The sequence below is a fragment of the Callorhinchus milii genome, unplaced genomic scaffold (assembly GCF_018977255.1).
Source record: "Callorhinchus milii isolate IMCB2004 unplaced genomic scaffold, IMCB_Cmil_1.0 Scaffold22, whole genome shotgun sequence".
NCBI lineage: Eukaryota > Metazoa > Chordata > Chondrichthyes > Chimaeriformes > Callorhinchidae > Callorhinchus > Callorhinchus milii.
The window spans coordinates 9,539,417-9,775,310 of NW_024704763.1; the positions used below are offsets into that span (position 1 = coordinate 9,539,417).

Here is a 235,894-nt window from a genome sequence, read left to right on the forward strand (position 1 = left end):
TTCTCTTCGACTGCACCTTCGGACACCCTCCCAGTGCTCTCAAAGGCAAGCTGTGTGGGATTAGCTGGTTAGACTCCAGCAGTTACCCCAACGCACACTCTGGGCCCCCCCAAGCCTTGGCTCTCACCAACCTGCATTTCACAATATCTGGAAATGGCTAAATGGGATGTAACCCTCCAGGGAGCGAGTGTGCATTCCATTCCAACTCGGGAATTTTGTTGTGTAGGTGGCACACTCAGAACTCTGTTAAGTTTGGATACTATTAATCCTGGTGATGGGTTTGTGCATGTGTCAGTCACCAGGCTGACCCAAAAAAAAATTCCTACGCCCTCAACCTCTGGTCCTCTCTCCCCGCTGTCCCCCTCTCTTTCTGTCTCAGTCTCACCTCAATTCCTACCTTTTCAAACACACCATGGCCACCTCCCTCACTCGGCATCCAACCATATCCCTGTGCAGCACTCTGAGAAGGACACTAGATTAGTAATAATAATCCTTGTATTTGATATAGCACCTTATCACGGCCCACAGGAAGTGACCTTGCTGGCCAGGCCAGAGGTGGCCATTCTTATAGTCAAAACTCAAAAAAACACAGATTTTAATGATGGGATAATTTTTCTTGATTTGGAGAACTGACGATTTTGACGATTTTTACTGATTAAAATGGGAAACCAGCGATTGTATTAATATGACAAAGCCACACTGGACGGAGGAGGAGGAATTCAATAAACATTGCAAATTAACCCAAGTTGCATTATATCAAATACCGTTATAAGAAATAATTTAGGTAAATCAATGACTCTTAATATATCCTCAATACCTACCTCTTTGACCACACTTTTGGTTATCATTCTTCTCCGCACCCCAGTTCGGACGGCCAGCCAGATACCAGGGGACATCCCAAAGTGTTTGACCCATTGCCAAACACTTTGGGATGCCCTCCTAGCGGGAAAGGTGCTATATAAATGTAATAAAATAATCTTTGCATTTGATACAGTGCTTTATCATGTCGTCGAGATGGCTCAAGCGCTTCAAGGTATATACTGTAAGGTGTAGTGACTGTGAGCAAATGCAGCAGCCAGTTGTGCAGACCAATGTCCTACAAACAGTCATGGAGTGAGTGACCGATTGTATTTGGAGGATTGTTGGCCAGGACACAGGGAGAGAGAAACTCCCTTCTCTTTTTGAATTGCGCCGTGGGATCTTTAATATACACCTGAACAGGCAGACGGGACCTCGTTTTAGCATCTCATCCAAAGGCTGGCACATTTGACAATGCAACATCCCCCAGCGCTGCTTTGGAGTGTCAGCTTAGACGATGTGATTCCAAGTCCTGACGTGGGGCTTGAACCCACAACCTTCTGACTCAGAGGCGAGAGCCCTACCACTGCTCCAGGCTGACCCACAGCCAACCTCACCAGGCTGACATTTGCAAATGCAAGCTGTTGTGTATAGAGCACGGGCCTGCTTGTATCTTCTACAATATTGAGATCTCCAACAAATAACAGACACTTGATCAATGAGGAAGGATACCTGTATTGTCACTGTCCTATTGATGGTAGATAACAACTGGCACTTGTACACATAGGATAACAACAACCACAATAAGTTACATTTACACAGCGTCTTTTATGTTGGCAGGACGTCTCAAGGCGCTGAATAGTCAGGAATTTTGACTTGAGCTGGAGATTGGGATTATGAGACCAAGGAGAGTACGGGGAGGAAGGTGACTGAAGGTGTGCTCAAAGAGGAGGGTCTTGAGACTTGCCTTGAGGGAGGCAAGGGAAGGAGGGAGGCTAAGGGATTGTGGGAAGAAATTCCAAAGGATCGGGACAGGATGACTGAAGGCCCAAAGGTTGATGGTGGTGAGGGTGGGGGACATGGAGCAGGCCAGAGTGGAGGGAGTGGACAGGTTTATTTTGGATTAGCAGGTCACAGAAGCAGGAAGGAGCAAGAGCTTGGAAGGTTTTGAAGGCGAGGACTTAATTTAACAACAACTTGGATTTATATAGCGCCCTCCGGGTAGGTGGAGGAGGTGAGCACCGTGAGATTTTAGAGCCAAAGAGTATGGCTTCCATCTTGTCAACGTTCAGCTGAAGGAAATTTGCGCTCATCCAGCCCCTAGGATCTGACAGGCAGAACATCAGGGGACTGGGGGTCACAAAGAGAGATGGAAAAATAGAGTTGGGTGTCGTCTGCGTACATGTGGAAAGTACCCCATGTCTGCGGATGACATCCCCAAGAGGGAGTATGTAGATCAGAAAGAGGAGGGGGCCAAGGATGGATCCTTGGGATACCCACAGGTAATCGTGTGAGAGCGGGAGGAGAAGCCGTTTGTGCTCTTTCCTCTCCACCCATTCATTATTCGAACCCCTCCAGTCGGGTTTCCGTGCTGCCCATAGCACAGAAACTGACCTGGTCAAGGTCACCAATGACATCCTGACCATCTGCCTCCTCGTCCTCCTCGACTTATCGGCAGCATTCGTTACAGTCGACCACACTATTCTCCTCCCACCTCAACCTTCAAGGCCCTGTCCTTGAGTGGTTTAGGTCGTACCTCTCCCACCGACTTCACTTTGTCTCCACGAATGGTTTTTCCTCCGGCCCCCGCACTGTCTCGTGCGGTGTCACTCAGGGCTCTGTCCTCGGTCCCCTCCTCTTCACCCTCTATGTGCTCCCCCTGTGGTGACATCATCCGCAGACATGGGGTTAACTTCCACATGTATGCGGATGACACCCAACTCTACCTTTCCTCCTCTACCCTCAACTCCACGACCCCCGATGTCCTGACAGCTGTCTGTCCGACATCGAGTCCTGGACGAGAGACAACTTTCTTCAGCTCAACGTGCGCAAAACTGAGGCCCTCCTGATTGGCTCACGTCAGCGCCTCCGCACCTCAGGCGCTGACAGCATCAGCTCCGCACTCTCCACCTCTCAAAGCCATCAGGAACCTCGGGGTTCCCCTCGACCCTGAGCTGTCCTTTCTCCCTCATATCCGCACCACAACTGGCACCGCCTTCCATCACCTCCGGAACATCGCCAGACTACGGCACTACCTCACCCCTCACGCGGCTGAAACTCTGGTCCACGCCTTTATCACCTCAAGGCTGGACTATGGGAACTCTCTCCTCGTCGGCCTTCCCGGCCCTCCCTCCACACTGCAGGTCATTCAGAACTCTGCAGCTCGTGTACTGTCCCACACCAGACACCGCGCCCACATCACTCCCACCCTCGCCCTCGCCCGCCTCCACTGGCTCCCCATCCCCCAGAGGATCGAATTCAAGATCCTCATCCTCACCTACAAGGCCATTCACGGCCTCGCTCCCTCCTACCTCTCCGACCTACTATCCCCCCACGTACCTGCCCATACCCTCCGTTCCTCTGGCTCCGGTCTGCTCCACATCCCCCGCCCCAACCGCCCTCGGTGGCCGGGCCTTCAGCGTCTCAGCCCCGAGGCTCTGGAACTGCATCCCCAGTGCCTTCGCCGCTTCCTCCCTTTCCTCCTTCAAGGCCGGTCTCAAGACCTTTCTCTTTGACCTTCAGCCTTCAGCTCCACTCTCGACTCTCTACCCCCTCCTCGCTCCCTCCCTTCCCTCCCCTCACCCTGACCACTTCCCCCCTGCTCAGGTCCTGACCCAACTGTACAGCGCCTTGGGACGTCCTCATGACGTGAAAGGCGCTCTATAAATGGAATCTTGTTGTTGTTGTACTGCTGGCGGTTTGTGAGGTAGGATTCGAATCAGGCGAGTGCGGTCCCACTGAGCGTCTTCGCTCAGGTAGTGTCTCAGAGCGTTGAACAGTGGCGTGTTTGACTCCGAGCCGGGGGAGGGGAGGTGACCAAAGGCTCAGCTGACTTGAAGGCAGGCAAAGTGCAAAGTGGTGGCGAGACAGAGGGATTGAGTCAGGGAATCCCGGAGATTAGGGGTGTAGTGGCTAAAGCACGGCCGAGGGACATGCAGAAGGCCAGAGCCAAGCAAAGGCAGTGGGTAGAGATGTGGTGTGTGAGCAGGTCGGAGAGTTAGGGAGGTGCCAGGTCGTGAAGAAATGTAAGAGCGAGGAGCTTGAAATAGGTCCGTTCTCTGACAGGGCTCCCACCAGGGGAACAGACCTCTGTGTCTACTTTATCAGCCCTTTAAGAATCTTATATGTTTCAATAAGATCCCCCTAATTCTTCTGTACTCTGGAGAATACAGCCCTAGTTTATTCAGCCTATCCTCATAGGTCAGTCCCCTCATCCCAGGAACTAACCGAGTGAATCTACGCTGCACCCCCTCGAGGGCAAGTATGTCCTTTTTTAAATAAGGAGACCAAAACTGCACACAATACTCTCGGTGCGGTCTCACCAAGCCCTATACAGTTGCAGCAAGACTTCCCTACTCTTGTACTCTAAACCTTTTGCAATGAACGCTAACTGCCGTTCGCCTTCTTAGTTGCTGCTGCACCTGCAAACTAACTTTTTGAGACTGGTGTACAAGGACACCCAAATCCCTCTGAACACTAACACTATCTAATCTCTCCCCCTCTAGAAAATAATCTGTTTTTCTATTTTTCTACCTAGGTGAATAACTTCACACTTCCCCACATTAAATTCCATCTGCCACCTACTCGCCCACTCCCCGAGCCTATCTATATCCGTTGCAATCTTTTTGCATCATCCTCAGAGCTTACTCTCCCACCGAGTTTAGTGTCATCCGCGAATTTAGATACGTTACATTCAATGTCCTCGTCTAGATCATTGATGTAAATTGTAAATAGCTGAGGCCCAAGCACTGATCCTTGTGGCACTCCACTAGTCACATCCTGCCAATTCGAGAATGACCCATTTATCCCTACTCTCTGTTTTCTACCCGTTAGCCACTCTTCAATCCATGCTAATATGTTCCCATTAATCCCGTGGGCCTTAACCTTGTGCAATAGCCTTTTGTGTGGCACTTTGTCAAATGCCTTTTAAAATCTAAATATACTACATCTACTGGTTCCCCCCTATCTAACCTGCAGATACATCTTCAAAAAACTCTAAAAGATTAGTTAAGCATGACTTCCCTTTTGTAAAGCCATGTTGACTGCCTAATCTTGTTATGGTCTTCCAGGAATCCCATAACGACATCTTTAATTAAGGACTCAAGAATTTTCCCTCCACTGATGTCAGACTAACTGGTCTATAGTTCCCCATCTTTTCTCTCCCACCCTTCTTAAATAGTGGTGTTACGTTTGCAATCTTCCAATCAATGGGAACCGTTCCAGAATCCAGAGAATTTTGGAAGATCAAAGACAAGCCATCCACTATCTCAGTAGCCACCTCTTTTAAAACCCTAGGATGTAGGCCATCAGGTCCAGGGATTTATCAGTTTTAAGACCTGACAATTTACCTAAAACCATTTCTTTACTAATATTAATTTCCCCAAGTTGCTCGCTAACATTGTCTTCTTGGTTCCCCTCTATTCTTGGTAGGTTTTCAGTGTCTTCTAAGGTGAAGTCAATAGCAAAGTACTTGTCTAATGACTCTGCCATGTCTTTGTCCCCTACTATAATTCCCCCCGTCTCTGCCTCTAACGGACCTACATTTACCTTTTAGTTGTTGGGATCTGAAATGCATTACCTGAACGGGTGGTGGAAGCGATTTGATAACTTTTAAGAGAGAAATAGATAATTATTTGGGGAGGACAAGTTTGAAGAGCTATGGGGAGAGAGCGGGGGAGTGGGGTTGATCAGGGCTATGGGGAGAGAGCGGGTGAGTGGGGTTTGAAAGCCTCTTCCTCTTTATATATTTGTAAAAACTCTTGCAGTCTGTCTTTATGTTCCTCGCTAGTTTACCCTCATATTCTATTTTTTCCCTCTTAATCACTTTTTTGGTTCTCCTTTGTTGATCCCTAAAGTTCTCCCAATCCTCGGGTTTACTGCTCATCTTAGCTATTTTATAGGCTTCTTCCTTTAACTTTATACTTTATACTTGCCCTTACTGCTCTAGTTCGCCACGGTTGGGCCACCTTTCCCGTGGCATTCTTATTCCTCAAAGGAATACGTGCTCGCGGGAATAATCTCCTTAAACGTCTGCCATTGCTGGGCTACTGTCAAATCCATAAGTCTAATTTCCCAGTTTACTTAAGCCGAATCCTCCCTCATACCAGCAAAGTTGGCTCTACTTAAATTTAAGACCTTTGCTTCGGACTTAACTACTTCTCTCTCTAACTTAATGCTGAAGCAGGGTGATCGCAAGCACGGTCATCTTGAGATGGGTCTTGAAGGAGGCAAGGGAAGGGGTGAGGAGGAGGGACTGCGGGATGGAGTTCCAGAGGGTGGGGGCAGAGTGGCGAAGGTCTGCCTGGATTTCAGGTCGATGACCTTTGGTCAGACTTGGTAGATGTTGAAAGAGAGATTATAAGATGTCTGTGTCCATGTTTATACCACAGGATGCACCTTCCAGTTTGACCGTGACTTGCAGAGTCTGCGTTAGAGTTACTGCTGGAGTCTAACCAGTAAAAACTACTTAGCTTGCCATGGAGAGCGCTATCTGGCAACTCTTCCGGCTGCTTGTTCCAGCTACGACCAACCTACCCATTAAGGCTTTGGCTGCAGTGTTGCCAGAAGCTGAGGGGAAGGATTCCCGGCCCCCAGTGACTGTTCGGCACTTCCAGTTCCTGCCAAAGAGCCAGGCTGCGCTGTGCTGTCATCAGCAGTGAGTGCCCTGGAATACTGCGACCCGCCTGGCTCAGGAACCAGACTAGAGACCGTCACAGAGGTGGGGTTCGATTCTGAATTCCATTGCCAAACATGTCACCTTGGGGCCAGTTCAGCTCCGAGGAGACCCCACTTACCTACCTCCATTTTCCCCATCACCAATGTAATCAACACGTGCTTTGAGACGCTACCCTCCCTGAAGGCGCTATATAGAATCATAGAATTTTACAGCACTGAAGGAGGCCATTCGGCCCATCGTGCCTGTGTGCCAGATCTTTGATTGAGTTACCAACTAGTTCCACTCCCCCGCTCTTACCCCATATCCTTGCACATTTTTCCTTTTCAAGTACCTATCTAATTCCCTTTTGAAAGCTATTATCCAATTGTTTCCACCACTCATTCAGGCAGTGAATTGCAGGACACCCCAGAACACCCGGTCCCCCCCACCAGCCGCAAATCTTGCCCCTCCCCAGACATACCCCTTTCTGCTCGTCCTGGCCAGAGCGCGTGTGGAGGACTGGGGGTGCTCCCCCACCCCACAGCCACACCCCAGCCAGGAGGTGGAGAAGCTGGTCAAAAGAACAAATTCCAGCACAAACAGGAGCAGAATCATGAACCAACTGTTGGGTCAGGAAGAGGTTAGTATATTTAGCTCAATGTTACTGCAGTAAATGTAGTGGGGAAATAGGATTGAAATATTTGCTGTGATGTAATAAACGGGGGAGCAAACAGGAAGGTCTTTTGTTCCTGTATTCATGTACAAGTGTCTCTTGGTGTATGTTGTGTATTATGTATGTGCTTGTCCTTATAATCTGCTCCCTTCCAACATCCCCCAGTTCTGATGAAAGGTCATCGACATGAAACGTTAACTTACTTTCCTCTCTCCATAGATGCTGCCTGACCCGCTGAGTGTTCCCAGCCACTTCTGTTTTTATTTCAGATTTCCAGAATCTGCAGTACTTTGCCTTTTGCCTACTGTGTAAATGTAAGTTTATATTGTATTGTAATGTGGATGAAGAAATAATATTATGTGTGTTTACTATGTCCATTATGGACAAGGCTACACTATGTCTATGTTACACAACACTCAGCACATTGAAGTTATGCCTGACCAGGAACCGTTTCCTCTCAAAGAGGAACAGCCAGCCAGACAGACAAGGACTGATGTCATCAGCCCACTCTTTCCCAAGTCTGACCTAGTGCGAACACAGCCCAGATACTGACAGCAGGTGGAAGCAGAGAAGCAGAAATAGAAAAGGCAGATTTCTATTTTCAAATTCCTCCCGGTCTCTCCGACCTACTAACTCCACAACCCGCTGCCTCCGCTCGACTGGCTTTGGCCTTCTGCATGTCCCTCGTGCCCTCCATTCCACCATCGCACTTTCAGCCACTACGCTCTGAATATCTGGAACATTCTTCGTCTATCCCTCCGTCTTGCCCCCTCCTTCCCCATTCTCAGGTCATGCCTGAAGACCTTCCTGTTCGCCCATGCCTAAGGCCACCTTCACCCCGGCTCAGCATCGTGCTCCACCACTGGGACGTTACCCTGCGTGAGGGGCATTATATAAATGCAAGTTGTTGTTGAATGAATGAGGAACAATAATAGTACTAAGAGATTTACAGCATGCTCAAATTGAGATTGAGTCCAGACTGACGCTCCAAGGCAGTGGTGGGGGAGGGCTGCATTGTTGGAGATGCTGTAATTCAGGTGAGATATTGAACTGAGGCCCCCTCTGCCTGTCCAGGTGGGTGTTAAAAGTTCCACAGCACTGTTTGAAAAGATAAGGCAGTTTCCCTCTCCCACTGTCCTGGCCAATAATCCGGCAAATAAAATGGCCTTGCGCAAATTGGCTGCTGCTTTTGTCTGCAAACACTACACTTTACAGCATCTCAAACAACGTGATAAGGAGCTATATCAAAATGCTAAATTTATTATTGAGCGTTTGTGGAACTTTAATAGGAACACAGGAATTGCTAGACAAAAAAGTCTGTTCTGGCAGTCACATGCTATAATATTGGAGATGTTGACTGCAATTAATTCTGTATGGATTACTCTACACCAGAGTGGAAAGCTTTGGGAACCTTAGATCTAAGATTCCAAAGAATTACACTTACTATTTGTCATGTGTCAAATTACTCATATACTGTAGCTGAAAATAATATTTTTTAAAAGAAATCTGCATTCGAATGAATGTTGTTTGGTTTGAATACTATTAAGCCTGGTGGTAAGTTCCTGGGTATCTTGACCAAAAGAAAGTGGCTGAAGATAAATAAGCAAAAAGAGAACTGTCCATAACCATCCGCACATGTACAATACCAAAATCTAATTAGAGGAGGATTCATACAGAGAGTTTAAGCAGCAGAGGATGGGCTCTTACTTTAGTACATATCTGGTAACATAATAATAATAATAATAATCCTTGCATTTGATATAGCGCTTTTCACGTCGGGAGGACGTCCCAAAGCGCTTCACAGAACACACTGTAAAGTGAATTGACTGTATATTTGTGGGCGAACGCGGCAGCCAATTGCGCACAGCAATGTCCCACAAACAGTCGTAGATTGAAAATGACCAATTTATCATTGTTTTTGGTTTTGAAGGGATTATTATTAGGCTCTGTGTGGAGTAAGGAAACTTGCCCAAGGTTTCGCCCTCTGCCTGGAATTGAACTCAAGTCTCTCGCTTGCAAAGCGAGTGCTCTAACCACTGAGCTACAGGACTCCACAACATGCAGGTAAAGCTCCTTCTACTTGCCTATCAACCACTTCCAGGTTGGTTATAGTGAAGATTAATAACAATCCTTGCATTTGCTATAGCGCCTTGCATTTTGGCAGGATATCTCAAAGCATTTCACATGATATTCCTGTAAAATGCAATGACTTTGTATTTGTCGTTAAATCCAGCAACCAATTTGTACACAGCAGTGTCCCACAAACAGCCAGGTCCAATTGTATCTGGGGATGGTTGACCAGGACACCAGGAGAGGGAAACTCTCTTCTCTTTTCGAATAGTGTCCCAGGATCTTTAATCTGGCTGACGGGACCTCGGTTTAATGTTGCACCTGAAGCATGACAAAATAGCTCTCTCCCCAGCCCTGATTCAAATGTCAGTTTAGATTGCATTAGTTCAAAGATTCAACATGGGACTTGAACCCACAACTTTGTGGCTCAGAAGATAATGTTACCAACTAAGCCGGGATGACACACAAACTGAATGGACAACATCATGTCAACAATGTGTTTAACCACAAGCTCAGAAGAAAACCTGTTGAAGAACCAGTAATGATAACTTGCTCTTATATAAATGCCTTTGCTGTAATTAAATGTCTCAACACTCACTTCCATCTCCAGCAAAAGCCATGGTTGTGGCCTCCCAGAGTGAGAGTGTTAATTTAGCTCCAATTAGTATTGACTGAGAGCCATTGTGAGATGTAGACCTTTACTCATTTGGCCCTGGATTAATGGGGTCTGATCTCCTCGCGTGCTGGGCTCTCAGAGCCAACAGAAAAAGGAGACTTTTATCCTACCAGCTCAGACCGGACTCAAACCAGGTCTGAAATGTGAAAGGGCACTGTTCTGACATTTCTCTAACCTTTATATCGCTAAGCCTCTCTCATGTTGTCTTTGTAGTAAATTATAAATGGCGAGTTCTGATGGCATAATTGAATGAACAGTCTGGCTGGGAGGCTCGGTGTTGTGAGGGACTGTAACTTACAAGCAGTTGAACTGAAATGATAAGGTTATTGAAGCACCCGGGGTTAGCGACTGACGTCATCTCACCCCCTCTCGTAATGCTGGGCTCAGTCTCTCCACCAGCCATTGATCCCATTGTTAATACACGCTCATTATTTAAACATAAATTCAAAAATAACATGAGGAATAGAATGCACAAAAGAGATGGAGAATCATGTGCTGCTTCAATACCCTGTGCTTTAAATTTATTTGTGCCTGTTCATAGCTACAGGGGGAATTCTTAGCTCCGAGATGCCATCCAGCGTGAAGGGCCCTATACAAATGCGAGTTGCTGTTACTGCTGTTGTTTATCATCTTTGTCCTGCTGTTTGGGAAGATATCCAATAGAGCTTGACCGTTTCTGATAATAATATTCCTTGCATTTCCATGCATGTCAAGAGGACCTCTCAAAGTGCTTCACAGGATTTACTGTAAAGTGCAGTGGCTGTGTATTTTATAATTAGCTCACATAGTCTAAGCTAACACTGCAATGCAGCGCTGGGGAGTGTTGTGTTCTCAGCAGTGCCACCCATCGAATGAGATGTTAAACCAAGGTCCCGACTGCCTGTTCAGGTGGATGTTAAACATCCTGTAGGATTACTCTCTCTCTCGCCTGGCCAATAAATCCCCCAAATAAAATTGGTCTCACTCCTTAGCACTCCTTAGCTGTTTGTGAGACACTTCTGCCACATTTCACCCACAAAATCCACTTTATAATATATCCTGTGAAATGCTTTGAGAAGTCTCGATAAGATATTAAATGTTAAATGTTAAAATTATTATTATTATTATTAAAAAATTATTATTATCTTCTTTTTCTTTTTATTTTATCTTCTTTTTGTTTGCACATTATTCCAGCCTCCTCAGACATTGGATATCCAAAATGTGGTGATAAAGACCTAGCAGCAGATGCCTCTTACTTCACAAATCGCAACCGTTGCTAACTGTTCCAAAAACAACATTGTTTTAATAAAATAAAGCCGTTCCCAAATCGCAATGACGAAGCAGAAAGACACATAAAAGAGGAGGTTTTATTGCTCGCATATAGAGCGGCCAACAAGCAGTTTGGAAATATAGTTTTTCTATGGGAAAGATTCCAAAAGAATCAAGAGATAATTAAGGAAAGAAAAATTCAAAACAATTTGAGGCACAACCACTATCAAGAGATTTCTGTGGTATCTGTGCCTGTGTGGATGTCAAGTAAAGACGAGATCAAGTTCCCAGAGGATAACTCATGGTGGAACAGCTTGTCATTAATTACTGCCGAAGATTACACATGAATAATGGCACCTTATTACTTAAGAATATCTCAAATCTCTTCATAGGATGTGTAGTATATGAAATGTAGTGTATGAAGCTCCACGTTGGGACTTTGAACTCCCAAATCCAGGCTGACAGTCCAATACAGTGCTGGGGATTTGCAGTACTGTTGAAAGTACATTGAGATGAGATGCTAAACTGAGGTCCCAGGTAGAAGTTAAAGTCCTAAGGCATCTCCCAAATAAAATCAGTCACTCAGTTCACAGCTGTTTTCAGGGTCATTGCTGTGCACAAATTAGTTATTGTGTATACTCACAAACACACAGTCACTGCACTTTATAATAAATGCTGTGAAATGTCCTCCTGACGTGAAAGGCGCTGTATCAAAGTAAGCACAGTTCTTATTATTTTATAGGCGAACCTGTCCAGGACACTGGGAGAGAGATATCCTGTTTTTGGATAGTGCCACAGGATCTGTAGTGTCCACCTGAACAGGCAAATGGGACCTCGGTTTAACGTCTCATTCAAACGACGGCACTCTGACAATGTTTGTAGGGCGCTACTGTGAGGAATTGGCTGCCGTGTTTTGCTCACAAAATACAGTCAATCGACTTTTCAATATTTTATGTGAAGCGGTTTGAGATGTCTCAAAGTCGCAATGAGGCACTATATCAAATGCAAGAATTATTATTTCAACAACTTGCAATATTAATATTAAACACCCCCCAGTGCCGCATTGGAGTAGCTTAGACTACGTGTGGTCAGAGACCATCCTCCATTCGGGGCTAAAACTGACCACCTTGTGACAGTGAGCAGATTATCCAGGAATTCAATTACATTTATAGCCCAAGGGCCACCAAACACTAGCGCCAAAGTAGCCCGGTATGATGCTCCTGCCCAATGGCCTCTTCATACACAGGTCAACACAAACCCGCCCGCGCGGCCAGCGTGAGGTCCTGTGGCTCAGTGGTCAGAGCGCTCGCCTCGGCAGCGAGAGACGTGGGCTTGATTCCCGGGCAGGGCGACATGCTGGGCAAATGTCCTTACTCCGCTCACCTCAGTTTCCCAGCGGTCAGTAAGAATCTGGTTGTTAGTCGATTGGCGGATCATTTTCTGGGAGTAATAATCCCTTCAAAACAATAATTTGGTCACTCAACCCACGGCTGTGTGTGGGACGCTGCTGTGCGCGATTGGCTGCCGTGTTTCGCCCACAAAACATACAGTCACTACATTTTACAGTGTATCCTGTGAAGCGCTTTGAGACGTCTTGAAGACGTGATGTCAAATGCCAGGATTATTATTATTATTATTATTATTCACGTCGCCCTAACCAAATTTGACGGCCGCGTCTGTCCCCCAACGCCTGCCCCAATCCAAGATGGCGTCGGCATCTCCATGGCGACGCCGCGATGTGAGGGCGGGACAGGCGGGGGGGGAGTGTGTGCAGCCTGCGATGGTGTCCGCCGGGAGCCGGCGCCGCAGCCTTTGGTTCCGGGTCCCGGCGGGCGGGCGGGCTGTTCACGTGATGGCGTGAAATTGCGTGCAGCAGTCTGCCATGTCCGTGCTGAAAGATGGCGGACGAGGATGGCGGCGGCGGCGGCGGTGGAGGCGGACGGCCGGATTCCGAAGCCGAGCAGCAGGAACAGCAAGAGTATGAAGAGCCGCAGTTGGGTCCCGCGGCGGCGGTGCCGGTGCTGCCGGTCGCTGTGAGCCTCGCCCGGGGCCCCAGGCTGGTCAAGATCATCAAGTCAGAGACCGGCTACGGCTTTAACGTGCGCGGGCAGGTGAGCGAGGGCGGCCAACTGCGGAGCATCAACGGGGAGCTGTACGCGCCGCTCCAGCACGTCAGCGCCGTGCTCCCGGGCGGCGCCGCCGAGAGGGCCGGGGTCAGGAAGGGAGACCGTATCCTGGAAGTGTGAGTACAACAACAACAACAAGATGTCATTTACAGAGCGCCTTTCACGTCGGGAGGACGTCCCAAAGCGCTGGACAGTTGGGGTAACCCCCACCGTGTCTCGGGGGGGGGGGGGTGATATTGGGGGGGATTGGTGGTGGGAAAGAGGAAAGGTTAATGGGGGGACAAGGTTGAGGGGGGAAAGGTCGGGGGGGGGGAAGATTGAGGGGGAAAGGTCGAGGCAAGGTTGACGGGGGGGGGGGGGAGATAAATAATAGAGGGGAGATGAGGAGCATTGTTTAGCCCAGAGAGTTGTCACGGTCTGGAATGCGCTGCCTGAAAAGGTGGGAACAGATTCAATACCAACTTTCAAAAGGGAATTGGAGAGGTACTTGTAGAGGAAAAATTTGCAGAGATACAGGAGCAGAGCGGGGGAGTGGGGCTGATTGGGCAGCTCTTCCCAACAGCCGGAACAGGCGCGATGGGCCGAATGGCCTTAATATATATTCTAAATGGCGGTGTAAATGAAGAGACTGAGCGTGAACCAACCAGAGGCTTCAGCAGCCGGAGTGACTGAGGGCACAGGCTGGTCTGGTCACTGCTGCCGTGTCTGGGTGGGTGTCACGCCCAATTTGGGCGGGTTGGTGTTACACATGTGTGTGTAAAAAAAGAGAGAAAGGTTTTGGCTAAGCACCTAATTTTATAAATATACTGTACAGTAATTTAATTTCAACCCCCAAAAAAGTGCTCCCCCCCCCCCACCATCTTTTCTTACACCTTTTCAAATTCACTGGCTCTGTTGCCTTATATAGGAGGCAACGCATAATGTTAGGCTACTTTTGGGCTTGTGTTGGTTGACCTTTGCATTATTGGATTTTAATTTTTGGCCACCAGCTACAGGTGAGCCTGATACACTCACCCCCACCCTGACCTTTATACCAACAAGGTGCATTTATACAGAGCCCCTCACTCAGGGCAGCGTCCCAGAGCGCTTGACAGTGGCGGAGCACGATGCTGAGCCGGGGGGAGGTGACCATGGGTAAAGTCAAAGAGAAACATCTTCACGCTTTTACACTTTATACCAAGGGGGTGTGAGATACCAGGAGGCTGTGGGCAAGCACACTCAGCAAAGGTGATGGATTTGGGGGGGTGGGGGAGAGAGGGGAGTGAGTAGGAGCTGAGATATGATGTTAAACCACGTTCCCAGAGACATTGGTCTGTTCAGATGGACTTTAAAGATCCTATGGCATCTCCCAAATAAAATTGGGGAGGCTGGGATTTGAGGTTAAAAGGAATTAAAGGGAAAGTTGACAGATCAGGACACAGGCTGGTCATCTGACATCCTGAGATCAACTCAACCTACTGGTGGCGAGGAGGGGTAAGAGAAGGGGAAGGAGGGGAAGAGAAGAGGGAGTAGGTGAGGAGAGGAGAGAGTGGAGGAAGGAAATGAAAAAGCGGGTAGAAGAAGGGGCAGGAGACGGTAGAGTCAGGGAGAGGAAAGGGGGCAGGGGAAGGAATAGGGTGCAGTTGTGGAGAGGAAGGGAAGATGTACGAGAGGAGAGGGGGTTTGTGAGCGTTTCCTTTGATCGAATCTGATCTCTGGGAGTTGGGGGTGAGCAGGAGCTGAGTAAAGAAAATCCCACCCTCTGCCTCCAGTCGAGAATTAGCATTGCTCGTTTCAGCCGTTCAGTGTTTTATGCAGCCGAGAATCGCTGAAAATCTCATATCATTGATCTCCCTCCCCTGTGTACATCATGGCTATTTATCACTTGGGTCTGATAAGATTTCAGGACGCGAGAGTTAAAATATAAGTTAATTTCTATGGAATAAACGTAGTTTTCTTTAAAATGTTTAGTGGTGGTTTCATGGCTTGTTATAATTAGCCACTCGTTACCTGTTTGTGTTGCCTAAAGAGATGGAAGCCTGCGTTTTTGACTCACGGGGGAAATCAAGGCAACATTTATTCAGACAAGATTTATTCCCTCCTGTTTTAAAATATTTCTATTGTGATCTGAATGGGAGTGAGGTGCTCTGGTATGTTGCTCTGCATATTGCTCCCCAAGCTGAGCTACAGTAAACTTGACTTAATCAGTTCACCTCAGTAAAGCAGAACCCTTCTCTGCTTCCATGCATTGTTGCCACCCGCTGGAAGGGCCTGTCCATCGTGTGTTAATGAGCTTGGGGCTTGCAAAGGAGAAATAAGGCACTTTTGTAACAAGAAATGAGCGCATTTTTGAATAGCTTGAGTCAGCAAATGTATTAGAATGAAGGGGTGGTGTGTCAGAAGGGACCATGTGATGGTGTGACTCCATCTCTTAATATTGTCATAAAATCTGCTAGTTAAAATTCATAGTAAAAGATAAGTCATTGAGGGGTTTGGATGACATTATAACCTAGGAGAGCTGGAGGATTAAATTTGATTTTAAGATCATTTGCAAGAATTTAATTTGCATTTCAGATTTATTAAATTATAGCAAAATTATGTTTGCCATTGTGGTTCCACCTTCCCCCCATCCCAGCATCAGAGTGCTCGGCAGTCATTTGCCTACTTTCTACAATATCACTTTCTACACCATATTTGTGCACCATATTTTATACTATATGTACAGGGTGACCAAAAAGTCATGAAACCATTACAATGCCTAATAAGTCTTAAAGAAATGTTTTTTTTTAGATAATAGGGTAGCTGTAAAATAAGATTTTTTGGTCACCTTTAGTATAAGGAAAATGAAATCCTAGCATATCAGAGCCCCTACTGTGTGACTGAGGTTGCCTCTAGGTTCTAAGAAGGATCTTCTTTCCTCCACCTCTGCACATCACCCACCTCTGACCACACCTCACGCCCACCACTGCTAAAACCTTCGTCCACACCTTCACCACCTCCTGCCTCGATTTCTCCAATGTCCCCCAGCTCCACCATTCACAAAGTCCATTTCAAAACTTATACTCAATACTCGTATTGTTACCTGCACCAAACTCTGTGCCTCTAATCGTGCCAGTCCTTGCTAGGCTGCATTGGCTCTCACAAAACAGATGGATTTCATTATCAAATCACTTCATGCCCTAGAACACACCTCCCTACTTCTCTAACCTGCTCACACCCACTCCTCTATCTGCCCACTTTCACTCAGCTGCATCGGGCTTCCTGCACGTCCCTCATCCCCTCCATTCCACAGTCGTTGGCTGTGCTTTCAGCCACTATGCCCCAAGATGCTGGAACTCTGCCTCAGTCCCCCTGCCTTGTTTCCTCTTTGCCAGTTTTCAAATCACACCTGAAGAACTTCCTCTCCGACCGTTCCTGTGGACACCTCCCCTCTCTCCCAGCTCAGTGTCAAACTACAGCATTGTTAAGTGATCTGAGACACTAGCCAGCGTGAAAGCCATTGTATAAAGTTAAGCTGTTGCTGCCATTGGTGAATGTTGAAATAGCCAGCGGTCAGGACTGTCACTGTCTGCAGCTGGCAATAACAACAACAAATTACATTTACACAGCATCTTTCAGGTTGGGAGGACGTCCCAAGGCGCGGGACAGTCAGCGATTTGGATCCTAGTGATTGGGCGGGGGACGTGAAGCAGCCAGAGCCTGCCGAACAGAGGGAGTGGGTGGGTTGGTAAGGATTTAGCAAGTCACAGGGGTAGGGTGGAACAAGAAAGTAGGATCAGGAGGGGTGGAGGGCAGGAGGGTAGCCCAAGGTGCGGTTGAAGAGGAGGGGCTTGAGACATGCCTTGAAGGAGGCAAGGAAGGGAGCGAGGTGAATGAAGGGATTGTGGGATGGAGTTCCAACAGTGTCAAAGGCAGCAGAGAGATCAAGGAGGATGATGAGAACAGAAGGAGCACTGATCACAGATGGACAAAATGTCGTTTGTTACTTTGACCACAAAAGTACAAAACATTGACCACAAAAGCCCAAAAAGAGATGGGCTGTGAATGTGTTAAACCTTAACTCTATTTAAAACAGATTTGGTACTAGCACAGAGGAGATGATTTGAAGTGTTTCAAAGGAACTCATTTTTTATGCGATTTTTAGAAAGCAATTTTCGCTCTTGCTCGCCACACACTCTGGGCTGAAAGGACAGAACCTGCTACTGCAGAGTGGCCAGGGGAATGACTTTTCTGATACTACTTCTGCCCCCTCTTGTCTTGTGGCTGTGAACCTGACCAGTGCTTCTCCACAACAGTAAGATAGTTGCTGTTGGGAATAGGATGTACATATGCTTTGAATTGTTTTGACAATGTGATGAGGTACTGATATCAAAAGCAAGTATTATTATTACAGGAAGGGAAGGTTTTGTTCTCTGTCTCTGTTTTGTGTAACTATTTTTGCTTAAGCACTTTCTGTGGGCTGTTGCTTTATAGGTCATTTTGGAGAAGTTCCTACAATAGGCAAGGGAGGGGGCGTGGTGATGGAGTTTCAGAGGGTGGTGGCCGAGAGACTGAAGGCCCAACCGCCGATGGTGGAGTGGGGGACATGGAACCTGCTGAGCAGAGGGAGTGGGTGGGTTGGTAAGGTTTTAGCAAGTCACAGGGGGAAGGTGGAACAAGAAATTGGAGTTTTTAAAATTTAAAACAAGGTTCTAGCTTGCTGTGTCAGATCATATTACAATCAAAGGTAATCACCTGGACCTCTGCCAGCGCTGCTCTGATTGGTTGCTCTGTGGACTGTGGTGCGTTAGGGTATCGCAAGATGCCCCTCTTGCCCCATCTCACCATCGTGGAGTCCTGTGGCTCAGTGGTTAGAGCACTCGCTTTGCAAGTGAGAGACCTGAGTTCAATTCCAGGCAGAGGGCGAAACCTTGGGCAAGTTTCCTTACTCCACACAGAGCCTAATAATAATCCCTCCAAAAACCCCAAACAGTAATAAATTGGTCATTTTCAATCCATGACTGTTTGTGGGACATTGCTGTGCGCAATTGGCTGCCGCGTTCGCCCACAATCGCCCACAAATATACAGTCAATTCACTTTACAGTATATTCTGTGAAGAGCTTTGGGATGTCGAGAAGACGTGAAAAGCACTATATCAAATGCAAGGATTATTATTATTATTATTTGTTAACGGCTGGGGAACACCCTGACCCTAATGGGCATGGCTGAGATTGTGTATAGGGAATCATGTTGGCAACATAACTTGGTTACCTGACGTGGCACTCTTAATTTTTCCATGGCATTAAGACAGTTGCAGCTGAATGCACTGGTGGAATGAGTCAGGAAGTGTGAGGTCTGCTGACGGTAATGTCTTGTTCACAGAGGTACAGTATTAATAAATACCTCGGGCTGTAGCTATGCTGGTGACCTATAAACGGGCACCATTCCCTCACAAATTAAGAGGAACCAATTGTAGACTTTGTGTTACCTCTGTTTCAGATTTATTGCCCTCTGTTAATCAAATGAGGAATAGAACTGAACTTGAACCTTTGTTTTGAAGCCGATGGACTGTGAACAACAGTATTTGGGTCAGACATTGAAAATGTTGCCAGAGTGGCCTTTGTACCCTTTACATTCCATGTGTTAGCTGCTTGCATTAAATCCAATGTAAAAAAAAATTCCCTGCAATTTTGGCGTATTAGATGTGTTGCTATAAGCTCTCCGAGAACTCCTTTATAGATGAAAATCTATTTAAGTGCTTCATTTACGAGTAATAAACTTATGGAACAGGCTCCCTAAGGAGACGGTGCAAGCGGAAGATGTTGTTTGTTTCAAGAACAAATCATATAAACTATATGAGACATGACATGTCTAGTGACTGTGAGAATGGTGGAAGGCGAACCAGATGGACCTTTGTCTTCCTTTGCTAGCAAATTCTTACGTTCTTCTGTTTGTGGGAAAGCCACTATGTAAATGCAAGTTATTTCAGTGCAGGGGGTGAAAGAACAGTGGTATCCTACAGGTGGTTAGAATGTGGAATTCACTACTGAAAGCTGTGGTTGAAGCAAAAAGCATCAACATAGTTAATAATAATTATAATCCTTGTATTTGATACAGCACCTTATCACTTATTTTAGTCATCTCAAAACGCTTCAAAGAATATACTGTAAAGTGAATTGACTGTATTTTGTGGGTGAAACGCAGCAGCCAATTGCGCACAGCAGCGTCCGTCCCACAAACCGTCGTGTTTCAAGTTCTAATTGGCTGTTTTGAAGGGATTATTGTCCCCGGAAAAGCAATCCGCTAATCAACTAAACTGGGTTCCTACTTACTGCAAGGTAAACAGGTGTGTGGAGTTTCGCCCTGCCGGGAATTGAACCCATCTCTTGCTTGCGTGGTGTGAGCTCTATCCACGAGTTAGGAGGTAACTTGATGCATACATGAGAAGGGAATAGGAGAGGGGAATAGGAGGGGTGGGGGCTTGTGCAGAGTATAAACACCAGCTTGGGTAGGGTTAGTATTTTTCACTCTATGTAACAAAGAGGTTGTATTATACAGTAATACAGTGCCAATGGAGTGACAGTGTGGTGAATAGCTGCCTGGGCTCTCAGGCCAGCCGGTTAAGATTGAAACATAACCTGTAGAGGGAAACAGCATTTCTTGTATTTTAATGAGGACAAGTGGCTGCCTTCAAGAATCTGTTCAAATCTGAGGTTTTACTGTTAGGAGTTTTTTTTAAAACAAGGCAAATACTGGTTCTCCCTGAACCCTCCTTTGCCTGTGTCCTCTTCAAGTTTCTCTCCAATTCCATTTTGAAAGTTGTTATTGAATCTGTTTCCACCCTTTCAGGCAGTGCATTCCAGACCGTGACAACTCTCTGTAAAGCAATTTCTCCTCATCTCCCCTCTGGTTCTTTTGCCAATTATCATAAATCTGTGTGCCCTGGTTACCGATATAGTTTCTCCCTATCTACTCTATCAAAACCCCTCATAATTTTGCCGTCCGCAGTACCTCAGTGTTGCCTTCCCAGAGGTGAGGCAGAGCCCGAACAGCTGGCTTTCTGTGCATCCAGACATTTTCTTATTGGAAACAAATGCTCTGCTTGCATGTGAGAGCTTAACTTGGCTCCACTGAGTGCTGGTGTAGCAAAGGCTGCTATTCATCATTATGCTCTCTCTGACTGGTATGTAATGTATTTAAAGTAAGGATGTACCTATGCAAAACTCAAGGTTAGGGCATTGCATGTTATCACAATGTGGAACCAGTTATCATGAAGTTGCGTTTGTCATAAGACTTATTACAATACGACAAAAGTAAATGACTGCTGTGAAATAGAACTATATAGAGTACACTTCCATTCACCTTGTAAGAATTTTCAGGATTGTATGAGCTCAATGAGCAGATATCGATAGACGCAAAAGGCTGTCCCAGGTTAGTTGTCACAGCTCACTAGTTAAACTCACTATCTTCAAGTCCCATCTCAAGACCCTCCTCTTCAATCGTGCCTTTGGTCACCCTCCTTCCCCCCCCGCTCTATACCCTCTCTGATCCCGACCCCCAGCTCGGGTCCAAAATGCTGATAATCCAGTGCTTTGGGACTCTTCCTGACGTGAAAGCCGCTATACAAATGAAATGTTGTTGTTGTATCTTACTAGTGTACAGATTGATCATGGTGGGGAGGGATCCTTGAACTGCTAAAGCACTTCCCTGTATGTTTTGCTTTAAAAAGCCTCTTTGTCCTACTATATTCCAAGGCCAAACACACTAGAACATTCATAGTGTACATTCTGAATCAAATGTTTAAATTTTCACGCTGGTGCAGAAATGCCACCGAAGTCCTCAAAGTGTGAAGCAAATTAAAGAACTGACTAATGCTATTTTACGTGTGTGTTTGGTGGGGGGCAGGCCCAGGCTAAGCCTATTGGTGGAGCAGTAGGGTGGTGCGAGATGCACTTTGTGCAGGACACACCCAGGACAGAATGGGAAAGGTTTGGGCAGTTTTGTTTTGAAGTTTCTGTTTTGAAGCCACACATCCTTCTGAGAAAAAGCTTCAATGGAACAAGACTCCAGGAGACCTCGACCTTACTTATTAGTGTTTAGCTTCTACTTTGTGTGGTTGTATTTTTTGGGTCAGCCGGGTACCTGACACTTACAGAAACCCATTACAACAACAACTTGCATTTGTATAGTGTCCCTTACTAAGGTAGCTGATTTGACCACTTAATGCTGACTGGAAAGGGAGGGAAATGACTGAAGGCACATCGAAGGAAAGTCTTTAGGTGTGATTTGAAGATGGGCAAAGAGTAGGAAAAATGGAGGGACTGAGGCATGGAGTTCTGGAGATTTGGAGCGTAGAGTCTGAAAACACGGGCGCCAATTGGGGAGCAGAGGGGATGAGGAACTTGCAGAAAACGACAACAAAATGCATTTACACAACGCCTTTCATATCAAGAGGACATCCCAACATGCTGGACAATCAAGGATTTTCACCCAAACTGGGGGTTGGATCAACGGGTGGGAAGAGGACTGAAAGCACAGTCGAAGAGGAAAGTCTTGAGACAGAGACAGGGAAGGGGTATGAGGGAGGGACTCTGTGATGGAGTTCCACAGGGTGGGGCCAGAGAGGCTGAAGGCCCAAAGGTCAATGGTGGACAGGAAGTTGTCGCTGAGCAGAGAGAGCAGGGAGTCAGTAGAGCCTGGCAAGGACTGGGGTGATGGAAGTACGAGTGACGATACGGGTGGCAGAGTTTTGAATCATTTGGACCTTGTTAATAGTGGAGCTGGGGAGGCCAGTGAGGAATAGTGGAAAATCGAGGCGGGCGGTGACAAAAGCGTGAATGAGAGTATCAGCAGCTTTTAAAGTAAGGCAGGGTGAAGGCAGGTGATGTGACGGTGGAAGAAAGCAGTCCTGATTAGGTACTGGATGTGGGATATGAAGGATAATTAAAGAATTACGGAAATCCATCACCTGCTTTTAGAGTATCCAAACCAGACAGTTCTATGCATGCCACCTGCACGGGGAAATTCCGGTGTTCAAAATGGGATGTGCATTCTCTCCCCTGGGGATGCATTAGACTTGCCTAATTCCAGAGAGTTGGCAAGAGCCAAGACTTGGGGACCCCAGGGTGTGGAGTCTAACCAGCAGATATGGAGGTTGGCCTGGTACCTCATCCAAGCAGCAATTTTTTTATGTGCGAGACTTAATGGTCAGCAAGGTATTCAAACCAAGTGTCCCAGGGGGGTCCTGTAGCTCAGTGGTTAGAGCACTCGCTTTGCAGGCGAGAGACCTGAGTTCAATTCCAGGCAGAGGGTGAAACCTTGGGCAAGTTTCCTTACTCCACACAGAGCCTAATAATAATCCCTCCAAAACCAAAAACAATAATAAATTGGTCATTTTCGATCTACGACTGTTTGTGGGACATTGCTGTGCGCAATTGGCTGCCGCGTTCGCCCACAAATATATAGTCAATTCACTTTACAGTGTGTTCTGTGAAGCGCTTTGGGACGTCCTCCCGACGTGAAAAGCGCTATATCAAATGCAAGGATTATTATTATTATAAATCACACCATGTTTTCTTCCCTTTCTTGGAGGTATCTGAGGTATCTAGACTCCACCTTGCTTTTATTAGGCTGCAATTCTGAAGATGTCAGACACATATTGCCCAAGTGGTCCTTATTTATGTGTGATGGTTGGCAGTGAGTACTGGTGGGCTATTAAATACAATACAAAATTAAACTTGTATTGTGCCTTTCATGTTGGGAGGACGTTCCAAGGCCTGGACAGTCATGGTCGTGATCAGGAAGGGTGGCTGGAGGCTCAATCGAAAAGGAGGGTTTTGAGGCGCTACTTGAAGGAGGCAAGGGATGGAGTGAGACGGAGGGAATGTGGGTTGGAGTTCCATAGAGTGGGGGCAGAAAGGCTGAAGGCCCGACCGCTGATGGTGGGGTTGGCCAGGCAGAGGATGTGGAACAGACCGCAGCCTGCTGAGCGGAGGGAGCAGACAGGTTGATATGGGGTCAGCAGGTCACAAAGGTAGAGAGAGGCAAGGCCGTGGTAGGCCTTGAAGGCCAGGACGAGAATTTTGAACTCTATTCTCTGGGGGGAATGGGAGCCAGTGGAGCCGTGCGAGGGTGGGGGTGATGGGGTTACGGGGCTTGGTGCAGGCGAGGACACGAGCTGCAGAGTTCTGGATGATCTGCAGCTTGTGGAGGGAAGAGTTGGGAAGGTCAAGCAAGGAGTTGGGACAAAAACAGAGAGAGCTGGGAAAACTCAGCAGGTCAGTCAGCATCTATGGAGAAAGGAAAGTGAGTCAACGTTTTGGGTCCACGACCCTTCGTCCGACTCGAGTCAATGTTTCGGGTCCACGACAGGGAGCTGGCGTAGTCAAACCTAGATGTGGTGAAAGCATGGATGAGGATTTTGGTGCCTGAGGGGTGAGGCAGTAGTGGTGCCGAACAATGTTGCCGAGGTGGGGGAAGACAGAGCAGATCACGGTACGGATGTGGGGTAGAAAGGATACTTGAGGGTCAAACAAGACACCAAGATTCTGGGCTGGCTCAGTGAGGTGGAGTGTGCATCCCATTCCTTGGAGAGCATCGAGCCAAGCCCATTCCTATTCTGACCTAATTTTCCAGTAAGGGTCTCTGAATAGCAACCAGGAGTGTGAATTCTAGTTAATCCTTACCTAACCAGGAGCATTGAAGCTAACTGTAACTACCTCCCCACACCCCTGCCTAACCGCTGCCATGGCTGAGATCATCCTAACTCACTGCATGCACAAAGGTAATGCTTTGTCCACTGGCTCCCCATCCCCCAGAGAATAGAGTTCAAAAGGGGCATAGAATACAAAAATAAGGAGGTGATGATGAACCTGGTTTAGCCTCAACTAGAGACGGTGTTCAGTTCTGGGCCCCGCACTTTAGGAAGGATGTCAAGGCATCGGAGAGGGTGCCAAGGAGATTTACCAGGATGGCACCAGGAATGAGAGACTTCAGTTATGTGGAGAGACTAGAGAAGCTAGGATTGTTCTCCTCGAAGCAGAGAAGGTTGAGGGGAGATTTAATAGAAGTGTTCAAAATTATGAGGAGATTTGATGGGGAGAAATGGTTTCCACTGGTGGGTGGGTTGGTAAATCGAGGACACAGATTTAAGATAGTTGTCAAACGAACCAGAGGGGAGATGAGAAATGTTTTCACACAGCGAGTTGTTTGGATCTGAAATGCATTGCTTGAAACGGTGGTGGGAGCAGATTCCATAACAACTTTCAAGAGAGAAGTGGATAGATACTTCGGGAGGAGAAATTTGTAAGGCTATGGGGAGAGAGTTGGCACGGACACATGGGCCGAATGGCCTCCTTCTGTGCTGTATAATTCTATGATTCTAAAATCCTCACCCTTGGCTTCAAGGCCCTCCAAGGCCCTTCCTATCTCTGACCTGCTAACCCCATATCAACCTGTCTGCTCCATTCGCTCAGCAGGTTCTGGGCTACTCCACATCCCCTGCTTGGCCTGCCCCACCATCGGGAGTCGAGCCTTCAGTCTCTCTGCCCCCGACTTCTTCTGCTTGAAAGAATTTGGTGGGTTTTATTGGTTGACTTTGGGCATAAATGCATTGCCCTTTAATATGCCATTAGTTGATTATCAATTGGAAATCTGAATCAATAAGACCACAGAGATGGCATTTTGGGGGAACTAAAAGTAATAATAATATTATGCCTCGTGGCTATCATGCCATTCAATGCTGACTCAAATAACTACTACTACATAATAATAATGATCCTTGCTTGATATAGCGCTTTTCATGTCCTCTAGACGTCTCAAAGCGCTTCACAGAAGCGTAAAGTGAATTGACTATATTTGTGGACGAAACGCGACAGCCAATTGCGCACAGCAGTGTCCCACAAACAGTCGTGGATTGGGTGACCAAATTGTTTCTTCATTTATTTTGAAGGATTATTATCCCCGGAAAAACGATACATCAATCGACTAACATCTGGGTTCCTACTTACGCTTGTGTGGAGTAAGGAAACTTGGCAAACATTTCGCCCTGCCCGGGAATTAAAACAAGATCTCTCACTTGCGAGGCGAGTGCTCGAACTACTGAGCTACAGGACTCCAGAGCTATAGGTTGTGTTATTGTATTGAGTTTGGCCTGAGACTGGAGTTCAGGCAAGTCATCGGGTCACATTACATGCCCGTGTAGCNTTTTTCTGCATCTGAATTTGGTGCTTTGCATAAGGTGTAAATACTGTTGTGGGAAAACCTCTGACTTGCCCAGCCTTGACCTTGATGAGACAAATTCTTAAAGTAATAACCTATTAAAATTCCTCTTCCTATTAATGGATTTGAGAGCTTTAGTTATGCCAGGATGATTGGATGAAATGTTCAGTGAATTTGGCAGTTCTATGACTGTTCATTTTAAAACAAATCAGAGGATCTCTAACTTGTCCAGGCCCTCCCTCACTGATTGTTTCACACTCTCTAGCTTATTTGAATTTGTAGCTTTGAATGTGTTTTCATAAATATTGATAGTATAAAATTCATTTTATGCAACATCTTGTCCAACAATAATTTAACACCGAGTCTTCAGTTGTCCAAATTGGTCATTATTTCTGTATGGCAGCTGAGGTGACCAAACCATTGACTGTGTATGTTAAAGCTTTGGTGAGGTTTAACAGTCTGTCTGAGAGCCACTACCATGGTGCCATCTATTAATGATGTAGTTGATTTAAACACAATTTGCTTCTCAGTCTGGGAATGAACTACATTTTTTTCTAGAGTTGGTGTAAACTGAGAGTGGTGCCTTTTTAAGCCTATAATGTTTGTTATTTGGAAGTCTGGATCAACAAGACCTCCTCTTCCTCTGGCCCTCCAACCGCAGCCATCCTGATGCAGCTGTCAAGCTGCTGAATGACCTTCAATTTCAATGCTCCATAACCTTCAATTTCCAGCTCCCGTGAAATCCAGGGTTGTTTCCAAACCCACCCGCTCCACCTACAACAGTCATCACAAACCCAGACGCTCGAGCGCAGATGGCAGAAATAGGGCCTCACGATTCACTGACAGCTGTGGCTCGAGCTCCTCCTCACCCACCACCTCTCCCTTCCACATGCCACAACTGACTTTTACTCCAAAGTCATCCTGGAGGCCAACAACAACCCAAGACGCTGTTTTCCACTGTCCACCACCTCCTACTTGCACCCCCTTAAGCTCCCTCTATCCTCACATCAAACGCCAAATCCGAAGAAGTGTAGACTTCTTCACCTCCCTCCGTGTCTCCTTCCACCCCACCCAGATCATCCACACCACCTTCTCCCTCCGCCACGGCTCCTGCCACTCCCCCTCCTTACACTCCTTGGCCCCCATTTCTCCCTCCTCCCTCACAACCACAATCACCTGGATGAAGTTCACCACCTGCTGCCTCGAGCCCCTCCTCAGCTGCTGGTCACTCAACTCCCTCTCTTCTCCCCTGCTGGCCGCCATGGTCAACCAGTCTCTCTCCTCAGGCTCTGTTCCACTTCCCCTGAAAACCGCTGTTATCACACCTTCCTCAAAAACCCCTCCCTCAATCCTTCTAATCTCTCACACTACCGTCCCATCTGCAACCTGCCCTTCCTTGCCAAAGTCCTGGAACCACATTGTTGCAGGTCAACTTTGGTCACATCTCTCCCACCACTCCGCCTCGAGCCCCTGCAGTCGGGTTTTCACCCTGACTGCCCACACCACAGAGATAGCGCTGTCAAAGTCACAAACAATGTCTTCTCTATCTGTGACCAGAGCTCCCTCTGCCTCATCCTCCGGGATTTCTCTTCTGCGTTCGTGACAGTCAACCATGCCATCCTCTTCCCTCATCAACGTTAGTCGGACCGCATTCGTATGGTTCGAGTCCTACTTAAACAACCGCCTCCATTTAATCTCAGCAAATGGTTTCTCCTCCCGCCCTCGCCCGGTCGCCTGCGGGATTACCCCAGGGCTCCATCCTTGGCTTCTTCTTTTCCTTATCTATATGCTCCCTCTCGTGATGACATCCACAGACACCGGGTAAACTTCCACATGTAAGCGGATGAAACCCACATTTACTTTGCCTCCAGCACCAACTCCAGGTTCCCCCGATGTTCTATCAGCGTGTCTGGCATACATCAGGGCCTGGATGAGTGTAAACTTCCTGCAACTGAATGTGGACAAGATGGAAGCCATACTCCTTGGGTCCCATCAACGTCTTAAATCCTGTGGATCTGAATTCCTCAACCTCCCTGGGCTCTCCCTCAGACTCACCAAATCAGTGTGCAATCTAGACATCTGGTTCAACCCCCAGCTGTCCTTCCAGTCCCTGACCAGGACCACCTTCCTCCATCTCTGCCATATTGCCCGCCTCTGACCATATATTACCCCAAATGCAGCCGAAACCCTGGTGCATGCGTTTGTCACCTCCCGCCTGGATTACTCCAACTCACTCCTCACCGGTCTCCCCAGCTCCACCATTCACAAGATCAGCTCATTCAGACTCTGCCGCCCACATACTGACCCGAACCAAACTCCCTACCCACATCTTACCAGTTCTGGCCCAGGCTCCACTGGCTCCCCATCACCAAACAGATCAACTTCAAGATCCTCACACTCGTGTTCAAATCCATTCACTCCCTGACACCTCCCTACCTCTCCGACCCTCTCACTCCCCAATCCACCACCCGATGCCTCCGCTCGACTGGCCCTGGCTCCTGCTCGTCCCTCACCCTCTGCCCCAGCATCGGAGTCCGTGCCTTTGGCCACTACACCCCGAAACTCTGAACACTCTGCCTCAATCCCTCCGCCTGCCTCCTCTCCCTCTTTCAAGTCCCACCTGAAAACTTTCCTGTTCAACCGTGCTTACGGCCACCTCCCCTCTCCCTTCGGCTCTAGTCAGGCTCCACCACTGTGCTCTGAGACGCTGTCCTGCGTAGTGGGCGCTATATAAGGGTAAGTTGTTGTTATGAAACCTTTTTTGAAATAAAAAAGGGGAAGAAATTCAATTTTTGGATGCATCTGCTATTGACAGCTTTCTGGAAATTGTGGCCTCAGATAGTGCGATGTTATGTACTGAGATTGTAATGTAGAAAAGGAGAGCCTGTGGTTCCTCATGGAAACAGATGATCTTCGGTCTCTATCCAGCAGCTTGGGCTACAATTGTTAGTTTTGGGGATTTGTCAGTGTAATGCTCTTACTGTTCAAAGTAACAGCTGAATTCTCTTAAATGAATAATTAGTTTACTAAGGAGCATTTGGGCTTGAATTAGGATTAATCTTGCTATTGGATTTCTGTAAACACTAGACAAAAATGGTCAATGGGCAAATCTTTGTACCATAGCCAGTTTAAGTCATTAAAACTTCAGTGATTTAACCACGGGTGGGGATCAACCAAAATGCTGGAGTGAACAATTTATTATTTCCAGTAGTTTTGTTTGAAAAATCTATTGCATTGACCTGAGCCACCTCCCAACAAACGTCAACCAAAGGAAAAACTCTCATTATCCCAATTAACAGCAAGTATGTTGCTCTGCAGCATTAAAGGGAAATTGGTGGGGTAGATGGTGATGGTTAAATTTAGATTAGATTGGGTTGAATTGAGACTACTAACGAGGAGTCATACCGTCCTACATTTTGACTAAAGAATAAAAATTACTGCCTACAATGGGATGTCCTCCCGACGTGAAAGGTGCTATATAAAATTATAATGTAATTTTGTCATTGTTGTTACAATTTGATGTCAGTTGTGTTTTTAAATGCATTTACTTCAAGAGAGGCTGGAATTCTTCTTAGAGCAGAGGTTGATCAGAGATTTAATAGAGGTGTTCAAAATTATAAGGGATTTTGATGGGATAGATAGGGAGAAACCTCTTCCACTGGTGAGTGGGTCGATAACCAGAGGACACAGAATTAAAATAATTGGCAAAAGAAGCAGAGAGGTGACAAGGTGACATTTTTACCCATAGAGTTGTTACGGTTTGAAACGCACTGCCTGAAAGGGTGGTGGAAACAGATTTGATAATAGCTTTCAAAAGGGAATTGAATAGGTACTTAAAATGGAACAATGTGGGGTAAGGAGGGCGTTGGACTAGTTGGTAGCTCTTTCAAAGAGCTAGCACAGACACGACTGGCTGATTGGCCTCCTTCTGTGCTGTAAAATTCCATAAGATCACTGAAATGTTAACCTTCAGTGACAAACAGATAAGCGCTTTGCTTTGGTCAAGGTTAACCAGCGATCGCTACCTCATTTGGCCATTTGGAGCTGCAAAGCACAAGAGAGTAAAATGAGCTTTGGGCCATTCGAGTGGGTGTTTTTATGACATGTTTACATTATGAGGATATTGTGGCGCCGTTTCACTTAACAGCAAGTCTGAAACATTCTGAGCTGCTTATTCTGTCAGATACAGAGGAAAACATCCGGAGACAGAGATGCTACCTTGTGTACATTGGCAGCTAGTTCCTGTGTTGCCCTGAGACTGACCATACAGGAGGTGGCTGTTTGAGTTGGAAGAGTATTTGTGAATGTGGCAGATGTTCCTGAGTGGAGTCCTGTAGCTCAGTGGTTAGAGCACTCGCTTTGCAATGAGAGGACCTGGGTTTGATTTCCGGGCAGGGCAAAACGTTGGGCAAGTTTCCTTACTCCACACACCTCTGGTTACCTAGCAGTAAGTAGGAACCTGGTTATTAGTCGATTGGCGGATCGCTTTTCCAGTGATAATAATCCCTTTAAAAAAATAATAATAATTTAGTCACTCAATCTACAACTGTTTGTGAGACACTGCTGTGCGCAATTGGCTGCTGCGTTTCGCCCACAATTCATTTTACCATATGTTCTAGAAGACGTGATAAGGCGTTATATCAAATGCATGATTATTATTATCTTGGAAGTTCTTATATTCATTAAAGAGAATCACCCCCAATTAGTCATAGATCTCAAGAATAATTTGTGCCAGCTTATTTTAAAAAGAATTTCCACCAGTGTAAAATGGACAGTCAGTATCTACTGCATGTAGTCTCTGCACGTACACAAATGTATAACAGAAGTGAGGAGGATTTATCAACTGTTGTTCATGGTGGGTGTAAGTCTCTGGGAAGCTACCCCGCTTGAAGGGCACTGTATAAGCGTTGTTGTAACTGCAAAAAAAATCTGCTCTTGTCAAACCCTCATCCCAGGAGTCTCTCTAAGACACCCAGTTGAACTGTCACTGAAATATTTTGAAAGATTCACTGCCTATCGGTTTGAAGTGGTGTGATTTGTTTGTGATTTGTGTGACCATGTGTTAGAGGCAATGAATGTGGTTACTGCACTTCGGTTTGGTTTAATGCACTTAGCTGATAAAGCAGGCATTTCTCTCCTGACAGTGTTAATAGCCAGCTATAGCCTTGTGTAACTTGGGACTATGATGTGATGTTCCCATGCCCGTATTTCTGGCAGAAATGTCAAAAAAGATTCTGCAAGAACATATCTGCCATTGACAGTTGGACATTTAAGTAGAGTAAATGGAAAAGGACAGCCTTTTGTAAGCAATGTCATTTCAAGGACAGTCAGTATAATATTGGAGCACTGAACTCCTGATAGCTCAGTTTAAATCACAGTACTTTTCAACATCTGGAAAAGTGAACGACAATATTTGAAAGTAAATGCGCCTTAGTTTTTGGTAGAATTTGCTGTGTTCACAGCAGGCTCCCAGATCCCTTGCTGGTGACACACACTCGTTGGTTATCTTATTCCAAGTGGCAGAAAAGCTGGTGAAATAAAATAATTTGTATACTTAACAGCTGACAATCATCATATGAGGACCTGGGTTCAATTCCCCAGGCAGGGCGAAACTTGGGGCAAGCTTCCTTACTCCACTCACCTCTGTTTACCTTGCAGTAAGTAGGAACCTGGTTGTTAGTTGATTGGCAGAGTGCTTTTCCTGGAGTAATAATCCCTTTTAAAAAAGAATAAATAAAAATAAATTGGTCACTCAATTCACAACTGTTTGTGGAACACTGCTGAGTGCAATTGGCTGCCGTGTTTCGCCCACAAATATAGTCAATTCACTTTACAGTATATTCTGTGAAGCACTTTGAGATGTCTCGAAGATGTGATAAGGCGCTGTATCAAATTCAAGGATTATTATATCACAAGTCAGTTAATAATGGCCGCTCTTATTACCAAGATGTAAATTTTTAAAGTTATTTTTATTACATTAGCTAATTTACTTGTCTAAGTTCATTTATATCTAGCTCAATTGAAAGAATCAATTTCTCTTATTTGTCCTGCAGGAAAGTAGGAGCTATAGCAATGTAGTGTATGACTGTTAATAACAAACTACAACCCACAGGTACTGTAGGAATGTGTAGTGCAGTTTATCAGTCATGTTGACATAACAGCTTGATAATCAGATACACGTCCCAAAAGGTTTGGCAACATCAGATAATGTTCATTCTGTTTTAAACAAAAACGACCTGCCTGCTTGTCAGTGACGGTTGTGTTGAGGTTTGTACCCTGAGGGGATCGAACCGGGCTCTGCTGATGCTGCTGAATTACTGCTGGATTATCGTAAGTGGAAATGTGGAATAATCATGAATAATCACAGTGATTATTGTGTGAATAAATTGGCTGTGGAGGGGAGGGGCAGGCTGGATTCCAGGGCAGCACAGCCTGCCTGGGTTGGCTAATCTAATAAATCTCCAATTTATAATGGCCCATGGCTGTTTAAGTGGCGCTGTGCTGGTTCACAGGGAGGAGGCTGGAGGTTGGAAATTGGGTGTAAATTCAGGATGAGTTGGCCTTCGCAGGGCACGTCGAGTGGTGGCAGTTTTGTTGCCTATGTAACAAAGCTTACAAAACCTGAAGCGCTCAGATTCGAGTTCCTTTCTGGTAATTCTAACCCAAACCACAAATGTGTCAGAAGTTTTAAAACACTGCTGTGCGCAATTGGTTGCTGTGTTTCGCCCACAAAATATACATTCAATTCACCTGAAAGTGCATTCTGTGAAGCACTTTGAGACGTCTCAAAGATATGATATATCAAATGCAAGGATTATTATTATATAAATGGAAGGAACTGGAGAGTTCCTTTGTGTGAGACCATTCCCAGGCCTCTGCTGATGTGAAAGGGCTGACTCACTGAGTAAAATCTTCCCCATCTACTTAGTCCTCAGCTAACTACACAGCGCCTGCCAGTGTGGTTCTCCTGTGTTAGTTGATCCATATATGCACGCTATTGGGTAAAATCTCTGTAAATTACTCAAGACTAAGTATTTGTGTTACTGATTGCTTTCAGTTCCAATTTCAGCCCGTATGAGGTCAGTCTTTTTTGGTCAGCCGGTCAGAGCAATGTGCCATTGACTGGTACAAAAGCGGCAGCAATAACTGCAGCGCGTACAGCATAGTCCCACAGACCTCAAAAGCCAACAGGACCTTTTTTTACACCCCTCCTCATGGGTTTGGCAGACCCAGTGAGTTAAGGTACAGCAACCCCTTAACTGCCTTTAATAAGAAGATGATATTGAAGTCTACCTCTCCATGTTTGAGTGGGTGGCCACTTTAGCTCAGTGGTCACATGAATCGTGGGTTTGCCAGTTGCCCCCCGTTTTGTTCAGAGATGGACAGGCTGTGTACTGTGATTTGGCTGTTGATGCTGCTGATGGCTTCGTGAAGTCCTTGTGGTGTACTGTAGCTCAGTGGTTGAGCACTCACTTTGCAGGCGAGAGACCTGGGTTCGATCCCCGGCAGGGTGAAACCTTGGCCAGGTTTCCTTACTCCATACACCTGATAATAATCCATCAAGAAAAAAAACAATAATAAATTGGTCACTTCAATCCACGGCTGTTTGTGGGACATTGCTGTGCGCAATTGGCTGCCGCGTTTCGCCCACAAATATACAGTCAGTTCACTTTACAGTATATTCTGTGAAGCGCTTTGAGATGTCTAGAAGACGTGATAAGGCGCCATATCAAATGCAAGGATTATTATTAAAAGGTCAGTTTGGGGCCATTTGGGAATCTCAGAAGTTTCAGAATGAGTCCTTTTGGTGATTTTTGGCTCCATTCCAGACACAGGGAAATTTCCATGTGAGGGTGGTGTACATGTGTAACCTGGCCAACATCTCCCCGGGTAAAATTGTACTGATTAGCAATGAGGGTTTGTTAGCTGTGGCACTCCTTGACCGAGAATTTCCCTGTCTCTTGGAGACCTTGGAGGCCAGTGAGTGAGCAGGGCTGGGGCGAGGTCAGGGGGTGAGAGGGCTGAGGCTGGGGCGAGGTCAGGGGGTGAGAGGGCTGAGGCTGGGGCGAGGTCAGGGGGTGAGCAGGGCTGGGGCTGGGGCGAGGTCAGGGGGTGAGCAGGGCTGGAGCTGGGGCAAGGTCAGGGGGTGAGAGGGCTGAGGCTGGGGCGAGGCCAGGGGGTGAGCAGGGCTGGGGCGAGGCCAGGGGGTGAGCAGGGCTGGAGCTGGGGCAAGGTCAGGGGGTGAGAGGGCTGAGGCTGGGGCGAGGTCAGGGGGTGAGCAGGGCTGGGGCGAGGCCAGGGGGTGAGCAGGGCTGGGGCTGGGGCGAGGTCAGGGGGTGAGCAGGGCTGGGGCTGGGGCGAGGTCAGGGGGTGAGCAGGGCTGGGGCTGGGGCGAGGTCAGGGGGTGAGAGGGCTGGGGCGAGGTCAGGGGGTGAGAGGGCTGGGTCGAGGTCAGGGGGTGAGAGGGCTGAGGCTGGGGCGAGGTCAGGGGGTGAGCAGGGCTGGGGCGAGGTCAGGGGGTGAGCAGGGCTGGGGCGAGGCCAGGGGGTGAGCAGGGCTGGGACTGGGGCGAGGTCAGGGGGTGAGCAGGGCTGGGGCTGGGGCGAGGTCAGGGGGTGAGAGGGCTGGGGCGAGGTCAGGGGGTGAGAGGGCTGAGGCTGGGGCGAGGTCAGGTGGTGAGCAGGGCTGGGGCGAGGCCAGGGGGTGAGCAGGGCTGGGGCTGGGGCGAGGTCAGGGGGTGAGAGGGCTGGGGCGAGGTCAGGGGGTGAGCAGGGCTGGGGCGAGGTCAGGGGGTGAGCAGGGCTGGGGCGAGGTCAGGGGGTGAGGGGGCTGGGGCGAGGTCAGGGGGTGAGCAGGGCTGGGGCGAGGTCAGGGGGTGAGCGCGACCGGAGAAGGTGCAATGATCAGCAGAAGAGAGGCTAAGGCATTGTGAATGTGTGAACACGTTAGCTTGGTTGCTACTTGGCCCTACAGTTGTTCGGGGTTCAGAATCGGCAGAAAACCAACACATCAATGAGGATATTTAGTCGAGGTTTGGCCACGGATCGGCTTTGCCCTCCGAGTGAAGGAGTGTGTGGGGGAGGAGCATGCCCAGTGGGTCCCTGGGGGAGAAGGCAGTACCTGCCGTGCTTGGAAAATCAATGTCCTCCTTGACGAAGCTTCTTACAGATAATAAATACATAAATAATAATAAATAATAACAGGCTGGTGGGAGAGAGGAAGCTGGAGGCTGGACACTGGGTTATGTTCAGGAAGAGTTGACTTCTGAAGGGCAGATAAGACTGTGGTGGACACTTGTTTAACCTGTTTATTACGTAGTAAACATTGAGCAGTCGCTTCCTCTGTCATACACAGGCCGTGGAGTCCTGTAGTTTAGTGATTAGTTGTACGGAGATTATCTTCCTTTGAAATAATAGGCCTCGCCTCGCAAGCGAGAGGACCTGGCTTCGATTCCCAGCAGGACGAAACCTTGGGCAAGTTTCCTTACTCCACACGCCTCTGTTCACCTCGCAGTAACTAGGAACTGTGTTGATTGATGGATTGCTTTCCGGGGGTATTAATCCCTTCAAAAACAAATCTAAAAAAAAATTATAATTTGGTCGTTCAATTCACGACTGTTTGGGGGACACTGTTTGGGGGACCATTGGCTGCTATTTTTGCCCACAAAGTATACAGTGACTACACTTTACAGTATATTCTGTGAAGTGCGTTGAGACGTCTTGAAGACGTGATAAGGCACTATATCAAATGCAAGGATTTTTATTATTTCAAGGGAAGGTAACTTTTGTACAACTAACTACCTTTCAGATAAGTCAAAGGCGATTTCTCGGCAAAACCGTTCTTTATACGGGGACAAGTCTAACTTGATCAGGGTTTGTTGACAATGTAAGGTTATGGAATGAGCCTCCATAAATAAACCTATTAACGTGGACTTGTAAGCTTGACATTGTTGCTCTGTGTAAAATAAGGAAGGTTGAGGGTTTATGGCACAAGGTGAAAGCATTTAATGATATCTAACTCATGTCCTTGAACTCCCGAATGAGTGTTTGTCATTGAACTGAGGAAGTCGCCCTCTTGGTATTGAATCATGTATGCAGACCTTATTAAAGCTAATGCAGAAGGACTTTGTACTGAGCCCAGAGTTTGGTTGTGTTCCAAAAGCTGTACAGTATACGGGACATTCTCCCTCTTACAACCAGTGTCATTGTAGAGTATGAATGTGATATAAGGTAAAGCTTTCCCCTTGAGAGGAACTGTCCTCTACAAGTGTCCCATATGCAGCACGTTGTCTAACAATGCTGCCATTCTGACCAGAAAAGAAGTACATTGTTAACCCAGTGTGACATCTCCATTCTCCTCATCGCTCAAACTTGGCAGCTGCTGAGTGAAAAAACTTCCAGTTTAGTGTCGATATGTATCAATGTGCGCACAGACTTGGCCTGTGATTGCGCTTACTATGACTTACTTAAACTCTATTCGGTTACGTTGGCAAAGGGAGATCATCAGCCTTGAGTGGATTTAACCCCAGGACAGGGAATCTAGCACCAGACCTCATCTCTCCATAGCTTCAGAGATGCTGCCTCCGTCAAATAGGTTGAGAGTTCAATGGCGTTCACCTACAAAAATGCACAGTCCCTTCATTATCCAGTGAATGCTGTGAAGCGCTGTGAGATGGCTTCCTGACGTGACAGGCACTCTTTCAAAAGCAAGGATTATTTTTACTTCCACGAGTTAAGAGGTCAAACCTCTTGTGAGTTAGTTTATATCTGTGATGTTTCCTACAGAAATCTTTAATTTGTTCCAAAGAATAGTAAAAGCTACAGAATCTACTCCAGCTGGCCTAGTGTAGTTGTTTTACTCTAGCTTTTTGTGGTTTCTAAAAATGCACTTTTTTTTGTCTGCTGCAGTGTGTGTTATACACTTTAATGTAAATTGCTGCCAGTTTTAATTACAGGTCTTAGTCCAGTTATGTGTAGGACAGGTATAGGTCTTTAATAAATCGTCGTATGACCAGGTTCTGGTTTAGAGAAGTTGCAGCCTTTATTTTCAATGCTGGAGAATGGTTCAGGGCTCCTTAACATGATGATCGTGACTACCAGGAATACAACAACTTCTCAGACAGTTGAAGATGTTCATGTAAAAGCTACTCAGTGTATGAGTAAATCAGATGGCAAAATGAGCTCATGTTCATTGCAAGGAAGATTGGGTTTCTTTACATCGCACTTGATCTTCCAATGGCCACTTAAATTACAGGATGGCAAGTAATGATTAGCTGGATAATGTGGCTAAGAGGTGTCGCAATTTGGAGCAATCTCCCTGTGGGAGCAAGAGCTATTGGCCTTTGAGTCAGTATCTAATCTCAGACTGCTAACGGCTAGCTTCTAATCAGTCATCTATTCCTAAATAAAATGACGATTTTATTTAGGGTCATAAATTTACCAAGGTTTTATGAATGCAGTATTTATACAGTCTGGGTCATATTATTATCCCTTGTTTATTGTATTGGTCAAATCACACATTGTTCTTATATATTTTCATCTATAACCAACATCATAATAATAATCCTTATATTTGATATGGCGCCTTATCACATCGTCGAGACGTCTCAAAGCTGGCTTGAAAGGATAATCAAACGCAAGGATTATTGTTTTACCGCAGTGGAGATCAGTGCCAGCTCTGGTTTGTTGCTAATGTTTTCAAAGCCAATACAGCAAACTGCTTCTTTTTAGTCATAGAATCACAGAATATTACAGCCTAAGGAGACCGTTCGGCCCATCGTGCCTGTGTCAGCTCTTTGGAAGAGTGACCCAATCAGTCACATTTCCCCGGTCTTTCCCCATATCCCTGCAACTTCTTCCTTTTCGAGTACCTATCCATTCCCTTTTGAAAGTTGTTATTGAATCGATGTCCCCTGGTTACTGACCTCTGACAAAAGAGGGCGAGGAAATAGCTGAAGTTAAATTGCCCCTGTTTATATTTGTCTCCTTCCAAGGAGAAATGTTTTCCTTCTGCTTATTCCTCTTGCTCATGGGTAAATCAAAGTCAGGACATGGTCTTGAGGAATTACCAAACCAGAGTCCCCTCCCCGGTGGCACAGTGTTGGGATCATTGGTAACCTGGTGTGTGGTACTCTACCTGCGGTTTCTCTCCTGCAACAGCAGGTGTTTAGTACCGCTGGAGGATTGCAGAGAACTGTAGCTCAGTGGTTAGAGCAGTCACCTTCAAATGATTGGACCTGGTTTGATTCCTGGGCAGAGCGAAACTTTGGGCAAGTTTCCTTACTCCACATGCCTCTGTTTACCAGCAGTAAGTAAGAACTCGGCTGTTCGTCGATTGGCAGATCGCTTTTCCGGGGATAATATTCCCTTCAAAACAAAAATAAATTTAAAAAAATAATAATAGTTATTGGTCACTCAATCTATGACTGTGTGTGGGACGCTGCTGTGCACAATTGTCTGCCCTGTTTTGCCCACAAAATATACAGTCAATTCACTTTACAGTATATCCTGTGAAGCGCTTTGAGACGTCTTGAAGACATGACATAACCCTATGTCAAATGCAAGAATTATTATCAGCACCATGGCGTGTTTGTTCAGTGGAGAGGAATATTTCAGCAATGTGGAGTTTTAGACGTACAGCGTAGTCTGGAGGAAGAATGAGTTTTGTATTGCATCTATTTCAAAATAAACCTTTTATTGGAGCTGTAGGAAGTTGGATCTCAAACGTCACATTTAATGCCTCGTTTTGTGAGGGATGCAGTGCATGAACCTTCGGGATCAGATTTGCTGCTTGCCAACGTAAAACCACAGCAACGACAAGAACTTCATAATTTCCTCATTTCTCCCCCCCCCCCCACCACAATACATTTTTGTGAGGAATGTTTCTTGGTAGCATTGGTTTCGGAGCTTGATTTAGTGTATCCGGCATTACTAGGGAAGGCAATATAACCACTACCTTTACTAGGGAGTGTCCTGACGATTATCATTCGTGGTGTTAAACCAGCAGTGATGAATCTTTTTGTCCATGAATCTTGCATTTTTATAGTTTGTTTTAAGTAAATTGGAACAAATAATAAACATAGCTTGTGTCTTGTGGCCCGTAACGAGGTTCAGGAATCCAGTTTGTAGCTCCGCTGTGTTACAGGATTGTTTGTAAACCATTCACTCATCCATCTCTCCATGGGCTTCCTGCATGCAGTTGCCTGTCATTTACTGTCCAAATAATAAGAATCCCCACATTTCATAAAGCACCTCATTGTGAGGTCTCAAAGTGCTTTACATGAGTTACTGTGAAGTGTAGTGACAGTATGTGTAGGTGAATTGGAGGTTGTGCAGCAGAAACATCTTTAGTTATTGACTTGTGATATTGACTGCCACTCAGAGCAATAAATACTGACTCATTCTACAGGGAATCCAATGAATTCCTGACTCAGTGGGAAAGGGCTTGAAGTATAATAAAAAGATGAAAAATTGTTGGATCGAGTCCCGAGATTATTGCTTCATTTTCTTGCCTCACCATTCTTCTGGGAATGGTCAAACTAAATAAATGGATCCAGTGTTTTGCTTTAAAGCTGCTGGGCTCAAAGGAGTTTTTTCACTTCTAAGATATTTTTGATTAAGAAATATTAAGTAGAACTATAAAACCGTAGCACTTTGCAGCATAGAAGAAGGCCAATCAACCTACTGCCTGCCTTCTTGGGACATCTTCTTGACATGCAAGGCGCTATTTGATACTGCTGTGCGCAATTGGCTGCCATGTTTCACCCACAAAATATACAGTCAATTCACTTTACAGTATATTTTAAACTGCTTTGAGACGTCTCGAAGATGTTATAAGGTACTACATCAAATGCAAGGATTATTATTATTATTATAATGTAATGTGTTGTCTGTGCTGCTCTTTGGAAGAGCAATCCATTCAGTTCCATTTACTTGCTCCCCCACCCCACTGCAAATGATTCCTTGTTTAGATATCTACCTAATTCCCTCTTGAAAGCTAATATGAATCCTGCCTCAGCCATTCCATTCCACATGATAACAACTGCATAAAAAAAATTGTGGTATGAATATCATACCACAATTTTTTCGGCTTCCCCAAAAAATACAGTCACTCCACTTCGCAGAATATTGTGTGATATTGAAGTGCTTCAAGATGACCTCCTGGCATGAAAAGCACTATATCAAATGTAAGGATTATTTATTATATTATTTAGATTATTTATTATAATAATAATCCTTGCATTTGATACAGCGCCTTATCACAACGTTGAGACCTCACAAAGCTCTTCACAGAATATACTGTAAAGTGTAGTGACTGTATTTTGTAGGCAAAATAGACCTAGTGTGCCCTATTGTAGAGATTTTCACTGAGCCCCTCCCTATTTACTACAGTCTGGGTTAGTGCAGGGGGTGGGAGGAGGGTGGGGGTGGAGTTTCAGTCCATGAGTAATTGAGCCACTGATCTAGATGGTTGTGGATTTTGCTTCAACAGCACAGTATCGGCTTGTAAATCTGTTGATGGGGGTAGGGTGGAAGTTAATGTTATTAGAGTGCAATTGAGATGTACATCTGAGGTGAAGTTTATTCACTGCAAGACCCTGTACCAAGATTATCATAAAATTGCTGCAGTGTTTGTTTGAAATTCAGAATATTCTGTTCTTTATGATAGTTCAGCATGGACCTGACCCGAACAATATGTTCCTCAATTCCTGTTCTGACGTCCTCCTGATGTGAAAGGCGCTTTATAGATGTAATTTTGTATTGCATTGATTAAGGAAGATAAACATTCTGGTACCTAACTTGAACAAGAACCAACGCTTCATGTTACAAGTCATCAATATTGTTTTTCTTTGTGCTGATGTGGATTCAGTTACACAGTATGTGATGAGATGGCCTTGGGTTCAGGGTTAACATAATGAGGACTGAAAGCCATGGGTGAGCCTTGGATTTCCAAAGAGTTGATATGAAGTTGGATTGGAATCATATAGAACCATTTATAATAATCCTTGCATTTGATATCGCCTTTGAGACATCCCAAAGCGCTTCACAGAATGTACTGTGGTGATGGTATGTTTTGTGGGTGAAATGCGGCAGCCAATTGCGCACAGCAGTGTCCCACAACCAGCTGTGGATTGAGTGACCAAATTATTATTATTTTATTTGCTCGATTGCAGATTTATTCTTTGACTCTGATTCTGCACAGAGGGTTTGTTGGTTTTTTTGTAAACTTTCTCCTTTTTATTTTCTTCCAAATCTTGCCTATCATGGATTAATCAACCTCAAAGTGTTCAGAGGTGACTGTTACCACTATAACTATAAATGCTACACTATAACTAGATGCTTGAAGATGCACTAAAACTAAATGTTTAGGTTGACTCGGTTGAGAATCCAGAGAGAGAAGAGCTCAAAAAAAGAGTACATCTTGCTTGCCCAAGAATATTTTGCTCCTTGCTCCTCTGTGAAGTGCCTCCCTTAGATACCTAAATGGGGATTAGCAATTTATTGTGTTGGAACTAATTTGAGTCCTGGTGTTCCATAACATTAGTGAGTAAACAGTATCAATTTAAGGTGGTTAATTAGTAAAGCAGAGAAAACTCTACTGTAAAGTGAATTGTCTGTATATTTTGTGGACAAAGTGCCACAGGCAATTGTACACAGCAGTGTCTCAAAGCAATTGTGGATTGAGTGCCCACATTTTTTTTAGAGATTATTATACCCGGAAAGCGATCCGCCAATCTACCACTTACAGCTAGGTAAACGGAGGCACGTGTGAAGTAAGGAAATCTGCCTATGGTTTCGCCCTGATCAGGAATCGAACCCGGGTCCTCTTGCTTGCGAGGCGAGTGTTCTAGTCAATACTCTACAGCACTAGATATATATCTAAAATGCAGAAGTTTGGGGAGGGGGGAAAGGAAAGACAGACACATGGGACTGAATGGATTGCTCTGCGAAAGAGCAGTATAGACATGATTGCCCGAATGGCCTTGTGGGCTGTACATGTCTCAGGGTTTTATACGTGTTTGTGAAACTTGGGAGGGGACTCACTGTATGTTTACATGGACTTTCAAAAGGCATTTGATAAAGTGCCACATGAAAGACTTGTAAGAAAGATAGAAGCCCACGGTATAAAAGGGACAGTGGCAGCGGATCCAGAGCTCACTGGGAGACAGAAAGCAGAGAGTGGTGGTGAACGGCTGCTTTTCTGACTGGAGGGAAGTGTACAGTGGTGTCCCCCAGGGATCGGCATTAGGACCACTGCTCTTCTTAATATACATAAATGATCTGCACTTGGGTATAGCAAGTACCATTTCCAAGTTTGCGGACGATACAAAGTTAGGGAGAGGGTAAACAGTGAGAAGGATAGGAGCCGACTGCAGGAAGACATAGACAGATGGTAAAATGGGCGACACATGGCAGATGAGTTTCAATGTGGAGAAATGCAAAGTAATGCATTTTGGTAGAAAGAATGAGGGGAGCAATATAGGCGGTAATACAATCTTAAGGGGGTAAAAGAACAGAGAGACCTGGGGGTGCAGGTAAATGAATCCTTGAAGGTGGCAGGACAGGTAGATACAGCTGTAAAAAGGGCATATGGGATACTGGGCTTTATAAATAGGGGCATAGAGTACAAGAGTCAGGAGGTGATGATTAACCCATATAAACACTGGTTAGGCCTCAGTTAGAATACTGCGCCCAGTTCTGGGCACCGCACTATAGGAAGGATGTTAAGGCATTGGAAAGGGTACAGAGGAGATTTACGAGGATGGGACCAGGAATGAGGGACCGTGATGATGAGGAAAGGCGAGAGAGGTGAGGATTATTCTCATTGGAGCAGAGAAGGTTACAAGGACCTGATAGAGGTCTTCAAAATCATGAGGGGATTTGATAGGTTAGAAAGGGAAAACTGTTCCCACTGGTGTGTGTGTCGGTGACTCGAGGTCACAGATTCAAAATAGTCTCTAAAAGAAGCCGAGGGGAGGGGAGAAGACATTTTTTCATGCAATGAGTTGTTCGAATCTGGAACGCGTTGCCTGAAAGGGCGGTCGAGGCCGATTCGATAACTACTTTTAAAAACGCGGTGGATGGGTATTTGAGGAGGACGGGTTTGCAGGTTATGGGGAAAGGGCCGAGAGTGGGATTGACATTAATTGCTTTATTCAGAGAGCCGCACAAACTCGATGGGCCGAATGGCCTCTTTTTGTGCTGTACAATTCTATGATTCTATGCTGAGCTGCGCTGTTGAAAATTATTCACAAAATGGGCAAATTAAATCAATTTGCTTCCTGTGTGCCCTGGTTTATATCTGGGCATCAATGGTGGCCGTTTTGGAATGGGTTTTTAAAGGCCAGATATTACACACTAGTGTATATGTTTGCCTCGTGTCTCAGGACTATTAAAGTAGTTTTTATTCATAAAATAAAAAACCCGCTTGATTGTGGAGAGGGTAAGGGGTTCTGTCAAAACAAAAGTGGGAGAAAATTGCAAGGAGAGGAATTTACACCCAAATAGGGTGAAAACCTGTGTTTAATTTGCAACCCCCTCGCATCGGGAAACCTGCCAGATCGTAATGTCAGTCCCAGGAATAGGCTGGTTAGCTGCTTCTGGTTATGCCGCTGTAGGCAGCCAGAACAGGATTTTGAGCCTATTCCGGGTACTGGCGAGTTTCTGGCTGCTTGCTGATCAGATGCCAGGAAAAACATCAGCAAATTTGGATTTTAAAAGTTAAATTATGGTGGAAATAGTAGTGGGCTCAGATATTACTTTGAGATGTCTTTCTGAGTGGAAGTAGCAATATAAGGGTAAATGGTATCGTTATTGTACTGTATTTGGCAGATTGATTATAATAATAATTTGATATTTGATACAGCGCCTCATCACGTCTTCGAGACATCTCAAAGCCCTTCACAGGATACACTGTAAAGTGAATTGACTGTGTATTTTATGGGAGAAATGCTGCAGCCAATTGCCAGCAGTGACCCACAAACAGTCGTGGACTGACTGACCAAATTATTATTTTTTCTTTTTTCTAATATTTTAGAAAGGACAAAGGGCCATGAAAACAGCTCATGTGTGATATAAGGGATGCAAAGTTATAGCTGCAGCTAATGACAGGGACGGTACATCTTTACGTCTGTTTTTCCTTTTTAACTCAAGGACCTTCTAGAGTAGGTTTCCAAGTATCCAAAGGAAATGTGGGCTGCACAGGAGAAGCTGTAAAGAGATTAAAGGCAGGTTCTCCAGGATCTGAATTAAATAAACACAGATCATGTTTCACCACTATTAGAAGCCTGATTCAATAAAAAAATGACATGATATTTTTAAGAATTGAAACCAGGGCACTTCCAAACATCAATGGAATTATGGAGAATAGATACATTAGCCTGGGCTTAATATAACAGTGATAAATCGCATTTATATTGAGCCTTTCACGTCAGGAGCAGGTCACAAGGTGCTGGACAGTCGTCCGAGCTGGGGGTTGGATGCGAGAGGGGAGGAAGCACTTCATAAGCGGCTTTGAACTATTTTAATATCCTATCAATTGCAAGGTTTCTCTAGATGTTGATGAGTAACTATTCAATATTCAGAGAAATGGTGAAAGTTAGGGAAAAGCAAAATATCTGATAACGTCATCTCTGGAAGGACAACAGTGCTCACTGCTCGTTTGGCTCCTGCTGGTGATGAGCATTAGTCAGGAAAAGGGCTTCAAATTGTTTCTGGGTCTCGTCTAACAAGCTGTCAATCCAAACTCCAGGACCAATACATCAAAGATGATAGAGAGAGTTATTGAATCCCAATCACAAATATATAATAATAATAATCTGGCATTTGATATAATGCCTTATCACTATTGCGAGACGTCTCAAAGTGCTTCACGGAATATACTGTAAAGTGAATTGATTGTGTATTTTCTTGGCAAATCAAGGCAGGTAATTGCGCACAGCAGCGTCCCACACACAATCGTGGATTGAATGACCAAATATCAGGATATGTAATCTTATAATACAATTTATAATTCTTTCCCCATTGCTCTTTGGTCCTGGGTGAGGGCTCTGTCCTGGAATGCCAATTGTCAACAGCTCCATTGCCTTGACATAATGGGGAGAGTGGGTACCGTCTTGTGCTATTTCAACTCATGCATGGGAATCTCCAGCTGGTTGTAGACCACTTCACAATGATAGTGGAAACTATGGACCATTAGTTTAACAAAATGAAATTGTGTACTAGCTGATATCTGGTATGCAAAACACTGATCATTATGAATTGTTCAACAATTGGTGTTATAAAGTTTAATGTTGAAAATTAATTCGTTGCTGGGCAGTGCTCTATCTAATGTGAAGTTTATGGACATGGGGGTAATTTGAGAATGAGCAAGCGCAGTACCAAATCATAGGCATTGAAGCCAAACTGATCAGCAACAACTGCATTAGACAGGGCATATTGTCAGAACTGAGATAGCAGGAAGCCAAAACAGGGGTTGTCCTCTGAGTGAAAACGAAGGAAAAGAAAGGCAGGAGGACTAATAATAATCCCAGTAATGCTTGCATTTGATGTAGTGTTGAATGTCATTTGATTTATGTTGAATGTCTTAGTGCTTCCCAGTCAATGCTAGAATGGCACCTGTGACAATGCAGTACTTACCCAAACCCTGAGCTCAAAGTCAGAACTTGAACCCCCAACATTCTGACCCAGATATGAGAGAATTGCAAGGGTGGTAGCGTTCAAACTGCATAGATCTGACGCCTAACTGTGTACAATCTAAAGTGAAAGCTGAAATTCCTTAGTATCAATGTCAACAGCTACGAACAACAAACAAACCGATGCACATTGATAAAAACAGAAGTTGCTGGAAACACTCAGCAGATCAGGCAGCATCTATAGATTTCAGGTCGATGACCTTTCATCAGAACGAAGCTGTTGTGACAATGTTAGCGGTTCAAAATGCCAATTAAAGACAAATGGATCCTTTTGTTCTGACGAAAGATCATCGACTTAAAACGTTAACTCTCTTTCCTCTCTCCATAGATGCTGCCTGACCCAGCCACTTTGTTTTTATTTCAGATTTCTAGCATCTGCAGTATTTTGCCTTTTAATGCATATTCATGTTTATCTACGAAATACAGTCATTGCATTTTACAGGAAATCCTGCAGAGCGTTTTGAGGCGTCCTCCTGACATGAAAGGCTCTGTATACGATTTAATTATTATTATTTAATGTGCAAGGGTGACGGTATTTTGAGAACTGGCTTCACTGTGACATGCGGAGGGATAAAAAGACACTAGTGGAAAGAGCAACAACCTATTGATCCTGATCAACCCACCTGGAAGTGGGGAGACAGAAGGATCTGTTTGTCTTGAATTGGCTTTTTGAATCACTAACATTGCCACAACAGCTTAAAAAGCAACTGCAACCAACGGCCCCTTCAACCACAAAGGGCAGAATACAGTAGTGGTGTGCCTGGACTGCAGATGGGAGGGGGTGTCCACTGAGCAGTGCGGGTTGGCGGTGGAGGAGGAGTTCAGTTGCTGCTGTTGATTTCATCTTAACTGAGTGCGTTAAATTGTTTTGCACAAATACAGACTTCCTATGTTGAAGGTATTTTTTTTCCTCGTTGGCTGCGGTATTAATGTAGGCAGAGCAATTATTGGCAAAGAAAGAAGTGTGCTTCCACTGATTAATATGCTTGAGTGTCCACTGCCCAGGCAACTATTGTCATTGTCTCTCCATGGTAACCTTCATTACTTCATCTGTGCATAAAGAGCAACCCATGCTGCAGTTTGAGCGTTTCCATAGTTACTCAAGTACCTACGATGGCATCTTCTGTAACTCGAGCTTTGTCTGGATAGATTTGCATAACCTAAATTAACCCTGTGAGGACTGAGCATCCATTTGTACTTGTTTTCTGCTCTATAATCTTCTTCCTGAATATCCCATCCACAAGATTGCAAAAAGTGCAATTTTGGGAAAATCTTGAATTCATGAGACGACGTATAATTTATAATAATAATAATAATTTTTGCATTTGATATAGCGCCTTATCACGTCTGAGGCGTCTCAAAGCGGTTCACAGAATATAATGTGGATTGACTGTGTATTTTGTGGACGAAACGAAGCATCCAATTGTGCAAACCAGTGGCCCACTAACAGTCATGGATGGAGTGACCAAATTATTATTATTATTTTTGGAGGAATTATTATATTATTAAGCATGGGGGGAAAGGGGAAGGGGGGAAGCGGAAAATAAAAACACTCACTTCGGGCTATGAAGTCTGATAAGAACTCTTGTGCAGAACACATCAAACGCTGACTGAGTTTAGGCTTGTGGAGTCCTGTAGCTTGGTGATTAGCGCCCACGTCTCGCAAGCGAGAGGACCCAGGCTTGATTCCTGGGTAGGGGAAAGCCTTAGGCAAGTTTCCTTACCCCTCTGTTTATATAGCAGTAAGTAGAAAACCAGTTGTTAATCGATTGGGGGATCACTTTCCAGTGATGATAATCCCTCACGTTCCATCACTGGGACACTGCTGCACACAATTGGCGACCGCGTTTTGCCCACAAAATATAGTCATTACACTTTACAGTATATTCTGTGAAGCGCTTTCAGATGTCTCAGACATAATTATGCGCTATAAAAAATTATTATTATTTTTCTGTATAAATCAAACCATATTTTGAGGCTCCTTTTATCAGTATCAGGCAATGCTTGTGAATCCTGGATAGGGCATTTGGATAGTGAAGAAAGGGTCAAGAATTTTGCTTCCCAGTCACTTGTTCTTAGAGTGGGGGAAAAGTACATGTAACTATTCCTTCCATCCCTCTGGTAAGGTGGGGCTGGCTATACCCCAATCCATACTGTATTTACCAGGATACTACAACAGTCCCTAGTACATTGACAGCCTGGCTTTCAGAGAGACATGATCAGACTCTGGTTTTAACCCTTTCATTTGCTAGTCATGCATAAGATGCATCTCAGTCACTTGTTCCCAGTGCGCATTCACTAAGTTGCTTCCCAAATGAATATGTAGCTCTGATCCAAGTATTCACTTGCAGAAACAGTCAATCCACTTTGCAGTATATCCTGTAGAGACATCCTCCTGGCGTGAAAGGCACTACATTAAATCTAAGGATTATTATTCTCCCAATTTATTGTTTTCCTGCTAAATTTCTCAAATCCTTTTAAACAAGCAACACATCCTTTACGTGGAAAATCCCCCTGGTTTGTATGTGATTTTTGTGAGTGTCACTTCAGCAATGTTTTATTGAGTTTCCGTTTAGGCTGTGAAGTTCTCACTTAAGATGCAGAAATGAGCTAAGGTACAAATGCTGTAAATTGGTATTTGTTCCCTGCTATCTGGATGTAGAATTCCTGACCGAAGCAGAATGTCTCTTGGCAAAGCCCAATCCATACTGTATTTACTACAACAGTCACTAGTACGCTGACAGCCTACTTTCAGAGAGATATGATCAGACTCTGGTTTTAACCCTTTTTTTAACTAGCTGGAATTTGCACACCTTCGTCACCTCCCGCCTCGACTACTCAAACTCCCTCCTACCCACTGTTAAGTGCAATGTCCATTCACCTCACAAACTAGAGTTCTATTCCTGACAACTCAAAAAAAAAATCTTTTGCTTCTAACGGCTGTAAATATCATAGTGTGGACAGTCACAATCCAGTTGCTAATGGGCACTGGACAGATCTGAGACTTTTGCATAACATAGAAAACAATAATTTTACTCTGAGATGGCTGCTGTGAGATCTAAATTTCTGGAATCATTGAGACATCTCATAGAATCATAGAATTATACAGCACTGAAGGAGGCCATTCGGCCCATTGTGTCTGTGCTGACTCGTTTAAAAGAGCTTCCAAATCAACCCCACTCCCCCGCACTCTCCCCATAGCCCTGATCAACCCCACTTCCCCACACTCTCCCCATAGCCCTGATCAACCCCACTCCCCCGCACTCTCCCCATAGCCCTGATCAACCCCACTTCCCCACACTCTCCCCATAGCCCTGATCAACCCCACTCCCCCGCACTCTCCCCATAGCCCTGATCAACCCCACTTCCCCGCACTCTCCCCATAGCCCTGATCAACTCCACTCTCCTGCTCTCTCCCCATAGCCCTGATCAACCCCACTCCCCCGCGCTCTCCCCATAGCCCTGATCAACCCCACTCCCCCGCTCTCCCCATAGCCCTGATCAACCCCACTCCCCCGCGCTCTCCCCATAGCTCTGCAAACATGTCTCCCCAAATAATTATCTATTTCTCTCTTAAAAGTTATCAAATCGGCTTCTACCACCCGTTCAGGCAATGCATTCCAGATCCCAACAACTAAAAGGTAAATGTGGACCGCTAGAGGCAGAGACGGGGGGAATTATAGTAGGGGACAAAGACATGGCAGAGTCATTAGACAAGTACTTTGCTATTGACTTCACCTTAGAAGACACTGAAAACCTACCAAGAATAGAGGGGAACCAAGAAGACAACGTTAGCGAGCAACTTGGGGGAATTAATATTAGTAAAGAAATGGTTTTAGGTAAATTGTCCGGTCTTAAAACTGATAAACCCCTGGACCTGATGGCCTACATCCCAGGGTTTTAAAAGAGGTGGCTACTGAGATAGTGGATGGCTTGTCTTTGATCTTCCAAAATTCTCTGGATTCTGGAACGGTTCCCATTGATTGGAAGATTGCAAATGTAACACCACTATTTAAGAAGGGTGGGAGAGAAAAGATGGGGAACTATAGACCAGTTAGTCTGACATCAGTGGGAGGGAAAATTCTTAATTCTTAAAATTCTTAAAAGTCCTTAATTAAGGATGTCATTATGGGATTCCTGGAAGACCATAACAAGATTAGGCAGTCAACATGGCTTTACAAAAGGGAAGTCACGCTTAACTAATCTTTTAGAGTTTTTTGAAGATGTATCTGCAGGTTAGATAGGGGGGAACCAGTAGATGTAGTATATTTAGATTTTAAGAAGGCATTTGACAAAGTGCCACACAAAAGGCTATTGCACAAGGTTAAGGCCCATGGGATTAATGGGAACATATTAGCATGGATTGAAGAGTGGCTAACGGGTAGAAAACAGAGAGTAGGGATAAATGGTCATTCTCGAATTGGCAGGAGATGTGACTAGTGGAGTGCCACAAGGATCAGTGCTTGGGCCTCAGCTATTTACAATTTACATCAATGATCTCGACGCGGACATTGAATGTAACGTATCTAAATTCGCGGATGACACTAAACTCGGTGGGAGAGTAAGCTCTGAGGATGATGCAAAAAGATTGCAACGGGATATAGATAGGCTCGGGGAGTGGGCGAGTAGGTGGCAGATGGAATTTAATGTGGGGAAGTGTGAAGTTATTCACCGAGGTAGAAAAAATCAAAAAACATTATTTTCTAGAGGGGGAGAGATTAGATAGTGTTAGTGTTCAGAGGGATTTGAGTGTCCTTGTACACCAGTCTCAAAAAGTTAGTTTGCAGGTGCAGCAGCAACTAAGAAGGCGAACGGCAGTTAGCGTTCATTGCAAAAAGTTTAGAGTACAGGAGTAGGGAAGTCTTGCTGCAACTGTATAGAGCTTTGGTGAGACCGCACCGAGAGTATTGTGTGCAGTTTTGGTTTCCTTATTTAAAAAAGAACATACTTACCCTCGAGGGGGTGCAGCGTAGATTCACTCGGTTAGTTCCTGGGATGAGGGGACTGACCTATGAGGATAGGCTGAATAAACTAGGGTTGTATTCTCCAGAGTACAGAAGAATTAGGGGAGATCTTATTGAAACATATAAGATTCTTAAAGGGCTGATAAAGTAGACACTGAGGGTCTGTTTCCCCTGGTGGGAGAATCTATAACCAGGGGTCACAGTCTTAAAATTAAGGGTCAGCCTTTTAGAACAGAGTTGAGGAAACATTTCTTCACTCAGAGGGCAGTGAATTTATGGAATTCACTCCCCCAGAAGACTGTAGATGCTCTCAGTCCTTGAACATTTTTAAGGCTGAGACTGATAGATTTTAAAAAATAGAGGGATTAGGGGATATGGAGATAGGGCAGGTAATCAGAGTTAGGTCAGAAGAAAACCATGATCTTATCGAATGGCGGGGCAAGCTCAAGGGGCCAAATGGCCTACTCCTGATTCTTATGTTCTTAACTCGTTTCCACCAATGCACATGGTTTCCACCAAAAGGTTTATTTCCCTTGCTCAGAATTGCTGTCACCTGTGGCTGAGAAATTTGGACAAGCACAGAACTCAGGTTACTGACTCATTAATAACCTCAGAAATGTTTCCTTCAATCCAATATGTAATCAGCAAGAACTTTTAAGGGACCATAGTTGAGTGTGTGGTGCTTTCTTTTGAAGTAGCGATAACCAGTGTTGTTTTATTCCTGGAAATGATGATAAACTGTTCCATTCCTGTCCCTGAAAGTCCTGGAACATGTTGTTGCTTCGCTCCTTCCTGTTCTGCCACTCCTTTCACAAACCCCTCCAATTGGGTTTCCGTGCGGCCCGTTCTTATGGAAGAGTGCTTGTCATAGGTTTGTCATTGCGTGCTATCTGTATGACTATAAACAAAAGTTCATGTGTCTTCTGCAGTTTTAAAGTTATTTATTCACTGGCCTCTATTTGTGGTCTTGCAGGACTACGTCAGCAGATCTGCTCTCAGCGCCTGCAGATGAGCCAAAGACCAGCCTGTTCAGCCCATGCCCTTCCCACCACTCATTCCTTTCCCACAATGGTAAACACAGCCCAGTAGATGTGGTGTGCTAAGCATATCCTACCACTCAGGACTATGCTGAAAAGGGAGTTTCCTCTCCCGGTATCTGGCCAACAATCCCTCAAGTAAAGAATTGGTCATTCACTTCATGGCTGTTTGTTGGATGTTGTTGTGCGCAAATTGGCTACCCACAAAATACCCAGTCACTAGACATTACAATAAATTCTTTGAAGCACATTGAAACATCCTCTTGACGTGAAAGGTGCTATATTTCCAAATATATACCAAATGCAAGGATAATTATTATTGCAGAATTATTATGTTATTGCAATTTAGATCACTACCTAGATGTAATTTCTGTGTGGTTTTCAGTGATGGATCAGCCAGACCAACAGCACTGGCACGTTACACTTGAATGGAAATTCTTAGTATATTTTGAACGTCCCAAAATAACTACTTTCTGCATTTTGTGCAGGTATCTTATTGAGCTGTTACTGAATTGTCTTATTAACAGTTCTAGTTGCACTAATAATTATAGGAGCTATAATCTATGCTTGTCTTGTCTGCCGTATGTGTCCACATTCAATTTGTTGGTCACCATGCTTCTTGATGTTCTCCAGTTCCTCATGTCGTACGTTGTAGTCACTTGGATTGGCCACATCAGTGATACTACCTGTACAATCTAGCTGTTTTCTATGATGATATCAGGTTTGTTACAGATTACTGCCCTATCTGTATGTACTTGTGAGTCCCAGATTATTGTGATGTTACCTCTTGATATCACATTTGCTGGTTCATACCAGTTGGTCTGAACGTTATTATATCACATCTAATTCACCCAGAACTCTGCCACCTGATCTAATCTGTACTCTCATCACCCCAGTCCTCGCCAGGCTCAACTGGCTCCCTATCACAGAACGGATCAACTTCAAGATCCTCGCACTCGTTACAAATCCCTTCATGCCCTGGCACCTCCCTACCTCTCCAACCTCTTGCTTCCTGCTCCAACTCATCCGCTCGGCTGGCTCCAGCCGCCTGCATCTCCCTCATCCCCTCTGATCCAACATCGGCGGCCATGCTTTCAACCTCTATGCCCCCGATACCTGGAACTCTCCCTGAATCCCTCCACCTCGCCTCCTACTTTCTCTCTTTCAGATCACCCCTGTTCGATCATGCTTACAGTGACCTCCGGCTCAACATCGCTGTTAAGCGCCCCGAGACGCTACCCCGCTTAAAGGCCGCTATATAAATGCATATTGTTGGATGTTCTTAGCTGCATTGTTATGTCAATTCAGGTACTCTGATGGTGGGAGGACTGGACATAATGACAATATGTGGTTTATTATTTTGCTGTCTGTGTTACTTTTTATTTTCCTCCATCACTTGTTTCTTTTGTTAGAGGAGATGTGTCATTTGTCCTGTGAACATTGAACCCTAACAAGTCACCAAAATAGCAGGATTAATTCCTGTGTTGTTGCTGTTTGACATGCAATAATTGCCTCAGTAACTGGGTTCCTTTCAAAACCCGGGCATGCCAGGAATTGCTTATGTATTAACATGCTGAGACCCGTCATTTCAAGAGCTCAGAAAATATTGCATTTCATCAAACTTGTCAACGGGTTTCTGTTATCTGATGTTTGCCGTGTGGATGGCATTTGTGACAATGATTTTTGCATTTCTTTGTGAGAACTGTGCCACGATGTAATGGTGAAGATATTGTTCTGCACTCTTCATTTGAAAGTATAATACTTTCATTTACTATTCAATCCACAAAATGTTATTGTGCACATGAAGTCACTGTCAAGTGATTTTAGTGTCTTGTGCAGTATAGTACAGAGATCGTAACTAAAGGGTTACAAAATGATGCTACCTACAATTGCATGTAATGCCTGTCCTATCGGTTAGTAAGTATATCAGGACTAAAATAGTCATGGCAACAAGGAGCAACTATCTGGACTAGTTGTACTGTGCAGAAGGGCCTGGCTAAACGGTATAGTGGGTGATCTGGCTATCAAACACGTCGGCCCCAACCAAGGTGTGTCACTGTCGTACCAGAGGAGAGAATGGGGAAGGGGATTGGGAGCCAAATGGCTTTCAGCTGTTTGTCCTGATTAGAGAATCGAATGTCTCGTTGGGTTGCATGTTTTTTCTCTGCGCCTGTGTGTCAGCTCGCCTGTGTGAAGCTGTGCTTCACTGCAGCTGTTGGTTTCGGCGTGCACGGTGCTGAAGCCTGATGCAATAAGTTTTTTTTAATAAAATGTTTAATTAAAAAACCCTTTTGACAAATACTGTGGTTGATTAAAATCTCCTGAGGGTATCTGGCACCCTCCCGCTCCGGTACATTGAGAACTCTGCAAATATTGATTGCAAGTCTGAGAAATAGAATTGTTAATGTTAATGGCGCTGAAACATTTCACTGAGCTAGTGTTCAGAGATTCAACAAGATGATAATTTAAGGAGCGTTTTTGCACTGAATGAAGGATAAGAACTGCAGTTTGTTCAGCGAACACTGTCTAACTGTTTAGTGGGAAGAGTGCACATCCGACTAATTAAAGCATTGAGTGTCCCGATTAATGCCCTAGTTTGAATCCTGATTGCTCTGAAGCTGAACACCATGAGACCCGCCATTTTACCATCAAGCTCGACTTCACTTCAGTGTATTCACTGCATCATTGACATTCGATTTAATATCTAAAGCTTTGTGTATAACATATGCTGGAATAGTCAGCACTGTTGGCTCATTTCCAAATCCGGCGTGTGTGCTGCATTGTCGGAGGTGCTGCCCTTCCCATGAGATGTTAAACTGAGGTCCCATCTGCCTGTTCAGGACATTAAAGATCCTGTGACATGGTTTGAAAAGAGAAGGAGGTTTCTACTTGGATTCTGACCAACAGTTCTCCAAATAAAAATGAGTTACTCACTTCATGCTTGTTGGTGGGACATTGCTGACTTGAAAGGTTCCACACCAAACGCAAGGATGATTATTATTATAAATCTCTTTAATTGATTTATGATATCTGATATATTGAACTGTCCTGTTTCAAATGGCTACAGGCATATTCGCGCAAGAATGCTGCTGTAGCAGAAGCTATGAGCAGAAAGATGAATTTCATTTCATAATTGAAATGTTTGTCAGCAAGACATTGATTGAATGCATTTGCTTTGACGAGGTCCCTTCTGTTAGCTGCTGAGGTCTCCTTGCTGAAGGAGTAAAGTGCAGATCTGTTACAGGTTTGAATTTTACTCACATACATAACCTACTTGTGTTGAAAACCAACTATTATGCTCACAAACCTAAAATGCTGTAACTGTTTTGCAAATAATGACTGGTGGGTAACACGCAGACTTGGATTTCAAAAGAGATTGTCTAACTTTGGAAATGCAATCTCATGAGCATCTTTATAGGAATTGAAAAACAAATGGACTTCTAGCTTATCAGAGTGAGCTGTTGGTTCGTATGAGACACAGTGGGTTTCTCCTAGCTTCATAAATAGTAACATAGAATATAAAACAAAAGAGGTGATGACCAACCTGTACAAATCGTTAGTTAGACTACGGTTAGAGTATTGTGCCTAGTTTTGGTCTTTCCACTTTAGGAAGGACATCAGGATCATAGAGAGGGTGAGAGGGGATTTACTAGGATAACACTAGGCACGAAACGTTTTAACTATGAACAGAGACTGGAGGAACTGGGCTATTTTCACTGGAACAGAGACATTTGAGGGGAGCCTGATTGAGGCTTTAAAAGGTGAAAGGTTTTGATAGTCGATGGGGAGCAATTATTTCCACTGGTTGGTGAGTCAATGATTAGAGGGTGTCAATTAAGATACAAAAGTCAGCAAGGGAGCAAAGAGGGAGATTAGGAGGATTTAGGAGTGGTTAGGTTGTGGAATGACCTGCTGGGTGGAATGGTTGAGGCAGGATTCATATTAGCTTTGAAGAGAAACTAGATGAATTTCTCTAAAAGCCTAATTGTATGGAGGGAAAGTTGGGTAAATGGGACTGAATTAACTGCAGCGACAGTGGTCTGAACAGCTGCCTTCCTTGCTGTAAATTATATAAGGAATATTTGTCTGTTCATTTTGTGCTATGGTACTGTATATCTGACCTCGTCCATTCTCTCCTTTCAGGAATGGTGTGAACGTGGAGGGAGCAACACACAAGCAGGTTGTGGACCTGATCCGGGCGGGAGACCAAGAGCTGATCCTTACAGTGTTGTCTGTCCCACAGCAAGAAGCTGAGCGCCTTGACCCAGGCGATGACTCCTCTGGGAACATTTACTATGACTACAGTGAGAAACGGGCAGTGCCCATCTCCATCCCTGGCTACAAGCACGTGGAACGGAATGGAGAGAAGTTTGTGGTGAGTGGTTGACTTTGGAAAGGGTTTCTTTGCTGGGTTTGCATTTCATGGTATAATAATAACAATAATAATCCTTGCATTTAATAATAATAATACTTGCATTTGATATAGCGCTTTTCACGTCGGGAGGACGTCCCAAAGCGCTTCACAGGATATACTGCAAAGTGAATTGACTGTATATTTTGTGGGCGAAATGCATAGCAGCCAATTGCGCACAGCAGCGTCCCACAAACGTCGTAGATTGAGTGACCAAATTATTATTATTTTTAGCAAGCTCAGGTTGTAAACATGTAGACGTGTACAGAGAAGGCCAGCGGAGATTCTGCAAAATACTAGTGTTGGTATTTCTAGCATTGAAAGCCTTGTATATTAGCTTGATGTTGGTGGTTACCTCTTCTTGTACCTGTTTAAGCCATCACAGTAAGCTGTCCTGCTACTTCTGTTCCAGGTGTTTAACATCTACATGGCTGGACGTCAACTCTGCTCCCGACGGTTCCGGGAGTTTACTATCCTTCACCAGAATCTCAAGCGGGAATTCTCAGATTTTCACTTCCCAAAGCTTCCGAGGAAGTGGCCGTTTTCCCTTTCGGAGCAGCAGCTGGATGCCAGGCGGAGGGGTCTGGAGGAGTATCTGGAGAAAGGTGAGAAGATCAGCCCACCTCATTTACTTGAGGGGTAAGAATGGCTTGCGTTGGGAAAGGTGGTGTCTGTTTAGTTGTATGGAAAGTTGGCATTTTTCCAGTGAGAAAATATAAACGATCATTATTATAGTTCATTTCCTTTCACTTCCAACCTGTTCTTCCACTCCAAAGAGCTGGAACAAATTGTCACCTCTAAGCTTGACTCCAGTCCATCTTCCGCTCTACCCACAGCTGAGACATCCCTGGTCAGTCAGAGTTGATGTCCAGAGTTGAGTTCGCCCATACGCACTCCTCTTTATCTGCTTCACTCCCACGTCTTCATCCATTCGGCCCTCGCTCCCTGGAACACCATTGTGGAGTCCTTCTGCCTTGTCATCTCCCTCTCCGCCTTCAGAGCTCGGCTTAAGACCGAACTCTTTGACTGCGCATTCTCTCTCTCTCTCCCCCCCCACCACCCCCCATCCCCCTGCCGCTGCACCCTGTCCCACCTCCCCATATGCAGACTCCCAGTCAGTGTGTGAAGTGCTCTGATCTCCTAATGTGGAAGGTGCTGTATAAATGTAAATTGTTTCTATGTTTGTCTCTATTCCTGTCTTCTTCCTGAGCCATTTTTAGAAGCCGATTATTTTACGTTATCCAGAATTGGAAAGAAATACCCTATAATTTAATGACAATTTCTGGTTAACTCAGATTTTTAATATATAGTGACACTACAATCTCCTGTGGTAAATGGCATGAAGTGGATTGAATAACATTGGCAAACAAACCCAAGAACTAAAACATGACCTGTTTTATGAGATCTCTGTGATTTTGAATGAAATATGCTCATTAGTGATCTTCTTCATTCACATCCTTCACATGTTCCTACATAAATCCTCATAATTGTGGACAATTGAGAGGCTGTTGACCCTTTTAGATTTGGTTTGCGGCTTTAGGAAGTTGCTGGTTAAGCTATGGTTTGTTTATTTTTGTGTTGAGCAATAAGAGTAGCCTGGGATTCCCGCCTGGAAACAAGACTAAAAGTGACTAATATGGGAGCACAAACTGATATGGGAGCACGGGTTTTGAAAAGGTCCTTTTATATCAGTGCAAACGTGTGCCAAAGAGAACTTAGTGTATCACATATGGGTAATAATTCTTTCAAAAAAAAATAATAATAAATTGGTCACTTCAATCCAGGACTATTTGTGGGACACTGCTGTATGCAATTGACTGCCGCGTTTCGCCTACAAAATATACAATTAATTCACTTTACAGTACATTCTATGAAGCGCTTTGCGACCCCTTGAAGATGTGTTAAGGCGCTATATGAAATGCAAGGATTATTATTATTATTATCCATTTACATAGTGTGTGTGTATGTTTGCATTTATATAGCACCCTTCATGTGGGTTAGCAAGGTGTGGGTGTATGTGTGTCGGGTAGGGTGAATGTTACTCTGGAAGAAAGCTGAGGTTGGTTAAAAAGAGATTTGATTTACAAGTACCAGTGTCCTGACTATCAACTGATAATTTAGCTCTTACGTCTGCTGGAAAGCTCTTACAAGCTTTTTACTTCTGTTTTTATTACTATTTTGAGACTGACCAGTTAGTTCTTATTGGGATTTACCACTTATTGAAGTTTGAGCTTGACTATTAACTTTAATGGGAGCTCAGCCAGAATGAATTGCAATGAAGCAGATTTGTAATAAATTCCCCACTATAAGCCTTATCCTGCCAGTCTTTCTCTTTGAGCTTTCTTGAAGCTTTGTGAGGCAATTTATTCTAATAATAAAATAATAATCCCTGCATATGATAAATTGTCTTTCACTTCAAGGGGATGTCTCAAAAATCATCTCATGGGAGGTACTGTAAAGCGTAGTGACTGTGTGATTTTGTAGGTGAATACAGCAGACAATTTGCACACAGCAGTGTTCCACAAACAGCAGTTTCCTTACTCCACACACCTCTGTTTACCCAGGAAAGACCCATTTTATTTGGGGGCTTCATAGCCAAGACACTTGGAGCAACTTCCTTCTGTTTTCATATAGTGTCGTGGGATCTTTAATGCCCACCTGAAATGCTCATCTTGTCTCAACGTCTCATCCGAATGATGAGCTCTAACAATGTCCCTCGCCACCATCTGCCTGGTTACATGTTGGTGAAGGTGACCTGCATTGGCTTATCCAGGTTCACTAGCTGCTATCAATTGATTTTCAATCTGCTGAGAATTTGATGGAACATGGCAAATGTGGAGTCCTGTAGCTCAGTGATTAGAGCACTCGCCTTGCAAATGAGAGGACCTGGGTTTGATTCCCGGGAGGGTGAAATGTTGGGCAAATTTCCTTACACCACACACCTCTGTTTACCCAGCAGTAACTAGGAAGCCGGTTGTTAGTCGATTGGCGGATCACGTTTCTGGGGTTAATAAACCCTTCAAAAATAAATAAATAATAATCTGGTCACTCAATCAGTGACTGTTTGTGGGACGCTTCTGTGCGCAATTGGCTGTCGTGTTTCGCCCATAAAATATACAGTCAATTTACTTTACAGTATATCTTGTGAAGCGCTTTGAGACGTCTCGAAGACGTGATAAGGCGCTGTATCAAATGTCAGGATTCTTATTATTTTAATGTTCTGAAACTGGTGAGAAGGGCAGCGGAAGAGGAGCGTGAAGAAGTGCCTGTCCCACAAGCTTTGGGCTCCCCTCACTCTCAGCTGTAAGTGGACAACCTACAGAACTTTGTAAATATGAAAATTTCCAAAAGTAAGACTTCAAATATTGTCAAAAATCTTAGGTGAATTGATGGTACTTATAATTAAAATTATAATAATTAATGTTTATCTTTGCGTTTGATATAGTGCCTTATCGAGTTGTCATGATGTCTCAAAGTGCTTTACTGGATTTTACAGTGAAGTTCGATTGTGTATTTATTGGCAAACCCAGCAATTTGCGTACAGCAATGACCCACAAACAGACATATATGAGAAGCTAAGGGATACAGTATTAGTTTGGGACCCGACATGTCAGTGGCTGCTAGGATGTTGAAATGCGAACTAGATGGACCTTGGTTTCCTTTGGCAGCAAATTCTTATGTTCTTATGTTTTTATTTCACAAACAAATGACCCGAAATAGCATTTTCATAGAAATGTATCTTGAGAATGAGCAGAAACTATAGTTAAGGCTATCCTATGATAGATGATTGTATATGATTCAGAGAAGTAAGTGTGTAGAGTTAAGTTGGAATGTGACCTGTTTGAGCAGTGAATGCGCCTGCACTGTGCAAATGGAGAGTGCAGCACTGAATACACTAGATCCGAAAGAGCTGCAGTTTCAATCTGAGGGTTCCTGCAGGGCACAGAAAGCTAAGTTGAGTGAAAGCTTGCCTCAGGTACTGTTTCACATAGTTACAACATCTTAACATTTTGTATCATTATTCAACACGATAGTTTTACTAACCGACTGCAGCGGAGGCTTGTGCTGGTTCTCCATTCGACTGAAAAACAACACAAACACAAAGCCTGAGGCAATGTGTGGTATATTTGTACTGGTCCTCGACTGGAAGTGTGTCAGTGATATGGAAGTAAGCCAAGTTGTGTTGCTATTATTTCTCTGTAGCTGCACCCAATGTCAGCCTTGAGCAATTGCCGGGTTAGATACAGTGCAGAGGTTTGGCGTGCTGAGCAGCTCAAATCACTTGAGCACTGCACCTGGGCCCTGGAGTCCTCAGCTCTTCATCCTCTGAAGGTTGTTAATGTTAGTAAGAATCAATATACCTATGAGGTAAGGGCTGGCCTTCCTGTGGCCTGCATTCATCCAGGCTATTAGTAAGTAAGCAGGTGGCCTGGCTCCTCCAGGAGATCTGAGGCGATAGACAAGGTCGATGGTTTTGCTCATTCAGCGCCTCGGGATGTCATCCTGACATGAAAGCCGCTATACAAATGTAATTTGTTGTTGTTCTGTGCCTAACTGTACGCCGCTGCCTTTAGAGATTTGAGTGTGCCCACGTGACAGACCAAAGGGGCTTGTGCTGAGCACAGTCACTGTTTACATTGCAGAGGACATGGTGTATTAACTTGTTGCTTGCTGGCCCACACGTCAGGGAACGTTGGGTTTGTACAGTGTGCCGAGAGCTCAGCAGCAGTTTCTGGTCAATGCATTTTTTTTGCCAAACTTTTTTTTTTGCCCAGTCAGGTGTCTAACACAAGCGGAAACCCGCGCTTAAGAATCTCCAAACCAAACTGAGATTTCCCTGCATCCCATAATGGAATGCGCAGTCTCTCCCTGGAAGGACGCATCCTGCTTACCTAAAACTGGAGAGTATTAGTCCTGTAGCTCAGTGGTTAGAGCACTCGCCTCACAAGTGGGAGACCTGAGTTCGATTCCCGGCAGCTCAGGGCAAGACCTTGGGCAAGTTTCCTTACTCCACACGCCTGATAATAATCCGTCAAGAAAAAAAGAATAAAAATTTGGTCACTCAATCCACAACTGTTTGTGGGACGCTGCTGTGCGCAATTGGCTCCGTGTTTTACCCACAAATATACAATCAATTCACTTGACAGTATATCCTGTGAAGCGCTTTGAGATGTCTAGAAGATGTGAAAAGTGCTATATCAAATGCAAGGATTATTATTTATTAGGCGCAGCTTGTCAAGAGCCAAGGCTTGGGGGGACCCCAGAGTGTGCGTTGGGGTAACGGCTGGAGTCTAACCAGCTAAACCCACACAGCTTGCCATTGATATTGCTGTCTGGTAAGCTTTCCCGCTGCTTGTCCAGCTGGGCCCGCCCTACCTGTTAGTTAGGACTTTGGCTGCGGGGTTAACAGGAATTGAGGGGGAGGATTCCCTGCCCCCAGTGACTGGTCGGCCCTTCCAAGTCCTGCTGATTGATGAGCTGGGCTGTACTGCCATCAGCAGTGCCATGGGATACTGCAGACCCTCCTGGTTCAGGAAACGGACTAGAGGCCGTCACAGAGGCTCAATTCCAACATTCCATTGCCAGGCAAGTCACCTTGGAGAGCTCTAAGGAGACCCCCACTTGTCTTTTCTCCCCCCTCCCCCCAGGAGGATAGGGTTGAAGCACTTTGTATCGTCTCTGGGGAGCTTAGAAATGGTGCAGTTTGTATTCTAACTTCTGAGAGGAGATTAAAAAAAACTAAAAGCTTCCACTTGGTACTGAGATAACAGACAACCACCCAGTTTCCAGCAGAGCTGGTTTGTTTGTGGAATGCAGTGTGGCAGTGGCCATACATGCATGGGAACAGCCGACAAAGGCATTATTGTCCATCAGTACTACTTTCTAGTCAATGACACGCAATCCTGCAACAAACTGGTTAGTGTAACTGGTATAATTACACTGCTGGGTTTGCAATGGCTAGAAATACATACTTTTTAGACTACAATAGCTTGTCCTCGTGCCAGCAGACTATGAGGTACACTGTGGATTTACAGGTGGATTACACAGGAGGCCATTCAATTTTTTTTGCTCTTCCAAGAAGCCATCTATCCTAATTACAATTCCCTGCTTTGGCCCCCATCCCTCTACAACAACAACTTGCACTTATATATCGCCCTCCATGCAGGGTAGCATCTCAGAGCGCTAAACAGAGGCGGAGCCTGACTCCGAGCCGGAGGAGGGAAGGTGGCCGTAAGCATGGTCAAAGAGGAAGGTTTTCAGGCGGGACTTGAAGAAGGGGAGAGAGGGTGCAAGGAGGAGGATGTGAGGGACGAGCAGGAGCTGGGGCCAGTCGAGTGGAGGCACCGGGTGGTGGATTTGGGAGTGAGAGGGTCGGAGAGGTAGGGAGGTGCCAGTGAGTGATTGGATTTGAACATAAGTGTGAGGATCTTGAAGTCGATCTGTTTGGTGATGGGGAGCCAGTGGAGCCTGGGCCAGAACTGGTGAGATGTGGGTAGGGAGTTTGGTTCGGGTCAGTATGAGGGCGGTAGAGTCTGAATGAGCTGATCTTGTGAATGGTGGAGCTGGGGAGACTGGCGAATAATCCAGGTGGGAGGTGACAAACGCATGCACCAGGGTTTCGGCTGCGTTTCTACGAACTGCCACATTCACCCTCAAGCACAGTCCACTACATGTCAACAATAATTCCTGTGAAAAGTTCCTCCCGACACGAAGGGGCTATGCCAAATGTAAGGATTATTGTTTATCATTAATTCTCTTTTAAATGCCTCGGACGACTCTGCTGTAACAGGACTCCTGGCAAATCATTGCCCCTCTCCCCCCCCCCCTTCCCTCACCCCCCCTCCGACAACTTGCTGTCGGAGACTTATCTGCCTGCCCCACCGTCTGCCTGTCACAAATATAGTGGTACAATAAGTATGCATGTGCAGTGTAAATTATTGATTAAATTGGATTTTATATGATTTACATAATTTTGCCTGCAACTTATACATTGCATAAATCATGTTAAATAATCTCAACTGCTGGAAAATAATATCTGGGGATACAGTGTGTAGTTTGGAACACATGTCAAGCGACTGCCAGGATGGTGGAGGGGAATTGGTCTTCTCTTGCCAGCAAATTCTTATGTTCTTATTACTGATATACCTATGTGAGTTTTATTGTACAGCATCGTCAAGCCATGTAGTGCATGCAATTCTTGAAGATTATCCAGGAATAATGGAGCTCCGAGACCAGATTCAGGACAGAGGTTCAGATATAGAAAATGATTAGCTTAAAGCCAATCCTGCAAGTCTTTATATAGTTTATACATGATATTACTGGCGGGTGATCTGATGTACCGTAGTTACTTATTATGATTCTTCAATTCAGTAATACCCTTTGAAGTGCCAGAAGTTGGCTAGAATATTCATGATAGATTAGTTCTGCTTGTTGAAATTTTTAATCTTCAGACGGTCGAGCAATTTTCCCAGATTCCTGGTTTGATTATACATCGTATAAATGACGTTCTTTATAGCAAACAACATTTATAACAAAGGGCTGAAGAATGAAAGCAGTGATTTCAATTCTTATCGGCCCACAGGAAGCTGTAAATCAGGACACTGCAGAAGCCAAGTCCCAGTTGCTCACTGCCAGCCTTTCCCAAGCTTTTACTGATCCAACATTCCACGGAGCTGCCCTCAATACCCTGCTCTGAAGGGCACACAGTCTTGTCTTTCCAGCATTAACTGGGTATCACACTGGAAGTGGTTACTACAAGAAATTTTAATGAGTAAAAAGGTTTCCAGTGGTTGTAAATATTACCTCTCTAATAAAAATTTGTGCTCAGTTCATAATCTAAAATAATCAGCTTCTTGGAACCTTGTGTGAGGGTTATTGAGCCCCAATATTGCTGTTTGGCCAAATCGGCTGAGTGACTTGCTCTGTAAATTAATTTTTGTTGTGAAATTGATGTTTGAAGTTTAGTTGTGATTTCCATAGCTTATAAGGACTTCAAGTATAAGACAACAACAACTTGCATTTATTATAGTGCCCTCCATGTGGGGTAGCGTCCCGGAGAGCTTGAAGAAGTTGTTCAGGAGATGAGGCGAAGTTGCTCAGATCTTCTCGGCAGTAGAGGTGTGCTAAGCAGCTGTTGTGTTGGATGATTTGCTCTATGTTGTGCTAAACTCATGGTTTCATTGACATCTTCTCATTCCCTTCTCTGAACTTTGACTTTGTTTCGTGTTAGCCTGGCTCATTCAGCTATGCTCTCGCCTCTGAGTCAGAAGGCTGTGGGTTTAAGCCCCACATTGGGATTTTGAGTTCAGTCTAGGCTGGCAATGCTGGGGAAGTGTTACATTGTGGAGGTGCTGGCCTTTGGATGAGATGTTAAACTGAGGTCCCTTCTGCCTGTTTTGATAGATATAAAAGATCTCATGGCACTATTCAAAAAGAGATGGGAGTTTCTCTCTCCTGGTGTCTGGTCAATCCCCCCAAATAAGATTGGTCACTCATTCCACAACCGTTTGTGGCACATTGCTGTGCCTAAATTGGCTGCCATGTTTGCCTACAAATACACAGTCACTACATTTCACAGTGAATTCCTATGAAGCTCTTGGAGACGTCTCGATGATATGATGAGGCGCTTTATCAATGCAAGGAATTAGTTGATCTGATCATTAATAGAATCATAGAATATTACAGCACAGAAGAAGGCCATTCGGCCCATCATGCCTGTGCCGACTCTTTGGAAGAGCTAACCAATCAGACCCACTCCCCTGCTTTTTTCCCATGTCCTTGCAAATTTTCCTTTACAAGTACTTTCTTGAGCTTTTTTAATCTCAGATTTTCCATCAAAAATGTGTAGTTTTTCCCAGGTACAAAGATGGACAGTCCTGATCAGATTTCTCCAGCTGATATGCTTGCTTCTCAAATTGAATTGTGCAAGGATACACTGTGCTAGATAAATAGTCTGTTCATCTTCTTCAGCTGTTGGGCTTCCTTCCTCGCTTCCCTCCCCCTCCCCTCCACCCTCACCTCCCCCCAACAAAGTCTTGTCTAAAAACTGGACTGTTCTGTGCTGGTCAATAAGTCACTGTCAGCTTGAGAGGATATCCTGCTCCACCTTCAAGGAGTGGCTAATTTGAATTGAAGGAAGTGTCCTGCTTGTACAGCATGCTAAAGATATCCTGGCATCATTTTTTGCTCTACTTAAATCCGAATCTTGGACCTAAAATTGGATTTGTGATCGTGAGCAAACTGCTTGATCCGGAATCTTTGATGGGATATTTTCCCTGGTTGCACTCCCTTGAATTCCTCACTGCAATGCTTCAGATCGTCCAATGCCCCACTCTCTGGCTAAAGCAATCTGACCCTCCCCTCTGTAAAGCTGCTCCGTTGAGGAGGTTTGCGGAGGTCACACAAGTTGTGCTGGTCTAATTTTTTGATGAGATATGTGTGATCTCTTGACAACTTCCCTCCCTTCCCCCCCCAACACACACACACACACACACACACAGTGCACTGTCTGCCTATTCAGAGGCTCTATCAATGAATAGACATCTTGGCAAGTGTTCATTAACTGAAAGTTAAGGGAATGGCTAACTGCTTCACTAAGTTTTTTTTACAAAATCTTTGCCAACAATCGAGGGGAAAGCAGGTGAAAGTAATGAAAATTAGGGTAGTATGGGTGAGACTTTATACCTTCTTTCCTTCCCAGATTAAGCCCCTGTTTGCTGGCAGGACCCTGAGTTCATTCATTGAGTTCATCAAAGGTGATGCCTGACGAAGTTTCGAGGAGGCGACTTCTGCCCTCTGACCCTGGTGGTTTCTGTAACCTCCCCAGTGACCCTGAGGACAAAACCTTCCTCTTTACACCCTGTGCGCTGGCTGTCAGTGCTCCTATCAAGATGGAGATTTCAACTTGTGCTGCCTATAAAAGCAAGGAAGTTATGTTGAACCTTTACATGTTACTAATTAGGTCTCAGCTGGAGTATTGTGTCTGAGGAAGGATATCAGGGCTGGGAGAGGGTGCAGAGCAGGTTTATAAGAATGATACCAGGAATGAGCGGCTACAATTATGTAGAGACTAGAGATGTTTAAGATTGTTCTCTTAAAGCAGATAATCTTGAGGGTAAATTTCATATAGGTGTTCAAAATTATGAGGGGTTTTGAAAGAGTAGATTGGGAGAAACTATTTCCTATGGATCAGATTTAAGTTAATTGGCAAAAGAACCAGAGGGGAAATTTCTTTTACCCAGAGAGTTGTCACGGTCTGGAATGCGCTGCCCGAGAGGGTGGGAACAGATTCATAACAACTTTTAAAAGGGAATGGATAGGTACTTGAAGAGGAAAAATGTGCAACGATAATAATAATAATAATAATCCTTGCATTTGATATAGCGCTTTTCACGTCGGGAGGACGTCCCAAAGCGCTTCACAAAACATACTGCAAAGTGAATTGACTGTATATTTGTGGGCGAACGCGGCAGCCAATTGCGCACAGCAATGTCCCACAAACAGTCGTAGATTGAAAATGACCAATTTATTATTGTTTTTGGTTTTGGAGGGATTATTATTAGGCTCTGTGTGGAGTAAGGAAACTTGCCCAAGGTTTCGCCCTCTGCCTGGAATTGAACTCAGGTCTCTCACTTGCAAAGCGAGTGCTCTAACCACTGAGCTACAGGACTCCACAAAGGGGGTGAGAGCGGGGAGTGGGACTGATTGGGCCGCTCTTCCAAAGAGCTGACACAGGCACGATGGGCTGAATGGCCTCCTCCTGTGCTGTAATATTCTATGATTCTGAAGCAGTCTTCCAGTCTCTCTCTGTGTGGAAGGAAATTGCTTCAGCGTTTTAACAATATCACTTTGTAACCAACCACAATAAGTTGCCTTTTTTCCCCCTCTTCCATAGGGGAGAATAGTGCTTGATTTCCTTCTTGCTCAGTGACATCGGGTTCTGTGCTGCAATCTGATTTGTGAAGCCTTCGGCCCCAGTCTGATGTGCTAATGCTGTGAGGCGCTGTGTTGACACTGAGCCCGGGTACTGCATTGTATTGTTTCTAGTTATTCAGAGGCTTAAATGTTTCTGCCTTTGTGCCACTGTCAAAGGAATTGTTAACATCACCGAGGTTACATTTTTAATAGATCATGTGTTCTTTCTGAATTACAATAGCATGTGTACATTTGGGCCAAACGCAGCTCCTCATTTGCTGACTGCTTTTTTTTGAATGAGTTCCTGAACACACACTATCCCAAGGGATATTGTTATGAATGTGACTGTTCTAATTAAAACCAGCTTTCGCTGGTAAGAGCAAAGGAGGTGGCCTCTGAGTGAAATGCATTTTAAGAGCTGTGCTTCAATTTGCACCGATGAACCTTCAGTGTATAATCCAAGCTACAGACAATAAAGTGGGAACAAATAATTGGCTTTTATGTTGTTTCTTTTATAGCTCCTTGAGAGCTCTCACTCGGTGTTGACTGTTCAGTGGTCTCTGAGGTATGAATGAGCAGCTTCCTCAGCACGCAGGATTGCAGATGTGCCAATCATTGAGTTGGATGATGATGATTATCAAAGTGATCTGACGTGTTAGCATTTTACAGACATTGATGGTGGAAAGAAACCAAAGAGTGATCTCTCCCAAAGTGTCGTGGATGCAGGAGTGGGGAAGAGAACAGCTATTAGACTGGACTTGCCAGTAGCAGCAGCCCAGCATGTTCCTGTGCTGAATAATCAGCATTCATATTGCTGCACTGTTTGCGTATTCACATTAAGTATCAAACCTCCAATACCTATGTATACATTTGTTGGAGGCTATAATAATAATCCTTGCATTTAATATAGCACCTTATCACAGCTTCAAGACGTCTCAAAGTGCTTCACAGAATATACTATAAAGTGAATTGACTGTATTTGAGGGTGAAATGCGCACAGCAGTGTCCCACAAGCAGTCGTGGATTGAGTGACCAAGTTATTATTTTATTTGTTTATTTATTATTATCCCCGGAAAATCGATCTGGCAATCGACTAAGAACTGGGTTACTACTTACTGCTGGTAAACAGAGGCGTGTGGAGTAAGGAAACTTGCCCAACGCTTGACCCTGCCCAGGAATCAAACCCAGGTCCTCTCGCTTGCAAGGTGAATAGTCTAACCACTGAGCTACAGGACTCCACTGTACTTACTTTTCAGAAGTCTCCCCTTCCTGGTGACAAATAAAAGTCAACATTTTATAGATTGGTTTGTAAAGACTTCAACAACAACTTGCATTTGTTTATATAGCACCTTTCACGTGGGGGGAACACTGTCATAGACCCATTAGAATCAATTCTATCTCAGAAATTTGGAGGGGAAGAAAAACAAGTCTGCTGTCATCAAAAACCCTTCTTCTGAAGCTCACAGAAACCTGCACTGTACAGTGTACAGCCCTCAACCTTAAACCAATGCAAACCTTCGAGGCCTCCAGGAATTGTCTCCATCAGTCCAAACAAATCATTCTCTCCACATTACCACTTTGAAGACTTTTTTTTTACATTTCCCATCTTAAGGCAGTAATCATTAAACTGAAACAGAAGAAATTGAAACTTACAATATTAAAGGCATGAAAATAATTCATAAGCTCCCCCTGTTTTGCTCCGTGCAGCCAATTAGAACTTGAAACACAACTGTTTGTGGGACACTGCTGTGCGCAGTTGGTTGCCGCATTTCACCCAAAAAATATAAGTTAATCCACTTTACAGTATATTCAGGGAAGTGTTTTTAGACGTCTCAATGACATAACAGGACGGAATATCAAATGCAAGGATTGTTATTTCCCTCTGGTTGGGGAATCGAGAACAAGGGGGCATAATCCTTAAAATTAGAGATAGGCTATTTAGAAGTGAAATCAGGAGGCAGTTTTGCACCCAAAGAGTTGTAGAAATCTGGAACTATCTCCCCCAAAAGGTTGTGGATTATGGCTAGATCCATTCATATGTTCAAGACTGAGGTGGATAGATATCTGTTAGGTCGGGGTATTAAGCAATACGGGGCAAGGGTGGGTAATTGGACTTGAAGTACAGATTAGCCGTGATGTTATAGAATAGCGGAACAGGCTCAAGGGTCTGAATGGTCTACTGCTGTTCCTCTGATTCCACGTTCTCCCATTCCTGGCCCCAATAGTGGGCAGATGAAAAGTAATCAGTTTCACACATCACCGGTCCCGCACCCCTACAGGAAGACAGTCAACCTTCTTAAGACCCTCCTCTTTGACCGCGCCTTCTACCGCTACCCTCCCTGCCCTCCACCCCTCCTGATTCCAACCACTAGCTTGCGTGCAGATCCCTGACTGTCCAGTGCCTTGGGATGTCCTCCTGACGTGAAAGGCGCTTTACAAATGTAATTTGTTGTTGTTACACTCAGTTTGTACTTTATCCCTCTCTCATCCCTGCGACCCTGTGCAGCTCACATTCTGATTCCAGGTGATTTTTACTTTCGTCAGGAGGACCCTGCTCCTATGGGAGTTTGGGTTGTGATGTTTGTCGTCCCCTCGTTTAGTGGCAAATGTCTTCCTTGGATCCCAGTAACTTGCACCAAGTTCCAGGAGGTACGACTCGGCTGATATGACTTCCATTCGGACTCCAATGACTCCAGTTCCTGTTCTTATGATAGTATATTTTGTCCAGTTTCATGGTGTTGTCTAGCTCTTCCTTTTCTCTCCCCTCTCCTCCCAGCCTCCACCCCCATCTGGAAGATGCTACACTACAGCTGGAGTACATTTGTTGTGCTAGCTGACCTCTAGCCCCTCACCTGGGTAGTTTGGGTGAGGGTTCACCAATGCTGCACTTTGCTGTTTTGAGGTGCAGTAAGAGAGACAGCCTGTTGCTGACGATTCAGTCACTAGTTGTTTGAGATATTCTCAGCTATTGGCAGTGGTGTGTGAAAGAATAATCTGCCGCTATCATTTCAGTGCCATTCCTCATTAATCGTATTGTCTCTTGCGGTATTTGCCCAACTGGCATAGAATCATAGAATTATACAGCACAGAAGGAGGTCATTCGTCCCATCGTGTCTGTGTCGGCGCTTTGAAAAGAGCTTCCAAATCAACCCCATTCCCCCGCTCTCTCCCCATAGCCCTGCAAACTTGTCCTCCCCAAATAATTATTTGCTTCTCTCTTAAAAGTTGTTATCAAATTAGCTTCCACCAGCCTTTCAGGCAATGCTTTCCAGATCCCAACAACTCACTGTGTGAAAACATTTCTACTCCCCTCTGTTTCTTTTAACAACTATTTTAAATGGGTGTCCTTGGGTTACCGACCCACCCGCCAGTGGGAATAGTTTCTCCTTGTTCACCCTGTCGAATCCCCTCATAATTTTGAAAACTTCTATTAACCTCTTAACCTTCTCTGCTCCAAGGAGAATAATCCCAGGTTCTCTGCCTCTCCTGATAACTGAAGTCCCTCATTCCTGGTACCATCCTGGTCAATCTCCTCTGCACCCTCTCCAATGCCTTGACATCCTTCCCAAAGTGTGGGGCCCAGAACTGAGCACAGTCTTGAGCTGAAGCCTAACCAGTGTTTATAAAGGTTCATCATAACTTCCTGACTTGTGTATTCTATGCCCCTATTTATAAAGCCCAGTATCCCGGATGCTTTATTAACAGCTCTATCTGCCTGTCCGGCCACCATCAAAGATTTACTTATATGACCCCCAGGTCTCTCTGTTCCTTCATCCCCTTTAATATTGTCCCATCAACTTATATCGCCTCTCCTCATTCTTCCTTCCAAAATGCATCACTTCTCATGCATTTCTCTACATTAAACTTCATCTGCCCCGTGTTACCAGTCTGTCTGTGTCCATTTGCCGTCTGTTACTATCCTCCTCACTGTTTACTACTTTTCCAGCGTAGTATCATCTGCAAACTTGGAGATTGTACTCCCTATACCCAAGTCCAGGTCACTTATATAGATCACAAACAGCAGTGGTCCCAATACCGATCCCTGGGGGACACCACTGCACACTTCCCTCCAGTCAGGAAAACAACCGTTCATCACCACCACTCTGCTCTCTGTCTCCCAGACAGTTCTGTATCCGCTGCCACTGTCCCTTTAATGCCGTGGGCTTCAATTTTGCTCACAAGTCTCTTATGCGGCACTTTATCAAACGTCTTTTGAAAATCCATGTAAACTACATCAACCTTCATCCACCCTCTCTGTTATTTCATCCAAAAACTCTATCAGGTGTTTTAGACAAATCCTTCTTCGCTGTCCTTTATTAACCCATATTGTTTTAAGTAAAATTTATATTGGCCCACAACTGATGTTAGCCTGACTGGCCTGTAGTTCCCGGGTTTATCCTTCTGCCCCTTTTTGTACAGGGGAGTAACATTTGCAACCCTCCAGTCCTCTGGCACCACCCCGGTGTCCAAAGAGGATTGAAAGATTGTGGCCAGAGCCTCCGTTATTTCCACCCTTACTTCCCTTCCCGTCCGGACCGGGTGACTTATCTACCTTGAGCACCGACAGCCTTTTTTAGTACCTCCCCTCGGTTTATTCTTATCTTATCCAATTTCTCTACCCTCTCCTCCAATACTATGGCATTGGCTCCATCCTCTTCTTTTGTGAAGACAGATGCAAAGTCCTCATTCAGTATATCTGCCTCCACAAGAAGATATCCTCTTTGGTCCCTAATCGACCCCACCCTACCTTTGACTAACCTTTTATTCTTTATATGCTGATAAAATACCGAAGGGTTCCCTTTTATGTTACCAGCTAATATTTTCTCATACAATCCCTGTATCCCTCTTATTTGTTTTTTCAGTACTTTCTATATTCTATTTGATTATCTTCTATATTTTGGACCTGATATTTATCATAAGCCTCCTTTTCCTGTTTTATTTTAATCCCAATTTCCTTATTCATCCAGGGAGGTTTGGATGCCCTACATTGGGAGAGGCTGATTTAGTTGGCATTGCTGTGAAGGGATTAATTGCTGTATTTTTGAAGGCTTGTTTTGGTTAGCAATTTGTTAATCCCTGTACAAATTAATAAAGGATTAATGCTAGTGTGAATTAAAGGGTTGATGCTCGTTTGGGTTAATAAAAGGTTAATGCCGGTGCAAGTTAATAAAGGTTAATAAGAATATTTAATAAAGCCATTAGATACAGTTTCCTGGTATAACTGCAGGTTATAATAATAATCCTTGCATTTGATATAGCACCTTATCACGTTCTTCGAGACGTCTCAAAGCGCTTCACAGAATATACTGTAAAGTAAATTGACTGTATATTTTGTGAGCAAAACGTGGCAGCCAATTGTGCACAGCAGTGTCCCACAAACAGTCAGGGATTGAGTGACCAAATTATTTTTTAACATTTATTTTGAAGGAATTATTATCAATAACCAATAAGTCCTCTCGCTCGCGAAGTGAGTGCTGTAACCACTAAGCTACTGGATTCCAGGTTATGTGAAAGTAGTGTAGACTCCTCTGATGACTATGTAATGTAAGGCTGATGTCTCCACACTGTCGAGCAGGCCTAGTGCCCAGGAATGTTATCAAGTGGGAAGAAAATAATTGAATAAAAAGAGAAAAGAATGGTTATTGTGGCCCTCCTGTAGCAGCTGTATGACTGAACCTCAGCAAGTTGTGGCATCTGATGACGTGCTCCTCACCAAAGCAAACAGGGCAGTGTTGTTTTATAGACATTTTCTACTGCACCCTGTTATTACAGTAAACCCGTTAGCAGCCCATAGAACTTCGTCATTTCTTTTATTGTAATATTTCTGATAGCTTTTGTGCTTGGATTCTGCTTTGTCCAGCACTCTTTCTTCGCCGCCCTTCCGCCTTGTTCCAACATTGTGACTATCTGGTTTTGATGGTGCCAACAAACTGAGGCCTGGGACCAAATCGGATGCTCCTCTGAAAAGAGGGGTTAAAGGACTCAAGACTGGTTGCCTGTGCTCTTTCTTGGGTAGGGACTGGTGTGTGGAGTGGAGGAGGAATAAGATTTTAGGGATATGAATACACGGCAGGCATCTGTTAAGCAGGATTGTCTGGGTTAGGTTGCAGTTGGGTTCAAGTTATCCCGTAATTGGGTTCAGGAGTGGGTTTGGGATGGAGTTTACTCGGGTTCGGGATTGGGATTTGATGGTCTCTGTGTTTTGTTTGCAGTGTGCTCAGTGAGTGTGATCGGAGAAAGTGATATCATGCAAGAGTTCCTAGCTGATTCCAGTGAGGTAAGCAAATCCACACTCCTATTAACTTACAGGTCTCACCTCGTACAGAGACATGCCGTCCAACATTGTGCCAGCATTGACATTACTGTTCCAGACATGCAGAGCGTGGCTTATAGCGTTCAGGCTGTGAAGCCATCTGTTCTCAGTCAAATGATGGAAGCAGCTATTTTGTTTCTTAAACCTCTTCTTCTGGCAATCCATCTCACGACTGATGTTTTGAGCAGCCGATAACTCCACTGGGACCTGCTGCTCTATGTGCTGCTAACAGTGGCTTTTCTTGCATTGATCTCACCTCTATTTCTTTTGTGGGCTCACCAGATTTTGACTGCAAGCTTTTTCTGCAATCTTGCACACAGTCAAATCTAATGCATTTCCTCCCAGAGTTTATCACAAAGTTCAGCTCTCAAGAGAAGCAAAATGCTTTCATCACTTCATGATATTAGTGTGGACACCCATAAAATCTACTAGTGTGAAGGCATTTATTTGTAAATAACAACAACAAGATTCCATTTATAGAGCGCCTTTCACATCGGGAGTAAACAGGGAAGCTTTTCGATAGGATTTGTTAGCAAGGGGGGATAATTGGACTTGAGGTATAGATCGGCCATGATCTTATAGAATGGCACAACAGGCTTGAGGTGCTGAATGGCCTGCTCCTGTTTCTATGAGTACAATCGCTGCGCAGCAACAGCTGGATAATCTGACAATATTTGAAGCAGGAAAGTAAGTTTCTTTGGGGACCGATGGGTTCACCTTCCCCGGACAATGAAGTTCTCCAACTGATTCAAAACTCGTACTCGCTGATCATATCCGTAAGAGTGTTCGCTCTTTTTACTTCTTCTGATGTTACTTGAACCTCAGCTGGGAGTTCTGCCCTCCTGGAGGAGCGAACAATGTTCACGCTCTCTCACTAACTCAAACTGCTGAAGTGTGGCTCAGCCAATACTCTGGTTCTTCATGTCTTTACTTCAGGCTGGTGTGTGCTGGTCAGCATGTTCTCACCCACCTGATGATTGTTTAATCATATCGGCCTTGGATCCTTAGGCTGACTCTGATCAAGACAATGCAGGACTGACTGTACAGCAGCAATTAACACAAGCTACAGCGGCAATAACAGATTCACGTCTTCTTCCTTGGTTGACTCTTCGTAATACAATACCCAGCGAACTACCATTTTCTCAGGGCATTTTATCTGGAGTTATACCAGCTACGCATAGAGCCTTGGATAGAGGTTCAGCATCTCAATAATCCAGATTGTAGTTCTGCTGTAGTCATCTCGACGCCTGATAATGAGCATAAATATCCTCCCCCTATTCAGCACAACCTCTATAATCAGGATTGTAATTCTGCAGGCCGGCTGAACACTTGCTATCAAGCATAAGCAAACCTAACTTAAACATTTGTAATAATTCACTTCTGATCAAAACAGTTCCCCCGCCCCGAATTCAGGAATTTTATTAACATTCAGGGTTCACACATGAGCTGTTCAGTCTTTGCTGATTGCAAAGGGTTAAAGACACAAACTGCATGACATAGGAGGTATGAACGGGACCATTTACCATATCGGGACAACCTGGCAGTTCTCCATTTTCATTGCCCTGGTCTGTGAGGCAGGCAATTCACTGAGTTGGACTGGGCACAAAGTCTCGTATTTGACCAGTAAATACCTCTTGATTGATGCTGTGGACCAGTGGTGCCAACCTTTATGGTCAGCCAAAAAAATTAATTTTCTTGATTGAATATTTCTCGATTTATGCATTTCACAGCACAAGTTTTCCCATGTTTGACAGTTCTTGGTATTAAACATAACCTACATATCCCTCACCACCCAGAACTGTCAGCCACACTCGGTCACCTCCGGCTTTTGTTTGAACATTTACAATACTATTTACAATAATATACAAAATTACATTTGTAAAGTGCCTTTCACATCGGGAGGACGTGCCAAGGTGCTGGACAGTCAGGAATCTGGACCCGAGCTGGGGATCAGGATTGGGAGGGTGGAGAGTAGGCGGGGGATGAAGGTTCGATCGAAGAGGAGGGTTTTGAGACACGCCTTGAAGGGGGCGAGGGAGTGTGGCGAAGGGAATGTAGGATGGAGTTCCATTGGGTGGGGGCAGAAAGGGTAAAGGCCTGGCTGCCGATGGTGGGGCAGGACGTGGAGCAGGAGAGAGGCTGCTGAGCGGAGGGAGCGGACAAGTTGATATGGGGTCAGCAGGTTGTAGAGGTATGGAGGGGCAAGGCCTTGAAGGCAAGGATAAGGATTTTGAACTGTATCCTCTGGGGGATGGGGGTGATGGGGTCACGGAACCTGGTGCAGGAGGACATGAGCTGCAGAGTCCTGGATGATCTACAGCTTGTGGAGGGAAAACTGCTTTTCCTCTAGAGAGGGTGCTGTAAATTCAGATGGAGATGTGTAAAGCAATTCTAATTCATCTTTCCTGGAGTTTTCCTAATGCAGAAATTGGGAATCTATAATGCTGTATCTGCTTCTGCTGGTGGCAACTGTGCCTTAGATTGCAGCTCTGTGAGGGGCATTGGCAGCAGTGAGTGTCCAGAGGTGTAGATCCTGTGAAGGTCCAGGTCAACAGTTTATTCTGCTGTGGTGTCTGCACCCCCTGCACCCCTCCCCCAAACGGAACAAAATTCCCAAAGGCATCTGTCAAAAATAACAACTTACACTTATATAGCACCCTTTACACAGGAGAGTGTCTGAGTCCTGTATAGTGGTCGGGTTGGATACCAATCGGGGGAAGGGATGTGCACGGGCAACTGCATAGGAATAGGCGTAGGCCATTCAGCCTCTCGAGCCTGTTCCGGCATTCTGGTAGATCATGACTGATCTGTACCTCAACTCTATTTACCCCTTTGCTGGGCCATAGTCTGCTGCACTTGTGGAGCCTTCAGGCAAATCTCAGGATATTCTAGAAGCACTTTAACTTGAAGTACTCCTGGAATATAAATTAGCTGAAAGTGGGTACTGACAATGTAATGTGTGGTTCCTATTTCCTGGACTGCTTCAGTTCCACGGAAGGCAGAGCGACTATCTTTTAAATGTATTCAGCGCTGCAAATAATTTCCCTGGGGTTTACTTTATGGACTCCGAGTAAAATTACCTCCGGAAAAGCGATCCGCCAATCGAATAACATTTGGGTTCCTACTTACTGCTGGTAAACAGAGGCGTGTGGAGTAAGGAAACTTGCCTAACGTTTCGCTCTGCCCGGGAATCAAACTTAGGTCCTCCTGCTTGCGAGGCGAGCGCTCTAACCACTGAGCTATAGGACTCCACGACTTTCCATTGTGGCTAGGCTGTGACAGTCTTCAGCCCGTTAGTCTCCATCTATACTGGTTATGATGTTTCATTGATTGGTACAGACCACTCTGTACAACTGTACAACTGTACAACTGTACAGAGTCAGTACAGCTAGAGACAGGGGAGGTGCAGCCTGGCTGTGTTGCCTGTTACAATCAAGCCCAATTTTGAGCTCCTTCTCCAAGACCAGACCTTTAATCCAGTGATGCTCTGCTCTCTATCTCCAGGGTAAGTGTGGATTGCGATTGAGAAATCAAACGTGTTTCACCCACAAAATATGCAGTCAATTCACCATTCTGTGAAGCGCTTTGAGACGTCTTGAAGACACGAAAAAGCGCTATATCAAATGCAAGGGTTATTATTACGGACTTGTGCTGTACAGAGTATCAAAGTGCTTACAAGGATCATCATTATTATTATTATCAATCTTTTTTAAAGAGATAAAAGCCTGCTTAGCATTGGTGAGTTAATTCAATCATTCTCTGCAACAACAACAACCAGAAAAAAAGTACTTCAGCTAAAGTTGTACGAGCATAAACAAGTTTATTTGTGTCGTGCTTGAAAAATGTTCAGTGTTGTATTAGCTGTTGAAGGCACAAACTGAAGAGGATTATGTTTATTGTATATGGCACTAGCCTGGTGATAGTGGGACGCAGTGCTCTGATTGTCTTGAGACTGCTGTGCTGGTGCCCTGTGCCAAAGCTTGCCAAAGCCAAACCTCCCTTTTCTGTCCAAGGTCCTTGCAAGAGCCGTTGCCTCACAGCTTCGCTCTTTCCTCTCCTCCCACTCCCTCCATGAGCCCCTCCAATCAGGTTTCTGTGCTGCCCATAGCATGGAAACTGCTCGGGTCAAGGTCACAAATGATATCCTGACCATGTGTGACCAGGGCTCCCTCTGCCTCCTCATCCTCCTCGACCTCGCTGCTTTTGACACCATGGACCACTCAATCCTCCTCCACCGCTTTTCCTCCCACCTCAACTTTCAAGGTTTTGTCTTGACTGGTTCAGGTCCTACCTTTCACACCGCCTCCACTTCGTTGCGGCAAACGGCTTCTTTTCCAGCCCACGCACCATCTCGTGCGGCATTCCTCAGGCTCTGTCCTCAGTCCCCTCCTCCTCACCCTCTACATGCTCCCCCTTGGTGACATCATCTGCAGAAATAGGGTAAATTTCCACATGTATGTGGATGACACCCAACTCTGCCTCCACCCTGAACTCCAGAATTACTGGCGTCCTGACCGACTGCCTGTCCGACATTAAGTCCTGGATGAGGGACAACTTTCTCCAACTCAACGTCAGCAAGACCAAGGCCCTCCTGATTGGCTCGCGCCAGCGTCTCCGCACCTCAGGCGATGGCAGCATCAGCCTCCACGGCTGCACACGCAACCTCACTAAGCCAGTCAGGAACCTGGGGGTCTTGTTTGACCCTGAATTGTCCTTTCTCCCCCACATCCGCGCCATGGCCGACACTGCCTACCACCACCTCCGCAACATTGCCAGACTCCTCCACTGCCTCACCCCTCAGGGTCCCAAACCCTCACCCACACATTCGTCACCTCAAGGCTCGATTACGGGAACTTCCCTCTCATCGGCCTTCCCAACTCTTCCCTTCACATTCTGCAGATCATCAAAACTTTGCAGCTCGTGTACTCTCACGCACCAGTGACCCCATCACCCCCACCCTCTCCCGACTCCACCGGCTCCCCATCCCCCAGAGGATCGAGTTCAAGATCCTCGTCCTCACTTTTAAGGCAATCCATGGCCTTGCCCCCCCCTACCGCTCTGACCTGCTGACTCCCTACCAACCTGCCCGCTCCCTCCATTCAGCGGGCTCCGGTCTGCTCCCATGTCTCCCGCCCGACCTGCCTTACTGTCGGTGGCTGGGCTTTCAGCCTCTCTGCCCCCACACTCTGGAACTCCATCCCGTGATCCCTTGGCCTCGCTTCCTCCCTCACCTCCTTCAAGGCCGGTCTCAAGACCCTTCTCTTCGATTGTGCCTTTGGTTGCCCTCCCACCTCTTTGCCTTCCATCACCCCTACCCCACCCCTCCCCCATGCTCGGGTCCTGATCCCTGACTGTCCAGCGGCTTGGGATGTCCTCCCGACGTGAAAGGCGCTCTACAAATGTAATTTTGTTGTTGTTGGGGGCCAGCCAGCTGCCAGCAAATGTGTGGCTGTAATATTTGTCCGATTTAAGATAATTGGCAAAAGAAACAGAGGGGGGATGAGAAGAATTTTTTTTACCCAGAGAGTTGTCAGTCTGGAATGCGCTGCCTGAAAGGGTGGGCACAGATTCAATAACAACTTTCAAAAAGGAATTGGATAGGAATTTGAAGAGGAAAAATATCCAAGGATATGGGGAAAGCATTCTGAAATGTGAGGGGCACTATATACATGCAAGTTGTTGTTGTTGTTGAAAGAGCGTGGGACTTATTGGGTAGATCTTCCAAAGAGCTGGATGATGAGGCATGATGAGCCGAATGACCTCCTTCTGTTGTGTAGTGTTCTATGATTCTATGAGAGGCTGGTGATTTAACAATCATTTCTCTGACACGTCAGCTTATCGTGTTGACATAGCCTTCTCTTCTGTAATAGATTTACAATTTAACCAACATGTCACATACAGTAACTAACACTGAGGCTGTGTAGCATACGGCAGCTGTGAATGGTTGATTATAGGGTGTGTGTTGGAGATTTTTGATGGATTTATTAGCCTTTGGGCTGTATTGACAGCGTTGTAGTGTTGTTTAGTGTGTGTGCCATAAAGCAGGTCATGTACTGAAACTGATTGGGGGAAATCGGCTCCACACAGACTCAGCAGATGTGAACTTGGAAGAAAATAGGATTTGCCAAACTGGACCCGAATACTACAGTTTCTGATTCACGATTTCACAGCTTTAATGAACTCCTAGCTGGTATGTCGCTTCTTACTGTGGAAGTGACTCAGGAATACCCCAGGTTATTCACCAGTCTGGCTGATCTCAGCCGTGGTGGCAGTAATGGTGCAGTTGGCCTTGGTGACCCTGGTCTAGGGAAGGGAACTATCAGTTTGAGTTGTTAATGATGTACAGGGACATGTGTCACGACTGAGAATGTTCCCACCTCACCAGAGATTGGGGATGCATGGTCTAGAAATGCAATTGTTAATCTCTTAAGATTAAAGCCTGGGTTCTGTTTGGGTCACAGTCAGTCTCCAGTCATGGGTCTTTATAATAATTTAATAATTTCTTAGGGAGATTAGGGAATTTGCATCAAATGGTGTATTTAATAGTCTTGCAGCCCAGTGGTTAGAGCACTCAACTCGCAAGTAGGAGGACCCGTTCAGGGCGAAATGTTGGACAAGTTTCCTTACTCCACGCGCCTCTGTTTACCAGCAGTAAGTAGGAATCCTGTTGCTAGTCAATTGATGGATTGCTTTTCTGGGGTTAATAATCCCTTAAAAAAAATGTGGTCACTCAATCCATGACTGTTTGTGGGACCCTGCTGTGTGCAATTGGCTGCTGCATTTCACCTACAAAATATACAGTCAATTCACTTTACAGTATATTCATGAAGCGCTTTGAGACTTCTTGAAGACATGATAAGGTGCTGTATCAAATGCAAGTATTATTATTATTAATACTCACAGCTTTGTTTCCTTTGCTTGCAGAGTACCAATGGGCTCTCTGATGTGGACCTGAGGATAGCATTGCCAGACAGAAACATCATAACAGTCACTGTTAAAAAGAACAGCACGGCAGAGGATGTCTATCGGGTGAGCTGCACTCTCACTCTCTGTTCAGTCACAGGCAGAATGAAGCTGTGCTAAATCTATTCGAATTGTGGACTCATCAAATCATCTTTTAAGTGTAGAAACCAGACCTCTAATATTGAGAGTTACAGGCGTACTACAGGCGTTACTAATGTCACCACGAGTTTTTAAATGAAGCATGAAGAATATGGTTTCTCCAAGCAGATAGGTCGGTAATCATGGGACATAGACTTAAGATAATTACTAAAAGAACCAGAGGGGAGATGAGAATTTTTTTTTTACCCAGTTTTTATGATCTGGAATGCGCTGCCTGAAATAGTGGAAACAGATTCAATAATAACTTACAAAAGGGAATTGGAGAGGAACTTGAAAAGGAATGATTTGCAAGGATATGGGGAAGGAACGGGGGAGTGGGACTGATTGGATAGCTCTTCCAAACACCCGGCACAGGCATGATGGGCCGAATGGCCTCCTTCTGTGCTGTAATATTCTGTGATTCTTACAGAGGGTATCCCCCACCTGGCTCTGACCTGGCTCACACTGTAACCTTTCTTGTCTATATGTTATTGATACCTATTATCATTGGGGGTTTTTCCCCTGAATTTTTCTTTCTAGTCCCTCTGAAATTCCAACACACGGTCCTTCCTGGCCACAGTGAAATAACAGTCATAATAAATAATAATAACAATCCTTGCATTTGATATAGCGCTTTTCACGTCTTCTAGATGTCACAGAACGTACTGTAATGTGAATTGACTGTATATTTATGGGCAAAATGCGGCAGCCAATTGAGCACAGCAGCGTCCCCACAAACAGTTGTGGATTGAGTGAACAAATTTTTTTTTTTTTAAGGGATTATTATGGATTTCAGTCCAGGTCCCCCAGATAAAGGGACCAATTTCTAATCTGTCCCTTTACTATGTTGCTCTGGATGTGTGTCTGGTGTTAGTGCTGTTATTGAGAGTATTATTACTGCTCTGTTTTATTCCTGTAGGCTGTACAAGAGCACTTGCGCATGGATAGTGTCACAGCAAGTTTCTTTACATTGTTTGAAGTTGTGGACCACTTCTTTGGTAAGAGGTTTTTTTAATATAAACAAAAGGGAGAGCAGAATTTTAGTGCCAATTCTAGATCATTATTTGTGGAGGACAAGTTTGCACGGTTATGGAGAGAGCGGGGGAGTGGGGTTGATCAGGGCTATGGGGAGAGTGCGGGGGAGTGGGGTTGATCAGGGCTATGGGGAGAGTGCGAGAGAGTGGGGTTGATCAGGGCTATGGGGAGAGTGCGGGGGAGTGGGGTTGATCAGGGCTATGCAGAGAGCGAGGGAGTGGGGTTGATCAGGGCTATGGGGAGAGAGCGAGGGAGTGGGGTTGATCAGGGCTATGGGGAGAGAGCAGGGGAGTGGGGTTGATCAGGGCTATGGGGGAGAGTGGGGGAGGGGTTGATCAGGGCTATGGGGGGAGCGCGGGGGAGTTGGGTTGATCAGGGCTATGGGGAGAGAGCGGGGGAGTGGGGTTGATCAGGGCTATGGGGGGACCGCGGGGGAGTGGGGTTGATCAGGGCTATGGGGGGAGCGCGGGGGTTGATCAGCGCTATGGGGAGAGCGCGGGCGTTGATCAGCACTTTGGGGAGAGAGCGGGGGAGTGGGGTTGATCAGGGCTATGGGGAGAGAGCGGGGGAGTGGGGTTGATCAGGGCTATGGGGAGAGAGCGGGGAAGTGGGGTTGATCAGGGCTATGGGGGGAGAGTGGGGGAGTGGGGTTGATCAGGGCTATGGGGGACCGCGGGGGAGTGGGGTTGATCAGGGCTATGGGGAGAGAGCGAGGGAGTGGGGTTGATCAGGGCTATGGGGAGAGAGCAGGGGAGTGGGGTTGATCAGGGCTATGGGGGAGCGCGGGGGAGTGGGGTTGATCAGGGCTATGGGGAGAGAGCGGGGGTTGATCAGCGCTATGGGGAGAGAGCGGGGGTTGATCAGCACTTTGGGGAGAGAGCGGTGGAGTGGGGTTGATCAGGGCTATGGGGGGAGAGTGGGGGAGGGGTTGATCAGGGCTATGGGGAGAGAGCGGGGGAGTGGGGTTGATCAGCACTTTGGGGAGAGAGCGGGGGAGTGGGGTTGATCAGGGCTATGGGGAGAGAGCGGGGGAGTGGGGTTGATCAGGGCTATGGGGAGAGAGCGGGGGAGTGGGGTTGATCAAGGCTATGGGGGGAGAGTGGGGGAGGGGTTGATCAGGGCTATGGGGGGACCACGGGGGAGTGGGGTTGATCAGGGCTATGGGGAGAGAGCGGGGGTTGATCAGCACTTTGGGGAGAGAGCGGGGGAGTGGGGTTGATCAGGGCTATGGGGAGAGAGCGGGGAGTGGGGTTGATCAGGGCTATGGGGAGAGAGCGGGGAGTGGGGTTGATCAGGGCTATGGGGAGAGAGCGGGGAGTGGGGTTGATCAGGGCTATGGGGAGAGAGCGGGGAGTGGGGTTGATCAGGGCTATGGGGAGAGCGCGGGGAGTGGGGTTGATCAGGGCTATGGGGAGAGCGCGGGGAGTGGGGTTGATCAGGGCTATGCGGAGAGCAGGGGAGTGGGGTTGATTTGGAAGCTCTTTTCAAAGAGCCGGCACAGAGAGGATGGGCCGAATGGCCTCCTTCTGAGCTGTATAATACCATGATTCTGTGATACTAATAATCCATATATTTGTCCTTGTGCCTTATCATTGATATCAACATATCAGTTTTCTGTAAAGTGTAGTGACTGTATTTTGTAGATGAATGCAGCAAATTTGTGCATAGCAGTGTCCCACAAACAGCCTTGATGTGAGTGATCAATTGTATCTGGGGGATTGTTGGCCAGGACACCAGGAGCGAGAAACTCTCTTCTCTTTTTGAATAGAGCCGTGGGATCTTTAACATGCACCTGAACAGGCAAACAGGACTCAGTTTGCTTCATCCAAAGGACGGCACCTCTCCTGTAATTTCCTCCCAGCATTGAGTTGGAGTGGCAGCCATGTAGGCTACATGATTTATAAAGATTGGGTGTGCTGCATTCGTGTATAGAGACTAACGGGTGCCTGGAACCATAAAATAATAATTCAGACTTCAGAGAACCAACCATAATCAAAGCTGGTGTATAAGATACAGATCTTCATTACTCTGGTATGTGATCTGAACACCAGCCGCTGTGTTGCACTGTGCAGCACATTACGGAGGATTAGTACACCTTAGTGTTACTGATGAGTAACTGGTGCTGACTGAACATTTATTATAACGAATGGAGTGGGTTTATAGATTGTAAGAACATGGTTAAAAACTGTAAAAAGGCTTTTGAAGCTATCATCTTTACATACAGGCCCTGCACTTGATATTTATACCTCCATTAATGCCCAGCCTCCCTCGATTTGCCGTTGGAACAGCAATCTGCCATGTTCACAGATTCATAGAATGTTACGGCACAGAAGGAGGCCATTCGGCCCATCGAGTCTGTGCGGCTCGACAGAGCGTCACTTTCACTAACCCCAATCACCAGCTTTCTCCCCATAACCCCACAAACCTGTCCTCCCCGATACCTGTCCAGTTCTCTCTTAAAAGCTGTTATCAAATCGGACTTCACTGCCCTTTCCAAATTCCAACAACTCGCTGAGTGAAAACATTTCTTCTAACCCTAACCTCCCCTCTGCTTCTTTTGGTAGATATCTTAAGACTGTGACCGCGGGTCACAGACACACCTACCAGTGGAAACAGCTTTTCCCTATCTCGCCTGTCGAAACCTTTCATGATCTTGAAGACCTCTATCAGGTCCCCACGTAACCTTCTCTGCTCTAATGGGAAAAGTCCTAACTTCTCCACTGTCCTCATAGCTAAGGTTCCCCATTCCTGGTATCATTCTCGTGAATCTCCTCTGCACCCTTTCCAGTGCCTTAATATCTTTCCTGAGGTAATGTGCCCAGAACTGGACCCAGTACTCCAGCTGAGGCCTAACCAGTGTTTTGTATAAATTAACCATAACCCCTACTCTTATACTCTATGCCCTACTAATAAAGCTCAGTACACCAAATGCCTTTTTTACTGCCCTATCTACCTGCCCCACTACCTTTAATGACTCGCTTACTTGAACACCCAGATCTCTCTGTACGTTCACCCCCCTTAAGATTGAGCTACAAAGTCTATATTGCCTCCGATCATTTTTCCTACTTAAGTGTATCACCTCACACTTATCCACATTGAAATCCATCTGCCACATGTCAGCCCATTCCACCATTCTGTGTATATCTGCTTGCAGTTTATAAATGGAATCTTGTTGTTGTTGCAGTTGGTTACAGTCCTCCTCACTATTTACTACCCGACCTAACTTTGTATCATCTGCAAACTTGGAAATAGTGCTCCCTATGCCCCAGTCCAGATCATTAATATATATTAGAAACAGCAGTTACTCTGAACTGATTGCACATTCACTCCTCAGTGGCCGTTTCTTCCACGAATGAACTGCTCTGAATGTAGCTGTTGTTGCAGTCACTTTTCTAAGCTGACGGCCGTGTCTTATGCTTCAGCACCGAGGACAGCTCCTCCTTCCAAAACCCTTCAGAGGAAGCTGCTTCCTTGTGCCCTCTTCCCCAGTGTTTCCCCACGTCATCCCATTTGCTTCTCATTATCCTCAGAGCTGTGGTAATACTTTATGACAGGTTTTAGTTCCTCTAAGTCTGGTGAGTAGACATCTCTCTCATTTTTACTCAATATCCTAACTTTTTTATGTCTTTGTATTTGCCTTTTGATACAATTCTTTCACCCACTTCTACATGAGGTTAAGAGTTAGAGCTTCAAACCCTTCCCTTATCATCATTAATGTTGCAAAATAGACAAACACAGCAGCTAATTTGTGGCCTGCAATGTTGCACAAACAGTCATGAAGCAAATGGCCAATTTTATCTGTGGATTGTTGGCCAGGACAAGGGAGAGAGAAACTCGCTTCGCTCTTTAAATAGCGCCACAGGATCGTTAACGTCCACCTGAACAGGCAGACAGTTTAACATCTGAAGGACGGTCCTTCCCACGATGCAGATCTGTCACAGTCACCGCTCAGTGTTTTACTATGTTCTGTAATTACTTTGAGCTTTTGAGAGCATTCCTCTGTTGGCCTGGCCCTGACATGGGTCCAGTCCCTGTAATGACAATCTCTAGTGACAGAGGTGACGAGCTGTGCGTGGTGTGTTCACAGAGCGTAAACTGGCCCCCAATGAATTTCCACATAAACTGTACGTTCAGAATTATACGTCTGCAGCGGCAGGAACGTGCCTGGTCATCAGGAAATGGCTCTTCACCATGGCCCAAGAGGAGCTCCTGAACGACAACGACCTAGCAGTCACCTACTTCTTCCATCAGGTAAGTGTGGGGCTGGCTCACTGTGAGGAGCTTATTCTAGTGCAGTGGTGACCAACCTGTGGCCCGCGGGCTAGAAGACCCCCAGCCCCCTCTACCCCCCACCAACACCCAAACAGTCGCATGAGTCTAGGTAAGTGTTCGATTGGTAATGGTTTTTCTTGATTGAAAGTTTCCTGATTTATGGCATAAAACAAGGAATATTCAATCACGAAAATGTATTTTGTTGGCCAACCATAAAGGTTAGTCACCACTGCTGTAGTGTGTGTGTGTGTGTGGAATGTGAGGCCAGGGTACCGAGGGGGAGTGACTGAGCCACAATGTGTGCCATTGCAGTTTTGTTTCATTTCCTCACTTAAAGCCACGTCCGTTAATTGCAGTAATAGTTCACTTAACAAACCACTTTTTTTAAAAAAAAGCTCCCACATTTACTGCAGAATGGAGTTGACGCTATAAAAAGGATTTTAGTTTCTCTAAAGGAACACGTAATGGATTTATGAATTTCAATGGGTCTCTAAAAGTGTACATGGAAGGAAACCAATAAAAAAAATCAATGAACTGACTGTGCTAAAGGAAATTAGAACCTGAACTCTGTAATGGTTGTGGGAGGATGAGGGGGTAGGGGTTGGGGGGAGGGTGAGAGGGTTGGGGGAGGGGTGAGGTGCCCACCATTGGCGGTCGGGCCTTCAGCGTTTCTGACTCTGGAACTCCATCCGCCTCGCCCCCTCCCTTGCCTCCTTTAAGGCCCGTCTCAAGTCCTTCTTCTTTGATCATGGCTTCGGCCACACTCCCTCTCTCACTTCCCCTACCCTCAACCCTCATGATTCCAACCCCCTGCTCGGAGGCAAATCTTGAACTGCCCACCACTTTGATTTATCCTGAGATGAAAGGCTATTTGTTGAGGCTGTCTCCTGGCTATCATGCTGGAGTCTCTCTGGCTCCTGCTTGACACCAGCCCCTTTGTGTGTGATTTCAGGCTGTGGAGGATGTGAAGAAAGGCCGTATCCGAGTGGGCGACAAGTCTTACCAGCTTCAGAAACTGTCTGAGCAGCACAAGAAAGTCATGGTAAGAGTCGCAGAGATTTTCTACAGGTGGATTTGGTGCTTCCTGAAAGGGTTAAATGTGCATTTGGAACCAGAGAGCTTTACAGTGAGGAGGAGAGCCCTCAGCTGCTGTCTTTGTGTCCCGTTGTCCTGCCTTTTCCCCATATGGAGTCCTGTAGCTCAGTGGTTAGAGCATTCGCCTCGCAAGCGAGCGGACCTGGGTTTGATTCCCGGGCAGGGCAAAACCTTGGGCAAGTTTCCTTACTCCACACATCTTTGTTTACCTAGAAGCAAATTGGGTCCTTGATTGGAGGATTGCTTTTCCAGGGTTAATAATCCCTTAAAAAAAATTTAATAATAATTTGGTCCCTCAATCCACGACTGTTTGTGGAATACTGCTTTGCGCAATTGGCTGCCGCGTTTCACCCACAGAATATACAGTACAAAATTACATTTCTATAGCGCCTTTCACGTTGGGAGGACGTGTCAAGATGCATATACAGTCAATTCACTCTACAGTGTATCTTGTGAAGCACTTTGAGCCGATTAGAAGACGTGATAAGGCGCAATATCAAATGCAAGGATTATTATTATTATTTATCAAAGTCAGAATCACTTGCTTTCACTCAGGGAAAGACAAGTAACTGGTAACTGTGCTGAGGGCAGAGGCTGGTATGTGAGACTCATGGTGTATAAGGTGTGGGGGGTGTGACCGCTGCCCTGTCTGTTACAGTACCTCAACATGATCCGCACGTGTGAGGGCTACAATCAGATCGTCTTCCCACATTGTCGCTGTGACTCTCGCAGGAAGGGCCATGTCATGGCGGCCATCAGCATTCAGCACTTTAAACTTCACGCCTGCACCGAGGATGGGCAGCTGGAGGTGTGTGTGTGTGTGTGCTGGTGGAGGTGTGCGCTCGTGCGTGTGCTGGGGGGAGGTGTGCGTGCATGTGCTGGGGGGAGGTGTGCGCGCTTGCGTGTGCTGGGGGGAGGTGTGCACGCGTGCATGTGCTGGGGGGAGGTGTGCACGCGTGCGTGTGCTGGGGGAGGTGTGTGTGCGTGTGCTGGGGGAGGTGGGTGCGCGTGCATGTGCTGGGGGAGGTGTGCGCGCGTGCTTTTGCTGGGGAGGTGCGTGCGTGTACTGGAAGAGGTGCGTGTGCTGGGGGAGGTGTGCGAGCGTGCGTGCTGGGGGAGGTGTGTGCGCGCGCGCGTGCCTGGGTGGGGGAGGTGTGTGCCCGGGTGGGGGAGATGTGCCTATCCAGCACACAATGCAACCGTGCCTCTGAGTCAAACAGCTCTTTGTGGGGCAGCTCCTCTTCCAATAACCGTCCAACAATAATCGCACAACAAGACGATGACTAGGTCTTCGACCCCAAAGTAAAATGAGCAGAAACTAGAGCCTTCACCTGGCGCTGACAGCAGCATTATTCCCTCGTTGCTCTTGCCATCACCCCCATGGCCCCATCATAAACTCACCCTGAACAACTTCTGTTCATCTCATCTGCACCTCTGCTAGATGGCAGTCTGGCTCACTTAGAACAACAACTTGCATTTATATAACACTCCTTATGCCGGACAGCATCTCGGAGACTTACCTCAGCTCAGAAGGTTATGGGTTCAAACCCCACATCTGGGACTTTGAGCTTGTGGTCCTTCTGATGTGCTGTTAAACCAAGGTCGTGTCTGCCTGTTCAGGTGGACATTAAAGATACCATTGAAAAGAGAAGAGGGTTTCTCTCTCCTGGTGTCCTGGCCAACAATCCCCAGATAAAATTGTTGTTCGGATGTTTGTGGAAGGTTGTTGCTCGCAAATTAGATGTTCGCCTACACACCCACAATCACTGCATTTCAAAGCAAATTGAGATGTTGTGACATGATAATCTCTGAAATGTAAGGAATAGGATGACCCTGAGAATCCTTCATTGATGCTACTCAACCAAGTCTTTGATGACTAAGTTAATCAGCTACTTTTGTTGATTATCTGTTCCACACATCTAGCACTCGGTGGTGGTTGTTGGTGTGGGTGGGGGGTATATTCTAGGTTGTAGTCTCAAGATACCCCACATTCATCCCATGTCCTACATTACTCCCACTCACTACTTCTCTCCTACCCTCCTGTCCACCATCCCCCCCACCCTCGGGCTCATCATGGCATGCGCCACAGCTGCCGATTCAGTGCCTCCAAGGCCTGAAGAGCGTTCTATAAACATAAGTTGGTATTGTAATGTAAGCTTGTATTGTAATATAGTCCTTCTGTCCTCCCTACCCATGGGCTGAGCCATTCTGTGGATTAGTAAAGAGAGGATTTGACTTGCCCACGCAGTGGCGTTTGCTTTGTGGAGCTGGGCGTCCTGAGTTGGATGCTGACGCTGGCTGTTTGTTTGCACAGAACCAGGTGATCATGTTTGAATGGGATGAAATGCACCAGTGGGACACAGATGAGGAGGGAATGGCGTTCTGCTTTGAGTACATCCGCGGTGAAAAGAAACCGCGCTGGGTGAAAATCTTCACTCCCTACGTGAGTTGCCTATCCAGATGTTTCCCTAGCTCCGCATTTCCTGAGCCCATAAACCTGCAGTTTTTATGACGTCCAGGCTTGCCTCTGCTTGCCGGACTTCCCAACTCTTCCCTACGTAGGCTACAGCCTTTTGACCATCAAAACCTCTGATCTCATCATCCCCTGTCCTCCACCTCATTTTTTTTCCTTTATCTTTCTGCCTCCTTTATCTTCCCCTGCCTCCTTCTCTGCTTGTCCTTATAATCTGCTCCCTTCCAATATCCCCCCAGTTCTGACCAAAGGTCATCGACCTGAAACGTTGACTCACTTTCCTCTCTCCATAGGTGCTGCCTGACCCGCTGATTGTTCCCAGCCACTTCTGTTTTATTTCAGATTTCCAGCAAGATAAAAGAAGGCGATATTATTACTTGTAGTTCCCAGTCTTACTTCCTACATGTGGTTCCTTATCTGTATTGAGACGTGTTCCTACAGAAATTTTGCAGCCCTTTCCTCGCCCGGCTCCACTGGCTCCCCATCCCCTAGAGGATCCAGTTCAAGATCCTCGATCTCACATTCATTCAGATCCTTCCATGGGCTGCCCTCAGCTCATTCCTGTCACACCAGGGATCAGCCTTGTTGCTCTCCCCTGCACTGCCTCGAGGGATTTGGCAGATCCTTTATGTCACAGTGACCAGAACTGTATTTAAGTATTAATAATAATAATAATCCTTGCATTTAATATAGCGCTTTTCACGTCGGGAGGACGTCCCAAAGCGCTTCACAGAACACACTGTAAAGTGAATTGACTGTATATTTGTGGGCGAACACGGCAGCCAATTGCGCACAGCAATGTCCCACAAACAGTTGTAGATTGAAAATGACCAATTTATTATTGTTTTTGGTTTTGAAGGGATTATTATTAGGCTCTGTGTGGAGTAAGGAAACTTGCCCAAGGTTTCGCCCTGACCTGCCGGCAATTGAAGGTCTGTCCAGAGCCTGAGTATAATGTCTGGGATCTGAACCCAGCTGATATAGCAACACAGCCCAGCTTCCTGTTTCACATATTTATTGCTGCCTCACTGTTTTGACACAGCGAGTGATGAGTCAACTAACACTCTGAGATCTCTCAGCTTCCCTCTTGGCAAATTCTGTCTATATTATAAAAAGCAAAATCTTGCAGATGCTGGAAATCTGAAATAAAAACAGAAGTGGCTGGGATCACTCAGCAGGTCAGGCAGCATCTATGGAGAGAGGAAAATGAGTTAACGCTTCAGGTCAATGACCTTTGGTCAGAACTGGTCACTGGTCGGTGTTGGAAGGGAGCAGTTTATAAGGACGCACAGAGAAGGGGGTGGGGAAAGAAAATTAAAGGAAAAAATGAGGACAGGAGCAGATGAGATCAGCTTCTCTGTACTGAGACCTGTTCCCCCAGCTTGCACATGCTGACCCTATGGATTGCTGTTGTATTGATGTGTTTCTTTTTCTCAACAGTTTAACTACATGCACGAGTGTTTTGAGCGAGTTCTGTGTGAGCTGAGGTGGAGAAAAGAGGTAAGAACATGGTCGGGAGTGTTTATACTGTGAAAAGATTGTTTGGATATCCTTCTCTCCCCCATCTCCACGCCCCCTTCCCCAGTCTCCACCCTCCTCTGCCCCCCCCCCTCCACCCCCATTCCCCCTCTCGTCTTAAAGCGCTTCACAGAATATATTGTAAAGTGAATTGTCTATATATTTTGTGGGTGAAACGTGGCAGCCAATCGTGCACAGCAGCGTCCCACAAACAGCCATGGATTGAATGACCACATTTTTAAATAAAAATTTGGGTGGGTGGGGAGGTATTATTACCCTGGGAAAACCAAACCGCCAATCGACTGTTAACTGATTCCTACTCACTGCTGGTAAACAGGCGTGTGGAGTAAGGAAACTTGCCCAACATTTCACTTTGCCCGGGAATCAAACTCGGGTCCACTCGCTTGCGAGGCGAGTGCTCTAACCACTGAGCTACAAGACTCTACTTTCGAGGGTGCGGGAGGGGCACAAGGAGTAACCCAGAGGAGATGAGTCTCCAGGCTTGGGTAGGTCCTGGAATATCTTTGTGAAACGGAAGTGACCAGACACTAGCGGTCTCTCTGGTTGACTGACAGATGGAGGAGGCCGGAGATGATGACGACAACAGGAACAGCACGAGCAGCGTGGTCCGCACGTGGGGGCGAAGGAACATTTAGCAACGCTTCAACATGCCCATTGGCCGGTGAGGCTGGCTCTCCATTGTGACTGGCTCTCAGTCTGTCAGCTCTACAGCAATGAATGTCATCCCTTCTCTCTTGTGTTCTCTCTCTTGCGTTCTTACGCGTGCTCTCAGGTCGTCGATCTGAAGCATTAACTCACTCTCTTCTCTCCAGAGGGATTAGTTGCCAACACACAATGTCAGGTTCTAAATCTTGTATTGTCAGAATTGTTTAGTTGCACAACCTTTCCCTGACTATAAACTGCTCCCCATCAGCTCAGAATGAGGTGTGTTGGTGCCAGGATCCCCAGCCTCGCTTCAGGCCACTGATCGTTAGAATAGAATCATAGAATTATCACAGCACAGGAAGCCATTCGGCCCATCGTGCCTGTGTCGGCTCTTTGGAAGAGCGACCCAATCAGTCCCACTCCCCCGCTCTTACCTCATATCCTTACAAATCATTCCTCTACAAGTTCCTCTCCAATTCCCTTTTGAAAGTTGGTATTGAATCTGTTCCCACCTTTTCAGGCAGCGCATTCCAGACCGTAACAACTCTCTGGGCTAAACAATGCTCCTCATCTCCCCTCTGGTTCAAATGGTCGTCTGCTTCTCTTCCAGAGTATTTTTCATGGAGCAGCAACAAGATGGAAGCGAGTCTCATTGTCCTGATGGAAGACCACATTCTCTGTAGTGCGCATCTCAGCACCTTAGCATGAAAACTGAAGCAATCAGACCTTTGACATTGGGAAGGGGGGCACCAGCTGCTCAGACCCTTCCTCAATGTAGCTGTGACATCAAAGCAGTCTTCAAGTAGTCCATCCATCCATTTCATCTCACCTCTCACTGTTATAACATTGCCATTTGTAGCCGCCTCTGTGAGTCATCGAGGAGTAAGCTGTGTTTAGACGGTGCAGGACCCTGGGACTTGATCGTCCTATCAGAGGGGGCAGCCAGACCAAGGGGGCAAGTAGCTTGTAGGAAGCTAGGGCTAGCCACTGGCATCTGTTAGCCTGGAACTACTGGATGGCTGGGGGGCTCCTAGGCCTTTGCCAAGACCAATTTCCAGGATCAATTGGTTACATTGATAAATGGTTAAACTGCTGAGTAATTGTTAGTATTAAATGACGTGTGAGGGGTCCCGAGAGCCAGCCAACGCCAACACAACTGTAGCCAAAAAGATGCGGCTTGTTTGAGACACCAGCTGCCTTCTGCACCGCCATCCCTGGCTCCCATAGTTTAGTCAGTTTACATTACACGTTGGCAATGATGTTGGTCTGCACTGAGCTCACTGTGGTAGGGAAATTCTACGTGGGGGGTGGGGGGTGGGGGGGAGAGAGTGAGTGAGCCTTTGGAACAATTTGTCAGGTATGAGTTTTGAGCTATTGCTGTTTCTGTCCCTCCTGTCACGAGCTGTTTTGGCTGGGTATAGGAATTAGCAAAAAAAAATTGATGATAAACTAGGTCAGTGTTGAGCGAGGGCGAGAACACAATTGAGTGACATTCAGCCCTTGTCTACACAGTGTAACCTCTGTAATTGAAGGACTGATGAACCAATTTCTGAAAACATCAGCAGACTATTGATCCCTGTGCACGGGATTAGTACCGAGGAGCAACAGGAGGCAAACGACTGGAGTCGGATTCTGAAATCTCTTTATAAAAGGGATGAATTGCTGCCTTGTCTTGGAAAATTCAGATCTGGGCTCTACAGGCCTCAGGAAAGGAACACTACAGCTTAAACAGTCTGTCAGACACCGATGTTGGGAAAAGAAGGCAAACTATTTTTTAAAAAATAAAAAAAATCCTACAGTCTTCTCAAAAAATTCCTATGGAATTTCTTGAAAACATCAGTATTAAAGCTGTAATGTAATTATTTATAGAGCCATAAATTAAAGGCGGCAAATGGTTTGTGTAATGCTGGTGTCATTGTCATTGAGTGAATTTACTACAATGTTTCAGCCAGTGTCAGCGGCTGGAGTGCACGTTAGCGAGGGCAGGTCAGGGGCTCTGTGCTGTGGCCAGGATAACTGGTGGCAATGGGAATGGGAGCATCTTTTGCCATCACAATGGTTTGTCTCCTGAATTTCTGTGTAAAACACCTTTACCAGTGGATCACTTACTCCATCCATTCTGTGTGGCTATGATGGGGTGTTAAGACAACCTGCTTTACGTCACCACTGGTACTGGTTTGATTTTGATTAGCTGAAACTCTTGAAGGCCAGCAACGTCTCTCTAAAAGTAGTTGAAGAATGGTAAGGTTGAACGAGCAGGGGCTGTGTCCATCACACCGCAGTGTCTTTGTCCTTTCAGTCATTGGGGAAAGTCTCATTTTCTAATCATAGTCATTCCTCATTCTAATTGGTGAGCAGTCTACAGGAGTTTTCTTATGTCATTTGCAGTAATGTAATGTCTAATGTAACATATTCTTCTAAATAAATGAAAATGTGTGCATTTCTCGCTCACTATTTTGATCACTTCTCAAGTCAGAGGATCCAGCTGGGTGGGGAGAGTGCGATGAAGCCATCGCTAATTCCTAAACCGTGTTGCTGACGTGCAAACCGGCTGCTAGGATTTCTTTACTCTTAAAATAACAAAACTAATCCAAGTTTATCACCTTTCACAAAACTCTGTCCAGTTGTTGACAAAATAAAACAGATGACAGGTACCAAGAGATATGACCAGTCTGGTCTGGAGGTATGACCAAAATTAAACCTGATCTGAACAGGTTTGTGAGTAATAATAATACTTCCATTTGATATAGCGCCTTATGTCTCCTAGATGTCTCAAATCGCTTTACAGGACATACTATAAGGTGAATTGAGTGTATATTTTGTGGATGAAATATACACATAATATCTTGCTGATGTATTCACATGTCCTGCTTTCAGGCAGTGGTTGATCTTGGCCTGCTACCAGTTTGGACACTGTTGAAGCAACAAAAATATCATCTGGAAGAAACAGAAAGTTGAAAAAACTCATCAACTAAGCCAACTTGTATTGTGACTCTCAAGTAAACTAGTTGCTGATGGGATATTGGTGACCTGTTTAGTCGCATGAAACTCATAAAATCTGTGGTGTCTTGGACACCTGGCAGAAAAAAAACTAAAGCTGTATTTTTGATGTGATGATGCGGAAGAAATGTTTTGAATATATGTCTGCCGCTTTTGCAAACCTTTCACTTGTGTTATTAATAGTATTAATAATCCTTATATTTGGAATAACGCCTTTCATGTTGGGAGGTCACCCCAAAGCACTTTACAGGATTTACTCTAAAGTGGAGTGACTGACTGTGTTTTGTGGACAAACGCAGCACACAGCAATGTCTCACAGCCGTGAAGGGAATGACTGATTTTATCTGGGGGTTTGTATAGTGCCTTGGGACGTCCTCCCGATGTGAAAGGCGCTATACAAATGTAATCTTCTTGTTGTTGACCAGAATTCCGGAGAGACACTCCCTTCTCTTTTTGAACAGTGCCTTGGGATCTTTAGCATTCACCTGAACAGGCAGACAAAACCCAATCATTTAGTGCTTCCCCAGCATTGAAGTGTCAGCCGAGATTGAGCTCAGTCCTGATGAGAAGCTTATAACCCACAAACTCAGACTCGAGAGTTGAGTGCTACCGAGTGCTACAACAAGCCGATTACTATTTCTTCTGAGAAAGATGTCCATGTAATTATAATTACTATATTGCCCTTTTATCCGAATAATACTTAGGTTATACCAAATGCAGAGATGTACATATCTGTTATTTCTGTTCAAACTTATGGAAATACTCACCTAAGATATTCGTTTTTTTCCTGTACTGTGGTATGTTTTCATATATAAAGGTTCAGAAAATCTTCCCAACATTTTATGTATATTAACTATCTTGTGTATTGTAAGGGGAGGAGCTGGAAGTCGCTATTGCAGACATTTAAACAGTTTAATTTTGTTTAGGTAATTCCTCTTTAGTTAAAGGAATCCTTCACAATGAATGTTAAGTTTTGTAATATTGGGGACTCGCTTCACTGTTGTTCCACTGCAGACATAAATCGTATCAAAACCCAGGAGCTTGTGTGTGTGTGGTGTGTGTGTAGTTTTATGTTGTTTGTGTGTGGTGTGTGTGTGTTTTATGTTGTTTGTGTGTGTGGTGTGTGTGTTTTATGTTGTTTGTGTGTGTGTTGTTTTATGTTGTGTGTGTGTCAGGACACAAAGAGCAGAGCCACAGCTGTGTAACTGGAGCACAATTTTTTTTGAAAAGAAAATTTATTAAATTATTAAAATGTGAGTCAAGGTCAACTTATAATCTTACAACATTTTACAATCTTCCAGAAAAGCATTGGTCCATTACGGAACAGAGAGAGCTGTGAGACCTGGCAGCAGTTGGTTGTGAAGCTTGGTGTTGTAACTGAGAGTGACGGCAATAGCTGGGGCTCGGGCGGGCTGCTCGGCCTCTCTAACAAGGACAATTGCCGTTGGCTCCCGCGTTTGTTACATGTGAGATAATCCTATGGGACACTTTAGTACAGTACGCAGCATTGGACCCTGCACCAGCTGTTTGGCTGATTGGGGAAACTACTATGCGCTGCCATCTCTTTAAATAGTATTTTTATTTCTCCAGCTTTATGTAGCTGCCATGGTTGACATTGTTATCAATGGGACAGCTGACACTTACTGCATAGATTAGCTTTGTGGCTTTTCAGACTTCTGTCTACATTTGATTACTAAATACACCTTGGTTCCCAATGCGAACAGTGTCGTTTTATATCCATCTTGTTTGACAAAACCGACAGATCAGAACAGGCAGAAATTGAGTAAAAAGGAATGTGAGTGTTATCAGGATGGGAGCCGAAAATCAGCTTTCAGCAAAATGCTATATCGATGTTGGACTCTAGTGCTAAACAGTGAGGCTAATGCCTTGTGGTGGCAGCACGTGTGAGCAAGTGACAACTGGACCAGCTCCAGTCAGTGGTGGGAAAAGCAAGTGGACAGGGATTGCAATGTGAGCAGTGAATACAAAATCACTGCCTGGTTGGCCCCTCGCTGTCTGTCTGCACGTGCAGTACCAAGTTACAAGCTGCCAGGGGGATATTTAAAGGAGCAGCAATCTGATCTGTAACCCTTACTTGAATTAGTATTTCATTTGTGTTAAATCATGCGGTAGTTAGGGCATCACCTAAACTGAACCACGTTTACCAAGCACTCACTCTGCAGTGGGACTTTGAAATAAGGACACGGTCCTTGTGCTGAGCAGTGTAGTGTGTACGTGCACAGTGTCACCTTGCTTTCCAGCACATCTCCACACTGCAGACTGGCACAGCACTCAGATGGATAGATGCCGCAATGAGATGTAAATGAGGCAAACTGTGGGAGTTTGGTTCCTTCCAAACAGAGAGAATGAAGGAATCCTATTATATGGTTTCAACAGAACAGCTGAAGGGAAGCAGCTTCTGACCTTCAGGAGGGAAGGTGGGTAGTTGACCCAGATATAAAGCTGGATCACAGCAGGACTTCAATTTGATACCAAATTGGAAATGGTGTGTGTGGCCCCTACACGAGGGGCAGCCTGGGTTACCACAGCATGTTGATCTCTGTCTTACCATCTTATCCCCACCCCCCATAATCGACCTGCATTAAAAACCTTCAACAAGAGGCTGGATTTGATATTGCCTTCGAACCCAGCTGCTTGTTTGGAGCAATTGGTGAGAGGGAGCGAGGTGGGTGACAGTGCAATTATCTGATTCACTTCTATGCATTGCAGTCCTCAGCCTCACCTGTTCCCTGCAGTGCTGGGCTTGTTCTGGATCAAACTGGTCACATAGCACACGCACACACTCACACCACACATGTAAAAGGGCCTTGCCTGGGTCAAACCACTGGCTCTGCAAATGGTGCTTGTACACTTACATTTCTGCAGCCTGATTCCAGGGTGGAGATTTGTGCTGCTTGATTGGGATTCATTTGAAACTATTTCATTGATATTCTAAAGAGGCATCACATCAGGTAAGCTCATTAAGTAAGTCTGTGGGAACACATCAGAGGGTGAGCAGGAGAGAGCGGATCTGAAATGGAGTGAAAGACATCTCGATCTGAAAGTCAGTGGCTCGCACAGGCTCCCCAGGTAAGGGCCGCTCAAGAAGATCACACCTGCCGAGGAAACCCAAACGTTTACAATCTGTCACTCGTGACTGGGGTGTTAGATAGCTTTAATTGGGAAAATGGTTATTCACTGGAACAAATGTAAATGACGGAGGCAGTAAGTGACTTCAGTTCTCAGTCAGGACCAGCATGTTAGCTCCTCACCTATGGTCACCTCCTGCCCCATCAGCTCAGTGCCGTGCTCTGCCACTGTCAGCGCTGATGCTACCCTGTGTGTGGGGGGGGGCTGTGAAAATGCAAGTTGTTGTTTAGTGGAATTGTCTTCACTGCAGGATCTTTGCAACTCAATTCTCATTTTTTTCTCAGTTTTTCCGGCAAGAGACTTTTGGAACTAACCATGTCCCCAGGGACTCCTGTCACCCAGTCAGCAATGCCACCTTCAGTGAATTAATTTGGTAACTAGCTGGGAGCACAGGGCTGTGCCTGCTAACCCCAAACCAACCTGTCCTCTCCGTCCACTCAGCAGCCGCTCCACATCCCGCGCCTGGCCCACCCCACCATCAACGGTCGGGCCTTCAGCTTCTCTGCCCCCATCCTTTCGAACTCCATCCCACAGTCCCTTTGCCTCGCTCCCTCGTTCGTCTTCTTCAAAGCATGTCTCAAGACCCTCCTTTTCTACCACACATTCGGCCACTCTCCTATCCCTACCCTTCCTGATCCCAAACCCCATCTTGAGTCCAAATCCCTGACTGTCCAGTGCCTTGGGCTGCGTAAATGTCATTTGCTGTTAGTGGTGCAGTAAACTAACATGTGGGTCTCGCCTATTGTGAAAAGAAAATGAGGCAGGGCGGGCCACCCTGTGATGAATCTACTGCAATCTGATACAGCAATGACACTAGAGCAGGTGGGACAGACAGGGTTATTGTTGTGATGTCACCTTCCTTGTAGCTGCAGCTAGACAGGGCTCTGATGTCTCTCAGTGACAGACACCGTCCGATTGGAGAAGAGTGTCATCACTTACCAGATTGCTGCTTTAACTGGAACTGCAGTATGTAGCCATGTGACCACTGTGCTACCATGTGCTTCATACAATCTGACCACCAGCACATTGTCCTTCTCTTCAGCCTAGAACAACGCAAACAGCAGAGAAAGTGACCAAGGATTTGTTCCTCCTACAGGAGGCTCAGCTGTCCCCAGGGTGGGGGGGGGGGGGCGGGGGCTGACAGTACAAATAGCTGCTCTCATTGAACATTATCCTCTTTTTCCCCCTTTTCCTTCAGCCCCTTGTTTCCCAGTGACTTGCACAAACAAATACCAAATATATCACCAACATGTCCATTTGTGGCACCAAAACCAGATGAAAACTAACTATCTTGACTTCTTGTGGTTAACAAAATCTACTTTGTTTTTTGGTCAGTGAGTGAGTATCTGAAACATCGGAAACCATGCTCAAGAACATCCAAACCAGAATTTCCCACCTACACATGGAAATTTCAGAGATTTCTTGGGAATGGAATGTGCACTCTCTCTCCTGGAGGGATGATTGCTGTTTACCTAATTCTGGAAAGTATTAGGCACAGGTTAGCAAGAGCGAAGGCTTGGGGACCCCAGAGTGTGTGTTGGGATACCCGCTGGAGTCTAACCAGCTAAACCCACATAGCTTGTCATTGAGAGCACCACTGGCAGGCTTTCCCACTGCTTGTCCAGTTAGGCCCACCCTACCTGTTAGGGCTTTGGCTGCAGGGTTACCAGGAGCTGAGGAGGAGGATTCTCTGTCCCCAGTGACTGGTCGGCCCTTTCAGGTCCTCAGGTCCTGGTCGGCCCTTTCAGTTCCTCAGGTCCTGCTGATGAGCCGGGCCGGACTGTGTTGTCATCAGCAGTGAGTGCCCTGGAATACTGTGGCCCCTCCTTGCTCAGGAACTGGTCTAGAGACCGCTAAAGTGGGGGGTCCAAACATGTCACCTTAGAGCCTGTTTAGCTCCAAGATGATACCGGTTGCCTTCCACCCACATCCCCCCCTCCACAGTCAGTAGTTGGTCATTTGACATCTAACAAGCATGGGTTTGAGCCCTCACTGGGTGGGTGGCAGGTACCAGGAACTCTCTGCAAGCTTCTTAAGTGGGCAACACAGCTTAGCATGAAATGTGAGATCATTGCCACCATCTTCCTGTCCACAGCGCCTCCTAAAAAACACTGCCAGCGCTTAACTAATGAGGCACAGAATAATACTTCTGTGCATTTCCACAAGAGAGCCATTAGACTAGGTTTGTATCTTCTCCTGTGAAGCAGGGACAGTGCTTGCTGGCTCCTGGCTAATAGGTCCTGCTGCAGTAGAACTCGCCACCTCCTAGGCTGAATAAGCAGCAAGATTAACCACCCCACCATCAGCTCAGCCATGGAGCCTCCACTCTCTGAAACTGCATCCCGAGCCCCTCCCACTCGCTCCCTGGCTCCCCTTGTTCCAAGTTTGTCTAAAAACTTACCTCTTTGACCGTACTTTCGGTCACCTTTCCCCTCCCTGCTCCCCTCAGCTCCCGACCCCAGCCAGCTCTGTGAATGTGCTGTGGGATGTCCTCTGTGAACAACACTGTAAATATGTATTGTACTGCCTATAGTGTCCAAACATCTCAAAGTGCTTCACTATAATTACCATTAGGTGTAATGACTGTGTATTTGTGGGCAATCACAGCCACCAATTTGCACACATCGTGATGTTCCGCAAACAGGTGGGGATCCACTAATTAATCTGGAGGATTTTTCAAACAGGGTCAGTTTGGTTGAACAGCCACTAGAACAATTTCACATCTCAAACAATCTGAAGAGCCAGCACCTCTGACAGCCAGGCTGTGCTCCCAGCCCTGCCGGCCAACATCGATCGATTCAAAAACTGACATTTGTACAATTTACCTGTTTAATAGTCTCCAGAATGACAGCAGGAGACTGAACAGAGAAGGCACTCCAGGAGCTGGGCGTGCTGAGGTTGGGGTCAGCAGGGACAATGTGCAGAGGGTAGTTGATGTTGTAAGCACACTGAATGGCACCAGCCTCCTGGAAAGAACCTGTGGCAGAAACACAGCACACACTTAGGCAGGCAACAGAGTGTGATGGATTCTTCCCAGACTCAGGTGTTGCCAGATAGGCAGTAACATAGAATATTACAGCACAGAAGAAGGCCTTTCGGCCCATCGTGCCTGTGGAAGAGCGACCCAATCAGTCCCACTCCCCCGCTCTTACCCCAAATCTTTGCAAATATTTCCTCTTCAAGTTCCTCTCCAATTCCCTTTGGAAAGTTGGTATTGAATCTGTTTCCACCCTTTCAGGCAGTGCATTCCAGACCGTGACAACTCTCTGGGCTAAACATTTCTCCTCGTCTCCCCTCTGGTTCTTTTGCCAATTTTTAAGTCTATGTCTCCTGGTTACTGACCCACCAACCAAAGGAAACAGTTTCTCCTGATTTACTCTATCAAAACGCTTCATAATTTTGAACATCTCTATTAAATATCCCTCAACCTTCTCTGCTCTAAGGAGAACGATCCCATGCGGTGGGTTAACCAGCTCACAAACACACACACGTGATTCTAAAACTCATCAAATGAGTTGAAATCCACACCTCCAGCTCAAGTGTGGACATTGAGTTGATGTCAATGAGCGCTTCACAGGGAACAATATACCCTGAACAGTAACAGCCATTCTGGTACCCCTCCAGACAGTGTGCCTTAACTCTGCAATCAATATAGGAAGAGAATCAGAAGCCGCTGGGAACACTCAGCAGGTCAGGCAGCATCTATACAGAAAGAAAGTGAGTTAACGTTTCGGGTCCACAACCCTTCATCAGAATAGAGTCATGGACCCGAAACATTGACTCATTTTCCTCTCTCCATAGATGCTGCCTGACCTGCTGAGTGTTCCCAGCCACTTCTGTTTCTGTTTTCAGATTTCCAGCATCTGCAGTATTTTGCGTTTAGGAAAAGAATCTCGTCATTTTTAATGCCAGACCCACACTAACTGTGCTACACCGCTCCACAAGAAAGAGCAGTATCACAGCTTGTCATTAAATATCCTCAGTGAAGGACAGTTACTGCAATAGAGGAACGTGCAGTGTGGTGGTGAGCTTTGTTAATGGTCACATTGCCACACAATAGTCCAGTAAGTTTCGCAAATGTACAAACAGGAACCAAGTTCTGTACTGAAATATACAGCAGATGCTGGAAATCTAAAATAAAAACAGAAGCCGCTGGGAACATGTCAGCAGGTCAGGCAGCATCTATAGAGAGGAAAGTGGGTTAATGTTTCAGGTTACCTGCCTGACCTGCTGAGTGTCTTTGGTCATTGACCTGAAACGTTAACTCACTTTCCTCTCTCCATAGATGCTGCCTGACCTGCTGAGAGTTCCCAGTGTCTTCTGTTTTTATTACTGTACTGAAATGTATTGTGTTATATGAAAGTTGCCGTCGGGCTGAACACAGTTCATTATTTTCTGTGAATACACTGGTAATGTGTGAAGCTGTGAGAAACTGTGTAGAAGAGCATTATTATTGGTCACTTGTGTGGATAAAATCAACTCTACACACTTTCCAAATCTCTGGATTAGCAGCAGACACAGAGCAAACAAAGTAAAGAACAAGAGGAGAGATGAGAAATCCAGTGAACAGAACAAAATGTCACTTGTAGAGAAACTATTTCCTCTGGTGGTTGAATCCAGAACAAGGGGCATAATCTTTAAAATTAGAGCCTGGTCATTTCGGAGTAAAATCAGGAGGCAGTTTTTCCTCCAAGGGCAGTGGAAATCTGGAACTCTCTCCCCCAAAGGGCTGTGGAATATGGCCGGATCCATTCACATATTCCAGACCGAGGTGGATAGATATCTGTTAGGTCAGGGTATCAAGGGATACGGGGCAATGGCGGGTAATTGGACTTGAGGTACAGATCAGCTGTGATCTTATAGAATGGCTGAACAAGCTTGAGGGACTGAATGGCCTCCTCCTGTTCCTATGTTTCTGGGTATGTTTGGAATATAATTAGTTGAAAATTCAGTCTCCTTGTGTAAGTGAACACATTTTGTGTTGAGATTTTGCACAGGACCTAATTAGACAATGCAAACAGCAAATGCAAAGCTCCACTCATATCATGAGCCTTCCCTGTCCACTGTACAGCTCAGCCCATTCTCAGTAAACTTTATTTAAATACCATCTGCATTATACCTAGCTCTAAAATACGTAAGAACATAAGAATTTGCTGGCAAAAGAAGACCAAAGTCCATCTAGTTCCTTCCACCATCCTGGCAATTGCTGACATGTCGTGTCCCAAACTACAAACTGTATCCCCAGATATTATTTTCGAGCAGAAATTGATCTCTTTTGTTCTTGAAATAAACAATATTTTCTGCTTCCACCGTCTGTTTCCTTACATATTGGTAAGTTAAGCCTTTACCTTTGTGGGGCATGATGGCATATGTGAAATGATGATGTCCCAGATCAGCAGTGGCATCTGGTGCTTTTGGAGCTCTCAGTCTGCAATACAATACAAAATTATATTTGTATAGCGCCTTTCAGGTCAGGAGGACGTCCCAAGACGCAGCAAGACAACAAATAGCAGATCACGGCAATGGCGATGGATTATCATGGAGTAGAGCCTTCGTTATAACTCAGGGTCAGGGTTTAGTTGGGATGTGGTTGCCGACATTTATTTATCCAAACAATCGACACTGCTCCTCCAGCTTTAGTAACCTGTCACACATACGTAACATTACAAACAGTTGCTGCCGAGGACCAGAATGGCCTCAGGTTCATCGGGTCACCACTGGGCAGTGTGTTCATACATACAGAAAGATGGGGTTTATAAAATAATAAAGGGATTCGCTAGGGTAGATACAGAGAAACTGTTTCCTCTGGTGGGGAATCCAGAACAAGGGGCATCATCTTAAAAGATTGAGGTGGATATTATCAAAAGCTGTTGCCTCGCTGCACAGAAATGTTTTCTGAAGACTCAGAAAAATCGGATAAAGAAGGCCCTTCGGCCCTTTAATCTCACCTTTTCAAAATACATACCCCCTGCACATCAGCTATTATTTAAATGTCTTTAAATGACTCCTGATCTCACAATATAGCCCAGCTTCCTGATCTTTTGCTCTCTCACTGTTTTGACGTGATGAGCAAGGAATTGGTTAGATCCCTTGGCAAGTTCTATCCCAACCATACAGTGCATATACGCTTCTATTATGCCCATATTATTATTGTTGGTATTATATACTTCAGGTGTCAGCCTTGCTCACTTGGTAGTACCATTGGCCAACCTCCTACCTCTGCCCTTCACCCGGCCTGATCCCAACCCCCAGCTCAGGTCTAAATCCCTGACTGTCCAGCGCTTCGGGGCATCCTCCGGACATGAAAGGCTCCGTGTAAATGTAATGTGTTGTTGGATAGATATTTGTTAGGTCAGGGTATTGAGGGATACGGGGCAAGGGCAGGTAATTGGACTGAGGTACAGATCAGCCATGATCTTATAGAATGGCGGAACAGGCTCGGGGGGCTGAATGGCCTCCTCCTGTTTCTATGCCAGCACTGACCAGTGATCACACTGCAATACAGGTTGGGATTTATGGACTGTACAACTGAAAGTACACAAGTGCCTGTTGTCACCGTGATTCCCTGGTGTCTCACTATGTTTTAATATCCAGTTTAGCATCTGGTCACACAAAGACCGCACATCTACACCAGCACGGCTGAATTCTCCTCCACATTTATTATTCTTACTTTAATAATCCACAATGACCCTGAGCTGCAGATACTCACAGTGAAAGTGCCATTGTGTTTCTGTGCACTGAGTAGCCATATTTGCAGTCATTGAGCAACGCCACACCAAAGCCATGCTCCGACAAGTCTGCCCACTTGTGCCCCCAGACCTAGGAAATAGAATCATAGAATATTACAGCACAGAAGGAGGCCATTCGGCCCATCGTGCCTGTGGAAGAGCGACCCAATCAGTCCCACTCCCCCACTCTTTCCCCAAATCTTTGCAAATTTTTCCTCTTCAACTTCCTCTCCAATTCCCTTTTGAAAGTTGGTATTGAATCTGTTCCCACCTTTTCAGACAGCGCATTCCAGACCGTGACAACTCTCTGGGCTAAACAATGCCTCCTCATCTCCCTCTGGTTCTTTTGCCAATTATCTTAAATCTATGTCCTCTGGTTACTCCACCAACCAGAGGAAACAGTTTCTCCTGATCTACTCTATCAAAACCCCTGGTAATTTAAAATTTAAAGTAAAAATAAGAATCAATTTATGGCTTCCTACAAATGTGCCAGTAAAATGGGTTACTGCTGTGAGAAGAGAAAGGATGATTGTCCTCTCTCCTGTTACCCTGCTTTTCCTGTGTTTCACCCTGTGTAAGAGGACAGGCTACTGACCTCCCAGCCCCCACAGTGCTGCTCTCAGCCAGCGAGCGGGAGACATGAGAGGCCAGAGTGGGAACGAGAGGGAGATTTTCCTCTCCGTCACCATACTAAGTCCCACAGCAGCACACATTTATCTTGGGAGCAGTAACCTGCCAAGCGTGGTATCATCCTCTTAACCTCATTCTATACTCATGCCATTGCTGCTATATCTTTATATCGTGTGGAGACCACAATTGAACACACTACTCCAAATGTGCTCTAACCAAGGTGTGGTATAAATTCAACATCTCCTCCTCACTTTTACAATCTATCCCTCTGGATATAAAGCAGTTTAAACACAACCTTTAAACACAAGACACTGTAGTAAATCTCCTAAACTTCAATGCAGTTAAAACCCATTTATAAGAGAAAAGACAATTTCTCACCATGTAGTGCATGGAAATCACTCTTGTTAAAACCAAGTTTACTAATTTCTATTGAAAATCAGAGCACTGATCGTTTCAGCTGATAAACATACTGGAACGTGCCTTACAGAATGAACAGGAACTGGTGCCTTCATATTTTGGTGGGTGGGGGGGACGGGGGGCAGCCGTGTGTGTGTCTGACGCACGCGGGAACCCATCACTGTGCTTAAGGTTATCCAAACCAAGCTGAGAATTCCAGGCCTCCCATCTACACATGGCAACCCCAGAGATAGATTGTTGGAATGGAATACGCTCTCTCTCTCTCTCTCTTTCCCTGGAGGGACACATACTGTTTACCTAATTCCGGAAAGTATTAAGCGCAGATTGGCAATTATAGAATCATACAGCACAAAAAAGAGGCCATTCGGCCCATCGAGTCTGTGCGGCTCTTTGAATAGAGCAATTAATGTCAATCCCACTCCCCAGCCCTTTCCCCATAACCTGTAAACCCGTCCTCCTCAAATACCCGTCCACCGCATTTTTAAAAGTAGTTATCGAATTGGCCTCGACCGCCCTTTCAGGCGATGCGTTCCAGATTCAAACAACTCGCTGCATGAAGAAATTTCTTCTCACCTCCCCTCGGCTTCTTTTAGAGACTATTTTGAATCTGTGAGAAATTATTTTAAATCTTGGCAATAGCCAAGGCTTGGGGATCCCAGAGTGTGCGTTGGGGTAACTGCTGAAGTCTTAACCAGAAAAACTGGTGCCTTCATTCAAACTGTGCTTAATCCTGACTCAACCTTTTAAACAATTCCTTCCAGTTCAGTGTCAGTATCAATACCGACTATCAGTATCATAATCATTGCTGTAAAGTCTGCAGTCAGCTTCAACTCAGCCTCCTAATTTAAAGTGTGCATTCACCATTTACTTTGAATTCAGGTTTCTTTTGAATTATATGATTCAAAAAAATATGATTTCAAATCAAGGTGAATAGAATTCCCCCCCATTCCTCCTTCGCACTGTGAAATGATCCAGTCAGCGCTATTCAGTCAGCTAATGCCCAGTCCAATGAAGTTATCATCAAGACTCTCTATAAGAAGCTTCTCCTGGATTACAGCACTGGATCAAAGCATTGCATGATTTAGATTAACAAACATGTTTTCTCCAGGTCTAATTTTTAAAAAATATATATTTTGATGTAAATGATGAGTTCCATGCTTCATCACATTTTCATTTCCAAAAATCTGGACAGAACAGGGTAGAAATGGAGTTAGACAAGCACTGGGTCAAAACTGGAGGTGTCTCATCAATGAAAAAATAGAAACCTTAAGCAAACACAGCATCAGGTAATATTTAGCCTAAATACAGGGTGACCAAAACGCTATTACAATGTCTAATAAGTCTTAAAAAAATGATATTTGTGTTTTTTAAGATAAAAGGATAGTTATTATGACTTTTTAGTCACTCTGTACATCGGAGAAGCTATTACTATTTCTATAACGCAGTACAGAATCAGGGTAACTCTGTGCTGCTCCAGGACCGACAGTAAAGAGCTCAATTCTCAAGGAGTTTCAGAAAAAAGGACATGGAGATAATCTGCAAAGCAGATAAAGTCAGGACACCTCCCTTGTGAATCTAATTGCTCCATTTTCAAAGCAAAGTGCGCAGTGAGCAGCATTCTGCTCCTTCACTCTGAAGACGAGCAAGTTATTAAGCTCCTAGTGCATTAACTATGTGCTGTTTGCATCACAACATGTAAAGAGAAACACAATACATTATAAAACTACTGCTGTGTTGAACTGCCCCCGCCCTTGCTCTCTGGAACTCCTTCCAGACTCCCTCCACCTTGATCCCTCCCTCCCCTCGATAAAGCTGTACCTCTCCAATTGTATTTTCAGCCATCTTTCCCCCTCTCAGGCTCCCATACCCAAGCTCAGGTGCCCAGCCAACAGTGTCAGTGCTTGGAGACGTCCTTCCAACGTGAAAGGCGCTGTATTAATGTAAATTCTATCGTATTGATGCTTCAATAATTAGGGGGTGTCCTACATTGTCAGAGGGGTCATCCTGCAGTTGAGACTTTAAACTAAGATCCCGTCTACCTGTTTAGGTGCATGTTAAAGATCCCGTGGCTTTATTCAAAAAGAGAAGGGAGTTTCTGTCTTCTGGTGTCAGGCCAACAATTCCACAGATAAAATTAGTCACTCACTTCATGGCTGTTTGTAGGACACCGCTGTGTGCAATTGGCTGCTGCATTTGACCACAATTACACAGTCACTACACTCTATAGTGAATCCTTGAAGTGCTCTGAGGACGATGTGATAAACTGCTGTACTATTAGGATTATTAGTATTGTGTGTGTGTGTGTGATCACACTAAATACCAACGTGGGTTTGGGAGGCTATTTAGCCCTGAAGCTGTGAGCATTGGGAAGATTGCAGGTCAATGTCCTACTCTGTGGGTTATCCGTACCTCAAAGCGCGCCCAATCCCACGATGTGTTCCAGTGTGTCGGTCGCTGCAAGTGTCCAAACTGGATCTCGTATGTGGCGCTGTGACTGTGCACTGTAGTGGGGAACTCCACCTTCAGAAACTGGTGAGCTTCGTGCCACTCCACCTTTAATGGATAAACAATCCACAACAACAACAAATGACATTTACACAGCGCCTTCAACATCGGGAGGACGTCCCAAGGCACTGGACAGTCAGGGATTTGGACCCGAGCTGGGAGCTGGGATCAGGGAGGGTGGAAGGCGGGGAGGGTAGGGGTAGGAGGGTGGCCGAATGCAAAGTCGAAGAGGAGGATCTTGAGGCGTGCTTTGAAGGAGGCGAGGGAGGGAGCGAGGTGAAGTGACTGGGGGATGGAGTTCTAAAGAAAGGTAGAAGACCTGACCACCGGTGGTGGGGCAGGCCGGGCGGGGGACGTGGAGCAGTCTGGAACCTGCTGAGCTGAGGGAGTCACTCTATGGAGACAGAAGCCATTCAGAGACTAACAATTGGCTCACCTCGGTTTTGAACTTCAGGTAGGGACAGCATGCGTCCAGAATGATTTCCTGGCGGATTGTACTCTGATCACTGATGTGGATAGACACCATCACACTTCCCCTGACTCCACCCGAACACACCACCTCCAGCGGTTTCCACACTTGTGAGACTGGCTTCCTAACCAACGCGCACAGTGAGAGGGGGAAATAAAATCACTGTGAGGTTAACACTTCACTGCGGTGTGAACAAACTCAGATTAGTGCCTCACCGACCAGAATTCTATGGAATGAGCAAAATTACATAAACAAGAACAACAACAACTTGTACTTATATAGCGCCCTCCACCCAGGGTAGCGTCTCAGAGCACTTAACAGTGGAGTCCTGTAGCTCAGTGGTTTGAGCACTCGCCTTACAAGCGAGAGACCTGGGTTCGATTCCCGGCCGGGCGAAACGTTCATGGGACTCTGCTGTGCGCAATTGGCTGCTGCGTTTCGCCCACAAAAATGTAGTCAATTCACTTTACAGTGAAGTGTTTTGAGACGTCTAGAAGATGTGATAAGGCATTATATCAAATTCAAGGATTATTATTATAACAGTGGCGGAGCCTGACTCCGAGCCGGGGGTGGGTGGGGAGGTGGCCATAAGCACGGAGGAAGAGGAAGGTTTTCAGGCGGGACTTGAAAAAGGGGAGGGGCAAGGCGGAGGGATTGAGGGAGAGTGTTCCAGAGTTTCGGGGTGTAGTGGCTGACAGCACGACCTCCGATGGTGGGGCGGAGGGTGTGAGGGACGAGCAGGAGCCGGTGCCAGTCGAACAGAGGCGGTGGATTGGAAAGTAAGGAGGTCGGAGAGGGAGGGATTTGCCAGGGAGTGAATGAATTTGAATATGCATTTGAAGTCGATCTGTTGGGTGATAGGGAGCCAGTGGAGCCTGGGCCAGAACTAGTGAGATGTGGGTAGGGAGTTTGGTTCGGGTCAGTATGTGGACGGCAGAGTCTGAATGAGCTGATCTTGTGAATGGTGGAGCTGGGGAGACCGGCGAGGAGTGAGTTGGAGTAATCCAGGCGGGAGGTGACAAACGCATGCACCAGGGTTTTGGTTGTATTTGGGATAAGGTACAGTAAGAGGTGGGCAATGAGGCGTAAGTGGAGGAAGGCGGTCCTGGTCAGGGACTGGATGTGGGGGAGGAAGGACAGCTGGGGGTCAAAACGGGCGCCTAGATTGCGCACCGGTTTGGTGAGTGTGAGAGCCCAGGGAGGTTGAGGAGTTCAGATCCACAGGAGTGAAGACGTTGACGGGAGCCAAGGAGTATGGCTTCCATCTTGTCCATATTGAGCTGCAGGAAGTTTACACTCATCCAGGCCCTGATGTCTGCCAGACAAGCTGATAGAACATCGGGGGAACCTGGAGTTGGTGCTGGAGGCAAAGTAGATGTGGGTTTCATATGTGGAAGTTTACCCGGTGTCTGTGGATGACATCACGAGAGGGAGCATATAAGGAAAAGAAGAGGCCAAGGATGGAGCCTTGGGGTAACCCTGCAGGCGACCGGGCGAGAGCGGGAGGAGAAACCATTTGCCGAGATGAAATGGAGGCGGTTGGTTAAGTAGGACTCGAACAATACGAGTGCGGTCCCAGAGAGACTGGTTGACCGTGTCGGCCAGCGGGGGAGAAGAGGGGGAGTTGAGTGATCAGTAGTTGGGTGGGGAGGGGGGTCGAGGCAGCAGGTGGTGAACTTCATCCGTGTGATTGTGGTTGAGGGGGAGGAGGAGGCGATGGATGGTGGAAAACAGCGTCTTTAGATTGTTGTTGGCCCCCAGGATGACTTTGGAGTAAAGGTCAGTTGTGGCCTATGAAAGGCAGAGGTTGTGGGTGAGGAAGAGCTCGAGCCACAGCTGGCAGTGAATCGTGAGGCCGGATTTCTGCCATTTGCACTTGAGCATCCGGGCACATGGATAAAGATTACACTTGACATTGCATTTCACTTGACTCTGTGAGTTAAAAACTGCTTTTTTTAAATGACTCGCCACTGCACACATAATAAAAGTAATAATCCTTGCATTGATATAACGCATTACCATGTTGTCAAGGCGTTTCAAAGCGCTTCCAGAATATACTGTAAAGTGTAGTGACTGTATGTTTTTGAGGGGAAGTACACAATTAAGGAACAGAAACTGCCCTGGTCAAGGTCACCAATGATATCCTGACCATCTGTGACCAGGGCTCCCTCTGCCTCCTCGTCCTCCTCGACCTATCGGCAGCATTCGATACGGTCAACCACGCTATCCTACTCCACCGCTTGTCCTCCCACCTCAACCTTCAAGGCACTGTCCTTGAATGGTTTATGTTGTACCTTTCTCACCGTCTTCACTTTGTCTCGACGAATGGCTTCTCCTCCACCCCCCGTACTGTCTCATGTGGTGTCCCTCAGGGCTCTGTCCTCGGTCCCCTCCTCTTCACCCTCTATACCCCTCGGTGACATCATCCGCAGACATGGAGTTAACTTCCACATGTATGCGGATGACACCCAACTCTACCTTTCCTCCTCTACTCTCAACTCCACGACCCCCGATGTCCTGACAGCTGCCTGTCCGACATCGAGTCCTGGACGAGAGACAACTTTCTTCAGCTCAACGTGCGCAAAACTGAGGCCCTCCTGATTGGCTCACGTCAGCGCCTCCGCACCTCAGGCGCTGACAGCATCAGCATCCAAGGCCGCACTCTCCACCTCTCAGCCAGTCAGGAACCTCGGCGTTTTGTTCGACCCTGAGCTGTCCTTTCTCCCTCACATCCGCACCACAACTGGCACCGCCTTCCATCACCTCCGGAACATCGCCAGACTACGGCACTACCTCACCCCTCACGCGGCTGAAACCCTGGTTCACGCCTTTGTCACCTCAAGGCCGGACTACGGGAACTCTCTCCTCGCCGGTCTTCCCGCCACCTCCCTCCACACTGCAGGTCATTCAGAACTCTGCAGCTCGTGTACTGTCCCGCACCAGGCTTCGGGACCACATCACTCCCACCCTCGCTCGCCTCCACTGGCTCCCCATCCCCCAGAGGATTGATTTCAAGATCCTCATCCTCACCTACAAGGCCATTCACGGCCTCGCTCCCTCCTACCTCTCCAACCTACTATCCCCCTACCTACCTGCCCGTACCCTCCGTTCCTCTGGCTCTGGTCTGCTCCACGTCCCCCGCCCCAACCGCCCTACCATCGGTGGCCTTCAGCCTCTCAGCCCCGAGGCTCTGGAACTCCATCCCCCAGTGCCTTCGCCGCTTCCTCCCTTTCCTCCTTCAAGGCCGGTCTCAAAACCTTTCTCTTTGACCGTGCCTTCAGCTCCCCTCTCGACTCTCTTCCCCCTCCTCGCTCCCTCCCTTCCCTCCCCTCACCCTGACCATTTCCCCCCTCCTTGCTCCCTCCTTTCCCTCCCCTCACCCTGACCATTTCCCCCCTCCTCGCTCCCTCCCTTCCCTCCCCTCACCCTGACCATTTCCCCCCTGCTCGGGTCATGATCCAACTGTGCAGCGCCTTGGGACGTCCTCCTGACGTGAAAGGCGCTTTATAAATGGAATCTTGTTGTTGTTGTTGTTTCATTGGCAAAGAAACAACAAACATAAATGTAATATAATGATCAATGTAGACATTATGAGACTGATGGAGTTAATGTATTGATCGGTGGCCTTATCAAACCACACAAGGTTATCCACAGGAGCAACTTAAAAAGAACATTCCTTTTTATCCCCAAATAAATTGAAAACACGGCAGTAATCAACCTGACAGCCTGTCACAATAACGGAGCAGAGAATTTGACCAAAGACTCAAACCTGCTCTGTTCTGCAAACAGTGCATGTAAAGCTACTATCCAGTGTCTGTGCCCTGTGAGCTGTGTTTAACAGAGTACAGTAACAGCAAAAAGGAAATTTAAATCATCCAGCTCATCTCATCATCCATCTCCCTTTGAAAGTCTAACCTAATCCTGCGTTTGAACTCGCTCTGGGATCACTATGCACAGAGCGTATAACAGGATCAATGGATTGGGTTTCCCTCAGCATTTTCTCCCTTTTCCCCTGAAGGTGTTTTGACTTCCACTGGAGAACTGGTCCCCTCTGTTACCGTGTCCCATTATTGACCTGTAAACCTAGACTGTGTGAGTGTTGGCAGACAATATGGTGATAAAAGACATCACAGCCAAGCCTGATCCTGGCCTCACCGACACCCACCCACAATCCTCTCCAGCAGACACTTTGTTCGTGCTGAGTTTAGACAGCAGATTGGTGGTGATGTGTGAGGATTCTGGCAGTGGATGTTGGCTGCCAACCTGGGGCAGGGGTCCGGGGAAGGGGTCAGTCCTGGAATCACACTCTTGGCTGCGGTCCCAAAGCTTGCTCTTTGGTGCTCCACAGACCAGCCATGGGCTTCTTAAATGGACTTTTTTTCATTGTAAGCAATGACAAACTTCCTGCTGTTTGTCCAGCCAGGATCACCTAATCCACTCGTGATCTGTGACACGGCAGCCTGGCGGGAAGCTCAGCGTTCCTATCCCCGGAACAGCTTCTCATGGGAAGAGATTCTGAAATACAAACCTACTAACAATAGGTGAAACAATTTCTCCCTGTAATAATAATAATCCTTGCATTTGATATAGTGCCTCATCACGTCTTCTAGACCCCACAAAGAGCTTCACAGAATATGCTGTAAAGTGAATTGACTGTATTTGTGGGCGAAACCCTCAGAATTTTGAACACCTCTATTAAATAATCAAGGTGTTCAAAATTATGAGGGTTTTGATAGAGTAGACAGGGAGAAACTGTTTCCCCTGGTGGGTGGGTCGGTAACCAGGGCACATAGATTTAAGATAATTGGCAAAAGAACCAGAGGGGAGACGAGGAGAATTTTTTTTTTTTTTTTACACAGCGAGTTGTCATGGTTTGGAATGCGCTGCCTGAAAGGGGGTGTAAAAAGGTTCAACACCAGCTTTTAAAAGGGAATTGGATAGATACTTGAAAAAGAAAAAAATTGCAAGGGAAATTGCAATTGAAAAAGAAAAAAATTGGGGAAAGAGCGGGGGAGCGGGACTGATTGGGAGCTCTTCCAAACAACCGGCACAGCCACGATGGGCCGAATGGCCTCTCTGGGCTGTGATATCCTTTGATTCTATGATACTCCTGATGTTAATAAGATTACCTTGTTTCTAAGTGATAGTCCATGACATCCCAGGCATCCCAGTACAGCGGAACATCATCAAACATGACAAACTGGTTACCGAGGCAACCCTGACGAATCGTTTCCCTGAAAATGTAACACATCCGCACATTACTGCAAGGAGTCACATAGACTTTGATGTCATAGGAGGCTGCGACGTGGAGAGAGAAACACTTACAACATTTTGCTTGTTCTTCCAAATAAAACCACAGGCTCCACAGCTCCTTCACTGTGGACTTTCATTGCGATTGCAAGTTTTGGTCTGTACGGGAAATCCGACTGTTTCCTGTGTCCCTGCGGTGTCTGCAGCCTTTACAGACCCAGACTGAGAGCACAAGACTAAACCCCGCAACTATAGACCCATTAGCCTGAATCTCAGTAATAATAATAATAATCGTTGCATTTGATACAGTGCCTTATCACGTCTTCTAGACGTCTCATAGCACTTCACAGAATATACTGTAAAGTAAATTGACTGTATATTTTGTGGGTGAAATGCAATAGCCAATTGCACACCACAGTGTCCTACAAACAGTCGTGGATTTTTAGTGACCATATTATTATTATTATTTTTTGAAAGGGATTATTACCCCCAGAAAAGCGATCCGCCAATCGACTAACAATCAGATTCCTACTGACTGCTGGAGGTGTGTGGAGTAAGGAAACTTGCCCAACATTTCACCCTGCCCAGGAATCGAACCCAGGTCCTCTCGCTTGCAAGTGCTCTAACCACTAAGATACAGGACTCTTATATTGGCTGATTAAATGACAGCCAACACGGGTTCCGGAAACGTTAGGTCTTGTCTGACCAATTTCATAGACTATTTTGAGGAGGTGACGGGTCAAATTCACTGTGGGGGAACCGTATGATGTAGTGTATCTAAACTTCCAGAAGTCACTTGACAAACTACCATATAAAAGTCTCCTTCACAAACTGGGTATCGAGAGCAAGACATGGACGTGGATTCAGAATTGGCTGAAGGGAAGGAAGCCGAGGGTGTTTGTTAGGGGAGCTCAGTCACAATGGGGAGAGTGGGTGCCTCAGGGGTCTGTCTGCACTTGGCCCCTCCTGTTCCGTGTATATATTACTGACCTGGATTCACAGACCCCATGTAAGACAGTTACAGTTGGGGGGAACTGTGCAATCAGAGGAGGCAGCAAAGGTCGTAGAAAGAGAGCTTGATAGGGTATGAAAATGGGTCTGACCCCGAGTCAAGGGGAGACGGAAGGGGGGAGGTGACTGTAAACACGTTCAAAAAGGAAGGTCTTTAGGTGAAATTTGAAGGTGGGGAGGGAGGGGGAAGGCGGATGGTTTGAGGGAGAGAGTGATAGGGTTTCGGGGCACAGTGGCTGAAGGCATGGCCACCAATGGTGGAGCGGAGGGGACGATGGACAAATAGGAGACTGGAACCAGCCGAGCGGAGGCAGCAGGTGGTGGAGTGGGGGCTGAGCAGGTCGGAGAGGGAGGGAGGTGCCAGGGAATGAAACGATTTGAAAACAAATGATAGGATCTTAAAATCGATCTATTTGGTAATTGGGAGCTAGTGGAGTCTGGCAAGTACTGGGGCGATGGAGGGCAAAGACATTCTCTTCATACAAGACACTTTACATTTATATATAACACCTTTCCCATCGGGAACCCATCTCAAAGTGCTTCACAGGCTGGGCAAGCACCCAACCTGCTGGTGGGAGCAGGTATTTTAATAGCTTGTGCAAGCCGATTGCCATCACACAGTATTCTACCTTGCATAACATTGTCTATCAAGGCGACATTATATTTTCCCAGGAGCTTTTTGGCAGCCGGGTACGTGACACACACAGAAACCCATGACCAGGAGGATCCAAAGCAGACAGAGATGAACATGTGTGTGTGGAAGATTCTGTGATTCAATGCTTTAGGAATAACAACAGAATAGTGCGTAGCTAACTGCAACAATTAAGAATAATGGGAATAGTTGGAGTGAAAGAACAGCACCACTTATTTCAGAAACATTTGAAATTTATTTTGTTTTAAACCAGTACCAAAAACATTTCTGTAAGGTTTCTGTATTGTAGTTCACTGTACCTGTTAGAACTCAGGAGCAAAAGTGATGTCAGTCGCCCCATGGAATCCAACTTGACCTTGAGAATTCCATTCTCCATAACTACACAGTCACCTTCCTGTAAAGTAATAATAATAATAATAATAATGATGTGGTCACTTCAATCCACGACTGTTGGTGAGATGCTGCTGTGCACAATTGGCTGCCACGTTTCGTCCACAAAATGTAGTCAGTTCACTTTGCAGTATATCCTGTGAAGCGCTTTGAGACGTCTCGACGACGTGATAAGGCGTTGTATTAAATGCAAGGATTATTGTTATTATTATTATTAACAGACGTGTAGTGAGTGGGTAGGGATTAGACAGTAGAACAAAGAGAGAGATAGCAAGAGGGTTAGGAATGTAGAAAGAGTGACAGAGAGGGCTGGGGATCAACGGGAGGGAAGGAATTGGAGAGGGGGAAGAAAAGAATAAAGAGAGCAAGAGAAAGGGACAAGGCGGTGTGGAGAGAATAAAGTGAGAAACAGAGAATAAAGAGTCAAGAGATATAGTGAGATTGTCAGGCAGCACAGAGAGAGAGAGAGAAAAAAGAGTGTGAGTGAGTGTGAGGGTCAGGGAGTAGAAGAGAGAGAGAGAGAGAGGAGAGAGTGAGAGGATTAGGGAGCAAAAGAGAGAGAGTGACAATGGGGGTCAGGGAGTAAGAGAGAGAGAGAAAAAGAGAAGAGAGTGAGAGGGTCAGGGAATAAAAGAGGGAAAGGGGGGGGTGGGGGAAGGGAGTAAAAGACAGAAAGAGTGAGAGAGACCGGGAGTGAAAAGAGAGCGCGGCATGGAGCACAGAGAGAGCAGATGAAGCCAATATGTTAATGTACCTGTGGAGTTACAATGACTGGATGTTTTGGGACGAGAGGTTTGATGACTGTAGCGAAACCCACACTAGGAACAGTTACGAGAGCTGTAAATAACAGAATAAACAACTCAGTCTCTGTATAATCACAATAAAATGTGCCTTAGCTCCTCACAGCACATGGTGTTTCATAGTTTACAGCACAGAATCCATTGTGGATTTTTTTAGTCAGCCGGTGTCTGACAGATGTGGAAACACATTGCTGTGATGCTAATGAGCAGCAAAGCCAACCTCCTACACATAGAAAAGTCGCTGTGTCCAGAATGGTACACTCTCACTCTCCCTGGAGGGAAGCATCCTGCTTACCTAATTACTTAATTCTGGAGAACATGTGACATAGTTCAAATGATTGTTGAAAATGATGAGGGGTTTTGACAGAGTAGATCAGGAGAAACTGTTTCCTCTGGTCGGTGGGTCAGTAACCAGGAGACATAGATTTAAGATAATTGGCAAAAGAACCAGAGAGAGATGAGGACATTTTCTTTACTCAGAGAGTTGTCACGGTCTGGAATGCACTGCCTGAAATGGTGGAAACAGATTCAATACTAACTTTCAACAGGGAATTGGAGAGGAACTTGAAAAGGAAAACTTTGCAGGGATTTGGGGAAAGAGTGGGGGAGTGGGACTGATTGGGTCGCTTTTCCAAACAGCCAGCACAGGCACGATGGGCCGAATGGCCTCCTTCTGTGCTGCAATATTCTTATTCTATTCTACGATACAGGGAGAGAGTTTCATCTATATTAGGAGTAAGAGGAGAATCAGGAGAAGGAGAGAGAACAGTTATAAACTTGTACACCAGAGTACAATTAATAGTATTTTGCAACTGACTGTCAGAACATGTGCTCCTGTTTCAAGACGTTTCACTTGTTTTTATATGAAAGGCAATATATCAGTAAGTCATTGATATCACAAAAAGCTGTCTCTCCTGGTTTCCCTGAGATGGGCACTCCTTTACAGCTATTGCTCCACTTGTATACCCAGCTATGCTTGTGATTAACTGGGACACAGGGTGTAAACTCTCTAATTAGAACCGACTACACCCGAAACTCAGTCACTCTCTTCCTCAATCCCTCTGCCTTGCCCTGTCCCTCCCACATTCAAATCCCACCTAAAGACCTTCCTTTTTGATTGTGCTCACAGTTACCCACCCCCCAACCCTCTCCCCCTGGCTCGGGGTCAGACTCCACCACTGTGAGGGGAGCTGTGCAAATGCAAGCTGTTGTTGTTGACTGAACTACATGTACCGAGAACCTCCTCCCCTGCTAGTCGAGGCATTGAGACGACCTCAGTGCGTTCCCACGACAAGGTGTTGAGCACGTTACTGTTGCTGCTGCTCTCCTGGGCAGACACCCCCAGCAGACACTGAATGGCATCTTTCAGCAGCTGATTCCCGCTGCTCCGGATCTCTGGACAATTAAGCAGAAAAAATAAAGGTTTAATTGCTATTCACACTGGAGCCTTCCTTGTTCCTTCCATACAGACCGTCCCACTCCCACGCACAGCAGGCTCCGCACTGCTCCACGTCCCGCTTCCCCCACTCAGCCCGGCCCACCATCAAAGATCCGGCCTTCAGCCTCTCTACCACCGCCCTTTGAAACTCCATCCCACAGTCCCTTCGCCTCGCTCCCCCCCTTTGCCTCTTTTAAGGTCCGTCTCAAGACCTTCTTCTGGGACCATTAGAACTAAATAGAGCAGTCAGTGCAAGGTAACACATTTTACAGATGTAGGGTAATTGTGAAATCAAAGGAGGCACTCAAGGTCTTGAAAAGAGAAATCAGCACGGAATGCACCTCGTCTGATTACTGATAAATCAAATTCAATGCAAATTAAAGATTACTGCTTGTAGGAATTACAATTTAAGGCATATTTATTATATGGCAGAGTCCTGTAGCTCAGTGGTTAGAGCACTCGCCTCGCAAGCGAGAGACCTGAGTTCGATTCCCGGGAGGGCAAAACCTTGGGTAAGTTTCCTTGCTCCACACGCCTAATAATAATCCATCAAGAAAAAAACAATAATAAATTGGTCATTTCAATCCATGACTGTTTGCGGGACGCTGCTGTGCGCAATTGGCTGCTGTGTTTCACCCACAAATATACAGTCAATTGACTTTATAGTGTAGCCTGGGAAGCACTTTGAGACTTCTGGAACATGTGATAAGGCACCATATCAAATGCAAGTATTATTATTATTATTCCTGTTTGAATGTGCCTTCAGCCACCCTCCTACCCGTTCCCTCCACCCCTCCTGATCCCAACCCCCAGCTCGTGTCTAACTCCTTGACTGTCCAAGGACTTGGGACGTTCTCTTGATGTGAAAGGGACTGTGTAAATGTAACTTGTTATTGTTCTTCTTTGAACAATCTGTTGCCAGGAAATTAATATAAACTGATGGTACAATCTTAAAGGGGGTGAAGGAACAGAGAGACCTGGGGGTCATACAGTAAACCTTTGAAGGTGGCCGGACAGGCCGATAAAGCTGTTAAAAAAGCATACAGGATACTGGGCTTTATAAATAGGGGCATAGAGTACACAAGTCAGGAAGTTATGATGAACCTTTATAAACACCGGTTAGGCCTCAGCTCGAGACTGTGCTCAGTTCTGGGCCCCACACTTTGGGAAGGATGTCAAGGCATTGGAGAGGGTGCAGAGGAGATTGACCAGGATGGTACCAGGAATGAGGGACTTCAGTTATCAGGAGAGGCAGAGAAGCCGGGATTATTCTCCTTGGAGCAGAGAAGGTTAAGAGGTTAATAGAAGTTTTCAAAATGATGAGGGGATTCAATGCGGTGAACAAGGAGAAACTATTCCCACTGGCAGGTGGGTCGGTAACCAGAGGAAACCCATTTAAAATAGTTGTTAAAAGAAACAGAGGGGAGGGGAGGAGAAATGTTTTCACACAGCGAGTTGTTGGGATCTGGAATGCAGTGCCTGAAAGGCTGGTGGGAACCGATTCCATAACGGCTTTTGAGAGAGTAGATAATTATTTGGGGAGGACATGTTTTGCAGAGCTATTGGGAGAGCGCGGGGGAGTGGGGTTGATCAGGGCTATGGGGAGAGCACGGGGGAGTGGTGTTGATCAGGGCTATGGGGGAGAGAGCGGGGGAGTGGGGTTGATCAGGGCTATGGAGAGAGCGGGGGAGTGCGGTTGATATGGAAAGCTCTTTTCAAAGAGCCGGCACAGACATGATGGGCCGAATGGCCTCCTATGTTGCACTTCAAAAATTAGCCGATGGTTCTGCTTACAAAACACACAGTCACTACACTGTAAAAGTTAAAGGCGCTGTATCAAATGCGACGGTTATTGTTGTGATAAAGTCTAAACAGAAGCAAGAGATTTTCCTCTGTGAACAAAAACAAAATCACACAGTGACGTGAAAGGTGAAGTAGATGTTTGAACATATGAACATGTGAAAAATATAACGTTACAGAAGATATAAAAATTGAAATCTTCTTTACAGACTGTAAACCTGGACTGGTCAGGAAGCAAACAATTTGTTCAGAAAGTGGAATGTATTTCGCCCATAAAATACACAGTCAATCCAATTTACACTATAAAGTGAGGCGCTTTGAGACGTCTTGAAGACGTGATAAGGCGCGATATCAAATGCAAGGATTATTATATTATTATAATGCTGTGGGAGCTAAGTTTCAGTCAAAGCCTCAGTCATGGCACTTATCCCATTCTTCCTCATTTGTTCATTGAAAAGAGGATTTAACACACATCGCTCAGCAACGGGACTTTCACTTCCACCTACAGCAGCCTGGAGACCCGCAACCCCCTTCCACCCCCACCCCGAGATCCCAAACTAAGCTAATGTCCAACACGTCCAAGGCTACATTACATTATTATTATTATTGTATTATTACACCCTGACAGCCACCTGGACAGCGTCCCCACTCACAAGTCTCCTCTTTACTCACTAAAATCACTAAAATGGCCAAATGGACCAGAGATTATTTATTACTAGACTGTAAGCCTAATAATAAGCATTTACACCTGAAGGATATTTCATGGTACTTATAACAAGCTGCATCTATATAAAGCCCTTCACATCTGCTAACATCTCAAGGGGCTTCACAATGACGTGATCGGATGCTGAGCAAAGGAGAGGGGAGAGGAGGTGGCCTTAGACATGGTTGGAAAGGGAGGTGGGACGTAAAGATGATAGCGAGGGTGTGAGACTGAGATTATTGCTGAGGTTACACATCAGAGGCTGAGGTAGCTGAAGTTTGGCCTCTGATGATGGTGGATGGGGGAAGAGGGTAACTCAGGAGTTAGCAGAGCAGAGCAGGTGGGATACGAGAAGTTTGCAGAGATAAGTAGGTGCTTTGGCGTGAAGGGATTTATCAGTGAGCTTGAGGCTTGAAGTCAATTTGTGACAATGCAAAATTACATTTGTGAAGCCCATTTCACATCGGGAGGACATCCCAAAATGCTGGACAGTCAGGGTTTAGACACAAGCTGCAGAGTTCTGGATGATCTGCAGCCTGTGGAGGGAAGAGTTGGGGTGGGGGTGGGGTTGGGATCAAGGAGGAGTAGGGATAGGAGGGTGGCTGAAGAGGAGGATCTTAAGATGCGCCTTGATGTGGAGGCAAGGAGCGAGGTGAAGGGACTGTGGGATGGAGTTCCAAAGGATGGGGCAGAGAGGCTAAAGGCCCGACCGCCGATGGTGGTGGACGTGGAGCAGGCCAGAGCCTGCTGAGCAGAGGGAGCAGACAGGTTGGTATGGGGTCAGCAGGTAACAGAGGTAGAAAGGAGCAAGGCTGTGGAGGGTCTTGAAGGCGAGGACGACGATTTTGAACTCTATCCTCTGAGGATGAGACTGAAGATACGGCAAGGAGTGGGATTGGGGGGAGGGATGGAATCAGAAGAAGGCAAAGGGGAGAAGGGGTCAGGAGAGGGGTATTATTATATTGCTGTGGGAGCTAAGCTTCAGTCAAAGTCTGAGCCAATGGCATTTATCCCATTCTTCCTCATTTATTCATTGAAAAGAGGATGTGGAGTTCTGACGAAGGGTCGTGGACCTGAAATACTGACTCACTTTCCTTTCTCCATAGATTCTGCCTGACCTGCTGAGCGTACCCAGGACCTCTGTTTGTGTTTCTATCCTCTGGGGATTGGGGAGCCAGTGGAGCCGGGCAAGAGTGGAGGTCGTAGGGTCATAGAGCCTGGTGCAGGAGAGGTCACGAGCTGCAGAGTTCTGGATGATCTGCAGCCTGTGGAGGGAAGAGTTGGGGAGGCCGACAAGCAGCGAGTTTGCATAGTTGAGCCTCACTGAAATGAAAGCGTGCATTAGTGTTTCGGCGGCCTGAGGGGTGAGGCAGAGTCGGGCCATGTTGCAGAAGTGGGGGAAGGCAGAACGAGTCATGGCACGGATGTGGGGTAGAAAGGACAGCTGAGGGTCAAACACGAGATGCCAAGGGCTGACTTAGCAAGGTGGAGTGTCAACCATGGATGGTGATGCTGTCAGCGCCTGAGGTGTTGAGGCGCTGACAGGAGAAAATCAGGAGCCTCGGTCTTGTTGACGTTCCACTGTAGAAAGTTAGCTCTCATCCAGGACTTGACGTCTGACAGACATTCTGTCAGGACAACAGTGGGTAGATATGGGAAGTGGAGTTTTGAATCAGCTGGAGCTTATTGATGGTGGAAGAGGGTACCGTAGATGTTACTGTAAGAGACACTGACACCCTGCCCTGGCTGGAATGGAGACAGCAATATAGTTGAAACCTTTCAATGTACAGTAAACAGCTGAGCTCCTGTCTGCTGGACAGTAAAGGTTCTATTTGAGAGGGCGTTTCTCCCAGTGTCCTGGCCAAGAATCCTCCAGATTAACAAACCATTTACCTCATGATTGTTGTGGGACCCTGACGTGTTAATAGCAGAGTGTTTGCATATAAAAATAATCTCTAACACATGACAGTAATTCCTTGTGAAGCATTTTGAGACATCATGGAATGATAAGGGATATAAAGTGCAAGTTGCCTCCTTTTCCCTGAGGGCTAAGGGACGGTCACTTGGCAGAACTGCAGAGAAAGCAACACCAGGTTTCCCCCGTTAGTGAAGGTAGCCTCACTCAGCTTAGCCAGGCTGATTTACCTTCGTAATACCTCACAGCATCTTCCACCACAGTCTGAATACAAGTTCCAGGCAACACATCGTGGAACTGATTGAGCAGCAACAGCCTGTGGAATAGGCACATCAATGTCAACTCTCTGGCCATCTCCCAACATGGATTCTTTATATAAAGCCCTTCTCAATCCATTAAGCATTACAACCACAAACTGAACTCCTGTTAAATAAACATCCCACACCCAATGTCAACAACGCTAACGTTCTCACAGCCATGTTTTCAGGACAATGCTGCTGAACACATACACTCCCCTAAAAACAAAAACAGAAGTCGCTGGGAACACTCAGTAGGTCAGGCAGCATCTATGGAGAAAGGAAAGTGAGTCAACATTTCCGGTCCATGACTCTATTCTGACGAAGAGTCGTGGACCCAAAACGTGGACTCACTTTCCACTCTCCATAGATGCTGCCTGACCTGCTGAGGGTTCCCAGCGACTTCTGTTTTTGTTTTCAGACTTCCAACATCTGCAGTATTTTGTGTTTTGGTTACATACGTGTCCCTGTTCAGGCTCTGCACAAGTGTTACAGAGAGCCAGGAGATAAGGATCAGGAAGGCTGTTAGGGTGATGTTGTCATGAGGTTGACAGGCACTGTATTAAAATAATAATAACATTTGATATAGCGCCTGATCACGTCGTTGAGACGTCTTAAAGCACTTCATAGAATATAATGTAAAGTGGATTTGACTGTATATTTTGTGGGCAAAACTATTATAACAGTAATAAATTAATTATTGCTAAGTAATAAGGCGATAGCCAATCAAGCACAGCAGTGTCCCACCACGTCTATGGGGAAGGAGCAGCGAGTGGGACTGATTGGGCAGTTCTTCCAAACAGCCGGCACAGGCACGATAGGCAGAATGGCCTCCTTCTGTGCTGTAATATTCTATGATTCTATAAGGTGACAACTGTTAAACGCAACATAATTTCATTAACCAGTGACAGCAACGTGAACCTGGTGCAAACCTGGCATCGTCAGGAGGTGATGGACCTGCCTGTCTGTGAGGTCTGCAACCATCACCAGCTTCTGGGACAGACACAAACTAGGGCTGGACTCCCACTGCTATTTTAAGGGTTAATCCCCTCTACCTAGATGTACAATAAGATGATCAATAAGCAATTGACTGCCATGTTTCCCCACAAAATACACAGTTAATTAATTTTGCAGTATACTCTGTGAAGAGCTTCGAGATGTCTCGAAGACGTGATAAAGTGCTGTATCAAATGTAAGAATTATTGTTATTATTATTATCAGGAAGGAGGGACGACGACTAGGGTCCGAGTCTCTGGCAATGCGGTGCTCAACCAGTCACTAAGAGACAGGTAAGAGCTTCTGTAGATCTGCTCACAAAACTCTCCCTCATCTGAACATGGAGTTTTTGTGGAGTCCTGTAGCTCAGTGGTTAGAGCAACAACAACAACAACAAGATTGCATTTATAAAGCGCCTTTCACGTCAGGATGACGTCCCAAGGCGCTGGACAGTTAGGTCGGGACCCGAGCAGGGGGGAAATGGTCAGGGTGAGGGGAGGGAAGGGAGGGAGCGAGGAGGGGGGAAATGGTCAGGGTGAGGGGAGGGAAGGGAGGGAGCGAGGAGGGGGTAGAGAGTCGAGAGGGGAGCTGAAGGCACGGTCAAAGAGAAAGGTCTTGAGACCGGCCTTGAAGGAGGAGAGGGAGGAAGCGGCGAAGGCACCGGGGGATGGAGTTCCAGAGCCTCAGGGCTGAGAGGCTGAAAGTCCAGCCACCGATGGTAGGGCGGTTGGGGCGGGGGATGTGGAGCAGACCGGAGCCAGAGGGACGGTGGGTACGGGCAGGTAGGTAGGTTGATAGTAGGTCAGAGAGGTAGGAAGGAGCGAGGCCGTGAATGGCCTTGTAGGTGAGGATGAGGATCTTGAATTCGATCCTCTGGGGGAGGGGAGCAAGGATGGGAATGATGTGGTCGCAAAGCCTGGTGCGGGACAGTACACGAGCTGCAGAGTTCAGAGGGTGAAGAGGAGGGGATCGAGGACAGAGCCCTGAGGGACACCGCACGAGACAGTGCGAGGGGTGGAGGAAAAGCCGTTAGTGGAAACAAAATGAAGACGGTGGGAGAGGTACAACCTAAACCACTCAAGGACAGGGCCTTGAAGGTTGAGGTGGGAGGACAAGCGGTGGAGGAGGATAGAGTGGTCGACTGTATCGAATGCGGCCGATAGATCGAGGAGGATGAGGAGGCAGAGGGAGCCCTGGTTGCAGATGGTCAAGATGTCATTAGGGGACACCTGGTAATAATCCCTCAAGAAAAAAAATCAATAATAAATTGGTCACTTCAATCCACGACTGTTTGTGGGACACTGCTGTGCGCAATTGGCTGCTGTTTTTTACCCATCAAATATACAGTCAATTCACTTTACCGTATATTCTGTGAAGCGCTTTGAAACGTCGAGAAAAAGTGAAAAGCGATATATCAAATGCAATGATTATTATTGTTATATTATCATTATATCCTCACATATGACTAGGTTCCTCTTGGCAGAGAAACCTGATCTCAGAATGAATCTCAGAAGAAAACTAAATCTCCTGAGAAAGGCATTACCTCCAAAGGTGCTGCAGCTGGGAGCTTGGATACTGGAAACTGCATTTCTGGGCCCACGCCAGGCTGCTTATCACTTCAACATTGTGAAGGATACACTCACATTCACGATTGCCCTGCTTAATCTGTAGCGAGAGAGAGAGAGAGAGAGAGAAACATTAAATGGGAGAAGTGGAATTGTATATTTTTTTAATTTTAGGTTCGAAATACAGTAATAAGCTGCTCCTGACATTTGAACACAATGTGACTTCATTTAAGAACTGGATCTAGTTCTGGGGAATGAAGTAGGGCAAGTGGATCAGGTTTCAGTGGGAGAGCATCTGGGCAATAGTGATCACAACATCATTAGATTCAGAGTGCATATGGAAAGAGACAAGGAACCATCAAAGGTAAAGGTATTCAACTGGAAGAGGCTAATTTCAGTGAGTTAAAAAGGGACCGAGCCAAGGTGGACTGGAAAGAAAGATTGGCAGGAAAAACAACTAAAGAGCAGTGGGAAATCTTCAAGGATGAGATAGCTCGGGGACAGAACAAATACATTCCCACAAAAGGGAAAAGTAGGGCTTCCAAACCTCCCTGGATGACGAAGGTAATTGTGTCTAGAATGAAGCAGAAAAAGGAGGCGTATGACAAATGTCAAACCCAAGATATAGAAGACAACCAAATAGAATATAGGAAGTGCAGAAGAGAACTGAAAAAGGAAGTAAGAGGGGCAAAAAGATTATACGATAAAAGGTTAGCTATGGGAGGCACGGGTACAAATAGCGGAGGCTTTGGCTACAAATGTTCAATCTTCGTTGGACACAGGAGTGGTGCCCGAGGACTGGAGAGTGGCCAATGTGACTCTCTTGTACAAAAAGGGACAGAAGGACAAACCTGGGAACTCCAGGCCAGTCAGCCTAACATCAGCAGTGGGGAAACTCCTGGAGACTAAAATCCAGGACAGAATAAATCTTCACTGAGAAGAATATGGATTAATTAGGGACAGCCGCACGGATTTGTTAAAGGCAAATCTTGTCTAACAAATCTAATAGAATTTTTCGATGAGGTAACGGAGAGGGTGGATAAAGGTAGTGCAGTTGATGTCATTTATATGGACTTTCAAAAGGCATTTGACAAAGTGCCACATGAAAGACTTGTAAGAAAGATAGAAGCCCACGGTATAAAAGGGACAGTGGCAGCGGATCCAGAACTCACTGGGAGACAGAAAGCAGAGAGTTGTGGTGAACGGCTGCTTTTCTGACTGGAGGGAAGTGTACAGTGGTGTCCCCCAGGGATCGGTATTAGGACCACTGCTCTTCTTAATATACATAAATGATCTGGACTTGGGTATAGCAAGTACCATTTCCAAGTTTGCGGACGACACAAAGTTAGGGAGGGGGTAAACAGTGAGAAGGATAGGAGCCGACTGCAGGAAGACATAGACAGATGGTAAAATGGGCGACACATGGCAGATGAGTTTCAATGTGGAGAAATGTGAGGTAATGCATTTTGGTAGAAAGAATGAGGGGAGCAATATAGGCGGTAATACAATCTTAAGGGGGTAAAAGAACAGAGAGACCTGGGGGTGCAGGTAAATGAATCCTTGAAGGTGGCAGGACAGGTAGATACAGCTGTAAAAAGGGCATATGGGATACTGGGCTTTATAAATAGGGGCATAGAGTACAAGAGTCAGGAGGTGATGATTAACCCATATAAACACTGGTTAGGCCTCAGTTAGAATACTGCGCCCAGTTCTGGGCACCGCACTATAGGAAGGATGTTAAGGCATTGGAAAGGGTACAGAGGAGATTTACGAGGATGGTACCAGGAATGAGGGACCGTGATGATGAGGAAAGGCTGGAGAGGTGAGGATTATTCTCATTGGAGCAGAGAAGGTTACGAGGAAATCTAATAGAGGTCTTCAAAATCATGAGGGGATTTGATAGGTTAGAAAAGGAAAAACTGTTCCCACTGGTGTGGGTGTCGGTGACTCGAGGTCACAGATTCAAAATATCTCTAAAAGAAGCCGAGGGGAGGGGAGAAGACATTTTTTCACACAGCGAGTTGTTCGAATCTGGAAAGCATCGCCTGAAAGGGCGGTCGAGGCCGATTCGATAACTACTTTTAAAAACGCGGTGGACGGGTATTTGAGGAGGACGGGTTTGCACGTTATGGGGAAAGGGCCGAGAGTGGGATTGACATTACATTGCTCTATTCAAAGAGCCGCACAAACTCGATGGGCCGAGTGGCCTCTTTTTGTGCTGTACGATTCTATGATTCTATGAAGTTTCAGCATTATGCACTGTGAGCTGTGAGATAAGGCACTGTATCAATTCAAGGATTGGAATTTATTATAAACAAAACGCAAAATACTGCAGAAACAATCTGAAATCTGAAACAAAAACAGAAGTCTCTGGGAACGCTCAACAGGTCAGGCTGAATGTTCCCGGCGACTTCTGTTTTCATTATTTATTATTACAGCTTCCCGGACGAGTTGACCTGCAGACGAGCAGGAAGTTACATTACAGTTGTCCAGTCACTGTTTGATTTTTGCTCTGTTTCCCTGGCATTTTGTTATGTAAAATCTTGAAAGTTAAATCAACAACCCCATCACTGCAGCCCCATCACTGCCAGTTTATGTTTATAAAGCTGTTTATGCTGAAATAAAAACAGAAGTCACTGGGAACACTCAGCAGGTCAGGCAGCATCTATGGAGAGAGAAGAGAGACCAAAAGCTATCGATCTAAAACGTTAACTCATTTTACAAGAACATTTGCATTTTGTAACTGCATCGGCGGCCGTGCCTTCACCGCGACGCTCCGAAGCTCTGTCACTCTCTCCCTCAATCCCTCCGACTCACACCCTCACCCCCCTCCTTCAAATTCACCTAAAGGCCTTCCTTTTTGATTGTGCTCATGTTCACTTCCCCCCTCCACCACCCCCCCCCCCCCACCGGCTCGGGGTCAGAATCCGCCACTGTCAAGTGCTCTGGGATGCTTCCCCACATGAACGGCACCCTGTAAATGCAAGTTGCTGTTGGATGACCGTCCACCAGCTTTTTAAAAGTAGTTATTGAATCGGCCTCGACCGCCCTTTCAGGCGATGCGTTCCAGATTCGCTGCGTGAAAAAATGTCTTCTCCCCTCCCCTCGGCTTCTTTTAGAGACTATTTTGAATCTGTCACCTCGAGTCACCGACACACACACCAGTGGAAACAGTTTGTCCCTTTCTAACCTATCAAATCCCCTCATGATTTTGAAGACCTCTATTAGGTCTCCTCGTAACCTAATGAAAGCAATAGTGAGGCCTCTCTTCCTTATCAAGAGACTCTGCTACTCTAACCTCTGATTAGAATCATCGTGTGGACAAATCAAGACGTTTTCAACAAGGCGGTGTAATGATCACCCACTGGCCAGATGTGACCGGCAGCTGCCGAAGCTCTGAGACCCCCTGACGTGTCTGACTGACTTGAGACAAGGCCACGGTTTCCGTGTCACCAGTGACTGAGAAAGCTCTAAACCTTAGCTCAGCAGGAGCTTATCAGAGGCAAGAAAGCCCATACAATTCCATCAACAAAACCATTCGAAAGTAACGGGATTAGGGGGAAAAATGTGAGAAGTATTTCAAGAAATTACAGGCTAAATTCCATTGACCTTTTCTGAGGCCAAAAGTTTCCATGTTATTGGAGTAAAATCCCGAATCACTCATTAACAATTGGTATTCAGAGCAATGTTGAGGCTTCTTAACAAAGTACTAATAGAGACAACTGGTTAGTTTGGGCATTAACTTGGCATTGTGGAGTCCTGTAGCTCAGTCGTTAGAGCGCTCGCCTTGCAAACGAGAGACCTGGGTTTGATTCCCAGCAGCACAAAATGTTCCTTACTCGATTGGCGGATCACTTCTCCGAGGATAATAAATATAATAATAATAATAAATTGGTCACTCAATCCACGACTGTTTGTGGGACGCTGCTGTGCACAATTGACTGCCGCGTTTCGCCCACAAAACACAGTCAATTCACTTTACAGTCTATTCTGTGAAGCGCTTTGAGACGCCTCAAAGATGTGATAAGGCGCTTTTTCATCTCCTCCTCTCACATCCCTCTCTCCTCCACCAAGCCCTCAACCATCCTTCTACCGCCTTTGGAAAAGGCTACCCTCTATGACCCTCACAAAGGCCCTCTCATCATCAAACTTCCTATCCCTCTGGCCTTCCATCTGCGGAGATCCTGAAGCAGCCGTCCAGCTGCTCCACGATCACCTCTCCTCCACCTTCAACTCCCTCGTTCCCCCTGAAATTCAGGACCATCTCCAAACCCACCCGATCTCCCTGGTACAACAACCATCTCTGCCGCCTAAAAACCCAAACCCAGCTGCTCGAGCGCAGATGGCGGAAAACTGGCCTGAAAGTCCATCCCAACTGTGGCCTCACAGTCCATCCCAACTCCATAGCTACCGCCGTTCTTTGACACGCACAAAAACGGTTTCTACTCCAACATCATCTTGGAGGCTAAACACAACCCTAAAATCCTTTTTTCCACCACCCACTACCTCCTCCGTGGCCCCCCCTCAGGCGTCCTCAATCTTCACATCCAATGCCAAGTGCGAGGAGGTCATGGACTTCTTTTCATCTAAAATACTTAACATCCGCCAGGCAGCCTCATCCACCTGCCTCTTGTCACCCACCACCACGCCCTCTCTGTCCCTCTCACCCTCCCCATCATCAGCTCCTACCACCACCCCCATCCTACATTCCTTCCTCCCCATCTCTCCCTCCTCCCTCTCACCCACCATCACCTCCATGAAACCCACCACCTGCTGCCTCGACCCCCTCCCCACAACTTGCTGGTCACCCAGCTCCCCCTCCTCTGCCCCCCTCAAAACTGCTGTCAACAACTCCCTCCTCAAAAAACCCTCCCTAGATCCCTCAAAACCCAGCCATTATTTCTAACCTGCCCTTCCTCCAAAAAGTCCTAGAACGCGCTGTTGCCAACCAACTCCACGCACACTTCTCCTCCCATTCTCTCTTCGAACCCCTCCAGTCCGGTTTCCGCCCACAGTACAGAGACTGCGCTACACTATAAAGTGAATTGACTGTATATTTGTGGGTGAAACATGGCAGCCAATTGCGCACAGCAGTGTCCCACAAACAGTCATGGATTGAAGTGACCAAATTATTATTATTGTTTTCTTGAAGGATTATTATCAGGCTTGGGGAGTAAGGAAACTTGCCCAAGGTTTTAACCTGCTGGGAATCAAACCCAGGTCTCTCGCTTGCGAGGCGAGTGCTCTAACCACTGAGCTACAAGACTCCACTTTCGAGGGTGCGGGAGGGGCACAAGGAACTTTGAGAAACATCCACACGACTGAGCCGGAGGGACCGGGTCATCCCGTCTCCAACGCATCACACCTGCCCCAGATATCTGAACAAGAAAGCAATGACTTGTGCTACATTACAGATGCGGTGGCCTTTTTGGATGGAGGCAATACGAAGAATAATTGGCACTCACACGCAGGTCGAGACTTTTCTTCAGAATGTCTGGAGTCAGTCGGTTGCTAACAGCCATATCCTGGTCCCAGTGCTCGTGCCCTCCCCTGTGATGACCTGTGAAACCATTTTGAATGTCCCGAGTATCTCTTGGATGACCAAACATGCTGATTCTGGAGTTTACTTTCTTCAATGAACCCACTTGACTTGTGCTGATGGTAAGGTTCTCGCCCCGTTTCCAGCCTCCTACTGTTTCCTTTCCCGACTACTTCTGAGACATCACCGTGTTCCAAACAGCAGCACCCTCCCCACAGACAGACAGGCTCTTACAACAAAAATGTAGACACATGTTCCTTCCATGTAAGTGGAGGAACATGGAGGGCCACATGGAAGAGCCTGTGGTGGACCCTGAACCATAGAAATTTATGGCACAGAAGCAAGGTGAAAGGTTATGGCAGAGGTTCCACAGAAACCCATCTCCACTTTCGGGAAGCTATACCATGTGAAGGGCGCTATATAAATGCAAATTGTTGTTGTTGTAGTAGTTGCTTTCCTTCAAAATCCTCCTTGTTTACCGTTCCCACCCAAGCCTTCCCCACCTTCCTCTCGGAGACATCTCCACCCTCCTATCTTCCCTCTCCCTCTGCTCTAAACGCCTCCTTATCTTAGGCGACTTCAACCTCCACTTCACCCCCTCCTGCTCTACCTCTGCCAACTTCTCCTCCCTCCTCTCTTCCCTCAACCTCTCCCTCCTCATCCACTTCCCCACCCATGTCTGTGGTCACCCCCTTGGCCTGGTGATCACCTGGGGCCTCACTGTCTCGGACATCACCACCGTCGATAAAGCCATCTCGGACCATCACTTCATCTCCCTCAACACCTCAGTACCCATTCCCCCTTTCCCAACCCTCCAACATTACATATCGTCCATGGAAAAAAAATTCCTCCCTCTCCCTTTCCACTGCCCTGGAATCATCTGAACTCCTACACCTCTGGCCCTCCCTGACTGATCTCCCCTCCTCACTCTCCTTTCTCCACAACTCCCTCTCCTCCATTTTGGACTCCCTTGCCCCCCTCACCTCCCAAACTCCTCATACTACCGTAAATCCCCTGGTGCACCAGCCATCTCTGTTCCTTCAAGGCACAAGTGCGAGCTGCCGAACGTGCCTGGACTAAATCCAAACTAAAGGTCCATCAGCAGATTTGGCTTCACCACAACAAGACCTACCGCTGCGCTCTTGCCTCCGCCAAATCCTCCTTCTACTCCAAGATTATGTTGGAGGCAAAGGACAACCCCAGGCTTCTCTTTTAACTGTCTCCTCTGTCCACCTTTCCATTCCTCGCCCATCCTCTCCTCAAACTCCAACTGTGAGGAGATGCTGGACTTCCTCGAATCTAAAATCGAGGGGATATGTTCAGCCATCTCTGCCCTGTCCACTGCCACCCCCAAATCACCTCTCTCATGACCCACCCCCCACTCGTCCCCACCATGCTCCTTCGACCCTATCTCTCCCTCCTCCCTCACCACGACTGTCTGCAAACTCAAACCCACCACCTGCTCCCTCGATCCCATCCCCACCTCTCTCATCTCCCAGCTCCACCTTCTGGCCCCTCTCCTGTAAGATGTCATCAATCTTTCCCTGTCCACTGGTTCAGTGCCCACCCCCCTAAAAACAGCTGTCATCACCCCCATCCTGAAAAAACCTTCCCTTGACCCATCCCTTCTCTCCAGCTACAGCCCCACCTCTAACCTCCCATTCCTCTCCAAGGTCCTGGAATGAGTCGTCGCGTCCCAGCTCCGCTCCTTTCTCTCTCACCATTCCCTCTTTGAACCCCTCCAATCCGGCTCCGCGCTGCCCACAGCACGGAAACAGCCCCGGTCACAGTCACTAATGACATTCTGAACATCTGTGATCAGGGCTCCCTCTGCCTCCTCGACCTCTTTGCCGCCTTCGACGCTGTCGACCACTCCATCCTCATACACCGCCTCTCCTCTTTACTCAATCTTCACGGACCTGCCGTTGCCTGGTTCGATTCCTATCCCTCTGTCTGTCGGACATCAAGTCCTGGATGAGGGTAAATTTCCTGCAGTTGAATATGAACAAGACTGAGGCCCTCCTGATTGGCTCACACCAGCGCCTCCGCACCTCAGGCTCTGGCAACATCAACCTCCATGGTTGCACACTACAACTCACCAACTCACCGCCAGTCAGGAACCGAGGTGTCTTGTTCGATTCTCAACTCTCTTTTCTCCCCCACATTTAAGCCATGACCCGCTCTGCCTTCTCTCACCTCCGTAACATCACCCGACTCCGCCACTACCTCACCCCTCAGGCGCTGAAACTCTTGTTCACGCCTTCATCACCTCCAGGCTCGACTATGCAAACTCCCTGCGTGTCGGCCTTCCCAACTCCTCCCTCCACAGCTGCAGATAATCCAGAACTCTGCAGCCCGTGTCCTCTCCCGCACCAAACTCCATGACCCCATCTCCCCCACTCTCGCCCGACACCTTTGGCTCCCTATCGTTCAGAGGATCCAGTTCAAGATCCTGGTCCTCACCTACAAAGCCCTCCATGGTCTCGCCCCACCCTACCTCTGTGACCTCCTAACCCTCTACCAACCTGCCCGGTCCCTACGCTCAGTCGGCTCTGGCTGCTCCACCTCCCCCAACCCACCCGCCCCACCATTGGTGGGAGAGCCTTCAGCCACTCTGCCCCCAACCTCTGGAATTCCAACCCCAGTCACTCCGCCTCGCCCCCTTCTTAGCCTCCTTCAAGTCCCTCCTCTTCAACCATGACATTAGCCAGCCCCCCTTCCCCTCCACTCACCCCTGACCCCCAGCTTGAGTCTGAAATGCTGTCACTATCCAGCACCTTGGGACGTCCTCCCGACGTGAAAGGCGCTATACACATGTAACCTTATTGTTGTTCTTAAAAGTGCAAGCGACAGGCTGAAACTGACCGAGAAGATAAACTCCCTGAACTGACCTCCATATCTGAACAAGAAAGCAGTGACTGTGTATGTATTTAACATGTAAGTGACATACAAAATAATGGCATCACTTAATCTTTACTTTTAATTAGCCAACAATCCTACATGTTTAATGAAAGGGTTTTCATATGTAGACTTTTATTGATGATAGTTATGCATTCAAGTCTCATCTGCTAATAAGTGTCTTTGTATATTTTTCACTAACATATTTGCCAAAATTGTATTTTAAGATTATATTGTGTGTGAAAGTTTAATAAAGATCAGATAATAGTGATACTTGCATTTGATATAGAGCCTTATCATATCGCTGAGATGTCTCAAAGCGCTTTACCGGATATATTGTAAAGTGGATTGAATCATAGAATCATAGAATTATACAGCACAGAAGGAGGCCATTTGGCCCACCGTGTCTGCGCTGGTCTTTGAAAAGAGCTTCCAAATCAATCTCACTCCCCTGCGCTCTCCCCATAGCCCTGATCAACCCCACTCCCCGCTCTCTCCCCATAGCCCTGATCAACCCCATTCCCCCGCTCTCTCCCCATAGCCCTGATCAACCCCACTCCCCCGCTCTCTCCCCCATAGCCCTGATCAAACTCACTCCCCCGCGCTCTCCCCATAGCTCTGCAAACATATCCTCCCCAAATAATTATCTACATCTCTCTTAAAAGTTGTTATTGAATCAGCCTACCCCACCATTTCAGGCACTGCATTCCAGATCCCAACAACTCGCTGTGTGAAAACATTTCTCCTCCCCTCCCCTCTGTTTCTTTTAACAACTATTTTAAATGGGTGTCCTCGGGTTACCGACCCACCCGCCAGTGGGAATAGTTTCTCCTTGTTCACCCTATCGAATCCCCTCATCATTTTGAAAACTTCTATTAAGTCTACTCTTAACCTTCTCTGCTCCAAGGAGAATAATCCCGGCTTCTCTCGCCTCTCCTGATAACTGAAGCCCCTCATTCCTGGTACCATCCTGGTCAATCTCCTTCACACCCTCTCCAATGCCTTGACATCCTTCCCAAAGTGTGGGGCCCAGAACTGAGCACAGTCTCGAGCTGAGGCCTAACCGGTGTTTATAAAGGTTCATCATAACTTCCTGACTTGTGTATTCTATGCCCCTATTTATAAAGCCCAGTATCCCGGATGCTTTATTAACAGCTCTATCTGCCTGTCCGGCCACCATCAAAGATTTACTATATGACCCCCAGGTCTCTCTGTTCCGTTAAGATTGTACCATCAGCTTATATCGCCTCTCCTCATTCTTCCTCCAAAAATGCATCACTTCTCATGCATTTCTCCACATTAAACTTCATCTGCCCCGTGTCTGCCCATGTTACCAGTCTGTCAATGTCCATTTGCCGTCTGTTACTATCCTCCTCACTGTTTACTACTTTTCCATCTTAGTATCATCTGCAAACTTGGAGATTGTACTCCCTGTACCCAAGTCCAGGTCATTTATATAGATCACAAACAGCAGTGGTCCCAATACTGACCCCGGGGGACACCACTGCGCACTTCCCTCCAGTCAGGAAAACAACCGTTTACCACCACTCTGCTCTCTGTCTCCCAGACAGTTCTGGATCCGCTGCCACTGTCCCTTTAATACCGTGGGCTTCAATTTGCTTACAAGTCTCTTAATGCCTTTTGAAAATCCATATAAACTACATCAACTGCACTACCTTCATCCACCCTCTCCATTACTTCATCAATAAAATTGGTCACATGGCTGTTTGCACAAATTAGCTGCCGCAATCTCCCACAAATCAGTCACTACACCTTACAGTAATCCCTGTTAAGCGCTTTGAGACATCTTGAAAACGAATAGGGCTTTGGATCAAATATTGGATTATATTATTAGTTACTGGTTGGGTTGAATGACTCCGTCTCCCCCCTTGGGTAACTCCTCTCTATTGCTGGTTACGAGGTGATGGACGCTAGTTAATCTGACAGTCAGAGGGCCTCTCACATGCCAGGATGTGATTGGCTGCGTGGATTCCCACCCGCTGTCAGTGTTTAGGGATTATGTCCACCTCTCCCGGAGTACTCAAACAACACTGACAAAATCCATAAACTGATGTTACCTCTTTCCTGTTTGGCTCACAGAGTTTCACACCAGTGATGGGGGAAGGGAGAAACCAAAGAGAAAAATTATTCCCACCTTTGCTTGTGAGGTGTAGGAGCCATTGTGTAATTCCAGGAAGAGTTCCCCAATCCAGCTACACAGCATCGTGGTATCAGCTTCTAATGTTGAGAAAAAGATCTCTGGGGTGGAGAGTTTTACCCTGAGAGAGAGAATATTCATCAGCAGTTTCTGTAATAAGAGTGGTTTATGTTAAGCAGTTTGGTGTATATATTATGTGCACACACAACTTGACATTCCAGATGCTTATATAAGGCCCCAAATGGTCTGACAACACCTGGAAGCAGCAGCAATATAGAATTGTAGAATCATAGAATGTTACATCAAAGAAGGAGGCCATTCGGCCCATCGTGCCTGTGCCGGCTGTTTGGAAGAGCGACCTAATCAGTCCCACTCCCCCACTCTTTCCCCAAATCCTTGCAAATCATTCCGTTTCAAGTTCCTCTCCAATTCCCTTTTGAAGGTCATTATTGAATCTGCTTCTATACAAATAGAATTTTGTTGTTGTTGCTTCCGGTTTTGAGACAGTGCATTCCAGACCGTGCCTGTGAGGTGTAGGAACCATTGTATAATTCGAAGAGGAAATCCCCAATCAAGCTACGCAGCATCGTGGTATCAGCTTCCAAAAATTGAAGAGTTTTTACCCTGGACAGACTGACTGTATGTGAGAATCAGCTGTGTTGTGGATAAGGAAAGTCCATTTCACAGGTTACCATGTCGAAAAACAGACTGCAAACCCTCCATTAAAATGGCAGTTAAGTTTGTTGCCTGAGGAGAAGAAATCTGATTCAACCAGCCCGCATTGTGTCCTCCTTCCAAGAATTCCTTTGCCTCGCCCCTCCCTCCCTATCATTTTGACCATGCTGTCGGCTTTTGGTTCCTCCAGCCCTCCCCCACCCCCTTCAGCTTCGCACACCCCTCCCTTCCAGAGAAACAATTTGCTCTGGTGGGGAATCCAGAACAAGGAGCATCATCTTAAAATGAGAGCAAAGCCATTTAGGAGTGAAATCAAGGGCTGTGGAAATCTGGAACTCTCTTCCCCAAAAGGCTGTGGATTATAGCTGCATCCATTCACATCTTCAAGACTGAGGTGGATGGATATCTGTTAGGTCAGGGTATCAAGGGATATGGGGCAAATAATTGAGGTACAGATCAGCCATGATTTTATGGAATGGTGGAACAGGCTTGAGGGGCTGAATGGCCTCCTCCTGCTTCTCCAGCTATGGATTTTATTAAAGAACTCTGTGAGGTTCCCCTGATGTAGGAGGTGTTATACAAATGTAAATTATTGTTGTACTCCTCACCACTGTTACTTACAAACCCAGCTCAGAGCCGGTACATGTCACACAGATTTCTGACCATCCCATTTGGACTGGGAGTAGTTTCCCGGGATTAGGACACACATTTCCTGCACATTGAAGTGACTAAACTGAGTGAATTGAAGTGAATGCACCTGCACTCTGATGGTTCTCTACACTTTGCTGAATTAATAATAATAATCTTTTGAGTTTTGACGCAGCGCCTTATCACATCTTCAAGACTTCTCAAAGCGCTTCACAGAAACTGAATTGACTGTATATTTTGTTGGCGAAATGTGGTGGACAATTGCATACAGCAGCGTCCCACAAACAGGGTGTTTTGAGTGATCAAAATATTATTATTATATTTTGAAGGGATTATTATCCCCGGAAATTGATCCATCAATCGACTAACAACCAGGTTCCTACTTACTGCTGGGTAAACAGAGGTGTGTGGAGTAAGAAAACTTCTCTCAGGTGTCACCATGCCCGGGATCGAACCCAGGTCCTCTTGCTCGCGAGGCAAGTGCTCTAACCACTGAGCTATGGGACTCCACAAAGGAAGCGTGCAAGAGTAGTGAATGGTGGTTCTCTATCCAGCCCGGTACTGAAACAAGCGTGCAGTGATCAATCTCAACTCTCTTACTAGTCATTAGAAAGAGAGCCCTGTAGCTCAGTGGTTAGAGCACTAGTCTCGTAAGTGAGAGGACCTGGATTTGATTCCTGGGAAGGGTGAAATATTGGGCAAGTTTCCTCACTCCACACGTCTCTGTTTACCAGCAGTAAGTAGGAACCCGGTTGTTAGTCAATTGGTGGATCGCCTTTCCAGGGGTAATAATCCCTTCAAAGAAAAATAATTTGGTCATTCAATCCACGACTGTTTGTGGGGCACTGATGTGCATGATTGGCTGCCGCGATTCACCCACACAATATACAGTCACTACACTTGACAGTATATTCTGTGAAGCGCTTTGAGACATCTCAAAGACATGATAAGGTGCTGTATTAAATAGAAGGATTATTATTAGCTATACAATTTCAAACATTATTATCTGCACAATATCTTTCATGAACTGCGGCATAATGTGACAGAAAGGCTCGGTGATGCACAAATAGCTCAGAAATGAGTGGCTTCAGGGCCTGACTAAAAAAGAAAAGTTATATGAAGCGCACAGATGGCAAGACTATAAAAAAGGTATTGTTTCCTGACCTGGGGAGCCCGTCGGTGTCCTGCATTCTCTGCAGCCGATCCAACATCTTCTGTGTAGGTCCACCTCCCCCATCGCCAAACCCAAACAACAGGGCACTGTCATTCACACGGCCTTTGTCCTTGTTATTTCTAACAGTATTCAGCAACTGCAACAGAGAAAAGACAATCCTTCTCACTGGTCACGTACAACAGGACAAGGCTGACAGTCAGTCTTGTCACAGGAGGTCTAATTGCTGGAACAGTTTGTTATCACAGGATAATAATAATAATAATCCTTGCATTTGATACAGCACCTTATCACGTCTTCGAGACGTCTCAAAGCGCTTCACAGAATACACTGTAAAGTGAATTGACTTTATATTTTGTGGACGAAACACAGTAGCCAATTGCGCACAGCAGCGTCCCACAAACAGTCATGGGTTGAGGGAAGGGAGAGTGAGCATGGTAGCACAGAGTAGAAAGAAAACACATTTTTCACAGAAATATTATCCTAGTCCCATTCATTGCGTTGTGGAAGTTCACTTGTACTCACATCCTCCACTTTACACTTCATTTCATAAGAATTCCCGGGCGGAAAATGTGTCAGGACCCTGGAGCCATCGATGCCCTCCCAGAAGAATGTGTTGTGCTGTGGAGGTTACCAGACACGGAGAGCAGTAGGTAAGGATTTAATTAACAAAGAGGGTGATATATAAATGCTTTTCTTCGTACAATTTCTGGGTCTGAAAATGTTTGGGTCTGCCAGGTGTCTGGAACATGCAGAAACCCATCATTGTGCTTAAGTGTATCGGAACCAGACAGAGTTTCACGTATGTGCTTGTATGAGGCTATGCCTGTAGCCTCATTTAGTGGTGGTGTTCATTTAATACCAATTGAGGTGGCTTACATATGTACGTACTTATGTATGTAAGCCACCTCAATTGGTATTAAATGAACACCACCACTAAATGAGGCTACAGGCATAGATTCTGTAGGAAACAGAAACAGCACATCAGAGTTTTGGCTGCAGTTACAGCACATTCTGGGAGCAGAGAATCGGGTTCTCCATCTGGTGTCACGTGTAATGTTACCTTTTATTTTCTAGATTGTCTCTCCCCACTCGGCCAGCCACCTTAGAAAGGATATTGATTGTGCTACAGAATTGTCGAGTTGTGTAAGTTTGTATGTGTGTGAACCACAAGCGAGCAGTGGGACAGACATGTGAATGTGCTGCACCTGCATTTCTACAGTATTTGTGGTCAGGTCGTTTCAATGGGAATTTGAACGCTTTCCGCCGTGTAATCGGCTTCTCATAGTGACGAACGCTGGAACAGCCACTCACCGGGAACTCGTTCACCAGGTTCCAGCTGAGCTTCTGTGTCAGGAAACGTTTGATGCCACTTCCCTGCATGATCTGTGGCAGCTGAGCCGAATAGCCAAACGTGTCTGGCAACCAGAACTGTCAACACAGAGAGAAACTGTTACTATAACAATAATAATCCTGGCATTTGATTCAGCGCCTCATCACGTCTTTGAGTCGTCTCAAAGCGCTTCACAGAATACACTGCAAATTGAATGACTTCATATTTATGGGCGAAACACAGCAGCCAATTGCGTACAGCAGTGTCCCTCCCACACACAGTTGTGGATTGAGTGAACAAATTTTTTTTGATTTTGTTTTAATTTTGGAGGGATTATTACCCTCCAAAAAACTGATCCACCAATCGAATAACAATCGGGTTCCTACTTACTGCTAGGTAAACAGGCGTGTGGAGTAAGGAAACTTGCCGAAGGTTTTATCCTGCTCGAGAATCAAACCCAGGTTCTCTCACATGCGAGGCGAGTGCTCTAAACACTGAGCTACAAGCCTGCACAGCAGTCTAGATCTTAGTGGGGGCAAATAGGTGGAGATTCTAAGTTGTGTCTCTGCCAGTGTTCTAGTTGGAAACTCTGTGATGACTGATGTAGCTCTGTGCTGGTAACTGGGTCAATGATGACAAAAATGTCACTTCCTTTTGTCTTTGGTCTCAGCACAACTACCATTAACTCTTTAAACATCCTGTCTGATTGAGAATTCTCACACTGATAGCTGGCAAATGAAAGATTATTTTCTATTAATCAAACAAGGACAGAATTCTACGTTAACACAGAGTGCGACAGGTGAGGAAAGGAATCAAGATATTACATGATACATGTGAATGCAAGATGTAAAGTAGGATTGAATCATACAATTAGGGGTTGGCAGCACAGACATTCAATCAGAGTTTCCTGGCAGGAAGGATGACTGCAGAAAGGAATGGAGATTCAGTGTTTAAGCACGACAATGACTAACTTGCCTTTACACAGCACACGTCACACAGGAAGCATCCTGGAGCGCTTCACAGTAGTGGAGACTGACCCTGAGCCAGGGGAGAGGGAGGGGGCGGTGACCGTAAGCACAATCAAAAAAGGTCTTTAGGCAGGATTTGAAGGTGGGGAGGGAGGGGGAAGGCGGAGGGATTGAGGGATTGAGTTCCAGTGTTTCTGGGTGTAGTGGCTAAAGGCATGACCACCAATGGTGGAGCGAGCGCAAGAACGAGAAGAGAAACACTGGTCACACAGATGGCCTGGAATACAGGGACTGCTACTGGAAAACAATGAGCTGAGCAGCAAATACAATCTTTCCCGTGTTTCTGATCACAATACTGTGCACTGCTGGGTGTGGATCACCGCTGGTACACACAGCTCACCTTTAGATGACAATTTTGCTTTCATGATTGGAACCTGATGGTTATGCTGTGTAAACCCTAATGTTTTGGTCATGAGAAAATTGTCACTAAAAAGGTAACTGATGTTGACACGTCACATGGAGAAGGTGATAATAATAATCCTTATATTTGATATAGTGCCTTATCACGTCTTCGAGACGTCACAAGGCGCTTCGCAGAATATACTGTAAAGTGAATTGACTGTGTGTTTTGTGGGCAAAATTTGGCAGCCATGTACGCACAGCAGCGTTCCATAAACAGTCGTGGATTGGGTGACCAAATTATTATTTGGCTGAAATGCCACTGTTTATAATGGCAGTGGAGTTGCCACAGTAACCACTTACCTCACAGCACTTTCTCCCAAACTCCTGCTGGAAGAATCTTTGCCCCTGGAGGAACTGACGCACCATCGCCTCGCCAGAGGGCAGGTTCCCGTCCTGCAAATCCTGTACGTTAGTGCCCCCTACTGGCTGTCTCTCTAACTACGTCTATTATAATATAATAATAATAATCCTTGCCTTTGATATAGAGCCTTATCACGTTTTTAAGACGTCTCAAAGTGCTTCACAGAACAGACTATAAAGTGAATTGACTGTATATTTTGTCGGGAAAATACAGCAGACAATTGCACACAGCAGCGTCCCACAAACAGTCGTGGATTGAGGGACCAAATTATTATTATTATTTAAAATTTATCTTTTTGAAGGGATTTTTCCTCCAGAAAAGTGATCCACCAATCGATTAACAACTGGTTCCTACTTACTGCTCGTGCGTGTGGAGTAAGGAAACTTGCCCAAAGTTTCACCCTGCAAGACGAGTATTCTAACCACTGAGCTACAGGACTCCATTAAGCTTCTAACATGCTGATAAACTCCAACACAATCAAGCCTGCCGTCTGCATAAATTTGATTTATATACAAAATATTAAAACTACTCAGTTTTTTTCAAAACACAATTATACTGTATATGTAACTATACTGGAGCTCAAGACAATGCTATGTTACCGTGATCGATAAAATGAGTTATTGAAACTTTGCCTGACGTATCTCAGGTAATAACTAGCGGGAGACAAGCAGGACAATTCACTCCTATCTGGTATTGCATGGTTTGTGCACGTCTCAGCCTGTGCTGGTATATCACAAGGTTTCATCAGTGTAGCCATGGTGAAGGTGGTTATGAGAGTTAGAGCCAACTCATGAGTATTATAACACTAGTTAGACAGGAGATCGATCGATAAATAAATAAATATTCCTTGTATTGTACAACACCTTTCACATCTGGAAGACATCTCAAAGTGCTTCAGAAGATATACTGTAAAGTCTAGTGACTGTGTGTTTTGTAGTAATAATAATCCTTGCATTTGATATAGCACCTTATCACGACTTCGACACGTCTCAAATCATTTTACATTTAAATATATTGTAAAGTGAATTGACCGTATATTTGTGGGCGAAATGCGGTAGCCAATTGCGCACAGCAGCGTCCCACAAACAGTCGTGGATTGAAGTGACCAAATTGTTATTGTTTTTATGAAGGGATTATTACCCCCTGAAAAGCAATCGCTAATTGACTAACAACCGGCTTCCTAGTTACTGCTGGGTAAACAAAGGCGTATGGAGTAAGGAAATTTGCCCAAGGTTTTGCCCTGCCCGGGAATCAAACCCAGGTCTCTCACTTGTGAGGTGAGTGCTCTAACCACTGAGCTACAGGATTCAGTGTGTAGTTGTCCAATAACTGTTGGTCTTTCTCAGTTATTGTAATGTCAGTAGGTGGTGATGTGGTGACTGATGTCTGCTCTGATTAATGTAATGCCAACAGGGTGCAACATGCAGTACATGCTAATCTTTGTCCAATACTTCACCATTTCCACCCAGCTGCCTCCAACAGGGATAAACTGGCCTTTGCGGGCAAACTCCTGGATCTGTGTGTACAGGCCCGGATACCAGCTCTTCACCCACTCCAGCTGCTGTGCCTGACAGAGAGAGAGAAAGGAAACATCAATTCTATATTGAACACAAAGTGGGAATGTCACAACGGTACCTCACTAGCTGTCTAAATCCATTCAGTTCAGAAATAATTAACAGCAACATTAGAAATCAGGGTAATGATGTAATAATAATCCTTGTATTTGATATGGCACCTTATCACATCTTTGAGATGTGACAAAGCGCTTCATAGAATGTAAAGTGTAGTGACTATATTTTGTGGCCAAAACCTCAGTGCACACAGCAGTATCCCACAACATTCATAGATTGAAAGACTACATTTTTTTTCAATGGATTATTACCCCCAGAAAAGCGATCCGTGAAACGAGTAACAACCAGGTTCCTACTTATTGCTAGGAAACAGAGGCATATGGAGTAAGGAAACTTACCCAGTGTTTTGCCCTGCCCGAGAATCAAACCCAGGTCTCTCGCTTGTGAGGCGAGTGCTCTCACCACTGAGCTACAAAGCTAAATGTCTAAAGATTTCCAGGAGATAATCCTACAAATGAATACTATGTTATTGAAAGAAATTGTAATTATTTTATTATATAACAATAATGTTCACCTATAAAATACACAGTCACTATTCTTTACAGTGTATCCTGTGAGTACTTTTAGAAGTGCTCCTAAAATCATAGAATATTACAACGCAGAAGGAGGCCATTCGGCCCATCGTGCCTGTGCCGGCTGTTTGGAAGATCGACCCAATCAGTCCCACTCCCCCGCTCTTTCCCCAACTCCTTGCATTTTTTTCCTTTTCAAGTTCCTCTCCAATTCCCTTTTGAAAGTTATTATTGAATCTGTTTCCACCCTTTCAGGCAGGGCATTCCAGACCGTGACAACTCTGTGGGTAAAAAAAATATTTCTCTTGATCTCCTTTCTGGTTCTTTTGCCAATTATCTTAAACCTATGTCTCCTGGTTACCGACACACCCGCCAGAGGAAATAGTTTCTCCTGATCTACTCTATCAAAACCCTTCGTAATTTTGAACATTTCTATTAAATCCTCATCTCCTCTCTGGTTCTTTTGCCAATTATGGTGAAGCTATATCCCCTGGTGTGAAAGGCACGATACCAGATGTAAGCATTATTGTAATCCAATGCCCACGTTTGCCTGGCAATAAGTTGGTGGTGATAAGTGCTCTTGCACAATTGTGGAGCTTAGGTCAGAAATCACAACATGATATTTGTTTCTGGCCAAGTCCCCGCGGCTGCGCTGCACAGGACCGCCTCGTGGGGACCTGAAGCCACCGCGGGATCAATCCACCACAGCATGAGATACACCGCCACCTGGTGGTAACCATCAAATACTGCGGCAGCAATACAAGTCCTGGACCTACTGTATATCTGTAAATCACTGCAATGGGAATACCACACACTGCAGACTGACCTCCCCTCCTGTGAACATATACACTGGGCCCATACACAACAGGTTGGGGCGAAAACAGTGGACCACAGGGTCCATGGTTCACAGGAGTTCCCAATGTTAGACGGAGGCACCAGCAAAGTGTGATTGTTGCTGTCTTATTTCTTCTGAAGCTGAGACTGTAAAAATCACAGTGGGAGAGTTTATATATTTTCATTTGGCGAGAGCAATCGATAGCAGTGGGAATGGGAGCCAGCCCACTCACTCACCTCTTAGATATAATAAAATATAACTATATTAATAAAAGGGGAACATAATACAAGAAGGACTGACAGTGAAAGATACAAAAGGAGACAGAGCGATAGACAGAGGTTCACAGAGAAACTGAACGAGGGTCAGTGACACATATAAGCTGAGAGGGAGAAACAACAACAAAATTACAGAGCTAATTTTTTGTAATAGGGCCTTCACGTCAGGAGGACGTCCCAAGGCACTGGACAATCAGTGTTTCGGACCCGAGCTTGGGGTCAGGATCAGAGAGGGTGGAAAGCATGAGGGGGGGAGGGAGGAGGGTGACCAAAGGCACGGTTGAAGAGGAGGGTCTTGAGATGGGCAAGGGAGGGGACGAGCCAGAGGGACTGCGAGATGGGAGTTCCAGAGGGTGGGGGCAGAGTGGCAGAAGGCCCGCCCGCCCACGGTGGGGGTAGACAAGGTGGGGGATGTGAAGCAAGCCGGAGCCTGCTGAAGAGCAAGTGGGAAGGTTGGTAGGGGGTTTGGAGGTGGCAGAGGTGGGGGGGGGTGGGAGCAAAGCCATAGAGGGCTTTGAAGGTGAGGACCAGGATCTTGAACTGTATCCTGTGTGATGGGAAGCCAGTGGAGTCGGGCGAGGATGGGGGTGATAGGGTCACGGAGGCTGGTGGGGGAGAGGACACGGGCTGCACAGTTCTGGATGATTTGCAGCCTACGGAGGGAGGAGTTGGGGAGGCCGACAACAGTAGTCGAGCCTGGATGTAATGAAGGTGTGTCTGAGGGTCTTGGTGGTCTGGGGTGTGAGACAGTGGCAGAGCCGGGCGATGTTGCGGAGGTGGGGAAGGCAGAGCGAGTCATGGCACAGATGTGGGTAAAAGGACAGTTGAGGGTCAAACAAGACCCCAAGGTTCCAGAATGGCTCAGTGAGGGGGAATGTGGATTCTTGTATGGTGTCTGCGCCTGTGAAAGAATGTCAAATAAGAGAGAGAGAGGCAGTGACACACAGAGCGAGAAATGATACAGCGGCAGCGAAACAGATGAACTCACTAACAGAGAGAACCTACTGAGAGGTTTGTATGTGTGTGCATGGGAGTGGGAGGGAAGTGGGGGGGAGAAATGGGAGGAGTGGGGGGGACAGCAACACAGTGATGGACAGAAAGCAATTGCTGCTGTTTTTGATATTTTTTGATACAATCCCCAAATCCCTGGATCTCTGCCCATCTCTCCTTGTCTGTTGTATAAATCCGGGGATTTCAGGACACCAAAATCATACGGATTGGAACCCCTAGTCAGCCTAGACTGCGACTTTAAAGTCCCGACTTGGGGCTTGAACCCATAAGATAGATGGGAGTTCTGTATCGTAATGGTTAGAGCATTTGCCTCGCAAGCGAGAAAACCTGGTTTTGATTCCCAGGCATGGCAATTTTCCTTACTCCACATGTCTCTAGTTACCTTGCAGTAAATAGAAACCCAGTATTTAGTTGATTGGCAGATTGCTTTTTCGGGGATAATAATCCCTTCAAAAATAAACAAATCATAATAATTTGTTCACTTAATCCATGATTGTTTGTGGGACGCTGCTGTGCCCAATTGGCTGTCACCTTTCGCCCACAAAATATACAGTCAATTCACTTTACAGTATATTCTGTGAAGCACTTTGGGACCTGATAAGGCGCTATATCAAATGTAAGGATTATTATTATATAACCCTCTCAGACGGTTATATAATAATAATAAGTATTAAGAGACGAGAGTGCTCTCAATTGAGCCAGGCCGACACAACCGATGAACTAAAAAAGGTGAAGTATTCCCTCTCCCGAAGAACTACACATATTGTAGCTTACCTGTGAGCAGGTGAAAGTGAAGCTCGGGTTTTTCTCCATCAGACGCACAGTAGATATCCAACTGCGGGCACACTTGCGAATAGTCTCCTCATACGGCCACAGCCAAGCTGGTAAAGAGATGTTACAGCTCATATCACACTGCTTTGGTTTAATCACATGAATTCAGCAAAGTGAGGAGTGTCTGTAAAGTGTTGTATTTTGCATTGATATCGTGCCCTTCATGAGGGGTAGTATTTCTGTTTATTAAGCATTTTACAGATTATCACAACTGGTTCTTAATCAGTTTTCCCCAATAGTCCAGACCGTCTCCTAACATCCAGAGACTTCCAGATCTCAATATCCAAACATCAGTTTCAAAATGACCAAATTTGGAACACTTGTTACGACCTGCTTGGCTCAGACACCTGGAGATGTGCTGAGTGTGCAGACTGTTCTCTCCTCAGTGCTATAAAATAGTTCTCTTCTCAGTGCTGTAAAATGAACTGTTTAAACTCACTACATACAGGCCGACCGCATTATTAAGCGCCTGACTTGAATGCAAATTGGCTTAAAACCTAGATCTCCTCCCATCTACATCGTCAACCCGGAGATGCGAGCATCTCTTTATACCTGTTATAATTTATTATTTTAATGCCTTCATTTTTGGGATGCGGTTGCTCCTGTGCTTGTTCATTTTTATCTTCAATCAAGGGTGCAAACTCTTGACTAACCAGCGATTTGCGATGTCCTTTAAGCAAATGACGTGAAAGCGCTATACAAATGTAACCTTGTTTGTTTGATTTTGTTCTAAAATAGTATTAAAAGAAATACACTTATGATGTGGGGGAAGCACAAAGCGTAGTAAAGTTACCCAATGTAAATAGGAGAGTAAGGGAAGATGACCGAAGGCATAGTCAAAGAAGGTCTTGAGACGGGCCTTGAGGGACGGGGCAAACAGAGGGATTTCGGGTTGGAGTTCCAGAAGGTGGGTGCAGAAATGCTGAAGGCCCGACCATCGATGGTGGCGCGGGCAGGCGGGAACATGGAGCAGGCCGGAGCCTGCACAGCAGAGGGAGCGGACAGATTGGTGACGTTTGGTAGATCACAAGAGATAGGGAGGAGCGAGAGCAGCGATGATCTATGCCTTTCAATCCCATCATAACCTGTAACTGAATTCCAGTAATCAGGAATCTGCATATAAATTCAACCGTTCAATTAGATTACAAGCTTCACATGTTCATGTACATCATCTCAATTCCTGGATTAGATCATAGAATCATAGAATATTACAGCACAGAAGGAGCCCATTTCAGCCCATCGCGCCTGTGCCGGCTGTTTGGAAGAGTGACCCAATCAGCCCCACTCCCCCACTCTTTCCCCAAATCCTTGCAAATCATTCCTTTTCAAGTTCCTCTCCAATTCCCTTTTGAAAGTTGTTATTGAATCTGTTTCCACCCTTTAAGGCAGCGCATTCCAGACTGTGACAACTCTCTGTAAAGAAAGATTCTCCCCTTTCATGAAATGCCTTGTGATGGTTACTGTCTATTTAACTATAGCCTGTGGTTTCAGGCAGTACTGTCAGACCTGTGTCGATGTGGCAGTGCCCCATGGCGTGCACAGTGTGCTGGCTCTCCCCGTTCCGCTGATGGAAGAAAGTCCTGGCCATAATGTGGGCTTGGGGGAAGGTGCTGGGCTTCGTCACATCGCAAGCGTTCACCATCTGGTTGGCTGTGTACAGCGCCTGGTAACTCCGCTGGTCCTCGGGTCCGAGGAGCTGCAAGTGGTCACAAGCACAAGAACATAAGAATTTGCTGGTGAGAGAAGACCCAGGTCCATCTAATTAGTTCCCCTCCACCATCCTGGCAGTCACTGACATGTCGTGTCCCAAACTATATACTGTATCCCGAATATTTTCTAGCTGAAACCTATCTAGTTTGTTCTTGAAACAAACCACTTTCTGCTTTCACCGTCTGTCTCCCTACGAAGTCTGTTCTATAAGTTTACGACTCAATCACTCAAGTAGTTTTTCTGCAGTTTTGTTCTGAATTTACCCCCTTCAATCACAGGCCGTGTCCTCTGGTTCTACTATTCAGTACAAGACAAACCAACTTATCATGGTCTACATAATCTATTCCCTTCAGAATCTTAAAATAAAAAAACAAACATTACTTCTAAAAACCTCACAATGCCTCAGTGTCCTGAGCTAATACTCCTTCCCATTTGGAGGTTTCACCCAGGCGTCCTGTAGCTGGTTAGAGCACTCGCCTGGCAAGACAGGACCCGGGTTCAATTCCCGGCCAGGGTGAAATCTTAGGCAAGTTTCCTTACTCCACACGCCTCTGTTTATCTAGCAGTAAGTAAAAACCCGGTTTTTAGTCAATTGACAGATCGCTTTCTGGGGATAATAATCCCTCCACCACAAAAAAATAATAATTTGGTCATTTACTTCCTTACTGTTTGTGGTTCCTGCGTTTTGCCCACAAAATACAGTCAACTCACTTTGCAACACAATTTGTGAAGCTTTGAGACGTCTCAATGACGTGATAAGGCGCTACATCAAATTCAAGGATTATTAATATATAATCATTTGGTTTCCTTCCAATGTTGTGGGGATAAGTATGAGAATGTTTTCTGCCTGCTCACTTCAATATTTCATTTTTTATTAAGTGATTTTCCACAGTAAAACGCCATACTTTTAACAGTGGGTATAAAGCTTCCGGTTAGTTAAAGAAACAATCTGACCATTTCACCACATCCAAGCAGATTTATTTTGTGGCTCAGTTGGAGTCAGCATTGCCCAAGTGCATCACCCTGACAAGCAGCAGAACACAATATCAGGGGCTGACGAGGAATATTAACCTACAGAGGCAAATATATACAGGCTAATACACACAGGTTTTATAACTTACAATTTTAGGCTGTATTTTCAATGCATTTTCAGGCTGATCAACGTGACGAATCTAACTTAACAAAACCCCAAAACAGAATTATGGAAAGGAATTATACTCTGGGGAACAGAGGGTGATTTAATTATTTCGTGCTCAGCCCCAAATAACACCGCATTTTATTTTAAATAGTATAAATTGATCCCGACCCCGACCTGTCGAACTCCATTCCGGAGTCATTCTGACTCTTTCCCTCTTTTGCCTTGTTCAAGGTCCGTCTCAACACCCATCTCTTTTGACTGCGCTTTTGATTATCTTTCCCCTCCCAACCCTTCAGCTCCCAGCCCCCCTACCCCCACCCCGGGTGCCGGTGCCCACCAGTAGGGTCAAGCAATGCGCAATATTAAGTTTAAGAGCAGTGAAAACTGCAGGTAGTGAAAAGCTTTAACCTTTACATAAGAATTTGCTGGCGAGAGAAGACCAAGGTCCATCTATTTCATCCTCCACCATCCTGGCAGTCACTGACATGTTATGTCCCAAACTATACACTGTTTCCCCAGATATTATTTTCCAGCAGAAATCAATCTCATTTGTTCTTGAAACAAATAACATTTTCTGCTTCCACCGTCTGTCTCCCTCGGGAGCCTGGTCCATACTTTTACTAGTTGCTCACTCAAATAATGTTTACCCAGATTTGTTCTGAATTTACCTCCTTTCAACTGCAGGCTGTGTCCTCTGGTTGTATATGTGAGAACGACTTACTCCTTTTTTATTAAAAAATAAATAATCCTTTACACAAGATGTAAGGATTATATCTCTCATATTTTCTGTTCTTACCCCAACAAACAAATGTACACCATACAACTCTGCCTTTCATGTTAGGAGGACATCTCACAGAACGGCACCTCCGACAATGCAGGCCCCCCCACCAGCACTGCACTGGAGCGTCAGCCTAGACTATGAGCTCAAAGTCTTGACATGGGGCTTGAGCCCAGAACTCCTGACATAGAGGCGAGTGTGCTACTGACTAAACCAGGCTGATAGCTTCAATGTTTCTGTTCTCTTGTCAATAATCACCATAGTCACTATGGGTGAACAAAGAGAAATTTTTGTAGTCCCGTAGTTCAGTGGTTCGAGCACTCGCCTCGCAAGCGAGAGGACCCGGGTTTCATTACCGGACAGGGCAAAACCTTGGGCAAATTTCCTTACTCAACATGCCTCTGTGTACTTAGTAGTAAGTAGGAACCCGGTTGTTAGTTGATTGATGGATCGATTTCCAGGGGTAATAATAAATCCTTCCAAAAAAAAAATTAAATTTGGGCACTCAATCCACGACTGTTTGTGGGACGCTGTTGGGCACAATTGGCTGCCGCGTTTCACCCACAAAATGCATAGTTAACTGACTTTATTGTGCAATATTGTGTGAAGCACTTTGAGAAGTTTCGATGACGTGAGAAGGCGCCATATCAAATGCCAGGATGATTATTATTATTTCATCTTACCTTCGTCATATCGGTGAGGATCTCAAAGTCGACCAGCAGTTCATAAGCTCCTCTGTTGAAGACGACCAGCTCGGCCTTGTGGAGAGTGAATTTACGGTCAGGGTCTGGCGGGGAGATCGTTGTGCCCTGACCTGCTCCAAACAATCCATTGCAGGCCAGCTCCACATACAGCTCCAGGCTCCAAAGGAGAAAACAAAACAGTGTCATTTTTCCCCATATTTTCTGTTCTTACCCCAACAAACAAACGTAATTTACCACCATCCAACTCTGCCAGGAAACTCCAGCACATCAATTCCCCTTTTCAAATAGGATTCAAACTCAAGCTTCAAGGACAAGGAATACTTTTCCACATGACTGTTAGCAGCGTAACTTGTGTGTGAATGACCAGGGAAAGCTTTTTGGCTGGGCCCAAATGTCTCAACAACAAATTACATTTGCACAGTGCCTTTCACATCCCATGGCGCTGGACAGTCAAGGATTTGGATCCGAGCAGGAGGTTGAGATCAGGAGGGGTGGCGGTCAGGGAGGGAAGGGTGACCAAAGGCACAATCGAAGAGGAAGGTCTTGAGATGTGCCTTGAAGAAGGCAAAGGAGGGGGTGAGGCTAAGGGTCTGTAGGATGGAGTTCTAGAGGGTGGAGACAGAGAGGCTGAAGGCCTGATCACCGATGATGTGGTGAGCTGGGCAGGGGCCGCGGAACAGGCCAGAGCCTGCTGAGTGGAGGGAGCGGACAGGTCCATATGGAGCAGCTCAGCGGCTATGTAAATAAGAAACAAACAAATGGCTGCTTCTGGGTCACTGAGAAGCTGCTGCGTCGTGTGTGTGAAGTAGCGCTAACTTCCTTCACAGAGTTACGTTAACAACAACAACTTGCATTATACACAGCGCCCTTCACTCGGGGTAGTGTCCTGGAGCGCTTCACAGTGAGGGAGTCTAACCCTGAGTGGGGGAGAGGGAGGGGGGAGGTGACTGGAGGCACGATCAAAAAGGTCTTTAGGCGGGATTTGAAGGTGGGGAATGAGTGGGCAAGCTGGGGGGATCGAGGGAGAGAGTGTCAAGAGTTTCGGGGCGCAGTGGCTGAAGGCATGGCCACCGATGGTGGAGCGGGGGGAACAAAGGACAAACAGAAGCCCGGAGGCAGCAGGTGGTGGAGCCGGGGGTGAGCAGATTGGAGAGGGAGGGAGGTGCGAGGGCACAAAGGGATTTGAAAATGAGTGAGAGGATCTTGAAATCGATCTGTTTGGTGATTGGGAGCCAGTGGAGCTGGCAACACTGCTTCCCACATATACTGCACACACACAACATGCAGCTCCTCACTTCAGCAGCAACCGGCTAACCAAGAAAGTTGTCCTATTTTGGTCAGTCAGTGCCGGAGACCAGGTGTATCAAACTGCTGGTTAGTTAGTGAGCCCGAGTAAATAGTGACCAAGCTTCCTAGTAGATCCACACTCTAACAAGGCAGTGATTTATCAAAGCCAGCAGCCAATACCAGTCTAATTGAACCTGAGCTTCTAAACCAGTAAGGAATGCCAATGCCTTACACTCACATGGCCAAGACAACAACAACAACAACAACAAGATTCCATTTATAAAGCGCCTTTCACGTCAGGAGGACGTCCCAAGGCGCTGCACAGTTGGGTCATGACCCGAGCAGGGGGGAAATGGTCAGGGTGAGGGGAGGGAAGGGAGGGAGCGAGGAGGGGGAAGAGAGTCGAGAGGGGAGCTGAAGGCTCGGTCAAAGAGAAAGGTTTTGAGACCGGCCTTGAAGGAGGAAAGGGAGGAAGCGGTGAAGGCACTGGGGGATGGAGTTCCAGAGCCTGGGGGCTGAGAGGCTGAAGGCCCGACCACCGATGGTAGGGCGGTTGGGGCGGGGGACGTGGAGCAGACCGGAGCCAGAGGAACGGAGGGTACGGGCAGGTAGGTAGGGGGATAGTAGGTCGGAGAGACACCGTGTAGCTGAACAAACCCTAGAAACAGGAGGGGCAGAGGTGTCAATGTAGGAATAAACAAGGATAAGAGAAGGACTCCACAGCTCAGAGACATCAGTAAAGTACAGGGTGTCAACAAAGTCCTGTTACCCCCATGTGTTCTTTTCCTACAGAGCACTGACCAACAACAGAAACTTGTAAGAATGATGAGAATTGTATTTAGAAGTTACTTCATTGTATTCAGTACAAGTGTTTAACTGTATTTAGCCGTCCAGAGGATGGGTGTGTGTGTGAGTGTGTGAGCGCCAGCATTTTCATGGCAGATAATGATCCGTTACCATATTCAGTGCCACATCTTCTGTAACATGGAGTCAGTGAGGAGGTGAAATGTATCTCTGACAGCTAGCTTCAGCTCCTCTGTAATCTCATATCACTGTTTTGTAACAGGGAGTAACAGGACTTTGTGGACACATACCCAGCCACTTTATGATGAAACTTATCAGCTGGTTATGTAAGTCTAGTTGAGCTAGAGAGGAGAGACTGGAGCTGAATGATGTGACTGACCTGTGCGGCTCCTCCTGGGTCAGATTGTCTGTCAGGATGTAGCTCGTCTTCTCCCCTTCTGTTGTCAGGCCCTAAAGCAGCAATTCAAAATTTATCTTCAAAAAACCGAAACACTAAATATTTTAAAGTGAGAAAATCCCCTTCAGCCAGAATGTTCTAAACGCTGAGCCTGCAAAAAAGTCTTACGTATCCTCAAAAAACTATTTAATTGTGTGGAATTTATATAATAATAATCCTTACATTTGATATATCGCCTTATCATGTCTTCAAGACGTCTCAAAGCGCTTCACAGAATATACTGTAAAGTGGAGTGGCTGTATATTTTGTGGGCGAAACTCTTACATGCCAAATACATTTGTCTTTATTTGGCTTGGTAAGAATTAATGGGTGGGCACAATATTTGTTGAGTAATTGTAATCAGTTATATTCTTCTGCAGATCTGAACTCCTCAACCTCCCTGGGCTCTCCCTCAGACTCACCGAACCAGTGCGCAATCTAGGCATCTGGGTCGACCCCCAGCTGTCCTTCTCCCCACATCCGGTTCCTGACCAGGACCAGCTTCTTCCATCTCCGCCACATTGCCCGCCTCTGACTGTATATTACCCCAAATGCAGCCGAAACCCTGGTGCATGCGTTCGTCACCTCCGCCTGGATTACTCCAACTCACTCCTCGCCGGTCTCCCCAGCTCCACCATTATTATAATAATAATAATCCTTGCATTTGATATAGCGCTTTTCACGTCGGGAGGACGTCTCAAAGCGCTTCACAGAACACACTGTAAAGTGAATTGACTGTATATTTGTGGGCGAACGCGGCAGCCAATTGCGCACAGCAATGTCCCACAAACAGTCGTAGATTGAAAATGACCAATTTATTATTGTTTTTGGTTTTGGAGGGATTATTATTAGGCTCTGTGTGGAGTAAGGAAACTTGCCCGAGGTTTCGCCCTGAACTGCCGGGAATTGAACTCAGGTCTCTCACTTGCAAAGCGAGTGCTCTAACCACTGAGCTACAGGACTCCACATTCACAAGATCAGCTCATTCAGACTCTGCCGCCCACATACTGACCCGAACCAAACTCCCTACCCACATCTCACCAGTTCTGGCCCAGGCTCCACTGGCTCCCCATCACCAAACAGATTGACTTCAAGATCCTCTCACTCGTGTTCAAATCCATTCACTCCCTGACACCTCCCTACCTCTCCGACCCTCTCACTCCCCAATCCACCACCCAGTGCCTCCGCTCGACCCTCACATCCTCCGCCCCACCATCGGAGGCCGCGCTTTTGGCCACTACACCCCGAAACTCTGAACACTCTGCCTCAATCCCTCCGCCTGCCCCCTCTCCCCTCTTTCGAGTCCCACCTGAAAACGTTCCTGTTCGACCATACTTACGGCCACCTCCCCTCTCCCTTCGGCTCTAGTCAGGCTCCACCACTGTTAAGCGCTCTGAGACGCTGCCCTGCATGAAGGGCGCTAAATAAGTGCAAGTTGTTGTTGTACTCGTCTCCCTCCAAGTGTTAGGGTGAGTGTGTCTAGTGAGGTAGTGAGGGGTGCCGGGGGAGGTTGGCCAGGAGAGTGGCGGGGAGGTGGGGGGGTAAGTTTTGTGACAAAGGGTACAAATCCTGGAGACTTGCACCCCAGTCAGGCCCAGGACGCTGCCTTAAACAATCTGACCCCTTTATCCTTCGCTGGGAGTATGGTTTCACACCCACCTTCGCCCGGCTCCAGTGGCTCCCCATCCCCCAGAGGATAGAGTTTAAAATCCTCATCCTCGTCTTCAAGGCCCTCCATGTTCGACTGTGCTTAGTCGAACCTCTGTGACCTGCTGACCCCACATCAACCTGCTCGCTCCCTCTCCTCAGCAGGCTCCGGCCTGATCCACCATCGCCCAGCCCTCAGCCTCTCTGCCCCCACCCTTTGGAACTCCATCCCACAGCTCCTTTGCTTCGTTCCCTCCCTTGCCTCCTTCAAGGCACGTCTCGAGATCCTCCTCTTCCACTACACTTTCGGTCACCCTCCTACCTCCACCCTCTCTGCCCTCCATCCCCCCTGATTCCAACCCCTGCTTGGATCCAAATCCCTGACTGGATCCCCAGCACCTTGGGACGTCCTCCTGACGTGAAAAGCGCTGTGTAAATCTCATTTGTTGTTGTTGTTTGTTCCACCCACCATTACCTCACAATAACTCCTGTGAGAGCCTTAGCTCAGCTCCACGTCTCTGCTGTTTGGCCTCGGGGAGTGAAGCTGATGCTGTGGCTGATTTTCCCGTCTAACAAGGGGAGCTGATACTAACTGTAAGCCCGGCTCTGATCAACCACTCAAAGTCTGCCCCAGTCTGCAAGGCTCGTGTTATCCACTGACCCCACTGAGCTGTGGACAGACGAGAGAATTTTTTTTAATGGAAAATAATGCACTCGTTTTCCTGGGTGAAATATACATTCAACAACTTGCATTCATATAGTGTCCTTCTACATCAGCTCGGAGTGTTACATTCTAATATGAACTGGTAATTCAGATTGGCCTGGAAGTTTACAATAACATACCTGTATCGGAGTGTTGTTCCTCCATATCAGCCCTTCACCCTCGCTCTCCCACACAAAGTGCACCTCGCTGCCCTCCCAATCCTTCGGGATGTTCAGTGTTACCTTGAACCAGGCCGTCCACCATCTGTAGAGCGATGTGGAGAGATTAACTGTAGGAACAACTATAATCCAAACTGTGTGAAGGAGCCAACAGAGAAAATCAAGTCAGTTTCATAGAATATCACTGCACAGAAGGAGGCCAATCGGCCCATCGTGCCTGCTTTTGGAAGAGCGACCCAACCAGTCCCACTCCCCCGCTCTTTCCCAAATCTTTGCAATTTTTTCCTTTTCAAGTTCCTATGCAATTCCCTTTTGAAAGTTGGTGTTGAATCTGTTCCCACCCTTTCAGGCAGTGCATTCCAGATCATGACAACTCTCTGGATAAAAAGGCTCCTCATCTCCCCTCTAGTTCTTTTGCCAATTATTTTAAATCTCTGGTTAACGTCCCACCCGCCAGAGGAAACAGTTTCTCCCGATCTACTCTATCAAAACCCCTCTTAATTTTGAATACATCTATTAAATCTCCCCTCAACCTTCTCTGCTCTAAGAAGAACAATCCCAACTTCTCAATTAATTATAAACCTCACTCACTGGAGAAAGTCAAAGCCAACACGAGGTGAACAGAAACAAAGAAGTGAGAGTTAGAGAAATATTGCGAATTTGGTAAGAAAAAAATGCTTTTAAGAATAATCAGACTGTCGTAAAGGCTCCTGATTTTGAGCTACTTATTGATATCGCTCAACATTGAACATTAAGTTGAATAGTAAAGTAAGAATGTTCAGCTAGAACTAGAAAATATAGGTCAAAATATAACTACATTAATGATAATAATTCTTGCAATTGATACAGCGTCTTATCACGTCTTTGAGACGTCTCAAAGCACTTCATAGAATATACTGTAACGTGAATTGACTGTATATTTTGTGGGTGAAACAAAGCTGCCAATTGCGCACTCAGCTGTAATAATTAACCCTAACCCTAATACCGTCAAAAGGGGAACAACAACAACAACAAGATTCCATTTATAAAGCGCCTTTCACGTCAGGAGGACGTCCCAAGGCGCTGCACAGTTGGGTCATGACCCGAGCAGGGGGGAAATGGTCAGGGTGAGGGGAGGGAAGGGAGGGAGCGAGGAGGGGGAAATGGTCAGGGTGAGGGGAGGGAAGGGAGGGAGCGAGGAGGGGGAAATGGTCAGGGTGAGGGGAGGGAAGGGAGGGAGCGAGGAGGGGGTAGAGAGTCGAGAGTGGAGCTGAAGGCACGGTCAAAGAGAAAGGTTTTGAGACCGGCCTTGAAGGAGGAAAGGGAGGAAGCGGCGAAGGCACTGGGGATGGAGTTCCAGAGCCTGGGGGCTGAGAGGCTGAAGGCCCGACCACCGATGGTAGGGCGATTGGGGCGGGGGACGTGGAGCAGACCAGAGCCAGAGGAACGGAGGGTACGGGCAGGTAGGTAGGGGGATAGTAGGTTGGAGAGGTAGGAGGGAGCGAGGCCGTGAATGGCCTTGTAGGTGAGGATGAGGATCTTGAAATCAATCCTCTGGGGGATGGGGAGCCAGTGGAGGCGAGCGAGGGTGGGAGTGATGTGGTCCCGAAGCCTGGTGCGGGACAGTACACGAGCTGCAGAGTTATGAATGACCTGCAGTGTGGAGGGAGGGCCGGGAAGGCTGCGAGGAGAGAGTTCCCGTAGTCCAGCCTTGAGGTGACAAAGGCGTGAACCAGGGTTTCAGCCGCGTGAGGGGTGAGGTAGTGCCGTAGTCTGGCGATGTTCCGGAGGTGATGGAAGGCGGTGCCAGTTGTGGTGCGGATGTGAGGGAGAAAGGACAGCTCAGGAATCAGCTTGGGTGTTAAAAGTAAAGTTACCTGGAAATAGTTAAAATAAATGGATGTTTGTAAAAGAACTAGGACCTTGTGTCTATTCATTGCCTGCCATTTTGTTGGGAGCTAGGAGTTAAATTGTTTCTTTGCTCAGACAAAAGCAGGTCGGAGAGATAGGTAAGAGGGCACAAAGCGATTTGAAAATGAGAGAGGATCTTGAAATCGATCTGTTTGGTGATTGGGAGCCAGTGGAGCCTGGGGAGGGCTGCGGTGATGGGGGTATGGAGTTTAGTGAGTGATAGGGAGCCAGTGGAGTATGGCGAGAACTGGGCCGATGGGGGGACAGAGTTTAAAGTAAGTCAGTATACGGACGGCAGTTTTCGAGCAGTTGGATTTTATGGATAGTGGAGCTAGGGAGATAGACCAGTGAGGAGGGAGTTTGAATAGGTGAGGAGTGATGTGATGAAAACATGGACGAGGGTTTCGAAGGACACTGAAATCATTTGAGTGATGTTTCTCAGAACATTCCTGCCTTTGTACTCACGTGGGACCAAATGAATCTCCAACTTTAGCAGCTTTGAAGTCTCTTTTCACTGCCTCTTCATATGGTATACGTGATGGTGTCAGGAAATACGAGAGAGAATCCACAGGACAGCGAGCACCAAACAGCCTGCAGGAACCACAATGCCACAAAGCCTTTAGTTGCAGTTCCACGGATTAACACAATCTGATCAAATACGACTTTGATCTTTGTGGGAATGATCAAGGAAACTCACCTGGACTGAGTAGACCTTACCCTATTGGATATCCAAGGGCAAAGTCTATCACAGGCAAACAAAACATGTGGTGTCAAGCACTTTAATCCTTGCACTGCTCAAGAAACGGTAGACAAGTCTCTGAAGAGTACTTACTGTTACAATTTGTTGAGAATTCTCTTCAGGCATATTTACTGTCTAGGTTGAAGTATGGTGATGTCTGGAGTATCACAGGCTGCTTGGGATAGTATTTATTATCATAGCCAATATTATTATCATAGACTGCAGCTTGTTTCATTAGATAGAAACTACTCAATGTTGGTGGAAAAGTGTTATCAATAGATGCCGCTGAGAAGCCAGTCACTCACTCTGACCCGAGGAGCATTGTGTGTGAGGTTTGTGTTTAAATGTGCAGTATTGGACCTTTAATGTGCCTATAGATAATGACAGGAGCAGCAAGAACCAGTTTAAATCTGGTACACTGCTCTTAAGAACAGCACTTCAAACAGAATGTGCTTCATATACAAGGTCAGGAAGCAGCGATCAGGATTTGGTAAACCAACACTTTGTTTGCTTGTATCCATTCAATCAATTCAAACCCCACCTGAGGTTTCACCAGGTATTTCCGAGGAAGGTCCTCAAAATCTGAATTGGAGATAGTTTTTTGAAGTACCGTGACAGATACAGAAACTCTCACTTTGCTAAAGAGTTCCACCAATGTACCCACCTACACATGAAAATTTCCATAACTGAAATGGAATGTGCAATTTCTCCCTGGAGGGCCACATGCTGCTTACCCAAATACCAGAGAGGATGAGGGTCAGGTTAGTGAGAGCCAACATTTGGGGACCGTATAATTGTAGGTAAATGCGTCAGCCAATTTGCACACAATGTCCCACAAACAAGCCATGAAGTGAATGACCAATCTTATCTGAAGCAACAGTCTAGACTGTAAGTTCAAAGCCCCAACATGGCTGTTGTATCCAGAATCTTCTGACTTACAACTGAGCCAGGCTACACCTTAGGTCTCTGTTTTTGTTTCAGATTTCCAGCATCTGCAGTATTTTGTGTTTTGTTTGCACCTTAGGTCTCCTCAGTCTTGAAAGGTGCTATCTTAGAGGGACCTTATAGAAGTATATAAAATTTTAAATGGGATTGAAAACCCAGAACAATAATAATCTCTGCATTTGACATCACGTCATCAAGATGTCTCAAAGAACTTCACAGGATATACTGTAAAATGCAGTGACTGTGCATCTTGTGGGTAAATTGTGGCGGGTAAATTGCACACGTGGTGTCCCTCAAAACCGCCGTGGAATGAGTAACCAATTTTATTTGGGATTGTTACTTTCAATGTACTGAGACAGAACACACAGTTTGGGTTGGAAAGAGCAATGTTAGGGCAGACAACAGGAAATATTTCTTTAACGGGCAGAACTGGGGTGCCAATAGGGGTTTCGCCAACAAAGTACACAATCAATTCACTTTACAGTGTATCCTGTAAAGCGCTTTGAGACGTCTCGAAGACGTGATGAGGCGCAATATCAAATGCCAGGATTATTATTATTATAAAGCCATGATCTGGGCTCATTTCATAAAGAGCTCGATACTCTACTGTGATTGGGGGAGGTTCAGATGACTGCTGGGGGAGGATAGAGAGGGTGATGAGGGGAGGGCGGAAGAGGAGGGGGTAACAGGGAGACAGGAGAGGGGAAGGAGAGGGCCGGCAAGGCCAGATTGGGTGGGTTTCACTCCCAATTGAGAGGGTTTGTGTTGTGCTGCGCGTGAAAAAAAGTTTAATTTAATTTTAAATTAATAATAATAATAAACCTGTAAACCTGCCCCACTGTGAAGAGTTTTCTTACGCAGTTGGGAAGTCACTGGTCTGTGGCTCTGGTGCCCACGTTGGACACAACACACTATTGGGCTACTTTTTGGGCTCGTCTGGTGGCCTTTGGGCTACAGACTGTTGAGTTCCCGGCGGCCCGCGGGCCAGAGCTCCGGCACCGGGGGCCGCCCGCCCCACGGCCCGGCATTCACACTCACCGGCCCCGCAGGTTGACGTCGGTGAAGTAGAGCGGCGAGACGAACTTCTCGGCGCGCTCCAGCGTCGTGCGCCGGTTCTTTGCTACAAAGGCCGCCATGACCGCGGTCCGCCACCTCCCCGTCCCCCCGAGCACCGCACCCCGGACCGTCTGTCCCGGGAACAAACAGTCCGCGTGTCTGTCAGTCAGTCAGTCAGTCAGAGCGCGTCCCTCTCATTAACCTCAGACACTCACTCACACTCAGTCAGTGCGCTGCCAAGTGCAGGTCACTCAGGACCACTCTCTCCGCTGCTGTGCAAATAATAATAATTCTTGCATTTGATACAACGCCTTATCACGTCGGGAGGACGTCCCAAAGCGCTTCACAGAATATACTGCAAAGTGAACTGACTGTATATGTTGTGGGCGAAACGCGGCAGCGAATTGCGTACAGCAGTGTCCCACAAACAGCCGGGGATTGAGTGACCAAATTATTATTATAAATCAATAAACTATGCAAATCATGGAGTTTATTCAATAATAGAATCAAAGAATAATAATAATCATTCAATTCTATTGTTCAATTTATCCAAAGTATAAATCGATCAAATTAAATTATTATGAAAAGTCCAAACGCCTCCATCACATTACACATTGCGCTGTAAACCACGGCCAGTTTATAGCTCAGAAATTCTCCAAGCATTGTCTGCTCAAAATGAGAATGCAACACAGGTGAGAATCTCTCATAATTATTCACCTCCTCAATCTGCAAACCCAAAGGCAGTGGTTGTGGGATGTTCTCTGGTAGGTGCCACACCAGGTCTGTCTAACACCTGGCTGCTGTTTAAATCCCTAGAATATTACATTTTAATTTCTTTCTCTAATATAATTTGAAGCAAAGCTCCGTTCTCCACCTTCCCAGGAAGAGCAAATCCACTCACGTCAGCATCACCAAGTTTTTACGCTTCACCAAACTTTTAGTAATCATTTGAAATAAAATGCTGGCATTATTACCTACCATTTGTGTCACCCATATAAATGCAGTTAGCTCCGTCTAACCCATAAGGTAATATTTTAGCAGGTAAGGTGGTCAAACTGGATAAGGAGCTTTTACTTCTGAGCTTCCTTCTGCACTGTAAATTCTAACCATCAGGTAGGAAGCTTGTTGGTACCTTGTTCTCACACATTGCTGTCTTAACTGCTTCCAGTTCCAGCAGTGCCCTCGATGTACACTCTTGTGGCTGCCCAGTGTCTTGACTAATGCCAATTTGCACCTGAGTCAAGACACTAAGAGTGTACATCATGTAGAAGCAAGGGAAGGTATTGAGTATGGGTGGCAGAGATGCTGAATGCCTGCCAATGGTAGGGCTGGGAGTGCGGGGGACCTGAAGCAGGCTGGTGTCCGCTGAGCGGAGGGAGCGGACAGGCTGGTATGAGATTAGGAGGTCGGACAAGTGGGGAAGAGAGCAAGACAGTGGAGGACTTTGAAGGTGAGTACGAGGGTAATCCATGACTGTTTGAGACACTGCTGTGTGCATTTGGCTGCTGCGTTTCACCCACAAAACATAGTCAATTCACTTTACAGTATATTCTGTGAAGCACTTTGAGATGTCTCGAAGACGTGATAAGGCGCTGTATTAAATAAAAGGATTATTATTAGCCTCTAGAATGCGAAAACAGAAATTTTGCTCAAGTGTTTCCAGCACCTGGAACTGGATTCAACAACTTGCATTTATACAGCGCCCTTCACGTGGGGTAGTCTCCCAGAGCGCTTCACAGTAGAGGAGTCTGACAATGAGCCAAGGGGAGAGGGAGGGGGAAAGGTGACCGTAAACACGATCAAAAAGGTTCTTACATAACCAAAACACAAAATACTGCAATACTGGAAATAGGAAATAAACAGAAGTGGTTGGGAACACTCAGCAGGTCAGGCAGCATCTACGGAGAGAGGAAAGTGAGTTAATGTTTCAGGTCGATGACCTTTCATCAGAACTGCCCTCCATAGATGTTGCTTGACCTGCTGAGTGTTCCCAGCAACTTCTGACTTTTCCATAACTTTGCAGCCAGTGCGTGCTGGCTATTCCTGTGCAGAGATGGTGCTACTGAATCTTTTGTGTAATGTGGCTCTGTATTTTGTTTCTGCATTTCAGAAGTACACTTAGTTCAATAATAAAACCCAAAGTACTTTGTGAAAAACCATCTGAGCTTCAGATCTAAAGTTATTCCCATTACAGATTTAAACCAAAGTACAAACTAAAACAGAATAATTTAACAAAAAAAACAAAAACACTTCACACAGCCAGATTTCAGCCCTGGCGATATTTTAATGGAAATACTGAACTACAAGTCAAGTTTACAACTTCTGTATAGAAATCACACGTGGGTGGCCAAAGATCACAGTACAGAATACAAAAGCAATATATATGCATTGTACAAGCTGGCTGAAAAGCCTTGCCTCTTATAACTTTACAAAGTGAAAAAGAGAGGTTAGGTTACTGGGGACAAACTGTACAAATCAGTCTCCGATATTGACTGAGAACCATGTCAGTGAGAAAAGTGGCCATCTGAACAGAAGCAAAGGTTTAAAAGACAGTTTTAGGTCAATGTTGGAGGTTTGGCGAGAGGATGAGTACAAACTAATTACAGGGCTTCCAGCTGCCGTTAGCCAAATCTTGCCTCGATTTGTTTGTCCTTTTAACATTTGCCAAACTGAAGAATAAATGCAGATGTTTCATGCTGATAGGTACACGAAAATGACGGGGCGGGTGAAAAACAAAGATAATTTGGCTGATTTACATCTAAAAAAAAAGATTGTAACAAATGTCCGGTCTTTCATAGACCAGCTTAAGACCCCATCACTAGCCAATAGACCCCATAGTCGAATTACATATTTTCAAACAGAATATTTAGTTCCATGGCTAATGTGCATCAACCGTTGTACAAAAACAAGCTCGATGAACTTAAAGTTTTTTTTGCTATAAAATGAAACCCAGAAAGAATACAGTTGCTGCTCAGTCTTATCGAAATACAAATGGAACCCGTTGAAACACATTTAAACAAAATCACACCTCAATGAGTAAAAACTTTTGCATCAAAAGAGGGGGAGGGGGGTAAGAATAAATCTTTAACGCATAAACTGCTTTCCAGAGGCCTCATGATCAGCAGTCCCATACAGCAGCTGGTGCTGCAGACACTTTGGGGAGTTTTTAACCATACCACAATTTGGCGGCAGGGGTGGGTGGGTGGTGGGGGGGGAATACGCTCACACTGCTCACCAACGAGTGAATGTTTCCACTCTCCCATAAGGACAGAATGAAAAAAATCACTACCATTAGCAACCTACATGTGTTCGGCACCCAAGGTGGGGGGGGTGGGGTTCAACTCCTCAATCACCATCTAACCAGTCCACATAAAGTTCACACTCGCTTCCCAAAAGGTCAGTTACCCTCCTCTTGCGAGCATTTTAAAATCAACCCCAATGTGGCTTACTATCTTCCAACAGCACCCTTTGCGTTGTTCACTGAGGTCTCAAATGCTACAATAAAGATGAGTTTTTTTAAAAAAAATAAAGTAAAAAGTCTAAATAGTTGAAACCATTTGTGTTGTAACACTAAGAAAAGCACCATCAGAATTTAGGGGCTGTCTGAAATGGGAGCAAACATTAATCAGATACACTTCAGTAACACACTGAAAGGTCACTACACTGTACGTGAACAAAACCCAGCTAGACAGCAGTCTCATCAGTAAAGGCCTTTTAGTCAGTCAACCACTTACTTGCTCATTACATCTTTAATACCTGAAGCTACTGTACTAATCAATTGGGTCAAATACTGCATAAAACTGGAACCAGCAGTCTAGTCTGCCAGACTTCCTACAGGAAGCAAATTGTGGTTGGAAGACTATGGCAGAGATAAAAGGTCTTAGGACAGGTCGCCTTACAGACCAAAAGTTCAATGTTTCCACAAAGAAATAAAAGGTGATTGGACAGTTCCAATGATGTCTCCCATGAAGTTTGGTCCAGTTGTTATAGACGAGCAAACTTGAATTAAAACTTTCTTTAAAAAAAAGGTCAAAATGTACTACGTAATAATGGCATGCTGCACAGGGACACTTAATGATGGAAGTGTTCTGTACATTAATGAGATATCCTTTTCACTAACAGAAATTCACACATAAAGAAAGCTACAATTACTCTGAAATCCCTTTGGTAAAAACTTTAATAATGGTGCCTCATTTTCTTTTCCATATTAACTAACTTCAAGCCACCTCATACTATGATACACAATAAGCTAGTAAGTAATGCTAGCACATTGATGCAGATTGTTTCTTTTTTTTTAAAAAACGTCTGTCGACAATATGTACAGAGTATTTACAAACCATAGCAGTGTCACTGTTTTGTTTTGTGTGTAGAGCTGGTGTATGGCATTGGATGAGACGCCAAAATCGTGGGCACAGTCAGCGAGGAGGGCCCTGTGTTGCCTGTCAGTCAGGGCCCCTTGAATACAGTGCTGTATTTCACCCTGTATCTGTTGATTTTCATGAAGTGCACGGTTTCCGTTTGACAGGTGGTTGTGCAAGGCAGCATGCCATCCAGGCCCTCTCCCATTAGCCACTTGTTTGTGTCCGCTGCCATCTCCCGGCCCACGTGCTCCTTACTCCACTTGTCCACCCAAGCCTGGAACCGCTGATGTAGCCGTGTGCTGACCCTCTCGTGAGACTGAAAGTGGGTAAAAAGGAAACAAAATGAGAAACTGCACAGAACAATAACTACCACGGATGTTCATGTCCTTATATAAAATTAACCCTTGCATCTGATGTAGCGCCTTATCACGTCATCGAGACGTCTCAAAGCGCTTCATAGGATATATTGTAAAGTGAATTGACTGTAAATTTTGTGGGCAAAACACGGCAGCCAATTGCGCTCAGCAGTGTCCCACAAACAGTCGTGGATTGAGTGAGCAAATTAGGTTTTTTTTGAAGGGATTATTACCCCCGAAAAGTGATCCGACAATTGACTAACAGTCGTTCTTACACAGGAGCACACAACAAGGCTTAAAAAGAAAGCTAGTGGATCAACTGTCCTCATCTCAGTAGCAAGCATATGCCATCTATCTTTCCAACCACACTCCCATCGCCTGGCTATTAAGTCAGTTTGGTGAAGCTCTTCGAGATGTCCTCCCTACATGATAGGTGCTATGTGAATGTAAATTGGTTGCAAAATGCTTTCTAGGTCAGCAAAACGATTCAAGAATTTTGACCACATGAGTTGGTTTGACCTCATTAGTGAGTGGTGACTTACAGAAACTATCCAAATGAGGACTCAGAATCATAGAGCGCAGAAGGAGGCCACTCAGCCTATCATGTCTGTGCCGGCATTTTGAAAAAAGCTTTAAAATCAATCCCCCCCCCCCATAGCCCTGCAAACTTGTCCTCACCAAATAATTATCTACTTCTCTTTCAAAAGTTGTTATTGAATCGGTTCTCACCGGCCTTTCAGGCACTGCATTCCAGATCCCAACAACTCGCTGTGTGACGAAATGTCTCCTCCCCTCCCTTCTGTTTCTTTTAACAACTATTTTAAATGGGTGCCCTCGGGTTACCGACCCACCCGCCAGTGGGAATAGTTTCTCCTTGTTCACCCTATCGAATCCCCTCATCATTTTGAAAACTTCTATTGAGTCTCCTCTTAATCCTCTTAATCTTCTCTGCTCCAAGGAGAATAATCCGAGCTTCTCTCGCCTCTCCTGATAACTGAAGCCCCTCATTCCTGGTACCATCCTGGTCAATCTCCTTTGCACCCTCTCCAATGCCTTGACATCCTTCCCAAAGTGTGGGGCCCAGAACTGAGCACAGTCTCGAGCTGAGGCCTAACTGGTGTTTACAAAGGTTCATCATAACTTCATGACTTTTGTATTCTACGCCCCTATTTATAAAGCCCAGTATCCCGAATGCTTTTTTAACAGCCTTACTCCTATAAGAACACACTTAGTTGTTTATTGTGTTCACACCCATATATGCATTAGTACTTCACAAAACTATGCAAACTGAAAGATTTACATGCACCTGTCTCATAGGAATGTCTCAAAGAGTTTTACAAATACTTTAGGAATTACAAACAAGTACAGTACTTGCTCAGTGTCCATCATATCCATATCTAACAACAATAATCTGTGTATTTGGTATAGCGCTTTTCATGTCAAGGGCAGTTAGTGGCTGAATAGCTAGCCTTTGACAGCATGTTTCCACATTAAATTGTTGTACAATTCTGCACCTGTGGCTATCAATTCTCAAATACAACTCAGGTATTTTGTTTTTCTTTCCAGCCCTCTTTGTGCCTGCTCCAATCACGATTTGGATTTTAAGTGTGCAGCATTAAAAGCTGTCATGTCCGCTCTGCTCCTCTTCCCACCAAAAATTTCCAAGATCTCATACTGACTGACCATTGATGATCGTGTGTCCAGTGTGCGAGTTGACCAGTTAATTGTGGTTGATACACAATACGACAATACAGTTTACAATACAAAATTACATTTTTAAAGCACCTTTCATGTCAGGAGGACATCCCAAGGTGCTGGATAGTGAGGGATTAGGAGCCGAGGGGAGGTGGGGGTTGGGATCGGGGAGGGTGGAGGGCAGAGAGGGTAGGAGGGAGGCCGAAGGCATGGTCGAAAGAGGGTCTTGAGGCAAGGAAGGGAACGAGGCAAAGGATATGTGGGCTGGAGTTCCAGAGGGGGGGGGGGGGGAAAACAGAGAGGCTGAAGGCCCGACCATCGAGCCGGACAGGAGACATGGAGCAGGCCGGACCGGAGGCTGCTGAGCAGAGGGAGTGGATAGGTTGATAAGGGGTTAGCAGGTCAGAGGCTAGGAGGGGGCAAGGTCATGGAGGACCTTGAACGTGAGTAGAAGAGTTTAGAACTCGATTCTCTGAGAGAGCCAGTGGAGCTGGTCGAGGGTGGGGGTGATGGGGTCACTGAGCCTGGTGTGGGAGAATACACGAGTTACAGAGTTCTGGATGATCTGCAACTTGTGGAGAGAAGAGTTGGGGAGGCGGACAAAGAGGGAGTTGGCGTAGTCGAGCCTTGAGGTGACGAATGCGTGTATGAGGGTTTCGGCAGCCTGAGGAGTGAGGCAGTAACGGAGTCGGGCAATGTTGCGGAGTTGGGGGAAGGTAGAGCGGGTCATGGCACGGATGTGGAGGAGGAAGAGAAGTTGAGGATCCAACAAGGCGCCTAGGTTCCTGACTGGCTTGGTGAGGTGGGGTTTGCATCCGTGGATGCTGATGCTGCTAGTGCCTGAGCTGCGGAGGCGATGGCGCGAACCAATCAGGAAGGCTTCAGTCTTGCTTACATTCAACTGTAGAAAGTTGGCTCTCATCCAGGACTTAACATCTGAGACATTCTGTCAGAACATCAGTGGTCTTGGGGTTAAGGATGGAGGCAGAGAGGTAGAGTTGGGTGTCATCCGCATACATGTGGAAGTTGACCCCATGTCTGCGGATGATATCACAAGAGGGAGGATTGCACAGGTTGAAGAGGAGAGTTTCGAGGACAGAGCCCTGAGGAATACCGCACAGACGGTGTGGGAGCTGGAGGAGAAGCCATTTGTGGAGACTAAGTGGAGCTCGTGTGAGAGATAGGATCTGAACCATTCAAGGACAGAACTTTGAAGGTTATGGTGAGAGGAGAGGCGGTGGAGGAGGAGAGAGTGGTCCACAGTGTCAAAGGCAGCAGAGAGGTCAAGGAGGACCAGGAAACAGAGGAGGCCCTGGCCACAGATAAGACAGAATGCCATTTGTCACCTTGACCACGGCTATTTCTGTGCTGTGGGCGGAAACCCGATTGGGGGGGGTTTGTAAAGGGAGTGGCAGGAGAAAAAGGAGTGAAGCTGGGAAGCAACAAGGATCTTGGAAAGGAAAGGGAGATTGGAGATAGGTCGGTATTTAGTGAGCAGGGATGGGTCCAGGGAAGGTGTGATGACAGCTGTTTTTAGGGGCTGGGAACGGTGCCAGTTGACAGGGAGAGGTTGATGAGGTCTGAGAATAAAGGGGCGTTAAAGTGGAGCTGGGAGGTAAGGAGAGGGGTGTACATTTATACAGCGTCTTTCCCGTTCGGAGGACGTCCCATTGCTGGCTGGGCACCAGAGCTAATAATGGGTGATCACAAAGTCGTGATATCTATCCTATTATCTAAAAAAAAAATCAGAATTTCTATAAGCCTGTTATTGTATCACAAGATTTTGGTCACTCTATAAGAGTTCTAGAAACTGTCCGGATTTGCAAAGTGACAGCACAACTGGGTTAACTGCAAGGTGAGCTTTTACTGTACAATCAATAGCCTTTTACCTACTGTACAATCAATCAATTAGTTGTACTGAAGACAATGAGGACCTTAGTGTGGAAAGTTTAAACCAGCGAGAAAATCTTTCCTGCCACTTAGTGCTCAATCTAGCACAAGGTCCCAGTGAAGCGCAACCCCTACAGCTTTCTGTTTCAGATGCCGACAGACTGGCTGTGCAATCCCAGCACGGTGTCTATTACAATTGAGTCATCACAGAGGAGGCAAAATAAAATACAGCCCTTTGGTGATATTTAGTTATTCTGCCACTAGATGGTAGCAACACTTGTAACTAACTCAAAACCCAGGTAGTTTCGAAGCTTACTATAGACGAGCCATCAGCTTCTCTCTCTCTATAACCACCATCAAGACCAACTCTTAGGAATGTTCCAACAAGAGATCAGCGATGGGATGTGATTCTATTTTAACATCAGCCTTTCTTAGTAAGAGAGAGAGAGAGAGAGAAAACAAAAATTACACTTACCGTAAAATCATTAAGGAACATTTTACCAAAGGAATGTGGAAATCCAAAAGTCGAGCCTGCTTCTAAAAAGGATAGAGACCACTGCACTAAAATAACATACAATATACTGACCTGCCGAGCCCTGAGTAGTGCAGTTCTTCTGTACATGTAGTCTTCGGATTTGAAGACATACACCATCTTGTAGGAGTTGAGTTTAAATTTGCACTCCATTTTATCAACATTTTCGACATTCTCCATCGACTTCTTATTGCCGCATTCTCTCACTTCCTTTTCCTGCTGCTCTCGGCCCCGCTGGCACTTACGAATCCTGCGCAGATTCCTAGAGAAGCACAATAAACAGCAGTCAGTGGCTTTAAATGGCATTTTCAAAGCAAAGTAAATACCCCACTATAATGGCCCCATAATTCAGAGCTTAATACTATTTTGAGATGGGGGAGTGGGGGGGAGGAATCGGGTGTTACACGTTAGTAAAGAAGTTACATGAACCAGAAGAAACTCATTCATAAACTACAGTAAAATCAATTTGTTGAGGTACCAAATTTGTCAAACCAGGTAATTTAACCATATCTCACGCTGATTTCTATAGTTCATGTCCAGAATGATTGGCAAGGTGGAATTTATGATCTGTGCTTTCTACAGTGTGCAAGAAGCTCTGCTGAACAAAAACAACGACAAAATGCCATTTATAGAGCGCTGTTTACGTCAGGAGGGCGCCCCAAGGGCTGAACAGTCAAATGTCGGGGCCCAAGCATGGGGGAGGGGTGGCATAGAAGTGAGGAAAGGCAGAGAGGAGGGAGGGAGAACAAAGGCACGGTCGAAGAGAACGGTCTTGAGACCGGCCTTGAAGGAGGCAAGGGAGGAAGCGAGGCCAAGGGACTGTAGGATGGAGTTCCAGAGTGTGGGGGCAGAGAGGCTGAAAGCCCGGCCTCACCAATGGTAGGGCGGGTCAGGCGTGAGACATGGAGCAGGTGGAGCCTGATGAACGGAGGGAGCGGGCAGGTTGGTAGGGAGTCAGCAGGTCAGAGCGGTAGGAGGGGGCAAGGCCATGGATGGCCTTAAAGGTGAGGAGGGAGTTCCCATAATCGAGCCTTGAGGTGACGAATGCGTGGATGAGGGTTTGGGGGCCTGAGGGGTGAGGCAGTGGCGGAGTCTGGCAATGTTGTGGAGGTGGTGGTAGGCAGTGTCGGCCATGGTGCGGACGTGGGAGAGAAAGGACAGGTTAGAGTCAAAAAAGACCCCCAGGTTCCTGACTGGCTTAGTGAGGTTGCGTGTGCAGCAATGGAGGCTGATGCTGCCAGCGCCCGAGGTGCGGAGGCGCTGGCGCGAGCCAATCAGGAGGGCCTCGGTCTTGCTGACATTGAGTTGGACAAAGTTGGCCCTAGTCCAGGACATGATGTTGGACAGGCAGTCGGTCAGGACCCCAGTAGTCCTGGAGTTCAGGGTGGAGGCAGAGGTAGAGTGTCATCCGCATACATGTGGAAATTTACCCCATGTCTGCGGATGATGTCATCAAGGGGGAGCATGTAGAGGGTGAGGAGGAGGAGACCGAGGACAGAGCCCTGAGGAACACGGCACGAGACGGTGTGGGGCCTGGAGGAGAAACCGTTTGCCGCGACGAAGTGGAGGCGGTGTGCAAGATGGGACTTGAACCAGTCAAGGACAGAACCTTGGGAGGTTGAGGTGGGAGGAGAGGCGGTGGAGGAGGATTGAGTGATCCACGGTGTCAAAGGCGGCGGAGAGGTCGAGGAGGCAGAGGGAGCCCTGGTCACACATGGCTGGGATGTCATTTGTGACCTTGATCAGAGCAGTTTCCGTGCTGTGGGAAGCACGGAAACCCGATTGGATGGGTTCATGGAGGGAGTGGGGGGAGAGGAAAGAGCGAAGCTGGGATGCAACCGCTCTCTCAAGGACCTTGGATAGGAAGGGGAGATTTGAGATGGGCCGGTAGCTAGATAGCTGAGATGCATCAAGGGAAGGTTTCTTCAAGGTGGGGGTGATAGTGGCTGTTTTGAGGGGGAAAGGAACAGTGCCAGATAACAGGGAGAGGTTAATGATGTCGGTGAGTAGTGGAGCAAGGAGGTGGAGCTGGGATTTAAGGAGGGATGGGGTTGAGGGAGCAGGTGGTGGACATCATTGAGGTTACCGTGTTGAAGACAGAGGAGGGGGTAACAGGTTCAACGGTGTGGAAGGATGAGTAATTGTCGGATGGGTAATTGTGTGGGGTGGGGGTAGGGAGGGGTTGGAAGTTGGGAGGGCAGTGGCAGCTGAGCGGATTCCCTCGATTTTGGACTTGAGGAAGTCCAGCATTTTCTCGCAGTGAGAGTCAGAGGAAAGTATCTGCGAGGCGTGTCGGGGACAGTGGAGGAGCCGGTTGGTGGTGGAGAACAGGAGCCTGGGATTGCCTTTCGCCTCCAGGATTAACCTGGAATAGAAGGATGATTTGGCTGAGGCGAGAGCGGAGCGGTAGGTTTTGATGAGGTCCAGCCAGATGTGGCGGTGGACCGTTAGCCAGATTTGAGCCAAGTGCATTCGGCAGTCCACACCTGGCTCTTGAGCGAGCGGAAGTGACTGGTGAACCAGAGTGAAAATCGGGAAGAGGAGGCAGTTCGGGGGGTAAGGACGTCAAGGGTGGTGGAGAGGGTGCTGTGGAGAAGAGTGAATGCAGCGAATGGGTTGTTATGAGAGGTGGGCCAGAGGGGGAGGAGATCAGAGGATTCCAGAGCAGCAGAGAGGGATTGTGGGGAGATCTTCTTCCATGGGCGGTAGAAGATGTTGGTAGGTTTGGAGGCAGTGGAGAGGGACATGGTAGTTGAGGGAGATGAAATGGTGGTCAGAGATGGTCTTGTCAGTGATGGCGACATCCAAGACGCTGAGGCCCCGGGTGATCACCAGGTCGAGCGGGTGACCGTGGGTAGGAGAGTGGATGTGGAGGGAGAGGTTGAGAGGAGAGGAAGAGGAGAAGTCTGCAGAGATGGAGCAGGAGGGGGTGAAGTGGAGGTTGAATTTGCCTAGGATGATGAGGCGTTCGGAGCAGAGGCAGAGGGAAACAAAGAGAGTGGAGATGTCAGAGGTGAAGGTGGGAGAGGATTTTGGGGGGGCGGTAGAGTAAGGAAATTTTCAGAGAGGGGTGGGAGGGATGGCAGAGTGTAAGGTGTTCGAAAGAGGGGAACAAGCCGGTGGAGTAGGGGGATAGGGCAAGTGACACCCTGGATATGAGGGCTACACCACCGCCACAATGGTTGGGACGTGGGGCATGATGGTAAGTGTAGCCGGGTGGTGTGGCCCCAGTGAGGGGGAAGGTGTCACCTGGGGTGATCCAGGTTTTTGTTAGCGCCATGATGTCAATGTTCTCATCGAGGATGAGTTCATTGATGGCCAGGGTCTTGTTGGAGATGGAGCGGACATTTTGAAGTCCAATGCGGAGTGGACAGTTGGCAGGGAGATGTGTGGGATGGGAGGAGATAGTGGAATGGTTGGCAGGAAGGGTGGGGATGCAGATGAGGGAGGAGAGTTTAGGAGGAGAGGGAGGTAAGGCTTATTCTGTGTGCATATGGATACAATCTGGTGTTTAATAACTCAAAGCCTTATTTATCTTGCACTTTCTTTTGCAAACCCATTTTTATTTCCTCTAGTTTTGTTTATTCTGCATTTGTTCTGCTTTTCATCATCCCTCATTTGCCAAGTGTTAGTTACAAAGCTTGTTGTGACAGTACCTGGGCAGGAACACAGGTTTCTGTGCTAAATGTTCACGCAATTCAGGAGATGTAGAATCTGAATTCACATAACGCTCCACGTAGTCTGACCAGCGCTGCAAACAAAATCAAACTGATAATGATTCCTCAGATATGGCCAAGCACACAGTACATATTTTACCCTCCGTCTCCAGTCAGCATTTCATTAGGAACTCCCTCCTCAGAAGGAATCACTGACAGATTGTAATAAAATAACAAAATAAAACTTGTGTAAAATCAAACACNAAAAAACTCCCAAGTTTTACTATGACAGAAGAGGGACAGGAGAATGGAAGTGGACATGAGTCAAATAAAAACAATGGTGATTTTTTTTCAAAGTAAATTATTCACAACTTCAGGTCATCAGTTATATTTGGCCCGCAAAATATAGTCAATTAAGGACCTTATATGAGAAGCAACAGGGTTATGGGAGAGGGGTGTAACACCGAAATGGACTAGTTGGGCTGAATGGCCATGCTGCAAGTTGCTGTAAACTCTCTTTATTCTCCGTTGTAATTGGTGCAGCTTTGCAAAACAACAAGCTTTATTTATAGTGAAGTCAATCTGCCCCATCAGGAGGCTACCCTTCACATTGCTGTCGGGAGCAGCCTTCACCAGACTCCGCCCAACTCCACACTCACCTCTGCTTCCACAGGATCATCTGAGATCTCCTCTTCGGTATCCAGCAGATCAATGGTTAATGATACCTGATCTCGGCTATGTATAAATGTCAGCTAGCAAGATAAAGAAATGAACAGTTTAAGAATTACAGTGTTAGAATGTGAAAGTAATTAATCTTCATTGTGTTAAATAAAGCTTCCATCAAGCAGTCTCTACCAAGTTCACAGTTCATAGCACAGCCCTTTCTAGCAGAGCTACCTCCCCACTGGAGATAACTAATCAAACCTGGTATTTTCCCAAATGAGTATACATTAAACTGCTCTACAGATCATCAAGTCTCAAACCTCAGGATCTGGAAGGGATACGAGTTACACAGAATCTCTCCAAAATAGAGAGAATTTGAAACTCTTACTGTAAGTTAAGATATTAGTGCAACACTTACCTTAAAACAGTTCTCATCTGACATGAGTTGTTCGGCCTTGCGCTGGTAATTGCCCTCTGTACCAGATCGAGATGATATGGTGGCCAGGGGACCGCCAGTAGCACAGTTATTGCTTTCCAACAGGTATAGATCGGTCACCTGGATGCAGATTTCATCGCTTACAATATGCTGCAGCTGTAGAGACAAAGGCCCAGGAAGAGGCTTTACTGACTGACATGAATCTGTGGATTAATGGTCTATTACAAAGCTGGAGACCGAGCTGATAACCACCTGGTCCCAATCCCAGTGCACATCAATTTAAGACTTTTTTTTAAAAAGCTGCTGCAAGTACATCACTAGATACTTCACGCTGCAATTCATATCTGCCCCACAGCAGGCTTGAGATAACAATAATAACCTGTGTAATTAATAAAGTGCCTCATGTCATTGAGACGTCTCAAAGTGCTCCGAATATACTGTAAAGTGGAGTGACTGTGTTTTGTGGGTGAAACACAGAAGCCAATTGTGCACAGCAGTGTCCCACAAACAGTCGTGACCAAATTTTTTTGTTTTGTTTTGAAAGGATGATTAGCCTCGGAAAGTGATCTGCCAACTAACAACCAGGTTCCTACTTACTGCTGGTAAACAGAGGCGCGTGGAGTAAGGAAACTTGCCCAGGGTTTGGCCCCCTGCCCGGGAATCGAACCCGGGTCCTCTGGCTTGTGAGGCGGGGGCTCTAACCCGAGCTACAACATCCTGCAGGTCACATGATACTGCAAGTCACGTGACACCCTTCAAATCATGTGACAGTCACATGGTGCGGGTGCAGCTGCTTCACTGCCCACCAGTGTTGCCGGGACAACGCGCACAGCCATTTTGTTGTAGCTTTCCTTCTCCCACATTACAACTGCCTAATGTCACCATAACAACAACAACAACCCTTGCATTTGATACCGTGCCCTTATCACATCTCCGAGACATCTCAAAGCGCTTCAACAGAATAGACTGTAGAGTGTAGTGACTGTGTATTTTGTGGGTGAAACCGTCGAAAAGTAAGGTTTTCAGGCGGGACTTGAAAAAAAGGGAGAGGGGCAGGTGGAGGGATTGAGGCAGTGCTCCAGAGTTTCGGGGCGTAGTGGCTGAATGTGTGACCTTCAATGGTGGGGCGGAGGGTGTGAGGGACGAGCAGGAGCCAGGGCCAGTCGAGCGGAGGCACCGGGTGGTGGATTGGGGAGTGAGAGGGTCGGAGAGGTAGGGAGGTGTCAGGGAGTGAATGGATTTGAACACGAGTGTGAGGATCTTGAAGTTGATCTGTTTGGTGATGGGGAGCCAGTGGAGCCTGGGCCAGAACTGGTGAGATGTGGGTAGGGAGTTTGGTTCGGGTCAGTATGTGGGCGGCAGAGTCTGAATGAGCTGATCGTGTGAATGGTGGAACTGGCGAGACCGGCGAGGAGTGAGTTGGAGTAATCCAGGTGGGAGGTGACAAACGCATTCACCAGGGTTTCGGCTGCATTTGAGGTAATATATGGTCAGAGGCGGGCAATGTGGAAAAAGGCCTTCCTGGTCAGGGACCGGATGTGGGGGAGGAAGGACAGCTGGGGTTTGGGGTTTGAACCGGACGCTAGGTTGCGCACTGGTTCAATGAGTCTGAGGGAGAGCCCAGGGAGATTGAGGAGTTCAGATCCACAGGAGTGAAGACGTTGACAGGAGCCAAGGAGCATGGCTTCCATCTTGTCCATATTCAGCTGCAGGAAGTTTGCACTGATCCAGGCTTTGATGTCTGCCAGACAAGCTGATAGAACATCGGGGGAACCTGGAGTCGCAGCTGGAAAAGGCAAAGTAGACTTGTGTGTCTTCCACAAACTTCTTATGTGAAACCAGTCTGATTGGTTAAGAAAATAACACGTTAAAGGGACATGCAGTTGATTCCCACCATTTGTATGAAAACAGTTTCACTATAATATTGTGTTAGTAATCCCCTTTACGGTGATGGTCTCACCTGTCGCACTATACTCTGGATCAGCTTGTCCATTGTAAAGGCAATGAATGCATGAATGGTAAACATTTCCCGAAGGGTGTCCTCGTATTGTGAGGAGTCCATGTTGCCGTCCAGGAGATTCCTCACCATATCCAGGAACGCTGTGTAATAGTCTTCCACTTCCACATCCACTGAGATTCAACAAGGTAACAGGTTAAAGCACAGAGTAATCCACACACTAGCACAAGTACAGTCCCACCAGCAGTGAGCCAGCATTCAGCCACACTGCATCCACTCTCTGGAAACCCATCCCCAGGGTTCCTCTTACCCCCTTCCTTCTCACCTAAAGACCTATCTTTCTTGGACTATGTTTTTGGCCTCATTTCCCCTCCCCTCCTCAGTTCCCACCCACCTCCGGCTCCCAGTCAGTTGAGTGAAAAGACGTGTTTCGCAATGGAAGGTCAGAATCGAGACCACCCTCTATGGCAGTCTTGCTAGTCCAGCCAGGCAGGTCTGCAGTATTCCAGAGCACTGTTGATGACAGACAAGGCTCAGTGGGAGACCCTGGAAGAGCTGCACTGGCTGCAGGGATTCTTCCCACTCAATTCCCATTAACCCTGCAAACCAAAGCCCAAATACATGGGGTAGTCCTAGCTGGACAGGCAGGGTAAAAGCTTGCCAGACAGTGCTATCAATGGCTTTAGTTGGTTAAGAATCCAGAGGTTACCCAATGCACAAGCCTTGGCTCTTGCCAACCTGCGCCTAATACTTTCTGGAATAAGGTAAGCAGGGCGCATTCCTCCAGGGACAGAGTGTGCATTCCATTCCACCAATCTATCTCTGGGATTTCAGGTGGGATTCATGGAATTCTCAGTTTGGTTTGGCGACCCTTACGCATGGTGATGGGTTTCTGCATGTGTCAAACACCCGGGTGGCCAACAAAAAAAGGATAAGGGAAATAATTGCTGGTTGAGAAAGTGATACTTTATTACAAAGGAAATCTGAGGTTGAGTTAGCCAAGAGCTGTATCTGAACCTGAGGGTGTTCAATACTGACATCTGGGTGAAGAAATGAAACAGAGAGGTGTGTGTGTGTGTTGGGTGGGGGGGGGTGGGGTGGGGAGAGGGATGGAGAGGGTAATGGAAAACAAACCCTCTCAATTTCCAGCACAGCCATTCATCGGCTCTATAAGGCTTCAGCCTCTCTGCCCCCACCATTTGGAACTCCACCCCACAGTCCCTTCGCCTTGCTCCCTCCCTTGGCTTCTCAAGACTCTCCTCTTCGACAGCGCCTTTGGCCACTCTCCTACCCCTACCCACCCCGCCCTGATTCCACTCCCTGACTCAGGTCCAAAATCCTGACTAACCAGTGGCTTGGGACATCCTCCTGATGTGAAAGGGGCTATACAGATATAATTTTGTATTATTTTAAGAATAAAGCCATATGACCCAGATCAGTGCCGTATGCTCACTCAGAGACCACCTGCAGATACTCACTGGGTTCCTTTAGCCGCAGCTGAAAAGCAGGACTATCGTTTTTGTCTCGCTTTCCCGCCAGCATATCTCTCTCTCTCTCTCGGCACTCCTCCTCAATCTGCTTGTCGGCCTGGTTGTAGATTTTGAGGAGTCGGGAGCAGAGGATCTGGTGAAGTCGGATGAAGATGTACCAGTTGTTGTTGACAAAGAACAGGTTGTACACCTCCACCATGCCCCGCAGTTTCTGGGCTCCCGTGTTGCTGAACAGCAGCCTGGGCTTGGACGGGCTGCCGCCGATGCCGTTGTGCTTTTTGGTGGCCCCCGTGGTCTCGTCAATGTCCATCTCATCTTCCTCCTCTTCCTCCTTCTCGTCCTCCACGTCAGACAGCTCTCCGCGCTGAGCAAACAGCAGGTCGGGGATGAAATGATAAATGATCTGTTTGATCTTGTACTTGTCTTCTTTCTGAATGCCTGTCTGCCGCTTGACATGGTGGATGATGAGAGAAGCCGCGTCCTCCATGATCTGCTTGTCCTCATAGACAAAGGTCAAGTGAGACCCTGATGGCACATGTGCATGGTCTTCAGAGGCCTGCTCTTGTCGCTAAATGGACACAAATGAGAATAGTGAGAGAAGGAAACACCAGCAGAGATACCTGACTGTAAAACCCTCTCATTCACTGAGGGCGAGTGGCCGAAGCTGCTTTACAGGAAACAAGGACTTTGAGACCAGGAAACCTATTGTAGGCCAGGCAGTGGAGTAGCCATCTTGTTTCCCAGCATTGCCCGGCTCCAGATCAGTTCCTGACCTGTGTGAAGTTTCCTATGGAGCCAATCAAGTCCCTAATGCCAGTGCTGTGCCCTTACTGCCAGTGAGCCACATTGGGCTAGCAGGCTCTCAACAACTGATTCAAATATCTAATGTTTTCTCAAAAATCAGAAAAATCTTTATAATTGTAACAAAATTACTCCTCGTAGGTATTAGGTCCCTTTAAATTGCTTTACGTTTGCAACATAAAAACGAGACATTTATTGGACTTCATGTTTTGTGTCGAGTTAAGTTACTAGTTTGTGGTCATTCACACTGGAGTCAAGGCGTCCTCAAAACCAAGTGAAGGTTTTTAATCTGAATAAAATTGGTTGAAAGTTTCACAAGGTTTTTCCTTGGTCAATTTGTAAAACAAACTTTTAAAAAAAGAGAATTAAGTCGCTGCTCATGTCCTAGCAGAGGGCACCTCACCAGGCACCACAAAACCAACAGGGATCAGTCTCTTTGGATGAAGCAAACAGCGCTGATGACACCACTCCCAAACCCAATAAAAGGCTAGCAAAGGTTGGCAGCAACACGTTACTAAAACTTACGTTTGAAAGCAAAGCCAAAGAGTGAGAGGCTGAGTGGATTTTCTCCTGGTTTGTTTGACAGAAAAAATAGACCCCGAAAAAAAAACATAATACCCGGGTTTTTATTTTGTGGTTAAAAAACAGACTTTAATGGTCCTTAATTATACAGCAGAGTGACCAGTCATGTTTCAATGTGATACCGAGTGAAAGGTTAGAGAAGACAAATGTACTTTGCTTCACAATCTGTGGACAGAGGTGAGTTTCTCATTACTGTACAAACCCTCTGTACCCAGCCCCCCCTCCTCCCAGCTGCAGCTGTTGTGTACCTCGTCATATATGCTCTCTATTTCATTCAGCAAACTTTTGGAGCGCAGAGTTTTGGTGTCGATCTGTTTGAAGTTGATTCCCTGATGATCGAGTGACTTCAGGTAGTATTTCTCATTCTGTTCTCTCCAGATCTTATTGAACCCTCGTTGTGCTTCTCGCCACTCCTCCTCCTTCCCTTTTAATCTGGGAAGGAAAGCAAGAAGTGAAACATTTCTGAAGGCAACTCATAACAACAACAAAATTACATTTATAGAGCGCCTTTCACATCGGGAGGACATCCCAAGGTGCTGGACAGTCAGGGGTCAGGACCTGAGCATGGGGGAGGGGTGGGTTAGAGGTGAGGGAAGGCAGAGAGGTGGGAGAGTGACTGAAAGCACGATTGAAGAGGAGGGTCTTGAGACCGGCCTTGAAGGAGGCAAGAGAGGAAGTGAGGCAAAGGGACTCTGGGATGGAGTCCCAGAGTGTGGGGGCAGAGAGGCTGAACGCCCGGCCACCGATGGTAGGGCAGGTCGGGCGGTAGACATGGAGCAGGCCGTTACTTAACCACATTAAGTAACAATCAGATACCATCATGGGGAAGTGACCACTTTTAACACCTTAGAAACAATTTCATAAACAAAGTGGACCCTGATTTAGTGCCTCAGTTCACCAGGAGCTCTTCTCAGAAAATCGCAGCACCCGACAGAGCGACCACCTTGGTTTGATCTCAAGGTGGGGAGACTCAGGGAAGTGGAGAGAAACTGGAGAAAGTGGAGACTGTGTATTTTGTTTGTGAAACACGGCAGCCTATTGAACACATGAGTGTTCCACAAAGTTTTGGAATGAGTGATCAATTTTTTTTTTTTTTGAGTGGGATTATTAACCACGAAAAGGAATCCACCAATTGAGTTAGCAAGCTACCTACTGCTTCGGTAAAGAGACGTGTGGAGTATGGAAACGCGCCTAAGGTTTCGCCCTGCCTGGGAATCGAACCCGGGTCCTCTCGCTTGAGGCGAGCGAGCTAACTACTATGCTATGGAACTCTGTTGTAAAGTTATCTTATGGTGGTGGTCAGTGGCAAAGAGAATTTAAAATAATGTCTTCATTTTCTCAAGGGAGGCATGAGATAAATAGGGTGTTTTATAATGTATTCTGGGACTGAGCAGATGGATTGTGACCATCATGTAGATTCCCACAAAGGCTCCTCAATATAATAATAATCCTCCCATTTGATACAGGGCCTTCGGACGTTCTCCCAACTTGAAAGGCGCTATACAAATATAATTTTGTTGTTGTCTCAAAGCGCTTCACAGAATATAACTTGAAGTGAGTTTATCGCACCGCATCAGGACGATTGTGTGGGCGAAACGCGGCATTTTGTCCCACAAACGGTCATGGATTGAGTGATCAATTTATTTTTATTTCTTTTTCAAGGGATTATTACGCCAATTGAGTAACAACCGGGTTCCTACTTACTGCTGGGTAAACAGAGGCGTGTGGAGTAAGAAAACTTGCCCAACGTTTGGCCCTGCCCGGGAATCAAACCTAGGTCCTCTCACTTGTGAGACAAGTTCTCTAACCACTGAGCTACAGGACTCGACACTATCAAACACCTAAAGCCAGAGTTTATCTCACCTCTTCAGGACAATAGGGACAGCCACAGCAGGGTTCTTTTTCAGGCCATCAAGGATATCTGCTGCCTTGTCGGCATATATCCTCTGGATGGCCTTGCGGTGAATGACTTCAGAGGTACCTCCGAGGGTGTTATCCAAGCGGAACTTAGTCTGATCCTCTGCCGACATTCGCGACATCTTCTTCTGAACTGTTTCCAGGACACGGATGGTGGCCAGATTGGTTTCTAAGACCACATCCAGCTGTGCCGGAAAAATGAAACAATTTGTTTTCATTATTTGGCAATAAAAGCTATGAAATTTGCTATGAAGCAATGTGCACAGAATGGAGTTGATCCTTATTTGGTTTTATGTGGGCTGTTCAACTCCGGAAATGCTCCAGAACGTGCAAACTCTCAGCTCCTTTCAGGGGGTGAAAAGAAAAAAGTGTGTGTGGGTGTGGAGCAGGGGGAGGGGGAAGAGAGAGAAGAAGAGTGTTGATCACTCCAATGTTGCGAAACCCAATCAGCTTATTACTGATTTTTGGTTGCAGAGGTTTGGGTGTGAGAAATAATAATAATCCTTGCATTTGATATAGCGCTTTTCACGTCAGGAGGACGTCCCAAAGCGCTTCACAGAACACACTGTAAAGTGAATTGACTGTATATTTGTGGGCGAACGCGGCAGCCAATTGCGCACAGCAATGTCCCACAAACAGTCGTGAATTGAAAATGACCAATTTATTATTGTTTTTTTTTGGAGGGATTATTATTAGGCTCTGTGTGGAGTAAGGAAACTTGCCCAAGGTTTCGCCCTCTGCCTGGAATTGAACTCAGGTCTCTCGCTTGCAAAGCGAGTGCTCTAACCACTGAGCTACAGGACTCCAATAGGATAATTCCTCACAAACAAAGCGGTGTGCAGTTAGCAAGGGCTCTTAGCAACCACAACCAGTTGGTTTATATGGCGCCCTCCACGCCAGACGCCGTCTCAGCACATAAAGTACCTCAACTATTCAGAGAACGGTCTGGTGGACCAATGACATGAAGAACCTCCCTGATTTTTTCTGTTCCTTATTGCTTTCAACATTTAACTCCTTCTGGGTCCTGACCCAACTGTACAGCGCCTTGGGACGTCCTCCCAACGTGAAAGGCGCTCAATAAATGGAATCTTGTTGTTGCTGTTCTGTTAATGTTTGCAGCTCAGTCACAGAATTCTACCATAAACAGAAGGCTAAATAATGAGCTGTTCACCAGTGTTAGCAAATTAAGATTACTAACATTAGGAAACTACCCAGGCTCAACTGCTTCCCAATCAGAACGGATCGATTTCAAGATCCTCACACTCATGTACAATCAATTCATGCCTTTGCACCTCACTACCTTTCTGACCTGTTTACACCCCACTCCTCTATCCTCCCTTCACTCAGTTGGCTCCTGCATGTCCCTTGTCCCTCCTCTCCACCATCAGAAGGCATGCTTTCAGCCACTTATAGACCTGATACTCTGGAGCTCTCTGCCTCACTTTCTCCTTCTCTGTCTTCAGATCACACCTGAAGATCTTCCTCTTCCCCCTCTCCCTGTCTTGGTGTCAGGCTCCACCACTGCTCTGGGATTATACCCTTTGTGAAGGGCACTATATAAATGCAAGTTTTTGTTAACATAAACAAATCCATGAAATGAGCCCTTAGTACCACATCTGTGTAGTATTTACTGCACCTCTAATGGGTTTAAAGCCTCACTTTATTGTTTGCCTACAAAATACACTTTACAGCAAATCCTGTGAAACACATTTGAGAAATACACTTACCTAATGCAAGGATTTGTATTATCTTTTATAAGTGAACAAGAAGCTGGTTGTCATTTCATGCGGGCCATGAAGCTTGGTGTGTACACATCACTCCTCCTCTCCCCTAGGGAGAGTGCTTACCTCAAACCTCTCATCCTCACACCTATAAATGTGCTCCTCATACTGGGTTTTCTTTGAGCTGACAAAGGTGGAGTCTTCAGACCAGGATGGGAAAGACACCCACGTGTCATTCAGCACCTGTAGCAGAAACAACAAAACTAGTTCAGAAAACACAACTGGGAACAACAGGCTTTATATAAATATATAGCACCCCTCACGCAGGGCAGCGTCCTGGAGCGCTTGACAGTGGTGGAGCACGACGCCAAGCCAGGGGAGGTAACCGGAGGCACAGTCAAAGAGGAAGGTCTTCAGGTGCGACCTGAAGATGGGGAAGGAAGGGGCAAGGAGGAGGGATAGAGGAAGAGTGTTCCAGAGGTTCGGGGCGGAGTGGTTGAAAGTGCGGCCACTGATGGTGGAGCAGAGAGCCCAAGGGACATGGCAAAAGGCTGGAACCAGTCAAGCAGAGGCAGTGGTTAGTGGTACAAATGGGAGTAAGACCAGACTGAAAGAGTCACTTGGCTCAGTTAACTTTAAGTCAAGTCAATACGGCTGAAACACCAAGAAACAAAATTACTTTCCTAAAAAGAGAATCTTATTTTTAGCTTCCACCCCATGGACTAGTGGCTAAAGGCCAGTACACAAGCTCAATTTCAGTCTATGCTAAGTTAGCTAAATGACATTAAAATTCCTCTTCCAGCCTCGTTTGCCAGTTGACCACTGAGAGTACCTCAGTAGTTGTGTAAGTGTATCAGCCTGTATATAAAATCCGCTTACCTCTTTGCAAAGGGGGGTACGGCCTGTGCACTTGGGCTGCTGGAAACTTTTGGGCAGTGCTCGATAACTTGATCCGAGTCGTTTACAAGAAGCGTAATCTATCTCCATGGCAATACCCTCCATCGCCCTCTCCTTAGGAAATGCCTCAATGTGGGATGACTCCTTATAACCCAGAAAATTCTTGAACCACACAAAGAGCTCAGGAAACTTCCTGCAAAACATGGTGGAAAATTCAAACCGCAAGTCTCCTCCAAATGACTCCCCCCTTTTCTCATGACGTGTTTGTTTGCTCAGCGAGGTGAACCACAGAAAAGATGAATTGAGGATCGAGAGCTTGTTATCCTTAGAGCAGAAAAGTTGAGGGGAGATTTAATAGGTGTTCAAAATTATGTCGGTAACCAGAGGACACAGATTCAAGTTAATTGGCCAAAGTAGCAGAGGGGAGACTAGGAGAACTTGTTTTATTTTAAAACAGAATTGTTATGGTCTGGAATGCACTGTCAAATGGAAACTGTAGAGGTACTTGAAAAGGAAAAACCTGCAAGAATACGGGGAAACAGCAAGGAAGTGGGTAGCTCTTCCAAAGAGCCGGCACAGGCACAATAGGTCGAATGGCCTCCTTCTGTGCTGTGATATGGCCCTGGTCTCCACTCAAGAGGTTTATGTAATGAGCTGAAATCAGAGTGAGAAGGATCTCTCTCCTTCACCCACCCATACCCAGGTAAGCAAGTTCATCTGTAAGGTTAATAACAACAGGGAAAACAATTATTGTAACTATTGTAACATAACATGTAGGAGCAGGAGTAGGCCATTCGGCCCTTCGAGCCTGCCCCGCCATTCAATCATGGCTGATCTTCTAATCTAACTCCAGCTAATAACCTGCCGCTGCCTTATCCCCATATCCCTTAATCCCTTTTTCAATAAGGTATCTATCTATCTCAGTCTTGAATATGTTCAAGGACTGAGCGTCAACAGCCCTTTGGGGTAGTGAGTTCCATACTTTCAGTGAAGAACTTCTTCCTCAACTCAGTGCAAAAGGGCTGCCTCTGATTTTAAGGTTGTGACCCCTGGTTTTAGTTTGTCCAACCAGGGAAACAATCTCCCACTATCTACTCTATGCCCTTTGATGATCTTATCGGTTTCTATAAGATCCCCTCTAATTCTTCTATATTCTGGAGAACATAGGCCCAAATTGGTCAGCCTATCCTCGTAACTCATCCCCTTCATCCCTGGTACTAACCTAGTAAATCTACGCTGCACCCCCTCCAAGGCAAGTACATCCTTCCTTAAATAAGGAGACCAAAACTGCACACAGTATTCCAGGTGTGGTCTCACCAGGGCCCTATACAGTTGCAGCAAGACTTCCCTACTCTTATACTCTAATCCTTTCATAATGAATGCTAACATACCGTTCGCCTTCCTAATTGCTGCTGCACCTGCAGACTAACTTTCTGTGATTGGTGTACAAGGACACCCAAGTCCCTCTGGACACTAACACATTCCAATCTCTCCCCTTCTAAAAAATAACCCGCTCTACTGTTTTTGCTACCAGGTGGATGACTTCGCACTTCCCTACATTATACTTCATCTGCCACCTACCTGCCCAATCACCTATCTATGTCTCGCTGCATTTTTTTAATGTCATCCTCTGTGTTGACACTTCCTCCTAGTTTTGTGTCATCCGCGAATTTAGATATATTAACTTCGATGTCCTCATCTAGATCGTTGATGTAGATGGTAAATAGCTGAGGCCCAAGGACTGATCCTTGTGGCACTCCACTAGTCACATCCCGCCAATCTGAAAAGGACCCGTTTATCCCTACTCTTTGTTTCCTACCCGTTAACCATTCCCCAATCCACGTTAATATGCTCCCCCAATTCCATGGGCCCTTATCTTTTGGACTAACCTTTTATGCGGCACCTTATCGAATGCCTTCTGGAAGTCCAAATAGACCACATCCACTGATTCACCCTTATCTAGTTTACTGGAAATATCCTCAAAAAACTCTGAGATTTGTCAAACATGACTTCCCTTTTGTAAAGCCGTGTTGACTTGGCCTAATTATATTGTGCCCTAAATACCGCACTACCACATCCTTAATCAACGATTCTAAAATGTTTTCCTATCACTGATGTGAGACTAACTGGCCTATAGTTCCCCATCTTTTCCTTTCCACCTTTTTTAAATAGTGGTGTGACATTTGCGATCTTCCAATCCATGGGGACTGTTCCAGAATCCAAGGAATTTTGGAAGATCAGACACAAGGCCTCCACTATCTCATAAGCTCCTCTTTTAAAACCCTGGGATGCAAGCCATCCGGACCGGGGATTTGTCACTTTTTAGTGCTAACAGTTTCCCGAGCACCAATTCTCTACTAATGAAAATTTCCCTAAGTTGCTCCCTGTCCTTATCCCTTTGGTGCATCTCTATTGTTGGCAGACTTGTTGTGTCTTCTCGGGTGAAGACAGATGCAAAGTACCCATTTAGGGACTCTGCCATGTCCTTATCCCCCATTACAACTTCTCCCGTCTCTGACTGAAGTGGACCTACATTTACCCTCACTAGCCTATTCCTCTTAATATATTTGTAAAAACTTTTACAATCAGACTTAATGTTCCTAGCTAGCTTACCCTCATACTCCTTTTTCTCGCTCTTAATGAGTTTTTTAGTTTTATTTTGCTGGTTTCTAAAACTCTCCCAATCTTCAGATTTGCTGCTTTTCTTGGCAGTTTTATAAGCCTTTTCTTTTAATTTGATGCTTTCCCTAACTGCTCTAGTTAGCCACGGATGAATTGCTTTCCCTGTGGTACTCTTATTCCGCAAGGGAATATGCGACCGCTGAGAATTTTGCACTACATCCTTAAATATTTGCCACTGTTGGTCTACATTTTTACCTCTTAATCTTATTCTCCAGTCTATTTTACCTAAATCTTTCCTCATACCTACAAAATTAGCCCTATTTAAATTCAGAATACTTGCCTCGGATTTAACTATATCCCTCTCTAACTTAATGCAGAATTCAATCATATTGTGATCACTCTGCCCTCGAGGATTCTTAATACCTACACTGCCAACTCGCCCTGTTTCGTTACACAAAACAAGGTCTAGGATGGCCTGTCCCCTGGTCGGTTCCTCGGCTGCTCTAGAAAGTTATCTCTCATACACTCAATGAACTCTTCTTCTGACCTACTTTTGCCGATTTGGTTTTCCCAATCTATGTGGAGATTGAAATCACCCACTATTATCGCTTTACCTTTCCTACATACTCCACTGATTTCTTGATTGATACCCTGTGCTATATTGTGATCACTGTTTGGGGGTCTATAAACCACTCCCATTAATATTTTCTGCCCTTTTTTATTTCCACCCATATTGTCTTGACCTCCTGGTCATCAGATTTCAGATCCTTCCTCTCCACTGCTTTTATTTCATCCCTAATTAACAGGGCTCCCCCCCCCCACCTCGTTTCCCACAGTGCCTATCTTTCCTGTAAACTGAGAACCCTGGAATATTTAACTCCTACCCTCGATCTCCTTGTAACCATGTTTCAGTGATGGCTATTAGATCGTACCCATACGTGTCTATCTGTGCTGTTAATTCAACATTATAAGAGCATGAAAGTGGAAGATAAATTTTGTCTGAATGAATACCTACTGTTAGTCAGATCTGCTAGCTAAATGCTGATCCAACTTGCTTGTTCACTGAAGGAATTTGATACAAAGGCTAAGTGTCTGATATTTAGTTTTACAAGAAGCGCACATTCTTTCTGTAAGATATTTGCAGCTTTTCATGGATAAGAAAATCCTCCAAGTCACCACAGCCATCAAAACAGGTTATTATTTGCACCCAGTTGCCGTCACTGCTGGTTCTTATTTTAAAGCCTCTGTCATTATGTCAGTTCTTTAAAAACTAAATCACTGGACAAATAAGGTAAGGTGCAGCTGTAGAAGGCTGGAAATACCAGACATCAGGAAACTATGAGTTTGGTTAAGATTTTTCAATAACAAATTGCTAGTTACAAGAATGCGGCAAAGTTAAGATAGTACAGTGAGCAGCAGGGTCATGGGATTGTGTAGTCCAGAACTTGATTAGCAATCAGTGAAAGCAGCACACTAGCACAGAGCAGATGCTTGCTGGCAGCATGGACACCACGCGTAGTTTTAAGTGGCAAAGTATGACCCAAAGCTACGCTCACACATCTCCTCCCTCCCGCTGCTCAGTCAGTAACCGCCCATCAGCCCTTTAATTGTCACAAATATTCACTGACTTTACATCTCAATTCCACTTCTCATTCAGCTTTTTGTAACCGAATATTTAATGGCCGAATATAATAATCCTTGCATTTGATACAGCGCGTTATCATATCTTTGAGACGTTTCAAAGAGCTTCACAGGATATACTGTAAAATGAATTTTTGTATATTTTATGGGCGAAACGCAGAAACCAATTGCGCACAGCAGCGTCCCACAAACAGTTGTGGATTGAGTGCGATTTTTAAAAAAAAGTGATTATTACCCCTGTAAAAGCAATCCACTAATTGACTAACAATCAGGTTCCTACTTACTGCTAGGTAAACAGAGGCGTGTGAAGTAAGGAAACTTGCCTAACATTTTGCCCTGCCTGGGAATCAAACCCAGGTCCTCTCGCTTGTGAGGTGAGTCCTCAGTGAATTGTACACTGAGCTGAAGGACTCCATGAATATCTATAATGAGGAAAGCTTTCTTTAGCCGCCTCGCCACAGCCCCGAGTTTCCTTACCCCAAGAATGGAGACACCAGCTGGACGAGCTCAGCCCGGGAGATCACCTCCTGGTTAAAGATGATAAGGCAGCGCAGGAAGTTCTCATACGCTTCGGCACTTCGCAGAGCTTTACGAACCTGAAGCCAAACAAACACAGGGTTTTCTCTGGAGCTTTGGTGTCCCTCCGCCACAATGGCCTCCAACCAGCCTATGTGGTTTGCTATCCCTCGTGCATTGTCTGTTCTGTGCTTAGAGAGGTGCAGACCAAAATGTCTGTTCCCTTTAGTAATTGGCACCTGTTAAGACTCAAGATGTGGCTGAGATACTCTTAACCACAAACTGATGGACTCATCACTACAGTAAGCTTATTGGGAGAGTGCATGTCTACCTCAGCAACTGTCCACATCACTTAGCTCTCTCAATCACATCAGGTTAGTAATTTAATGCTCTGTGTTAACTATCTGCATAATTTGTTAGTCCTCAGTGAAATGTACATTATTAAAATTTAAAATGCTGTCAGCTTAAAACATAAATTTACATTTAAATAGCGTGCCTTTTCAGGTCGGGAAGACGTACTAAAGCGCTTAAAGAAAGTCAATGTGTGCCTGAACTTAGGTTAATAACAATAGAAATTTTGCCAATAGAAAACCTCGTCTGCAAGTGTTCTGCTTGTGTCAGAACATGGCATGGTTTACCCTGACCAGGATCCTATTTCTTACCTTATCAAAGAATAAGGTCTCTGTTCCAGCTCCATGTTTACTGGCTTCAGCCAACGACTGATCTTTCATTCCCAATAACTTTGGCTTTTTCTGCAAGAGGTAGAAAAACAGGAGGGTCAGACTCCAACAGGCAGCTCAAAGTCTGCTTCCTCAGACCCATAATAGCTCTGTGTAACCTGCCCTGTTTGCTATACCCAATCCTCTTTGGAGCATTTCTTCAGTTTCAAAGTAAAGCTCCTGGATTTCCTCCTCACTGCAACCACACAGTACATCTGACATCAGCCCCTCATCAGGTCCGAGATTGAATCAGGAGGTATTTAAAAATCTGATTTCAAGAGTCTAACCTGTTGTCAATAGTTGACCAGCTAGTGGAGAGTACTGCCCACAGAGCTTTAACCCTGCCCCACTGAGCCACGGACAAGCCCATGCAATGCAAGATTATGGTGGTTAACCCAAACACCAGGCAAGTTAGCAAATCCAGCAGTGGAGGGGACAGGGTTGGGATGAGGGAGGGCACAGAGGTAGGAGGGTGACTGAAGGCGTAATCAAAATGAGAAGCGCCTTGAAGGAGGCAAGGCAAAGGGACTGTGGGATGGAATTCCAAAAGGTGGGGGCAGAGAGGCTGAAAGGTAGGGCGGGAGTCACGGAGCAGGCCAGAGTTTGCTGAACAGAGGGAGCGGAGTCTCGGAGACAGACCGCAGTGCAGAACCTCTACTTACTTTGATCGGTGGCGTGGCCCCCGCCCCAGCGTGACGGCGAATCTGACAACCATTCTGATTAGTTCTTTGCTTGTTGTTGTTCAACTGAGGTTTCTTCACCGTGCCCCCATGATCGTTCCTGACTGAGTCCGCCTTCTCTGCTGTCGTCTTACTCAGCAGCTGCACAAGAGAGAATACGCTGCTCAGCTCGGTCTACTCAACGCCATAGGATGCGCAGGTGGACATGTACAAGTGTATACAATATAACTGACATTTATACAGCGGCTTTCATGTCAAAGTGAATGTTTTAAAGTGCTTGGAGGTGCACCTGAGTTGGGGGTGAAAGCCGAGAGGGTGAGGAGGGGAAAGATGACATTTTGAGAGGTGCCTTGAACGAAGGGAGGGTGGGAGAAAGTCGGAGGGACTCCAGGTTCTACAGAGGGGGACAGAATGGCTGAAAGCCCATCGCCATTGAGCAAAGGGAGCGGCTGATGTGGTTATAATTTATGTTTGGTACAGTGCCTTTCATGCTGGGAGGATGTTTCAAAGTGCTTCATACATACTGTAGATTGTAATGACTATTTTCCAGCCAATTTGCACCCAGCAATGTCCCACAATCAGCCCATGACCAATTTTTATTTGGTGGATTGTTGGCCAGGAGAGAGAAACTCCCTTCTTTTGAATAATACCATGGGATCTTTAACATCCACCTGAACAGGCAGACGGATCTTGCTTTAATGTCTCAGTTTAAGCACCTCCGATAATGCACCGGAGTGTCAGCTTAGACTATATGAGTTTCAAGTCCAAATGGGAACCCAGAAATCACAACCTCCTGGCGAGAGTCAAACTGGCTGTTGAAGGTCGAGTCAATACGTTAAAGAAACTAAATACACACCAACAACAAAAACTTGAACTCCCTCTATTGCACCAATAAAACATATCCACTTACCATGCTGTGCCAAAAACAAGGTAGCTAAAACCACATTCAAGTAATCTACAGAAGCTAAAAGTGATACAACCGCGTTATAACCTAGAGTGGTATGACAGCCATTAGAGACAAGATGATTTTGCCCTATGTGACAAAGCAAAGACAGTGCTTTCAGCCACTAGGAACAGTGAGGATGCTTTATACTTTCCGAAGTCTAGCAGTCCACGACTAAGGAAGACTTTTCTCGGTTAGTTTTTTTTCATTGTGGTCCCTTGAAAGTTTTGAACCGTCCAAAAATGCTGCGGTTAAACTTCTGCAGTCATCACAGAGCACACTCTGGGGTCCCCCAAACCTTGGCTGTGAAAACCTGTGCCAAATACTTTCAGAATTAGGTAAGCAGGATACATCCCTCCAGGGAGAGTGTGCATTCTATTCAAATACATGGGAATTTCCATGTGTAGGTGGGATGCAACGAACTCTGTTTTGGATACACTTAGGCGTGGTGATGGGTTTCCACATGCATCAAGACACTTAGGAACACAAGAAATGCTAGCCAATAAAAGACTAAGGTCCATCCAGTCGCCTTCCACCTTTCTGGCGATGGCTTGCACATATGTCTCAAACTATGAACTGTATACCATGTTATTTCCTGAAAGAAAACTTTCTAATCTCTGTTTGAAGGAATCAACACTTCTTACTTCAACCATCTCACTCGAGAGCCTGTTCCACAGGTTTACTTTTAGACACCCAGCTGTCGAAAGAAAATTTATCCGCTGCACCATTTGTGAGCTTTTAAGTACTCATTTGGAAACACAGCTTGAATGAAATCTAATGCAAATCACTTTCTGTGCTGCTCCACACACATCATGGTAGATCACCGTGTAAACACAGAACAAGCAGTGGCTGCTGATGTTTGGAAGATGGTGTCTAACTGAGAACAGTGTGGGGTTTGTTCACAAGCTTCTTCCTTTCTAGATTCTATTCTTCCAGATTAATCATGTTATTAGCTCTAAATACATATTGTGAATGACCTGTTTCTGAAGTGTAGAGCAGTGTATGTTTGGCCTAGTCCAACCGTGACCCACCAACAAGCAGAAGAGTAAAACAAATGCCAGAACGTGCAACACTGCACTTACCACAGAGCTGTTGGCGTCAGGCAGGAACTGTCCAAACTCAGAGAGAAGATCCTCCTGGTTCTTAAAGAGGCGTGCCACCTGGGCGTAAACCTCCTGCTCGGTCAGCGCTGGCGTGTAGTTCCCACCAGCTTCTTTTGCGTTCCGCTGCTCCTTCTAAGAGAATGAAAACAGATCATAGAATCCATGTACCCAGGACACAAGACATGCAGTTGGGCGATTATGGCAGTGCGAGCGTTAAGTCACTGGTGTGTGTGCGTGTATTATGTATATTTGTAATAACCCAACTGTCTTGCCTCCACAAAGCCAAAGCATTGCAACCCCACGCTGACTGGAATTGAACCACCATACAGCTTACAAGCATTTTTCTCTACATTATCTACATTTCTCCCAGCACCTTGGGACATCCTCCCGACATGAAAGGTGCTATACAAGTGTAATTTGTTGTTGCTTGCCCAGTTAGGACTTTGAGTTGATCGGGCGCTGAGGAGAAATTTCCCAGTGACATGTCCCCCCCTACCCCACAAGCTGCACTGATGTGCCAGGAGGGCCCTGACAGATTCGTACCTACCTGACTCGGGTGAAGATTAAAACCCAAACAGATTCCCACCATTTTTCAGACACAGGATAATCACAAATATAAGATGTGTTACAGTTGCAATATTTTATGTGAAACAATTTCTCCACCTTCAGATATCTTGAGTCTTGTTCTCAAAAAAAAACAGCTCCCGACCACATGGCTCAAAGCTGCCATGTACAAAATCCACACCCACCCACCCCATCGTGTGTGCAAGGCCCCCCAACCACATTGTTCTGAATCTCATTCCCTCACCATTAGTGCAGCCTTTTACTGCCGTTGCCATGTGATGAGTTGTTCTGAATCCAGTGCAAAGTGTGAATATGAAGTGCATTCAGGTGCAAGTTTAACTCAATTACTTTCACTACTGCTGTGAGGAGAGCAATCAGTAAACAACAACATGCATTTATATAGTGCCCCCCGCATCGGACAGCGTCCCTGAGTGGTTAACAGTGGCGGAGCCCGATGCCGAGCCAGGGGAAGGTGACCTACAACGGAGTTTTAGTTGTATAAACGTTTCTACACTGGAGAACATGGAGCTCTGGGAGATACGCTGGGAGTTTCCTCACCTGGTAGGTGTGCAGGATCTCCAGAAAGGCCTTGTAGATATCGGGCTGGCCTTGGAAACGGTTCTTTATCTTATTGACATAGTTGATGGCATGGTTGAACTCCACAGGCTGGTTGTTCTGCATGGGCGGAGTAGTGGTGTGAGCGCTGGTCACAGGCGTGTGAGGCTGTACTGTAGGTGAGCGAGGGGAGGGGTACGGAGCCAGCAATGCGTTGGGCTGGCTGGCTGGAGTGTGAGTCTGTGATTGTAGTGGCTGCAAAAAAAATCATAAACCTCATAGCGAACATTTAAAACAATAAAAACAAAATTACATTTGTACAGCGCCTTTCACATCGGGAGGACTTCCCAACGTAAACATAGTTTAAAACGGAACACAGTTACAGGTTAAACCAACTCAGTCAAAGCCGAACCCTGAACTATGTGTCCCAAGTCAGTAGTGCTCACGATCAGTCATTCAGCACAGCACCACAACTGAAAGACTCCACATATTTTTTTTAAGTACGAAGCATGAATGAACTGTAACTGTCTTACAATGCAATAACATACTGATAAACTTGTTTAGAATGCACCAATTATTGCCAGCCGCGATTGCCACAGTGGAATCATCACTGGCTTTCCTGGGACTGACCTTTACTTGAACCCACAAATTACCACTTGAAATCTATGAGTGTTTATCGACCACAAGCGAGTGATTGTTCCTATATGAGTAGAGGATTTCGCCACTCACTCACTTACTGTGGTCTTTCTATACATTCATCCCAATTATCTCCTCAAGATTCAGAAAATGGTTTGAGTACACCCCCAAAAGACACACGGTCCCTTGGCGATGTTCCCACAGCAATGTCTCTGAGTGACGGCTCTGTGTTGTTGAGCTGTGTACGATTCTGCATCTCAGCTTTTTTTGTTTGATAAAAAGAACTGCTGAGGAGTTCTTGTGCAGCCCTGTGTCAATGAAACCACTGCTAGTTCAAAGTGAACTATTCTGCTCCAAAAACATGCCTGGAGGGAGGGCAGGTAGTTTAACAAAGGTTTCACTGCTTATCCAAGAAAACATTAGGTGTATATTGACAAAAGCCAATGCTTGGGAACCCCAGAGTCTGCATTGGAGAAGCTGCTAGGATTTAACCAGCTAAAACATAACTTGCCATTGAGAGCACTGTCTATCAAGCTTCCGGCTGCTTTTCCAAATTGCAACCCCGTTAGAGCTTTGGCTTGAAGGGTTAACAGGAGCCGAGTGAGAAGAATCCTTGCCCCAGCGGCTGGCCTCAAGTCCTGCCGATGAGCCAAGCTATCATCAGCAGAGCCCCAGAATACTGCGGACCCACCTGGCTCAGGAACCAGACTGGTTCAGGAACAGCGCCTTGGGACGTCCTCCTGACGTGAAAGGCGCTTTATAAATGGAATCTTGTTGTTGTAGAGGGCACACAGAGGGCTGTATATCACTGTGTTACAATCACATTTTATGATTAGTTCACTCTGGCTAATAAGACACAGGGAAGGCCCACTGTCTCTTTATGTGTACTTTGCAAAGTTCCATTACGTCTCTTTACAAAACCCTCTTATAACTTTACACACATCAGTTGCATCATAGTAACGACAAACTTGGGGAAATACTTCCAACAATGTTCGGGAGAACATTCCGCAAAGCAGAGCAAATGGTCAAAAGTATTGCTGATTATTTGAAGTCTAGATTTATTGTGTTTGTCATTCAGAATACTTCTAAAGTTAAAAATAGTTTTAGATTATTGAGTGCTGATTAATGAAGTCACGTTTAAAAACAGACAGGAATATACAGACTGGATTAATTGACTAACCACTGACGGTTGTTGTGGCTGCGGTACAGCACTCAACAAGATGCCATTGCTCCAGAGAGTCACTGATGTTTATTGATGATACATAAATGTCGCTATTTATTTTTAGACATCACTTTGTTAACTGACCAAGGATGTGCATCACATTAATAGGTAACCTGATGAGTGTTGGTGCGGAGGGGATTGGGGGGGGGCGGGGGAGATAGCAGCTGTTTCAGCAGGGCATCAACGGGTCACTGCAAACACTGAACACCATTCACTGTGTCAGGACTGGGTGTTTCCAGCATGTTAGACTGCTTTCATTGCTGTGTGAAACCAAGTGACCCAGAGCCCAGAGACCCAGAGGGAATCCCTGATCTATGCTGAGTAGCTGTTGCCAACCACGAGGCTGTACATGTAACCTGCAGATTGCTGCTCCTCCTCACGGTTTACATTTGTGCAGCTGAGATCTGATCTCTCTCTCTGATCTCTCCTCTCTCAAAGGTCAAATAGCCATAGCCTGGGGACTACCCGAGCACATCCACCCGCCCAGACCAACGCACCCGCACGAGCACCCCCACATCAGCACCCCCCCACCAGCTCCGCCCCCAACACAAACCCACCCACCAGCTCCTCCCCCACGCACACCCCGCCGGCCCGCCCGCGCGCACCCCCCCCGCCCGCCCGCGCGCACCCACCCGGCCCGCCCGCGCGCACCCACCCGGCCCGCCCGCGCGCACCCACCCGGCCCGCCCGCGCACACACCCCCCACACATGCCCACCCACACAACCCAGACGAGCGTACCCACATGAGTATACCCCCGAGCGCACCTCCCCCCACCACCGAGCGCATCCAGCCAGGTGAGCACACCCACACACAGTCACAGACTCCAGCAGTTACAAGCATCCCATTCCCAATATCGTACAGCGTTTAAGAGGGGGTCAGGAGGGAAAAGCCTGAGGAAGATTTTGAAGCTGTTAAATTAACAAATTAGTGCATCAGGCAGATTCAGCCATGAATGTGCCTGTGAATTTAGGCATGTGGGATAAGTCCATCATCGTTTATCAGAACAGTGCTGCCAGTGGCTGGCTGGCTGTTCAATATTCTGAAAAGTATTTAGCAAGATGGCCCCAGTAATTATAGCTGACACTTGCTTTGGCAAATTCAATTGTTTTTGACCCTGGCCCCTTTAATTTTACAAAGCACCTTCCAGAGAGACAACTGAAACAAAAGAACTTTCTAACAGCAGCAAAAAGGCAGGCAGACAGAGAGAGACCAACAGAGAGAAGAGACAGACAGCCCACCCTCAGTTTTCTGAATCAGCACAGGCACCAAAGCAACTGAACTGGGTGCCCTGCAAGCTGGAGGAAAGCAAATAAAGGAAGAGAAGGCTTCTCTCGTCATCTGTGTGGCAGAATGGACCCAAGTGTTCTGAAGCACTATTAGAATCATGGAATCATAGAATCTTACAGCAATGAAGGAGGCCATTTGGCCCATCGTGCCTGGGTTGGCTCAATGAAAGAGTGTTCCAACTAATCTCACTTTCCTGCTCTTACTTCATAGACCTGCAATTTTTTCCTTTTTAAGCACCTCTCCAATTACTTTTTGAAAGCTATTATTGAATCTGCTTCCACCCTTTCAGGTAGTGCATTCCAGACCATAACCACTCTCTGTGTTAAAAGAGTCGCCTCGTCTCCCCTCTGGTTCTTTTGCCAATTATGTTAAATCTGTGTCCTCTCGTTACCAACCCACCGGCCAGTGGAAACAGTTTCTCATGATCTACTCTATCAAAACCCCTCATAATTTTGAACACCTATTAAATCTCTCCTCAAGCTTCTCTGCTCTAAGGAGAACAATCCCAGCCTTTCTAGTCTCTTCACATAATTGAAGTCCCTCATCACTGGTATCATTCTTGTAAATCTCCTCTGTCCCTTCTCCAAGGCCCTGATATTTGTCCTGAAGTGCGCTGCCCAGAATTGGACACAATACTTCAGCTGAGGCCTAACTAGCTATTTGTAAAGGTTTAACCCTGGTTTGTTGAACAACTGAATGGATAGGAATTGCTATGGAGAAAGATTGTGATCTCACTCATACCTTCAGGGAGTTATACTCCTCGGGACTAGAAGGAATGATTGATTTTGAATGCAACACTAGTGTTGCTGGTGCTCACCTTGGCGAGTTTGGCAGGAGGCTGTGGTTGCGGCTGTGCTGGTGCGGGTGTGGGAGGTGTCAGCTGCTGGTGTTGTGGCTGTGGCTGGGGTTGGGGCTGTGGCTGGGTGATGTGCTGAGGGAGGATCTGATGGACTTGCCCGGGCGTCGTCACGTTCACCATGTCGTTGGTCTGCACCTCGATTTTGTAACCCGGAGGCAGGAAAGTGTTGAAGCCCATGATGAGGTCGGGGTGGCCTTTAAAGAGCTGGGAAACACGGCTGATCACTCCAGGTGTGTCGATGCTGCAAACAGGTTCACACAGGAAATAAACAATCAAGCATAGTGACTCCACAACCAAACAAACCGATTTATCAACTGCTCAGCTCCACTGAACTCCCCTCCCACCCTCAGCTCCTCTCGCACCATCGGGGTCCCAGGCTGTGAATTGCTTTGAAACGTCCTTTCGATGGAAAAGGCACCATATAAATGTAAAACTTGTTGAATCAGTGCGGTCATTAATGCAGACTCACTAAAGCAGCAGCATTGTGGCTTACTGCAAACTTTAGTCTACAAATTTACTGTAAATAGGAGCACAGAGGTCCCAATAGCAACAGGATACACATCAATGAAATAGATTATCCGACCCGGTCTATATCTAACCTAGTGCTCCCTCATCTGTTTATGTGGTTTAGGAGTCGAGATGCTCTTTGATGGGTCAAATGGGTCCAGTACCACCTGGTACAGCACAAAGCTACACAGAGCAGCAGGTTACAGGATTGGGTCCTGAGCTATTCTGTGTTAACTGATCTCATTAGGAAGAGGAGAATCAGACATGGTTCGTGCTCACTGTCCACAAACCCAGTGGGCATCAGGTGAGGCCAGGCGCAGGCTCAGCCGCAAGACCCCTAACAGCTGAATAACATGTCATCACTCACTATCAAATCTTGCTCATTAATAATAACCACTGCTACTACTGGAACTGTACTCAGATAGAAAGAAAAAGGAGTCAAATGCCTTTACGAGAGACAGAGTGAAGAATATTAATGGTAATATATTGATTGAGTGAAGACTTAATTTGGTCACTCAATCCACAATGTTTGTGGGACATTGCTGTGCGTAATTGGCTGTCATGCTTTGCCCACAAAATATAGTTAATTCATTTTATTCTGTGAAGCTCTTTGAGACTTCTCAACAACAGGATAATGCGCTGTATCAGGTGCAAGGATTCTTATTATTTTTCTATTCTGATGAGTTGTGGTGGTGACTATTATATAGGACACATAGAAACTCAGGGTGTGAACATACAAAGGAAATTACAGGTGTCTTCAATTGTGTATTAATCATCATTTAAAGGAACTTAATCGATTTGTTTATTGTAATTACTGATGTGCGTTCTGAGAAATAGCTCACACGAGCAGCTCATGCTAAAATGCTTCAAGAAAAACTATTTAAAATAAAGTGGGGGAGGAAAGAGAGACTATCACAGAAGGTTCATGTGAAACACATTAAATAGCTTAATCCTCCAAAGAGTATCTGAGAAGGCTCTGGGTGAAGCGGGATACCAATCTCTTCCTTACCTTTGCGACTTGAACTCCTTCATGATGTCGAGAAAGTCATTATAAACCTGGGGCTGATTCCCAAATTGTAACTTCACCTGGTCAAGGTACGACAAGGCATCCTCCACCTGTGGAGAGAGTGAGGACATGGTTAGCCACACTGCAATACTTTCAAAAATCATTTCAACTTCAAACTACAAAATGAAAAGTGGAACATGGATAGCAAGAAGTATGACATTGAATCAAGAAATAGTTTGTCCAGCCAGTTACAAGATACAGTTCCATGCATTTTTGCTGCTCTGTACAACCGCAGCCTCCTGCGCTAGCTACACTGGAACACTCATACCATGTGCTGAGCAACACCGCATTACCATCGTACAAACAGAACATAGTGTTACAGGCCTTATGCTGAAGGGCTGTTATTGCCAAGATAGTGTTATATAAACATAAGTAATTCCAGCACCGTGCAAGACAGTGTTATATAAAGTCTGTCCCACTGCGCTGTAAATGCTGACACAATTAGAGAAAACCCATCAACATGCTGAAGTGTACCAGACAGAGTTCCACACATGTATGCCACCTACACATGGAAATTGTCTGGTCTGAGGTGTGCACTCTTCCCCTGGAGGGACACACCATGCTTAGCTTATTCTGGAGAGTATTAACCACACATTGGCAAGAAGCAAAGCAGAATGAGGAGGGCATCTTTTAGATTGCACTGAAGTCTGTTTCTTAGAAATATGTTAAGATGCCCAATAGGCCCCTTCATGGATAAATATGGGAACGAATAAAAAAATTAATAATAATCCTTGCATTTGATATTGTGCCTTATCACATCTTCAAGTCATCCCAAAGTGTGTCGCAGAATATACTGTAAAGCGAATTGACTGTATTTTGTGGGCAAAATGCGGCAGCCAATTATGAACAGCAGGGTCCCACAAATAGTCGTGGATTGAGTGACCAAATTATTACAAAGAAAGAGGAGTGTGACAGAAGGAGGCAATTACAACAACAGCTTGCATTTATATAGCAGCACTTCATGCATCTTGGGAAGCAACTGCTAAATACAATAATAATCTTTACACATGGCAGAGCACCTCCCTTATCAGGATGTCTCAAAGCACTTCACACCATTCACTGTCCTGCGGTTTTTTTGTGGGTAAATATGTGAAATATAGGAGTGAAAAGAAGGAATGAAGCAAGAATCCTGAAATGTCCATGTCTAGGCGGGATACATGGAACTCCATGTGGTTGGATACTCTTAAGCATGGTGATGGGTTTCCCTATGTCAAGGCACCCGAAAACACCACAACCCATATTGCTCAGCTATATAACAACCTTATAATTACGTATAGGTTGACATGGAATTTCTAAACCCTGCAGCCTTGATTCAAACTCACTCCTGTGGTATTCGATCTTTCAGTTTGACTGCAACTCAGCAACAGCAAAGATGGTCATGCAGATACAAGGTTAGATTAGAGCACTGCCAGACACACAAGTACCTTAAGTCAATTCAAATAAGATATGGATGTTAATGAGTTGCACAGAGTAAAAACATCATGTGAAAGGACCAGATAAACAGCTGGGAGGAAAAACACTGACTTCTAATTTACATGATAAAAAGACACTTTGAACTGTTGATGGACTCAGATTAAATATACAGCAATATTAAATCGTGGAGTCCTGTAGCTCAGTGGTTAGAGAACTCGCTTTGCAAGCGAGAGACCCGAGTTCAATTCCAGGCAGAGGGCGAAACCTTGGGCAAGTTTCCTTACTCCACACAGAGCCTAATAATAATCCCTCCAAAACCAAAAACAATAATAAATTGGTCATTTTCAATCTACGACTGTTTGTGGGACATTGCTGTGCACCATTGGCTGCCGTGTTCACCCACAAATATACAGTCAATTCACTTTACAGTGTGTTCTGTGAAGGGCTTTGGGACGTCTTCTCAACGTGAAAAGCGCTATATCAAATGCAAGGATTATTATTATTATTATTATTACCATTTACCCTAAAGAGGTGGAATCTGGTATAAATGACAACGCTGAACCAATGACACAGGAGCTTGCTCACCTTCAGTCTCTGGAACTGCTGCTGTCCTTGTACTGGTGTGGCTGGCACTGCTGGGGGGTGAGCGTGGCTCGGGGGCACCAGAGGTTGCTGACCATGAGGCTGGACTGGAGGAGGGTGATGGTGGGCACTATGTACCGCTGGGGTGTGACTGTGACTGCCAGAGCTCTGAGGCATCGCCGACACCTACAACAACACATCTATAAACTGAAAGTCTGAGCTTGATTAAGTCATTCATTGAGAACGCTCTAACATGTGCTCACACTGACCCAACGTGTTTCTAAGGCTCCCGGGGGATTCTCTTGGCAAAGAAGTTGATTGATTTGTGTGAAATTGGGTCAAATAGAGTGACAAGGTCCCAGGTTGCATCCCCATGCAATGGATGTTAGCTGATCTCAGACAGGGCAGTGTAACGTTCAGCATCTCTGAGATAAGGGGAAACAAAGGAGTAATCTCACTCAGAGTTGGCTGCTAATATCAGGAGGAACTCTTGTCAGCTCAATACAGGAATCAGGACAAGGGAAAGATTTTGGGGTTTAAATCCTGGTAGGTCGAATTCACCCCGTCACCTTCCAGAGATTCGGTAACTTTAGTAAAATTGCATTTATTTCTACTATTTACTGCTGTTAAGAGCAAGAGCTTGTTACACCTACGTTAGCTGCTGGCAAGTGTAAAATCTTTAAATAGTTATCATTAAAATAATGTCCATGTGGGGAGTGCTAGGACCGCCCTAACCACTGGGGCTTTCGCTTGCAAGGTTAAAAGGAGCTAAGTGGGAAAAAATCTCTCCTCTCAGTGATTGAGCTGCTCCTCCAAGCTGATAAGCCAGGCTGGTTGGTCTGTCATCAGCAATACCCTGGAATACTGCAGACCCGCCTGGCTCAGGAGCCGGACTGGCGAGAAAGACCATTACAGAGGGCTAACTTGATTCTGATATTCCTCTGCCAGGCACATCACCTCGGAACCACCACCCCCACTCAAGGATGAGGTAGTAAAGTAATTGCAATAGAATGTGGTAAAAGTTGGTTAAAAAAAATCATTAAAAGGCATTTTAGAAAACGGGTGTAAAACGTATTTTGGAATGTTTGCTGGACTAGCACCAGGATACAGTGATCAGAAGATAATCAGCGATCTCTCCAGAGTTTCTAAGACACCACTGTTGATCCAGACTAGCATTTAACTCTGTAGCTGAAACGATAAGAGAGATCTCTGAGAAGCAGATATCTGAGAGCCCTCTATTTGGAGCTACATTCAGTAAACCTAAAAGTTAAAATCACATTAAGGTGCAGCATATCCTCCATAGATAACTGAACAGGTGAAAGTGTGTGCGTGTACATGTCTGGCGGAGGTAGGGGTGGGTGTGGTGTGTTTGTGTGTCTGTCTGAAAGGCGCTATACAAATGTAATTTTGTTGTTGTCTGGTGTGTGTCGTCTGGTCTGTCCGTCTGTCTGTCTGTCTGGTGTGTGTGTGTGTGTATGCACAGACAGAAATTAAGGCAATTACCTGGTATCCTGGCGTGACCGAATATTGAATGCCAGCAGTGGGCTGCATGTTCTCGGAGGTAGGCTCGTATGCAGGAGGCGCTGGGGCTAGCACACGATGCTGGTGCGAGAACGGTTCAGCGTTGCTCGCAATCCGACGCTGCTGAGATGCATAAACCGGTTCCTGCTCATCCAGTCGGCGCTTCATTATGTGCTCATACTCGAGGCAACCCTTATAAACCTGGAGGAGAGACAGAGAGTGAAGGCTCACACCTGACACAACCAGTCATAAAAACACCATAAATAGCAAAGACTCGGCAGTGAGATAAAACATTTAAAATGCTTTCTAACAAAACCCTCTAAACTCAGCTCATTGATAGTATTTTCTGATGGTTGAACAAGAAAATTTACTCAATAGGAGCATCATCAGTCACTAATATTTACACACAAATGGGTCAAAACCCCCAGGTCCTTCAACTCTCACTGGAGTCAAGCTGACCTTCACTGCCGGAAGGAAATCCCTCAGCCTAAGTTTCTCTCTCTCCCCTAAGATCATCCCAATGGGATAGAGTTTGAAGCAGCCCTGGGTGCCATTCCTGGTAGGTGTGAGTGCACAGGACTAATTCAGCACAGGTTTGCAAGTATCAAAGTAGATCTAAGTTGGTGTAGGAAATTGCTCACTGGTGCAGTAGGTGGTGATGAGGCAGGGAAATATTGTTTGGATACAGTGATTTAGCTTTACTCAGCATTTTCACCATTGACATGGTTGGGGTGAGAAACCAAGGCAACCCGAGCCTTACATATTAACAATTCTGCAACTTCACACCTGGAACCTGCACCCTCACACAAGAATGCCTCTCCTCAAAGTTTCACCACTCATCGTCCAGCACTCCACAGCTAGGCTCCACTGATTGCTCCCACTCATTGGCCCGCCTCCACTGGCTCCCCATCCCCCAGAGGATCGAATTCAAGATCCTCATCCTCACCTACAAGGCCATTCACGGCCTTGTTCCCTCCTACCTCTCTGACCTACTATCCCCCTACCTACCTGCCCGTACCCTCCGTTCCTCTGGCTCCAGTCTGCTCCACATCCCCCGCCCCAACCGCCCTACCATCGGTGGCCGGGCCTTCAGCCTCTCAGCCCCCAGGCTCTGGAACTCCATCCCCAGTGCCTTCGCCGCCTCCTCCCTTTCCTCCTTCAAGGCCGGTCTCAAGACCTTTCTCTTTGACCTTCAGCCTTCAGCTCCGCTCTCGACTCTCTACCCCCTCCTCGCCCCCTCCCTTCCCTCCCCCTGACCATTTCCCCCCTCCTCGCTCCCTCCCTCCCCTCCCCTCACCATTTCCCCCCTCCTCGCACCCTCCCTTCCCTCCCCTCACGCTGACCATTTCCCCCTTGCTCGGGTCCTGACCCAACTGTCCAGCGCCTTGGGACGTCCTCCCGACGTGAAAGGCGCTGTATAAATGGAATCTTATTGTTGTTGTTGTTACACCCTAGGTAGCATCTTAGTCACCTGAGCAATGCACAAGCAGTTTAAGATCCAGCTGCTCCACATTCAGCATCATTTCTGAATAATAATCAGTGGATAAAACAACCTAAATAGGGAAAAAGTTAGTTGCTGCCCGAGTGAAGGGTTAGGTGACAATTTGACGATTAGTACAGCTCACACTGAATTTCACATTCTCTCCGTCCACTTATACAGTACATCTGTGAAACCCTTTGAGACGTCTTGAAGACATAAAGCACTATATCAAATGCAAGGATTATTATTATGAGTGCACCAAAACTGTGATATTGCGCATTCAGGAATCCCTGAGTTCACCTTCCACTTACGTACAAGACAGCAGGAAACCTCAGTAACAACTAACCACAGTGAAGACATCCCACCACAAAAAGTGAGACAGCAACACTGTAATCGTTCTGCGCAACAGCTGAGTTTTGATAACAAAGTCAATGCTTGGTAGCTATTAGATACTAAAGTGTCACACATTCTGGAAGCTATAAATGTTGCATTCAGAAACCTGCCCATTCCTGCCTTATAGTTGTAGAAACAGAATTTAACCGAGAATTGAGAGGTTGCGGGTCTTGCGATGAAAGCTCCGTAATAAAGTTATTTAATCTGCAGCAGAAGCCAGTGATTAGCCAATCAAATGCAACATTCCATCATTTTACTGTAATCTTGCGGTGGAGAGTTTAGAGTGGATTTTAGTCAAGAGAATTCAGTCTTATTCCGGAAGTACTAGGCGCAGGATGGCAAATGCCAAGGCTTGGGGACCCCAGAGTGTGCATTGGGGCAACTGCTGGAGTCTAGCCAGCGCAAAACGCACGGCTTGGCATTGATATTGATGTCTGGCAAGCTTTCCCGCTGCTTTTCCAACTAGGACCACCCTACCCATCAGGGCTTTGGCTGCAGGGTTAACAGGAGCCGAGTGGGATAACTCCCTGCCCCCAGTGACTGGTCTGCCCTTCCAGGTCCTGCTGACGAGCCAGGCTTGGCAACAGCAGTGCCAAAGACCATTCTGCAAATCGGGAGCAAGTGAGGAACCCTTTGTGTCTTTTAAATAAAGTCTGTTACACAATGCTTTTTTCCCCAGAAAAAAGTGGGAAAAATTTAATTTGACAGCTACTCACTGGTCCAGATGACCAGCAAATTTATAACAGTTATTCTACTTCATGCATAGTTTTCTCCTTTCAATGTACTCAGTCTTCACTGCTGCTGGAAAAGACTTTTCTGAAGCTATCGTATTAATGAATTAAGGAAGCCTTCAAGTTACATTTGTACATACTGGATTACACAAACATTCATGCATTAGTTGTTATTTAAATCATCTGTCCTTCAGAAGAGACGTTAAACCAAGGTCCAGTCTGCCAGCTCAGATGAATGGTAAAGATCCCATGGGAGTATTCGAAGAGAGCAGTTTCACTCGGTTTCCTGGCCAACAATCCCCTGAATAAAATTGGTCGCTCCGTCAATGTGTGTTTGTGAGACATTAATGTGCGCAAATTGGTGCCTGTGTTTACCTCCACTCTAAAATAAACCCCGCTTTGAGACTTTGATGATGTGATAATGCCCTCATCAAATTCAAGGATTAGTTATTAGATTAATTAATATTAAATAATATTAGAGTAACTATAGTTATTCAGGCAAAAATGACAGCTAATCTATGCCAGCAACATCCTACAAACATCAATGAGACAGACCACTGTCGAGTTTAAGAGAGATGAATATTGTACAGGACACTGGAAAAAATCCACTGATCTCTTTCAAAATAGCACCACATTATCTTTAATGACCACCTGAAACACTAAGACCAGGCATGTGGTTTAATATCTGGTCCAAAAGGATGTGGGCCACCTCTGACAATATAGCACACCCTGCCTCAGTACAACACTGCATTTAGGACAGAGCCAAGAAAGTAGCCTTACTAAAAGAGCATTCATAAACGTGCAAAATAATAAGCAGCAAAAGGCAACACACTATCGATTAAAATACTAGAAAATCCATACTAAAGAATAAATGGTTGACAGCAATTCAATCAATTGTTTCTGTTGCCAAACTACTCTGAAAGGTTTAATACCAACAGAATTATAGATTAAATTACAGCAGAGATGGTGTCATTTTTAGATTATTCTTCTACAATGTAGAATCCTGAGCTCCTGAAATAAGCCAGAAAAGGGGTGTTGGGGGTGGGGGAAGAGGGCAGGATAGGTAGTGATGCAGGAACTGCCGGCACAGATTGAAAGGACTTGTTATTTTGTTCTCACAGTCGATTATTTGGAAATGAATTGAATCACATTACAAATAAACAGCGTGTTAGATTACATTTCAGGTCTATTAGACAACTGAACCTCTGACAAAAAAAGAACACTTCACAGTAACTACAAAACCACAGAATTCAATAAAGAGACATAAAGCACCTTACAAAGCCTAATTTTCCATATTTGATTCATTTAACCCTTTGTTCAATTACAGGATCAACCTTCAAATATGAAAGCACATTTTTCTATCCTGGAACGATTCACAAAGACACTCATGTGCATTTGATCCTTGAATCCTAACTCGTAGCACTGGCCTCATCACTAACTAAATACTGGAGATTTCTCTGCATTACAATCTTACCAAGAATTCTGGTCTGAGCAACTTGAAAGCCACATTTTCAGTCAATATCATCAAATGCCAAGGAGAAGGCACGGGACTCTCCCAATTTGTGTGGCTTCATCAACTGAGGCCTTCAGTGCACTTCTTTATATACAAATAACTTGTGTTTCACTATTGTGATCAAAAGCCAACTCCTCCAAACAAAAAAATGCGCCATGTCAAAGGCTCCTGTTTAGAAGTTATGGGGGGGGGGGGGGAAAGAAAACTTGAAACAGTTCATTGATATGAGCTGTAAATAATAGTAATCCTTGCATTTGATACAGACCATATCACGTTGTTGAGATGTCTCAATGTGCTGCACAGATATTGTAAAGTGAATTGACTGTATGTTGTGGGCGAAACGCAGCAGCCAATTGTGCACGGCAATGTCCCACAAACAGACTTGAAATTTTATTGCCCCAGATCTCATTTTCTGATCACAAAGGAGATTGCTTAGAAAATAAAGTATTTTTTAAAAATCCCCACACATCACATGACAAGGTTCAACATATAGCATTGGACAAGTGTGGAAGACAGAAGCAGCCCGTGGGTAAACTCCTGCAGTCACAGGGGAACAGAGGGGAGGAACTACAACTCCCATGATGCTTTGCTTATTTCCTCAGGACTTAATCTACATTCAAGGAGCAAAGAGTGAAGCCAAGTTTACAGATTTCACCAGAAAGCAGTGACTTGGCTCTGGAGAGGTCAGGGTAACTAAACCATCCACTACTTAAAGCACAGTCAAACGTAGAGAGTGCTGCACCCATTGCCAAAAGATCATTTGTTTTGTCAGCGGGTTGCCCTGAAAGTAGTCGGGAAGCAAACAGTTCAAGCATAGGGAACAGCCCCAATGGTGTAGTGAATACAGTAACAATAATAATTTGGTCATTCAATCCACAACTGTTTGTGGGACACTGTTATGTGCAATTCGCTGCCGCGTTTCGCCCACAAAATATACAGTCAATTCACTTTACAGTATATTCTGTGAAGCGCTTTGAGACGTCTCGAAGACGTGATAAGGCGGCATATCAAATGCAATTATTATTATATTATTACAGCCGCAGTTTAGGAGCAGGACCAGGGCTCTGGTTTGAATCTCTGTTGAGTTCACTGGTCTGAACAGCTTGGATGCCCCCACCCCACCGGGTTGGGGAGGAGAGAGCGGAAGGCTTCCAGCTCTGCGGCACCCTGCACTGGTGAGCAAAGGCCAGCCTCAGCAGCGACTCCCTCTAGAGGCCAGTGAGTGGCCTCCACACTGGCTGCCAAGCTCACACAAGGGCACTATCGAGCAGGTTACCGGAAGACAACCAGCGATGCGAGCTGTAAATAGATCTCGCCACCTGATCACACCGGTTTGGTCGGACAGAAAAGAATACAACCTCCCAGCACATCACTGATAAGGTTCAACCGCAACCCAGAAGTGAAGGCTGGAGACCAAAGGTAAAAACATACACCAATGGGGAAAAAGATATTTGACCAAATATCCTTCTACACCAGTAACTTCTATCCTTTGGACCTTCTTCCCCCCACAGAACTGCCTGGGAGGATCTAAGCACAACAGTGAGAGATGAACTATTTCAGCAGACAAAGGTTGGCTATGGAACCTTTAACAATCGTGTGCTCTCAGTTCAAGTGAGTGAGTGAGGTGAGGGCAAGTTTTACCAAGGTTGACACAAGCGGCAGTGATAGACTGCTTTCTGTACCTTTAGGAGCTGGATTTGAAGCCAGCGAGACTGAACTGTTTGAGGTCCCCCTCTCTGCTGATAATCATATTGATATTCACCTGGTCCTAACAGGCTACGGGTTGTCAGGAGTGTACGTGGTACAAAAACAGCCAGCACCAAATTGGCAATCTAAACATTGTACAGTTCACAGATTGCTGGTGAAGGAAATAGGAATGTCACACTGTTGTTCATCTGAGGTTAAGGCACAGCTGGGCTGGAACACAGCAGGAAGGGGTGTGTGTGGCAAGTGTTGAAAAGATCCCGATTTGCCTATTAAATAACCGGCACTATCACTGATGGGTAGGAGCCAAGCTTGGAGCAGCAGACTGGCCTGGGAACCAATCCAGAGCCATCCAAGTCAGTAACAAAGTATTTTGATCAAGTATAACGCTGCACTTCCCATCTTTAAATAACGATAACATGTGGAAGCACATGAGCCCCTTGGGATAGGGATCAGGGAATACTCCCTTATTAACGGAATTAAATTCCGCTCATCTAAGACTCAGGAATTGAACTGGTAAATCTGATAGACACACCAGGGAGTTCTCAAAACCACCCGACCATCCATCTGTCTGGGGCCAGTGCAAACAACTCAAACACAGGCAGGAAGAACTTCAGATCCCTCTGACTTCAGATCACAAGGAGTGTAGTTCGCAGAAGCTGGACAGCAGCAGGAAGAAAACGTGCAGTCTATAGTGACATCCTCCAGTGGCTTGTCCTGGTGTTTTGGGGAGTTACTTGCACACCAGTATGTATGTACTAGACAGAGACACTGCTTTCTCAATTCACTGCACAATACACTTGATTTAACATTCCCGCTGTACACAGCAATGAACAAGAAACCTCTCCTGATCCGCGTTCAGCCTGAAGTTGCCTTGCTCTGCTAGCTGACAATAACAGTACCACATACTGCCTTTGCAGAGGCCTCAGAGCACTAATCTTCACAATCAGGATAACTGCAGTTTTTCCCCATAATAAACTCATTACTGAGAAAATGTTTACAATTACAAAAGACTGCAAGCGTGTGCACGGCACTAACTCACAACATCGAGCCCACTACACACTGAACAGGCAACATTTGTTCAATTGGATTTCATTCACAAGAAGACATTGAAGAATCACTTCAACCTAAATACAACATGCAAAACTTCAAATAAATAGCAAGGGAACAACCTGTTCTACTTCTTCACTGTGTATTGCTACCAGCTTTACACATAACCCCTTCCCCCCCACCCTCACTTCCCCCGTGTTCCTCCCTCCAGCCTGAACTATTGTTCTACCATTGAAGTCCTAAGTGTGAGATCTGGTGATCCTCATGGTGGTTCTCCACAAATACAAAAGAAAGCTTGTTCCTCACCTCTATATTCACCTCCAGTTTTCTCCTACCTCCCGGAGGCGTTGGTTCACACTGTGGCACAGTTCTATAACACCAACCGTTCTCCCGTACTCCACCTCAGAGGCCATTTATGTCTACGTCACACAGTCAAGTCACTACACTTTAGAGTATATCCTGTGGAGCACTTTGAGACGACCTCCCGAAGTGAAAGGTACTCTACCAAATATAAAAATATTATTAAGACCTGGAGAATTAGGGTCGGCAAAGTTTCTTGATCACGAGGGCATCGGCCTCATCGTGTCCTCATCCAACATCTACACGCATGCATTTTTAACAGGGTCACAAAATAGTGATTGGTAACAGGACAACTAGCTTTTATCCATCCCCCTAAATCCTCTTCCTTTTTTCACCCAAACGTACCTACCCTCTCACTCCTCAGCAATCTCCCGGGTTCAGGACCAGTCTGGTAAATTCTCTAATTTTTAGGCTCCCGGTCCTTGGAATTCATCTGGAGATTCCAGTCAAAATGCCAAAGTGTGGTGTTTAAATGGTGACTGTCAATGACCCACTTTAACAAGTCACTGAGAATTAGAGAATCAGAATAAATGATTTCACATACTATTTCCAAATGACCAGAGTAAGCAAGCTTTTTAAAAAGCTGAATTTATGGTAGAATTTCAGCTGCATATCCTTTTCTTGGTTCCTTTGGTAATGCTGCTGCCTATAGTGAAACTGAGCCATGCAGCCCAGGAAGGTCTTGGGTTCAGACGAGTTATGCTCTTAGCCCAGGGCAGCAAGAAAAGAGCTACAATGCTCCTTTGTGTCTCTGGACTAGAGAGAAAGATTCCCCAGGCCCTGCTCCTGATCACCAGCTGTGACCCTGGCAGGTAAGGGAACGCAAGTAGACAACAGCTCAGAGAAAACCCACCCTGGGAGTTCATGGCTGACATTGGGAGCGAAGAACCACTCTTCTCCAGGCAGCCGGCTGGAATTTACATTGGAAAATGACCGCAACACTTACCTGGTTCCAGCATCCTGACCCATCAGGTTTTCCTCCCCAAGATTTAAAAGGAACACTGAGCTCTGTGACAGCGGTTTTTCCATTGGAATGATATTTAGTGCTCGGAGCCCACTGAATAGTTAACGTTAAATATTTGCCCACTCGCTCTGCCAAATAATCTCAGCAGCCTTAACACCAATGTCTCGCAATACAGTACATCTCCCGCAATCTTTACTGCACCATTATATTCTTTGTCATTAAAATAAAATTTTTACCACAATGGATGATGGATTGGCAAAGATTGTTACCCTACTTTTACCATTAAATCAAAACATTTAGCCCTTTCATTAAAAAAAGTACTTGTTTATTGCTGCCCATTCCCCACATTTATATTAACTTTATTCTTCTATCGAATTTTGATGAGACATTTTGTGGAATCTGTCCTTCTGCCTGAACAGAAGAGAATTTCATCCAACAGCACAATTACTTACAGCAGCCACACGTTTTGCTTAACCTGCTCAATATAATTTTCAGTCTCCGTCTTGATCCTCAAACACTTTTCCTTCAGCCATTCAGACGTAAGTTGCTCCCGTGACTCAGATCCATAAACCACCCTCCCGCCCCTCCTCCGTCCCTCCCTCAGCCCCTCATCTGTCCCTCCCCAGTCCCTCCTTCAGCCCCTCCTCCGTCCCGCCCTCTGCCCAATCCCCTCATTAACTGATCTCTCATTAACCCTGCATTTCTTCTCTCCCGATCCTATTTTCTCAAACCCTTTTCATCTTGTCAATCGCTCACACACTCATCTTTAAACCCCAAACCCCTCCCATCCACTGTGCTCACTCCCTTCTCGGACTCCCTTAATCCCAAATCCCATTAACTCCATCATCACTCCTAATGTTTAGTTACCGGCAGCTCCACTGCCTTCAACCTCAGTTCATTGCTTTCTTTTCACTCTGGATTTCTCCCTCCCCACTCCCACAAAACTGTACTCAGACCGTTTCACCTTCTTAGATATCCCCTCCTACCACACACACTCCAAACACTCATTGTCCAAACTCTAAACTTATCCCCTTGGATCCCTGCCCTCCCTCTGGCTTTCCCCGCGCTCTCTCTCTCTCCCCCCTGATCTCTCAAGTAATGATCTCAGCTATTTGCTGCCAACTTTCAGACATAATCGAATTCAAGCCTAGGATACTCTTACCAGCCCTCTAAATCCCCACAGCAAGATCAGTTTCTGCCTGCCACCCCCCCATTCCCACCAATAATGCCTTCTCAGAGCCCGAACCTACACACTCTCTCCCCCGACATCTGCACGCTTTCTGCTTCACAGATCCCCAATCTCACTTTCTACTCCCCATATATCCCCCAGATCCTTTTTCTCTCTCTCACCCAATCCCCGCTGTTTCTTCACCCCATTCTCAATCTCTCCTCTCCCCCAGATCCCCACGCTCTCCCCCCCCTCCCCACAAAGTTCCCTCACTTTTCCCCTCATTTCCCACTCCTCGTTTCTCTCTTCCCCTAATCCTCACCTTCTCCCCCCCCCCAATCGCAAGCTCACTTAAAGCGCTACAAATGTACATTATTGATGTTTCGCCTTCCACAGATCCTCAGTCCGTCTCTCCCTGGATTCCCCCACTCAATTCCCGCTGCATCCCCGTTTTTTTTCTCTGCCCTCCGTATGCCACATCCCTACCCCCCGAATGCCACAAACTCCCCGCTCTCATAATGGCAATCTCTCTCTCCCGACCTCTTTTCCCCATCTCACTCTGCCCCACCCCCTCACACACTCTGCCCCACCCCCTCACACACTCTGCCCCCCACCCCCCTCACACACTCTGCCCCACCCCCTCACACACTCTGCCCCACCCCCTCACACACTCTGCCCCACCCCCTCACACACTTTGCCCCACCCCCTCACACACACATCCCCGCGCCTCTCACACATACTGCCCCCCCTCACACACAGCCCCGCCCCCTTTCACACACACACCGTCCCTCCGCCTCACGCACTGCCCCCCTCCCCCCTCTCACACACACACAGCCCCGCCCCCTTTCACACACGCAGTCCCCTCCCCCCCTCACACACACACTGTCCCTCCGCCTCACACACTGCCCCCCTCTCCCCCTCACACACACACACTGCCCCCCTTCCCCCCCTCACACACTGTCCCTCCCCCTCACATACTGCCCCCCCACCCGCTCCTCCCTCAGATCCTCCGACCCCCCCCACCATTCCCGCTCTCTTTCCCCTCAGATTCCCAGCTCTCACTCCCCACCAGCACTCAGACCGATTTCCCTCCTCTCCCCGGACCCCCCCACCACGATGCCCGCTCTTTCTCCCCGCGCTCTCGCTGCCCCTCGCAGGCAGCCTGGCTCCCGCCGCCGCCCCAATCCCCTCAGCACCACAGCCCCGCTGAGAGCCAGCGGCCTCCCAGGCCAGGCCCCGCTGCTCCCCTGCGATCGCTGAATCCCGCCAACACCACCGCCACACGGATATTTTCCCAATCCCCGCCGCCACCGCTCCCCTCGGTCTTTTTGTCTCCGCGGCCGCCCACAGGCGAGTGCGAGGCGGCGAGTGTTGTGCAGGCCGCGCGCGGTCCCTCCTCCCTCTGCCTCCCCTCCCGGCACAGCCACAAACACCTCAGCCCGCGCCGAGCACCGCTCCACTCACCGGTCCGTGTGTGCGAGGCAGTTCCCGGGGGTGCACAGCGCCTATGCGCGGGCAGCAGCAGCAGCGGCGACGGAGCGATCCCGGTCCCGCACCCCCTCGGGGAGGAAAATAAACCCAAACAGCGCCGAGCGCCAGGCCCTCTCGCCGTCCGTCCGCTCGCTCACGGCCTGTCAATCAACGGCAGCTCACACCGGAACTCCCGCCTCCCCCGCGCCCCATTGGTTCCTGTTACGCCCCAGCGGGCGGGATCCTGCGTTCTGATTGGTCAGCTGCGGCCGCCAATCACGGCGCTGCCGCCCGTAACCTGACAACGGGGCCCCGCCCAACACCCCCGGGCTGATTGACAGGAGCGGCCACCGGAAATCCTGCCCACATCTTGCGACTATTGGCTGGCGTTCCGAGCGCTTTCGGCGGGCTCGGGGGACTCACTGCCAGCCGATTGGTCACCCTGAGTTGTCAGTCACGCCCCGCCCGCCGGGACCCGCCCAGACTGCAGCCGCACAACAAACGGCAGTCGACGTTCCGCCCACCCGCGCCCTCCAATTGGCCAGTTCCAGAGTCCTGCGGCTCTGATTGGTCGCTTTCCACGTCCGTCACCGCGTGATTGGCAAGTGCCCGCCTCCAATAGCGGAAGTGCCACGACTGGTAACTGGCTGCGCAGCTCAGATGAGCCCCAACTCAGCCCCGGGCACAGCCCCACACAGCCGGGCCGGACCTGCATCCCAGCCCCGGGGGGGAAATCCTCCTCCAGCTCCCGGTTAACAGTGGCCCAGGGGCGGCGTGTTTACGGGGGGGAGTGGGTGAGGTTGTCACCGCCTTCTTAAAAGCACCAACATCGTGAATGTGAACTCCCGAAGCTGTGGTACCGGGGCTGGGGGTGGGGGGGTCAGTGCCCGGGGCTGGGGGTGGGGGGGTCAGTGCCCGGGGCTGGGGGTGGGGGGTCAGTGCCCGGGGCTGGGGGTGGGGGGTCAGTGCCCGGGGCTGGGGGTGGGGGGTCAGTGCCCGGGGCTGGGGTGGGGGGTCAGTGCCCGGGGCTGGGGGTGGGGGGGTCAGTGCCCGGGGCTGGGGGTGGGGGGGTCAGTGCCCGGGGCTGGGGGTGGGGGGTCAGTGCCCGGGGCTGGGGGTGGGGGGTCAGTGCCCGGGGCTGGGGGTGGGGGGTCAGTGCCGGGGGTGGGGGGGTCAGTGCCCGGGGTGGGGGGTGGGGGGGGTCAGTGCCCGGGGCTGGGGGTGGGGGGTCAGTGCCCGGGGGTGGGGGGTGGGGGGGTCAGTGCCCGGGGCTGGGGGTGGGGGGTCAGTGCCCGGGGCTGGGGGTGGGGGGTCAGTGCCCGGGGCTGGGGTGGGGGGTCAGTGCCCGGGGCTGGGGGTGGGGGGTCAGTGCCCGGGGCTGGGGGTGGGGGGGTCAGTGCCCGGGGCTGGGGGTGGGGGGTCAGTGCCCGGGGCTGGGGGTGGGGGGTCAGTGCCCGGGGCTGGGGGGTGGGGGGGTCAGTGCCCGGGGCTGGGGGTGGGGGGGTCAGTGCCCGGGGCTGGGGGTGGGGGGGTCAGTGCCCGGGGCTGGGGGTGGGGGGGTCAGTGCCCGGGGCTGGGGGTGGGGGGGGGGGGGTGGGGGGGGGGTCAGTGCCCGGGGCTGGGGGTGGGGGGGTCAGTGCCCGGGGCTGGGGGTGGGGGGGTCAGTGCCCGGGGCTGGGGGTGGGGGGGGGTCAGTGCCCGGGGCTGGGGGTGGGGGGTCAGTGCCCGGGGCTGGGGGTGGGGGGGTCAGTGCCCGGGGCTGGGGGTGGGGGGGTCAGTGCCCGGGGCTGGGGGTGGGGGGTCAGTGCCCGGGGCTGGGGGTGGGGGGGTCAGTGCCCGGGGCTGGGGGTGGGGGGGGTCAGTGCCCGGGGCTGGGGGTGGGGGGTCAGTGCCCGGGGGGTGGGGGGTCAGTGCCGGGGGTGGGGGTCAGTGCCCGGGGCTGGGGGGTCAGTGCCCGGGGCTGGGGTGGGGGGTCAGTGCCCGGGGCTGGGGGTGGGGGGTCAGTGCCCGGGGCTGGGGGTGGGGGGTCAGTGCCCGGGGCTGGGGGTGGGGGGTCAGTGCCCGGGGCTGGGGTGGGGGGTCAGTGCCCGGGGCTGGGGGTGGGGGTCAGTGCCCGGGGCTGGGGGTGGGGGGTCAGTGCCCGGGGCTGGGGGTGGGGGGTCAGTGCCCGGGGCTGGGGGTGGGGGGGTCAGTGCCCGGGGTGGGGGGTCAGTTCCCGGGGCTGGGGGTCAGCCCTTCCCCCCCCCCCCGCAAAGCCATCACTGTTTCACCCTAAATGATCATCAGACTGACTGTATCGGGGCAGACGCTGCGGTGCAGCTGCTGCACGTGTGGCGGGAGGGAGGGGAGGGGGACTGGCTGCCCTGTGTGGCACTGGCTGCTGAGGGTCGCGCTGTGGGGCCTCGGCACCAGAAAGTACTGACCACCCCCAGGCACTGACCCCCCCCACCCCCAGCCTCAAGCACTGACCCCCCCCAGCCCCGGGTACTGACCTCCCCACCCTGTTGGTGGCGCCGGAACCGCCTGACAAAGGTCACAGGCGCTCTCCAGCAACAGCTGCACCTGTGGTGTGAGCGGGTCTCGGGGGGGGGGGGGGAACCCAGAGGGGCAGTGGGGTTAGAAACAGCTGTTTACAGGTGTTCATTCCGGGGCAATGGAAGCAAATGTGAGCAGAGACGCTCTAAACAAAACAAATCGCCAGAGCAGCGCTGAGGATGGGTTTAGTATTACTTCCATTCCCACTGCCTCTCACCGCTGCTGAGCCACACACAGGCGCAGAACATTCACACCATTCCAATAATCCTCGTTTTTTATCATGTCTGCACCAGGTCTCAAAGCGCTTCACAGGACACACTGTAAAATCAATTGACTGTATATTTGTGGGAGAAACGCGGCAGCCAATTGTGCACAGCAGCGTCCCACACAGCCCACAATACACACACCACAAAAGCTTCAACACTATCGGGGGTGAAAAGCCAACCAAGGTTCCTGATTTTCACCTTTTGAACACAGCTGGCAAGAGCCAGTGTGAGGAACATCAAGTGAGGGCTTGCCTCAGTTGACTTACCTGCAGGCCCCCCCCCCCCACCCCATCCAGGTTATTAGGTTGTCAGCTCTCAGGATAACAATAAAACAATAATCCTTGTGAGGAGCTTCACCGAATTCACTGTACGTGAACGCATCAGCCAATGGACACATAAATGTCCCATTAGCAGCTGCAAAGTGAATTTTATCTGGGGGATTGTTGGCCACAACATTGAGGATATTCTCTTTTTGAATAGAGGTTGGCCAGTAAACTCGGAAATAAAATCCTATCTCCTGTTCCTGTCTTCAGGAGGGAGTAAAATGATTGATATTTGGCTGAGATAATATACCGCATTTCAATAACAGCCAATTTCAGAGTGGCTAACCCTTCGTGCTTCATACTTTACCACTGGCATCAAAACAGCTCACAACGAGAAGTCAATGAGAAAACGTTAAATAAATAGTGTGTGGTGTGAGTATCTGAGAACCTGGACTCAGCTGAAAAAATGTCAAATTGGTTCAATCTAAAGTATAGATATCACCAGGTATTGATGATATCTGACAACCTCATAGTGTTCAATCTTTTCCAACCTCCTTCCTGAATCACCAACTTAATTTGATTTCAAATGATAAACAGTAGGTTAAATCCAGGCCTGACATTCTCTCGGCACCAATATTCATACCATGGGAGACCCCAGGCAGTATCATCAAACTCCTCTGGGTTATTAATAATAATAATAATCCTTGCATATGATACGGTGCCTTATCACATCTTCGAGACGTCTCAAAGCGTTTCACAGAATATACTGTAAAGTGAATTGATTTTATTTTGTGGGCGAAACACGGCAGCCAATTGTGTACAGCAGCATCCCACAAACAGTGGTGGACTGAGTGACCAAATTATTATTATTTTTTAAGGCTTTATTACCCCCGGGAAGAGTGATCCGTTAACACCCGGGTTCCTAGGTGAACCGAGGTGTGTGGAGTAAGGAAACTTGCCCAACCTTTCACCCTGACCCAGGAATCAAACCAAGGTCCTCTCACTTATGAGGCGAGTGCTCTGACCACTAAGTTACAGGAATCCGCAATTGTACAGAAAGGCAGTGTCTCACGTCAGGATAGCGATTTTGTTCTCTCTCTGTTCAAGCGTAATCTCTATTGTCTGGCCAGGCAGTGGGATACAACAACATCAAAATTACACTTAACTTCCTGATGTCCTATAGCTGGAGTTATATCAAATCTAAAAACCATTATTATTGCGGAGTTCCACAGCGTAGTAGTTAGAGCACTTGCCTCGCAAGCAAGAGGACTAAGGTTTTATTCCCAGGAAAGGCAAAACCCTTCCTTACTCCACATGCCTCTGTTTACCTAGCAGTAAGGTAGGAACATGGATGTTAGTCGATTGGCATATTGCTTCCTGGGGATAATAAGCCCCCACCCACCCACCCACCCAAATATATGATCACTAAATCCACAACTGTTTTGGGGACATTGCTGTGCACAACTGGCTGCCGTGTTTCACTTACAATATATTCTGTGAAGCGCTTTTCGACATCTCAACGACGTGATATGGCACAAGATCAAATGCAAGGATTATTATTATTAACAGCCTGGCTCAAGCGGTCGCACTGTTGACTGAGGCAGGAGACTGTGGTCCCACATCAGGATTTGGAACTCAAAGTTTAGGCTGACACACTGTACGTTGCTGGAGGCTATCCCAAGACACGACCCCACATGAAGGACCTTTGTATGAGATGATAAATTGAGATCCTGTATAATATAAATAATATTAATTATTATTAACTGAGAGGTTGTTTTGAAATGTTTCAAAGTGTTTCACAGAATATACTGTAAAGTGAATTGACTGTATATTTTGTGGGTGAAACAATAAGTAACTTCCAAGTATTCGGAAGGTCGTCTGAATAATGATCATTCTGAAAGGAGAATTAGAGAGATTGAGTGACACCTGGGCCAGGCATCAAGTGGGCAGTAAAAACAGCTGCCAGTAACAAGGTGATGGCAAGTGATCAGTGCTTAATCAAATGTTAATGAGCAACAACGACAACTTGCAGTTATATAGCGCCCTTCATGTGGGTAGTATCCCAAAGTGCTTTGCAGTGGTGGTGTCTGACAACGAGCCATGGGGTGAGGAGGTGACAGTAAGAACAATCAAGAAGGAAGGTCTTTAGACAGGATTTGAAGGTGAGAAGGGAGAGAGGGGGCACTTTTAACACAGAAAGCCTGGGAAATGAAAATCTCATTTTTGAAACACTTGACATGACATCCGCCTGTCTGAAAGAGCATCTTGGCTGTAAATAACACCCATCAAAAACCATCTATGAGACTGTCTGACACATCAGTGCATTTTGTTGCAATTCTCAGTAAATCATTGAGAAAGAAATTTAAAAATACATTTTTCCTAGTTTTGGTGTTATGAACAATATTCAACTCATTTTCTAGGTCAACAAATTATGATTCATGTTTACCAGCTAATGAACCAAGTAAAATAGTAGCTATAGAAATTTTTCAAAAATAATAAATAAATCCTTACATTTGATGTAGCACCTTATCAAGACGTCTCAAAGCACTTTACAGGATTTTACTGTGAGGGTGTAATTGTGGGTGAACACTACAGCCAAATTGTGCACAGAAACAGTGAGCGATGAATTTTGATTTGGGAGATTGTTGGCCAGGACATCGTGAGAAACTCTTTTATGTGTGAAAATACACATCAATTCCACAATCAGGCAGAGTAGGTCCTCAGTATAACCACACATTATGCTCTGAGGTATATTTAGCTCTGTGATACATTCCATAATGTTTTCATTGTGATGTGATGCCTTCCAGAGGCTTGCAAAATTAAAATACTGGATTAATTGTGATTATTGGTGTAACCAAGTGGCTTACTGTAATGATCATTGCTTGCTCAGCACTAATATAGTCTGATAACAATGTGTGTTTTGGCTTTTGAGGTTTGCTTGTCACTGTGAGGAGCCCAGCAGACAGGCTTTCTCACTACTATACCTGCCTCCACTCTCTGGAACTCTATCCTTCCCTCACCTCCTTCAACATCAATCTCAAGAACTTCCTCTTTGACCGTGCCTTCAGTTGTCTTCTCCCCCCCCCCCCCCCCCCGCTACCCTGAATCCAACCTCCAGCTCAAGTGCAAACCCTTGACCATCCAGTGCCTTGGGACGTCCTCCAGATAGGAAAGGTGCTGTGTAAATGCAATTTGTTGTTGTTGAGTTTGTGACCTGCAGGGGTCAGAGATGGTGTCTTTATCCTCTTTGCCTCTGTCCTCCATCCCACAGTTACTTTGCCTTCCTCCCTCTATTTCCTCTTTCAAGGCACATCCAAACACCCTTCTTTTCGACCGTGCCTTCGGCCACCCTTCTACCCCTGCCCTCCACTCTCCGCGCACCCCACCCCCAACTGATCCCAACACTCTGCTTGGGTCAAAATTCCTGACTGACCAGCACCTGGGGATGCCCTCCCCACCTGAAAGGCACTTCGACATGTATAATTTGCTGCTGTTGTTGGAGCATTGTGTGATGAAGACGTGTTACTGTGGGCGAGAGGGGGCAAGGGGAGGGGGACCCAGGAATGATTTCAACCCAAGTAAATGGCCTCGGCAAGTTCAGAGCTACAGCTCAGTGGGCAGGTTAAAGCTCAGAGCAGCATGGGAAGGTAGTTACTGTAACTTCTTGACAGAACCACAAAACTTCTTTCTCATAAAGTCAATGTCCAGATTCAAACCTACAAGATTTCACAATGACTATTGTTTAGCACTGATACTATGATCACTCCCAACCTCACCTGAAAGCAGTGCGGTTACCATGGCAAATCACTGGGCATTAAATAGACTCTATCCTTGCTCTGCCCTGTCCCACCTCCTGGAACCTCAATGCCCCAGCCACTCTCTCCGCTCAGCAACCACCGACCTGCGTCACATCTCCTGCTAAAAGTTCTCCACCATTGGTGGGCAAGCTTTCAGCCATTCTGCCCTCCCTTCAGCCCACTCTTTGAAACTCCCGACATGAGAGGGCCTAATCTATCTATACCAATAAAAACGACAATGTCTGTGTGTGCTTCAAGAAGGATCGCAATAACCGATTGATGTAGAGACATGATTTATACCTCATCAGAAGGGTCTTGCATCCAGGAGCGCCAGGTATCTCCTATCATTCATGAGTTATGACCTAAAATGTATTTCAGTTTTACATTTTTCGCTGCAGTTACACATGGTGGCTGCCAAGTCAAAGTGCCGCCGTGGCATCGTGCGTCACAGAGCACGCACATAGCTAAGCGGTTGCAGGAACAAAATAAAGAACACGGACAAAGCTAAGCACGGCAACAACAACAAAATTACATTTTTAAAGTGCCTTTCACGTCGAGAGGATGTCCCAGTGATTATAAATTATACATTTATATTGATCATTATAAAGATGCCTAAGCGAAAATCAAGGATAAGTAAGTGTGCCTGTCTATGTGTCAATCTACATTCCATATTGGATCCTTTGGTTGCACGTGTAGCTGCAGCAGGTACAGCTGGTATAAATATAAACTTGTTTTCTTTAACTTGTTTGGGAAAGACTCTTGGGTAAGTATCAGCTAAGTTGAATTGAAGGCGATAACAATCAGTACAAACATAGATGGTCAATTGCTAAACAGAACATGATGTCTCCATTTTGCCGCGACAATGGATGAATCATCTGTGGTAATATAAAGCTGGAGGATTGTGTCCAATTCTGGGCATCACACTATAGGAAAGATATCAAGGCCTTGGAGAGGTGCAGAGGAGATTTAGCAAAATGGTACCAGGGATGAGGGACCTTTGTTAAGTGTAGAGACTAGAGAAGCTGGGATTGTTCTCCTCAGAGCAGAGAAGGTTAAGGGGAGAATTAATAGAGGTGTTCAAAATTATGAGGGGTTTTGATAGAATAGATAAGGTTAACTGTTTCTACTGATGAGTGGGTCCATAACCAGGGCACATAGATTCAAGTAATTGGCAAAAGAACCAGAGGGGAGATGAGGAGAAAACTTTAGAAGTTATGAAATCTTGTTGATTTGAATGTGGTCCTTGACTTTATGGAGAGATGTTTTGTGGCTCTATCCAAGAATAGTTGCATGGTATTTTCTGAAAGGGGAGAATATTTTTTTTACTCAGAGTTGTCACGGTCTGGAATGCACTGCCTGAAAGGGTGGGAACAGATTCAATACCAACTTTCAAAAGGGATTTGGATAGGAAAAATTTGCAAAGATTTGGGGAAAGAGTGGGGGAGTGGGACTGATTGGGTAGCTCTTCCACAGGAACGATAGGCCAAATGGCCTCCTTCTATGCTGTAATATTCTATGATTCTATTCTATAACTGATCAGAATTGGTCACTGCGGTGGGGATGTAAGCCTGAATCTCCTGAGGTTCTGCCTGACTGACTTTGAGGATCCGAGAGAGATGTAAAAGTTTTATCATTGTGAAGGCTTGCGCTCTGGCTATTTGCCAGACTTGGGAATAGTGTGCTGGGCAGAGTTCAGAACTGAACTAATTGCTCAATGTAATTGTTTAATAGACTAAATCGAATTTTCTTGTTCCAAACTTCATTTGTTCTTAAGAAATTATGCATTTATGACATTTAGTTGTGTTGGGAGGTAACATAATAGACTCCCAAACACTTCCAATTCATGTTTAATGTGGAGGTGCCCCAGTCAGTCACCTATAGTCAATCACACTGCAGGAGCCAGTGCTGAGGTTTCCGTCAAAGCCCCTGGGAGCGATAGCCAACATGGTTCAACAATTTATAAGAAGTTTTGCAGTTCAGTTGATTCAAAGCTTGGGCCATTTTAACTATGGGTTCCTCATGATTGTAATTGTGACCAATTGACCTCATGACCAATTGTACTCAATGAATTCCCTGTCTGTCTGAGGCCTGTGTCACCTGGATCCATGTAACCAGATATCAAGCTGTTGTTACAGGCCAGTTGGATATTCCCCGCCCCTTCCCTCCCTGCCACCATTGGATGGATGCCAAGCCTTTAGTCAATACGCCCTCACCTCTGGAACTCGCTGCCTGTATCCCTTTGCCTTGCCTCTATCACTGTCTCTATCACTCCACTTCTCTAACTTCAAAGCCCACCTCCTTGACCATGCCTATAGTTACCTCTCTCCTCCCCCTTTTCCTACTCTATTGGAGTCCCACCGCCATTGTGAAGTACTCTGAGATGTCATTCTACATGCTGGGCGCTGTGTAAATGCAAGCTGATATTGTTGTTAATCAACATCCTGATCCTCACAAAGCAATAAACCCAAGAGCAGCTCCCTCAGGGGCTTTCACCCTCTCACACCAGCTCTCTCACTGGGGCACAAATTGGCTGCTTCATTTGCCTACAGACACTACACCTCCCAAAAGCGCTTTGAGACACTGGAATTCATAAGCAACATCAAATGTGAGGATTGTTATTCATTACTTATTTAGTTGGTTTACAGCTAGGGGGCACTGAAATTACATCTTTGGGCCCCAAAATAGAGCTATTCTCCCCCCTCCCATCATGGCCTTAGCATAAGGGTATAGTCCCTTTGGGAGTAGAATTCCTCACTAATTACAATCACTGTAGTTTTCTGCCTGGATAACAAGACAACTCTGAAAGGATATCAATGAGTCCTGTAGCTTATTGGTTAGAGCGATCACCTCGTGAGCGCGAGGACCTAGGTTTGATTCCCAGGCAGGGCGAAACGCCTCTGTTTACCCAGCTGGTTGTTAGTCGATTGGCAGATCGCTTTCCGGGAGTAATAATCTCTCCAAAATAATTGGTCACTCAATCCATGATTGTTTGTCAGACACAGCTGTGTGCAATTGGCTGCCTCATTTTGCCCACAAAATACACACTTCGCAGGTCACAATATGTGAAGTACTTTGAGATGTCACAATGACATGATCAGATGCTATACCAAGTGCAAGGATTATTATTATTAAGTTTATCGTTGGGCCTGAACTTCTCATGTTGCTTCCAATGCAGCTAAGGAAGCCAATGTGTAGTCCAGGGCGCCGACAGATCCAGTGAAAGGACGATAGAAGACACACGTGGGATTCAGAGGGAAAAGGAAACAAAATAGATTAAAGAAAGTAAAGAGATCAAACAATTAAAATGATCATAACCAGGAGAAAGGGAAATAATAATAATTCTTGCATTTGATATAGCACCTTATCACGTCTTCAAGACGTCTCAAAACGCTTCACAGAATATACTGTAAAATGAACTGAGTGTGTATTTTGTCGGTGAAATGCAAACTGCGCACAGCAGTGTCCCACGAACATTTGTGGATTGAGTGACCACATTATTATTATTATTTTGAAGGAATTATTACCCCCAGAAAAGCCATCTGCCAACTGACTAACAACTGGGTTCCTACTCACTGCTGGTAAACAGAGGTGTGTGGAATAAGGAAACAATGTTTTGCCCTGCCCCGGGAATCAAACCCAGGTTTCGCCCTGCCTGGAATTGAACTCCGGTCTCTCGCTTGCAAAGCGAGTGCTCTAACTACTGAGCTACAGAGCTCCATAAAATATATGATGATAAAAGAAGTGAATGAAAGAAAAGGCTGGAGTAAAAGGAGGAGATGTTGAAATTCTCACCTGATCAGTCACAGATTCTGCAGAACCATTGATTGGTATCAGGTTGCCAGGTATGAAGAGTCACTGACCAGCCTCTCCAACAAGGTAATGAAATGCTGTCCTGTTTGGTCGCTGATCAGTCGCAAACGGCGTCTGAAATTAAAATCACAAACACCATCCTGTCTTTAGATGATAAAATGATCCATTGGACCTTTTCAATTCAATGTGCCTCACTGGCACGAGAATCGTAGCTTCTGTATCAGTGAAATGGGGAATTATGGTCACACTTGGTGACAGTGTCAGTCACTCTCAGGACAGGGTTAGGCTGAACCAGGCTGAAATACTCAGGTTTAGCACTTTCACCTCTGATCATCTTATAGTCCAGGCTGATACTCCAGTGCTGGGGGAGTGCTGTGCTGTTGGCAGGCAGCGATATGGGTTTAGCTGGTTAAGACTCCAGCAGTTACCCAAATGCACACCCTGGGGTCCCCAAGCCTTGGCTCTTGCCAACCTGTGCCTAGTAGTTTCCGGTAAGCAGGATGCATCCCTCCAGGGAGTGAGTGTACATTCCATTCCAACAATCTACCTCTGGGATTGCCATGTGTAGGTGGGATGCATGGAATTTTCAGCTTGGTTTGGAGACTCTTGAGCACAGTGATGGGTTTACGCATGGGTCAGACACCCGGCTGGGCAAAAAAAAATTGGGAAGTACTGCACTCAGATTCTAATTTTTATTTATTTTATTTAATTTTATCTAAGACTAATTGAAATCTCTTGTTCACGTGAATGCTGTACGATACACAATATCATTTACATTCATACAGCACCTTTCATGTCAGCAGACATCCCAAAGTGCTCGACCCTGAACTGGCTGGTACCTGAGCTGGTGATGGGAGCCGGGCGTGGGGGTAAGGGAGAGATGACCAAAGGTGGAGTCACGAGATGGGTCGTTGGTGAGCTACTGATTTCAAATAACAGCAACTTTGCTTTTTGAAGTATCTTTCCTGTACAAGAATGAGTTCTCAAGTGGCCACAATCATTGCTTCAAAAGTATTGAACACAGGTCCCTGTGTGGCTGCTCTCAGTAAGTGGCAGCCATTGATTTCTGTATCATTCGCCTACAACTATATAGTCAAAGTGGAGTCCTGTAGCTCAGTGGTTAGAGCACTCGTCTCGCAAGCGAGACACCTCGCTTGCGAGACTTGAATAGTATATTCAAATTTAATATTTAAGTTATGAACTTCTCAATTTGACAAATAACAGCAACTTGCATTTATATAGCGGCCTTCATACAGGGTATCATCCCAGAACGCTTAACAATGGTGGAGTCTGACCCCAAGGGAGGGGTGAGGTGACCGTCAAAAAGGTCTTTAGGTGGGATTTGAAAGTGGGGAACAAGGGGATAAGGTGGAGGGATTGAGGGAGAGAGTTCCAGAATTTCGGGGCATAGTGGCTGAAGGCACAGCTACCGATGGTGGAGGGGACGAGGGGCAGACAGGAGGCCGGAGCCAGTTGAGCTGAGGCAGCGGGCGGTGGAATGGGGGTGGGTATGCAGGTCGGAGAGGTAGAGAGGTGTCAGGGCATGAGGGAATTTGAAAACGAGTGAGAGGATCCTATAAAACAACAACAAATTGCATTTTACATGGTGCATTTCACGTCGGGAGCTGGATTACGCTGTATTTCTGACTGTTCCTGGACTCGAGCAGAATTGTAAAATGAGTAACCAAGCAGCTATCACCAGCCACGACTTGTTGTGAACAACATTGAATATGATGGCTGAGTTGCCATTTGTTACAAGACTGTAATACAATCAAGACATTGACAACCTAAACTGTGAAAGCAAAGCCCCTTCAGCTGAGAGCACCATCTGTCCACAATCACATTACCAGAGCAAAGGCTGCCCATGTTTGTGCTGCTGCCTTGAGCCACAACAGCTGGGCTTGGCAACTATTCCTAAGATTCTTCGTCGTAAATTTTGAGTCAGTTCCATCCCTATGTTTTGCTGTTTATAATCAGATCAACTGCTCCGTTTGTGATCCAATTGGTCACTTAGGAAAGAACATCACAGACCCTGAATGAGCTGCTCACTGACAGAGACGTCACTGTACCTGAACAGAGCTCTCTCACTGGCTGGGGTGGTCATTTACCAGAGTATCACAAACTAAATCTTGCAGATTCAAGGTTCTGTCCTTAGGAACTGGTGACATGGTCAGTCAGAAAGCTGCCGGTTCACCTCTGGGTTTAAATCCAGCCCACGCTCAGACTGTTTGCTAATAAAGATCTTAAGTAATACATCTGAAATAGAGAGTGATTGGAATGTGGGCCCAGCTGAGGGCAAAAAATAAAGGGATTCAATAGGGCAGCTACAGAAAATTTTCCTCTGGTGAGGAATCCAGAACGAGGGGGCATCATCTTAAAATTAAAGCTAGGTAATTTAGCAGTCAAAATCAGGGGCAGTTTTTCACCCAAAGGGTATTGGAAATCTGGAACTCTCTCCCCCAAAAGGCTGTGGATTATGGTTGGATCCATTCATATTTTCAAGACGAGCGGTGGTTGTGGGAAGCACATTAGTCGCAGGAGTAAAGTACAGTAACTTAAAGCTCAGACTGCAAGGAACATTTAACTACAAAACCAAGCGAGAGGACCTGGGTTTGATTCCCAACAGGGCAAAACGTTGGGCAAGTTTCCTTACTCCGCACGCCTCTGTTTACCTAGCACTAAGAAGGAACTTGGTTGTTTGACCACTCGCAGATGGCTTTCCAGGGGCAATAATCCTTTCAATAATAATTTGGTCACTCTATCCATCACTGTTTGTGGGACACTGCTGTGCGCAATTGTTTCCCGTGATTCGCCCACAAAATATACAGTCAATTTACTTTGACTGTATATTTTCTATATTCCCTCTAATTAATTATTAAACAAATAATAATTTGGTCACTCAATGCATACTATGCCAAATTGGCTGCCGCATTTCATCCGCAAAATTTAGTCAATTCACTCTACAGTATATTCTGTGAAGCGCTTTGAGATGTCTCCCGACATGAAAGGTGCTATACAAATGTAATTTTGCTGTTGTTGTCTTGAAGACATGATAAGGTACTTTACCTAACGAAGGGATTATTATTACATCTAATTGGATAACAACAACTTACAATACAAAATTACATTTGTATCACGCCTTTCATGATTTGGGAGGACATCCCAAGATGCTGGACAGTCTATGATTTGGACCCGAGTTGGGGATTGGGATCGTGGAGGGCAGGGAGGGTGGCCAATGGCTCGGTCAAAGAGGAGGGTTTGAGACGTGCCTTGAAGGAGGCAAGGGAGGAAGCAAAACAAAGGGAATATGGGATGGAGTTCCATAGGGTGGGAGCAGAAAGGTTGAAGGTCTGATTACCCATGGTGGGGTGAGCGAGGGGGGGGACATGGAACTGGACAGAGGCTGCTGAGCGGATAGGTTGATATGGGGTCAGCAGGTCATAGAGGACCAAGACCGTGGAGGGCCTTGAAAGTGAGGACGAGAATTTTGAACTCTATCCTCTGTGTGATGGGAAGCCAGTGGAGTCGGGCGCGGATGGGGGTGATAGGGTCGTGGAGCCTGGTCTGGGAGAGGACATGAGCTGCAGAGTCCTGAATGATCTGCAGCTTATGGAGGGAAGAATTGGGCAGGCGGACAAGCAATGAGTTGCATAGTCGCGCTTGATGTAATGAAAGCGTGTATGAGGGTTTGGGCAGCCTGCGTTGTGAGACAGGGTCGGAGTCGGGTGATGTTGCGGAGGTGGGGAAGGCAGAGTGGGTCATGGCACAGATGTGGGGCTGAAAGGATAGTTGAGGGTGAAACAAAACCCCAAGGTTCCGGACTGGCTCAGTGAGGGGAGTGCGCCCCATGGATGGTGAAGCTGTCAGCGCCTGAGGTGTTGAGGCGCTGACGGGAGCCAATCAGGAACCTCGCTCTTGTTGACATTCAACTGAAGTTAGCTCTCATCCAGGGCTTGATGTCTGACAGACATTCTGTCAGGACAGCAGTGGGTCCTGGAGTCAAGGGTGGAGGTAGAGAGGGAGAGTTGGGTGTCATCCGCATACATGTGGGAGTTGACCCCATGTCTGTGGATGATGTCACCAAGAGGGAGAGTGTAGATGTTGTAGAGGAGGGGACCAAGGACAGAGCCCTGTGGAACACCACAAGATGGTCCAGGGGCTAGAGGAGAAGCCTTTTGTGGAGATGAAGTGGAGACATGTGAGACATACCAGTGAGAACCAGTCAAGGACAGAACCATGAAGATTGAGTTTGAGAGGAGAGGCGGTAGAGGAGGATAGAGTGGTCAACGGTGTCGAAGGCAGCAGAGAGGTCAAGGAGGATGATGAGGCTGAGAGAGCCCTGGTCACAGATGGTCTTGGAGTAGAAGGCCGATTTAGTCTTGCACTATATAAACTTGCATTTGTATAGGATCCTTCATGCCGGACGGTGTACCCGAGCGCCTAAAGATTGATTCTTGTACAGAAAGTTAAGAAATGTTCTACTGTAACTCCTAGCATGCACACTAGTTAAACGTACATTTAGCAGAACGTCCACAACTATTGAGCCGTGCCTCCACTTGCCAGAAACAAAAAGCACAGGCTTTCGGACCCAACTTCCCACAGAGATACACTGTAATCTGATCTCAGGCCTTACCTGGATATTGAACATGCTGTTTAATCCTTTGTTTAATTTCCTCCCCCCAAAAAACATGATTTTTTTGTGCCGGTGGGGGTTAGGGAGGTGTCTGACACACGTGGAAACCCATCACCGAGTCTCCAAGCCAATCTGGGAATTTCACACATCCCACCTCCACATGGAAATCCCAGAGATAGATTGTTGGAATGGAATGCGCTCTCTCTCCCTGGAGGGATGCATCCTGCTTACATAATTCTGAAAAGTATCAGCCTCGCTCAGTTGATAACACTCTCACTTCAGAAGGTTGTGGGTTTGGGCCCTACATTGAGACTGACACTCTAGTGCCGCGCTGAGGGAGAGCTGCAACGGAGAGTGACAGAGGTGCTGTTAATGATAAGATATTAAATAGAGGGATTCCCAGCGTCTTGGCCAACAACACCTCAGATAAAATTGGTCATTCACTTCATGGTTGTTGTTTGTCTGTTGTTTAGGTCAGCACATGAGGAAACCCATCGCCGTGCTCAAGAGTATACAAACCAAACTGAGAGTTCCATGCTGTTTAGTTTGGAGCCTCTTAAGCATGGTGATGTGTTCCAACCTGTGACAGACACCCGGCTGAACCCCTCCCCACAACAACACTTATTTGTCAGACATTTCTGTAGACATATTAGCTGGTACAGTTCACCTATAAAATATAGTTCCTAAACTTTATAGTAAATCCTGTGAAGCACTTTGATTCGTCCTCCCAGTGTGAAAGCAGTTGTATCACTTGCCAGAAAATCAATATTTATCTGCCCATAATCAGTTCTCAGATAGCGCTGGCAACAGATAACACAATGTAATAGCATCAGGGCAACAGACAATTGGATGTTATGAAGTATACTGTATCTTTATGATATTAATTTACATTTAAGCGTATGGTGTATTATGTAAATATTGACTGGACATGCCATGAACGGTAAACTATTAACCCAAGGGTGCCTGAGGTGACTGGTTTACCCCATCACACCAGTCTTAGTCGGGCTCCACTGACTCCCCAGCGCTGAACAGATCGACTTCAAGATCCTCACACTCGTTTTCAAATCCCTTCATGCTCTGACACCTCCCTATGTCTCTGACCTGCTTGCCCCCAACCCACAACTTCCAAAATCATGAAGAGTTTTGATAGATTAGAAAGGGAGAAACTGTTCCCTCTGGTAGATGGGTCGAGAATCAATGAACATAGATTTAACATAATTGTCAAAAGAACTAGAGGAGAGATGAGGAGAAATGTTTTTACCCAGAGAGTTGTTATGATCTGGAATGCACGGCTGAAAGAGTGGTGGAAACAGATTAGATATAGCTTTCAAAAGGGAATTAGATAGGTATATAATAATAATAATAATAATCCTTGCATTTGATATAGCGCTTTTCACGTCAGGAGGACGTCCCAAAGCGCTTCACAGAACACACTGTAAAGTGAATTGACCGTATATTTGTGGGCGAACGCGGCAGCCAATTGCGCACAGCAATGTCCCACAAACAGTCGTGGATTGAAAATGACCAATTAATTATTGTTTTGGGTTTTTTGGAGGGATTATTATTAGGCTCTGTGTGGAGTAAGGAAACTTGCCCAAGGTTTCGCCCTCTGCCTGGAATTGAACTCAGGTCTCTCACTTGCAAAGCGAGTGCTCTAACCACTGAGCTACAGGACTCCGAATGGCCTCCTTCTGTGCTATAATGTGGAGTCCTGTAGCTCAGTGGTTAGAGCAATCGCTTTACAAGTGAGAGACCTGAGTTCAATTCCAGGCAGAGGGCGAAACCTTGGGCAAGTTTCCGTACTCCACACAGAGCCTAATAATAATCCCTCCAAAACAAAACAATAATAAATTGGTCATTTTCAATCTACGACTGTTTGTGGGACATTGCTGTGTGCAATTGGCTGCCGCGTTCGCCCACAGATATACAGTCAATTCACTTTACAGTGTGTTCTGTGAAGTGCTTTGGGACGTCCTCCCGACGTGAAAAGCGCTATATCAAATGCAAGGATTATTATTATTATTATTAAAACCAGTTGGGAATTCCCAGGTAAGTTTGTGTTCGGTGTCTGCAGAAAATCAATCCATTTCCTGGATCCGAGTCAATAGTTGTTTTGATTAAACTCTAACATAAACAGGGAATGAGGGCAGACTGACAGTGAAGAGCAGGAACAGGGGACACAGCCTGCAATTGAAGGGGTGTAAATTCAGGACAAATCTGCAGAAACACTACTTGAGTGAGCAACTAGTAAACGTATGGACCAGGCTCCCGAGGGAGACAGACGGTGGAAGCAGAAAATGTTGTTTATTCCAAAAACAAATGAGATCGATTTCTGCTGAAAATAATATCTGGGGAAACAGTGTATAGTTTGGGACATGACATGTCAGTGACTGCCAGGATGGTGGAGGGGAACGAGATGGACCTTGGTCTTCTCTCGCCAGCAAATACTTATGTTCTTAAGAGCAGATTGCTGTGATGGAGCAGAGAGGCAGAGGTGCAGTCCCAGCACAGCCAGGCATTTCAGGCTCAACCATTGAGTCTGTGCTTAATGGAAGCTGGTGTTTTGCTCACTCACTGAACAACATTATTTGCCAACATCTGTGTCCGCTTGGGGAAGCTCCTCAGCTCATTCTCACTACCATTCCCAGGCCCAGCCAATATATAGATATAAATTTTAGGAATGAAAGACAACAGGTTGGAGGAAGCCTTTTCAAAACTCCTAAAGGTGACAATTCTTGAAGCTGTTTACAACGCTAAAATACCATTATAAATGCCATTTCCGCACTTAACAGGCTGGCCTTTAAAACCACAACGAGTTTGGACAATACTGCCAGGCAATAACATTTCACATTCAGCTGTTCCTCACATGGACGATGTTCCTTGATGGTTTCACCACAGAGGGCCGATTCGAAGATGTCAACTCGTTTTTCTTTCTCAAAGGTTAGCTCTGAACTGGGGGGGGGGTTAACATTCTCACATCATTAAAGCTACTCATCAGTAGGTCAGCCAAACCTCACCAGATTGAACGTGAAAATGTGATGGGGGAGGGAAAGACGCAGAGAGTCGGGTAAGGGGGGAGTGGGAGAGGGTTTAGTCAGTCAGTTGCTGGTCTGTGAGTTCCCTACATACAGTTACATTGCCTGAGGCTGTGTGTGAGGCGAAAATATACACATTGTTACACACTGGTTGGGGCTGTGTGTGAGAGACACACATATTGTTAAACACTCTGGGGCTGTGTGTGAGGGACACACACATTGTTACACACTGACTGGGGCTGTGTGTGAGGGACACACACATTGGCTGGGGCTGTGTTTGAGGGACACACACTTTGATACACATTGGCTGCGGCTGTGTGTGAGGGATATACACATTGTTACACACGGACTGGGGCTGTGTGTGAGGGACACAAACATTGATACACACTGGCAGAGGCTGTGTGTGAGGGACGCACACATTGCTACACACTGACTGGGGCTGTGTGTGAGGGACACACACATTGGCTGGGGTTGTGTGTGAGGGACACACACATTGGCTGGGGTTGTGTGTGAGGGACACACATATTTTAACATACGGCAGGGGCTGTGTGTGAGGGACACACGCACTGTTACACACTGGTTGGGGCTGCGTGTAAGGGATACACACATTGTTACACACTGGTTGGGGCTGCGTGTAAGGGATACACACATTGTTACACACTGCTTGGGGCTGTGTGTGAGGGACGCACAGTTTGATACACATTGGCTGCGGCTGTGTGTGAGGGATATACACATTGTTACACATGGACTGGGGCTGTGTGTGAGGGACACAAACATTGATACACACTGGCAGGGGCTGCGTGTAAGGGATAGACACATTGTTACACACTGGTTGGGGCTGCGTGTAAGGGATACACACATTGTTACACACTGACTGGGGCTGTGTGTGAGGGAAACACACATTGGCCGGGGCTGTGTGTGAGGAACACACACATTGATACACACTCGATGGGGTTCTGTGTGAGGGACACACATATTTTTACACACTGGCAGGGGCTGTGTGTGAGGGATACACGCACTTTTACACACTGACTGGGGCTGTGTGTGAGCGACACACACATTGTTTCACACTGGCTGGGGCTGTGTGTGAGGGATATACACCTTGTTACACACTGACTGGGGCTGTGTGTGAGGGATATACACATTGTTACACACTGACTGGGGCTGTGTGTGAGGGACACACACATTGGATGGGGCTGTGTTTGAGGGACACACACTTTGATACACATTGGCTGCGGCTGTGTGTGAGGGATATACACATTGTTACACACGGACTGGGGCTGTGTGTGAGGGACACAAACATTGATACACACTGGCAGGGGCTGTGTGTGAGGGATATACAAAATATTACACACTGGCTGGGGCTGTGTGTGAGGGATATACACATGGTTACACACTTGCTAAGGCTGTGTGTGAGGGACACACACATTTAACCAAAGTTTCAAAAATGTTGTTATTTTGATCAAATCATCAAACCACACGACTCCCACGTTGCTCGTAGCTCCACACTGTCTCTGCAAAGTGCTTTGAAATGTTATCCTTCCTGAAAGGTGTTATTTGAACAATTTGTGCTTAAATTATTGAATCAAGGTGGTTTATCCTCCGCTCTGTGGTGTTTATTTTTTAAACAATCATTTTAGGAGTTCATCTTTGTTTTTTTCTGCGTTCGGTTCCTCAATTTAACCACTGATTTTACTTCTTCTGTGCCAGCCTGGCTTAGTTTGTCATTCTCTCAATACTGCAACAGTTGTGGTTTAAGCCTCTCTATCGGGGACATTAGCCACATTCTTAGCTGATATTCCAGTGATTCAGAGGTGCTGTACTTAAGATCAGACAGTAAAACCAGGACATATTCAGGTGGGCATTAAAGATCCAATGCCACTATACAAAAAGAGAAATTAATTTCTCCTGGTGTCCCAGCTAACAATTGTCCAGATAAAATTACTCATTCACTTAACGACTGTTTGTGGGAACATTGCTATGTGCAAATTAATTACTGCGTTCAACTACAAAATACAGTCACTTAATTACTGTAAAAAACTTTGAGATGTTGGCATTATATGTGGGTATCAAATCCCAGGATTATTATTAATATCCACCTCAATACAGATTTATTGGAACATTGGCGGCCAGAACATCACATCAATAATAATAATAAACTTGCATTTGATACAGCGCTTTTTCATGTATTTGAGGCATCTCAAAGCACTTCACAGGATACACTGTAATAATAAAATAATAATAATCCTTGCATTTGATATAGCGCTTTTCACGTCGGGAGGACGTCCCAAAGCGCTTCACAGAACACACTGTAAAGTGAATTGACTGTACTTGTGGGCGAAATGCGTGAGCCAATTGCGCACAGCAGCGTCCCACAAACAGCCGAGGATTGAGTGACCAATTTATTATTATTTTGGAGGGATTAAGATTTCACATCTCACATTGGCAGTATGATCTCCACAGCTCTCTTTTTTTATTGGTGAGCGAGATTACACTACTCACCTCCATTAACCCAATTAGGCTGAATCACGTTCCACTAGGGAATAAGGGTTGTCTCTGCAGACAATCCCCAACCCCCACTCCCCAAACTCCGTAGACCCCAGATTGTCAAAGAACATTGTGTATGGGAACTAACTCAAATCCACAATCTTTCTATCCCAAGTTGAGAGTGTGAGCAACTGAGCCAGACTAACACCACTGCCCACGGTAACAAATCAGATAATCTACAGCAGGAAAAATAATGTGAACTATTCTCAAGATAAAGTGCTCGAGCAGCGATGATAGAGGCCGTCCAGGACATAGAGGGGTTTATTGGGCAGATTGGGTTTGACAAATGGCAATTTATAAAGATGTTTGGATAAACCCTGTATCTCCCTCTGATATATTTTATTTGTGCTTTAGATAAAAGATTCCGCATAAAAGTAGAGTCCTGTAGTGTAGTGGTTAGAGCACTCTCATTGCAAGTGAGAGGACAAGGGTTTGATAAAAAGCGGCCTCCACACAGGGCAGCGTCTCAGAGCACTTAACAGTGGTGGAGTCTGATTCCGGGGAGGGGGGACAGGGAGGTAGCTGTTAGCACGGTCAGGCTAGACTTGAAAAAGGGGCGAGAGGGGGCAGGCAGAGGGATTGAGGCAGTGTTCCAGAGTTTTGGGGCATAATGTCTGAATGTGTGACTTCATTGGTGGGGCGGAGGGTGTGAGGGACGAGCAGGAGCCAGGGCCAGTCGAGCGGAGGCACCGGGTGGTGGATTGGGGAGTGAGAGGGTCGGAGAGGTAGGGAGGTGTCAGGGAGTGAATGGATTTGAACACGAGTGTGAGGATCTTGAAGTCGATCTGTTTGGTGATGGGGAGCCAGTGGAGCCTGGGCCAGAACTGGTGAGATGTGGGTAGGGAGTTTGGTTCGGGTCAGTATGTGGGCGGCAGAGTCTGAATGAGCTGATCTTGTGAATGGTGGAGCTGGGGAGACCGGCGAGGAGTGAGTTGGAGTAATCCAGGTGGGAGGTGACAAACGCATGCACCAGGGTTTCGGCTGCATTTGGGGTAATATACGGTCAGAGGCGGGCAATGTGGCAGAGATGGAGGAAGGTGGTCCTGGTCAGGGACTGGAAGGACAGCTGGGGGTTGAACCAGATGTCTAGATTGCACACTGGTTTGGTGAATGTGAGGGAGAGCCCAGGGAGGTTGAGGAGTTCAGATCCACAGGAGTGAAGATGTTGACGGGAGCCAAGGAGTATGGCTTCCATCTTGTCCACATTCAGCTGCAGGAAGTTTACACTCATCCAGGCCCTGATGTCTACCAGACACGCTGATAGAACATCGGGGGAACCTGGAGTTGGTGCTGGAGGCAAAGTAGATTTGTGTGTCATCCGCTTACATGTGGAAGTTTACCCGGTGTCTGTGGATGACATCACCCAGAGGGAGTATATAGATAAGGAAAAGAAGAGACCAAGGATGGAGCCCTGGGGTAACCGGGCGAGGGCGGGAGGAGAAACCATTTGCTGAGATGAAATGGAGGCGGTTGGTTAAGTAGAACTTGAACCATATGAGTGCGGTCCCACTAAGGTGGATGAAGGAGGAGAGGCAATGGAGGAGGATGGTGTGGTCAACTGTGTCAAACGCGGCAGAGAGATCCAGGAGGATGAGGAGGCAGAGGGAGCCCTGGTCACAGATAGAGAGGACATTGTTTGTGACTTTGACAGTGTTATCTCTGTGCTGTGGGCAGTCAGGGTGAAAACCCGACTGCAGGGGCTCGAGGCGGAGTGGTGGGAGAAATGTGACCGAAGTTGATCTGCAACAATGTGGTTCCAGGACTTTGGCAAGGAAGGGCAGGTTGCAGATGGGACGGTAGTGTGAGAGATTAGAAGGATTGAGGGAGGGGTTTTTGAGGAAGGTGTGATAACAGCAGTTTTCAGGGGAAGTGGAACAGAGCCTGAGGAGAGAGACTGGTTGACCATGGCGGCCAGCAGGGGAGAAGAGAGGGAGTTGAGTGACCAGCAGCTGAGGAGGGGCTCGAGGCAGCAGGGGGTGAACTTCATCCAGGTGATTGTGGTTGTGAGGGAGGAGGGAGAAATGGGGGCAAAGGAGTGTAAGGAGAGGGGAGTCGGTGGAGGGACAAGGCGATGTGGATAGTCTGGGTGGGATGGGAGGGGACATGGGATGGGGGGTCGGGAGAGAAGGATGCAGCGGATGTTTCAATCTTTGAGGCAAAGAAGTCTAGGACCTCTGAGCACTTGGAGTTTGATGTGAGGATAGAGGGGGCTTGAGGAGGTGATGGGTGGTGGAAAACAGAATCTTTGGGCCATCTTATAGAATCATAGAATATTACAGCACAGAAGGAGGCCATTCGGCCCATCGTGCCTGTGTTGGCTGTTTGGAAGAGCCACCCAATCAGCCCCACTCCCCCGCTCTTTCCCCAAATCCAATTCCATTTTGAAAGTTGGTATTGAATCTGTTTCCACCCTTTATGCAGCGCATTCCAGACCGTGACAACTTATAAAAGACTCTGATTTAACCTGAGAGGCAGCTAGCCAGGGTATAACTTGGGGCTTGGTAGAAGTTGACTTTAACAGATGAGCAGTGACTAGTCCTGAGAAGTAATATTAGTCGTGACTTTCTGTGACTCACAGTTTGCAAAACCTGAGGATCTGCTGCTCGACT

At 46.4% G+C, this 235,894-nt stretch overlaps 3 protein-coding genes and 1 non-coding gene across 7 annotated transcripts; 2 read left to right on the top strand and 2 right to left on the bottom strand.

The window, feature by feature from the left end:
• Positions 1–13,225: 13,225 nt before the first annotated feature.
• LOC103188201 (sorting nexin 27) lies at positions 13,226–93,587 on the top strand. Its single transcript, XM_042342961.1, has 13 exons — positions 13,226–13,582; positions 55,482–55,713; positions 56,162–56,354; positions 72,876–72,940; positions 79,901–80,005; positions 80,997–81,075; positions 85,200–85,363; positions 86,337–86,426; positions 87,138–87,287; positions 88,794–88,922; positions 90,393–90,452; positions 91,046–91,152; positions 91,747–93,587. Exons 1-12 carry the CDS (start codon positions 13,239–13,241, stop codon positions 91,124–91,126), a joined length of 1,692 nt encoding a protein of 563 aa, XP_042198895.1. The 5' UTR covers positions 13,226–13,238; the 3' UTR covers positions 91,127–91,152; positions 91,747–93,587.
• A 3,041-nt stretch (positions 93,588–96,628) lies between these two features.
• On the bottom strand, positions 96,629–160,288 carry man2c1 (mannosidase, alpha, class 2C, member 1). The gene is made up of 26 exons (XM_042342993.1): positions 160,158–160,288; positions 157,901–158,026; positions 155,507–155,630; positions 152,960–153,030; positions 150,469–150,646; positions 147,666–147,855; positions 146,103–146,209; positions 142,521–142,631; positions 141,004–141,096; positions 139,255–139,371; positions 138,466–138,561; positions 137,934–138,079; positions 135,444–135,567; positions 124,830–124,951; positions 122,225–122,310; positions 117,372–117,533; positions 116,093–116,175; positions 115,248–115,342; positions 113,165–113,269; positions 108,003–108,159; positions 107,471–107,614; positions 103,996–104,105; positions 102,635–102,714; positions 100,112–100,263; positions 98,226–98,329; positions 96,629–97,252 (listed from the first exon to the last, which is right to left on the bottom strand). Exons 1-26 carry the CDS (start codon positions 160,253–160,255, stop codon positions 97,141–97,143), a joined length of 3,093 nt encoding a protein of 1,030 aa, XP_042198927.1. The 5' UTR covers positions 160,256–160,288; the 3' UTR covers positions 96,629–97,140.
• trnav-uac lies at positions 108,360–108,431 on the top strand. The gene has a single exon. It is a non-coding gene; the product is annotated as a tRNA-Val (tRNA).
• Positions 160,289–164,334: 4,046 nt separating the features above from the next.
• sin3aa (SIN3 transcription regulator family member Aa) lies at positions 164,335–223,123 on the bottom strand. 4 transcript variants are annotated; one of them, XM_007908080.2, is made up of 21 exons: positions 223,053–223,123; positions 201,549–201,767; positions 200,049–200,231; positions 197,994–198,100; positions 196,436–196,718; positions 192,476–192,727; positions 191,333–191,485; positions 189,290–189,448; positions 188,571–188,660; positions 187,870–187,988; positions 183,112–183,322; positions 182,359–182,475; positions 180,458–180,696; positions 178,843–179,026; positions 177,200–177,779; positions 175,725–175,894; positions 173,747–173,920; positions 173,325–173,417; positions 172,666–172,760; positions 169,064–169,271; positions 164,335–164,852 (listed from the first exon to the last, which is right to left on the bottom strand). In XM_007908080.2, exons 2-21 carry the CDS (start codon positions 201,732–201,734, stop codon positions 164,622–164,624), a joined length of 3,834 nt encoding a protein of 1,277 aa, XP_007906271.1. In that variant the 5' UTR covers positions 201,735–201,767; positions 223,053–223,123; the 3' UTR covers positions 164,335–164,621. The 4 variants fall into 4 exon arrangements, with proteins under 4 accessions (XP_007906271.1, XP_007906273.1, XP_007906272.1 ...); XM_007908082.2 differs by lacking the exon at positions 223,053–223,123 and adding an exon at positions 212,394–212,573; XM_007908081.2 differs by lacking the exon at positions 223,053–223,123 and adding an exon at positions 208,744–208,893.
• Between the last annotated feature and the right edge of the window lie 12,771 nt (positions 223,124–235,894).

Bases quoted from the DNA above. Each gene is read 5' to 3' on its own strand.
- LOC103188201 (XM_042342961.1), top strand. From the start codon at position 13,239: ATGGCGGACGAGGATGGCGGCGGCGGCGGCGGTGGAGGCGGACGGCCG. The intron at 86,427-87,137 runs GTAAGAGTCGCA...TGTCTGTTACAG, and splicing joins AGCAGCACAAGAAAGTCATG to TACCTCAACATGATCCGCAC. The intron at 87,288-88,793 runs GTGTGTGTGTGT...TTGTTTGCACAG, and splicing joins CCGAGGATGGGCAGCTGGAG to AACCAGGTGATCATGTTTGA.
- man2c1 (XM_042342993.1), bottom strand. From the start codon at position 160,255: ATGGCGGCCTTTGTAGCAAAGAACCGGCGCACGACGCTGGAGCGCGCC. The intron at 116,176-117,371 runs GTACATGTAGTT...TGTTATTTACAG, and splicing joins AGCAGGGGAGGAGGTTCTCG to CTCTCGTAACTGTTCCTAGT. The intron at 98,330-100,111 runs GTAAATTGTACA...GCGTTGTTCTAG, and splicing joins TTCTGGAGACTATTAAACAG to GCTGAAGAGAAGGACAATGT.
- sin3aa (XM_007908080.2), bottom strand. From the start codon at position 201,734: ATGAAGCGCCGACTGGATGAGCAGGAACCGGTTTATGCATCTCAGCAG. The intron at 198,101-200,048 runs GTGAGCAAGCTC...CTCTCTCCACAG, and splicing joins AGCAGTTCCAGAGACTGAAG to GTGGAGGATGCCTTGTCGTA. The intron at 189,449-191,332 runs GTAAGTGCAGTG...TCTCTTGTGCAG, and splicing joins CTGACGCCAACAGCTCTGTG to CTGCTGAGTAAGACGACAGC.